The 267,735-nt window shown below is 35.0% G+C and overlaps 10 protein-coding genes and 2 long non-coding RNA genes across 22 annotated transcripts; 9 read left to right on the top strand and 3 right to left on the bottom strand.

Moving 5' to 3' along the window:
* The first annotated feature begins 24,224 nt into the window (after positions 1-24,224).
* On the top strand, positions 24,225-26,583 carry LOC128210729 (uncharacterized). Its single transcript, XM_052915083.1, has 3 exons — positions 24,225-24,550; positions 25,465-25,759; positions 26,449-26,583. The coding sequence occupies exons 1-3, from the start codon at positions 24,225-24,227 to the stop codon at positions 26,581-26,583; spliced, it is 756 nt and encodes a 251-aa protein (XP_052771043.1).
* A 7,401-nt stretch (positions 26,584-33,984) lies between these two features.
* On the top strand, positions 33,985-58,998 carry LOC128210728 (oxygen-dependent choline dehydrogenase-like). Its single transcript, XM_052915082.1, has 5 exons — positions 33,985-34,292; positions 36,184-36,256; positions 36,553-36,685; positions 57,270-58,364; positions 58,727-58,998. The coding sequence occupies exons 1-5, from the start codon at positions 33,985-33,987 to the stop codon at positions 58,996-58,998; spliced, it is 1,881 nt and encodes a 626-aa protein (XP_052771042.1).
* A 2,945-nt stretch (positions 58,999-61,943) lies between these two features.
* LOC128212036 (4-hydroxy-2-oxoglutarate aldolase, mitochondrial-like) lies at positions 61,944-76,846 on the top strand. The gene is made up of 7 exons (XM_052917268.1): positions 61,944-62,360; positions 62,972-63,100; positions 63,741-63,868; positions 74,123-74,257; positions 74,797-74,893; positions 75,721-75,854; positions 76,392-76,846. The coding sequence occupies exons 1-7, from the start codon at positions 62,111-62,113 to the stop codon at positions 76,542-76,544; spliced, it is 1,026 nt and encodes a 341-aa protein (XP_052773228.1). The 5' UTR covers positions 61,944-62,110; the 3' UTR covers positions 76,545-76,846.
* A 614-nt stretch (positions 76,847-77,460) lies between these two features.
* Positions 77,461-152,905, bottom strand: LOC128212035 (myoferlin-like). Of its 7 annotated transcripts, none has more exons than XM_052917262.1 (52): positions 152,725-152,905; positions 151,870-151,925; positions 146,954-147,045; positions 142,857-142,959; positions 141,406-141,528; positions 140,706-140,726; positions 138,507-138,656; positions 137,967-138,212; positions 137,500-137,646; positions 136,767-136,810; positions 136,066-136,148; positions 135,334-135,437; positions 134,722-134,790; positions 132,628-132,671; positions 130,881-130,957; positions 126,016-126,116; positions 124,707-124,820; positions 124,289-124,388; positions 123,615-123,817; positions 122,897-123,003; positions 122,116-122,311; positions 121,174-121,326; positions 116,617-116,754; positions 115,124-115,290; positions 114,477-114,591; positions 113,688-113,790; positions 111,577-111,707; positions 109,444-109,614; positions 107,815-107,832; positions 105,164-105,230; positions 104,129-104,388; positions 103,668-103,817; positions 100,586-100,684; positions 99,790-99,951; positions 99,271-99,439; positions 97,921-97,991; positions 96,364-96,441; positions 95,220-95,327; positions 94,374-94,499; positions 93,958-94,113; positions 93,420-93,511; positions 92,478-92,648; positions 90,494-90,639; positions 89,722-89,861; positions 89,012-89,100; positions 88,162-88,305; positions 87,610-87,700; positions 86,280-86,379; positions 85,561-85,748; positions 84,979-85,088; positions 83,153-83,300; positions 77,461-79,698 (listed from the first exon to the last, which is right to left on the bottom strand). In XM_052917262.1, the coding sequence occupies exons 1-52, from the start codon at positions 152,816-152,818 to the stop codon at positions 79,660-79,662; spliced, it is 6,174 nt and encodes a 2,057-aa protein (XP_052773222.1). In that variant the 5' UTR covers positions 152,819-152,905; the 3' UTR covers positions 77,461-79,659. The 7 variants fall into 7 exon arrangements, with proteins under 7 accessions (XP_052773222.1, XP_052773221.1, XP_052773227.1 ...); XM_052917261.1 differs by lacking the exon at positions 130,881-130,957 and adding an exon at positions 129,243-129,319; XM_052917267.1 differs by lacking the exon at positions 107,815-107,832.
* Positions 117,860-118,843, top strand: LOC128212037 (uncharacterized). Its single transcript, XR_008257374.1, has 3 exons — positions 117,860-117,949; positions 118,177-118,234; positions 118,615-118,843. It is a non-coding gene; the product is annotated as an uncharacterized LOC128212037 (long non-coding RNA).
* Positions 152,906-167,128: 14,223 nt separating the features above from the next.
* On the top strand, positions 167,129-191,905 carry LOC128211251 (F-box/WD repeat-containing protein 1A-like). Of its 2 annotated transcripts, XM_052915814.1 has the most exons (12): positions 167,129-167,289; positions 174,285-174,519; positions 175,224-175,410; positions 175,775-175,868; positions 176,306-176,443; positions 176,873-177,097; positions 177,536-177,679; positions 178,866-179,095; positions 180,024-180,102; positions 180,502-180,659; positions 181,417-181,465; positions 186,645-191,905. In XM_052915814.1, the coding sequence occupies exons 1-11, from the start codon at positions 167,224-167,226 to the stop codon at positions 181,448-181,450; spliced, it is 1,590 nt and encodes a 529-aa protein (XP_052771774.1). In that variant the 5' UTR covers positions 167,129-167,223; the 3' UTR covers positions 181,451-181,465; positions 186,645-191,905. The 2 variants fall into 2 exon arrangements, with proteins under 2 accessions (XP_052771774.1, XP_052771776.1); XM_052915816.1 differs by lacking the exon at positions 181,417-181,465.
* Positions 191,906-192,864: 959 nt separating this feature from the next.
* Positions 192,865-200,410, top strand: LOC128210232 (protein HtrL-like). The gene is made up of 3 exons (XM_052914443.1): positions 192,865-193,772; positions 195,590-195,741; positions 198,478-200,410. Exons 1-3 carry the CDS (start codon positions 193,685-193,687, stop codon positions 199,315-199,317), a joined length of 1,080 nt encoding a protein of 359 aa, XP_052770403.1. The 5' UTR covers positions 192,865-193,684; the 3' UTR covers positions 199,318-200,410.
* On the bottom strand, positions 195,599-198,316 carry LOC128210233 (uncharacterized). Its single transcript, XR_008257124.1, has 3 exons — positions 197,816-198,316; positions 197,270-197,389; positions 195,599-196,728 (listed from the first exon to the last, which is right to left on the bottom strand). It is a non-coding gene; the product is annotated as an uncharacterized LOC128210233 (long non-coding RNA).
* A 1,492-nt stretch (positions 200,411-201,902) lies between the features above and the next one.
* On the top strand, positions 201,903-210,861 carry LOC128212004 (ribonuclease P protein subunit p30-like). The gene is made up of 11 exons (XM_052917214.1): positions 201,903-201,987; positions 202,533-202,621; positions 202,849-202,914; positions 204,301-204,375; positions 204,758-204,823; positions 205,685-205,774; positions 206,806-206,922; positions 208,194-208,223; positions 208,621-208,658; positions 209,256-209,335; positions 210,329-210,861. The coding sequence occupies exons 1-11, from the start codon at positions 201,909-201,911 to the stop codon at positions 210,547-210,549; spliced, it is 951 nt and encodes a 316-aa protein (XP_052773174.1). The 5' UTR covers positions 201,903-201,908; the 3' UTR covers positions 210,550-210,861.
* A 197-nt stretch (positions 210,862-211,058) lies between these two features.
* On the bottom strand, positions 211,059-232,687 carry LOC128212547 (uncharacterized). Its single transcript, XM_052918040.1, has 12 exons — positions 232,576-232,687; positions 231,217-231,354; positions 230,009-230,874; positions 229,575-229,659; positions 228,976-229,084; positions 227,138-227,298; positions 217,849-218,020; positions 217,365-217,529; positions 216,393-216,574; positions 215,104-215,346; positions 214,264-214,471; positions 211,059-213,606 (listed from the first exon to the last, which is right to left on the bottom strand). Exons 1-12 carry the CDS (start codon positions 232,684-232,686, stop codon positions 213,365-213,367), a joined length of 2,682 nt encoding a protein of 893 aa, XP_052774000.1. The 5' UTR covers position 232,687; the 3' UTR covers positions 211,059-213,364.
* Positions 219,505-225,952, top strand: LOC128212546 (uncharacterized). Of its 2 annotated transcripts, none has more exons than XM_052918039.1 (6): positions 219,505-219,769; positions 220,463-220,819; positions 222,928-223,029; positions 223,785-224,050; positions 224,502-224,664; positions 224,938-225,952. In XM_052918039.1, the coding sequence occupies exons 2-6, from the start codon at positions 220,621-220,623 to the stop codon at positions 225,369-225,371; spliced, it is 1,164 nt and encodes a 387-aa protein (XP_052773999.1). In that variant the 5' UTR covers positions 219,505-219,769; positions 220,463-220,620; the 3' UTR covers positions 225,372-225,952. The 2 variants fall into 2 exon arrangements, with proteins under 2 accessions (XP_052773999.1, XP_052773998.1); XM_052918038.1 differs by having other exon boundaries at positions 219,506-219,769; positions 223,782-224,050.
* Positions 232,688-233,002: 315 nt separating the features above from the next.
* Positions 233,003-261,743, top strand: LOC128211587 (exocyst complex component 4-like). Of its 3 annotated transcripts, XM_052916558.1 has the most exons (30): positions 233,003-233,107; positions 233,388-233,428; positions 234,274-234,362; positions 235,714-235,776; positions 236,142-236,280; positions 236,729-236,817; positions 237,138-237,214; positions 237,568-237,703; positions 239,980-240,095; positions 240,522-240,592; positions 241,252-241,390; positions 242,307-242,321; positions 244,263-244,334; positions 244,788-244,925; positions 245,513-245,590; positions 246,028-246,112; positions 246,974-247,037; positions 247,418-247,518; positions 248,383-248,400; positions 251,816-251,889; positions 252,310-252,448; positions 254,130-254,211; positions 254,898-255,108; positions 255,991-256,092; positions 256,432-256,463; positions 257,379-257,493; positions 258,121-258,239; positions 259,027-259,122; positions 259,738-259,849; positions 260,131-261,743. In XM_052916558.1, the coding sequence occupies exons 1-30, from the start codon at positions 233,054-233,056 to the stop codon at positions 260,293-260,295; spliced, it is 2,832 nt and encodes a 943-aa protein (XP_052772518.1). In that variant the 5' UTR covers positions 233,003-233,053; the 3' UTR covers positions 260,296-261,743. The 3 variants fall into 3 exon arrangements, with proteins under 3 accessions (XP_052772518.1, XP_052772519.1, XP_052772520.1); XM_052916559.1 differs by lacking the exon at positions 242,307-242,321; XM_052916560.1 differs by lacking the exon at positions 248,383-248,400.
* The last annotated feature ends 5,992 nt before the right edge of the window (positions 261,744-267,735 follow it).

Below are 267,735 nucleotides of genomic sequence, written 5' to 3'. Positions count from 1 at the left end.
ATTTCATATTCACCCCTAAATGGCCTATATGTTCTAAGTTTATTTCTTCATTGACCAGATGGGCCTATAACATTATTTATACTGGCTCTTCATTCCTCAATGAACTTTTTAATAGTACAATGTACAATTTTGTCACAAAATGTTTTGAAGACACATTTTTGCACATCTACCTAACAGTTGATGAACTAATATATGGCAGATGGTTGTTATATTAAAAGTGCCTCACATATATTTCTGCTCTGATCACAACAAAATTGGATTTGTTTATGAGTGACGCCATTCGTAACCATTCGATTAAGCCTATGCCATTGTTGTGACACAGATCTCCACTTCTTCACTATGTGTGATAAAACTAAGATACTGACGGGTGGAAACCTTAACGAAATGTTGATATATGCTCAAATATTATTTTTGAAGTCCATGATTATGAAAAGGGTTGGTAACGCTTTTCAACAACAGGCTTAGATATTTAATTATCCCTCAGCTTATGTAAGAATCATTGTGGGCGAGCAGTTTTGTTGTCTTCTTTTTTCTTGGCTGTACCGTCGTGGTTGTTTATACGTTAACTGTGTTTTTTGTGTGCAATTTTTGTGCAATTTCGGAATCAAAGAGTAAAATTATTATAGTGTTTTCAGATGCATTTCCGTAAAAAATATGGCCCAAAACATGAGCGAGTTCCTTTAAATGTGAATGAGAGTCTCAAACCCTTGTGCTGTATGTACATTATATTTTGCGTGTAACCCATTGACATTTCACCAAGCCACGCTTGTATTCAATTCAATTTAATTCACATTCGGAGGTCCTTGGCCATTTTTATCGAAAACCACCTCGGATGTATATGGACGGTTTACACACTCAGAAATCGGTATGTTTAAGTCCGCTGCAAGAAGATCGCGTAGTAATTTCATTTAGCAGTAAAACTAAAACAAACCTTTTCACAATACGGCCGTCTGACGGAGCACTGTCAAAACATTATTTTGGAAACGGGTTTGTCGAAGCGTTTGATGAAACTAATCACCATATCAAACTTCGATTATAAAAAGAAAGCGGGGCTCTTTTAGCGGCATAGACTGTCCTTTGTTTCATTTAAAGGTGTGTAGTAAAAGAAAAGTTATCTTCATTTTAAGCAAATTGTTGCCTTCCGACGTACCATATATGACGCAATATATCACGTGGTATACACACATTGACCTTGCACACAAAGTTTCGCCTCGAATCTCGATCGATGCCGATTAAGTCTCACTTATCGGCTTCGAAATGTCGATGTTTAACAGCCGTATCTGTCGACCTACAGACGGAAATACGAGGGACATCGTACAATGGAAAATGGTCGAGGAGTTGCGAGTGTATGTTTTGAATAATATTTCAGTCTTGAATCATAATGTGTGCGGTAGACATTACACACATTTTGAATGAACGAAATTAGAATTTCATTTGAATGTGTTTGACTAATAAAAAAATATTAAAACGGCTTACAGTATGAATACTGTGAAATATGTTTACATACTTTTTTTCAATTTAACCTTGAAATCTTTATTCATAATAAATAGAGTTGGTTTGTTTTTTCGCCTCGAGGAAATATATCATCTGAAAAATAGATTTTATACGGCCTTTAAAAGCATATAATTTTGGTGATTTTATACAAATAATTTACACTTAATCAATACATGTCAGTTTAACGGGTCGAAATTACATGTGTTGATACATTTTCAAACGAATTAACGTTGAAAGTGAAGACAATTGTGAAGACATAGAACCGTGCCAAAGCTATACCGATTAAATGAAAACTGGAACTATGTTTGGTTCAAAGAACATATTCAAGTGGATGTTTCCGGTTTGCGTAGAGATCGTTTTGAACGTATTTGTCTATATTGCCATAATGCGAGTACCCCCGTTTCAAACTACGATTGTAGACACTGATAGAAACATAGACTCTAGAGAAGTATTTCTATCATGCCATGTACTGACACGTCTACAGGGATTGTTATATGATGTTCCAGAAATTAACACACAACCTGATATTTCGAAAAATATCGCAACCAAGGCTTCCGAAGGCGTCGTTGTCGAGGAGGTGCAACCCGGTGGAATTAATGTTCAGAAATATTGTGCGTTTTCACAGAAAGTAGCGATTATCATACCTTACCGAGATCGCAAAGAACATCTAGAAACTATTGTTAAACATTTGCACAGGATGTTGCAAATGCAGAGGGTATGTTATGGAATATACGTCTCGGAACTTGCCAACCCAACGATCTTTAACAAGGGTCTACTAATGAATGTCGGTTATATTACTACGAAAAATGAAGAAAAATACGATTTCTATGTATTCCATAATGTTGACCTAATTCCAGTACATCAACGTAATGTCTATATATGTGACGATACACCGAAGCATATGGCATCATATAATAGCAAATACACCCGACATTACGGAATGGAATACAATACATATACTGGCGGTGTCTTAGCATTAAACGACACACAATTTCGTGCCGTTAATGGTTTCTCAAATCTACTATTTGGGTGGGTAAGTGAAGACGACGTCATGTACGACAGGTTAAAAACCAAACGTCTTGGATTGAAGAGAGTTATTCCCGAAATAGGCCGCTACTATGCTTTACCGCATGGCCCAGATAAGGGAAATCCCGACGATAGAACAAGGTTTGATAGGATTGGAAAGATCTTGAAAGGTAGAAATGATGGTATAACAAGTTTGGCTGGCTTGTATCAGCTTCTCAAGGTGGAAAAGCGTTCCCTGTACACTTGGATTTATATCAGATGTAACCAAACGGACATCATGCTGAAACACAGATATATATTTGGATGACGAGTTAGGGTCGAGTAAAATACGAGCACCGACTTACATGATTTCCCAATATTGAAATATTTATATATTCATATAATAACCAGTCCTGCAATCACACGTTGTAAATGAACATGCAATAGTAAACTTTAAAAAGAGATGAAAATAGACAATAGACATGATATCTTAAAGATACAAGAATTTTGCTTAATGTATTTTGACCTTGAAATGAACTTGACCTTGACATTGAAGAGTACATTCATGCATGCGCTTGAAACACATTATGAAATAGATACATACCATGCATTTAGAGTGTAACACAATTTTCCTTATCATTAAGACTCTTACAGCAATATCAACACCTTTGGCACTCTGTAATGGTATGAAATCTGCACCTATTCAACAAAATCTAAAACCTTTACGTTATTAATATTGTTTAAAATGAAGGACCATACAATTTGCAAATCTGCTGCCACTTTTTGACACAAACAATACATAAATTAAAACAAAATCAACAATATTACAAGAACAATCATTTATTCTGGTACATTTTATTATTTGACCTTGACATTTTGTTGACCTTGACCTTGAAGTAGTTAAGGTTGTATGTCAATATGAAGAACATTATGAGAAAAGTCATATCCACAAGAATGTTTCTCCTTATATTCAAGCATTACATTTTTACTGATTTGGCAATTTATAAAAGCCATCTGTTTGTATCATTTTAGCACATTTTGAATATTGGCCGTTTGTACGCTATTTTGAATATCTCCATGGTAACAGCACATAGGGTGAATTCAAAATAAAATATTGAAAGAACATACATAGCAGTTAATTTTGGTACATATATAAGCTTGATAGACAATATGATATTTAAATTATAAAAGAAAGAAGCCAGTCCGACAGTGTATTTTTCTCAAAATAAGCATTTTGACCTCTAAAATGACCTTAACCTTGAGAATATAAAATTTAAATAAACTTGAACCTGAACAGTAGTGAGTGTATGTATATATTTAAAAGTGATTTGGTTTTAATATTTACTTTCAAAATATCTTAACAACGTATTATTTGATTATTTCTCATATTACAAATTATGGCGGCCATTTTGAACGCCATCTTGAATTTAGCATATTCGCAAGAGCCGCCATATGGCCAAAGGCACTTTTCATAAACAATAGACATTCTCCTAACACAACATATAAAAATAATTTGTATAACATGCCAGACACTTTTTTCTCAAAAATGAGGACCTTGAACCTTGACTAGGGGAACATGTGTGATGACATTTACCAATCCCTTACGCAGTGATCTCCCTTCACAAGTAGAAGAGACTTAATATACTGTAATGTTATTTTGTATCTGTAATGATTGTAGGTTTTGAGTTATATCGTGTTTGGACGTGTCGTGTTTAAAACACGCAACTTTTGTCAATGTTTACTTTTTTGAAGTGAGAGTTCAAACTATGTGTTGTTCGATACAGTGTTTACATGAAACTTAGTGTACACATTTGACAGTGTTTACTTGAAACTAAGTGTACACATTTGACAGTGTTTACCTGAAACTAAGTGTACACATATGATAGTGTTTACTTGAAACTTAGGGTACACATATAACAGTGTTTACATGAAATTGGTATACACATTTGATAGTGTTTATATGAAACTTGGTGCACACATGCCAGTGTTTACATGAAACTTTGGGTACACATAAGACAGTGTTTACATGAAATTGGTATATACATATGATGGTGTTTACATGAAACTAAGTGTACAAATATGACAGTGTTTACTTGAAACTTAGGGTACACACATGCCAGTGTTTACATGAAACTTTGGGTACACATAAGACAGTGTTTACATGAAACTTTGTGTACACATGACAGTAAGTGTTTACATAAACAACTTGGTGTAGACAAGCCAGTGTTTACATGAAAACTGGTGTACACATATGACAGTGTTTACATAAAACTAGGTTTACACATATGACAGTGTTCACATGAAACTTGATGTACACATGAGTGTTTACATGAAACTTGGTATACACATGACAGGGCAGTATTCACCTGAAACTTGGTACACTCAAACAACATTGTTTACATGAAGGACATGTCCATTCAGTCACTCTGCATGTAGCTACATGTAGTAAGTTGGTTAATTGTACAAATTGATAAAAATACATAACACTTCGATCATGATTAAAACACTATCATTAGCAATTCAAATCACCCTTTTTAGAATCAGCGCACTTTCCAATTTGTAAAAATGTCTATCCGTCCAAAGTCGAGTGCACTTGTTCTGCTTTTAAGATATATCATTTGTTACTTACTAATAATTGTTTTTCCTCATGTTTATGGTTAATCAAAATTGTTAAGTTGATGAAATTAAAAGACTTGTAAGCTTTTGTTTTATTATTTATTCTTTGCTTGTATAAGAATCTGGCTATCACAATGTTAACTGACTTAAGTGTTGGAATCATGAGAACACATCAAGCATGGATATCATACCCGCCATATTTTTGAAAGGCTCCCCAGGGGATTTTGTGCAGAGTTCCAGGGGATTTGAGTCACATACCAGGGGATTTTGTGCAGAATTCCAGGGTATTTGAGTCACATACCAGGGGATTTTGTGCAGAATTCCAGGGGATTTGAGTCACATACGAGAGGATTTTCATCATTGCCATTTAGGGCTTTGGCGCCAGTCCAGGATGTTTCATTTGAGATCTGTTTCTATTGTTTTTAATGGAGCAAAATAACTTGGAAAAACTAAGGTTACTTTCATTGTTGAAAAAAAAACACATGATACTTTACATTTTAGACACTATAATGACTAGCCCCAGAGTTACTAATATATTGAAGTAATTACCAATACTCAATTTATGACTCAACATCTTTAATGTGTTTACTTTGTAAGATTCATATTCTCTCAAAAATTATGTTCCAAAGTTTTCATAACCTTTTGGACAATAACATATTCAGGGCAAGAAATTAACTTAAAAACACTATTGTGTACTTAAAACGCAAATCTAATGACTTTATTTAGATGACAAATCGATAATATATTAAATAATATTTTCTGACCATTGAGGCGAAATATCCTTTTTTAGCTTCAAGTTGCCCCTTTAGACAATAGTGATAATTCTTAATTTTCTTTTAAATTTCGTGGAAGATTATCATTTCAGTTGCAACACTATAAATATGGCTAAGGAATATAAACTACCGGTACCGGCATGCACAGACATAAAATATACCACTTGATTTCAAAGCATATCCAAAACTTGTTACTTTGTTTAATTTGAGACTTCAAAACCAACCTCTAGCAGGGACCTTTAAATAATGATGCACTGGTAAAGTCAACTGCCAAAGTTCAGGATTGACTTAAGGGACCTTTGCGGTCTATCTCTGTGTCAAGCCTAAAAAAAACAAATAGACCTTCACATACAAAATGTCGATTGTTAGGAAAATTTGTGAAAGTTAACAAACGTGATGAATGACATTGTTGTTAACTATTAAACATGAAATATTTTTTGTAGTGCTCACATATTTAACTATGAACAAGTTACTCTAAAACATTTGTCTACTGGAAATATAAAGGATGAAAGTAATACTCATCGAAGTAAAGTCCAAGAAAACCATTTGATTATCATATGCGTTCATACATGTTGGAACTATCATTTTCAATATATGACTTCCTGACATGACAAATATAGCTGTACTAAATATCAAAACATGAAGGTAACTCAAACTAATTATTATGATGCATCAATTAATAATCTGGCTTATATATTCATAAAAAAATATAGCCAATATTAAAGCTGCACTCTCACAGATATACCGTTTTGACAACGTTTTATTGTTTTGTCTTGGAATGAGCAGATTTTTGCATAAATATCTGCAAACTACTGATATAAGACTGCTGACAAAATAGCAGATTTTCATATTTCTGTTCGATAATGTTTTATGGCTTAAACCATAACTAACGGTTTAAGAACAATGCATTAAACATCAATTTTTAAATTAATATAAAAATCTGCGATCTAACATTTTGTCAGCAGTCTTATATAACTCGTTTCCATGGAGTCTCGCAAAAATTGGCTTTTCAAGACAAAAACAAAAAAAGTTGTCAAATTAACATTTCATCTGTGAGAGTGCAGCTTTAAATACGGTAATGATTTTATCAGTAACTATTCTAAATTTCTAAAAATATATAATGAGAATGTCTGTTGCAAGTTTAATATCGAAAATGCACCTTTTCGACAAGAAAATGTCCCAATTTATTATTTATCCTGCAATGAATAAGTGCAGTTTTGATGTAGAACATTTTGTATAAAGTGCTGGTAGGTGGGAACAGCAGACTGTCACATTGAGATCATCATGTTTGTCATTTCTCACTCTTTCAATTGTTTTATCTGTTCTTGGCACAGCATGCTCCAGAAATATCATGTGTAATACTGGTTTTGCTGTTCCTGCTTTTATGTTTACATATTTGTTGAACTCACTGGACAACAGCCTACACGGAAATCTGAAATAGACAAAAACAAGTTTTCTTACAAAATCACTACTGATATGAGTTTCAATATTATAAGGTAACAAAAATTTTCCCCACAGTATATTTATCTAATTCCTGGTCTTTCGGGATCATTGAATATAGCTTTTGCTCAGATTTATAGAGTACTGCTTAAGTGAGTACAGTTCAGCTTATTTCATTACTGCCAATGAACAGTCTTTATAAGAATACCGTCTCCGTGGCCTAGTGGTTAAGCGTCCGCCTACGGAGTGGGAGGTCGTGGGTTCGATCCCTGGCCGCGTCATACCAAAAGACGCTAAAAGTTGGTACAAGTAGCTCCATTGCCTGGCGCTCGGCATTTAAAGGGTAGTGCTTGGAAAAGTGGTGTACTCAGTACTGGTTAAACCCAGGAAAGTTGTACCCCGCGTACCAGTGCTTTACACCGAACACGTAAAAGAACCAAGGGGTCTCTTCGAAAAAGTGCTAGGGTACCCGCACCGGGACTTCCTTGTGTCCCACCACTGTCTCTTCAGCATGCTGTCCCTTCAGCAAAAACAAAGGACCCCGTTGGAAATTAAGTTCTTGCACTTTCAAGGGTTATCCTTGACCGCAAGGTCTAAAGAAATACATACATAAGACATACCCGGTAGATTTCTGTTTTCATACTTAATATGCTTTTTTGTGCTTCCAACGTTTCCATTTCCAAAACCTAAAATGACTTACAATCTCGCTGATGAAAAGTCTATGTACGAGTATAAATAAGAGGTATAGGTATGATACCCTGCCAAAAGAGGAAAACAGAAAAATCTAGAAAGAGGTCCCGCAAAATAGCATTCAAAACTGCATAAATGTCTTTTAATATGATATGTGTAAACTTTAAAATACATACAAGAATCCAATGTACACATCATTAAATGCTTCCTTCATGAGGAGAAACAGTTTTTAAAAACTACTTAAAGGGAAGCAACACCCTTTAAGCATCTCGTTGTGAGACGACACCTTTATGCAAACCTTAACTTCTTTTTTTATTTAAAACTGTTACTTTTCCTAAGGGCTGTTCCATTTAAACATATAACCCCCAGGGGGAAGGCACTTTTAAAATATCCCACCCCCCTACAGAAGCAAATTTAACCTTTCGGAGTCCAAATTGGCCAAAAAGACACACACCTAGTATATACCATTTAAATAATTGCCTTCCCCCCATGGGTTACATGTTCTACTGGAATAGCCCTTACTCTTAAATGTGTTTCTAAGAAGGAAATACACATCTTTCATATGCTATAAAATACTGTATCTGAATAACAATTTAAAAACAGTGATACACATAGATAAAAAAGGCCCATGGACAGCAACTTTTCCAGAAATGGAGAGCAGTCCACAATGAAAGGTCCACACGGCCTATTAAAACCCATGAGAATACCGTTTGCTCATCTGATATCAAAACATAAAAAAGTCTATCTATAAAATTATGGTTTATTAGGTATTATCTGGTCTCTAATGTTGTCACAATTGTGATTTCCTTGAAAAATTCAGGGTGCCTTTTGTAAAATGATGAAAGGATAGTTAAAATACATTAAGTCTGGCACTGTTTACTAGACTGGAAATAAATACGCAACAGATCACCATGCTGCTAAGGAGCCTGATATTATTCCTGGCCCTAGTTCCGTTGAAGATGACGATTCCACACGGCTAGAGATGACGATTTCACACGGATGGAGACGTTGATTCCACACTCCTGGAAACCTGGCCTGGTGCACCGGAACTATGCCATTGTTTCTGCAAGAGGAGGGTGATCTGGTAAAAACACATAGTCAATTTGAGAAAGTTCTAATCCATTATAAGTATATGTAAAGTACATGTATGAAGCTTAAAGGACATGAAAAGAAATGCCAGAATCTGAATTTAAGTATTCATTAAGAGACAAGGTTTGGTCTGTGATTTGGATACCAAAACTGTTAGTTTCGCTCAAAACTAGGACAGCGAGTGCATAGATGGCTTGGATGTGGCAAAATTAAAGGCCAAAAGAAGAGGTATTAAAGATAGATCAATTTGTGAGGTGAATGGGCAAGTTGTGAGGTGAATGGGCAAGTTGTGAGGTGAATGGGCAAGTTGTGATGGGCAGGTTGTGAGGTGAATGGGCAAGTTGTGAGGTAAATGGGCATGTTGTGAGGGACAAGTTGTGAGGTGAATAGGCAAGTTGCGAGGTGAATGGGCAAATTGTGAGGTGGATGGACAAGTTGCGAGATGAATGGGCAAGTTGTGAGGTGAAAGGGCAAGTTGCGAGCCAAATAAGCAAACTATGGATTTACATCATATTGTCGGTGTTGTAGCGCATTCATTGTAAATTGGTCATTGGTGGAAGTTGTATCATTGGAGTCCATCATTGAAAGGTACCTTTGGTTAGGATGAGAGTTGTTATTCATTGGGGACACATTGAACATTTCAGGTGCCTGTTTATTCATGCAATTAGTAAAAACCCTAACAGTGGGTTGGCTCTTCATCCTCGACATTGAAGTTTCCCCTTGACAGAAACTAAAACAAGAGAGTTTAACTGATACAGGAGAAGTACTCAGAATGGTAGAAGGAATGGGATAACTGGTGGGGGGTCTTGCAATGCGGGATGTGACTCGTGGATCTAGGTTGGTCTGATATACACCGTCCAATATCTTTCCCATGCATTATCAGTGTGTGTATACCACGTGATAAATTGCGTCAAATATGCTACGGTTATATAAAGTATGCACTAGTTACAGACTGTTATTATATCAAGTTTCAACAAAATTGTTTGATTAAGTTTTTGTTATTGTTATGTGTGATTTTATGGGTCAAACTTTTCTTTTCAGCCAACTTTAGTATGTTTTCCTTTTTAGTACAATTTATTTTTTTATATCTATACTCATTCAGCAATGATTGTTGTTTTCCTTGTAGTTTTGCAAAATTCGTATTTTTTACTTATTTATTTTTTAAAGCATCAAATTGCTGAAAAATGCTGAAAGAAACTTCTTTTTATGCCATTGCATGAAGAATAACAGACGAAATCAGAAAACTGTATACATATTTTTATCAAAAATAAGAAATGGTGTTGGGTTTGTTTATTAACTATTTTCACCTTTCTACCAGGCATGTATAATACACTTGTCCGTTCTTGGTGGCGTGTGGATATTGAGACGTTTTCCAACGTGTATACCCCACCTTGGACTGCTCTTCTGTGTACTTATGACCATATGGGTCTTCACACAGTGCTGCCTCAGGTCTTTGGGGACAGCTTTTGAACAAAACGGACAAACGAGATTCATGAACTTGGAATGTTATGGAAAACTTCTCAGAACAAGCACTTTACCATATTCAACAGACCAAACTCACTGCAACGTTTATTTCCCTTTGCAAAATCATTAACTGTAAGATAATGTTACATACACACTTGAAAAGCTACACTTCTAAGTCACCATGTTTCAGACATGGCAAGAACTGTTATAAAACAACAGGTACCTTTAAAAATCAGTGGTACATACATAGAAAGGCGTCATTCATAATGTTTCTCTTCTGACGGGAAATGTTCCCCATTACAACTCTAACAGAAGAGCTTATCTCATGCTGTTAAACATCTCAAAAAAAAGCAAAAGTTTGGGGGTCGTTTAACTCAAATCTGAAAACAGAATTGAAATATCTCTTTCCTTTCCTGAGATATGGGGACGGCTACAAGGCTACCGGCAGTGGGTGGCCAGTAGATAAAAAATACAATATGTATATATGTTAATGGGGTTATCAATCAATTTATGTCGAATTGGGGTAATCCCTTCCGCTTAAGTTTTACATATTAAACATATTCCAATATGGTAAACATGATGTTCAGGGTGATTAAATTAAGTGATAACACGGGCCCTTACACCTGTAAAAACAGACACTTTTGAAGACAATACCTCGAATATATTGCAAAAACTCAAATCATACAGTTGAAACTCGATGGCTCGATATTCTAGGGACCGGCCAAAATACTTCAAGCCTCGAGAGTATCGAGCCAAGCGGGATTGCTTACAGTATGATATTTTTTTATTCGTTACAAAAAGTCTTCTTTAACTCGTTTGTTATTGGCTACGCAGCCTATGCTATCTCCGCAAGAGAAGAGTATTTATTGGACATAGTTACACATCGTTAAGTACGTAACATGCTCAGAAAATACTTAGAAAATATCATATGATTTTTTTTTTATTTATTATAAAAATACATTTATGCGATAACAACAAACAAGCAATTTTAAACAGTGGGTAACACAATCATAGCTTATAAGTTAAACCAAAATGCATAGAAATTTATAGATGGATAACAATTAGAAACAGAACTTAAAGTGACGGCAAGTTAATTCAAACTGTTAAACCATTTAAATTTGATAATAATTATAATACCAGTCAAGCAATTTTAATCGATTAGCGCCTTCTGCTAAATGAAGCCAAACAAACAAACCCAGGTGTGAGATTCTTAACTGAACCCGCAAAAATGACATCGACCCAAGCAAACAAAACAAAGTGTGAAATTCATACTTGGGACCGCGAAAATGACTTCGAGCGTGGAGAAATATCGACCCTCAAGATATCGAGCCATCCGATGGAATTTTATATGAACAAAGAGTAAAAATAAATCGGTCCTTTTAATCTGGTTCGAGCCAACGAGGATATCGAGCCATGAGATATCGAGCCAAAGAGTTTCGACTGTATGTATAGGTTTTTATGCAAAAGATGACTGTATAGAAATTCATGCAATAAACAAACATTTGGAAGTTCCCTGCGAACCCCAAAGTGTACATACTTAGTGGCATTTTGTCATTGTTTTATATGTAGTTATAGTAGCATCCTGTTTTAATTCCTTCTTGTTTCTTTATTTATGGTCTTACCCGTATGAAATAAAGGGGCGGATTCCGGGCGGAATCGAGGCGGAATTGGCACGGAATCAGTGAATTCCGCCTGGAGTATGGACGGGATCATTTTTCCGCCCGATATCAATTCATGTTTCTTGTAGATTCTGGGCGTAAAATTATTGGAAGTGCCAGGCGTAAACAAATCACGGGCGTATTTATATACTTAAACATTTGTGTGACACTGAATTTCGTACTTCGTTTTTTCTATGCAACCTATGGGGCGGAATACCCTACTTAAACATTTAAGTGGAGCGTAATTTTGAACTTAGCCTAATGTTATCAGCCAACAAATCAAAATCATTTGAATGTCATCAGAAATTATTGAATTGTTTGTGTTCCCTTTATCATTTACATGTCACATAGCGAGGTAAAAGGTAAACATCTTCCATGTTATTATCTGTACACTGCATTATAACTCCTTGTATTAAAATAAAAGATGCAACAAAAATATAAAATGACAAAGGGAAGTCAAAAACATGAAGAAAAAAAACATGACCCCATGATATAGATTTACACTCATTTTTATGAACTTTAAAGTCCACTTTAAATGTTACTTATGACACCTGTTGGGATATTACAACATAAATCACTTATAGCAATTGAGCTAACCTCGGCCCAGTCGGCTATAAATAATTAACTTCCACTCAATTCGTGGCCATCGTGTAAATACTGTGCTACAATATTTGACTCACTGATAAGCCTCAAGGGCTATCAATGGTGTACAAGATCCAGCTGTTAATAATACTTCACCGTATCTTGCCCCAATCTTGTCAGATTTCCCTCTGCAAATCTTAACCTTTATTTATTCCGGTCATGTGTTTCTCAAGATGCCCACACGGAAACCATTACTGATAGACATACATGCACGCTTTCGTGCTGTCATTAACAACGTCATTAACAACGGATTACTAGAATGTTTTATTAAGAAACATTTGAACTTGCGTGACTAACGTTATAGTTAAAAGTATGTGTTGTGTGTATTTTCCAAAAGATGGAACTTTATGGACTGATATTTCGTCTACTTCTGAAATTCCGCCCGTAATCTGAAAATCCGCCCGTAGCCTAAAATTCCACCCGGAATTTGAATTCCGTCCCACCTCATTTACATATTCCGCCTCAAACACTAAAAATTATATTATTCAAAGTACGCCTGGAAAGATTTCGAACGGGTAGTGTATTTATATTTTGTGTGTCTGTAGTCCAAAGTATGCCTCGTCTAACCATGTTAAAAATAAAACAAATGTTTTTCTGTACGTTAATACTCAAGCACCAGGCAATGCTGTTAGTGAGCAATTTTTGTTTATGTGTTTACGCTTTTTTGGCAATGGTATACAAAAAGTATGGGTTTCAATGCCTGTTCGACCGTCCATAAGCAAAAATCAATTTATATTACCATAAGAGTTAGGGTTATGAAATGGGAATAGTGCTTCTGGCAATTTTTTTTTGATATTCAAGAAGTTTTGTAGTGGTCATGTTTCAAAAGTAGTAGCGAGAACTATATTAAAACAACACATTCCTGAAAAAAAAACATAAATAGGGGTCAGGATTAGGGATTTCTTCTCAGAGGCACTATTCCCGAGAACCAAACCCCAACGCTAAAGGTACAGTATTTCTTATTTATGCTGTTATACGTATCAAATGTGATATTTGCGAGAATATTTGGGATACTGAACTCAAATCGGAAAACAGAATTGAACTATCTCTATCTGTTCTTGAGATATGGGGACAGCTCCCGGGCCCAGTGTTGTTCTAACCTCACACATATTTTAAAAAACTTATATGTTAAGTGCTATGCCAGAACAAATCAATATTAGGCTAATTAATGTAAATTCTGAAAAAAAATATGCTGTATATATCAAATTAATTTGGCATAAATGTAGATAATTCTATTCACTTGTGTGTTTGGTTTGTGGTCACCAAGTCGGACAAGTGGTTTCCCCCCGGGTACTCCGGTTTCCCTAACAGCACAAGACCACACTCTCGAACAACATCATGCCAACAAGAGTTGCAATAGCTTGTTTTACAATCCCTATGGCCTAGACCGAGAATTAAACCCAGGTCACCTCTAGAGGTGAGAGGCAAATAGAAATTCATATAGATTAGCATTGATAGAGGTCTATACATATCATAAAGCTTTCCTATTGTTTTACATGCAAGTGTTACATTATTTACTCAGGGTGCGACACTAACGGTAACCACGGTAACCTGGTGACCCGAGACACCCTTTTTTCTGACAGGATTACAACAGCCAATTTGCTAGGGAACCCGCCAGGTTACCAGTTAAAAACACTTTGCCACTGTGGAAATATCATATATATATGTATTTTAATTTTTGGTTCATTTAAAACACTGTCAACAATATTTCTATTCATTTGATATCCAATTGTATTTACAGATTATAAGTTACAGTTATTCTGATATTTGAATGTTAAATTATTTATGACATATATGGCAAATGTATAAGCAAGTCTCATTATCATTGAAAGTTTAACACTTCTCACTTTCATTGATAAACTTAACACTTGAACAAAATAATCACCTTTCTCATTGTAAGACATTCTTTAAATATATGTTATCATGGTTAAAGGTTTGTGATGTTATACACTTTTAATCTGGTTCCTTTTCAGCTTGTGTTTGGTTAATGGCAAACTCCAGAATCCACCAATTAAGTTTGTTTCAATTTATTTAACATCTTACTGGTAACCCCAAAATCACATTTCACGATACTGTAGATGATCTTTATGCACCAGTCAATTGTAACCACAGCCCCCCAGGTCCGGGGGTATACCGGATAGCTGGAGAAAAGGTCTGTGTTTTTACTTTTCAGGTGCCCCCGCAGGGCCGGGTGACTGCGGTGGTTTTGTCATAGCGCCAAATTTAGCGGAGATTGGGCCTTATATAGAGTCTCTGGGGTGAGGGGGCATTTGGCTGGGGTTTAACCATCAGTTCGTACCCGCAAGCGGCAAGGCGAGGATTTTACCCGGGGTTGGCTGGAACGAAAGTCAAAGTCCCGGCTATTCCCGGACCTGGGGACCTAGTCCACCTAAATGTCAATGAGTCTTTTGAAGATTTTTAGACTATGGCAGACTCGTGACAGGGATACACATGAAATGTCAAAATAATAAAAAGGTATCACTGATCGCTCATTATTGTAGCTACTGGGGGGCCGTGGTTACAATTGACTGGTGCATTAGCAAGTACATGTACTGCGGCAACTTCAAGTCACTGTAAAATCGGTAAGAGTGACAAGCATAAACAAAAATGTATTGTTTTTTTATATCAAACAACAATGTTATTTACCTTTAAAACTGCCTTAAAACTAGAGAAGGTCTGCATACAATTTTGGCAAATTTTGCAAATTCAAATAAAAGGGAGGGAACACAGTAATAATGTCGTGAAGGTAGCAGTAAACAGTTTTACACGAGTGTGCTGAGATAGTTTCTGAACAGGTGTATTAAAATTAAACACTTTTCCGGAAAGCGTGTTCCTGACCCTACAAGCAGAACAGACCGGCACGTTTTATTTGGTCTACCCTCGCCCCTGGGTCTTGAGAAATCCCTAAAATCGGTATCGAGTACGTTACAATTGTGGCCGACGCGGTACCTAGAATACAGATCTTCCTGCCAATGGTCCACGTGCATTACACTCTGCAACTATAAGGATTCAATTAATAAAACATGCAATATTGCACACAGAAAGGTAATGCTGTATTAATTATAAAACATGCATACTTCAACTCCACCCCGCTAGGACAGCTCGCACTAGAGCAGTATAATTCATGTAATCAGTGCCGGCCCAGCGCGTGTACACCCTCAATTAAAGTATCGAAACAAAATATACAGTAATAACCATGTGCCTTCTAGCCCCTGGACATGTGTTCATATAGGTGTGAATGCATGGAGCGATAAATTATGTGGTCAGCCTTGCATGTACATTGGTCAGTTGAAGGCGGGATCCGAGACAAGATGGACGGTTCGCAATGGTTGTCTTTGGAATTGCAGGTATGTTGTGTGTCACTGGGTGTTTTACATGCACTTTGTTTGCTGATAATCTTAATGTTTTGTTCGAATATCCCGAACGGTTTCTACTGATGTTACGTAATTATTTTTTTTGCTTTGAAATGTTGTCAAACAGCAAAAAGCAAAATTTCCACAAGTTTGTTACCTTTATCATGAGATCTCTTAAAGTTAAATTTTGTGCGTGTGCAAACTATCTCTTTCGTCAATGGGGGAGGTAAGAAGAATAACTTTTTATTTCTTTGCAAGGTTCCCATGTTGTTATCTGAAACTAGTGATGCTCTGTCTGAATAAAGCTTTTTGACGAAGTTGATGTTTCTTTTGTCAGAATCACCATGGTAAGATATGGTCTAGAATATTGTGGAACCCATACCAGAGGAACCAGGACACCAATTTCGTGATGGCCCAACGCTAACTGTTCGTTATTCAGTCAGCCACTTCTCTACAGATGCGTGAAATACTTGATGAAAGAAACTGCGGGGAACACCAAAGTCCATCAGGATCAAATTGCCACTCACCAACTCAAAATGCACCACAATTTTACTGATGTAACAGTCTCGAGAAGCGGCGGAACGGACAACCAACCACAGTGGATTAGGCTCCCACCTTGGTATTTTTCAAGATGGGAGTTCCCTAACCAGCCCTTCTAATGACGATCTTCTACGGTTTAGGGATCCTCCTAAAGTCTTGAGCTGTGCCGGCGGGTACTCGTCCCTGGCAGCGCCATGCAAGCCGGAGAGGCCAATCGTCCAGTCTCAATATGGTATCACAGCTGTTTTTCTTTTTCTCACTCATTATCTATAGCAATTATCCACGACTGTGAATATTTTCTCTCTATATATTTCTACCTACTTCTTTCTTTATTTTCTAATTCTAGTGCATCATAATATAATGGTCAAATTTGAAAGCTTTAGGTACTATTCAGATTCAGATCAGCTTGAATTACACGACAATTCATTTTCTGCTTCTGACAATATTTTTTTAACCGAACTCGAATATATATGTATATAAATATATATTTGTTTCATTATTGCGTATAGAGGTACATATAATAATTCAAATTGTTGCAAAACATTCCTTTCAATGATATAAATGATTATATTTAGAATATGGTTCACTAATTAATTAACGGTAGAAAAGGCAGTGGAAACCAATAGAAAGAATGCAATGTTGAATGAATATATATTTATTATTCAACTTTTGTTACCACTTTAAATTACCTTAAACATATTTTTGATTAATGATGTTATAGCGATATATAGTAAGTGTTATTCATATAAACTCTAAATCGGCCATTTAGAACAAACATTGGTTCAATGTTTCAGCGCCAATGGTACCGGAAGTGTCGCTCCATCCAACCGAAAGTGAAACCTTTCAAATGGAGTTGGCTAAAGAGACGTAATAAGTTACACGTCAGTGATGGCGCAATGGTAGATAATTTAGGTGAGCTTTTTAAATGAAAGAAATGATTCAACAATGGGCCGATTGTTCAGAACTTTGTTAAAGTTATTAAATGTGATTAAAACTACTTCGTTTCTAACTTTTCTACGTGGAGTTGTTGGTATGCGCTCATATATTTCAGTAAAACTAGTTCAGCTGAAACATCTGTCCAAAATCTTGATACAAAAATCGTTTAGGGGGCAAGTTTTTACACCGTATGATATTAAAAATTGTTGGCCGCCTCCCATCATTCGGAACATCTCGGGCATTTTCCATTGAAAACGATGTAGGATAGCTGAGGAGTTCCGAATGTTTCCCTTGAAGTTTTTTTTACTGCCATTCTTGAAAAGGCACTTCTGTCCACAATTTTTGAAGTGTTGTACGATTTAAAAGTTTTACAATTCTGGATGGTCTGTATAATTTTTCTTTTCTTGTTTTATGTATTTGCAATTATCTTGAACGTTTAGTTCAAGTTTGGTTAGAATTTGTGAATTTTTGTCACATATTTCCGCGACTTGCGTTTTTATGTGAAAAGTGTCGTAAAAGTCACAGGCGCTAGTCACATAATCAAATATTTTACAAAATCGGCCTATATATGTATATTTAGATATCTTATTATAGTATATAGCCCATATAGAAAATTAAAAAAGTTTGTGTCAAGTACCTGTGCCTGTGGTAAAAGTTATGTGTCTATATAAATTTGGAGTATGCAAAGGTGGTTCTTGTTATAGTTTTTTTTTTTAATTTTGAAACATATTAGTTAATTAATACTGATGTTTAAGATTTGTTTAAATTTATGCCACTTGTTTTAATTATATATAAACCTTTTATTGAAATAAGTGACTGCATCAGTTCAATCTTTCAGTTTCCACTGTACTGGAAGTGTCCAACTGTCCACCTGAAGTGATGACACATGCAATGGTGTTGGTTATGGGTGACAACTCACTGATGACAGAACTTGACAGCTGGATTGACGCGGGGTGATCAAAGTGTATTAAACTTAGCACCTTTTGGTAAATATATAGTTAATGCTAGTAGTAATGAGAAAAATGGTTAGTCACTGTACAAGGATTAAGTATGTAATGGATGGCAGGCCTTTTTTATAATACCCACAGGTATATCAAACCCATTCCCAAAGCAAAATATATGATATTTTTCTCAATCTTCAGAAAAAAATGCCAATCAAAAGCAAAAAAAAAGAAAATATATTTTATGAAAGTTTTTTTACCTGTACTGGTTCATTTAACATCCTAATAAATTTTGTGATGTTAAGTTTTAAGGATTAAAATTGAATTCAAAAATTGTTGATTTTCATCAGATTCAGAGATCAGTATGAAATATTATCATGATTTAGTCATGATTTATTGCAATAGATATTTGCACCCCAAGGATTGATATATCAGCCTTTTTATGTCTATTGAAAGGGTAAAGAAACTAATATTTGATAATTTCCTCATTTGCAGGAGACTGATAAGCTTGTTCTTTTAACTGTAAAATTTCCCAATTTGGGCATATTTCGCAACGCAATTTTTCCCAAATTGTCTAGGCTTCTTTTTCCCAAAATGGGCAGAAAAAGCCCTTGATGGTGATGATGGTCTGGCATATTATGATGATGATGATGGTGATTGCAATGATGATCGATGATGATGAGGAGGGTGATGATAATGACAATGATGATGATGTTGATATTGATGGTGATTTTAATGTTGATGATGATGGCACTTGACCATAACTTAATATTCATTCAAGACATTATCATGTTTAATATTTGTTTAATTTTGATACTTGTAAGTGACTGCATCAATTCAATGTTACAGTGTCCACTGTACCGGAAGTGTCCAACTGTCCACCTGAAGTGATGAAACATGCGATGGAGTTGGTTATGGGCGACAACTCGATGATGACTGGCTTGATAGCTGGACTGCTTCAGGTCATCTTAGTGTATAAAACTTAACATCTATGAGTTAACATGGTATAGATAATACTTCTTTGAAGTTCAAAAAGTCTGTTTTGCCTTTTAAGATATGGCAAAAGATATACCGATAAAATCTTAAAACATTTTTCTCCTAATATGCCACTTACATTTGCATGAGGCTATCATTTATGAATTAAAACTAATGATTAACTGATCAATGTTTATTTTTAAATCAATGAATTTTAAGTGAAAACAAATCAACAATTCAAATTTTCTTCTTTCAAGAATTACAGCGGAAATGTAAAAGGGCACATAAGGAAAGGCTTATGAATATAAAATGCAAAACAATACAAAAAATAATTTAAATAATATAACTATATTTGTTTCAAGAACATACATAACAATTTTAGTCAATAACTAACTTTTATTCAAATGTTTTATATTTGTTTGTTTAATAGATTATTCCCGGAATTATAGATATTCTGGTTTTCCCAAGCTAATCCTCAAGTACAAACAAAATTATACCGTTTTAATATACAAACGTTACTTCGAAAACAATGGAGTCATTGGACTGTTACATGAATTTCAAAAGCTCAAAATTCACCTTTTATTTGTACCGGCATGGGAAAACCCAGTAATGTGAATTCCAGGCTATATAATTATATTATGATACTTGTTTTGATTTTGAATAAACTCTTAACTGTAAGAAGAGACTGCAGCTGTTTCATTTTTCAGCTACTGCAGTACTGGAAGTGTCCAACCAGAAGAGATGCCTTATGCAGTGGAGTTGGCTATGGGTGTCCACGCATTTAAGATGCAATGGCTTCATAGCTGAACTTGACCAGGTGAACAAAGTCAATACATTGAGTATGTAATGGATTGTGATTATGATATTGCATTAAGACAATGATAATGATGGTGGTGATGATGATGATGATTAAGATGATGATGGTGGTGCTGGTGTCGGTGGTGGTTTGTTGTTGTGGTCATGTGATGAGGATGATGGTCCCTGGCACTCATTTTTCAATAAGTCCTTAAGCTTACCTTTGATGTTCTTTAAATGTCTTTGCCTTTGTACCTAACCTGTTTTATTTAGATTGGTGGTATGGACTTACATTGGCATGATGATGGTAGTGGTGGTGGTTGTCATGATGACGGTGATGATGATGGTTGTGATGGGGCTACATTGGCAGTCTTGTTCGCACCAGATGCTATCGACAACATCATCAACAAAGATATGTATTATTTTGCTTGCTCCTATGTATTAAAATTTGTTCAAATTAAGTAAAAATAATCTATCATGCATCTTAAATTATTCAGAAAATTAAATGATATGCACTATTTGGATAAATGTTGGATCAATGTTGTTATTTTAAAAGAAAAAAACGGTCTACCTTGACAGAAATCTTTTCACTTCATACTTTATGAGCTGATCATTTATTGATTAAAAAATTTTGACATAATTTTCAATTCTTCATTATTAAATCAATATTTTAATTTATTTTCTGAAATGTTCTTCAAATAAATCAAATTTATATTTTAAGAAATACACAAAAACTGAAAAGGCATTTTCTGTTGGTTTTTGAAATCTTACAGTGAAAATGCTAAAAGGCACCAGCATTCTTTCCCAAGATTTCCTTAACCAAACACCTGTAGCAGAAAAGGTTTATTTCATATTTGTGTCTATTAATATATAATACTTTTATATAAAATATTGCTCATTGGAGTGGCATCATAATGAATAATTGTGCATGTGGCTTGTAATAAACTGGTAGGAAAGGCTCATGAATTGAGAAGTGAAAAAGGTTTTACGAATAATTTAAGTGATGTAAATATATTAGTGTAATGAACATATTTTAAGTTAATTTTAAATGATATTAATTAAATATAAGCACATTTATTATTATCTTTGATATTTGCTTCTTTAATTATAATATTTGTTTCAATTATGTATAAGGGTTTTATTGCAATAGGTAACTGCATTGGTTTCATATTTCAGTGTCTATTTGGTAGGAAGTGTTCAACCATCCAACAGGAAGAGATGATGATGATTATGCTGGTGGAAATGATGGTGGTGCTGGTGATGATGATGCTTATGGAGTCGGAGGTGGCATCAGTGCTGGTGTTGATGATGGTGGTGGTTGATGGTGGATGTGTCCATTGATGATGGTGGTGGTGGTGATGATGGTGGGTGTGACCATTGATGATGGTGATGGTGGTCATGAAGATGATGGTGGTGGTGGTGATGATGGTGGTGCTGGTGATGGTTGTGGTGGTGATGATGGTGATTATGATGGTGGATGTGCTGATGGTTGTGGTCATGGTAGTGGTGTTGGTGGTGGTTATGATGGTTGTGGTGCTGGCGGTGGTGGTGCTGCTGGATGTGCTGATTGTTGTGGTGCTGGTGGTGGTCATAATGGTGGTGGTGCTGATGGAGGTGGTGCTGGTGCTCATGGTGCCAGTGGTGGTCATGATGGTGCTGGTGGATGGTCTGAAGGTGGTGATGCTGGTGATGATGATGGTGGTGGAAGGGTTACAATGGCAGTCTTGTTCACAATGGATGCTGTGGACAACAATATCAACAAAGATATGTATTATTTTGGTCATGTTTGTGTTTAAAAAAAGTTGCGTCTAGCTTAAAAGAAATGTTTTCACGAGGTAGGTCACTTTATATTTCATGAGCCTATCATTTATTAATTAAAAATCATGGTCAAAATTTTCAATTGCTGTTATTAAATTTTCGACAAAAAAAATAAATTATTCTTTGTATTATTAATTCAAATTTGTTTTTAAAGAAATACACAAAAACTGAAAAGGCATTTTCTGTTGGTTTTCGAAATCTTACAGTGAAAATGCTAAAAGGCACCAGCATTCTTTCCCAAGATTTCCTTAACCAAACACCTGTAGCAGAAAAGGTTTATTTCATATTTGTGTATATTAATATATAATTCTTTTATATAAAATATTGCTCATTGGAGTGGCATCATAATGAATCATTTTGCAGGTGGCTTGTAATAGACTGGTAGGAAAGGCTCATGAATTGAGAACTGAAAAAGGTTTTACAAATAATTTGAAGTGATGTAAATATATAAGTGTAATGAAGATATATTTTCAATCAATTTTGAATGATATTAATTAAATATAAGCACATTTATTATTATCTTTGATATTTGCTTCTTTAATTATGATATTTGTTTCAATTATGTATATGGGTTTTATTGCAATAGGTAACTGCATTGGTTCCATGTTTCAGTGTCTATTTGATAGGAAGTGTTCAACCATCCAACAGGAAGAGATGATGATTATGCTGGTGGTAATGATGGTGGTGCTGGTGATGATGATGCTTATGGAGTCGGAGGTGGCAGCAGTGCTGGTGTTGATGATGGTAGTGGTTGATGGTGGGTGTGTCCATTGATGATGGTGGGTGTGGTGATGATGGTGCTGGTGCTGGTTGTGGTGGTGATGATGGTGATTATGATGGTGGATGTGCTGATGGTGGTGGTCATGGTAGTGGTGCTGGTGGTGGTTATGATGGTTGTGGTGCTGGTGCTGGCGGTGGTGGTGGATGTGCTGATTGTTGTGGTGCTGGTGGTGGTCATAATGGTGGTGGTGCTGGTGGATGTGCTGATGGTGGTGGTTCTGATGGAGGTGGTGCTGGTGGTCATGGTACCAGTGGTGGTCATGATGGTGCTGGTGGATGGTCTGGAGGTGGTGATGCTGATGATGATGGTTGTGGAGGGGTTACAATGGAAGTCTTGTTCACAATGGATGCTGTGGACAACAATATCAACAAAGATATGTATTATTTTGGTCATGTTTGTGTTTAAAAAAAGTTGCGTCTAGCTTAAAAGAAATGTTTTCACTAAGTAGGTCACTTTATATTTCATGAGCCTATCATTTATTAATTAAAAATCATGGTCAAAATTTTCAATAACTGTTATTACATTTTCGACAAAAAAAAATAATTATTCTTTGTATTATTAATTCAAATTTGTTTTTAAAGAAATACACAAACTGAAAAGGCATTTTCTGTTGGTTTTCGAAATCTTACAGTGAAAATGCTAAAAGGCACCAGCATTCTTTCCCAAGATTTCCTTAACCAAACACCTGTAGCAGAAAAGGTTTATTTCATACTTGTGTATATTAATATTTAATACTTTTATATTAAAACTATTCCACATTGGAATGGCATCATAATGAATTTTGCATGTGGCTTGTAATAGACTGGTAGGAAAGGCTCATGAATTAAAGTGAAAAAAGTTTTATAAATAATTTAAGTAATGTAAATATATTAGTGAAATGAAGATATTTTAAATTAATTTTGAATGATATGAATTAAATACATGTATAAGCACATTTATTATTATCTTTGATATTTGTTTCTTTAATTATGATATTTGTTTCAATTATGTATATGGGTTTTATTGCAATAGGTAACTGCATTGGTTCCATGTTTCAGTGTCTATTTGGTAGGAAGTGTTCAAACATCCAACAGGAAGAAATGATGATGCTGGTGGTAATGCTGGTGATGATGGTGATGGTGGTGGTGTTGATGATGATGTTGGTGGTTGATGGTGGGTGTCCATTGATAATGGTGGTGCTGGTGATGGTTGTGGTGGTGATGATGGTGATAATGATGGTCATGATGGTGGTTGTCATGATGGTGGTTGTCATGATGGTGGTCGTGGTCATGATGGTTGTGGTGCTGGTGGCGGTGGTGGTGGTGCTGGTGGAAATGCTGATTGTTGTGTTGCTGGTGGCGATGGTGATGGTGGATGTGCTGATATTGCTGGGGCTGGTGGAGGTGGTGCTTGTGGTCATTGTGCCAGTGGTGGTCATGATGGTGTTGGATGATGCTGCTGGATGGTCTGATGGTGGTGATGATGGTGGTAGTGGTGCAGGGGCTACAATTGCAGTCTTGTTCACACGGGATGCTGTGGACAACAATATCAACAAAGATATGTATTATTTTGGTCATGTTTGTGTTTAAAAAATTGCTGAATGTAAAAAAAATCAAATATGCATTTCAAAAGGTCTAGCTTAAAAGAAATGTTTTCACTAAGTAGGTCACTTTATATTTCATGAGCCTATCATTTATTAATTAAAAATCATGGAAAAAATTTTCAATTGTTCGTTATTTAATTTTTGACAAAAGAATAAATTATTCTTTGTATTATTAATTCAAATTTGTTTTTAAAGAAATGCACAAACTGAAAAGGCATTTTCTGTTGGTTTTCGAAATCTTACAGTGAAAATGCTAAAAGGCACCAGCATTCTTTCCCAAGATTTCCTTAACCAAACACGGGTAGCAGAAAAGGTTTATTTATATCTGTGTATATTAATATATAATACTTTTATATAAGATATTGCCCATTGGAGTGGCATCATAATGAATCATTTTGCACGTGGCTTGTAATAGACTGGTAGGAAAGGCTCATGAATTGAGAAGTGAAAAAAGTTTTACAAATAATTTAAGTAATGTAAATATATTAGTGTAATGAACATATTTTAAATTAATTTTGAATGATATTAATTAAATATGAGCACATTTATTATTATCTTTGATATTTGCTTCTTTAATTATGATATGTGTTTCAATTATGTATAAGGGTTTTATTGCAATAGGTAACTGCATTGGTTCATGTTTCAGTGTCTATTTGATAGGAAGTGTTCAACCATCCAACAGGAAGAGATGATGATGATTATGCTGGTGGTAATGATGGTGGTGCTGGTGATGATGGCAGTGGTGTTGATGATGGTGGTGGTTGATGGTGGTTGTCCATTGATGATGGTGGTTGTGGTGATGATGATGTTGCTGGTGATGGTTGTGGTGGTGATGATGGTGATTATGATGGTCATGATGGTGGTCATGGTAGTGGTGCTGGTAGTGGTCATGATGGTTGTGGCGGTGGTGGTGGTGCTGGTGGAAATGCTGATTGTTGTGTTGCTGGTGGCGATGGTGATGGTGGATGTGCTGATATTGTTGGGGCTGGTGGAGGTGGTGCTGGTGGTCATTGTGCCAGTGGTGGTCATGATGGTGTTGGTGGTGCTGCTGGATGGTCTGATGGTGGTGATGCTGGTGGTGGTGGTGCAGTGGCTACAATTGCAGTCTTGTTCACACAGGATGCTGTGGACAACAATATCAACAAAGATTTGTATTATTTTGGTCATGTTTGTGTTTAAAAAATTGCTGAATGTAAAAAAATTCAAATATGCATTTGAAAAGGTCTAGCTTAAAAGAAATGTTTTCACTAAGTAGGTCACTTTATATTTCATGAGCCTATCATTTATTAATTAAAAGTCATGGACCAAATTTTTCAATTGTTCGTTATTAATTTTTTGTCAAAAGAATAAATTTTTCTTTTTATTATTAATTCAAATTTGTTTTTAAAGAAATGCACATACTGAAAAGTCATTTTCTGTTGGTTTTCGAAATCTTACAGTGAAAATGCTATAAGGCACCAGCATTCTTTCCCAAGATTTCCTTAACCAAACACCTGTAGCAGAAAAGGTTTATTTCATACTTGTGTATATTAATATATATTACTTTTATATAAGATATTGCCCATTGGAGTGGCATCATAATGAATCATTTTGCACGTGGCTTGTAATAGACTGGTAGGAAAGGCTCATGAATTGAGAAGTGAAAAAAGTTTTACAAATAATTTAAGTAATGTAAATATATTAGTGTAATGAACATATTTAAGATTAATTTTGAATGGTATTAATTAAATATAAGCACATTAATTATTATCTTTGATATTTGCTTCTTTAATTATGATATTTGTTTCAATTATGTATAAGGGTTTTATTGCAATAGGTAACTGCATTGGTTCCATGTTTCAGTGTCTATTTGATAGGAAGTGTTCAACCATCCAACAGGAAGAGATGATGATGATGATGCTGGTGATAATGATGGTGGTGCTGGCGATGATTATGATTATGGAGGAGGAGGTGGCGGCAGTGCTGTTGATGATGATAATGGTGGTGGTTGATGGTGGGTGTGTCCATTGATGATGGTGATTGTGGTGATGATGATGGTTGTGGTGGTGATGATGGTGATACTGATGGTTATGATGGTGGTGCTGGTGGTGGTCATGGTAGTGGTGCTGCTGCTGGTCATGATGGTTGTGGTGCTGATGCTGGTGGAGGTAATGCTGGTTGATTTGCTAATTGTTGTGGTGCTGGTGGATGTGCTGATGGTGCTGGTGGTCATGGTGCTAGTGGTGGTCATGATGGTGTTGGTGATGGTGGTGGATGGTCAGATGGTGGTGGTGCTGGTGGTCATGATGGTGTTGGTTGTGCATGTGGATGGTCTGATGGTGGTGGTGCTGGTGATGATGATGCTGGTGCAGGGGCTACAATGGCAGTGTTGATCACACCGGATGCTGTGGACAACATTATCAACAAAGATATGTATTATTTTGGTCATGTTTGTGTTTAAGAATTGTTGAATGTAAATAAAAAATCAATTATGCATTTCAAAACGTCTAGCTTAAAAGAAATGTTTTCACTAAGTAGGTCACTTTATATTTCATGAGCCTATCATTTATTGATTAAAAGTCATGGACAAATTTTTCAATTGTTCGTTATTAAATTTTCGCCAAAAAAATAAATTATTCTTTGTATTATTAATTCAAATTTGTTTTTAAAGAAATGCACAAAAACTGAAAAGGCATTTTCTGTTGGTTTTCGAAATCTTACAGTGAAAATGCTAAAAGGCACCAGCATTCTTTCCCAAGATTTCCTTAACCAAACACGGGTAGCAGAAAAGTCTTATTTCATATTTGTGTATATTATTTTATAATACTTTTGTATAAAATATTGCTCATTGGAGTGGCATCATAATGAATAATTTTCCATGTGGCTTGTTTTAGACTGGTAGGAAAGACTCATGAATTGATAAGTGAAAAAAGTTTTACAAATAATTTAAGTAATGTAAATATATTGGTGTAATGAACAAATTTTATATTAATTTTGATTGATTCTCATTAAATATAAGCACATTTATAATTATCTCTGATATTTGCTTCTTTAATTATGATATTTGTTTCAATTATATATAAGGGTTTTATTGCAATATGTAACTGCATTGGTTCATGTTTCAGTGTCTATTTGATAGGAAGTGTTCAACCATCCAACAGGAAGAGATGATGATGATTATCCTGGTGGTAATGATGGTGGTGCTGGTGATGATGGTGATGGCGGTGGTGTTGATGATGGTGGTGGTTGATGGTGGTTGTCCATTGATGATGGTGGTTGTGGTGATGATGATGTTGCTGGTGATGGTTGTGGTGGTGATGATGGTCATGATGGTGGTCATGGTAGTGGTCATGATGGTTGTGGTGCTGGTGGCGGTGGTAGTGGTGCTGGTGGAAATGCTGATTGTTGTGTTGCTGGTGGCGATGGTGATGGTGGATGTGCTGATATTGCTGGGGCTGGTGGAGGTGGTGCTGGTGGTCATTGTGCCAGTGGTGGTCATGATGGTGTTGGTGGTGCTGCTGGATGGTCTGATGGTGGTGGTGCTGGTGATGATGGTGGTGGTGGTGCAGTGGCTACAATTGCAGTCTTGTTCACACAGGATGCTGTGGACAACAATATCAACAAAGATATGTATTATTTTGGTCATGTTTGTGTTTAGAAAATTGCTGAATGTAAAAAAAATCAAATATGCATTTCAAAAGGTCTAGCTTAAAAGAAATGTTTTCACTAAGTAGGTCACTTTATATTTCATGAGCCTATCATTTAATAATTAAAAATCACGGACAAAATTTTCAATTGTTCGTTATTAAATTTTTGTCAAAAGAATAAATTATTCTTTTTATTATTAATTCAAATTTGTTTTTAAAGAAATGCACAAACTGAAAAGGCATTTTCTGTTGGTTTTCGAAATCTTACAGTGAAAATGCTAAAAGGCACCAGCATTCTTTCCCAAGATTTCCTTAACCAAACACCTGTAGCAGAAAAGGTTTATTTCATACTTGTGTATATTAATATTTAATACTTTTATATTAAAACTATTCCACATTGGAATGGCATCATAATGAATTTTGCATGTGGCTTGTAATAGACTGGTAGGAAAGGCTCATGAATTAAAGTGAAAAAAGTTTTATAAATAATTTAAGTAATATAAATATATTAGTGAAATGAAGATAATTTAAATTAATTTTGAATGATATGAATTAAATACATGTATAAGCACATTTATTATTATCTTTGATATTTGTTTCTTTAATTATGATATTTGTTTCAATTATGTATAAGGGTTTTATTGCAATAGGTAACTGCATTGGTTCCATGTTTCAGTGTGTATTTGGTAGGAAGTGTTCAAACATCCAACAGGAAGAGATGATGATGCTGGTGGTAATGCTGGGGATGATGGTGATGGTGGTGGTGTTGATGATGATGTTGGTGGTTGATGGTGGGTGTCCATTGATGATGGTGGTGCTGGTGATGGTTGTGGTGGTGATGATGGTAGTTATGATGGTCATGATGGTGGTTGTCATGATGGTGGTCGTGGTCATGATGGTGGTCGTGGTCATGATGGTTGTGGTGCTGGTGGCGGTGATGGCGGTGCTGGAGGAAATGCTGATTGATGTGTTGCTGGTGGCGATGGTGATGGTGGATGTGCTGATATTGCTGGGGCTTGTGGAGGTGGTGCTTGTGGTCATTGTTCCAGTGGTGGTCATGATGGTGTTGGATGGTGCTGCTGGATGGTCTGATGGTGGTGATGATGGTGGTAGTGGTGCAGGGGCTACAATTGCAGTCTTGTTCACACGGGATGCTGTGGACAACAATATCAATAAAAATATGTATTATTTTAGTCATGTTTGTGTTTAAAAAATTGCTGAATGTAAAAAAAATCAAATATGCATTTGAAAAGGTCTAGCTTAAAAGAAATGTTTTCACTAAGTAGGTCACTTTATATTTCATGAGCCTATCATTTATTAATTAAAAATCATGGACAAAATTTTCAATTGTTCATTATTAAATTTTCGACAAAAAAATAAATTATTCTTTGTATTATTAATTCAAATTTGTTTTTAAAGAAATGCACAAACTGAAAAGGCATTTTCTGTTGGTTTTCGAAATCTTACAGTGAAAATGCTAAAAGGCACCAGCATTCTTTCCCAAGATTTCCTTAACCAAACACGGGTAGCAGAAAAGGTTTATTTCATATTTGTGTATATTAATATATATAATACTTTTATTTAAGATATTGCCCATTGGAGTGGCATCATAATGAATCATTTTGCACGTGGCTTGTAATAGACTGGTAGGAAAGGCTCATGAATTGAGAAGTGAAAAAAGTTTTACAAATAAATTAAGTAATGTAAATATATTAGTGTAATGAACATATTTTAATTTAATTTTGAATGATATTAATTAAATATGAGCACATTTATTATTATCTTTGATATTTGCTTCTTTAATTATGATATTTGTTTCAATTATGTATAAGGGTTTTATTGCAATAGGTAACTGCATTGGTTCCATGTTTCAGTGTCTATTTGATAGGAAGTGTTCAACCATCCAACAGGAAGAGATGATGATGATTATCCTGGTGGTAATGATGGTGGTGCTGGTGATGATGGTGATGGCGGTGGTGTTGATGATGGTGGTGGTTGATGGTGGTTGTCCAATGATGATGGTGGTTGTGGTGATGATGATGTTGCTGGTGATGGTTGTGGTGGTGATGATGGTGATTATGATGGTCATGATGGTGGTCATGGTAGTGGTGCTGGTAGTGGTCATGATGGTTGTGGTGCTGGTGGCGGTGGTGGTGGTGCTGGTGGAAATGCTGATTGTTGTGTTGCTGGTGGCGATGGTGATGGTGGATGTGCTGATATTGCTGGGGCTGGTGGAGGTGGTGCTGGTGGTCATTGTGCCAGTGGTGGTCATGATGGTGTTGGTGGTGCTGCTGGATGGTGGTGGTGCTGGTGATGATGGTGGTGGTGGTGCAGTGGCTACAATTGCAGTCTTGTTCACACAGGATGCTGTGGACAAAAATATCAACAAAGATATGTATTATTTTGGTCATGTTTGTGTTTAAAAAATTGCTGAATGTAAAAAAAATCAAATATGCATTTCAAAAGGTCTAGCTTAAAAGAAATGTTTTCACTAAGTAGGTCACTTTATATTTCATGAGCCTATCATTTAATAATTAAAAATCACGGACAAAATTTTCAATTGTTCGTTATTAAATTTTTGTCAAAAGAATAAATTATTCTTTTTATTATTAATTCAAATTTGTTTTTAAAGAAATGCACAAACTGAAAAGGCATTTTCTGTTGGTTTTCGAAATCTTACAGTGAAAATGCTAAAAGGCACCAGCATTCTTTCCCAAGATTTCCTTAACCAAACACGGGTAGCAGAAAAGGTTTATTTCAAATCTGTGTATATTAATATATAATACTGTTATATAAGATATTGCCCATTGGAGTGGCATCATAATGAATCATTTTGCACGTGGCTTGTAATAGACTGGTAGGAAAGGCTCATGAATTGAGAAGTGAAAAAAGTTTTATAAATAATTTAAGTAATGTAAATATATTAGTGTAATGAACATATTTTAAATTAATTTTGAACGATATTAATTAAATATAAGCACATTTATTATTATCTTTGATATTTGCTTCTTTAATTATGATATTTGTTTCAATTATGTATAAGGGTTTTATTGCAATAGGTAACTGCATTGGTTCATGTTTCAGTGTCTATTTGATAGGAAGTGTTCAACCATCCAACAGGAAGAGATGATGATGATGATTATGCTGGTGGTAATGATGGTGGTGCTGGTGATGATGGTGATGGCGGTGGTGTTGATGATGATGGTGGTGGTTGATGGTGGGTGTCCATTGATGATGGTGGTTGTGGTCATGATGATGGTGCTGGTGATGGTTGTGGTGGTGATGATGGTGATTATGATGGTCATGATGGTGGTACTGGTAGTGGTCATGATGGTTGTGGTGCTGGTGGTGGTGGTGCTGGTGGAAATGCTGATTGTTGTGTTGCTGGTGGCGATGGTGATGGTGGATGTGCTGATATTGTTGGGGCTGGTGGAGGTGGTGCTGGTGGTCATTGTGCCAGTGGTGGTCATGATGGTGTTGGTGGTGCTGCTGGATGGTCTGATGGTGGTGATGCTGGTGGTGGTGGTGCAGTGGCTACAATTGCAGTCTTGTTCACACAGGATGCTGTGGACAACAATATCAACAAAGATTTGTATTATTTTGGTCATGTTTGTGTTTAAAAAATTGCTGAATGTAAAAAAATTCAAATATGCATTTGAAAAGGTCTAGCTTAAAAGAAATGTTTTCACTAAGTAGGTCACTTTATATTTCATGAGCCTATCATTTATTAATTAAAAGTCATGGACCAAATTTTTCAATTGTTCGTTATTAATTTTTTGTCAAAAGAATAAATTTTTCTTTTTATTATTAATTCAAATTTGTTTTTAAAGAAATGCACATACTGAAAAGTCATTTTCTGTTGGTTTTCGAAATCTTACAGTGAAAATGCTAAAAGGCACCAGCATTCTTTCCCAAGATTTCCTTAACCAAACACGGGTAGCAGAAAAGGTTTATTCATATCTGTGTATATTAATATATAATACTTTTATATAAGATATTGCCCATTGGAGTGGCATCATAATGAATCATTTTGCACGTGGCTTGTAATAGACTGGTAGGAAAGGCTCATGAATTGAGAAGTGAAAAAAGTTTTACAAATAATTTAAGTAATGTAAATATATTAGTGTAATGAACATATTTAAGATTAATTTTGAATGGTATTAATTAAATATAAGCACATTAATTATTATCTTTGATATTTGCTTCTTTAATTATGATATTTGTTTCAATTATGTATAAGGGTTTTATTGCAATAGGTAACTGCATTGGTTCCATGTTTCAGTGTCTATTTGATAGGAAGTGTTCAACCATCCAACAGGAAGAGATGATGATGATGATGCTGGTGATAATGATGGTGGTGCTGGCGATGATTATGGAGGAGGAGGTGGCGGCAGTGCTGTTGATGATGATAATGGTGGTGGTTGATGGTGGGTGTGTCCATTGATGATGGTGATTGTGGTGATTATGATGGTTGTGGTGGTGATGATGGTGATAATGATGGTTATGATGGTGGTGCTGGTGGTGGTCATGGTAGTGGTGCTGCTGCTAGTCATGATGGTTGTGGTGCTGATGCTGGTGGAGGTAATGCTGGTTGATTTGCTAATTGTTGTGGTGCTGGTGGATGTGCTGATGGTGCTGGTGGTCATGGTGCTAGTGGTGGTCATGATGGTGTTGGTGATGGTGGTGGATGGTCAGATGGTGGTGGTGCTGGTGGTCATGATGGTGTTGGTTGTGCATGTGGATGGTCTGATGGTGGTGGTGCTGGTGATGATGATGCTGGTGCAGGGGCTACAATGGCAGTGTTGATCACACCGGATGCTGTGGACAACATTATCAACAAAGATATGTATTATTTTGGTCATGTTTGTGTTTAAGAATTGTTGAATGTAAATAAAAAATCAATTATGCATTTTAAAACGTCTAGCTTAAAAGAAATGTTTTCACTAAGTAGGTCACTTTATATTTCATGAGCCTATCATTTATTGATTAAAAGTCATGGACAAATTTTTCAATTGTTCGTTATTAAATTTTCGCCAAAAAAATAAATTATTCTTTGTATTATTAATTCAAATTTGTTTTTAAAGAAATGCACAAAAACTGAAAAGGCATTTTCTGTTGGTTTTCGAAATCTTACAGTGAAAATGCTAAAAGGCACCAGCATTCTTTCCCAAGATTTCCTTAACCAAACACGGGTAGCAGAAAAGTTTTATTTCATATTTGTGTATATTATTTTATAATACTTTTGTATAAAATATTGCTCATTGGAGTGGCATCATAATGAATAATTTTCCATGTGGCTTGTTTTAGACTGGTAGGAAAGACTCATGAATTGATAAGTGAAAAAAGTTTTACAAATAATTTGAGTAATGTAAATATATTGGTGTAATGAACAAATTTTATATTAATTTTGATTGATTTTCATTAAATATAAGCACATTTATAATTATCTCTGATATTTGCTTCTTTAATTATGATATTTGTTTCAATTATATATAAGGGTTTTATTTCAAAAGGTAACTGCATTGGTTCCATGTTTCAGTGTCTATTTGATAGGAAGTGTTCAACCATCCAACAAGAAGGGATGATGATGATGCTGGTGATAATGATGTTGGTGCTGGTGATGATGATGATTATGGTGGTGGAGGCGGTGGTGGTGATGATATTTATGGTTGTGGTTGATGGTGGGTGTGTCTATTGATGATGGTGATTGTGGTGATGATGGTGGTGCTGGATTTGGTGGTGATGATGGTGATTATGATGGTTATGATGGTGGTGCTGGTAGTGGTCATGGTAGAGGTGCTGGTGGTGATTATGATGGTTGTGGTGCTGGTGGAGGTAGTGCTGGTGGATTTGCTGTTTGTTGTAGTGCTGGTGGTGGTGGTCATGATGGTTGTGGTGGTGCTGCTGTTTGATGTGCTGGTGGTGCTGGTGCGAGTGCTGGTCATGATGGTGTTGGTGTTGCTGATGATCGGATGGTCTGATGGTGGTGGTGCTGGTGATGATGGTGGTGCAGGGGCTACAATGGCAGTTTTGTTCACACCGTATGCTGTGGACAACATTATCAACAAAGATATGTATTATTTTGGTCATGTTTGTGTTTAAAAAATTGTTTAACGTTAAAAAATTCAATTATGCAATTTAAAACGTCTAGCTTAAAAGAAATATTTTCACTAAGTAGGTCATTTTATATTTCACGAGCCTATCATTTATTATTTCAAATTCGTGTATATCAATATATAATATTTCTATATGTAATATTATTGCACATTAGATTGGTTTCATTGTATAAGTGTGAACATTGTTAAAAATAGACTAGTAGGAAAGGCTTATAAAATGTAAAGTGGAAAACAATTTAAAAATGATGATGATGCTAGTGGTAATGATGATGGTGGTGGTGGTGGTAAAGGTGGTGATGTTGATGGTGGTGTTGGAGGAGGTGGTGATGGTGGTGGTGGTGGTGATGCTAGAGGAAGTGATGATGGTGGTGGTACCATGGTTGTGGTGATGATGGTGGTGGTACCACGGTGGTGGTGGTGATTATGGTACTTGTGGGGCTACAATGGCAGTCTTGTTCGCACTGGATGCTGTGGACAACAATATCAACACAGATATGTATTATTTTGCTCATTTATGTGTATTGAAATCTGTTGAAAGTTAAAAAATCATTATGCATTATTAATGATGAAAAAGCTAATGATTTGCACTATTTGGATCAACATATCTTTTCTTTTAAAAAAACAACCAGTCTACCTTTAAGGAAATGTTTTCACTAAGTAGGTCACTTTATATTTGATGAGCCTATTATTTATAAATTACTATATATGGACAAAATTTTCAATTCTTCATACTTTAATCTTTGCATTATTTATTCAAATTTGTTTTTAAAGAAATACACGAAAACTGAAAAGGCATATTCTGTTGGTTTTCGAAATCTTACAGTGAAAATGCTAAAAGGCACCAGCATTCTTTCCCCAAGATTTCTTTAACCAAACCCATGTAGCAGAAAATGTTTTTTTTTTTCATTTACGTGAATGTTAGTATATAAATAAATATATATATATATATATATATATATATATATATATATATATATATATATATATATATATATATATATATATGTAAAAAAAATATTGGACATTGGAGGGCTTGGATTGCATTAGTTTGAATTTGATTAATTATAAACTTAACAGTAGGAAAGGCTCATGAATATAATGTGAAAAGCAATAAGAGCGATTAATGCTTATTATCATTTTAATTCAAATCTTTAACATTTGTTTGTAATAATATGGTAATGTTTTGATGATGATTTGACCCTTTATTGAAATAGGTGACTGCGTCCGTTCTATATTTCAGCGGGTGTCCCACCATCCAGTCAGAAGGGATGTACCGTACAGTTGGTTTAGGATGACGCACTGGCTTGTTGGCTGAACTGGATCATGTAAGCATTGTCTATTAAACTTATGGTTGACCATGATTGTTAAATACATGGTCAATGGTTATAGTAATGCAAAATGCTTACAGTCAATGGTATTCATGGATTGAGACATTTTTCTTGCATGATTATGGTATTGTCTTTAGCTGGACTATTTGAAGAATACTGATGTCTATACTTCTCGTTAAGTTGTTCAAAACCATCACACAATTAGGTTTCATAACGCCTTATCCTATATGCAAATTATGGTCCTTGATTATTGTCTTTTTTGACCAGATATATACTATAACATTCATGCACTCATTTTTAAGACTAAGCAGCATCAAGTTCAGTGCGCTGCCCTGAGGCAGCTCTTGATGATGAAGGTGATGAGGCAGCTCTTGAATGATGATGGTGATGACGATGACAACGATGATGGTGTTAACTTATCCTTCATTTGGCCTATATGTTTAATATTTCTGTTTACTTGGTTAAGTAATATATAACTTTTATACTGAAATAAAGGTACATGCTTTGGTTCAATGTTTCAGTGTCCACAGAACCGGAAGTGCCCCACCATGCAACTGGAAGTGGTACCCCGAGAAAATCAGTGGCGTGGCGATGGTAAGAGTTTAACAAAACATTGCTTGGTTGGATTTTAGAATTAAAATAAAGATATTTATTTAATGAAATATCATTAATTGAAATATCACTCTAACTTGAATATCATTTCATACAACAATAATGATGATTATAAAAAATGATGGTGGTGCTGTTGTTGATGATGCTGTTATTCTGAAGGATAATGGAAGTGGTATTTTTTGGCATCCAGTTAGCAGCAACATAGTAATAAACATGTAACATAGTAATAAACATGATTAATACCCTTATGGAATTTTTGATGTGTTATATAATTTAAGCCTCAAGAAGAAAACACAGACCTGGCTTTGGCTTCGAGCGCTTTTGGAGTTGGCCATGGGCGAAGCCTCACAGATGACACAATGGGTGACACCTCACTGATGACACAATGGCCTGATGTCTCGACTGGATCAGGTAGGTGTGAATTGTTTATGAAACTTGGTCATGGTATTACAAAGATATTGGTAAATAGTGATGAGAGTGTTCAAGTATAATAGGGGCAATCATGTTATAGAAAGTGATTAATGGTCTAATGATGATAAGAGCAATATTTTTATTTGGATACTTTGGATGAAATTTCACCTTTTTGTGGATCCAATACCTTAATTAAGTTTTTTTCTTTTCTTTTTTCTTTCAGTGAAAATAATGGATGCCGTTTAATGGGAAACACCATGGAAACGAAAATTCGGGACTTGTGTTTATTGACAAGACAATTTTACAGTGGTGTTTATGTGACATTCTAATGTTGATTTGATATCCTTCATAAGTTGATGTGAAATTCTTATATTGGTGTGACATTCTTATATTGTTGAAGCAAATTTATATTGTTGATATTAATGTAACATTGTTAATTAATGTGACATCTTTATATTGATGTGGCATTCTTATATTGATGTGACATTCTTATATTCAGGGTTCCCACGGTCAGGGAAAAATCAGGGGAAAAGGTTGTTTTTTCAAGTTCAGGGAAAAGTCATGGAATTTTGAAATGGGTCAGTGAAAAAAGATTTTTTTGGCAAAAGTCAGGAAAATGTCAGGGAATTTTATGATGAAGGGGCATTGGTCGTACAACTACTCTCATTTAGTGACAAAAGGTTAAGGCAGTTTCTTTCATTTTGTATTATTGTTGTCATTATTAATATATATATACACACATTTTGTACCTTATTAAACAATAGTTTTGTATTGCTGTATATGCTTGTGTAAAATTACTTGTGGTATAAGCTAATGCATTTTATTTTTATATCACCGGGTGTTTTTAAATTTGTGAGCGGTTTCTATGCATGTAACACTTAATTGCTAATATTAGAGCATTGTAATGTCATGTATGAGCTTGATTTGTATGTTTATGATTCTCTTAATTCATTTTTATGTTTCTCTTAATTCATTTCTAAGTATTAGTATTTAATAGCTTTCACTGTAATGACCTTTAAGGAGAATTTTTATGATTATTATTTGTACAAGTTTTGTGTTGAATCCATCTAAAAATCATACAGAGAAAAAATTACAATTAAGGGCAGGGGTTTTGTTTTCCTAATTTGATTGTTTGTGGTGTATTATACTCCCAGTAAATACAAACATTTCATTGGCTGGATTTTTTTACAATACTAATTAAATCTATGTAATAGTTTTTAGATAATACTTAGGATGAAGAGGGAGATTACAAAAAAGAAAAAAAAAGAATAAACATAAAATAGTACAAGGAGGTAAGGGTTGGCTATGGGGAAGGAAGGAGGCCAACATCTTAATTACATTTCATGCTCATATATGACCTGTATGTATGGTTTTCAGCATTCATGAATTGGTCAGGGAAAATTGAATTTAGTCAAGGAAAGGTCAGGGAATTTTGTTTTGCCATCTTTGTGGGAACCCTGATATTGGCATTCTTATATTGATGTGATTTCCTAAGTTGATATGGAATTCTTATATTGATTTGACATTCTTATATTGATGTGACAAAATTATATTGTTGATATTAATGTGACATTCTTATATTAATGTGACATCTTTATATTGATGTGGCATTTTTAAGTTGACGTGACATTCTTGCATTGATGCGACATTCTTATAAGAATGTAGCATTCTTAAGTTCTGTCTACATCTTAAGTTTATTTTGTGTTCCAAAGGGTATATTTTATATAATATTGTATGTGCATCATTAATTTGACCCAGACAAATGAATGAGGCTCAACATTCATACTTTGTGAGCCGTCACTTGACAAATGAGCACAGGATTCCAGAGATAACCGTCTCTGGTTTTGCCTTGCCCGTCGGTAGAGAAGCTCAGGACTTTTGCAGCCAGTGTGTGCTTATGTATTTATAGTGTGCTTGTTTTACATATCTTGGCATGTGCACAGTTCAGGACTTTTGTTGCTAGTGTTTACTTCAGTGCTATATAGTGTGCGTAATTAACATATCTTGTCATGTGTTTCTTTGTCGGCTGCACTACATCTCTTAATAATCTTCTTGTCTGGTATTGTATTTATGTGTTGTTGTTTTTAGTTTAAAGAAATAAACCAAACACTGTTAATTTGACTTCAAATTCATTATTTAGAAAATATTTTTTCATCATACTAATAATCAAACAGGCTTATTACTACTGCGTTTCAATCCAGTGTATTCAACACAAGTCGATTTTTCAGATTCAGATTTTATGAGGCTGTTAAAACTTTTGAAAGCCACTAGTATAAGTGTAAGAATTAGAAATTAATTTATATCTATATGGCATTTGGTTCCTTCGGCTCCCATATAAGTTCTAGAAAAGATTTTCTGGCATGAAGCCTAGTTTGTTGACTGTAAAAGTAGAGGTATTTAATGAAATCGCTTGTATCAATATTTTCAGGAATATTACGGCAGAATTTGAAGGTGTTTGAGCTTTGATAAAACTTACATGTATTACATGTTACAATTGTTTTTGTTTGAACTTAATAAATGTTAAAATTGTTGTGTTTTTGTTTGAACTTAATAAATGTTAAAATTGTTATGTTCTTGTTTGAACTTAATAAAAGTTAAAATTGTTATGTTCTTGTTTGAACTTAATAAAAGTTAAAATTGTTATGCTTTTGTTTGAACTTAATAAATGATAAAATTGTTACCGTATGTTCGTTTTGTTTATTTCTTCGATGACTGAAGACCTAACTATATATTATTTCAGTTTTGGGAGAACTGGTAATTATGAAATATCAGTAAGGTCCAACTGTCACTTGGTTACCCAGAATGGGAAAGATGTTTGCTTGAACGAATTGATTGAAACTTGGAACATTTATCACCTTGGTTTTTTTATAATACAACCTACTCAAAAACAACTTGAAGCAATTCAAATACTTTTCGAGCTACATGCGACCAAAACAATTGGTATGTGATGGATGGGATGTGATATGACGTAATTACAACTCCTAAACATGTTGATCTGGTGGTTTACAAAATCATCTTGCCATATGTGACGTTTTTAGTGACCGCCCCAATAGAACAGTGGTTGTGCGTTCACTTTGGACGCGGAAAATCATTACTTAAATCATTACTTTCGGAACTTGCAATCAACAAATACGCTTTATCTGGGCTTCACGGAGTGTGTCGCACTTATGACCATGGAACCTGTGTTTCTAACATTGTTAACTATGCATACCCGTACACAGTTTCATTAGATATAGCTGGAAACCCAATCTCGGCAAGGCTTGCATTGAAACAAAGTATAATGTTCAGGTCCGCAAAGAAACGATGACATCTGCAAAGTGATGATTTATAACAGTCAATGGGTTGGATATCTTGTCCCTCACACAATGAGGGGAATGTCTGACATTTGAAAAGCCAGGAATTATAACACAGAGGGTTGCAAGATCTAGTCCCTCACACAATGAGGGGAACGTCTCATTTGTAAAACCAGGAATTAAAACACAGAGGGTTAGAAATGTCTTCACTGTTAAACTGAACCTCTTGTACAGAGTACAGACCACCGGTATGGCTAATATTGTACAATATATTGAATGGGCACAATATAGGTTGATTCAAAAATTTATATATCGGAGATATTCAGGCGCTTTTAAACTACAGCATTTGTGGCCAAGTAACAATTATTTGAAAGAAGTATATTTTTAAAGGCATATATTTTTAAATGTAAACAAATCAAAATGCTTTTTGTATTCATCTTAAAAGTCAAAAGAGTTAAACATTATAATGCATTAAAAAAAAAACAAAAAAAACTGCATCAACATTTTGTGCCCCGTTATTATTTTTTCATCTTTTTGAAAAATTGGGCCAGGCCCTTAAAATGGTTGATATCAAACTATATGGGCATCCCAGGGGCATGTTTCAATAAAGATCTTTTTCGATTCTTGACATAAACTGATACTATTCTAATGAAATATTTGTGTTATTTTGCTACATGTTTGTGATAATTTGACTTGAGCCAGGTTAAAGCTGCACTTTCACAAACTGACAGTTTCGACCTATTTTTTTACGGTAGATTTTGTCTCAGAATAAGCTGATTTCGGTATCAGTGCTTTCAGTTCGGTCATATAAGAAAACATATCTCATTTGTTAGGAGAACTGCCGAAAATTTCATTTTTCTTAAAGCGTAAATAACCCTTTAAGCCAATTTAAAGCATCAATTTTCGAACATAGATATGGAAAGCTGCGATCTGATCTTTTGTCAGCAGTCTGGTATCACTGGTTTCATGACATTTGCATGACATTTGCAAAAATTGGCTAAAGACAAAACCTAAAAAATAGTTGTCAAAACGGCCAGTCTGTGAGAGTGAAGCATTAACAAATTAGCACAAAGTTAATTAAATAAAAAAAAAATCAGATTGTTGACATTTATGACCTAAATTCTACAGATTCAAGATGAAAGAAGGTAAGACAAAGATTCTTTACTGAAGTGGGCCCCTGGTTCCTATTCATTTAAAAATCTTAAAAACATCAAGTTAAATTAATCCGCTGAGAATCCTCTACTGAAACCCGATTTCACAGATATTATTTTTAATTATCCTCAGGTCTTTATGTGGCTAATTATTAAAGAAAAACACTTACTTAGGGGGAATAAGAACAACGCCAAATGATAGTCATGTTTATATTTTTATCTTTCTTTCTATTGATTCGGAAAAGAGATGCTATCACCTTAAATCGAGCTAATTTTTCCAATGCTATGGATGATGGAATAGTCGAATTCAAGTAAGTTCAGTTTAGTCTAAACATATTAAATTTACAATGATTTTGAAACAAGTTATTACAACATAATTATATGAATCACTCTTGTTGGCAGAATTTGAAGCGAGAGTGTTTTGTGTTGTTGGTGAAGCCGGAGTACCCAGAGGAAACCCATTAGTCTGGCTTGGTTACCGCAAACCACATGTGCACTGGCGGGGAATCGAACTTGGGTCATCTTGGTGAGAAGCATGTGCACTTACCAACGGCTAAATGGACAACGGATATAAGTATGTTAAGGTCATACACTTTATTCATACCTTATCCAACTGCCTTAATACAAAAAAGTTTTCTAATAAAATTGATGTCATTGTTGACTTCGAAGGGACTCGATCATGTTTTGGCTCCTTTTTTTGCAGTAACACATTTGAAAACATTTATGATATTATATTATTTTTACTTTTTGGTTCCAAAATTGCAGAAAAAAAATACAATTTTAGTAGAAAAAATATTTTGGTTCTATTGGGGTGCGAATCCATGCCAAGTCCCTTAAAGTTTGGGATATATATATATATATTGTAATGTTTCCTTTTTAACAAGCTTTGAACATTTTTAGGAAATTATTTTAAAGATGATCATGCTAAAAAACGTTAGCAAGTAATAATGCTCAATGAAATAGAGACTCAAGAGTGTTAAGTTTAAGATTTTTAGAGTAATCAGGACCTAGCCTTGGTCAAAAAGTATAACGTTGTCCATAATCATATATTCCTAGATGATTCAAATAAAACGGAGTACAAATATATGTATGTATGTATGTATGTATGTATATACACATATATGTTGCCAACAATTCTGGCTTTAAGAAGTGTTATGCCGTTTGAAATAGATGAATAATACCATTCTATTTTATGACGGTAAAGTTGGAAGGTAGTGGGATTAATTTTCCCATTTGTGACCTTTAAAACCATATATATAGACATAATCTGAATCCCCAACTACTGACTGGTTTGCAGTTGAACATTCGCGAATAATCGACTGGAAATGGTCGAATATTCGACTGGCGAATATACGAATAAAAGTAAATTAAAACAGTGTTTGTCGCAAAGAAACATATGTGTACATGCATACAGAAACATTTGGCGATTAATTTTCCCATATGTGACCTTTAAAACCATACATATAGACATAATCTGAATCCCCAACTACTGACTGGTTTGCAGTTGAACATTCGCGAATAATCGACTGGAAATGGTCGAATATCCGACTGGCGAATATACGAATAAAAGTAAATTAAAACAGTGTTTGTCGCAAAGAAACATATGTGTTTATGCATAAAGAAACATTTGGCGATTAATTTTCCCATATGTGACCTTTAATACCATACATAAAGACATAAACTGAATCCCCAACTACTGACTGGTTTGCAGTTGAACATTCTATAATCGACTGGAAATGGTCGAATATCCGACTGACGAATATACGAATAAAAGTAAATTAAAACAGTGTTTGTCGCAAAGAAACATATGTGTACATGTATACAGAAACATTTGGCGATTAATTTTCCCATATGTGACCTTTAAAACCATACATAAAGACATAAACTGAATACCCAACTACTGACTGGTTTGCAGTTGAACATTCGCGAATAATCGACTGGAAATGGTCGAATATCCGACTGGCGAATATACGAATAAAAGTGAATTAAAACAGTGTTTGTCGAATCCCCAACTGGCAACTAGCAGGTAGTTGAATATTTGAATCCCCAACTGGCAACTGGTAAGTAGTTGATTATTCGAATCCCCAACTACCAACTACCAACTACCTTCCAACTTTACCGTCATTTCTAATTTATATATAACTTAAGGTCTGAAGTTTCTTCTATAATGATAAACTGTTCATGTGTAACACTATAATCATGAACTGTCCATGGTTATATGACCATAAGTATAACTCTATAATGATGAACTGATCATGGTTATAGGATCATATGAGTTAACTCTATTAATGGTAAACTGGTCACAATTATTGAAACCATGATATATAGGGTGTATCTCTCATATTAAAATGGTGGTCACGGTTATATGACCATATGTGTAACTCTCTTCATGATAATTCATGGTTATGTGACCATTGGCGTAGCTCTCTTCTTTATTTTACAGACCAAGTATTAGCAAGGAGAAATTGATGGGCGATTTGTACGACATCTTGACAGAAAAACACCTTTCAATATGGAGATGCTGAAATTCACTGTGGAAGTTAATCCTTATTTACTAAATTTCTTTTTTTCCCAAGGAAAATGTAAATATTTATATAACCAATAGTACCATATCAAATATAAACGCACTGCCATATTTAACCTTAACAAATCCGATAAAAATAAATTTATATTATAAGATGTATCACTCATAACGAAAAACTCTTAACAGTTATATGACCATATGTGAAGCTCTCTAACAATACATTGTTATATGGGCATTTGTGTAAATTATATATAGGTCTCTTTTTTCAGATCAAACATTAGCAAGGAGAAATTGTTTGGCGAACTGTACAGCGTTTTATCAGCAAAACACCTTGAATAGAGAGATGCTGAAATTTACTGTGGAGGTAAGTCCTGATTTCAACTCTAGTTCCTTTGACATTGGCAACAGCAAAAATGAGTCCTGTAGTGAATTTCTAAATATTATTTATACCGGAAAAAAGGAATTAACATGTATTAGTTACCGAGGTTCCCAATGACCAAACTAATTTTTCCCCTGATAATGTTATGGGGGCTTGTGGATTTCCTCCAAGTAACATTTATATGGATAAAAAGTTCAATTGGTTTTGCTCGGATACTGGCCAGATTATAGCCGTCTTCATTATTGAGCTAAGATAAACTAGTACAAACTTAATTTTGTTAATCTGTCTTAGATGGAGGATTAATATTATGTCAAAACTGCACAAGATGTCAGAGATGAATGTAGCCGAGTGGTAATGGTGTTGTCTGAGTGGTAATGGTGTTGGCCAAGTGATGATGGTGTTTGCCTGGTGGTAATGATGTTGACCTAGTGGTAATGGTGTTGGGCGAGTTGTAATGGTGTTAGCCGAGTAGTAATGGTGTTTGCCTAGTGGTTATGGGGTTTGCCTAGTGGGTATGATGTTGAATGAGTGGTAATGGTGTTGTCTGAGTGGCAATGGTGTTGGTCAGGTGGTGATGATGTTGGCTGAGTGGTAATGGTGTTTGCAGAGTGGTAATGGTGTTTGCAGAGTGGTAATGGTTTTGGCTGAGTGATTATGGTGTTGGCCAAGTGGTAATGGTGTCGACCGAGTGGTAATGGTGTTAGCCGAGTGGTAATGGTGTTGTCTGAGTGGTAATTGTGTCGACAAAGTGGTTATGGTGTTGGCCAATTGGTAATGGTGTCGACCGAGTGGTAATGGTGTTAGCCGAGTAGTAATCGTGTTGTCTGAGTGGTAATTATGTCGACAAAGTGGTTATGGTGTTGGCCAACTGGAAATGGTGTTGTCCGAGTGGTGATGGTGTTGGCCTAGTGGTAATGGTGTTGGCCGAGTGGTAATGGTGTTGGCCGAGTGGTAATGGTGTTGGCTGAGTGATAATGGTGTTGGCTGAGAGGTTATGGTGTTTGCAGAGTGGTAATGGTGTTGCCCAAGTGATAATGTTGTTGGCCAAGTGGTGATGGTATTGGCCGATTGGTAATGGTTTTGGCTTAGTGGTTATGGTTTTAGCCAAGTTGTAAGGGTGTTTGGGGAGTGTTGATGGTTTTGGCTTAGTGGTTATGGTTTTAGCCAAGTTGTAAGGGTGTTTGGGGAGTGGTGATGGTGTTGGCCTAGTGTTAATGGTTTTAGCCAAGTTGTAAGGGTGTTTGGGGAGTGGTGATGGTGTTGGCCTTGTGTTAATGGTTTTAGCCAAGTTGTAAGGGTGTTTGGGGAGTGGTAATGGTGTTGGCCTAGTGGTAATGGTTTTAGCCAAGTTGTAAGGGTGTTTGAGGAGTGGTGATGGTGTTGGCTTAGTGTTAATGGTTTTAGCCAAGTTGTAAGGGTGTTTGGGGAGTGGTGGTAATGGTTTAAGCCAAGTTGTAAGAGTGTTTGGGGAGTGGTTATGGTATTGGCCAAGTGATAATGTTGTTGGCCAAGTGGTGATGGTATTGGCCAAGTGGTGATGGTATTGGCCGAGTAGTAATGGTTTTTGGCCAAGTGGTAAGGGTGTAAGGGGATTAGTGATGGTGTTGGCCGAGTGGTGATGATGTTTTCCAAGTGGAAAGGGTGTTGGCTGAGTGGTAAGGTGTTAGGGGAGTGGTGATGGTGTTTGCTGAGTGGTAATGGTGTTTGCCAAGTGGAAATGGTGTTGGCTGAGTAGTTATGGTGTTGTCCGAGTGGTAAAGGTGTTGGCTGAGTAGTTATGGTGTTGTCCGAGTGGAAATGGTGTTGGTTGAATACTTATGTTGTTTTCCGAGTGGAAAAGGTGTTGGCTGAGTAGTTATGGTGTCAGCTGATTAGTAATGGTGTCAGTCGAAAGGTAATGGTGTGAGCTGAGTGGTAATAGTGTTGGCTGAGTGGTAATGGCTTTGGCCAAGTTGAAATGGTGTCAGCCGAGTTGTTATGGTGTTGGTTGCGTGGTTATTGTGTTGGTCAAGTGATAATGGTGTTGGCCCAGTGGTTATGGTGTTGGCTGAGTGATAATGGTGTCGGCCAAGTGGTAATGGTGTTGGCTGAGTGGTTATGGTGTCGGCCAAGTGGTAATGGTGTTGGTTGAGTGGTTATGGTATTGGCCAAGCGGTAATGGTGTTAGCTGAGTGGTTATAGCGTTGGCTGAGTGGTTATGGTGTTGGTCAAGTGGCAATGGTGTTGGCTGAGTTGTTATGGTGTTGGTTGCGTGGTTATTGTGTTGGTTAAGTGATAATGGTGTTGGCCCAGTGGTTATTGTGTTGGATATGTGGTAATGGTGTTGGCTGAGTGGTTATGGTGTTGGCTGAGTGGTTATGGTGTTGGCCAAGTGGTAATTTTGTATTTTGAAATAACACTAATATAACCTTTAAAATGTGCTTGTTTGATCAGCAGTCTTCCAAATTTACAATAACTAATTACTAATTACCCAACTACTATAAATTACTCTCTTATTCTATTATCCATAATATTTGCACAACTCTAGCTCCACTCCAGCTGTCCTATGATCTATTCAATCATTCTTATCCATGACTTTAATACTAACCGTCCAGTAAAGCCTTTCAGGTATCACAGGTTTTCATGTGTCAAGTGCAATATATGTTTCATTTGACATATACTATCTGAAGTGTGATGACCAGTCACAATTATTGCTCATTTGACATATACTTTCTAAAGAGTGACGACCAGTCACAAGTATTATTCATTTCACATATATTTCCTGAAGTGTGATGACTAGTCACAATTATTGCTCATTTGACATATACATAATGGAGTGTGATGACTAGTCACAATTAGTGTTTATTATTAGAATCTTTGATATTTATGAGTTCAGGTGAGTGCAGTTTGTTCTATTGTTTCTATGAATGGTATTTAAATGAGATCTAGTCTTAATTTATATTTAATCTTTTGTCATTAATTATCCTCCCCCGAAAGGCTGTCATATAGTAACTTAATGTGACTGGTCATATAGTAGGCGCGTATGTTGTGGGGGGGGGGTGCGTTGGTGTGTGCGTGCGTGCGTGTGTGTGGGGGGGCAATTTTGTCTTGGGCATGACTTCAAAAGTCTACCGGTATAAACATATATGCCGATAACATCGCGTTTAATACATTAGTTTAATACATTACTTCATTAGTTTAATACATTAGTTTAAATACTCTAGTTTAATACATAAGTTAAATACATTAACACATTAGTTTAATACATTAGTTTAAATACTCTAGTTTAATACATTAGTTTAATACATTACTTCATTAGTTTAATACATTAGTTTAAATACTCTAGTTTAATACATTGCTTTAATACATTACTTCATTAGTTTAATACATTAGTTTAAATACTCTAGTTTAATACATAAGTTAAATACATTAACACATTAGTTTAATACATTAGTTGAACACATAAATACATAAAATTGTTTAATACATAAGTTTAATACATTAATACTTTAGTTTAATACATTATTTAAATACATTAACACATTAATTTAATACAATAGTTGAATACATAAATGCATAAAATAGTTTAATACATAAGTTGGATACATTAAGTTAATAAATTAGTTAAATACATTAATATGTTAGTTTGATACATAAGTTTAATACATAAGTTAAATACATTAGTACATTTAATTTAGTTTAAAACAATAATACATAAGTTTAATACATTAGTTTTATATATTAATGCATAATTTTAATACATTGATTACATAAGTTTAATACATTAGTTTAATACAATTATACCTCAGATTGAAACATGAATTCATTATTTTAATACTTAAATACCATTGTTTTAAATACATAAAATGTGTGCTTGATTATAGAGCAGATTATTGTAAACACATGTATCAGTCATAATTTTTGATGCTATAATAGTATTTTTACAACACAAATTATAATTAAGTTCTTCTGAGTCTGAAACTCAGCCTTAACATGTTAGTGAATACGGGCCTCAGTGCTCCATTTTCATGGCCTCTAAAAATGGACACCAGTGCTGGTTTCAACAAAGGATTTAGGGACACGAGAGTGATTCAGTTCAGCTTATATAAAATATTAGCACAATCTTGAGCTTTAATTTAAGGAATGAATTGCGGGGTTGATGTCATTATCGGGGTATGAACGCAATTGGGTTGGTCAATGTGTGTGGAGTCCGAAGGACTCCACGCATACTTTGACCAACCCAATTGCGTTCATATCCCCGATAATGACATCAACCCCGCAATTCATTCCTTATATTTACACCAATAGTTCATTATTTCATTCAAGAATTATTAAAAAACTACTTCATTTCGTTTAAGAAAACCTTTCAGTAATCCGTTCTTACCCATTCTGTAAATAGAACGACCCGACTATAACCGGAAACATTTTTTTTCAAATCACGTCACAATAACGCGGGAAAAGATCAACCACTTGAAATCACTTTAACACGTAAAAATTGAAACACTTCTGGCACCAATATATTTAAAATATAATAAACTAACACTTTCTAAAATGTTGATCTATATTCTACGGGACTTGCTGACACAATACAACCAATAACAAGATCAATAGCTTTCATGTATATTGTTATGCAATGAATTACGATCCGAAAATATCCGAAGATGTTGCGTTCATCGATTGATGAACGCAATTGTCGCAAGGCAGTTCATTTAAGGAATGGAAGTTGAGGTGTAAATATAGATAAATATATTATTACACTTAACTAAACTATTAATATTAGGCAAATCCTTCTTGACGTTATTGTTGTTTTCACATGTCAGGGTATCAAAGATCTGGAAGAACGTTTGCTGGATATCACTCTACTGCGGGGTCTACATGGGCAAGAAAATATCTCAAGTCCGGCTAAACTTTAAGAGGACAATTCTTGCAGATTAGGGCAATGTGTTCTTTATCGAATATGTATGTTCAAGAGTAAGTTATACCATTCATAAATATACAGCAGAGAAAGGATTCATAATTAATATATTTAGAAAATTATATTGAATTATAGAGATATAGCAGTTAACATTGTAATATAAATAAACATAATTTATAAATCTGTTCCGCCATTCATGTTTATATGAGCCATTGTATTACATTAATGTGAACATATTGGTCCATTTCAAATATGTATTGTATATTTCTTTTGAATAAACTTTATTTTTTTGTCTTCATATACTCGGTTTAAAAATCATTCTCCAAAATCTAATTGTGAGAAAACATTTGAAGCACCAAATTACCAGTTAAAAGCTAAATAACCCATCCTCAGTTAAAATCATCATGCAATGCAATGACCAATTTCATCTTTTAAAGCTGCACTCTCACAGAATGTCTGTTTTAACAATTTAAAAAAACAACATTTGCCTAAGAATTGGCTGTTTTTGGCATCAATTCCTTTAATTCATTCATATTAAGTAATTCACAATGGAACAGATCTCAATTAAGGAATGAATTGCGGGGTTGATGTCATTATCGGGGTATGAACGCAATTGGGTTGGTCAATGTGTGTGGAGTCCGAAGGACTCCACGCGTACTTTGACCAACCCAATTGCGTTCATATCCCCGATAATGACATAAACCCCGCAATTCATTCCTTATATTTACACCAATAAGTCCTTATTTCATTCAAGAATTGTTAAAAATCTACTTCATTTCATTTAAGAAAACCTTTCAGTAATCCGTTCTTACCCATTCTGTAAATAGAACGACCCGACTATATCCGGAAACATTTTTTTCAAATGACGTCACAATAACGCGGGAAAAGATCAACTACTTGAAATCACTTTAAAACGTAAAAATTGAAACTTTTCTGGCACCAATTTATTTAAAATATAATAAAGTAACACTTTCTAAAATGTTGATCTATATTTTACGGGACCTGCTGACACAATACAACCAATAACATGATCAATAGCTTTCATGTATATTACGATCCGAACATATCCGAAGATGTTGCGTTCATCGATTGATGAACGCAATTGCCTAAAGGTAGTTCATTTAAGGAGTGGAAGTTGAGGTGTAAATATTCGTTGGTAAATTGCAAAATATTTCATTATGAAAAACGCCGAGACTGATCTTTTGTCAGCAGTCTATTATTATTACAGGGCTTCCATTAAAGCAGGGGTCCAACGTGTTTTGTGTTTGCCGAATTTTAAGTGAGGGAAATGTGTGATGTGGAAAAAATGGCGGCGTTCGAAGAGATTTTTGTGTTTTTGGAGGATATTTTCACCTGGTAAGTAAGTTTTATCACTTTACCCGCAATATCAATACGCCTACCGGAGGCCACAAATGTAAGCTTCTCTCAGTTTTTTTAACCTATGTTTCTAGAGGCATTAACAAATAACTTATTGAATGTATAAGCTGAGCGATTAGTTGTTTACAAAGTGAAAATAGAAAATTGCGTGGCTTGAAACTGTGTTTTTTTTTAGTCGAAGTGCACCTTTCTTGTACCTTTTTTAGCTATTTTTCGTTGAATTTTTGCATATTTTTTATTTTCAACAGTAAGTGCACTTACATGGGCACTTTACGGCCGATTTTTCTATGTTTAAACACCTTTTATGTTGGGCGAGGAAGAATTATGCAGTTTTTGTGTGATGCAGAATCAGAATAAGCGTGCTAAATTATCTGTTACTTTCAATACAGGTAAGCACAACCGAGTCAATCTCCACGTTGCTGTCTATGGCACAGTACACCCAAGAGGAGTTCGAGGCATATGAAAAGATTGTCAGGAAGTCAAGCCCAGGGTAGTCATCAGCTATCAAAGTCAATTCCATAAAACTTATGTTCTTCTTTCATATCATCAACTTACAAGAAAACAGAACAACTCAGTTTTATTGACCTTTAAGCTGCACTCTCACATATTGACAGTTTTGACTTTTCTTTTAATTTTAGTCTCAGAATCAGCTGTTTTGTCATCATTGCCATCAATCCAGTCATTAGTCCATATAAACAGCCGCTTCAGAGTCTTTGGCGATTGTTGTTTTGGCGACTCTACGCGTCCATATCCCACTTGTTGTTTTCCTAGCCAAGAATGACAGATCCCAGCGCTAAGTATATTGAGGGGAAATATAAATGGCACCTGCTAGATAGTTAAAATATGGCGATGCTTTGTTGACAGATCGAGGTATTGGCTAAAAAAATGTATGTGTAACTTATGTGTTTTTATTTATGCAGTGTTAAATATTGTGTACATGTGTTGTTACAATTGAAGAATATATTTAACATTGGTATGAATCAGTCGACTTGTGGCGTTTAGGGAACAAAATGAAAATCCAAATGTTGAAAAAAAGTTCCCTATACGCGCATTATTGTGGCTAATCAATCATTAGACTATTCAGTCATATAAGATAACTCAGTAAGAACAAATCTCAATTGTTTGGAAAATTGCAGAAAAAAATCATTTTTCTTCAAGTGTAAGTAATGCTTATATTAATTTAGCAATAATGCATCAGATTTTGAACGTAAATATGAAAAACTGCGATTTGATTTTTTGTCAGCAGTGTAACATGTATATCTCTGGTTTCCAGACATTTACGCAACAATTTGCTCATTCCAAGACAAAAAAATAAAAAGTTGTCAAAACTGTCAATCTCTCAGAGTGCAGCTTTAACATGGTATAATTTTTAACCAGGCGAACGTCGTTGTTTGGGCGGGCGGGCGGGCGGCCTGGCGGCGTCAAACTCACCTATGAAACTGAATAACTTTAGTAAGTGTTGACATTTCTTAACAAAACTTGGTCTATAGAAAGAGTTTATGGGTACCTTTTATGAGATTGCGTTTTGGGTCCCTAGGGTCAAGGTCAAGGTCACTGTTACTAAAAATAGAAAAACGGTTGAAACTGAATAACTTTAGTTAGGGATGACATTTCTTAACAAAACTTGGTCTATAGAAAGAGTTTATGGGTACCTTTTATGCGATTGCGTTTTGGGTCCCTAGGGTCAAGGTCAAGGTCACTGTTACTAAAAATAAAAAACGGTTGAAACTGAATAACTTTAGTTAGGAATGACATATCTTAACTAAACTTGGTCTATAGGAAGAGTTTATGGAGACCTCTCATGGGATTGCGTTTGGGGTCCCTAGGGTCAAGGTCAAGGTCACTGTTACTAAAAATAGAAAAAACGGTTGAAACTGAATGACTTTAGTTAGGGATGACATATCTTGACTAAACTTGGTCAATAGGAAGAGTTTATGGAGACCTTTCATGGAATTGCGTTTGGGGTCCCTAGGGTCAAGGTCAAGGTCACTATTACTAAAAATAGAAAAACAGTTGAAACTGAATAACTTTAGTTAGGGTTGACATATCTTGACCAAACTTGGTCTATAGGGAGAGTTTATGGATACCTTTCATGGGATTGCATTTGGGGACCCTAGGGTCAAGGTCACTGTTATTAAAAATAGAAAAATGGTTCAAACTGAATATCTTTAGTAAAGGTTGACATATCTTGACCAAACTTGGTCTATAATAAGAGTTTATGGAGACCTTTCATGGGATTGCGTTTGGGGTCCCTAGATTCAAGGTCAATGTCACTGTTACTTAAAATAGAAAAATGATTGAAACTGAATTACTTAAGTCAGGGTTGACATATCCAGACACAACTTGGTATAAAGGAAGAGTTTATGGATATCTTTCGATGGATTGCATTTGGGGTCCCTAGGGTCAAGGTCACTGTTACTAAAAATAGAAAAACAGACACAGGCTGAAGTTCTTCTGTCAATCATTAAAAACCTGGTTTCGTCGCATTGCGGCGTTTCTTGTTTATCAAATTTTGTTGCTTGGTTTCAGTATAATTCACTCATGACATTCTTCTTTATTATAAAGCAACATTTTAAGGTGACCGACTAGACACCAGATGATACATTTGCAAGAAAAAAAGAAAATTGTGAAAAACTGACTTAAGATTAATATCGTTGTGTACAACACTGCGCGTCGCAGTGTATCTTACTTACTGATGTATCACATGTATTTTTCGCAATTTTTGCGTATTTTTCGAATTTCGAAACTTACCGGGTTTGTCTACCCCGTAAATCCAAATTAATTTAAAAATAGTGTTGATAAATGTATCTGTACTAATGATGTGACTTTCCCATGCTAAATATACACATTATAAACTGGGAAACCATTATGCTCTACTCTTAAATGGGTAAACTCAGCTGAGACAGTGACAAAATAGTATTTTTATCATGAATTGTTAGCCTTTTCCTGCTCGTATGGACAATTCTAAGCTTGTTTTCTGGAAATATTAGTTTTTGCCGATTTTTGGACCAACTGGTGTCTAGCCCCTTTAACAAATTGACATTGAAGTGTGTTTGCCTTACTCATTTTGCATTAGTACTTTTGACCATTTCTTAACACTGATATGCATCTTCAATGATATTTTATTTTCTGTATTCTCGCACATCTTCTCATTTAAAGTGTGTATACACTTTACAGTTTACTTGCATGTCGTAGGACAATAAAAACAAGGGGGGGGGAGTGGTCTAGTGGTAAAGGTGCCCACCCCTTACCCTTACCCAAGAGGTCGCTGTTTCGATCCCAATAGGAGCCTCTCAAAAAGCACACAGTACTGGTTTCTACCCAGGAAATGGACTCAAGAGTTCTATAAGCTAACACCTTTCGTCACAATCATGCTTTAATCTTAATAAATTAGTATATTCTAGAAACAAGAAAATTAATAGCCTGTGATTTATTACAGCTCTTCAGGAATCTGCAAGGAGTGAATGAAAAGACACAGTATCATCATTCCCTTACCACAAGAGGAAAGCTTCCTACCTCTACTTATGCACCAGTCAATTGTAACCACGGCCCCCAGGTCCGGGGAATAGCGGGGAATTTGACTTTCGGTCCAGCCAACCCCGGCTAAAATCCCCGCCCTGCGGGACGAACAGATGGTAAAATCCCCGCCAAATGCACCCGCACCCCAGGGACCCCAGGTAAGGCCCATTCCCCGCTATATTTAAAGCGAAGACAAAACCACCGCATTCACCCGGCACTGCGGGGCCACCTGAAAGGTAAAAACACGGCCCATTTCCCCGGCTATCCCCGGTATACCTCCGGACCTGGGGGGGGGGGGGCGTGATTACAATTGACTCGTGCATTACTGTCGGCTGCCACTGACATAGACAGAGACACTGACCTTCTGACAGCATTTCCAGGCGCATTTGAAGTGATAAGTGAAGAAGCTGGTAAATACATTGGAGATTGGACATTGTTGAAAATTGATGTAAAATTGACATCCATTTAACTGTGTGTCAGTGATCACACACAGCAATATTTTACAATTGGCGCAGCTGGTGCCTTCGAGAAATTACTATCGATATACTCAAAATATAAAATGTCTGTGAACAATGTCTATGAAAAGGACATTGCCAATTTTAGAAGACACATTAGAAAAAAAATCCATAGGCACAGTTTAAATTTTCAGACAAAGAGTGCACGGAAGTTCCAGAGAGAGTTATTGCTTGCATTAAAGCTGCACTTTCACAGATTGAACATTTGGACATTTTCTGCTCATAGAAGTAAGTAAAACAAAGTCAATTCTACCAATTAAAAATATTTTGCCAAAATATGTGAACGAGTCCATTTAAAGTGACACTCTTATTCAAAATCAATACATACACATGTATAGCAAACATAAATTTTGACTGATACACCTTTAACTACTTAATAAATAATGCATTTATGGAAAATATTAATTACTGATAGTAAAATTGTAACCGCGTATTTAATGGCAGCAAACGCAAAAATATTAAATGATTGGTGAGTGCTAAAAGATTTACTGTGATCTTCTAGGAACTCATATGGTAGAAATTCCATGATTTCTGGGCCTTTTTTTCAAATTAAACTCAATATCCTTCATAAGAGCCATTGTTTTTGACATTTATTCATCCTTTTTGGAATAGGAAAACAATTGCATTAATTTTGGTAAATTTTATTTGGGAGTAAGAGTGCATCTTTTTAAGGCATTATATCGTTGAAGCAACTTTATTTGAAACGAATAATAAAAGAGTGCAAAATAAACGACAACAATATGCCACTGTACGGAACCCTTTTATATAAAATTTGATGTCAGGTCATGTCAAAATGTATGATATGTTTCAGCCTTGCTGCACTTTTGCTTTTAATATTGTCACTTGTTGTTCACTGTGTTGTGGAAATGTTGTTATCAGTACCGGTATAGGTGCTTTACACCGAGCACGTTAAAGAACCAAGAGGTCTCTTCGCAAAGAGCTAGCCGGTATCGCACCAGGATATCTTGTGTCTCACTCTCTTTCTTCAAGTCTTCTAATATCTGGATATGACTGGGTATTGCAGTTATTTTTATCTCATGCATTGACAATATGGGATTTCAACGCAATTTAAGTCGTGGTGGCGTCACGGCAGGGTCAAGCCATAATGCAGCCATTACGCGACCTTGATAAACTCAAATAAACAAACAGTAGCGACGGGTTCGTTGACCAGGATAAAACCTTGACATTACATTGGCATAGTTAACGCCCTTCAATGCGAACTTAATTTGTTACAGTAGTAACAAGAAAAAAATGATGCATAGCATCAAGTCGGCGCAATAAAATCAAGAGAAAAACGTGCATGTAGATAAAAATTATACCAAAAATATACATAATGAATGATCAATCTCTAGTCCGAAATGGTGCGTTTTGGGCGTATTTTTTTACCTTCCTTCTCCTATGTTGAAATAAAAAGTACTAGTAAACTTGGACGATTTAAAGGGGGGAGGGGGGGGGGGGGCGTGTGGGTTACACTGAACACTCGCTTGTTGGGTGTAATTTTTATTACTCGGGGAGTTTTAATTTTCTTTTTTGGTAATTCACGTATGAACAGTACCAAATATCCATCTTAATTCACATATAAATAGAAAAATAACCATCACGTATTATACATATATACTTTACCAAATTAAGATTATTTATATAACTTTACAAGTGAAAACACAGTTCCAATTTCATGACAATGCGATTAATGTGCACGTTTGCTAAATATCTGAATAGATAGTTACCAAAATCGATGTCAACTATGCGTGAACTTTCGGCACATAAACAAATGTTTTACATTTCAAATTTAGCAAATTTGCTTAATGGCTTGACTAGACTTTTTGGCGTACATGGATTTTATTTTATTTTCGAACTACTTCAACTGATGTACCGTCGTACATCCGAGGTTGTTTTCAATAAAAATGGCAGAGGAGCTCCGAATGTTATGCCAATACATCAGTTGAAGTAGTTCGTAGATTTTTGAATTATTATATCATTAATCAAATGTAGTGTTTTAGCTTGTATTTTTTTTATCTAAGTTTAAATTGATTGCCAGTGAAGTGTATCATTGCAAACATAATTAAGATTTTCAAGAGTTAAGTCATTAAGTTTAACTGCTATATTAAATTACTACGCGATCTACTTGCAGCGGACTTAAGCATACTGATTTCTGAGTATCTAAACCGTCTAAATACATCCGAGGTTGTTTTTGTTAAATGGTCGAGGAGCTCCGAATGCCAATTTGAAAAAAAGAAATGTGAACTTTGTGATAGAAACTGTATTTGTGATGAATTTCACCTTGAATGTTGCTACTTTGCTGAATAGAGAAAAAAAAAATGAAAGACAATCATATCGATCTAAAAATATTTAGATTAAAATTAATATTATGATTAAACGTGATGGTAACAATATAATTACATTTATGTAGATTACTGAAGTATGTTGTTAATAAATTAAGTTTGAGAAATGTAACAGAATTAACTCTTCCATTGGTTCTTGTACATGTAATCGGATTTTGATCAACCTTCACCTAATTGTTAAGCAGGATGGGAATGTTTCCCATAATCCAAAATAAATATGGAATAATTAGTGTAATCTTAAAGAAACAAACTTAATCCATTTCTTTTATCAAGATGCAAGCATTCAAGGACAGCCTTTATTCACTCGTTGATTATAATATTTCCACATGTTCTCAACTTTGTATGAACTTTGTCTTGTATTCGACACAGTAACCGATCATTCCAATCATCTGCAGTTCATTTGATTTGTTTATGTACTATATATATATATATTCGTACGTTCTCTTCCATGCATACGTCGAGGGACATCTTTGGTTGTTCAAGTCCGTATAATCTCTAACCATGATCTCTTCATCTGTAGGAACTGTTTTTTTCCGGCAAGTGGACATTTTCCATAGCATTTGCAGCGATAAGTTATTATATTTTTAAAGGGCAGTACACAATTACCTCGGTTAAGGTTGTGGACGTAGTTTATGATGAATATGACTATATTATAATCGGGTCTGGGTCTGCTGGTTCAATCCTGGCCACACGACTGTCTGAAGACCGAGATTCGTCAGTATTACTTCTAGAAGCCGGCGAAACCTTGGTGAAAAAGCCGATCTTCTACGAACCGTGGCGGTACATACAGCTGCTGAACTCCACCTACGACTGGACGTACCTAACTGTTCCTCAAAGGAACGCGTGTCTGGGAATGAAGGACAGGAGCTGCTTCTGGCCCAGGGGCCGAGTGGTAGGCGGCTCCAGCAGCATCAACGTCATGCAGTACACAAGGGGGTCACCCTTGGACTTTGACGAATGGAAAGCAAATGGTTGCAAAGGATGGGGCTTCAAGGATGTTCTTCCTTACTTCTTAAAATCCGAAGATATGCTCATGTCTGAATTTAAAGACTCCAAATACCACAATGTTGGCGGTCCTTTGGCAGTGTCAGGTGGGGATGTGACTCCGCTTGCCCAGGTTTACAGAGAGGCGGCTAGAGAACTCGGATACACAATTTCTGACTACAATGGAGAAACTCAAGAAGGATTTAACAAGATTCAATACAACATTCGAAACGGGGAAAGAAGTATGCCCGGGACTGAAATGCTGATGGGTCTAGATAGAAAAAACCTTCATATCTCCGCTAACAGCCATGTGAGTAAGATTGACATCCAGAATAAAGAGGCCAAAGGTGTGTGGTTCTATAAGAATGGGAGGAAGGTGTATGTGAGGGCCACCAGAGAAGTCATCGTTTCGGCGGGGACGGTTGGCACGCCCCAGCTCCTTATGCTGTCGGGGGTAGGTCCTAGGAAACATCTGGAAGAGATGAACATTACTGTAGTTGCTGACCTTCCGGTCGGGGAGAATCTACAGGATCACGAGAAAGTCAGTGTATGTGTTGGAATTAAGCAGCCTTTGAGTATAACACCGAGCGTTCTCAATAGTTGGACCAACTGGCTAAGGTATAAGCTCTTCGGTACAGGACCACGCTCCATAGCGATAACAGACGGATCAGCATACGTTCACCTCAATAAGTCAAATAAAGGTGTGACCTACCCGGATTTACAATTCGTTATATATAGCACCTTTATAAGAAAGAACATTTTCTATTATAATGATGATGTTGCGAAGGAAATGGCGCCGGCAAGCGAAGAAGCGCATGGTATTTGCCCGTTTGTTACACTAACGCACCCAAGAGCTAGAGGGACCATCAGGCTCGCTTCAGCGGACCCCTTCGACTATCCAGTCATTGATCCGAGGTATTTTGAAGACAAACGGGATGTTTTGGATCTTGTCGGTGGAATACGAATCTGGGAAAATTGTTTCAAACAAAGGCTATGAAATTTCTTGGAATCGATCTCAATGATTTGCGGAAGTCATTTTGTTCTGCGTTTGAATTTCGTTCAGATGCTTACTGGGAGTGTATTGTCCGGCACACGGCGGTGACTCAATATCACCCGACCTCTACGTGTAAGATGGGGCCCGACGACGACAAATCTGCAGTCGTGGATCTGCATCTTCGAGTAAAGGGCGTCGGACGCCTGCGCGTTGGGGATGCCTCCGTGTTTCCGTCTGTCACTTCTGGTAACGTGAACGCCCCGACCATGATGATAGCGGAGAAGGCGGCAGACTTTATTCGTGGAGTGAATACGGTGGATCACCTAACCAGGGATGTCTGAATATAAACATATATGGTGGATATATTTATATATACTTAGACAGTGTTTCGCTTAAAGATTTTTGATGAAAAGCTTGAAATATAAAATATAAACAGTTATTTCGATCGAATTGTATTTTCTTTCTTAAATAAAAAAATGTCTTAAGACCATATATAATACTAAGATGAGGTACTCTTAAATTAAACCAAATTTCGTTGATCCAGAACATGATAGCATAACCTATCATTCCATTAGTTCAAGTAGTCCATTATGTATTAGTGAACTAATTTTTTGTATGTACAGCCAAATAACTTGTCTCAACCTTTTTAACATCTTTCTACTCCCAGAATGATAAAAAAATGTATTTATCGCAACTACAAAATGCGACAAAACCGAAAGTATACTCATAATTCAGCGCGTTCAACTTCATTACGAAAATTGCATATCACGTGATTTTCTGAATGCCAAGAAGTCAATGTTTCTTTATATACTAATGATTTCCATTTTTTAAACAAAATAATCATACTTACACTTTGATTTTTGCTTAATCATTTTTAACTGAAAAAAGGGGGTAATAAGACCATTTGTATTGACACATGAAATCTGCGATGTTTTCACTAAACAAAATTGATGTTTTTTCATTCGAAAATTTGCATCTTATTTATTTTACAAACAGGAGCTTAATTTTCGTCATGTGAATTTTGATTGACCATGTTCTTCTGAATCATGCAGTTTCTTAAGAAAGCTATCACTTTTCGCCTGACCATAATATCATGGTGAGGTTTCCCCACTTGTGCTTAGATATGAAGCGACTTAATTCAATGTTTATTTATATATATACCAATTACAATAGTATGAACAAAACTGTAAAACACTTTCAACATTGAGACAACGCAATGAATAGGGAAGGCACTCTTCAGTTCCAAAGTTCTAGTCCATCTCATCAAACTTGGTACGCCTAATTCCGTCATTTCGGCGGTATTCCGGCCACTGGCACCAGATTTCCAAACTCATTTTTTTTTAAATAAAATCAATTTTAATTCCAAACTAAACATTATGTAACTTGCCAGAAATGTGAAAAAATGTTAATTTTTTTTATTGTTTTTCGTAAATATGCACTTTGTAATGTCTATATATTCTGACGTTTGAAAAGAAAATGAGTTTGAAAATCCGGTGCCAGTGATTCCGGCAATCGTAGCAACTCGGCCATCTCCGGCAAGCTTCATTTCTGTTGGATAATGGCCGAGGTGTTTCGATTGGTATTCCGGGTGCCGAGGTTATAGGTAAACCGGATTCATCTTCTAGTACAAACTGGATCTTGGTTCCATAAGGAAACCAGTAAACATAATTGACAGTCAATGATTTAACTTTCATTTACAAAAAAATCTTCAATATCATTATTGCAACATTTTAAATGGATACAAAAATGCACACACATGTACTTTAATAGGGTATTAATAGCCACCAAAGCACATTTAAACCTATATTATTTGGCTCATAGCATGGCAGGTTCCGAATTATCCGAACATTCGACCCCAAAACCGTCGTTACTCGTATATCAAATATTAAAATGAAATCTGATAAAACTGGAATTCATAGCGAATATAGCATGAAGTATGTATGAGTGTATAGACTGAAAGCGCAAACACAACTCTAGGGAGAAACGGATAATACGAAGGTATCTATATGACCTGGTCCCTTCGATGTTGTTTCCATTTTATGTAGCCTTGTAGGGTATGCAGGCCCGTGCAGATACGACTACACTGAGCTTAAAGTGCAAAAAAGTCATCAAAATACAAGGCAAAACTGTGTTAGGGTGCGATAAAACATCCAGGGCTTATCAGCCAGTCAGAGGTCACACTTACTGTGTATATGAATTATTCAAATGTATTCATGATAACCCAGGCAAACATAGTCCATTTATGGCAGGGGCGGCTCAAGGAATTGATGTTAGAAGGGGCGTAACTTAGGGGCACAACCTTTTTATAATCGCCCTTCCCTGGGAGTGTGTGGAGGGGGGGGGGGGGGGGGTAGGGCTACGCCTCCAAGAAGATTTTAACAATTTCTAGAGTACGAAATGGTGCATTTTGAGAGTTTCTTTATTACTTTATTTTAGCTTCGATATTGACATAAAAAGGGAATTGAACGATTTTAAGGTGGAGGAAGGCGCCGCTGCGCCCTGACATTTCGTGTGTTTTGATGCGGCGCATTTTCGTAGTTTGACCTTCCAGTAGGCATGCACAAACGATTAAGCATCATTAACAAAACCAAAAAGGTGGCCGATAGGTCAATGTTAGGAAACATATGCCTATGATTTGTCTCTATATAAATTCGCGCATGCCTGATTGGAAGGCGCAAATACGCGAAGAGGCGGGGCGAAAATTCGCCAAATGTTGGGGTAAAAAATACGCCGTATAATTAATGGACCCATTTTCGCCCCGCCATGGCAGAATATGGCGTATTTTCACCCCGTCGTATTTTCGCCTAGCCATTTGGTGTTTTTTCGTATTGTCATAATTAAAATCGCGGCGAAAATACGCAATGGCAGAAATCAGCCACCATAGATCATTTAACTTTTTAATATGAACTGTATTAACGGCATTGGAGGACTGTCGTTATTCACCAAGTCACCATACTTAAAAAAGATGCACTTTTGTCTATGTTATCGACGGGCTAAAAACGATGACCTTAGCATTTATTTTGAATCGCATCATGAATGAAAACATTTCAATGTTGTTTTGTTTTTGTTTATCTTTTAAACATTGTACGCCCTTACCGCCCCAGTGAACGTATTGTTGTATTAAATCTAAAAGAGATCGAGTTTAAATAGAGCTGTACACAGTATTATGGAGACTTGCAAGTATTATATTATATGTATACATGGCTGCATGGCCAAGTTGAAACAAAAATGCACTCCAGCGTAAAGACGGTGTGTTTATACATAAACCTGAAAACCAATACGGCAGCACACTATATGATACATGATACATGTTTTGTTATTATTCAGTTTTCAGTCAGTTTCATGTAGCAAAAAAGAGTTTCTTTGATATTTAGTTTTCAGTCAGTTTAATTTAGGTAGTCAAAAGCGTTTCGTTAAACAAGCGCACATAAAAGGATTTCATAAAGTAGAACAATGCGTTTATCAGTGATCCTATTTAGGTCAGGTTTGTTTACATCGCGGTTAAGTTCAGTACCTCAAGGACAAGCGTGGAAGCATTGCAAGTTTAATCTAAAACCGGTTCGATTTTCGTCGTCGGCAACATTGCAGATGGATCTAAGCGGGATCTACCCCCCGATAGCCACCCCGTTCAAGAATGATGAGACTATTGATTATGACAAGCTACAGGAGAACATGGCCATTTGGAATAAGATAGCTTTTAGAGGTGAGCTGACATGTATATAGATTGCATTACATTATTCAATGGATGTATTTCAGTCACGTAAATTGCAATGCATTCGATAGCTATATTTTACGGAATGCCGTTAGGGCCATCGCCTAGGTTATGCACCAGTCAATTGAAACCACGGCTCCCCCAGGTCCGGGGAATAGCGGGGACTTTGACTTTCGGTCCAGCCAAGCCCGGGTAAAATCGCAGGGACGAACTTCTGGTTAAATCCCCGAAAATGCCCCCGCACCCCAGGGACCATAGGTAAGGACCATTCCCAGCTATTTTTGGCGCGAAGACAAAACCTCCGCATTTACCCGGCACTGCGGGGCCACCTGGAAGGTAAAAACACGGCCCATTTCCCCGCGGCTATCCCCGGTATACCTCCGGACCTGGGGGGCCGTGGTTACATTTGACTGGTGAATTAATGCTTACTTTAGGCTAGGTGTTTCATTTTATTTCAGGCTACGTGCGGTTTGATACAGGTTAATGCTTACTTCAGGCTACGTGTTTCATTTAGGTGTATACTAAATTTCAGGCTACGTTTTTACACAGGTGTATACTAAATTTCGGGCTATGTGTTTCAAATATGTTTTTGTTTATTTAAGGCTACGTGGTACAGGGGTCTAACGGAGAGTACGTGTACCTACGAGACGATGAGCGCGTGGAACTCGTGCGGCGAGTGTCGGAAATGGCTGCTCCTGGGAAACTAATTATCGCCGGGGCTGGATGCGAATGTAAGTTGTTACAATTGACAGTAGCTTTCTTATGACCGCTTGCTCAACTTTTCTCAACCGAGTTTATCGGATTACAAGAAATGATACCCATTGTTATTTTACACGGTAAGTGAATCTTGTAGTATAAATCTAGATTTGTTAAGAATTAAACCGTTTCATTCTTAAATCTGTATAAATGTCACGTGAGGCAACACATTGATCTTTTTTATTTCCTCAACTTTGTGTTAAGTTATTATTAATACTGGCTCAAGTTATATTTACTCAAATTTGTAGCAAAATAATCAAGCAATGGCACTAAGATAATTCCAAATTAAAGACTAAAATGTACAAAGATCTTTTAAATTATTGAAACGGGCCAAGGGTGGTATTCAATATTGGTCTTATTTGATTATAGAACGATGTAGCTAATCGGATTAATCGATAAAAATAACGAGCCTATACAGTGAATAGAGTCAATGGTGTATGACCATGAGAATGACTTAAGTTGCATATTGATTACCACCCAAAACTGAGCAACTGGCCATTGGTCAAGTGTTGCCTCTAGAATACCATATCAGGTAGTCTACAATAGTAAGTCTTATGTAAAGTATGGCCATGAACTTAAATTGCAACCTCAATATTTCATTTTCACGTCCCTTAGCCACCCGTGACACGACGGCCATGTGTCGGCGGATGGCGGACGCCGGGGCCAAGGCGGTCCTCGTGGTCACGCCCTTCTTCTACAAGAGTCTTATGAATAACGACGCCCTCGTTGCTCATTTCACCAAGGTACATAATTTTATACAATTAAAGGTCGTTGCGAACCATCAGATTTTAAAACTGCCTTCATTAATCACAATTAATGTCCTCATTGCGCTGAAGGGTACGTACAATTAAATACAGTGTGCACGCACATCTAGTAGACTAATACACACTCTGTTTCCAGGCGGTGTGTATGCGGCACAATTTTGAAGGAAATACGAATTCCACAAAAATATGTATTTCTCGTAGTCACACCCTGATAAGCAGTTGTCGCCCATTTACGTTTTTGTGCACGTGGTACTCGGTAGTGAACATTCCTTTCTACGTCGGTTCATAAGCCATAGCGTCCGCAGTGCTAGCTTTACACCTAATGAGTAATGTACGTACTTATATAACCGTCGTACTTCCAACGGGCTCATGGATGGCGCATTTTACTCCTAATGTACGCTCACATGATCGTCATACCTCTAACGAACTCATAGATAACGCATTTCACTCCTAATGTACGCTCACATGATCGTCATACCTCTAACGAGCTCATAGATAACGCATTTCACTCCTAATGTACGCTCACATGATCGTCATACCTCTAACGAGCTCGCAGATAACGCATTTCACTCCTAAAGTACGTACATATGACCGTCACACCTCTAACGAACTCATAGATAACGCATTTCACTCCTAATGTACGCTCACATGATCGTCATACCTCTAACGAGCTCGTAGATAACGCATTTCACTCCTAATGTACGCTCACATGATCGTCATACCTCTAACGAGCTCGTAGATAACGCAGATAACGCATTTCACTCCTAATGTACGCTCACATGATCGTCATACCTCTAACGAGCTCGTAGATAACGCATTTCACTCCTAATGTACGTACATATGACCGTCATACCTCTAACGAGCTCGTAGATAACGCATTTCACTCCTTATGTACGTACATATGACCGTCATACCTCTACCGAGCTCGTAGATAACGCATTTCACTCCTAATGAACGTACATATGACCGTCATACCTCTACCGAGCTCGTAGATAACGCATTTCACTCCTAATGAACGTACATATGACCGTCATACCTCTACCGAGCTCGTAGATAACGCATTTCACTCCTAATGAACGCACATATGACCGTCATACCTCTACCGAGCTCGTAGATAACGCATTTCACTCCTAATGAACGCACATATGACCGTCATACCTCTACCGAGCTCGTAGATAACGCATTTCACTCCTAATGTACGTACATATGACCGTCATACCTCTACCGAGCTCGTAGATAACGCATTTCACTCCTAATGAACGCACATATGACCGTCATACCTCTACCGAGCTCGTAGATAACGCATTTCACTCCTAATGAACGCACATATGACCGTCATACCTCTAACGAGCTCGTAGATAACGCATTTCACTCCTAATGAACGCTCACATGACCGTCATACCTCTAACGAGCTCGTAGATAACGCATTTCACTCCTAATGTACGCACACATGACCGTCATACCTCTAACGAGCTCGTAGATAACGCATTTCACTCCTAATGTACGCACACATGACCGTCATACCTCTAACGAGCTCGTAGATAACGCATTTCACTCCTAATGAACGTACACATGACCGTCATACCTCTAACGAGCTCGTAGATAACGCATTTCACTCCTAATGAACGTACACATGACCGTCATACCTCTACCGAGCTCGTAGATAACGCATTTCACTCCTAATGAACGTACACATGACCGTCATACCTCTACCGAGCTCGTAGATAACGCATTTCACTCCTAATGAACGTACATATGACCGTCATACCTCTAACGAGCTCGTAGATAACGCATTTCACTCCTAATGAACGTACATATGACCGTCATACCTCTAACGAGCTCGTAGATAACGCATTTCACTCCTAATGAACGCTCACATGATCGTCATACCTCTAACGAGCTCGTAGATAACGCATTTCACTCCTAATGTACGCACACATGATCGTCATACCTCTAACGAGCTCGTAGATAACGCATTTCACTCCTAATGTACGCACACATGACCGTCATACCTCTACCGAGCTAACAGATAACGCATTTCACTCCTAATTTACGTACATATGACCGTCATACCTCTACCGAGCTAACAGATAACGCATTTCACTCCTAATGTACGTACATATGACCGTCATACCTCTACCGAGCTAACAGATAACGCATTTCACTCCTAATGTACGTACATATGACCGTCATACCTCTACCGAGCTAACAGATAACGCAGTTCACTCCTAATTTACGTACATATGACCGTCATACCTCAAACGAGCTAACAGATAACGCATTTCACTCCTAATGTACGTACATATGACCGTCATACCTCAAACGAGCTCACAGATAACGCATTTCACTCCTAATGTACGTACATATGACCTTCATACCTCAAACGAGCTCGTAGATAACGCATTCACTCCTAATTTACGTACATATGACCGTCATACCTCTAACGAGCTCGTAGATAACGCATTTCACTCCTAATGTACGTACATATGACCGTCATACCTCAAACGAGCTCGTAGATAACGCATTTCACTCCTAATGTACGTACATATGACCGTCATACCTCTACCGAGCTAACAGATAACGCATTTCACTCCTAATGTACGTACATATGACCGTCATACCTCTAACGAGCTCACAGATAACGCATTTCACTCCTAATGTACGTACATATGACCGTCATACCTCTAACGAGCTCATAGATAACGCATTTCACTCCTAATGTACGTACATATGACCGTCATACCTCAAACGAGCTCGTACATGTAGATAACGCATTTCACTCCTTATGTATGTACATATGATCGTTATACTTCTATCAGGCTCGTAGATCGCACATTTCACTCCTAATGTATCTATTTATATGATCGCCGTACTTCTAACGGGCTCGTAGATCGCACATTTCACTCCTAATGTAACTATTTATATGATCGTCGCACTTCTATCGGGCTCGTAGGTCGCACATTTCACTCCTAATGTATTTATTTATATGATCGTCGTACTTCTATCGGGCTCGTAGATCGCACATTTCACTCCTAATGTATCTATTTATATGATCGCCGTATTTCTATCAGGCTCGTAGATCGCACATTTCACTCCTAATGTATCTATTTATATGATCGTCGTACTTCTAACGGGCTCGTAGATAGCACATTTCACTCCTAATATATCTATTTATATGATCGTCGTACTTCTATCGGGCTCGTACATCGCATATTTCACTCCTTATGTATCTATTTATATGATCGTCGTACTTCTATTCACTCGTAGATCGCACATTTCACTCCTAATGTATCTATTTATATGATCGTCGTACTTCTATCGGGCTCGTTGATCGCACATTTCACTCCTAATGTATCTATTTATATGATCGTCGTACTTCTATCGGGCTTGTAGATCGCACATTTCACTCCTAATGTATCTATTTAAATGATCGTCGTACTTCTATTCACTCGTAGATCGCACATTTCACTCCTAATGTATCTATTTATATGATCGTCGTTCTTCTATCGGGCTCGTTGATCGCACATTTCACTCCTAATGTATCTATTTATATGATCGTCGTACTTCTATCGGGCTCGTTGATCGCACATTTCACTCCTAATGTATTTATTTATATGATCGTCGTTCTTCTATCGGGCTTGTAGATCGCACATTTCACTCCTAATGTATCTATTTATATGATCGTCGTACTTCAATCGGGCTTGTAGATCGCACATTTCACTCCTAATGTATCTATTTATATGATCGTCGTTCTTCTATCGGGCTCGTTGATCGCACATTTCACTCCTAATGTATCTATTTATATGATCGTCGTACTTCAATCGGGCTTGTAGATCGCACATTTCACTCCTAATGTATCTATTTATATGATCGTCGTACTTCAATCGGGCTTGTAGATCGCACATTTCACTCCTAATGTATTTATTTATATGATCGTCGTACTTCTATCGGGCTTGAAGATCGCACATTTCACTCCTAATGTATCTATTTATATGATCGTCGTACTTCAATCGGGCTTGTAGATCGCACATTTCACTCCTAATGTATCTATTTATATGATCGTCGTACTTCTATCGGGCTCGTAGATCGCACATTTCACTCCTAATGTATCTATTTATATGATCGTCGTACTTCAATCGGGCTTGTAGATCGCACATTTCACTCCTAATGTATTTATTTATATGATCGTCGTACTTCTATCGGGCTTGAAGATCGCACATTTCACTCCTAATGTATCTATTTATATAATCGCCGTACTTCTATCGGGCTTGTAGATCGTACATTTCACTCCTAATGTATCTATTTATATGATCGTCGTACTTATATCGACTTGTAGATCGCACATTTCACTCTTAATGTATTTATTTATATAATCGTCGTACTTCTATCGGGCTGGAAGATCGCACATTTCACTCCTAATATATCTATTTATATGATCGCCGTACTTCTGTCGACTTGTAGATCGCACATTTCACTCCTAATGTATCTATTTATATGATCGTCGTACTTCTATCGGGCTCGTTGATCGCACATTTCACTCCTAATGTATCTATTTAAATGATCGTCGTACTTCTATTCACTCGTAGATCGCACATTTCACTCCTAATGTATCTATTTATATGATCGTCGTACTTCTATCGGGCTCGTTGATCGCACATTTCACTCCTAATGTATCTATTTAAATGATCGTCGTACTTCTATTCACTCGTAGATCGCATATTTCACTCCTAATGTATCTATTTATATGATCGTCGTACTTCTATCGGGCTCGTTGATCGCACATTTCACTCCTAATGTATCTATTTAAATGATCGTCGTACTTCTATTCACTCGTAGATCGCACATTTCACTCCTAATGTATCTATTTATATGATCGTCGTACTTCTATCGGGCTCGTTGATCGCACATTTCACTCCTAATGTATCTATTTAAATGATCGTCGTACTTCTATTCACTCGTAGATCGCACATTTCACTCCTAATGTATCTATTTATATGATCGTCGTATTTCTGTCGGGCTCGTAGATCGCACATTTCACTCCTAATGTATCTATTTATATGATCGTCGTACTTCTATCGGGCTGGAAGATCGCACATTTCACTCCTAATGTATCTATTTATATGATCGTCGTACTTCTATCGACTTGTAGATCGCACATTTCACTCCTAATGTATCTATTTATATGATCGTCGTACTTCTATCGGGCTCGTTGATCGCACATTTCACTCCTAATGTATCTATTTAAATGATCGTCGTACTTCTATTCACTCGTAGATCGCACATTTCACTCCTAATGTATCTATTTATATGATCGTCGTACTTCTATCGGGCTCGTTGATCGCACATTTCACTCCTAATGTATCTATTTATATGATCGTCGTACTTATATCGACTTGTAGATCGCACATTTCACTCTTAATGTATTTATTTATATAATCGTCGTACTTCTATCGGGCTGGAAGATCGCACATTTCACTCCTAATATATCTATTTATATGATCGCCGTACTTCTGTCGACTTGTAGATCGCACATTTCACTCCTAATGTATCTATTTATATGATCGTCGTACTTCTATCGGGCTCGTTGATCGCACATTTCACTCCTAATGTATCTATTTAAATGATCGTCGTACTTCTATTCACTCGTAGATCGCACATTTCACTCCTAATGTATCTATTTATATGATCGTCGTACTTATATCGACTTGTAGATCGCACATTTCACTCTTAATGTATTTATTTATATAATCGTCGTACTTCTATCGGGCTGGAAGATCGCACATTTCACTCCTAATATATCTATTTATATGATCGCCGTACTTCTGTCGACTTGTAGATCGCACATTTCACTCCTAATGTATCTATTTATATGATCGTCGTACTTCTATCGGGCTCGTTGATCGCACATTTCACTCCTAATGTATCTATTTAAATGATCGTCGTACTTCTATTCACTCGTAGATCGCACATTTCACTCCTAATGTATCTATTTATATGATCGTCGTACTTCTATCGGGCTCGTTGATCGCACATTTCACTCCTAATGTATCTATTTAAATGATCGTCGTACTTCTATTCACTCGTAGATCGCATATTTCACTCCTAATGTATCTATTTATATGATCGTCGTACTTCTATCGGGCTCGTTGATCGCACATTTCACTCCTAATGTATCTATTTAAATGATCGTCGTACTTCTATTCACTCGTAGATCGCACATTTCACTCCTAATGTATCTATTTATATGATCGTCGTATTTCTGTCGTGCTCGTAGATCGCACATTTCACTCCTAATGTATCTATTTATATGATCGTCGTACTTCTATCGGGCTGGAAGATCGCACATTTCACTCCTAATGTATCTATTTATATGATCGTCGTACTTCTATCGACTTGTAGATCGCACATTTCACTCCTAATGTATCTATTTATATGATCGTCGTACTTCTATCGGGCTCGTTGATCGCACATTTCACTCCTAATGTATCTATTTAAATGATCGTCGTACTTCTATTCACTCGTAGATCGCACATTTCACTCCTATTGTATCTATTTATATGATCGTCGTACTTCTATCGGGCTCGTTGATCGCACATTTCACTCCTAATGTATCTATTTATATGATCGTCGTACTTCTATTCACTCGTAGATCGCACATTTCACTCCTAATGTATCTATTTATATGATCGTCGTACTTCTATCGGGCTCGTTGATCGCACATTTCACTCCTAATGTATCTATTTAAATGATCGTCGTACTTCTATTCACTCGTAGATCGCACATTTCACTCCTAATGTATCTCTTTATATGATCGTCGTACTTCTATCGGGCTCGTTGATCGCACATTTCACTCCTAATGTATCTATTTAAATGATCGTCGTACTTCTATTCACTCGTAGATCGCACATTTCACTCCTAATGTATCTATTTATATGATCGTCGTACTTCTATCGGGCTCGTTAGATCGCACATTTCACTCCTAATGTATCTATTTAAATGATCGTCGTACTTCTATTCACTCGTAGATCGCACATTTCACTCCTAATGTATCTATTTATATGATCGTCGTACTTCTATCGGGCTCGTAGATCGCACATTTCACTCCTAATGTATCTATTTAAATGATCGTCGTACTTCTATTCACTCGTAGATCGCACATTTCACTCCTAATGTATCTATTTATATGATCGTCGTACTTCTATCGGGCTCGTTGATCGCACATTTCACTCCTAATGTATCTATTTAAATGATCGTCGTACTTCTATTCACTCGTAGATCGCACATTTCACTCCTAATGTATCTATTTATATAATCGTCCGTACTTCTATCGGGCTCGTTGATCGCACATTTCACTCCTAATGTATCTATTTAAATGATCGTCGTACTTCTATTCACTCGTAGATCGCACATTTCACTCCTAATGTATCTATTTATATGATCGTCCGTACTTCTATCGGGCTCGTTAGATCGCACATTTCACTCCTAATGTATCTATTTATATGATCGTCGTACTTCTATCGGGCTCGTAGATCGTACATTTCACTCCTAATGTATCTATTTATATGATCGTCGTACTTCTATCGGGCTCGTAGATCGTACATTTCACTCCTAATGTATCTATTTATATGATCGTCGTACTTCTATCGGGCTCGTAGATCGTACATTTCACTCCTAATGTATCTATTTATATGATCGTCGTACTTCTATCGGGCTCGTAGATTACACATTTCACTCCTAATGTATCTATTTATATGATCGTCGTACTTCTATCGGGCTCGTAGATCGCATATTTCACTCCTTATGTATCTATTTATATGATCGTCGTACTTCTATCGGGCTCGTAGATCGCACATTTCACTCCTAATGTATCTATTTATATGATCGTCGTACTTCTATCGGGCTCGTAGATCGTACATTTCACTCCTAATGTATCTATTTATATGATCGTCGTACTTCTATCGGGCTCGTAGATCGTACATTTCACTCCTAATGTATCTATTTATATGATCGTCGTACTTCTATCGGGCTCGTAGATCGTACATTTCACTCCTAATGTATCTATTTAAATGATCGTCGTACTTCTGTCGACTTGTAGATCGCACATTTCACTCCTAATGTATCTATTTATATGATCGTCGTACTTCTATCGGGCTCGTAGATCGCACATTTCACTCCTAATGTATCTATTTATATGATCGTCGTACTTCTATCGGGCTCGTAGATCGCATATTTCACTCCTTATGTATCTATTTATATGATCGTCGTACTTCTATCGGGCTCGTAGATCGCACATTTCACTCCTAATGTATCTATTTAAATGATCGTCGTACTTCTATTCAGCTCGTAGATCGCACATTTCACTCCTAATGTATCTATTTATATGATCGTCGTACTTCTATCGGGCTCGTAGATCGCACATTTCACTCCTAATGTATCTATTTATATGATCGTCGTACTTCTATCGGGCTCGTAGATCGTACATTTCACTCCTAATGTATCTATTTATATGATCGTCGTACTTCTATCGGGCTCGTAGATCGTACATTTCACTCCTAATGTATCTATTTATATGATCGTCGTACTTCTATTCACTCGTAGATCGCACATTTCACTCCTAATGTATCTATTTAAATGATCGTCGTACTTCTATCGGGCTCGTAGATCGTACATTTCACTCCTAATGTATCTATTTAAATGATCGTCGTACTTCTATTCACTCGTAGATCGCACATTTCACTCCTAATGTATCTATTTAAATGATCGTCGTACTTCTATCGGGCTCGTAGATCGTACATTTCACTCCTAATGTATCTATTTAATATGATCGTCGTACTTCTATTCAGGCTCGTAGATCGCACATTTCACTCCTAATGTATCTATTTATATGATCGTCGTACTTCTATCGGGCTCGTAGATTGCACATTTCACTCCTAATGTATCTATTTATATGATCGTCGTACTTCTATCGGGCTCGTAGATCGTACATTTCACTCCTAATGTATCTATTTATATGATCGTCGTACTTCTATCGGGCTCGTAGATCGTACATTTCACTCCTAATGTATCTATTTATATGATCGTCGTACTTCTATCGGGCTCGTAGATTACACATTTCACTCCTAATGTATCTATTTATATGATCGTCGTACTTCTATCGGGCTCGTAGATCGCATATTTCACTCCTTAATGTATCTATTTATATGATCGTCGTACTTCTATCGGGCTCGTAGATCGCACATTTCACTCCTAATGTATCTATTTATATGATCGTCGTACTTCTATCGGGCTCGTAGATCGTACATTTCACTCCTAATGTATCTATTTATATGATCGTCGTACTTCTATCGGGCTCGTAGATCGTACATTTCACTCCTAATGTATCTATTTATATGATCGTCGTACTTCTATCGGGCTCGTAGATCGTACATTTCACTCCTAATGTATCTATTTAAATGATCGTCGTACTTCTATTCACTCGTAGATCGTACATTTCACTCCTAATGTATCTATTTATATGATCGTCGTACTTCTATCGGGCTCGTAGATCGCACATTTCACTCCTAATGTATCTATTTATATGATCGTCGTACTTCTATCGGGCTCGTAGATCGCATATTTCACTCCTTATGTATCTATTTATATGATCGTCGTACTTCTATCGGGCTCGTAGATCGCACATTTCACTCCTAATGTATCTATTCATATGATCGTCGTTCTTCGATCGGGCTCGTAGATCGCACATTTCACTCCTAATGTATCTATTTATATGATCGTCGTACTTCTATCGGGCTCGTAGATTACACATTTCACTCCTAATGTATCTATTTAAATGATCGTCGTACTTCTATTCACTCGTAGATCGCACATTTCACTCCTAATGTATCTATTTATATAATCGTCGTACTTCTATCGGGCTCGTAGATTACACATTTCACTCCTAATGTATCTATTTAAATGATCGTCGTACTTCTATCGGGCTCGTAGATCGCACATTTCACTCCTAATGTATCTATTTATATGATCGTCGTACTTCTATCGGGCTCGTAGATTACACATTTAACGAAGGTTCTCCTTTCCTTTGCTGTATCTTTGTAACACAGATATATAACTTTTTAAAGTTATTTTTTATTATTGTTTACGTTCTGTCTTTTAAGATGGGTAAACGGCTTGTTTTCAGTTGTGTTCTTCAATATGTGGCCTTATTAGTAAGTTTTTCATGGATATTCACGTCAGGTAGCAGATGAGAGTCCAGTTCCCGTGATCCTGTACAGCGTGCCAGGGAACACCGGGATAGACCTGGCACCGGAAGTCGTCATCCAGCTGTCCACCCATCCCAACATCGCCGGGGTCAAGGACAGTGGCGGAGACGTTAGCATGTTTTTGTTTGTTTTATTAATTTGTCCGTTTATGTGATGTCCTCGTATTACCAAAAAATAGAAGGCATTTCACTAATTCTTAATCTAAACACATTTTATTACATTATAGCTTAGAATGATTTAAAAACACTTTAGTTGGTCAACAGGAATTTGTTGGATAAATCTGGACCAATCAATAAACAGTTTGGCCAATCATAACCAAACCAAAGCATTGATCTGTTTTACACAATTGACTGCATGCCATTTAGCATCTGATGTATCTAGCATCAAAGGTAACTACTCGGCCATCTCCGGCAAGCTCGGATTAATAGCCGACTGTGTTCCGATTGACATATGATGGCAGTCGGAGTTCTTGTTTACTCCCCCCCCCCCCTGCAGCATTACTATACATTTATACCTGTTTTCTGAAATTAGAGTTCCGTAAAAAACATAATTAAATTCAGTTCCATTGTCAAACATGCTCTGTGTCCCTGTGGAAGTAAACTCACTGAGAACAAAAATATATGAAAAAAGACTTGCCTTTACTTTCAGATTTCCAAGATCGGATACATGGTTCACAAGACAAAAGGGAACAACTTCCAGGTCCTTGCCGGGTCAGCCAGTTTTCTACTTCCGGCCTACACTGTCGGTACGTCCGTTATACCAGTAATAGCTTGCGCTAGTTTAGGCACTTCACGAGCTAATCAGTCCAATATTTTTTGGGTCATCCCGTTTAGAAAGATCATGTTGCCCAACACAACAACTACCCATTAGATCTTGCATGGGAGTATGATTAAATAAATTTGATATTGGTGCCAGGTCTTTTCCTCTTTCGATTGTAAGTAGATATAATAGTCACACCCATAAGGATATTGAGGCTATGTCGCCATAAGGATATTGAGGCTATGTCGCCCCTGCTTCCTTACATGATTCGTATTGCTATCGCATTCTTAAATACTTACGATATGTTTTCTACTCTCAATACGACACTTAACTCTTATTGTAAATCTTTATAATGTGTATGTCGCAATGATTATGTTTGGAATGTCAAAGGCATTTATATGCAGCTTATGCCAATAACATTTGAATTTTAAACTTTTGAGCTATATTGTGCGTCCAGGCGCGTAGCTACCTACATGTATACGCGAGTACGCGGCTGAATCCACATGATTCTGACGATTTTTTTTAAATCAACCAAAGTTGCAGTATGCGTAGTTGACTACATGATCATAAAACTATCAATTTTCCAGTACTAAATAAAGCACCTCAGAACACCCAGAATGCACCAGATTGCACCATGATTTTCATTTTTTTCCGAGGGGGCATGCCCTTTGACCCCGTAGCACAAACATGAATCCACATGAATAGAGGGCTAGCTACGCCTCTGGCTATTTGCTGTAAAATGAAAGATATGTAAACAAAATAACCGACCATTAATGACAAGTATTAACAACTTCTCCGTTCAATCTTTACTAGGTGCGGTGGGTGGGGTACTGGCCTTGGCGAACATTCTCGGGGACCACTGTTGTCGTCTGGAGGAGCTCTTCAAGGCGGGAAAAATGGAGGAAGCAAAAGAGCTTCAACATCGCATGATTGGACCAAACCTAGCGGTATGTCAGAGTTGCGTTGGGGTCACAAACTGAACACCATAAATTATATACGACGGCCAAAATACATACAAACATTGCTAGAGCGAGTTATTTGGTTCGTGTCATTCGGCTTCGTCGCATATCGTATACACATTTGACTCAGCTCTGGGACAAATTCATACATGATTTGTCCACGCAGTCATGTATATGTATCCCAGGTCTGCGAGTCAGCGGCAATCGATGGCTTTGCTTTAAAAAGTATACTACTTAAAACGATTTCCGAAATCCACTCCATTCAGTGTTTTTTTGCGAAAGTGATTCAAAGTGGCAGCGTAACGTTTTTTTGGTTGGCATGATAACCGACGGCAGCTGTTAGGTTCTGGTTGTCATACAATATATTACGAATAGGGAATTCTGTTCAGATTGTCACACACTTATTCAACAAAGAAGTTTGTGTACCGAGCTTCAAATCCAGTGGAAATGCTGTGATATTCTGGAGGCATAGATCCAGATCAGGCCACCTTTGTTGCTCAATGCCATATTTTAATGTATTTTCAGGTAACTAAGAAGTTCGGAGTGCCGGGCCTCAAGTCTGCAATGGAAATGCTGGGTTACTTTGGAGGCCCAAATAGGTCACCATTGTTGCCTATATCCGATACCAACAAGGCGGCGCTGAGGAAAATAATCACAGAGGAGGGATTTTTGACATGATAAAATTATAACGTCAGTATGATGATGTAGACATTTTCTGCTAAAATATATTTATTTAACCAGAAGAGACACTGTACTCCGAAACATATGTGTATATACATGTATGTACGTACATGTGCATAATTAATTGACGTATAAACGTTATCAAGTCAGACATGACTATCAGTATTGTAATTTACAAGTCCATGTATCTGCATTTTGTTGTTAAGTATTTTTTACTGTCAAATTCCGATATGTAAATACAGAGAAATATGTATATAGTTATACATGCATACTTATGACTATAAATATTTTAAACATTTTACCAGTTGTTGTCCCATCTTTTGATATGAATGATTTCTAGGGTAGAGACAAATGAGCAATGTACATTGAACTCATTTTTAAATCTCAAACAAGATGCCGGATACTTCTGGCCTTCAGTCATTCATTAAGTTTTATGCTGTTCATACTTTTGAGTTAGAGTTGACAAATTCCATATTGTATCACACACATTGTGTAAAGTTTGGTATTGTATCACACACATTGTGTAAAGTTTGGTATTGTATCACACACATTGTGTAAAGTTTGGTATTGTATCACACACATTGTGTAAAGTTTGGTATTGTATCACACACAAAGTGTAAAGTTTGGTATTGTATCACACACATTGTGTAAAGTTTGGTATTGTATCACACACATTGTGTAAAGTTTGGTATTGTATCACACACATTGTGTAAAGTTTGGTATTGTATCACACACATTGTGTAAAGTTTGGTATTGTATCACACACATTGTGTAAAGTTTGGAAATCCATGATCAGACATTTCTGTCCGTTGTTTTATATTGAATTGTTCATTTTATATATACAATACATTATATATGTGTACCTATAGTGCCAACTTACCTGTAAATGGTAACAAAAACAACAAACGACATGAATGTTATACAAGTTTAATACCGTAACCATTATGATTTGTATTGTTTTGCTAAAAGGCAAGAAAAGTCATGAATATTTATAACAGTAAATACACTGTTTCTAAAAAATTGTATTGTCCAGTATTGCAAAAGTGTTTTGAAGCTGGGTGTTTTTGCATTTCAAACTTACATAGCAATATACACTAATTAGTAGTTTACTCAGTCTTTTATCTAAATGTACTTGTACATCTCGTAACATAAATATGAACAAACATACGTTTACTTTGAAGCCAAATAAGATGTGTACTTTATCAGGCAAACAAGATGTGTATATTATTCTAGTTTTGGGGGGCACATCATACTACGCTATAGGATAGGTATATGTTTAGTTACTAGGCAATAATATATATGTGTCACTTTGATCAGGCAAGCTCAAACATTATTGGCATGTGTGTTTTTAATAGGCAATAAAAGGTAATTACAAGTCATTAGTATATATTGTTACAATGATAGACACACATTCATGTGAAGGTGTATTGCAATGATATTATATATACATATACATGTAGAAAAGAAATATACTGAATATAATATGGTTACACAGTAAAAAAGAAATCAATAATATGTGTACAAACAATTCAGAAAAAAATATATAATTACTAAAGAAAATAGCGAGTATATAGCAATATAAAATACAACAGTATGTATATAGAATGTATAGTTAACAACCTATTGCAAATATAAAGGAAACTTAACAAAGTATCAGTTAAAGGTAGAAAAAGGCCAGCAAATCATAACGTTATGTATAATTTTCACAGATAGAAACAGGCAAGCAGGGGTTCTAACAGCTGATAACTGTTAATCCTGAAAAACAGGGGGAGGGGTGTTAGATTATGAGGGATTTATGCCTAAAGCAGTTTAAGGGGGCTTACAGCCCTTTTGATATTCTATAGTCATTTCAAAATTCAAGGTAATAATTCCTACTCTTTATGATCCAAGCATCTAAGCGAAAAAGATTTTTTGTAAGTGTAAGTCTTATCAGGCAGATACCATTATTCTTTAAGATGGAAAATAAACAAAATCTTCTACAGCAAATATTATGATTTAAAAATGATCTCAAGTGTGTACTGCACTGCAAATATCATATTGCTAAATGGTCAGGGTAAAGTATTGTCTTACAATGGAAATATCATAACTGGGCATAGCCTACTCATTTTGATAATCATAGCTGAATTGTGTAAATTTAGGCAAGTTCAAAGGAGATGCTCCTAAAATTGCTACAAACCAAACTTTTGTTTTAAATAAACTAAATCAATCATCAACATTACAAAAAAATAGCAAACCAAACACTTAATTAAAAGTTAATACAATATAATTTCTAATATGAACAAAATTGCTTCTAGCATTTCTCAGCATTTCCCTCCAAAATCTACATGCTCAATAAATATCAAGTTCACTAAAAGCTAAACTAAAAAAAAATTGCAAGGACTTTAGTTAATGCCATTAATAAGACTGTAGCAACTGTACAGAACTGTGCTCATTTGAATATTAAGGTGAAATATCACATGGTATAGTAACAAATATCAACACTGAAAATTGCATAGCATTGTATACAAAAATTGTTATTCTAATCATGACAAGTTTATCGTTGTGCATACATTGATAGAAGCAAAAAGCATTACAGAATATTTTCAAAAACAAGTTTACATATGAAATTTTAGAAAATAGATCCACCTTTATTATATCCATATTTTTTCTTTCAATCATTTATAGCTTTGTTACAGACCACATAATTTATTTATTAATAATTTCACAAATAAACTAATATCAATTACATAGAAACATCTGCTTCAGCCATTTAGCTAAAAAAAATGCTACATTTAGAACTACACTAAAATATAACATAAGTAAAATTCTAACAATATTTCCAATACATTAACTTTTTCAAATTCATTTATCATAAATTACACATGCATATAAGCTCATCTTTTAACAAACATCACAACATTTGTTCCAAACATCAGCTATTTATTTGTTCAGTCACTCGTTTTCCCTGACTTCATGTTAGATCCCCTTTTAATCACAAAATATAATAAAGCTGTCTTTAGTTTGACATCACTAACTTTGTTCAACATATTTTTAGTTCTCTTTTTTCCCTTCTTACAAGACACTGAGAAACCGTCCAATCTGCCTTAGGTCCGCTTAGTTGGACCCGAAGTTTTTAGGCCTTTGTCCCCAGAATCCAGGCAGAAAGGTTGCCCTGAAAGTAGAAATGTTTGCCATGTTATAACGTAAACAACACTACACTTCAAATATCTTACTTCACCCTTCTACAAACTATAATAACATTTCAATAAGGAAAGATAACTTCTAAAATAGTAAGACAAGCAAATGCCAATGCACATCAGTTTTTCTTGGGTCCATCAAGGGGCATAACTTAATCATTAAAGCTAGAGTTGGAGTTTAGGCCTTGCCTCAAGTGCCAATGAAGGGGCATAACTTTACAATCATTAAAGCTAGAGTTGGAGTTTAGGCCTTGCCTCAAGTGCTAATGAAGGGGCATAACTTTACAATCATTAATGCTAGAGTTGGAGTTTAGGCCTTGCCTCAAGTGCCAACAAAGGGGCATAACTTTACAATAATTAAAGCTAGAGTTGGAGTTTAGGCCTTGCCTCAAGTGCCAATGAAGGGGCATAACTTTACAATCATTAAAGCTAGAGTTGGAGTTTAGGCCTTGCCTCAAATGTCAATGCATGTCGGTTTTTCTTGTTTAATAAAGGGGCATAACTTAACAATCATTGAAGCTAGAGTTTGAGTTTAGGCCTTGCCTCAAATGCCAAAGCACATTGGTTTTTTTTATTCCATCCAAGGGGCATAACTAAACAATCATTAAAGCTAGAGTTTGAGTTTAGGCCTTGCCTCAAATGCCAATGCTCAGCGGTTTTCTTGTTCCATACAAGAGGCATACTTTAATAGCTAATATTTACATTCACACTTCATTCCTAAACGATGGTTGTTGTTTATCAATTGCACTTTATTTCTGTATAAAGTGCAATGGCATTTCCCATCCATATCGCGTGCGTTTGTTCGATACTTCTGTCCTGTCATTGGGCGCAATAATACCAAGGGGCGGGGCATATTTACTACGGAACTATTTTTTTAATGAAATCGTAGTACAATTATTGGCAACATGCAAAACTAATCTGCAGTAAAGCAGTTAAAACAAAATAAGCAACGATAATTTGATTGATTTTAATGTAGATAATTTCATGATGAATGGAACAGTTGAAGAAACGTTTGTGTTAAAAAATGCTGTTAAATGTCCCGTAAATGCAAAAACAGTTAGTTCAAAGTAACCTCTATAACAGGTGCTTGTATGACGTCATGAGTGGTGTCATTGAAAAAGTTTTACATTAAGCTCGATTCGGGCCGCAACATAGCTCGGCAGCTGCATTTTGTTTCGACGCCATTTTTTGCAGTGTTCATTCGTTTTGAAAGTGTTGTTTTTTCGAAAATTGACTGGATTACTGGGATTATTTACACACAATACCTATTGGGTAATCAATTATTTACCTATTCAGTCCTACTTTAACCATTATTTGCTTTGATTTTTGAACTAATTTAAGCCTGAAAATTTTGTAAACATGTTCTTGATAAAATGTACAGCATCTTCAGCATTAGAGAAAAAATATTTGAAATTTCTTTGTTCATTGCATACCACATAGTGGAATCGGAAAGACAACTCAGCAGAAAATATGTAAGTTATATGACTTTTGTGGTTTATTTCCTGTTTTGGTATTTGTATGCAGCTACATTATATATTCTAAAATATGTTTTTGTGCAAAAGTTTGCATCGTTGACCAACTTTTGGTCAGAAACCAGGTCACTCAGCCTTCATTGTTATGATGCGGGCCCTGAAAGAGCATATGTAAAACAAACTAGAACTCCGCGAGTCCGATGTGTCGCCTGACAAATTATTTACTGTCGACATTATAGCTGTTAGATTGGCATTTTATTCAGTTATAGACAATGATGTTGCCATTTAACTTTCAAGTGTAGGTGGCATTTGAACCCTCAATCAGATATACCTACGGAATAAGTTTCAGGTTGAAACCTCCTATAGTTTACGAGATATGCCACGGACAAAACCTAAGCAAGAAAATTAACAAAGGGCAATAACTCTAAAAATATGGCAGCAAGAGTAACGGTTCTTGTGCACTGCACTTGCCCTCAATGAGATCTATCTAGCTATGAAGTTTCAAGTTGATACCTCTTATATTCTTCAAGATATGCCCCGGACAAAACTTTAAGCATGAAAATTAACAAAGGGCAATAACTTTAAAACTAAGAAAGCAAGAGTTACTGTTATTGTGCACTGCACTTGCCCTCAATGAGATATATCTAGCTATGAAGTTTCACGTTGATACCTCTTATATTCTTCAAGATATGCCCCGGACAAAACTTTAAGCATGAAAATTAACAAAGGGCAATAACTTTAAAACTAAGAAAGCAAGAGTTACTGTTATTGTGCACTGCACTTGCCCTCAATGAGATCTATCTAGCTATGAAGTTTCAAGTTGATACCTCTTATATTCTTCAAGATATGCCCCGGACAAAACTTTAAGCATGAAAATTAACAAAGGGCAATAATTTTAAAACTAAGAAAGCAAGAGTTACTGTTATTGTGCACTGCACTTGCCCTCCATGAGATCTATCTACATATGAAGTTTCAAGTTGATAACTCTTATATTCTACAAGATATGCCCCGGACAAAACTTTAAGCATGAAAAATAACAAAGGGCAATAACTCTAAAAATATGGAAGCAAGAGTAACAGTTTCAAGTTGATACCACTAATAGTTTAGGAGATATACCCCGGACAAGCGAAAATGGGAAGCGGACGCCGCCGCCGCCGCCGCCGACAAAAGTAACCCCTATATGTCGTCTTTTCAGGCGACACAAAAACCGGGCATTAACGGCACGTGAATTTACTGAATAATGCACGTTTTCTACCGATAACGCCCGTTTTTTTTTTGCGTTTTAATACACCACAATAACGGACCGAAAACACACATTGTATGCAATAATACGTATTCAAAATATTCTTGACCTTGAAAAGATAGAAAATAAACATATGAATAAGGAACTATTTTATCTGTGCATTCATTGTCGTATAAAATTAGGTTACGATAGCTGTTCTAATTTACCCACCGTTGAGAACAACGACAGAAAGAAAAGAGAAAATGCTCTTGAATAATCAATTTATTTTAGCAGAAATGTAGATTTAAATGAATGTAAATATAAGTATTAAAATTCGAAATGTTGCATTTTATTAGGGTATGGTATGCAATGGCGCAGGTCAAAATGGGTGGAGTCCGAAGGACAACATTTTGAACAGCCCCATTGCATACCATATCCCAATAAAATGCAACATGTCGAATTTTAATCCTTAAATAATGAAATTTTAGTATGACACTTCATGACCAATAAACAATTAACACACACAAATTACGCACCTGGTGGAGAATGAACAAAAGGCAAAGAAGAAAAAGGTATCGCGAACCTAAATTGATCAAAAAGGTTTTACATTTTCCCAATGAATTCTCACTATGAATGAGTACATGACAAGAAAAACTAACTGAATTAAACATGTAAAAAGATGTTACTAGTCACAACATTGTACCAGTTAACCATTGACACTCTCAAAATTCTTACCGGGAATGAGTAGATGAACAAGACGATCAGGAGGAGAAGCAGTATGATGACAAGACCAATTATGAAGTACCACTTGTAGTTGGCCCATATGATGTAGCGCAGGGTCTTGAAGGGTGAGGTGAACCATAGGAACGATGTCTCCGGACGACTGGGAAAAATAAGAGAAAAATTATGTCATTCAAGCGATATACAACATTTACATGTGATCAAAAAGAAGTAAATAATTGTAAAGGGGTCCATTTTAACTATATTGACTTCATTCATGCATTTTATATACAGTGGAACCTCACTAAACCGGATCTCCACAAGACCGGAATCCTCGGGATACCGGACTTTTTTCAGAGTCCCGGTTTTCCCCTTCTATTTTCAATGTAAAAAATCCCTACAAAACCGGAACCCCGGATACCGGACAAAAAATCGAAAAATTTTATTAGTTGTCAACGTAATTTTACCTCACAAAACCGGACGTTTATTAGAGCAAACATGTCAAAATAATTTTGTGTATTAGGAATTCGCGAATCGCGTGTCACTTTGTTTTGACAGCCGGTGCGTCGTTAAATATTACACCTGGATTGTTGTGTTAACTCGATAATCGATAATGATGAAAATGCGCTGTGGATTGACTGTCCCGCGATAAACAAACAATAATCAAACTTGTGAAAAGAAAATTGATTGAAACATTAATTTGTTTGTTGCAGAAAATAAAGAACTAGAAACGGTTATTCAGTGATCATTCATTTAGTGACTTCTATGATTGAATCAAATTAGAGCGGTGCGTTAATCAAACTATCAAACATACTAAACAAGCATTAAATTACGCGAGTTGTTTTATTTCAAGACTTGGAAAAAAAGATATTTATGAAAACGCAGAAATGTTTAATTATGCTTATCACTTTTGCAAGTGCTTTAATCATGTCTCAACCTAAACGTCGGAGAATTGAACTGTCCCTAGAGGACAAAAGCCTTTAAAGGTTAACCCAGTTAATATTTTGAGTAAACTTACTCCGTACATCAAATCCTCACTAAACCAGAATCCTCACTAAACCGGAAATTTTGCCCAGTCCGGACCTTGTCCGGTTTAGTGAGTTTCCACTGTACATTCACTTTACTGCTCTTATTTGTATTGTTATACAAAGCTTTTTTATTGTACATGAAGTATAGCAACCAAACAAAGATCAGGTTTTCACAATCGGCTTGTATAAACACCAAATTGGGCTGCTTTATAATGGGGTTCATGTTGCTTTTTAGGCTTGTTGTTTAAGCCTTATACCCCAGTGTATTGGTAGTAGGGGAAGTGTTTGGAGAAGGAGATGGTTCTCAGCTCCTCTATGGGATCTCCGTCCTCTATGGGTTTTCCGTCCTCTATGGGTTCTCTGGTCCTGTTCCAGGCTTAACATGCAGGTAAGTTCTTGTACTCAAGGGAGATGGTGGAAATTGGGAGTAGGGGTAGTGGGTTATGGGAAGGAGAGGGTTCTATGGTCCTCAGGTTCTGCATCTATTCCAGGCTTTGCCTGCAGGTCAGTTCTTGTACTCAAGGGAGATGGTGGATATTGGGAGTAGGGGTAGTGGGTTATGGGAAGGAGAGGGTTCTATGGTCCTCAGGTTCTGCATCTATTCCAGGCTTTGCCTGCAGGTCAGTTCTTGTACTTAAGGGAGACGGTGGATATTGGGAGTAGGGGTAGTGTGTTTGGGGAAGAAGAGGGTTCTCCAGTCCTCAGGTTCTGCATCTGTTCCAGGCTTTGCCTGCAGGTCAGTTCTTGTACTCAAGGGAGCTGGTGGATATTGGGGGTAGAGGTAGGGAAGGGAGTTGTGAAAAAAATACTCACTTGGGTTCCTCTAGAACAGGATTCATGTTGGGTTCATCCCGAGCCTTGCCCGCAGGTCGGGTCTCCGCCTCATCCTTTGTAATCAGTTCCAACTCCATCTCAACTTTACCCTAGGGAAGAAAAATTGAAAAATAAACATCAAGTTAGAGAAATGTTCATGTAGCTTTATTTTTTTTTTCATGAACTTTGATTTTTTTTAAATTGACTACACCAGTAGCAGAACGTAAATTGTACTTAACATAATCATAGCCATGTGGCTAGGGCCCAAATTGAAAATATAGCTGAATTCTTTTCTGCTTTATTATATTCTAAACTACTATGTTCATTGATGAAAATATTGCACGCTTATTGACAATAGGAGATAAAACCCATCCGTACATTATTGGCTTATTTCCACCCTTTTTATTGGTCAAAAGGCTGTCACATGAGAAACCACAGAAATTGATATTCAATGGGAACAAAGTGATTTTCACTTGCCAAAAAGTGATATATTCTGTGAACAAATCTATGAACATGAAATTATTTTAATAAGAAGGACCAAGAGACTTACAAATCTACAATTAACAATCATCATGCACTCACAGTCAGCTCTCTCTGTCCGTTTTTCTCATCATAGACAGGCCAGAAGCCACGTAGACGTTTCTGCTCGAACAGTGAGACAGTCTTCACGTTCATGTTTCCCATGTTGATGTCGGGCAGCTGCTTCAGGTCACATGATCCAGACCGCTTCGATGGCATCGGCATATTTGTGAGATTCATCTCCACCGTGCCTTTAAAAACAAATAGTTTAAACATCATATATTTTACAACAATTGTGAAGAAAGTTATGATAACTTATACTAAGTCACTCTTGTTAGCACAATGTTGGGCGCGAGTGTGGTCTTGTGTTGTGGGATAAAACGGAGTACCCGGAGGAAACCCACTTGTCCAACTTGGTGACCACTAACCAAATCAACATGCGCCCAATTTATTGCACTCTTAATATAAAACTTAATGTATATTGATAAATTATCAAGTAAGTTGTTCTTTTATACTCAATACCAGTGAAATAAAACAGTTAAAGAAATAGTTGAATCTAGGCAAAAGGTACAATTATTTTTAACTTTAGATGCTTCTGTAATATGGCCCTAGCATTTGCCAAAACTGAGAGCCATTGGTGAAGTTTCCAGCCTGTTGCACTAACATGAACTGCCTGATTTACGTACATACATTTACTGCCAACTCAAGCAGTTGAAATTGTTATATATAAATGAGCTAAAGAAATCGCCAAAAATGAGTAAAAAACTAAAATGCCAACTTACCTAAGAAATCATCAAATGAGAATTTGTCGTTGTCCCAGACTTGTACGGTGAATATGGGCGGAATCCTTTGCTCCGTCTCATCAAGGCTCCAGAACTTCTCCTGGAAGAAATACGGTAATTGGCTATACACAAAGGCCTCCACAAATGTAGAGCAACTTGAATTTAAAAACAAGAGCCGTCGTAAGACAGCGCGCTCGACTACGCCACTTTGACTTAGAATACAATAATGATGTAATAATACCAAGTTTGGTCTCTTTATGTCAAACCTAACTAAAATTATTCGATACATAAGGTGACTTTGATGCTGCCCTTCCACCAGCCCACCCAAACAATGACCCAAGTCATTCAAATAACTTGATTTTCCATTATGAAAATGTGGTTAAGAATATACAAATATGCCTTTCAAAGGAAATAAAAAAAAAAATTAAAAAAATAATAAAAAAATTCAAGGGCCATAATTTGTATTTAGGCTTAAAACGGAGTTATGTTTCTTGTTGTAAGGTGGTCGTGAATAATTTTTAATTTTATTAAGTGCATTTAATAAACGGTATCGCAGTTTTTTTTATTAAAATCCCAACTTGCCCTTTACTTTTACTTGCCTTAAACTTTAACCTAAGTCAATCAGAGGCCATAACTTGTATTAAGGATAAGGAGTTATGTAACCTCATTGGGTGATGGTCCTGAACAATTGTGTGAAGTATTAAGTCAATTGAATGAAGGGTATAAAAGTTATTAATAATTTTTCATAATTTTTAATTTTTAATAACAATAGTCAATCAGGGGCCATAATCTGTGTAAAGAATAATATGGAGTTATCTAACCTCATCATGTGATGGCCCTGAACAACTGCGTGAAGTATTAAGTCAATTGAATGTAGGGTATTGGACTTATAAGTGAAAATCTCAACTTGCCCTAAAACTTTAACCGGACGCCGACACCGATGCTGGGGCAAGTAGTATAGCCCACCTATTCTTCGAATAGTCGAGCTAATGATAGACAATTTCAGTCACTATCAATTGACATGACACCAAATAAACTTGATAAAAATATTCATATCCCTTAAACCAATGGGTCCTTTTGTTCAAGTATTATTGAGGGAGGTTTTGATCTGATTGAGCACAATATCAATAACAAGCTAATTTAACTGACTAACTTTGACAAAATTTCCTTAAATTTGTCAACTTAGTGCAAGAACTCAATCAATAGGCAGATATTGAGTTATTGCACTAAGGTGATGTTATGTTTCAGTTAGATATTACCAAATTATACCAAAGCTCATAATTTACTTATATATGGTTTTATCAAACTTTCTCAAATTTTCTTTTCCTACCTTTTTCTTGACCACAACACAGTTTTCTGCCGGAACATATTCAAATGGGAATACAAAACGCCAGTTGAAGTTGCCCTCGCCATTCAAAGACCTGCAAATTATATGTCAATGAGGAAATAAAGAAAGGATTAGGAATAAATTGTCAAATTAAATTTACCAGTAATCATTAATGTGTCTTACCAATAAATTTGGTATAATTCTATTGGCATCACTACTCACTACTACTGTAGCTTGTTATGCTAAATATAAAAAAAAATATATGCTGAGACATAATATATAAGGAAGGATTGATAGTCCAAATAATTGGTCGTCAGGGTAGGATTTTTTTATATGGCAAATCCTTCATGTACAATTCAGGATTAGAAGAATCCTGTTATAAACATTTTTTTTATTTTAGACTAGAAGGATGGACGGACCAGACAGATGACTAGATAATGTGAGTACTATATGCCCTATAAGAGTGCATAAAAAATGCCAGACCTTCTGTGGTCGAATTGTTTTTGATTTCCGATTTATAACAATTTTTAAAATACGAATACAGTCTGAGCCAACCTGTAGTGTATGTCTGTTTTCTGTTTCTCGTCCTGTCCCTGGAGCCAGCCGGACACGTAGATGTCACTCATTTTTTCTCCAGTTATTGACGTCTCATCCAGAATAACATCAACAGTGTTGTAGATCGCACAACGCAAAACATACCTGAAATTGACAAATTCTGTGTAATGTATCAAACGGATGATTCATAATAAGAAAATTGATAAATAATGGGCTGATTGTTCAGAACTTTTTTTAAAAAGCTTACAATGTAAATAATGACATCACTTTTAACTTTTCAACACGAAATCTATTATGCTGTGCTCATATATTAAAATATAAACAAGTTCAGCTGAAACAGTTGTCTCAAATATTGTAGGTAATACAGCAGATCACAAGAGTATCCATTCAACTTCAAGAGCAGTTACGATTTGAAAGTTGACATTTTGTTTTCAATGTTGTTAACTTAAACAAAATTCTGAACAATTGGCCCAATGTTTTATAACCTTAGTTTTCTAGATTTCAAATGGCAAAACAGATGCTATTGAGAAACCACTCCCATGGCCCCCCTCCACTTACCCAAAAGCATGTTCATTTTCTTTATCCCACCAAATCACATATTACAACTTAGTTTGCCTGGCCTTGACACCAAATGCACCCAAGGCATTTAGGAAAATCATCTACCCTCAAGTCATCCTCATATCCACTCCATCCCACATATATCTACTTGCTCTAGCATCTTGGACTTGATATATATGGGTGCCGTGCCACCAGGTACTTTGGAAAAACATACACTCATATCTGCTTGCCCTATCATACACCATCCTTCAATCACTCACAGACCCACTCCATCTGTAACATATCTACTTACTCCTTGGGTTTCCTGCCCTTGATGTCAAAGGGTGCCCCTGGCTCTCCTAGATGTTTCGGGAACACATCTACCCACATCTGAAGCTTGCCCTGTCATGAAAGAAAATCTTTATGAATGCCCCAAAATGTGATAAGTGATTAAATTAACTGAGGTGGAGATTTTCAGTTGACTTGGTTGGCCGTTTAATTTTATAACTAGAATTTCCAGCTGTAAAATGAAAGGGCCAACCAAGCCAACACTCCGTTCTTGTTTTTTTTTAAAGTTAAACATACGGCTAACCCCAATTACTATTAAAGCCAAAGTTTTGTGTCTTACCATTCATTTGTGTATTGTCTCTGGCAACATATGTACAAAGTAATCTTTGAATATCTTGGAAAGTTTTTTGCTATGGCAAAGTTAAAGTTTTTTCAAGTCACCAATCATAACATCAAGAACCGATGAGCTTAAACAGGCTGAATTTATTTAAGCCTGTTGATTGCACAAAGAAGTTTTGCTCATGAAATAATTCATGGGTTATGTAGAAATTGGCATTGAAGGCTTTACCCCAACAATAACTACAAGTTTAACGAGTTTCTTATTTTTTTATCTGTTTAAATGCATTGAGGGTCATTGCTGTTTTACTATAGGTTGGTTTCAGTGCAATCAGACCTTTGTATATAAACTCCATGTACATGCATATACAAAGAAACTGTATCTAAGTACATGAATACCTGTTCAATGCCTGGCTGTAGAGGGTTGTATAAAGGCCTTGTCTCTACATGCTCTTTGATAAGGTTGAATGAGTTTAGGATGTGTAGAGCCAACCGTTGATCCGCTGGACCAAGGTCAGGGGAGGCAACTTTTCCGGCCTCTGAAAAGGACAGTTACTTAAGAATACATTGATAAATTGATTTTCATATAGTTTGACATGATCTACCATGAAGACATTCTGAGATGTATAATGTAAGACTCTGTTTAGCTGGACCAAGGTCGAGGGGGGAGGAGCAACTTTCCCCGCATCTTAAAGTAACTTAAGAAAACATTGATATTTTTTATATAGTTTTAAATGATATGATATATCACCAAGTTGGAGGTGTTCATGATGTACAATGCTAGGCGCTATTCAGCTGAAGCAAGCTCAGGGGAGGCAACTTTTTCAGTCTATGAAGTGTTCAGGAATTTAAAATTTGTCGAAACAAATACGATGGCTGCCTATTTTGACATTCTTTCACTGCATCATATTTATGGTATTTTCACATATATTTTTACTTGCGCCCTATCTATGCTAGCATCCTATACACAGTATAATATGGTATGAATATATTGAAGAGTTTTTTAATAATAAGTTAACAAAATCTTTTAAGATGTTGAAAGATTAAAAGAGTCCACGAAGTGTGGTGCTAGCTATTCGTCTGCTTGCCAAATTTTACCCCTTCTGTTAAGGTTGAAACTGTTTCGGTTATTAATTTTGAAGAAAAATAAAGCTAGTAAAAGCCTATTTACCAAATTCAGACAGCTTGTAGACTTTCTTGCCGACTCTAGCGCTATTGACACCGTTAAACAGAGGTGCGGCAATGTGCTTCTTCTGACAATAACCCTCAAGAAGTTCCTTGGGGAGGCGAGAGTCCCGCCACTTGTTTGGACCTTCACTAAATAATGGAAATAAATTTTATAAACATGTAGGAGAACCCTGAGAATACAATGATATAATTATGATTGTTGTGTTTTTGAAAGGTTAATTACACTCATGAATATGTCTTGTATTCAAATTAGATATTTTTAGAATTTTTGGTACTAAATTTTGATCTTTTATTACTAAAACAGGGTTCGAATTTAGACTCGCATACTCGCAAAATGCGAGCGACATTTGGAAATTGCGAGTGACTTTTATTCAAGCTCGCAAAATTCTGCGAGTGGCTTTTTCTAGACCACAAAATGTTAAAAGGAAAGTAGAATAAACATGAACTTAATTCCGCTATGTAGTCGAGTGTAAACAGCCTATAAGTGGCATGTTTACACTACCGGTATAAAGAAGACAGTACGGAGTCACGCTCTAGTAGGTTTTCAAAAATAGAACAAATACGGAAAAGGCCGAGTTTTATCTCAAATCTTTCCGGGATGCTCCGAGGCGTGCATAATACAAAGTAAATACGAATGATGTAATCACCTAGCTCAAGCATTGGCTAAATTTAGCGCTTTTGCGCACTATATGTAAACCCCATCATCCTTTGAATATATTTCCGCCCAACTGTCAAAATGAATAGACTTCGTTGATCGATATATTTCATGGTCCAAAGTATCCACGCTACATTTACTGTTGCTTTTTATGCCCCCACAAAGTGGCGGCATATAGGGTTGCCCTTGTCCGTACGTACGTCTGTCTGTCTGTACGTACGTACGTCCCGAAGATTGTTTCCGATCTAATTCTTGAAAACCGTTTGTCCAATCCTCACCAAACTTTAAACACATGTTTGTGACCATAATATCTTGATCAAGTTCGATAGTCATGGAAATCGCTTTAGTCATTTAGGAGTTACGGCCCTTTTTTGCCAAAAATACTTCAAAAATATATGTTTCCAATCTAATTCTTGAAAAGTATGTGTCAAATCCTCACCAAACTTTACATACATGATTGTGACCATAATATCTTGATCAAGTTCGATAGCCATGGAAATCGCTTTTGTCATTTAGGAGTTACGGCCCTTTATTTGCAAAAAAAGACTTGAAAAATACGTCCCGAAGATTGTTTCCGATCTAATTCTTGAAAACTGTTTGTCCAATCCTCACCAAACTTTTAACACATGTTTGTGACCATAATACCTTGATCAAGTTCGATAGCCATGGAAATCGCTTTAATCGTTTAGGAGTTAGGGCCCTTTATTTCCCAACAATACTTAAAAAATATCTTATCCGATCTAATTTTTGAAAAGGATTTGCCCTTGTGCAGATTATCCTGAATAATCATTATTTATTTTAAATTTATTATTTTATTGTTTTTAATACTTATAGACTTAATGAAATCTGTAGCGTGCTTGTCAAATGGGTATTAAATTACCCGATGGCGAGGGTAAATATACAAAGTGAACAATGTCAAATTATTGGACAGCTTTGTTATCAAAAAGCTGCCAGCATCAGACGAGTCTTTCCATACTCCCCAAATAGAATAAGCCATCAGTTCTAGTAGTCAAGTCACTCAAGATTGATACTTTTCAATATTCATAATATGTCTTAGGTGTTAATTTCTACTTTAATTAGACAATATTATAAGGGAATAAAGCAAATAATAAAATTGCAAGTTGATTTGTCATTTTGCGAGTTGCCTCGAAGTTAAATTCGAACCCTGTAAGAGATTTTTTTCTTCTTGTATTTTGGGATCAGTGCTAAGTAAAAGTCACTATCTTGCAAAAACAAACAAAACTTTGCAGATTTGAAAAACAAATATGAGAAAGATAATTGTTAAGAAGATCGGAATCTAATATTTACTCACACATAGTATGACTTGGGAATACCGCAGCAGGCGCGATGTTTGGTCAGCATGCGGTTTTCTAGGTCGATAACCGTCTCCCCGACAAGGTCGTCACTGGACACGAGGTCATAATCCATCACACGCACTGTCAGATCTTTATACAGTGGTAGCACTGTGCTTATCTCAAACATCCTGAAAAGTTTATAATAAAATCTTCTAGCTCAATTATGAAAGTTATTCACTTATAGAGTCACGCTCCAGTCTGTTTCCTGGGTTAAACTAGTACCAGTGTCCATTTTGAGAGGTCAAGGGAACTATCTCATTAGAGGGCTCAAACACACAACCTCTTGGGTGAGCAGCCGACAAATACCACTAGATCACTCTCACCCTGGTGGGGCTCAAACACACAACCTCTTGGGTGAGCAGCCGACAAATACCACTAGATCACTCTCACCCTGGTGGGGCTCAAACATACAACCTCTTGGGTGAGCGGCCGACAAATACCACTAGATCACTCTCACCCTGGTGGGGCTCAAACACACAACCTCTTGGGTGAGCGGCCGACAAATACCACTAGATCACTCTCACCCTGGTGGGGCTCAAACACACAACCTCTTGGGTGAGCGGCCGACAAATACCACTAGATCACTCTCACCCTGGTGGGGCTCAAACATACAACCTCTTATGTGAAAGGCAGACATCTATACCACTAGACCATTTCAACCTTAAACAGTTGAATTAAGTGCTGACTTGGTTGAAATATATGTACTTATAATAATTATCAAAAGCCTTTATACTTGCAGTAAAGGTGTTTTCATGAATGCATTCTGTCTGTTTAAATTTGGGCATCAAATATGTTAATTTCAAAGTACATCTGTCTTTGATAGTAACCTTATGAGCAAAAACAAGTCCAAGACTAAAATCATATTATTCAAATAAAACAACCCAAAGCACTAGACGCACCTGCCAAAAATGGGGTTAATGGAGTTAGGGATGTACTCGTCTCGGCTATCCAGTTTTTTCTTCCCCAATTTGACTTCAATGTATGGGTCAGCCTGCAATATATATCATGAAAACTTAGAAATCATTCATTCTTTCAGTGGTCTTATTTTAAGTTAATTTGTGATACCTGGTGGCTTCATTTTATTTTGGTGTAATTCTAAAGGGTTCAGCCTGTATAGAAAATATATTAAAAAAGACATATAATATTACAAACAAGCTTTGTTCCCCATTAAAGATCGCAAAATTGGTCATTTCAACTAGCTAATTTGTGGGTCAAACACATTTAAACCATCCAACAATCAATGCATCTGATGGCAGAAACTTTTACAATACACTTACTTGGTTAATAGTGTTATTAGGGTTTAAAATTCAACGAGCAATATTGAAGCCACCAGTAGGATCCTTCCGCTGCAGGACAATGATTTTTATCTTTATTTTAGTTGGACATCACATAGTCCAACATATGTAAAATAGAAGGAGCTTAAAGATAGTCCCTTACCAGTCCAGTCGGGTCATTAGGCTGCAGATCGATGCCTCGGATAATGTACACTCTCACAATACACTCCTCCGGCTCAGTGGATGGCACATTAGCCAACATCTTTACGGGAAGCTCTTCACTCGGATCTGACGGCAGCGGATACACTTTGAACAAACCCTACAAAATATGCAGATTTTTTATACATGAGTTCATACCAATATGAAGCATATAGAACTAAAAAAATCTAAACCATCAATTAAGCAATTTGACAGTTTACTATTTTGTAACATTTTTATCATTGTCACGCTATGAAAACAAAACCAGTCTAAGCATGGGAACAACATACTGTTGAATCTCTTATTGATATTGCTACTAGTTTTATTCCGAAAAACAAAGAAATTAAAAACTATATAATATCCCACAAACACCTTACTAACCTTGAACTGTCCTATAATATTGGACTCCTCATCATCATCATCTTTGCCACGTTCAAGGTCAAAGGTTTCGCAGAAATCGAGAAACTCCCCGAAATCCTCAGACTTCTCCAATTCTGTATCATACACCTTTGGAGTAAAGAAAAAAAGCCAATATTAAGATTTTATTTCCAATGCCTAATATTCCGTATGAACATGAACTGTATTCAGACAATTATCAAGATAATTCTCCCATTTCTCTACCCCTCAAAAAGGGGCATTCGCTGGGGTAGCTCCACATATTAACTGCATGTTCTTTTCCGAAAATGTGCTCTGTGAGTATTAAATATGCCTTACATAATTATGAAAGCTTTGAAACAAAATTTCCTGAAACAGCAAGGCCACAGACTCCCCTGGCAGGACAAGCCTGCACATCTAATTTGGTCTAGCTACACCTGATGTTTTACTTTTCGACACTAGTCAATATCTTCAATCTTATCTGGGGGCTGTTTCACTGAAGGATTTCAGTTGTAACTTTAATAATCATTAATCTGTATAAAAGTAACTAATGGCACCACACTGATTTTTTTCAACTCCACAACTTTGTATTCATTTCTAATCATGTTGAATCACTCAAATCACAGCAAAATAATGAAATTACGACGCTAAGATAATTTCAATTTATGACTAAATTTGACACTTTATTAAAACAAACCACTGGCACAGCATTTAATAACCAACTTAGATCTTACTTAAGCTTAAAAGTAGTACTGTATAAATAACTGGCCAATAGATTGAATGGAATCACTGAAGCATATCTAATGACAAGGATAAGAATTATATTGAATACTGTGCAAGATCTTATCTCACCTTAATGGTATCAAGCCCCTTGTCGAGATATTTCTGGCACTTTTCCACCTCGCCGACCGAGGCGTAATACTTTGACCACCAATCAATGTCCTGGTAATCAACCTCCTCCTGAAATAAAGGTCATTGCTAGGGGTTACAATACAGTTCCCTGTTGGCAAATTTATGTCAACAGAAGCCATGTTCTGCTTTTACTTGTGTGCATTTGGATGTGGGGTTTTTGTTTTTAAATTATTTTTTTCTGCTATAATTGAGTTAAATAAATCAACTATACAGTACCTGTTAAGTTCTATTTTGGTAACACATGAAATTCTTTCTTAACAGAGATTCTTTGGTTGCTATGGCTATAACATGTTTTACACTATTTCAGTAGATTTAAACACATTATTTTACTCCCTTTCAAGGGACTCATTCACATTTTATGCTAGATATCGAAAAAAATAAATGTGTGTGAAATGTACACAAATATTTCTAATCAATATAAAACATTATCAAAACTTCTTATAATAGGACAGAAAATGCCAATTTCGTTAATTTGTAAAAGTGTTCACTATTAGATATCGAATTACATAAGGCTTAGATTGATAAAATTATGATCATGTTGATGTTCAGTTTGTTCATAAACATAGAATTACACAATTTGAACAGTCTGAAAATATTGATGCCAACATAAAATATGTGATCGAGTGCCTTTAAAGGGCCAAGCCATTTAATTCATAACTAAGACAATGCCATTAATAACATCTTTCCTGCTAACAATTATTTTATAACAAAATTTACCGAGTTACCTAATCCCAAGCCAACTACTGGAAAAAACGAAATTTAAAATACATGATATTAATTTTAAGAATATTAGAAAAGATAAACTGTTTATAAGGGAGACGGCTACAAATATGTTACCAGTAAGAAAAGTACTCCATGTTATTGATTAACTTGAGAAAATAATATGTGAAATTGTAAAGGTTTTTGTTAAAAAAATGTTAGCTTATAGTTTAAAAGCTCAAGAAGATATAGAAAAGATTCAGTTACATAAAATCTTGTTAATCTAAGTGACTGAACTATGAATCTAAGTATACATATTCCACAGCAAAGCGTTAAGAAAAAGGCGGGGAAAAACGCAGAGAACCCAGCCTACATCTAAATGTACCTCTCGGGACTGTTTTTTCAATGGCTTGAGACTAGGCAACTCTTGCTGGGGGTAACTATAGTTAACTCTCCCAAACATCTACAACAAGGCACACACACATTCGTTAGTTTATTAGTCTTTTGAATACAATAAATTGCGATGTCATCTGCGAAAATGAGTCCTGCAGAAGTAGATGTGGCACGATCAGTTTAATCACAAACTATTGTGTTTCATAAGCCTTCATCAGTGCTAAATTCATATTTTAAAAATTATCTTTGTTTTAATTTAACATGTGTTTAAAATGGTTTATTTTTTTCCCAAATGGCTCTTAATATTTATTTTTTGATGACAATATGAATGGCTCCATAAGACTCATTTCCACAGACATTGTCACTATATATACAATGAAATCATTGCTTGACTGTTAAATCATTGATTTTACTCATTACTTAATTGCTACTTAAAGTAGCTTTCTTTGATGTTTGATGAAAGACAGTGAGGTATCCAACATTTTAATTTTCTGACTACATAGTGTGCTAATTTCAATTAAAATACATCAATAGCAAAAATATCGTTTTGAGTCCTATCATCATTTCATCAATATTAATCTGTCCATGTATATATATATATATGTCATCATCTTATTTACATGTATATGCTGGTTATTTTACAAGCTACAGTCAAACTCAGTTGGCCCAAACTTGCTTGATGCAAATTCCAAGTTGTGTCGAATTAAATTTAAAGGACTGATTTCCCTAATTTGAAGATAAGCATTCCCGCTTGGTTCGAATTTCCAGAGGCTTGAGATATTTTTGCCAGTCCCTTGGTGTTCGAGCCAATGGGGTTCAACTGTAGATTTATGTAATATATATATGATTTCAAAGTATTTGTGTCATAGAAACTTTATATTAATCTATGAAATAAAGCATCAGTAAAAACACCAATCTACTATGCAGTGACCTCTCTAAAAAGTTCGAGAAGACCGCTACCACTACGTATGAAAATCGCTGGATTTTTTTAACAATATTTTTATATACATAACTTTTTATATATATGCTATATTGTGTAAAAGTTCCCTTAAATAACATAGTTTTCAAAGTAGGAAAGCATTTTTTTCAAATGATTTTTCTTTTTTTAACTTTTTGGATTACGTCATGTGATATGGGTGATAGCAGTGACTACTGAACATCAAAGGGAAGTTGTGTTAAATTTGCTGACACAGCACTATACAGTCTAATGGTAAAGAAACTATCAATATCAGGCTATGGGGCTGCATACATGTACAATTTAGCCAGTGGAGGTTTTTGGACAGATCCAAGGTTTGTCTTAACCCCAAGGCATCCAATGCCAAAGTAGTGATGTAAGTGCAATTGAAGCCTGCGGCCCAAATGTGAGAGTCTACATATCAAATATTGCCAATTTGTAGGTTTGTATATACCATCTACCTGCCCCAGTGAATACTGAATGTTCCTTTAAAACCCCTTAGAATACCATAGACATTGTACGAAATATGGCAGTTTCAGACTCACTGATATTTGCATTTTACACAAAAATATGATTATGGCATGCCCCACCCACCTTTTTCTGCTGGGGCTCCCCTTCTCCTGGCATGTCAATCACATGTTCACCTCCTGGACCATTGCCAATACCTGTACACAGAAATAAATAAATAATACAACAAAGCCAGGTATTAACATGTCACTGGGCTCAGCATTAATGAAAGTCTCTCACTATATTTTTTTCACACTACAGTGAAACTGCGTTCCCTCAAACAAGCGGTCGTTCGAGAACCGGCGTTCCCTCGAGGTCGGAGCTTGGTCCCGAACCTTTTTCCTTCTATTTTCATATAAAATATACCCACGCTGCATCGAAACCTAATTATGTCGCGCAGTCGAGCAATATCCTTGGTCCCAAGTACACAAATCGTGCACAAAACCTTATGGCTCCCGCGAGGACATAATTTCACACTTTTTCCCGAACGCGTGTTCCAAAATAAACAAATAATTGTTTAAAATTTTCGCAAGTAGTAAAAATTGCAATGACAGTTGAAAGGCAATTTGATAAGGTGTGAAAAACCGTTTTTCACTGTTAAAGCATAACCGATATCAGTTGATATGGGCATTTGAGATGATAATTATAAGAAGTTAATGACGAGAAAATAACGCTTTAGATGTGGTCGAAAGGTTCTTTGAATTCACGGCCGATGCTGACCGTGATCTTCAGACGCTCTGTACACTGTCACGTCACATTACGATTGAACAGTTTCGCAAAACCGACAAGATGCGCCAATCAACAATCTTTGATTTTGCGAAACTTTAATCTGACTAATGCCACAATATGTTCTGTCATTTAAATGTTGCTTTTTACGAAAATGTGCTTTTTTGTTAAAATAAACATTTCTATTTATTCATTTATTGTTTTTTCTTTTGCGTTTTACATTTAGTTTACGTCAACATATTAGCGACTTCCACAACGCAACACGTAATCGGTGTATTAGTAAACAGTCTGTTTGACGACTTCAAACTTAAAATACACTGAAAGATATTTCATGTCAAACTGGAAAATTGAAAATCGGGTCGTTCGAAACATCGGTTCCCTCGAGGTTTTGGCTCGGTCCCTGGTGACCTCGAGCGATCGCAGTTTTACTGTATATTTTTTTTCAGTTGAAAAAGGCAATTAACTCGAACAATCATTCAAGCAAGAGTTGTGGGGCTTGCTTTACATTAGCAAAATGTATACTTAGATTTATTTAAACATCTTGAACTGTTTTTGAGTTCTGGCTTAAGGTCAAGATTTTTGCCCAAATCACAAAGAGTCTGATGCTCAAATAACCAAGATGAGGCAATGACCTGTTTTAAAAATTCCTATCCAGTATTCATTAAACTGAATGGGCTTATCAAAAATCACTATATATTCACTTCCACCTACCCGCCTGGCCATCCTCTAATTCTTGTTCCCCGGGCATTATGGGCTGTGCCTTAAACTTTTCCAGTGACCGTAGGACATGGATGCCCACTGTTGGTTTGCGCCCAAACTGGCGGTGGTCCCTCACACGGACATTAACAGGCGGCATATACAGCTCCTCTTTTGGCAACATCTGAAATTCCATTGTCAAGGTAAGATTATGGTAACAACTAAGGTCAAGGTGAAGTTCAGGTCCATCTAACATGTGATAGGTAAAATCTTAATTTTGCATCATTCAAATGGACAATATCACCTAAGAAGTTCAAGTTCGATTTTGGTAAAATTTAAAATATATATCATATGTTAAATTTTTCAAATTTATGAAAGCAAGGTCAGTTGATTAATATCTATCTTCTGAATAAAATTGTTTTTGTTATTTTAAGAAAAATATATATATTTTATGTAAAATCAAAAATTATTCACTTTTGGTCACAGAAAATCTTATTGTCACTCAATTTTATTATTTTGATCAGATAAACTCACCACATCAAAGAAGTAGGTTGGGTTTGCAAAGTTGGGGTTGCGTTTGGTGTTCTTGATCATGTCTGACTTTATCACGTGTCCGGAAACCTCGAACTCGATACTGGGGGACGTCACTGATGACAGCTGGTAGTTTTTCATGTTACGGACGCCCCAACATAGCACCTAGAGTAATGAAGATTTCATTTTGATTTAGAGATTTATAATCATTGTACATACTTATTGAAACAAGAGTGCTGTTGCTCATACATTGCTCATTTGATCCTGTTCTTTAATTCAAGCAAGGGGCATAATTCATTAATTATCATAGCCAGAGTTATGTGCCTTGCAATACAACAGCAATTTGACTCAGGCAACGTGTGCACATGTTTCATTTCAATATCTTGCACAATTTTAAAGTTACAGCAAAGATTAAAGCTTTTTGCATGACGCCAATGAAAACCACACAACATCTTCGAAAAAACAGACGAGCTTATAAAAAACTGTATAATTATATCCTCAGTGAGCATTTAACACTGAACAAAGAGTATAGTTAAGAGATGCCAACATTTGGCTCTCATTGTTGTCATATAAGTTGAACAACAAAACATTAACTAAAATATATCTTGCCAATTGAAATGAGCCTTGCAGTGTACAAAGTTGTTATGAACCTTAGTACTTAGTTCCATAAAAAAATTCTTGTTTCTATTTTAATGATAAACTATTCAGTTTTTGCATGCTGACAACAATGACAATCACACTTAGGCAATGAAATTACTGCATAAAGAATACAATATATATGTAGATAAACTGCCCATACCTCTATAGCAGTTCTCTGCATGACTGGACGTATACCATTGGGTACAGCAAACAGGTCTCCCCTCTTGGGCGGCATGAATGGCAAGTCCTTCCCATTGTTCTAATAAAATAAAAAAATAGTAATTTATCAATTAGAACTTTTAATAACAACTCTTATCAACTCTTATCTTACAATAATAAACAGATTATTAACATGTATGATGTTTGCTAATCTTGTTTCATACTTCAAATAAATATGTTTTACTGATATATTACAGAATAAATGAATATAACAAGATATTTTAAATTTGGGTGGCAATGGAATATTTAGTTTAGTCACACAATTTAGTCGAATGTTTCAGAAAACAACGCCAAACTCCACAAACTGAAGACGGTTTTATTTCTTACAATCAAAACAAAAAGTCAAGGTTTTCAAAATGTTAGTAATATATGTAAATCTGTTAGTGATCTGTATATTTCGGAACTATGGATATATCCCATTTGAATGCATAGCGCAGTGGGCTAATGGATAGTAGCACTACAGTATTTAACTCTCCATTAACTTAAGTCATAAAAATGTACTAAAATGCCTCTCAATAAAATAACATGAATTTATATCAAATAAAATGTGCAAATTTTTCGTCATTTTCCGCCAGATGAAATCAGCATAACTGACATTTTAAATCTAGGGAATGTCATAATGGTGAAATGTATCTCGCAAATAATAAATGTGCAGCCACAGACCTTTCAGTGTTGCTAAGAAGCAAATATAATTCCCCCAGATTTCCTTATCTGAGGGCTCAGTGTAGCTTCATGTACAACCATCTTCCACCAAGCCCTCAAATTTTATTTCTATCAAAAAAACAGCCAAAACTGTCATAAGGCCTAAAAAAAAAATACATTTGGTTCGGGTTACCCGACCCTACCTACGGAATAGGCGCCGACCCTAACGTTTTTATAGTCAGTTTGAAAAAAAAAAATGAAAAACTAAAAAAAAAAAAAAAAAAAATTTCTTTTTTTTTTGCTTTTCAATATGTAGTTTAAAACCTTAATTGCTTATATAGAAGATAACTTTAACACCATTCTCCAATGATGAAAATGACATTCTTTTTTTAGGCCTAAACCATCATTAAACAGATTTATGATAATTTCTTTCTACTATAACTTACCAATTTTATTTGTGAACCAAAAGGCATGAGATTTACAGTAGGGAATATAAAACTTATTAGGAGTATAAATTTGTCTATTCTATGGTATAATATGATCTACACAAATATCTTCTCCAAATTTAATAGGAATCTGACCCACAAAGAAGCTGTGTGCTCTGCATGGTTCTCTAATAGCCAATATGTGAAACTTCGATGCCTGGTGACCTCATGTAATTTTGAAGTATAATCAATTAAAATAGCATTGCTTACTGACTACTTAAATGTGATAACTAATATATATTTATAATTAACATTAACATAAAAGGTATTGTAATTTGCATCGTCACATACCCCCTATTTCGCTATGCCGTGGGAAAATTGCCGTGGGTGATTTGGCCAAGAAAATCATTTAATCATGAATAATTCATGAGGCAGTTTCTTTGGTTTTGCTAAAAACTAATACAGAACGTGACTGTCATATACTCAGACACTACTAATGTTTTCCCACAGAAAAGTCTTTTGGTGAAAGTTTGAATTGAACTTGGTTCACCTGATCACTACATATTTTAAATCAGCCACTTGGACCACTCACCTGCGGAGACAACTGACGATACAGGATTATTGGAAAGTATTTAATTGTAACATGGTATTTCATTGCAAGAGTTGTCTCACCTGCCCCATGCATATTCATATTAACAAATATTCGTCAGACAATTTTCCCGGTATATATTAAGAGTCATATAAGAAAGTACCGAGGTTGCGGATGGTGTGCAGTTTGTATTTTTGCTCTTTATTTCAGCCACAACAGGATGAGAAAAGACCTTTTCTCAAGGCCAAAAACACTTTTTATTTAAATAAAATCAGCCTTATTTGTAAAAGTTCTTTTTTTGCACATAAAACCTTTTTAAATGATACCAAAACAATATGGGGTCACAAGGCATCCAAAGTTAACAAATTTGTGGGTCGTATTTGTAAATAGCATGCACATAACCTTCACATATGTCCTCAAGTACATTACTTAGTTTCATGCAGATTAAAAAAGTATTAAACAGACCTATGGTAAAAAATGGCCACATTTTCAAATCTATACATAAGGTTATGTCCTAGTATATCTAGTTGCTATGGTTGAAAAATATGAAACTGTCTACCAGAAAAAAGGTGAAATTCACATACCTTAGTCTAAATAAAAAGAAAAAAAATAGCAGAGATTAAAACAAAAATATTTCATTAAATAAGCATACATGTACATTATAAATTAAAGCAAACAAAGGGAAAACTTAGAAGGTATTACAGTTGTAAATTATAAATAAAAGTCAGATTAAATATATTCAGTGTTTTCAAAAAGTGTTTTCAGCAGACTGAAGTCTTGAAACATATATCAAGTACAGTTTGTGAAGTACAACATTTCCATTATCATTTTAGTAAGTCCCATAATGATTGCTATCTTTCACCATAAACAGTTGTATATACATTAACTATAGTATTGTACTGCACAGCTGAAACAAGAAAGCCACTGAGCGAGCGCCATCTAACATGTCATAATGTCTTTATTGTTTTTTATTTGAAATATGTGCAAAAACTCTTTGATTATATTTGTCTTTATATAAGAGTTATGGGCATTGCCATATATGTGCACATATTCTCTAGCAACATGTAGACCAAGTTTTCTTAAACAGTTTTACAGTAAAAGCCATGATGAAAGCTTTAACGCAACAACGATTTCACAAACAATTGTTGAATACCACAACTTTTTTCTTCAAAAAACTAAGTTAAAAATCACAGTTCCTAACCAAAAAGCAATAAAATAAAAATGATGCTACCTCTTCCAGGAAAATGGAAGAAATTAGTTTTTTTGTGCCATTTTGTTTGATAAGTACAAGTGTGTCATGTTTATTTATAGCTGTGCAGCACAATAGAAATAACATGTACACATTATTACACAGTGATCTCCCTTACCAGGAAAAGCTCAAAGGCAGCCAAGAGTTCTCCCCCCTGGTCTTTCCCACGGTTGATTTCGAACCACTGCAGAACGGGAGAGCGGGCATCACCTGGGTCTAACTTCACCATTGGGTGGGCTTTTGCTCTGCCTAGGAACTCGGGCTCTCCCTGTAAATATTAAAACAGAATTTAATCCAATTATTTCTGTCATTTTAATTGCAATTATTCTTCAATTTATGTTTTAAAATATTTCTTGTAATAGACAAAAAGAAGAAAATGTGTCGGACATGATTGAACATAAAACTTTTTTTAATCTAATTTTATAATAAAAGATCACGGACTACTGTTACAGAAAGATACACACATATTAAACTTAAAGATTTTAATATTTATTTTTTTTTTCAAAAAATTATAAAGCATTTTTAGCAATTTTTTTAATGTATTTTTTTCAGTATCTTCTGTCAATCATGAATACTCACAAAAGTATCATGGTCGTATATCTCCAAGTAGATATCTGGCGGATGGGCCTCAATGGAACGAGGGTCGCCATGAATTTCGATCTCATCAAATATCAACGTCTGATCCCAGGTAGGGCATAGACTCTTCTTGATATTCTCCGTACGCGCGCTCTGGGTGAGGAACGAGATGCGACAGAATGGGTCTGACGTTCCGGAATCGTCCATTGCAAGAATATCCCTGGCCTGGTATATGTATGCACGCAACTGGTACTTGTAAGTCTCTGTGAATAGAAAAAGAATGTCTATTGCAAAAAGAGCATTTAAGAGGGAATATTTAGTCCTTCAGCATAGATCAAAGTGAATTTTTTGCTCAGAAATATTGACAAGAGAGCTGAGAGGCCATGCTTAAGTTCCTATCTTGTTTGTTTTTTCATTCAAACAAGGGGAACAACTCCACAATGATTAAAGCCAGAGTAATGGGCCTTGCTATGCATGTCATGGCAACAACTGTACCAACGTTTTTGAGTTATGGCAGAAGGTTAAAGTTTTTGCACAAAAATGTCAATTAAAACATAAAGACTTTTACAATACTTTGATGATTTTTCTTTGAAAAGCAGGCGGTCTAAAAATAGTTGAAAACCTCTGTGATTTTCAAAACAGTAAAAATTTTAAAATTTTTAATGACTAACAATAAAAGCCCTTGACTCAAATTGCAAATAGACCACAGTAAACTTCCTAGGTGTCTTAAGCTGATCCATGTCTTCATTGTTGTCCTAAAACATGTTTCATCATGATTGACACTTAATTCTAAACACGATGAACTTCTTTGGTAAGCCAGGTCTTTTATTTTTTCTATCTCTTAAAACATGTCTCAACATATTGACTCAAACATTTAAACATGATGAACATCTAAGTTGCTGTAAGCATATATTCTTTCTTTCTTAAAACATGTTTCAACATGAGTGACACTTACGTTTAAACACGATGAACATCTTAGGCGATGTGAGCAGGTCTCCTCTCTTTCCTAAAACATGTTTAAACATAATGGACACTTACCTTTAAACACAATGAACATTCTGGGTGCTGTAACCTGGGCCATCTCTTCCTCCTCATCATCGCTGTCCTGAAATACAATAACAATGACAATGACATTACATGAAGCGTGAAGGGCACGATGACTCAGTTAGTGTCAAGGGCAAACTCAATCAACTGTCCTTGGCAGCCAACGAAATAACACTTTTGAGTTATTCTACCAAAGCTTGGCATCAAATATAATAGAATCCAGAATTGAGCAAGTCAGTAAAGCAGTTCACCTGAGTGCACAGCTTGTCGTCTTAGCTAATTTCAGCCACAGTTATGGTCATTTTTAATCAATCTATAAGATTACATTATATATCTAGGCCTTGTCGTCTTTATACTTACCAAGTTTATATATATTTGATTAATATTTTACATTAAATTAATATTCTTTCTGAAACTTTTTTGTATCATTTCAATGATAAAAAAATATGTTCTTAACAATTTTACTTTTATTTATCGACCAAAAAATAAAAGATTAATTATATTTCTGCTCTTAAATAGTCTTAATTTATTTGACCATGCAAGAAAATTTCTTCAAAATCATAAGTAGAAAGATAACAAAGAAGTGGAAAGCAATTTTATCAATTAGATAGAATTAGGGTAAAAAGTGTCAAAATGCACACAAAAAATCTTGTCAGTCAAATGTCAGGAAAAGGTCAAACAATAAAAAAAAATGTTAACAATATTTTTAAGAAAAAAGTATGCATTAAGTTATTAGTAACTTTCATGTTATTGATAGATATGTTCACATATCTACCGTGCAGTGCTAGCAATATCTATATCTTAAGCCATGTTGTCTGCTCCTAGACAGTACACATTCAATTAACACTACACAAGTATCGTGGGATAATTAACTGACAAAGGGCCCACTGTTCAGAACTTTGTTAAAGTTAACAACGCTTTTTATGACATTGTTGTTAACTTTTAAATGCGAAGTATTTGAAAAAGTGCTCACATATTTAAATATAACTAAATGTTCAACTGAAAAAACTGTCTCAAATATTGTTAGAAATACTGCAGTTCACAACTGTCTCCATAAAACTTCCAGAGCAGTAACAATTTGAAATTTCACAATGATGACGTGAACATTGTTACATCATAAACTTAAACAAAATTCTAAACAATTGGCACAACATTTTGCTTTTATTACGCTTCTTAAGTCAATAAAGTTTGAGGTTTTAGTGAAATTTGAACATACAACTTAACATTTATTGCATAATTCCCTATTGAAAAGTTTGCTTAAATCTCTGAAGCTAAAAAACATATCCATCTCGATAATCTCTGCCTCGATTTTGCTAGCGGAGAAAAGATTTGTCAGTTAATTAACCCTCGGTACATGTTAGAGTGCATCATCACAGTACTAAGAATATTCTAGACACTGCATGTCAAAACTACAAAGCTAGCCCTGACAGCACGCTGCGCTTTAATAAGCAAGTTTTCCAGTCAGTAGTTTGTAAGGTTTAATCCAACAATGAAACTTGAACCAAGCCGATATTGATCTCAATACTAAGTCAAATACAGTTTTTTTAAGGAAAGACAAGCAAAAAAGGACAGTTTATTTGGAAGAAAGCATCAACCACAAATAGTAAGATGGTGTGGGTTTTTTTACTGCAAGGAAGACATTGCATCTATTTCGAGGACAACCCAGGTTGTAAATCTTAAAAGGAACATATAAACACGAATACGGTATATCAAGCAAATGCATAGCATCTATTTTTTTTAAGTGAATTTAGGGACCATAACTCTACATACATGTATATATATATATACATCTATGGTCAATTGTTCAGCACACTGTTAAAGTTAACAACATGGTTAACAACACTGTTGTTAATTTTATATCATGCATTACATGATGCTGTAAAAATATATTCAAATAAAACACGTACAGCTGAAAGAGTTGTCTCAAATGTTGTAAGGTACAATGCCCATCACAAGTGTATCCATTACACTTCAAGACCAGTAACAATTTGAAAGTTAACAACAATGTCGTGAATCATGTTGTTAACTTTAACAAAGTTCTGAGCAATGTCAACCTATGTATAACATAAAGTAAATGTACTAAGTGATGCAGGCCATTCAATGCATGTATGAATCAAAGCGCACGCAATATCTTTTTGAGCAAGAGTTCTGTTCAGCCAAAGACAATGCTCATTTGCTGTATTTCCGTTGAGGGCACAACTTGGCAATTATTATACTTAGGCCAGGGTAATGAGTAGGGATGCGAGATGTTATCGCTAAGTCAAAAAATATTGTGATACAGAGCAGAAATGATACATACCGATTTGCATCGGATGAATTTCGATATGTTTTATTAATGCAATACTGTAAATGCATTTTAAAATCACTTGACAACCAGATGCAATGATCAGTTATTACTCTGAAAAGCTTTGGTCTACCGACCTTTAAACCGACTGACGGACATGTGCAAAGTCTTATTGGAATATCTTGAAGCTTTTGCTCTAAAAGTGACAACATCTCTGACACTGACAACGATACCATGTCTATGATAACAATTTGATATGCTAGTAAAGGATGTTAATCATTCATTCAGGTTGAACATAACACCCAAAACACTAGGCAAACAATCAAAAGCTATAGCTCAAAATGCAAAAATAAAGTGTAACCTTTTTCTTGCTTTTTCCCTGTACAAATGAAAGCGCATATGACATGAACATGAATCTACAAGTGAACCACAACAAGCAGAATGGGTCTTACAGAAAATAATTGATTTATCTGTTTTTGGAAACTTATATTAATGGTATAACTCATCAAAAAGAAGCGTCAGCTACTGAAACATATCATAGACCATACAATTATGTAACACCATGATTGCTGCCATTCTAATTTTAGCCTACAGAAAGTATGAAGTCATTTTGCCCTCTTACGTTATATTTCCCACTTTCGTCATATTTTTTTTGCTTACATCATATTGCCCTCTTCCGTCATATTTCCCACTTACTTCATATTTCTGCTCATGTTATATTTCCCCTCTTATGTCATCTTTCCATGATTATGTCATATTGCATAATTTTTACCACTTACGTGGCATTTCTCGCTCACATCATATTTCCCCATGCCTTATTTCCCACTTATGTCATCTTTCCCATATGTCATATTTCCCGCTTTCATCATTTTCCCAATGTATGTCATTTTTACCGCTGAAGTATTTTTTCCCATATTTCCTGTTAGTCATATTTCCCACTTACCTACGTCATATTTCCAGCCAAAGCCATAATCTGAACTGAAATCATATTTACTGCTAGTCAAAATTCCCACATTCTTAATATTTCCTGCTTCTGAGAGATTTCCCCCTTGCGTCATATTTGCTGCAAGACCAGTTTCTGATTATTGTGGTTCACTATTCATTATATTTAATACAAATGAAGATAAACCTATTGGGTAATTTTTGGTATATGTAAGTGGTATATATAAATAATGTAAATGGATGTGTAATATAACTGCAATGTAAATGTAACTTATTAAGTCATACAATATATACATGATTCATTAAAGAGAAAATTAACAGGCGTAAGTACATATACTTTTAATAAAGCATTTTACACTTATATCTTCAAGGTGTATGTAAATGTACATGAGTAACTGATCTACATGCTGAAGCAATATTGGTCTATAATGGCCACCAAAGCACTTTCACTTAAATAAAACCTCGCAAACCAGCAATAATTTAGGCTTCATTACCAAAAAATAAATGTGAATAAATTATACTGCGTGTTAATACAGGGTCGGTTCAAAATCTCACAAAGGCTTAATACATGTTTTACATGAAATATTGTGTGTTAATACAGGGTCCATTCAAAAACATACAATGGTTTACATAGAACTGTCGCTATCTTGCAGACTAAAAATAAATAATATCTTCATTAAGGTCATGATAAAGTTTGCTTTGCAATTCCCTACCCAGTTTTTAAGGTGTGTGTAGGTAGGTCAGTTTCGGGGACGTATTCAACAACCAACTTATTAAGATAAGAATCTAAGTATTTTGATTGGCCTCTATATTTAGCAGACTAATAGGCTGAATGGAATCACTGAGGCATGTCTAAGGATATTGAATACTTGCCCTGGCCTTTTTTTCCTTTCTGTACTTCCTAACTCATTGATTCAGTTATATAAAAACTTTCAAGTTGTGGGTAATTTTGTGAGTCAGTTCGGAAAATCCAAGCAAACTATTTCCTTATTCTAGCATTGTCATTAATTTATAATCTTACAGCTTAATAAATAAATTAATAACCCACCTCCTTTTCCTGCATACTGAAGAAACATGGTGAGCCCTTCTCTGTCTGCACCATCTTGCGGTGCCACCGTCGACGGCGGACCATGTCCATCTTGCGCTCAATGTGGTGGAACTTCATGTTAAACAGGGGAGCATACTCCCAGCCTTCTGTGGCAGCCTGGAGTTGCTTTTCCTGAATGAGTAAGATGGCTAAAATTACACTCAAGGTCAGACACCACTAAAAAAAAATCCTATATATTCTAGTCAATTGACCAATTTGCATGCAATATAATACTGTCTTCTAGCGCTTCAAGACCCCAACACCTTATATGGGAAGAAGGCTCCACTTGTGTACTTAACATTAAACAAAGTTAGATTTTTTTGTATCTTCTAAGAAAAATACCTAACCATTTCGGTAAAATGACAAATTGCTGTTGTACAAGGACAAACAATGAGGTGTAAATGTAAACAATAGAAAGAAGATCAAGTATGTTCAGCCTGTTTTTGAAATCACAAACCATTTACCTTCAAAACCTATAAATATAGAAGGTAGCCAATGGTCTGAAATAGTAAAGCCATGCTTTGATTCTAGTCATGTGTTAATTAAAGAAAAATGGCATGTAACAATGAGAAGGCACTTCCAAATTGGTGTAATTAGCCCGCAAATGTTAAACAAGGGAGCTTACTCCCAGCCATCTGTGGAAGTCTGGAGTTGATTCTCCTAGGAGATGAGATATCTTAATTTTTGGAAGAGTAGAATACCTCATAATCTCAGAATGACATGCAAAAGTAACTTTGAGAGTAAGAGGGCATTATCTGGTGGTTAAGTAGCAAACATTGAAAATTATCACTTCGTTGAGTTAATGAAAAAAAATATATTGCCATTTGAAATGTTTATACAGATTTAAGATATTTGAAGTTACGCCCAAAATCCTTTCTTGAAATGGCCCCCTGCCACTCAATGCAGAGATCATGAGTTTGAGCATGATCTTCCAAACAAGTCTGCCAGAGAAGTTATTCATGAAAAACTTACAACATCGCTTAACTTAAATCAATTTTGTAAAATTTTCATAGTCAAATTTATTTAAAAGTGTTTTCAACATAAAAGTGTGTTTTTTAAATCAAATTACCGTAATGAAAATAAAGTATTTTAGATAGTTTTTAGTCATAACATCATATACTAAGTGAGAAACTGTTTTAAGTTCCTAAATTACTTAACATGTTTTACATATACCGGCCCTGTACTTGTTTTAAATAAATGAGTATTGAATGCAGACTAAATTTGCTATTTCATAGATCTAATCTCTATAATTCTATCTAACATGTCAAGGGATCAGCAAATGTAAGTATAAGACTTCAACAAAAGCATTATGTTTTTGGAGTGTACATTGTAACATGCATTTCAACAAAAATCAATCATACACAGAAAAAAATCAGGGGTTTTATTAAATGCTCCAAGTTAACTTATTTTCCATAAATCATTGACTTGTTAGAAATAACTTAAGCTACAATGACTAACTTTTTTTTTTTTTTTTTTCACTCAGAACACAAAAGTCAGCCATCTTAGATAAACAACATTTTTTTCTTTATAATCATAGCAAATGAAATGAGATCAGTTCATGCCCAACTTACCAGATAGTCCTTAAACATACAAGTATAGTAATGCAATATTTTGACTTTCAAACCCTTTTTCAATTACAATCATAATATACAAAGTCTCTCCCGCGAAGGCAACATGTTTTGAAAGTGTAACACTCATAAGTAATCAACATTTTATTTTGTCCAATGAAAAGGCATTACCTCTCAAATTTTCAAATACATTTATTTAAGTAAATCAGCAGTCAGCCATTATTTATTTAAATCAGCTGAAGTGGTAGATATAAACAGTTGCTGGCCCAATGTAGACCACTAAAATACTTAAGATTGTTAGTATGTACTAACACAAATAAATGCTTATGCGACTGTGTCACATCAAACCATTAATTATGTTAGTACATACTAATATTCTTTAACCATTACAGAATAGCAGTTTAATATTAATGAGTCCAAATAATTAAATATTTTCACCAATAAAAATTGTGGTATTTCATAAATATATCAATTTTGCAGATTCAATGTTATGCCATATTTGGTTAATATTTCCCCAGCCTCATACCTTTTGTTTCTTCTGTTTAATGTTTTCCACGAGTCGTCGGGAACGCACCCAGCGACGGCGCCGGCAAAGGTGGTAACGTCTCAACACAGGCCCCCATCCGCCCATTGTCGCTTCAACACAGTACTCAAAACCTGGATTAGAAACAACATCAAATCATGTCTAAATTATTTCCATAAGGTGTCAGAACCTCACCCACTGATGTTGAAAACAAAGGTGATAATACCGTAAATGACTGGGTATTAGACGCACTTTTTTCCCTCAGACTTTGATGCAAAAAAATGCCTGCGTATAATACCCAGTAACAATTTTTTGAACTTTTTTTCTGAGGTCAATTTCAAGCCGAGAGTTTGTTTAGATTTATGTAGAAAGGGATGTTACTCGCATCATATTGATCGAGTATATACGGGTTAAAACGGCAGTTGAAGATCGGGATACGGTATATCGTAAGACGTTTATAATTTCAACAAAAATATTTTTCGATTAAAGTTACCGTAATTCACCTAAGAGTTCGGACACTCTAAATATTTGGACACCCATAATTATTTCCCAAAATAATTTATTTTGCGTACCTAATTTTGGGACACCCAAAGGACATCAATCATAACTTTCATAGTTACCAAGTTTCACAGACGAAGATTATTGATTTTTATCTTTACAATGCCTGGCTAGATTACCTAACCGTATACACCACTGTGACAATTTAATTAGTTACTACCCATCCTAAACGATTTATTGCCTGTTGAAAAGGAAGTGTGATATATTTATTTGAGGATTAAACAAACAACAAGGGCAATCAAGGGATTAAGAAAACATCGACATGGCATGTTTGTAAAACGATCTGCCAATATTAGCTTTCAAACTTGTACCACACTTATAGACTAATATGAAGCAATAATCGTACAGTTATACATTAATCCTGCATAGCAATGTCCATGCTCTCCACGAGATCCTCGTGGGTATAACTGTAAGTTATGTGACGTTACACAGTGTGACTCTTTGATCTGAAGCCGATAGAATGTGTTTATTCAGTTCAGTGCATGTATAAAATGGTGTTTTAATTAACTTCATGAAGGATTTACACTTATAGGCGTAATAAATAAGTTTATGACCATTGATTACTACGGATAAATTAATAAGTGGTAAAAAGCAAACATGAAGAAAAAAGGCAGGTTAAACAAACATGCAAATAAGATGTAAAAATGATAATTTTCTATGTATTCGGAGAGCGAAAAAAAATAATAATTTATGGTGTCCGAACTCTTGTGAATTACGGTATTCAATATTATTTTGAATAATAAATTGAATTAAACAATAATCAAACTTACATATAAAAAAGTAAAGTTGGGCACTGTCAAAATATTTTTTGCATAACATAACTTCATTCTCGACAGTATGGTTGTATGGTTTTAAAGATAACCATCGCCATTTTCACGAAAAAAAATTTTTTTGTCACTGTCAACAAACATGGTGGCTGAAAATGCCGGACGATTTTGACATTTTTTCTATGCGTCTTTTAACCAAAAACATAGATTAAAAGTTTTTTTCTCGGATTTTTCACAGATTTTTTTCCCTGCGTCTAATACCCCCTATCGTCTTATAACCAGTCATTTACGGTATCCCTCAGCAGGCCCCTGATAGAACCCATTTTGGCCTCAACACAGTAACGAAAACCTGGTCCCAATTTACATAACATGCTTAAGTATCTTCTTTCAATTACTTACTAACCAAAAAATAGTCTATCATGATCATACATAAATGTTTTAAACTCCTTTAAAGGAGAAAATTACACAATGTATACCAAAACAGAAATAGGTTGCTTAGCTTGAACCTGTTATGAGGAACTTAAGTTCGAGAAATTTGGGCTTGGTTATGCTGGATAAAGCTTGTTTCATGGAGCGTAATGAAATTAACTTAGTAAGCACCAAATGTTCAATTTCATTTGTAGAATATTGTAAACGAAACAAATGCAATTGGGTGAGGGACGTAACTCAACTATTATTCAAGACAGTATTATGGGCCTTGGTACACATGCGCATCATCATTGGTAAATGTGTGTCTGGTTTCATGTGAATATTTTAACCCATTAAATATTGTTTAGTTGATTAACCCACCATCTTCATCCACAGCTCTTCCCAGATCTATCTGCCAGTCATCCTCCCACACCCAGCCAGGGGGTAAATCAACTTCTGTTTTGGAGGGGCTTAGATCTCCTTTCTGGAAAGAAATTGTAGTCAATAAACTAGTCAAATTTGATTCATTATTCTCTGCATACAAATGTTTTAATACAGTATCCATTCTTATAGAGTTTCTGTGGTGTTTCTCCGAGTGAACTCCTCAGAGAAATGCCACGATCTTACTTCTTTGGTCGACTGATCAGCCACCTAGTGCCAAAAATCCATACCATGCAGCAAGTGGACAGACAATAATTTTATTGTTTTGTTCGCTAAGAGGGAAACGGAAAGTGGGTCTAACTGATTGAGTGTTCTGTAGTTGTCTCCCCATTCCACCCCTTTCCTGAAATCTCAGTTGGTTCCTAGCACTCACTAGATAAAAATCATGAAATAAATGCCCCTGGTAACCTCCTCAAAACTTCTCTTATCATCCCATTACACCCTTGCAAGAATAACTACAACATTAGTTCAAGATTGTGAGGCCCCAACCCAGTTGATTCTCACAAAAAGTTGCCCTGCACTAATAAATATAATTTATTTAATGCTATTTACCAACCCTCACCCTCCCCTGAAATCACTGCAAGAATACCTTCCACAGCCAAATACCCCCAATCTTTCCCACTCTAGCCCCAACCACTGTCCCCTGGCACGAGTACCTACATAATTTCCCAGCCCACTACTCCCAATCCTCCTCACTCCAAACCCAATCAACCCTGCAAGAGTACCTACCACATTTGTCCAGGGTCGTGATGCTTCCACCCAGTTTGTTCCTGGCAGTCTCATCTGACACTCATACACATCATCAATGAATGTTCGGTGCCCAGCATCCTTGTCATACAACATACTGCAAGAAAAGGTTAATTAATTGACTGCATAACTATATGCATTTAACAGTAATATACATAATCAAGTTTTTACCTTATACTGTTTAAAGCGGTTCCTAGCTTCAAGGCCAGGGTAGGGCTCAAACGTTTACAGACTGGTTCTACACATTTGTCCTCATTTATGCACATTGTTGGAGTCTTTTTCCAACTTCAAGCCCCGGGGTTTGTCTCAATGCATTTACAGAATGAATATCCTAAACGGTCTTGGTTGATGAACCAATCTTCTTCCCATCTTCAGTCAGGGTTATTTCAAGATAATTAAATAACAATCCATTTTATATCCAATTCAACTAGCCTGAGTTTTGGGTTGATATACAAGTCTTCTTCTCACCTCCTACAAGGGAGCAGCTCAAATTTAATTTATTTACATAGTAGTTTTAACATATTTTTCCTCACCTGAGTTCTGGGTTGATGTACTTTCCTCCCGCCTCCAACCAGGGAGCGACTCAATGTTATTTATTTACAGACTGATTTAAACACAATTTTTCTCACCTGAGTTCTGGGTTGATGTACCAGTCTTCCTCCCACCTCCAACCAGGGGGCGGCTCAAACTTCTCCTTATAGAGCTTGACCTTGCCCTGACTGTCAGAGAACTTGGGTCTTGACATCAATGGGCCACGGTTAGTCCAGTTGCCCAGGATGCTTACTTGGTTCTCGTACTGATAGTGAAACAAAGAATAACAATATCTTAATTGCAAGTAGAAGGGCATTGAACATGATTATAGTGCTTGCCGCAATCATTAATTTCAACAGACAAATCAAAACATTTGAAAAAATAAATTGCTGCTTTAAGTTAGATTAATATATGAAAGCAATGACATATGTAACACTATGAATTAGTGTGCAGTTTTTTAATGGCTATTTTGGTTAACAGTCAAAGCTGTTGTCCAAGGTGGAGGGGATGACATTTTTTCAGAATGTCATCCCTGACACCAAGGGGCAAAAATATTGACTGTTACCAAAAAAACAGGAAATAACTCTTCACTTACTTAATCAAAAGTTCATTCAAACAAAAAAATATAATAATTGTTTTATTGCCTGATCAAATTTTTATTTGAACAAAGTATTAAAAACACCAATCACACTTGAACGGTATGTCAACAAATAATCAAATTTGGAAATTCCAATGACGTCATAGCGTGAGAGGGGAAACAGTTCATACTGTTAACCAGGGAAATAGTACATTCCAAGACAAATTGATAGCTTTCATGTAAAACAGCAAAAAATAATAGATTTGTATTTATATAAGGAATCAGATAATAATCTTTTTCTTGTATTTTTTTACCAATTTACATTTGACAATTACAGTATGATATTACAGTCACACCACGTTGGCTTGAACTGACTTGGCTCAAATTCATCGTTAGCTCAAATTGGATGTATAGGACAGATTTCTTTATACTGAAGGTAAGCATTCCTGCTTGGCTTGAACTGACTTGGCTCAAACTCATCGTTAGCTCAAATTGGATGTATAGGACAGATTTCTTTATACTGAAGGTAAGCATTCCTGCTTGGCTTGAACTGACTTGGCTCAAATTCATCGTTAGCTCAAATTGGATGGATAGGACAGATTTCTTTATACTGAAGGTAAGCATTCCCGCTTGGCTTGAACTGACTTGGCTCAAATTCATCGTTTGCTTCAAATTGAATGTATTGGACAGATTATTTTAGACTTGAGGTAAGCATTCCTGCTTGGCTGAAGTTTTTCTAGGCTAAAGGTATTTTCGCCAGACCCTGGGAGTTTAAGCCAAGAGGTTAAACTTTACAAATCAATCATCAATTTATAACATCAGGGTTCTCATTAAGTTTCAGTTTGTCCATCTCAAATTGAAAAGTAACCGGTAACTACCACTAATTCTAATTTAATATTCATCTATTTTTCGTAATTCAAACCAGCTGTCGTGCCATTTGACCTGTCAATTTTAGCCGGCAACCTGTTTTTAATGAGAACGCTGAACATCATCACATATTCATCTAGGACATACAGTTTCAGCGAAGACAGCCATCTCTCCCTCGCGTTGCATCTTTTGCCAGTTTTCTTCCTGAGCCTGCAGGCCGAGCCACAGTTTGATCCTCAACAACGCCGGAACTTTTACATCTTTTTCACCCTTAGAGCCTGGGTACTGAAAATATAAACCTTGGAGAGTGAATTTCTAATATGAATTTTGGTTGGTTAAGTACAGTATGCATTATCATATGTTAATATGCCAGAGTGTACAAGTGTTTAACTTCAGTTTAGTTCTCAACATGGCGGGGATATCAACATGTCTTGGTCCTGAAAAATCTAACCTCAACAGGTTAAATATGAGTAAAAGGCCAGGGGTGCGTTTCAGAGACGATCGTTAAGGCGATCGTTAGCTGATTTTGGTAGTACGACCAAAATTACCGATCCGCACCGTTTCAGAGACGCAACGTGCACCTGCTTTATCGTTAATATTGCTCGTAAACCTACGACCGGTAAGAGGCACTCGTTAACTTTACGATCAAGATGGCGGACGAAGATTTTCTCCATATCAAAGTATATTTTTACTTTTTATTAACATTTGAGAGTTTAATATTACGTGTAGCATGTTCGTTGTTGTGGAATTTTCAAACTATGTCTAAAAATAGCTGAAAACAGTACGAAAATGTTCTATTTCCGCCGTTCTGTCAAAAACGGATTTTAACTGTAAAATGTAAGCTTTTTGTTATATTTTGTTAATGTGCTGATATTGAGTACATCTAAAACATGGAATATGATGTTGAATTTGATTTGGTTCCATTGTTGTTTAATATGTCATGTAAAACATGTTCTTGAAATTCTTCTATTTCGGATGGTTTTAAATTCGGATAAATAAATGCATGTACATATTTTGTTGTTACATTACCGGTCTTTGTGGCATGTAGTCAGTGAATTATTAAACAGTGTTACCATATTACCATGTCATGATATAACATAATTATTTTCCTTAATTTTACACATCTAAAACTGATGCTTAATATGTAAATATAGATACTGTACAGTAATGTAAACAACACTGTCACAACAAATAAGTTGATTATTGGCTACTTTAATACCATGAACACTATCGGGTGACAATGTAATCATTTAAGTTCACCTTTACTTGTAATTGAAACTTGTATTAGTAAGGTATCATATGGTTTATGTAGAACTTTGTAGTATATATGTACATATGTGAGTTTTCAACTGACAAAGGTTAAATCTTGTCTTTTTCAGTCATACCATTTGATGCCAAGTGTACAATGAAAATTGACAACAGAAGTGTCATGGTCTTGGTGGAAAAAGCCTTGCTCTTCATTGACCTCTGTTTAATAATGGTATGGAAAAGGGAATTTAATTCTAATGTTGGTTTTATGAATAATAATGGAGGTATATTCAACATATGAACACATTGTCATAAGGACTAATGTAGAAACTAAACTGCAAAACCATATTATGTACCTGCAGTTAATGCACAGGCTATGAACGGATGCTTAATGATATTCTATGTTTATTTTTTTTAGTGTTTTTGCTTGTTAAATATTGTTTAAGTTAATTATTTCAGGCTGGTGATAGAAAACTATCAGGAATGCTTCAAGCTGGCAATGGAGGGAAATGTAAAAGTAGGTAGGAAATGATAAAATGCAATAAGATATCAACCGATTTTATGAATAATACAATAAAATGAATTTCATATTGATACAATGTTGGGCATCTTACTTTGAGCAGTTAACTGGTATAGCATAATTGTTATTTAACTTATATGAACATTAAACAAGAAATAAAATGTGACCAGAATGGTGTTTTTCATGTTTTCTTAAATACCCTACTTATTTATTTTTTTAAAAAGACAATAATTTTCATAAAATATCCAACTATTTCAGTTGAAAAATGGGAATGAAAATTATGTGTTTCTTGTTGTTTAACCATTAAAAGGCGTTTTCATAAATGCATTATATTGTGCTGTTTTAAACAATATTTTATAACTTTTTGTCTTTTTCAGGACACTGAAAAATCACAAGGTTTAGAATATGCTCACAGTCAGTCTTCAAGATACTCACCTTAAAGGTTCCAGTGTGTTTTAGGAGACTTTGTCAGAACAGTACTTAATACCTACATACACTGGAGATACCAGACCCAGCAGATAACTACAGATATATTGACACAGAACCTGAAATTAATTGCATATCCCAACACAACATAAAACTTTAAACTGTTAAATAGGCAGTGAGGAATTTGTGTGAAACTTTCATTATTTGAAATCAAATTTCTTATTTATTTTTTAAGTTTGACTTTGCATTTAAAAGCCATTGGCATTAGATTTTCCAAATATATATATATATATTTATACAGTTTCAACTGTGATGTATATCCAGTTGTACATGTTTCCTCTAAGGATTAAAACACTTCTGAATTATATAGGAAAATCTAAATGATTCATTTATTCAAACTTATGATAGTATATAAAACACACACTACTCTCTACTATCTTATTATAGAAATTAAGTGCATCTTTTTTATATTTCTGAATACATTTATTTTTACTTTGACTGTCTCGTGTATAAACACAGAATGCTACATAAAGTGTATACTCCAGTGTATATCATGACATGACTGAAAAAGATAATAGATAATATTTGCATGAAACTCTGAACACTTAACCACTATGACAATCTGCACCAGTTAAGATACTTTTTGTTAAATAATGTGTTTTGAAGAGACAAGCTTGTAAAATAGCTGTATTTCTTTTAGTAATTTTGTGTATTTGAAGCATGTCTGCAAATGTAGATTTTATCATGTATTTTGAATGGATCTGAAATGCTGTTTATTTAACTGTTATAACAACGATTGACACGAATTGTCTTCATACAAAAAATCCAACCAGTCAAAATTGTATTTTCGAACTATTTCCCAATACAACAACTCTCAGTCACAGTTTTGGTGCATAAACGTATGAATTTTACTCGTTATCCGAACTAAGGCTGGTTGTTGATGATTATTTTCATCACCATCATCATCATCATCATCATCATCATCATCATCATCATCATCATCATTCATCATCATCATCACCATCATTCATCATCATCATCATTTTCATAATCATCATCATCATTAGCATCATCATCCATCATCATCATCATCATCATCATCAATCATCATCATTATCATCATCATCATCATCATTCATCATCATCATCATCCACCGCACCCACCACAACAACCACCACCACCAACTTCACCATCTTCATCATCATCCACATCATCAATCATCAGCAACATCTACATATCATCATCTCGTCATGATCATTGTCGTCATCGTCACATCATGATTAGTATCATTGCCGTCGTCGCATTATCATTATTATTATCTTCATCTTAGTCGTCGTTGTCGCATTATCATTATAATACTGATAATATTCGTCTTCGTCGCCGCCGCATTATCACTATCGTCGTCATCGCATCATCATGATAGTGTCGTTGTCGTATTATTATTATTAAATTATCATTGCCGTTGTCGTCGCATCATCGTGACTATCATCATCAGCACCATTCTGCACGTTTGCATTTACTTTACAGAACATTCATAATACGCATACTATAATATATCACTTATCAAAGACGAATTCAAAGAAAAATCACCAGCCTGAAAAAACAATGTATTTTGTTGTTGTCCAATTTTCATTATAATCACACAAATTTTAAAATGAGCGTCGGAACCCGCCACCGCCTCCATCACAGAAAACCCTGATGAAGATGTACTTAAGATACAAATGTAACATTAATAGCAGAATAGAGACCGCGAGTTTGTATCATTTGTGCAAATCATTATAAAAATTTATAATGAGAGTTACATTAATTGATTCCCTTCAAGAGGTTATCATTATTATTATTATTATATTATTATTATTATTACTATTATTACTATAACTATCATTAATAAAAAAGACAGGTGCGCTCACCAGGTCAAAGTGACGTAACGTCATTTAACTTCAGACTGGGTCACTCGCTTTAACGCTGTGCTTTATCGTTATTTTTTACGTACGACCGGAGAGTTTACGAGACGTTTCTGAAACGCCTTTATGATTATCGTTAAGTTGGTCGTTATTACGATCGCAAATTTACGATAATGGCAGATCGTAAAATCTATCTGAAACGCACCCCAGGGTTTTAAAACAGGGCCTGAACACTTAAACCTGCACTCTCACAAATTTACAGTTGAAACTCTTTTTATTTATCTCAGAATTAGCTGATTTGGCAACAATGCCTTTAATTCAGTCAATAAAGACAACTCGCAACAAAAATTTGGAAAACAGCTGAAAATTTTCATTTTTCAGAATGTTGGAAATGAACCTCAGTCATTGTAAGCAAGCGTATTTAAGATTTCATCATAGCTTGGCTGTAATGCTTGCGTCCTTTTCAGCCATTGTACTGTAGAAATAGTTTAATCATCAACCGTCAACTAATTTGGCAAACTCTTATTCAATTTTGTTTATGTTTGAACAACTTCTAGAATACTCAAAAACAAAAGATATTATGAAGTAAATTATAAATTAATCACCTGAAGTTGTATGGACTGCATTTTGCCACAGTTTTTGCCGCAGTACAGAGGATTCTTGGAGTATAGAAGGGTGTGGGCTGGGATCCGGAAATATGCGATACGTTTCTCCCCGCTGATCATCCAGATAATCACGTCTGGCATACTGTTTTGGGGCTGTAGTGAGAGACCAGTGTCAAGAAATGCTTATCATAAGCTGTCGTATTTTTATTCACATGTATACAGTTTTATTGACCAATTATGATGAGGTGTATATCAGGTTTTAGAGGTCACATAAAGATATGGTCCATTAAACGGAATATACACCTATATCAACAGTCTGTAAGTGTATTACTATATGCCGACAATCTATCTTTATGTAATGTTATCATATTACGCCTAAAAATGCAATGCTGGCGAAATGACTTCAATGGTATTAAATACATTTCTGGTCACTTGCTTTATCAAAGCATACACACGTCATGTCCTGTTATGCAGGCCAGGAATTTATACAATTAACCCTTAAGCTGCTGATGGCGATTTTAAAGGCTTTGCAAACAGCTTGGAACCAGACCAGATGCCGAGTAACTCGGCGCCTGGTCAGGTTCCAAGCTGTTTGCCACTCAGCCAATATATCCCCAAAGTTTTAAGTAAATCGAAAGAAATTTAGAATAAACTAGACAACATTTTTGAGCCGACGACAATTTACCCAGCATGCAAAGGGTTAAATACCAGTCATATTTAATAATACCAATTGGTATGTTGTTTGGAGCATAGTAAGACACTATAGTGATTAACGATGGTAAGTACGTAAGATTATCCATTCTCCTTTATAGGCATTTAAATAATGCTCCTAACATCTACATTGGTTTAATTCCAGATAAATTTCATCATTCATTTAATTACAGGCCAATGAAAACTTTTGAAATGGTAACGTTTTTCTTTGACTGGCAAATATTGACATACCTCAACAGCGATGTTTTTCAGTATTTGTATAAAGTTTTCAGCCTCACTCAGGGCTTCGCTGACGTCGGTGGCATTTTCCCGCAGGTTAGTGGCCATCTCTCGTAAAGATTCAAGCTCAATAAGCCGGTACTCAGACAGCAGATTGTCCAGCTCCGTAGCGAGGTGGGTCCCTGTCTGGGGTTTCGGTAGGGGTTTCCTGTTCAAGAAGTAATGTAATTGTGTTACAGTTTTTACATATGCAATCAATAACAACGTCGTATAAGCAACTGTGTAAGTTCCACAATGAGAGCTTGAGAAGCTTTATTTTAACTACATAATTGCTGGACCGCAGTTATTTTGGTTAGTCTTTGAGTTAGTTACTGTGTCAGTTGTAAAGTACTCACATGGTATCTTCAATCAGTAATAAGAAATTGTGTGATTTTCTTTTTTATGGGGGGGGGGGGCTTCACTTTCATTCCAACTACATTAATAACATTCCCAATAGAGCAATGATTGTATGTTTTGAGTCAGTACCTGTGTCAGTTATAAAGTTCTCACTTGGTATCTTCCACAAGCTGTTCTTGTGCATATATAGGCAATTGGGGTAGGTTAACTTGACTTTCACCGTGCTTGGCAGTAACAGTACTCATTTGATTTACAGAATACATATTGGAATGGCACTCACTTTTTACAGTTCACAACCTGGACTAGCACATATTTAAGCAGGTAGCTTGACCTTGACCCTACTTGGTAATAATGGTACTCATATGATTTACATTTTACATATTGCCATGGTACTCACTTGGTATCTTCCACAAGCTGGTCAAGTGCAGAGATAAGCAACTGGGCCAGTTCTGGGGTGGGTAGTTTGGCCTTGATTCCAACCCGCACTTCTTCTATATTCTCTTCCTGTACGTAATATAAAATTAAAAATAATCTCTACATTTACATGAGGTAACTAGATCCTTTATAGCAATAAGTGTTGCATTTTACAATTGGTATTGGAATCAACATTCAGTCAATGTTCAAACTCTTCTTGTCCTTAGACAAACCAGGGGCCTATTTCAATAAAGATCTTGGTCTTTTCAGTCATAAATTGAAATTATGTTAAGAGTCATAGTTTCATTCTTTTTCTACAAATTTGAAAAAGGATCACAATGTTGAAGAAATGAAAAATTCCACATGTTGCCATTTGCGGTGTTTATACATAAATTTTCAGATAATTGAATTTACTTCTAAAATCCTTATTAAATCATGTCCTAAACCCTTGTCTAATTTTGTTAGTATGTCAAGACTCATAACTCAACAATTAATTAAGCCAGAGATTTGGTTCTTGCTTATCAGTAACATACATAATAAGTTTCATTTCAATACCTTGAAATAGTTTAAGACCTATGGCCAAAAGTGATGATAATAATAATACCTCATTTTTTTTCTTCGAAAAACCAGATGAGATATAAAATGCATCATGAACAAATGATCTTCCTGGTATTGTAATACTGTTTATACACAACACCTACCAGTGCAGCTATTATCCCCTCGAACAAGTTCAATGTCTCCAGACGCCAGCTAACATCCTCCCAATGTGCTTCCACGTCGACACAGGGCTTGGTGCCACCCCATGGCAGAAAGTAGTAGTTACTTCCATCAAACACAGCATTTGTTGGCTGGGTGCTTGATGCGCATGGTGCAATGTAGTCATCCAACTTGTTACCATAGTTACCTGAAATCATAAAATGAATTTAACTTAATGAAAGAATCTTTCAAGCTATTTTATCCATCTATAAGCTACAGTTTTCATATTGGCCATAATGCTAAATTTTAAATTCAATATTAGGTTGATATCATTTCAAGTTTGAGTTTGATGATAATACTTAATTTAATCAGTGCACCATTCTTACCATAGTTACCTAAAGAATAATCATATAAAGAGAGTTTATAACTTCCAAAAATTTCAAGTTGGGATATTTTTTCTACTTTTTTTTGTACCAATAACTTAAGTTTATAATTTACACTGATTAAGTCATGTGAAATTTGTTTCATTTTTTACCATGACAGAACGAGCATTTATCATAAACCACTGATACAAGAAGAGCTACATGTAGGAAACTGTACAAATATGCTAAAAAAAACCCCCACTTTTTTCTTTCGCAAAATACTCTTTCTCTCATAACTGTTATTATGTTTCCCTCACCTTGGCTGACCTCAAACTCCACAGGGGCATCTATAGCACTGACCATAGTGGCATTGAAGAAAGCTGCATGTAGCTTGTACTTCCTCTTGCGCATGAATTTCTGAAACACCATTTAACAGTTTGTTCACATGGCATTTGCAACTTAATTATAAAGTTTCTCGAAGCTCCCCACATATAGTCCTAGGTTCTTTTTCTGGTGGGAATGTCTGCCCCTACTGATTTCAACTCAATCATTTACCCCAAATCCCAATGACAAAGAAACCCTTTTGCGACCCAATGACCTACTGACCTATATTAAAAGAATATCCACAGTACCAATGTACAAGCACTTCCCGCAATTTCATGACAAAATGACCTCATGATCATAAGAAATCCATGACCCCAAAATATACTGACTTTGAGGCCTTGACCTACTAACCTGTATTTTAAGCACATCCTCAGAGCCAATATCATCTACTGGCACTTCTGGCAGCTCCCCGCCAATTGTCTTCAACTCCACCAGTGCACGACCTCTGAACGCCACTCCCTCACCCTGGAGGAAACATTGGATTATACAATATTTTAATGGTCATGTTCTAAAGCTGGGATTGAGTTCAAGATCATACATGAGATATTTCTAGGAACTCTCATGGGAAATTGATCAGAAAACCAGGGGATTGTGACATAAGCCCAGGGAAATTTTGATGCAGCTAAATAAATTGTGACATTTTGTTTAATTAAATGTATCAATAATCAATTTATGTCACTATTGGGGGGTTGAATGGTTGTAAATAATTTTAAAACCTGTTATTGTCACATGAACAACAATATTCACCATTAATTGTTCCAAAGTTGTGTTTTTACAATAAATTCGAGATGTATTCTTTCAAATCTAGCAAGGGTCTGAAACTCACTCAAGACTTTCATGAATATGGGCCTTTACTTTATTGGTGTCAGAAGTCAATGAAAGACAAGAGTGCCTCAATTGGCCTAAAAGGAGAAATGGAGACTTGTATTGGCTCAGAGAAATAAGCCATAATGATTATTCAGGATAATCTGCACAAGGGCAAATCCTTTTCAAAAATTAGATCGGATAAGATATTTTTTAAGTATTGTTGGGAAATAAAGGGCCCTAACTCCTAAATGATTAAAGCGATTTCCATGGCTATCGAACTTGATCAAGGTATTATGGTCACAAACATGTGTTAAAAGTTTGGTGAGGATTGGACAAACAGTTTTCAAGAATTAGATCGGAAACAATCTTCGGGACGTATTTTTCAAGTCTTTTTTTGCAAATAAAGGGCCGTAACTCCTAAATGACAAAAGCGATTTCCATGGCTATCGAACTTGATCAAGATATTATGGTCACAATCATGTATGTAAAGTTTGGTGAGGATTGGACACATACTTTTCAAGAATTAGATTGGAAACATATATTTTTGAAGTATTTTTGGCAAAAAAGGGCCGTAACTCCTAAATGACTAAAGCGATTTCCATGACTATCGAACTTGATCAAGATATTATGGTCACAAACATGTGTTTAAAGTTTGGTGAGGATTGGACAAACGGTTTTCAAGAATTAGATCGGAAACAATCTTCGGGACGTACGTACGTACAGACAGACAGACGTACGTACGGACAAGGGCAACCCTATATGCCGCCACTTTGTGGGGGCATAAAAAATACATGTAACTGTGCACACAACCCCTTAAATATGAATCCCCCATTGTTTAAGATTAGACACTCACCTTTCCCTTGTTAAGGTCTTCATATTCGTCCGGCAACTCGGAGAATTCACGTGGAGACCCGTAAAAGTTCACAAAACATGGGCCAAATGTTGGTAGAAATCCTGTGGTGGGAAATAGTTCATTTTGTTATCAAATGTAACCCAATCAAACATATAATCACCCATAAACATTAATCTTTCATCAAACATAATTAATGGTTTAAATGTGTTACAGGATAGTGTAATTTTTTTTTTTATCAAAATTGATCGTATTTACATTAAACATAAGATTCATTAAGCTGCAAAATTATTGGCATTATTTTGCTTCTAGAAATTACAACATCGTGAAATTTTAACTAAATGAATAATGAACTAAAGTTTGTGTTTTAATGAACTAAAGTTTGTGACTAAACAATCTAGAGTCTGTTTTAAGGATCTACATTTTGTTATGTTTTTTAAAGAAGAACATAATTCGGACACTGTAATCAGCAAAATATTATTCACTTTTCAAATGACCATAGATTATTTAAATCTGTTCAATACATCATGATAATACCAAAAGTTTACATTCTTTCAATGTTATTCTAAACAGTTGCCTTGGCATTTTTTAAATAAGGGAACCTCATAATCTAAAATGGAATGTGAAATAAAAGAAACTTGATCTAAAACACTAAAAATTTAAATAAACATTCATGTACTGTGAAATCATTAATGTTCGTGGGGCATTAATGTTCGTGGTTTTCGTGGGTAGGGTGATCCACAAATTTAAGATCCCACGAAGTATAGATCCTTAATTCACTTTTTTCAACTGCCATGTTATGTACCTACAAGTTTATTCGTTACAGAAGTCGCAGTATCCAGCGATTATACCTGTCTCACTGTATATTTTACTATCAGTGTTTTGTTAATAAATTATATTTGCCTTTAACAAATAATAAATCAAATCAATTAATTGTGTTTTATGAACCAAATGACAGAAGCACGTGTTTAAACGTGTGCTGTTAATGAAAATCTCCAGGTGCATGATGAGTGTCGGTATTTGATTTTTTTCTTCAATGAAATAATTAATCGATTACATTGGAGGTTACTGAGCACCCAACGTGACAAACGATAATTGACATGGGTATATGCACTAATTGGCATCTTATACCACTTTAGCGAGTGTCATAAACCCTGTGATGTAGAAAACGGAAATCACGGGCCGGCGGGTGGAGATTATGCAGACGATCTAGGACGAAAGCATATTCGATTTTTTTTTCAAAAATGAAAAACCACGAATTCAAGTACCCACGAAATTGTATTTTTTCGGCAAACCACGAAATTTCATGCCAACAAATATAAATGATTTCACAGTATAACTAAACATACATGTATAACTTTCAAATATAAAACCTTATTTATAGACACAGCCAATTGAATTTAACAGGTTAGCTTTTTGTATTGGTTTAAGTTAGCCAATAGTTTCCTTTAATTGGTCAATAGATTGTCTATTAACCAATCAAAACATTTAAATATGCAAACATCTTAGCCTAAATATAACCTTGAAGTTTCATACCATGGGATGCAGATAGAAAACAAGACCCAGGTCACCAAAGACAGATGCAAACACTTGCAATGGTGAGAGTGGTCTAGTGGTATAGGTGGCCCCCTCTCACCCAAGCGATTGTGGGTTCGATCCCCAACAGGTGTACTTTCTCACGCCCTCTCAAAAAGGACATAGTACTGGTTTCTGCCCAGAAAAGGGACTCAAGAGTGTTTCTATAAGCTATCAGCTTTTGTCACAATCAATCAAACAAATAAATAAGTATATACTAAACAATTGTATGTTGTTTTTTGTTGTTGTTGGAATGTGCATATCTCAGCAATTTTTAAAGCTAGAGTTATGGGCCTTGTTACACACGTGCTTTTGCTGTGGGCAGTGTGTATACTAACATCTAATATACTAATATCTTCATGGTTATAAGTAAGGGCCAAGTTGAAGTTTTTGCAAGCTGACAAATATGCTAACACCAATGCTATCAAAAGATACGCTAACACTTGTTAAAAAAAAATTCCGAAAAAGCAATAAAAAATATTAAAATTTTATTTCAATAAAATTCCCAAACATACTTCAAAACCCCACAAAAAACTCTATAGAAGACAGACAGGACAAAAAATATAACAACAATTCTGCACTATACACAACAATTGTGCAATTTGTTAGTTGTCTTAATGTGAAGTAGATCTAAAATTGTGCAAACATTGTTTTGCTTTCATGAGCAATAAAAAAGCTTTTGAAGAAAGTGATTCTCACACTAAATATAGTTGTGCAAGGACTTTTTAAAATCTATCACTTACATTAAAGTAATAATGCAAGCACTCAAAAAAAATGCAAACAAAAATTACCCTCATCTTTGTCTAAAATAGACCAATATTTTTAACTTCATTATTTTAATCTTTAAATTTAAGGTACTCGCTCATGTTTTTGGACATTAAGTTAGTTTTCCCGGTAATGCATCTGAAAACACTTTATTTTACGATATGATATCCAAAATGCAGGAAAAAAACAACAGTTAAATTCTAAAAAAGTATTTCTGTTTTAGTAGAATTCAAACCTACACCAGTAAAGGCAAGAAAAAACTAGAAACTGATGCCTCTTCCACAAGGCCACCTAGACTTGAACAAAAGTGGTGGATATTTTGACCTCCTAACAGTACATTGACAACATCAAGTGATTATAAGAATGAACCAATCACGCAACAACAAAGCTATGTGACCAAATGGTTTGTTAACACTTATGAAAATTGTGGTCTTCAAAGACAATATTTGAGCAAGTACCAACAATTGCTGAAGGATTCCAGCCATAGCAGTCTTAGTTTTAATGCTCCTAATGATTTGGCCACACTATTTTTTCTTAAAAAAAAATGTCTTTTACAAAAACATGAGCGTGTCCCTTTAATAAGCATGTGTTTAAGTGTTAGTAAAAAGCACTGCAATTTGACAAAACAACATAAACATAAAAGAAAGCATTAAATATAAACAGAGAAAGCAAACAACACAATTTTTTTACATATAATTATATATAAATTATAATAAATTAAATATTTTGCATTATTCTTTATGAGTACTATTCACAGTTTTTATTACGTTTCACAAAATAGAATATATGGGGAAAACCTTTTTAAATAAAAAACTGATGTAAGAAGAAAATGAGATTTTACTGTATCTTTGGGTCAAATAGCTAAAATTGGACTTGGGAAAGTTTTATACCATGTTCTCCCGAAGAAGAGATATTTGAAATCTCGACAAAAGTTGTACCGATATAATCGTCTGCTGTAATGCGGTCCCTGATGGCGAAAAATACAGATAAATAATCGATAAATATCGGGGAAACAAATTTAAAGAGTTATATAGATATTAGTGAGCAATCAGAGTATCGGAAGACTGGGGACTTCATTTTTAGTATTACCTGGAATATCATAAGACGTAAATATTGTTAATGATGATACATGTATAGTGTTTATTCGTTGGTATGATTATACATGCAATATGAAATATACATGCAATATGAAATATGTCAATTTACCTTGAAACAATTTATGAAATTTTGCATTCATGAAACACAAGCCATTTGATGTAAGAATAATAAAACTAACATGCATAATATAATAATTATGATTTACATGCTTATTAAGAACTCTAAAACTTACTTAAGGTTTAAAATTACTTTTATTATTAAACTGTGCTATATGTTAAATTGACATAATTATTGTTGTTAAAACACAATGTCATGCATATATCAAACATGATAATAAGCAAAATGTGGAAACAAAATGTACAATTTCAAAGGAATAAAAAAAAATGCCAAAAAAATATGCTTTTCTGACTTAAAATGCTTATTATTGTAAACAAATCTCAGTGCAAACAAAGGTGTTTAGTTCATTTCAAATTTGGAATGGAAAAAAATACAATAATTAAGAAAATCCTTTTTCCAAATCCATACAAACATGAAAAAAACATAACCAAATTCCTGCAGAAAATTTCTATCAAATTAAACCAAGTCGGCTCTTTCCTAAGTGTAATGGAAAACTGTAAAGAAATCGACCAATTTAAAAAAAAACGGTAGTCATGAAAATAAGATTTCTTGTTAATGTTACATGAACTATGTGTAGGACAAAATGTTACAGAGTGGCAAAATGGTACAATGGAGAGACTAACAAAATCCCCGAGGGAAAGTCCCAACTTATTTTTAGCATTGGCAGACAAAACTCCCATAAGATGTTCACCTTTTCTTGCCATGTAATTTGCAACATATATTGAGTGAGTTTTATAGTATTTTTTACATCGTGTGATGACTGTGATCCAATCAAATATGACATAATGCCTTTGCCCGATTTTGGGAAATGCTTACAATACATTATAATTCCTATATCTTATTTTCATGACAAACGAAACTAGACCTGTAAATAACTTATTTCAGACAACAACAACACCTGCTGTTTGACCATGTGGATAAATCTGAATATCACAAAAAAAAATATACCATAATCATAATGTGTACATTACTGGTAAAATACCGTTACTCATTAAAAAAAAACAAAAAAAACTTTATTAACAGTTTAGAAGTTCAGATTTATGTACATGACCACTGTTACATATTGTGCTCATCAAAGGACTCATTTGCATATTTTAAGGAGAAGCTTTAAATTATTCTCTTTAAATTTCATAACACAAACTAAATTAATTGAAAAAAACATGATACTTTTAATTTTCACTAAAGTTCATCTGATTTATATATTGATATTATTTAAGGCAAATGAGCAGCTTTAACAAACATCACCAAATAAAGCTGGCTACAAAAATTAGGGCCCCAAACAGATGTGTATGGACGGTGTGATTTAGACCAACCATCTTCTCCTAAAGCGGAAATGTTTGATACTTTCAGGGTCGCCGTGGAAATATAATCATCCTCTGTCACTCTATCCCTGTGAAGGTCAAAGTTATGATTAATCTAGTTTTAGCAAATGAAATCATTAGTTGTTTTTTAAATCTATTTTTAGCATATGATGTCATTCATGATGTCCAAAAGAGCATAAAAATTTGCGTTGCAAGGATTTGTATTCTGATTTATTTTGCAACAAAGAAACTTAATAATATTAACAAACGCCTTGTGACGCTCCAGGACTAAGACATATTTAATGCTGTGTTAATACCTTTAATGTATACTATGCATAAAATCATGATAAACTCATGTATTTATTTGGTAACAATTTGCCCGAAAGACTCATTCATGAATGAACAACACTGATGATTCATGTGTTTTGTCAGAAGAATTGAAATTAATTCACCACAAATATTCATTCATAATTGTTTCTTTCCCAGAACTATAGATAACAGTAAATTGCTTGATGTTTGCGACAGTTTAATATTCACAAATTTTAAAAAATGAATAAAGTCTGAAATGTAAAAAGAGGAAACTATTAACTGACTAATTGTTGTCTGTGTTCAGATATGGGTGTGGTTAGTTTAAAAAAACAATTCAAAAACTTTCAAAACAAAATTATAATAATTTAACCTCTCAAAACCTGGCCGAAAAAAAAAAGCATGTCGCAAACTTCAAACATTCAACAGTATGTCAGAGCAAGATGCTAACAAATGCATAAACAACCACTTGAGCAGAATAAATGAAATAACAATCATGATCAACTAACAAAATGCAACAATCAAATAATTAGTTCTAGTCCCTTCAGAGCTACAGATAAGAGTCGTAACTGGCAAAAACTGCACGCTTTATCATGCACCAATTAAGATATAAAATGCAACATTTGTTTGTATCTGTACCAATACAAAATGATATACGGGCAGACCATTACTACAATCAATTTACAACCATTTACAACCAACAACAGCTTTGACCACATCCAAGATACCACTAAACCAGTGTAGAATCAATTAAACTCTTATGCAGTGACTTCCCTTGTCCGGTTATTTTAATCAATCTAGTTCAGTGTTTAGGTACAAGCCTTTCGTGCATATAATATACATGTATGCGCTACGATGTACCAGTAGACTTTAACAACCACCATTACACTTTATTGAAAGAAACCAAGGTCATCACACATCACAAGTTACATATGGGTGTACAATACACTTTAAGCAAAAAAAATATCTGTAGCTCTGTCCCATCCATGTCATTAGTTTAACCATGGTCCATTTTGTAAGTTCACAAACAGAATGCTGGTTAAGTTAACAATTCAAATGTTGGTTATACCATTCCGACCAAACAAGAGTACATAACAAGGGTAATAATGGAAAGTTTAATGCATTCAACATAATAAACAACAAAAATGCATTCTTTAGGCCATCAATATCATTATTTTGAATTTAAACTCAAAATCATAGTTTCAGAAAAAATCAAAGACATTTTAGGAATATTATATATTTTGAATTGACTTAGTTTATTCATTTTGTAAAGGTTTAGATGATACTTTGACACTGGAACATTTAATCAACAACATACAGTAAGTAATGTACATGTATATAATTACAATAAAGCATCATTTAAAAATCAAATATACTCAATTATAGAAAAACAATGATTACTTCAAACTAATTTTTACTGAATAAACTTTGATTGTCACAGAACGGAACTTACCAATCTTTCATTGACAGTCGGATCTTCTCGCACATCGAGGGGAACTATAAATGATGCAAATTGTGTACAATACAATTATTACAAAACATCAAATGAACATTTTTGTTTTTCATATTGAAAGAAAATAAAATAATTGATATAATCAACATCCATTTATATCAAACCATTTTTTTATACCTGATGGGTTTATGTTAAACTCCACCCCTAAAGATAAAAGAAACAAAAAGGAACTTATTCTACATTTAGCCACACCCTATGATCCTGTCCATATTTTTATGGTCAGAATTGGATATTGCACCATTGTCGAAAATAATCAGACAACAGAGGGTCTGATGCTTTGGATGCTATAAGTAGGTCCGAGTTTGAAACATGATTCAGCATTATAAGGTCAGAGGTTTAAACCCCTGCCGTGTGCCCTTGGCATTAAAAGAAGGAAAGTACTTGGAAATAGCGTTATGTTATGCTCTCTGTTACTAGAGGAATAAAACATATCCATCTATCTAACTGGTTAAACCAAGGAAAAATTGTATCATGTGTAAAGGTGCTTCGCTCCGAGCACATGAAGGTACCAAGAGTTCTTTTGGCAAAGAGCTAGGGTATCGCTTCTGGAGGAATATCTTGTATCTAACTCTGTTTCTTCGAGTTTTTTAATATCTGAATTTGACAGGGAATTACAGTCACTCCTATCTCATGTCACTGATGGTATTTAAAAAAAATTAAGTCATGATGGCATCAACCGACGTCAAGCCATAATGCAGCCATTATGCGCAGGTAGACCTTGATCAACTCGAATAATGAAACAAGCTTTGGTCTTCCAACAGACCGACCGACATGTGCAAAGCAATTATATAACCCCTCTGCTTCGAAGGGGGGCATAATTAAACTAGATGTTCACTGAAAACTGATACTTCAACTCATGCATTTAGTGACATATAAATTTCTACTGTCTACTATATAAGAAAATAAAATATGGACAATCAGAAAACCTTTTTTCAGCTTACAGTCACACTGACCTTGACCTTTGACCCACTGACCTCAAAATCAATAGGGTTCATCTGCTGGTCATGACCAATAAGCCTACCTAGTATGAGGTCCCTGGGTCAAAGCGTTCTCAAGTTATTGATCGGAAACCGTTTTTCATGTTAAGGTCACACTGACCTTGACCTTTGACCCACTGACCTCAAAATCAATAGGGTTCATCTGCTGGTCATGACCAATACACCTACCAAGTATGAGGTTCCTGGGTCAAAGCGTTCTCAAGTTATTGATCGGAAACCGTTTTTCATGTAAAGGTCACACTGACCTTGACCTTTGACCCACTGACCTCAAAATCAATAGGGTTCATCTGCTGGTGATGACCAATACACATACCAAGTATGAGGTTCCTGGGTCAAAGCGTTCTCAAGTTATTGATCGGAAACCGTTTTTCATGTAAAGGTCACACTGACCTTGACCTTTGACCCACTGACCTCAAAATCAATAGGGTTCATCTGCTGGTGATGACCAATACACATACCAAGTATGAGGTCCCTCGGTCAAAGCGTTCTCAAGTTATTGATCGGAAACCATTTGGTATTCCGACCGACCGACAGACAGACAGACAGACAGACAGACAGACCGACCGACATGTGCAAAACAATATACCCCACTTTTTTCAAAAGGGGGCATAAAAATAAAGCATTATTCTGCTGAACTCCCAATTGTTTAATAACAAACCACATGGGGATTGCTTTTTCCTGCACATTTAATGAAAACATAGTATGAACAGTTTTCACTGTTAGATGCACAAATTCCATGATCATAATTGCCTCACACTTCACACATCAATGTATCACTACAATGAATTTACTTTTTGATTATTAATCTATTTCAAAATCAGAATATTGATAACATTTTCCCATTGACTTATAAAAGAAATCTGGAAAAAAGATTTCCTCGGGGATCAAATATGAAAGTCAGTGAATGGAAAACTGCATCTAATCGATGCAGACGTCCAAACTACTTGCAAACATCATGCGATTTGTTATGCAATTTGACGGCACTCAGACTACTCAACATTTTACATGTGTCTCAAGTCAATACATGAGCACGTACCTGTAGCCCCACTTTGAGGGTCTGGTTATACTCCGGATGGTCACTGCAGTACATGATTTTGGTTTGCACCTGAAAACAAACCATGGGTTTAACATTATTATAACAAGAGCATCATAGAGCCAACGCGAACTCTTGTCTGTTTTTGTTTTCGGTCAAACAAGGGGCATAACTCAACATTTATTAATCTAAAATTATGCCCTTTTTATCCATGTGGGTTATGTCTCTGGCAAAATGTGTACCAATTTTCATCTGAATATCTTGAACAGTTTTTGAGTTATTGCCATGCACAATGAACCATCGCTGATGACACCAAGACTGTCTTAATTGCCAGAGCTTTTTTAGTAAAAAACGACGAGCTAAAAAGAAAGCACCAAAAGTATTGTAACAACGGAAAGAGCATTAATGTTATCTTTTTTTCATATCTTTAACAGATATGCATCGGTCTAAAGTTGCAAACAAAAATTAAGTTGGTTTCAAAATTTTAGAAAATAGTTCCCTATCCTACAGGAAAAATCATTGCAATATATCATTAACAATACACATCATTTCTCCACATTTAATATCACTCACTACTCTGTTATTAAGACTATGTTAAGTTGTGTAACGGCATACCTCTTTTCCAGCAAAGTTCATGACCAGGTATGGATCGACCAGTTCTTTCTGTTCTTCTCCGATCCTGAATAGTTTCTTCACACCTTGCAGGAATGCTGTGTCCACTGAAGGAGAGATAAATAAAATGTGTTAAGATTAAATGATACCATTTAAATTTTCATCGATTGAGACTTAGATTTGGCGGACTGAGCACTCTCTCAATATTGTTTTGGGATAATGAAACAATGCATGGTTCTCAATAAGTTTCAGTTAAAACATCACGAATAGTAACCGACCAGCTCCTACTTATTTTACTGAATTTTCACTTATTTTTCCAAATTCCCATTTGAACTGTCAATTTTGGCAAGCAAGCCTCTTTTATTAAGAAGTCTGACAATGTGCTTCCATTTATCATAATATTGGTAAGAGCTGAGAATGTTTAGTTAAACAACTGGCAACTTGTCCATTTACACTGTTTCATGTCGGTAAGTGACTAAGGTGAATATTTGACCATTTAGAATTAAAACGATGCTGGAAGTCATTCAATTTACCATTTACAGAATTACATTTCATCAATAAATAATAGGACATAGCAGTATAAACAAATGGATTACTTTGACCTTCCTCGGACAAACAACCTCAGACAAGTCACAGGCAGAGAGAGGCTACCACTTGTGCCATGTTAATTGCATTTACAATGAAAAGTTCAAATAAAACTAGTTCAACAATAACATAAAAATAAGAATTACTTACTTCTAGGTATATCCTCACATCTGTAGACATTGAGAGCAAATGTCGCCGGCCGCAACTGTACTCCAGCTGGACGCAATAGGTTACTGAAATGATTATAGTATACATTTAAAGATCAGGCAAATTCATTAGCAGCATATTGAATATATAGGTTTTGAAGAGCTCTGTAAAATAGCTCCAAAGAGCTTTATGTAGCTATGAGTATACATGTTTAAAAAAGGAAAATAACTTAGTCTTAATGTTTATACCATAACTATTTCACTTTCTGTTTTGATAACCTGTGAATATGAAATATAGTAAATTAAATGTATATACTTTAATAATGTAATGATGACCATAATAAGTGAATTTTTACTGCAATCTTAAAAATTAACTCTTTACAAAGTGATTATTTTGTTCATTATAGCTAAACTGAAGCTATCAAGAACAATTAAAATGCAAATTCAATACATGTCATAAAATATAAAGAAAGTATTAATATGATTTCCTCTTCGTATTGATCTGCATCACTTCTATTACCTATCGAGACATATCGGTTTTTCAATATCATGTATCCCTGACTGAGCACTCCACTTTAACAACACTAACTCTGCAATTTCTTTTAGACCTCATGTTTCTTTCTTTCCACATAAAAAATAATAATTTAAATATATTTGTTAAATGCAGTTGTTAAGTAAGAGGTTCCAGATAAAGACACCATCTACCTTTCAATGTCTTCTGATTCATCTTGAGTGTGACCTTTCATGGACTGAAATAACAAACATGATAAAACATTATGGTTAAACAACAGCAAGCATTCTACCAGAGAACATTTATCAAAGAATACGCTTTCATTTAAAATTTCTTCATGAAATTTGTGCTTCATTAACATCAGATATAATAATTAGGAGAGCACCACAAGATAATGTATGTGTTTTCACAATCAATCAAGGGGAATTATTCATCAAGGTATCATGTTCGTATCTTAGACTTTCTTTGAGTTATGGCCAAGTTTTTGCACGATAGCAACACCAAAGGTACGAGCTACGGGCTTCCATCAGATGATAATTATACGGGGCTCAGTTTAAGTATCAGGAATTCATGCCCAAAGCAGGGTAAAAACAATGTTTGAAATTGTTTCTGAACTCATTATTTATTCATTTCAATGTACTTCCTTCTGCTTGTTTATGTAAATGTCCAAGCAAAAAACAATCTTTACAACTGTACAATAGTCTGACATTAAAAAAACTCTATCTTGATTTCAAGATTTATCCTGAGTTTAAGAACCCCTGTATGACAGTAGCTAAAAAACAGACGATATGGTTATAATATCAAATTCCGGTGGTGTATCTCCAAGCCTTATAGGAAACCTTGCCACCCTCTCTCCACCTCCTGTTACAAATAAAATTTAGTCCTTGCCAAAAGCAAAATCAAAAATATTAAATAAAAGTCCCCTACCGGTGGTGTATCGCCCGGGCCCAGCACGATGGCACAGAACTTGAGGTATCCCTTGGCTCCGGCCATAGTATCCTCAGGATCACTGAGAAGCAGCCATTTGTTTGCGAACGCGTGGTTTGCCTGTTCCCAAACCATACCGATGTCCATCTACAAGAAACAGTGGTATTTTGTTGATGTGATGTTTGAATTACTGTGACATTTTTTTAATTATCGACAATATTGAAGTAAGGTATTTTTAGAAAACTATTTTGATATCCACAATCATTAAATGGAGACGTTATTTACTTCTTTACTTACTATGTAGTGTAATAGTTTGCAAACAGAAGTTAAATGTACTATATTCATATACAATGTATGAACGTACCAAACATATAGAACCAGAAAGCATTGACTGTTTTAAAATTGTGAATTTGAAGGTTCCTTGTATAAAATAATCATCAATCGTACCCTCTTTAACACACGCTTACCTTAAAAGTACCAATCAAGGCATCGGATCGGAGTTTCTTTGAGTTGAAGACCGAGAACTCCAGAAATTCATCAAACAGTTCTGCAGGGGACGCATTAAAGTTGAAGAAGAAAGTTTCATTCCAAAATGGGGAATTTGTGGATTTTTTCACACGGGTCTGTTTGACCTGATTATAACATGAGACTTTACAAACAGGCTTGATGTTCGAGCCCTCAATCTGCCTCCCTTCCAACACCTTAATGCGGATCTGAAACACATGAATTGTGTTCAAACCTTAATGTATTAGTGACATAATATACATATTTTAAGAATTTGTGCAATATTCCCTCATCAAATTGATGTTACTGTCAAAGCAGCAGAAGATGATCAATGTTTCATTTAAATGCTAAGTCAAGGTTAATGGTTAGTTTTTGATTATTTATTTTGAATGAACTTATTTTTTGGTGTATATCCTTTTAAAAGAGGCCATAATATGTTTCAAAGAATACATTTTAAATAACCCAATTAACTTACAACTAAAAAGTAACACATATATTTTTACCTGGAAGTCTTGTGGTTTGTTTGACAGTTTCCCGCGGAATCTTCGCCGTCCCATTCTCTTCTTTTTCTTCTTGGGTCTGGGAATGGGCTGTCCGGTAGCTGGGTCAATCTGTGGGGGACCTGGATCAACTTCCTCTTCTTCCTCCTCTTCCTGGAGAGTATTTATAAAATGGAGAATATTTTACGGCGAGTTAATTGACAAGAGTGTTAAAGGGAGATCATTTCAGGGGAGCAAAAACTAATCGGAGCATTTTAGTGGGAGTAGTCACTAACTAAATACTCATAACAGTGAAACTAATTAGAAAAGTGAAAATTAGGAATTGTATAAGATGATTTTCATCAAAACAGAAGGGTTAAATTAGATTTTTTCTTAAAAATAACTGTGATTATATCATATTTTCACAATAAATATTTCCGGCAATCAAAATAATTCTCATCAGTATATATGAAAGAAAAAATGTTGGTTAATTTCTCATGCATATATAATTACCCATAAAGAGGGTCAAAAGTCAACCTTTAATCAATTATTACATGCAATTAACAGTAATCTCAGATCATTGAAGGAATTCATATAGAATCTATTAGACATATTAGGTATAAAAGAGCTATGCTTTGTGAGTCCGTTTATTGGATCATTTCCATGTATGATTACTATCTTAAGTAGCAATAATCATCCTTTTGAGAGTCAGTATTGGGAAACACAAAATAATGTCTTCCTGTTAACAATTATCCTTGGAATGGAACAAGTTACATTAGGAGACTATAAATTAATTGCTAGATTTTCATCCCCGCCCGACCACTATTTTTCCTGCTGCCCCAATAAAAATTACTGACTCATATAAAAATGTTGAACTAGGGTTTGTATTTGCGTATCGGTCTGGTTCTGTCCAGGACTGGCGTTTATTCATACTGTCAATGTATAACATTCACATGTAAAAAAGAAGAAATGTGAAAAACACATGTGTTATTGTCCTTAATGCAATAAGAAAGAGCATGGACCATATTCAACTGTAAAGCAGTCATCTAAGAAAATAAAAGATTCAATGTCACCCCTGCCCCCATTTAAAAACAAAATTGGATGAAAACCTAGCAATTGATTTTTATTTGCCTTATTTGGAAATCAGAATCGGCTCAGTAGCTGGAATGTCAATACTTATAATGTTCTGTTGGTAGATTCCCTTTTACTATTCATTCATGCACTTGGTTAATTAGACCATTAATTGGAAACAATTACATGTAACGTTTATTATCATAAATAAAATGGGGGTTAATTTAACATGGTATAATTATACCATTAAGAAATGTCAGTTTATATATACACATATATACATTCTTTGTGCCAGTAATGTTACATTCTAAATTCCTACATAATTTTTCCGAGAAAGATGCTTTGAGAATTTATATAGGTCTAAAACTTCCCGAAAATTTAACCACAGAAATCTGCAAAATCTCCAATTTGACAAATTTATTTTTATTTTTTATCTTATTTATTTCTGGTGCAAAACTTCAGTTTTATATTTTGAAGGACGCTGAGTAACATTGCATTCACCATGGGCATTATCACATATGCTTCAAAATCAATAGTCAATACACCAAAATATGCATCATTCAAAATATTCATTTCATCAAATAATTTATCAATTTAAAGCTGTACTCTCACAGATTTACCATTTTTTATTTTTTGTCTTGGAAAGGGCAAATTTTTGCGTAAATATCTGCAAACTAATGATAAAAGATTGCCGACAAAATATCAGATCGTAGATTTTCATATTTCCGTTCGAAAATAAATGTTTTATGGCTTAAACTGTTACTAAAGGATAGGCAATGCATAAAACATCAATTTTTGAACATAAATATCAAATTCTGCAATCTATTTTTTGTCAGCAGTCTTATATAACTGGTTTCCATGGATTTTCGCAAAAATTGGCTCGTTCCAAGACAAAAAAAATAAAAAAGTTGTCAAAATGGTAAATCTGTGAGAGTGCAGCTTTAAATTTCGCAAACTAAGTTACCCCACTAATCTAATATTAATAAGATTAAGATTAAGTTAATAAGATTTGCAGAGAAATTTTGGAGAAGCTGTAATAACCTTATTTAGTTTATAACAGAAAGTTTAAGGGCATCCAGAATATGATATCATAATAGGATATAAACTTAAAGTTAGTTAATCATGGTATTTATTTTTCTCTTTGAATCAAACCTCGGGATTCTCCTGTCCAAGCTGTGTATGGAAAAACAACAGGACGTTGTTAGATTCAAATCAAAATTGTGAGGAAAGTTAATATTATAACAAAGGATAATTACAATTAAACATAGAAGAAAACTTTCTTTAAAACAAAACCACAACAAAAGTAGTATTTAGCGCTGCGACTTTAAATGTTTTAAATTACTGCTCTTTCATCACACAAATCATGATTAAATATCTTCTTTTTAAATATAATGAGCATTCACCTGTTCATGCCCTTCAAATCAATTCTATTTCTCCACAAAATAACATGATGTAATATTATCGCTTCATTTTCAAAAACTGTCATATAACAGAAGACTCTGTTTCTGCGCTGAATCTTTAATACTTGAAAATTATGACTGTTAGCCTTATGAAAAGCAGTTTTTCGAGCAACCAGCACTGAGTAGATTTTATCAATTACTTCCCTTTGTTTAAAGGTTGTCCAGTTAGCGCATTGGTTAGCACCCTCGCTTCTCAACCAAAATGAGTTTGGATTGTGGTCACTAAACTGGACAAGTCGTTTGCATTCAGGTACTCCATTTTCCCCAACAAAAATGACCACACCCTGGCGTACCACCATGCCAACAAGAGTGATTATTATAAATAATAGTGCAATAACTGGTTTCACATTGTAAAACAAAGTTTAAACTAAAACCTTTAATCCTTCTCTTACCTCCCCCAGATCTCCGTCCATGCCAACCTCTGTCCCGGTCGTGTCGCCGGAGCTGGCAGCAGCTGGGGCTGCGCCAGGTTTTGGAGCGGGAGGGGTAAAGGTCACACGCATCTTAATCTTTGACTATAAAATGTCAAACATAAAATTATAAGAACCTTAAATCAAAGATAATAACTTCAGTAATATAAAAAATTGGTGGACACGACCCTTGCAGGGTGAAAGGTCACTAATTCATGGTCTGTTTTTTTAACTGAAAATCAAAATCAAGCAGATACTTGCTGCCCTTTTACACTATTATGCAAGGGGTCGACTAGGGGTCGACATGGCGTCGACAAGGGGTCGACAGCTACAGTGATTGACGGTGTACATACATGACTCAACCTTAACCCATGAACAGGTAAAAAAAAATATTCTTTAATTATAGATATTTTATGCATACATATATCGTGTATTGTGGTTCTAGTAGATGATAAAGCACTGGGTTGTTCAGGATGCAGGCCCCAGTTTCTTTAAAATTCTGAAGTTTTTAATCTTTTGAATATGCTATTTAAACATGTGTATGTTGTAAATGGAAAGGAAATTAATTCTGGTGTTTTCCTATTTAATGACTATTTTTACATCATATTTCAACTAAGTGTTAACTTCCTCCATTAGGTCATTAAATATGCAAATTAAAAATTTGTGAGTTATAACTAAAAAAATCATCACTATTGTTCAAATTGTTCACTAAAATTCTCTATCAATATATTCTATGTGAGAGAATAGAATTCTAACAGAGTAAAACCATGTAATATTGTAAACCAAACAAGGCAGTATAGTGGTAAAATTAGTTGAGTTATTGAGTAATTGCTTAAAGTATTTTCAAAATACTTGGGTCAGGTAATACACACAACGTGGAAAATAATCTTCAATCTTGGCATAAGTATAAATGTACACTGTGAAGCTGTATGCAGCAGGATGTTTTTTGGGTGGGGATGTAAAAAGCATATGATGAGCATATTGCTCTTTCCAAGTAATAGTAAGATGACATGAAGTAAAATCTGAATGATTAAGAATGAGGCGTAGCTAACTAACTTAGAATACAACCTCATTGGCTGACACATTGTCAATGATGATTCTGACACAGGGAGTGTGTATCGGATAACACTGGTGAAAGTTGAAATCTTAATGGTTAAGTTGAGTACTTAATGATAGCCTATCTGCAATGTTATTGCTGAAAATGTATATTATATTCTTAGAAAATGTAAGTTTTTCAATTACATTTAATATAAAATGTTTACTTGCTTCCCATGGAAAGTTATCTGCATTGAACATTTACACAATGTCACAAGTTCTCATAGTTTGTGTTCTGTTAATAACATTTTTCTTTTCACAAGAAATATATGAAATTCACACACTTTCCAAAGAGAGGCCAATATATATAAGTGAAATATTCATCTTCACGTATGTACCTGAGGCAGCGGTGTGTTGTTCCCATCGAACAAGATCGTGTCCACATCTTTAGTTCCGCCGTTGGAGATGTCGGCAAGAGGAACTTTGGCTGTACCAAGCAGTCTGGAAAAAACAGAATCATAGAAGTTATACATGTTGTTAATAAAAGTTAGTGTTTATTTGTTTATCTTTGTCTAAACTATAACATTTGCAGGCCGGGCACAGCCCTGCTGCTGTGCGCAACTGTTAAGTAGAACAAAAATAAAAGCTGTCTGTTCCTTAGTGTTCAGCGCAAAAAGCCTTTTGAATTCCTCTTTTTGGGAGTTGTAATCTACTTAATGGATTAATGGTTGTCAGAGCTCCTGTAAATGATTAAATATGTATCCGTCCAGCAATCCCATTGCTGGAAGCATGAGTCTGAATACTAATAAGAACTAGAGATTGCTTTTTTGAAAAAGCGCATGTCTCCCCCATTGTGTGGTCGTAGGTGAGAAATAATCAATGATGGACATGAAATTTGTACTTCCTCCCTACCAAGTTTGGTGAACCTAGGTCAAACCATTCTCAAGATATTGAGCGGAAATGTTTTTTACATTGGGGGTCGCCGCGACCTTGACCTTTGACCTAGTGACCCGAAAAACAATAGGGATCTTCTACACCTCATGACCAACCTCCCTACCAAGTTTGGTGAACCTAGGTCAAACCGTTCTCAAGATTTTGAGCAGAAATGTTTTTTATATTGGGGGTCGCCGCGACCTTGACCTTTGACCTAGTGACCCCAAAAACACTAGGGATCCTCTACACCTCACGACCAACCTCCCTACCAAGTTTGGTGAACCTAGGTCAAACCGTTCTCAAGATTTTGAGCAGAAATGTTTTTTATATTGGGGGTCGCCGCGACCTTGACCTTTGACCTAGTGACCCCAAAAACAATAGGGATCCTCTACACCTCACGACCAACCTCCCTACCAAGTTTGGTGATCCTAGGTCATGCGGTTTTCCAGTTATCGATCGGAAACGAACAAAGCATTCTCCTGATATTGCACGGAAATATTTTTTTACATTAGAGGTCACAGCGACGTTGACCTTTGACCTTGTGACCCCCAAAATATAGGAGTTTTCTAAACCTCATGATCAACCTCCCTACCAAGTTTGGTGAACCTAGGTCAAACCATTCTCAAGATATTGAGCGGAAATGTTTTTTTACATTGGGGGTCGCCGCGACCTTGACCTTTGACCTAGTGACCCGAAAAACAATAGGGATCTTCTACACCTCATGACCAACCTCCCTACCAAGTTTGGTGAACCTAGGTCAAACCGTTCTCAAGATTTTGAGCAGAAATGTTTTTTATATTGGGGGTCGCCGCGACCTTGACCTTTGACCTAGTGACCCCAAAAACAATAGGGATCCTCTACACCTCACGACCAACCTCCCTACCAAGTTTGGTGATCCTAGGTCATGCGGTTTTCCAGTTATCGATCGGAAACGAAGTGTGACGTACGGACGGACTGACGGACTACCGGACTACCGGACTGACGGACAGGGCAAAAACAATATGTCTCCCCCAGAGAGGGGGAGACATAATTAAAAAAAGAAAAGAAATATGAACCAATATTTTTTGTTTATGTTGAACAGAATAGATTATGCCAAACTTTAGGCACGTAGCTAAATGTACGAATAAGAAGTTGGGTAAAGAAATTTTGACTGGTTGAAGTTTTCATCATACCGAAACCCCCGAATTGGAAATAAAAACAGAAGGGGTTAGGCATTGATCTGTGTAATCTTAAATTGGCCCTTGCTATGCGCCTGAACTTGCACTATTGAAGATAACTCAGGCAAATTCAGTAGGCATATAGCTAGATACCATATTGGATGTAACACACGGTTTTCTTTACATTGTTTTTGAATTCATTCAGCCATACAGCTATAACTCACACTTCATTAATTGTTTCTAGCTTAAGTGTAAACAGATTGATCATTATTCATTAATACAGACTAATAACTAATGTTCAACATGAATCATCATCTACTACTAATAACCTTGACATGTATACGGTCATCAATCAAAGGGCAACAACTCTTTAAAGCTTAGACCATTTCCCCTGAGGCTAAGCACTATGACCATGTCACAATATTGTAAATGACTATTCAACCATACATACAGGCTTTAAAATCTCCATGTAATAAAATCTTGCCAATAAAAATATTAGGCTATATTGTATCAATGTATGTAATGATTTCCATGATGAATGAAATTTTACTATAAACATTTTCTGTGCAATATTGTACACAGACTAAATTTTACAGCGATATATGAGAATTATTTTCATACCATTAATTTTACCAAGGCCATAAAACAAAATTGTTTGGTAAGGGTAACATCTTGTGCAGTATTTTTTTTATTAAGCTTTATGTTAGAATTTTATTGTCATCATTGGGGAATGGCGTAAAAATCTTCAGAATAAAGCTTTCTAAAGTACATATTAAAACATACACACACAAAATTAAAACATAAAAAAAAAAAAAATCAACTAACTATAAAAACAGTAGGCCAATTTCGTAGGTAGGGTTGGGTCACCCGAACCAGAAGATTTTGTTTTTATGCCCAAAAAATTGGTAGAACTCCAGATATAGGGTTAGATGTTTTGATTTATGCATTCATTGGCAACAGTTACTGCTTTTGTATGCATGATTTTTGTGTTTAAATTATTATGCAATCATTTTTTAGTAAATTTGTTAACATTATCAACTATCTCTGTTATAAAAGACATTAATATTATTACTATTTTCAAAAATACAGTGGAAAAACAGGCAGGACGTGGTCTGAATCAGCCAACTGTTACCTCAAACTATATAAAAAGTAAAAAAAAATGCACAAGACATTAACCATTTATTAAGAATAACAGCCTTACTACTGGTATACATTATTGTCATACATCATAAATCGTAAATGATTTCATTCAGTTCAGTGTTCCCTGTTAGGGGTCATTTTAATGTTACATGAATGATTCTGATGCGCTTAAAACTAAATACATTTTGAAATTTAAATCATTTAGTTTTCCTTGCTCATTTTATGGCGACAGAAAAAGGTGTCACTTAATGAAAGTTCAATTTTATTCCTCAATATAGTATTATACATAATATCATTTCTTAGTAGGAAGTGAAAAGACTTCAGCTTAAATACTTTGAAAGGACAGGCAATTATCAATTTCCTGATTGGAATTCATCGAATACCACTGTCAATGAGCTCCTCTCTATATATATAAGCATCTAAATGCAGGGTATACATACAGACTTTATAGTGAATCATGTTTCATGAATATCTAAGGCTATAAACGACTTATTTAAAATCATTAATCCATAACATACAGTAGATTCTACTCCTGACAAAAATTCCTTCATTAGTTGCATGTCACATTTATAAATGGAAAGCATTGACATGATTTTGGGTTTTAGCCTGATTTTTTAAAAAGGACAAAGAGCTGTCGAAGAGGGACAAGGTTTAAGTGAGGAAAGGGCACATTGTATTGGGCTGTAAAGAACTTAAACATTAATTTCTCAAGTTATCAAAAATGGTAGGATTTGTGTTTATTTGAAGTGAATACTAGGTTTCAACTCCCAATTAAATGGGTGTCAAGTTAGTATGTTTATATAATCATATAATAAGTTATAATCAAAACCAAAAAAATATTTTGACTTTCTTGATCATTTAATTCTATGAAAGCGAATTGAGGGTGCACATGCTGCCTGGTCTCCAAAACACTTATCTAAAAACATTCACATGATTTCAGAAACCTGGTGATGTAGTGAAACCATGTTATATGTATTAATGGATGACTTTGTAATAACACAGCTTGCATATTTCACTACCATAAATAATATCATGGTCAATAATCATCATCAGCAGCAGCAGCAGCAGCAGCAAAATCATCATCATCATCATCATCATCAACATCATACATTACCAGAAACCTCAGCAGCACTACCAACATCATTTGCAGCAGCAGCAGCAGTACCACTTACTTGTAAGACTAAATCCTTGACAGTAAAATCCAGGTTCTCCATGCTTACAACCACTACAGCCGCAACAATATCAACAATATCAGCACCACCTACCTGTTTCGCCCGACTCTCTCCCAATCCTTGACAGTAACTTCCAGGTTGTCATTGCTCCCGATATTCACTCCTGTCAGGTCAAAGTCCAATTCCTGGAAAAACAAACAATAGTTGAATTGAATTAGTAAGGATCATATAACTATGAAAGACCTATGATGCCTTGAACACTTGATCATTCCCCCCTCCTGCAAACATACCTGATCCAGGTGCAGGAAAGTACAAAATAATGTCAATATGCAGATTTGAACACATGATGATAGCAAAAATTTGCCTATACCAGTCAGCTTTTTTTCTATTTCTGGAACTTATATTTTGGCCCCTGGCAAATTACTTTCTCTGAAGGATAAGGTCAAGTATATAGAAAAAGACATTCATTAATGCCACTTCATGTCCTGATAAAACCTCCTGCAAGAAAACAATACAATCAGCTTCCACCAGCTTTTCACTTCCCAGTCTTTTTCTGATAGAAAATCAGGTACATTTTTTGTTAGAAGAAAGCTCAACTTTCAGATATTTTATCTATTATTGAGCATTTAGTAGGATCTGGCTTTTTGGGTATGAAAAGGCAAGGAAAATTAGAGAGTTTTAAACAAACAAAAACAAGTATTTCCAAGATCTAGGGTTCTGTTTATATTTTCTCGTCATTATTCACCCACATAAAATGTGTGTATAACGAACCTGCAGATATGTACAAACCCAGGCATTTTCCGACAATTAGAGCTATCACAGGAGTGATGAATACCCCCAGATGCAGAATAGACATGATAAATATGGTTATATTGTTTGAAATAAACAATGTGAACATGTGCCTTGTTGAAATTGACAACATTCCTATCAAGTTTCATGTGTGTAGATGCAATCACAGCCTTTGGAGCTCGCCCCAAGATAAATTTATCTTGCACGGTATAATGATGGTTTGTTTCGTGATAAAGATGTTAATTTGATTTGAGAAGTAGTATATAACAAACACAACTTTTTCCGTGCAAGATTGTCAAATTGATTTCAATAATCATCCTACAGTGTGTTTTCAACAAATACATATATTCTATTCCGCAATAAATGAAAAAAATTATGTATATACTATACATAAACACAATATATACAAACATCGTTAAAATATAATGGCATATAAACAAATACAGCATCAAGAAATATATGCATATATAAAATGCTGATGCAGACATAACAATTACTTCGCCAATTACTTTGCCAGATTACGGCAAAAAAGAAATAGATATAGAGTAGGTAGAAAATGTCAAGTAGCTTATAAATGCTAGGACGGCCCAGCGTGCCATTTTAAAGTCCTAAGATTGGACATTTCAAGATAGGAATATTGAAATCGAAATGCTTTAACTCTGAGCTTATAGATACTGATATTATTAAAAAAATTATACCGAGTGTTCATGTATGCCCTTCATTTACATGTATGCCCTTAATTTCCTTGTATTGTACACCCTTATTTTTCATGCATGTTCTCTTTTAATGTTTCATATGTGACTTAAATGTTTCTTATGTGACTAAAATGTTTAATATGCGACTTAAATGGTTCATATGAGACTAAAATGTTTCATATGCTTCATTTTAAGCCCTTAATTTACATGAACGCCATTACTTATTGTTGATGCCCTTACTTTTTTTTATACAATGTATATCCCATAATTTCCATGTGTAGAATTTTTCTTTTATAATTTAAAGAATTATTTTCATGGCCTTGATTCTTGTATAACTGAATCGTTCGCAATGTTTTTTTTATTTTTTTATTTTGAATCCTGAAAATAGCGAAACATGACCCCCTCCCCAATTATGCAGTCAATATAAATAAATAAATATTTTAAGACATGACTGCTTTTAGCCAAATTGCTGGCCAGGTAAAGAAACATGGAAGTATAGTATTTTTATCACCAATATTTATTACTTTATTGTATACTCAGCAAAATACAGGGAATATAAACATCTAAATATTTTCACTTCCCACATCTTTATGATACCCAATGCTTCATTGATTTTAACAGCCGAAGGTGGTGTGATCATTTCATGTCTTACATTTTAGATGTAAGAAAATATATAATGTATGAAACTCTATCTATAAATCCATGAATATGATTACGTGTCAATACATGCTTTTTCACCTTAAAGTATATCATAACACAGGGCTGTGCCTCTGATGCTTTTGGGGAAGAAATTCCCCACCTTCAAAAGTATTTTTCCCTACATTTTGTGTTTAAATAAATTCCCCTTTTGGTTGTCAGCATTTATGAACACAAAAAATAACAAAATCTGACAATCAATAGCCAAAATATATCATTCAGATGCAATTTTTACCCAATACCGGTATTGTTTTCATTAAAATCCAGTTATTACCTGTCATGGGAATGTTTTGTGGTTTTTTATACTTCCTTTCTTTTCAAGGGCCCTGTCCCTGTTACATATGCTACAATGCATATTATTTGTATAACATATATTTTCAAATTTTATTGATATACATGTACTCTTCCGTATGCAAATAGAAATGCTTACTGCACTTTTTGTTTTTACTATTTTATAATACATGTATACTTAATACACTTCTGGTCATGGGGCATGTATACAAAAATAAGTATTACACACTTAAAAAGGCTGTGTTTTAATATCTATTCAAATGTTTTATAATTATTCATTGTTTTGATCAAGAACAACTATGTGACAGTTGAGTATATCAGGTAAAATAGTGCATGATTCATTGTAGTCTGTAATGAATACTTGAAGCTTGTAACATTTGACAAAGTAATCAAATCGTCCATATCATGTAGCTCAATTTACAAGCTTTTAATGTATAAGGCCAAATATATAGTGCATTGTAAATGTAGTTTGTGCTCATTACTATATATATATATATTCTTTATATAACAGCTTAAAGTTTTAAATTCCTATTTCAGATGACAGTGTTTATGAAAGAAAAAAATGTTTTTAATTACATGATAACATTTACTCCAGTAATAAAAACTTGAAGCTATTATATAAAGAATATTTCAATCACAAACAAGGTTTTAAGTTAGTGAAAATGAGGTCAAATGATATGGCAACAGAAAACAAACCCTCACTTTTAGCCTTAAATGTTGAATGATGAATTCATATTGTGTGGGAGTGTAAGTTTTTGCATTTTTGTCAAACATGTTTGCTCAACGATAAGAAACTGTGTATTTAATACACCCATCAGCCCATCTGTCTCACAAATATTATTCAACTGAAATATTTGAACCAAAATGATATACTGTCATAGATATCATTTGATATCTAATGTAAACAAAACAGTTGTCAATGATAAAAAACATCGATTGTAATTGGAAAATAATGTATGATTTTTTTTCCAAGTAATCTACAAAAAAAATAATTAAACATGTTTGATGATGAATTTCGAAAGTTATAGATTTAGGATCATAATAGGGCAATTTTAAGTCCATACAATACTTTGGAATAAATAATATTCATTAAACTTCTTAGATTTACCTAAAAGATATAATCAAAATCGAGCTCCTTTGATTGGGCTGTAAGAATTTAGATAATTGATCAATGGAAAACTTCAGATTATGCTCGTTAATTTTACAAGTCAGGGGCTGTATCCATAAAACTTCCTAAATCATTTCCTAACTTAAGTCACTTTCCTTATTTTATTATCTCTTTAGTAATATGAAATAAAAAATAAAGAATTTCCAAACTACATTTTTCTATACACCTTATTGAAAAGAAAACATACTTTCATGTTAAAAACACTTATACATTTATTTTCATTTGACTATGAAAATTTTAAGAAACAGACTTAAGTTAGGAAACTAAGTTTTATGAATACCATCCAAAAACCTTAGATGCTTATTCAATATGGCTCCAGGACCCAGCCAACTGATTTATTAAATACATGTAAACAAAAATGTACTGAGATATATACTTTACATATTAACTTTGAAAATACAGTCATATATTCATGTCCGTTATCTGACAGAAACATTTGTTACTCTCAGCACCAGGTGTAAGGTTACAAAACAGCTAAAATTGATGTATAAATGTAATTTATACCATGAAAAATACTTGGGAAGGATGTTTTGCAGAAATCAGTACTATCACAACTCAGCTTAACAATTATGTTGATGTTGTTTTTAAGCAAACATATTATTACATTTATTAAAGGATCATCTATAGCATAGAAGGTTGATTTGTAAGAAAATTATAAAACTGAAACGTACAAATAAAATGATGTAGAAACTTGATACAACTATGACATAATTATTTGAAGTGTCAATCTATCAGTGTATGCGAGTTATCTTAAGATTTGTGCAAAGGAATGCAAGTTATTTCATAAATGTTACCTGAATGAGTAACCTTTAAACTTTATCATAGCTTGCAATGTTACCAACTAAGCTTTAATGACCAGTGACCTTGATAAATATTTTGGCTGACTGGTTTTAATGTAACAAAATAAAAGGTAAATGAAATACTGTATGTCAAGTTGATCATTAGCAGTATTGGATTTAAAGTGCAAACATTTGAATGATACATGCCAGTATACATAAATATGCATGCTCTGAAATACATGTGAACTTTTGATTCGGTCGATTCTACATTCATTCATTAATACAGTACATGCTATAACTTTCAGTAAATAAACACCATCAATATTATAAGTATGACAGATGCTGATCATAACACATTTCTGATCATCCAATGTTGACATTTTGAACCTTTAAGATAAATTGTTTGTCACCTACATGGATGACAAGCATTTGAAGAGGTTGAAAGATGTTTAATAAAATCATAATATGTAATGGCTGACAATCATACATGAAGCCATATTTTATGAATGATGGTAGATGTCATTTACTGATCACAAATTAAGTTAATTATTGTCCGATCAAGTAGACTCATTTTTGATAATTAATACTTGCCTCATTCCATTTTGGGTTAAGCTGTGATTTTTTAACTTGTGTTTTCTTTGAGATTCCTGAAAACAAAAATAATTATTGTACAAACAATGCATTGGTGTCAATAGCAGACTTCAAGGGGAATTTGTCCAAAATAATGAACTTAAGTATGTTAATCATCAAGAGAAAAAATATGAATATAATAAACCAGACTGAACCATTTTTAAATAAAAAAAGCTCAAATACGTAGAGGGAAGGTTTTAAGCAACGCCCAAATAAGTATGCGCCCTCTTCCCTCATAAAGGTGGATGCAGGATTTGATGTTAGAGGGGGGTAACTTGGGGGCGTTACCTTTAGACTTGCACCCCTCCCTCAGAATCAAAATTTATTTGGTTTAATAGTTGTGGTAGGTCAGGGCTGAGGGGTACTTCCCCATTGTAATAAAAATTAAACTTGGATGCTAGTGCTTCCCCTGGACTATTTGATAGCAGAATATATGATTTTTAAACTGTTGTTTTACTAAAGAAATTAGGAATTAAACATTCAAAAAATATTTTTTGGTATTGATTTTCATCATTTTCTCTCCCCAATTAAATTTTGTTTTTCAATTAAATTTCAATCAATTTTACAAATATACATTGTGTGTGTAATATAGTGTAATTAATTTATATAGTGTAATTAATTTTACATGTTACTTTTTATATTTATATGTTATATTAATTCTGTGTTCCATTTAAAAACTGTTTGTAAGCAAAAATGCATCTGTTTCATAATACTCATATGCTTAATAGTCACACCCTGTTACAATATGCATACCATTCTTTCGATACACTATGTACGTTAACTGTGCTATTTATAGCAACAATTTAATTTACTTACCTTTATAAGTAATTGTCGTGTAAGGATCCGATTCGCCAAACGTTTCCAAGTTTGGCACATTGGATGCACTTATTACTTCGACTTTCAACGACATTTTCCTCGAATAAATCCGTTTTTCTAGTGCATTTTACATGTCAAACAATTTTCCTAACTTTCGCCGGTCCATCAACAACTCGACACACCCGAGTGATTCGTGGAGGTGGGGCAGGTGCATCATGGGAGATGCAGTCGACAAATGTGGCAAGGGAGAAAACTGTAAAAACAATAGGATTACAAAGCTGTCTGCAGTTGCCTTTCTTTGGACATATGTGAAATCGATGGAGCCTAGGATAATCGACGATTCAGTATTTAAAGCCATCGTGGGATGAAACAAAATGTTTTTGTTCAAATCCCAGGACATTTGTAAAAGTCCCTGTGGACAGAGGTCTACCTCATTACAATCAGACCCACAACGTTACGCTTTGTGCTTTATGAAATGAAGTGAACGTCATGGTATTAGACGGAGGTAGTCCAGGCATTAAAATTCGTCTGAAATAAAACCTGGAAAGTTCCCGAGTGACGGTTCACTGGGCGCTGTCGGCAATAACGGGGGATTATAACCCCTTGTTTGAAGTCCCCTACATAGATATCCCAGTGTCTAGGCAAAGGTGCACGAACCATTGTCAAGTTTTCATGTACATTGTGTACATCAAATGGAAACTTGCCTAGTTCACGGTTGACAATATCGGGCCCTTGCCAAGTATGTGGGCACATATGGACGTGACCACAAATTTCCTCTGGTCAATTTGTAAGTTTGTTGACTAATGGACCCTTGCCTAGTTTGAAAGCACATATGAACCCTTGCCTAGTTTAAAGCACAGGCGCATATGCCTGGACCCTTGCCTATATGTGTAGTCAAATTCTGACCCTTGTCTAATTTAAAGGCACATGTGGCTGGACCCGTGCCTAGTTTGTATAGGCACATATGGACTTTTGCTTATTTTGTAAGTTCTTATGCAAAGACCTTTGCCTAGTTTGTAGGCATGTATAGACTTTTACCAAATGTGTACGCACAGAATGATATTTGCCTAAGTTGTAAACACAAATAGACTCATGCCAGTTTGCAGTCACATACGTATGTATCCTTGCCTAGTTTGAAGGCTCATAAGGACCCATGCCTAGTTTAAAGGCATGGACTATTGCTCGTGCCGTAGGTGCATATTCATATGTTTTCTTGTTTCAAATAGTTTTACAATATGCATGGATCCTTGCCCAATGCGAAAGATGACCCCTTTCATGATAGAAAATAACTATAAACCAGTCAGTATTTTACCATCAATGTCCAAAGTATATGAACGGGTCATACGTGGATAACTAATAAGTAATTTTGATAACATTTTTCATCCTTTCCTGGCAGCTTTTAGAACAACATATTGATGTAAAACAACCCTGTTAAGGCTGGTGGTGGACTCGATAAAATCCCTTCTAGTTCTAATGGACCTCTCAAAAGCATTCGACCCCCTGCCCCATGATCTCATCTAAGACAAGTTATCTTATAAACTGAAAACAACGGTCAAAATTGGTCAAATTACCAGTGAGTATGTATTCATCCTAAAAGGCGTGCCACAAGGATCAATATTAGGGCCTCCAGTCTTCAACATCTTTCTCAATGAACTCTTCCATGTCATCAATAAAGCAGTCTTGTATAAATTATACAGATGACAATTAATACTCCTTCTGTGTGTGATAAAAATCTGGATGTTGTTAAGACCACTCTTCAAGAAGAAAGTAATATTTTGATAAACTGGTTTACTTCCAAACAAATGAAGGCTAACCCAGACAAATTTCAAGAACTTTCAGTTGGCTCAAAGTCTGTTAGAGAAATAAAACAATTTAATATACTTACTTACACTATTCTTTGCGAAGAGCAAGATAAACTTGTAGATTTTGATGCCTAGATTTCTAGTACTACCTTTTGATCTTTTAACTGATCCAATTTCAACTACTGTCCAGTTGTTTGGCATTTTTGTAGCAAGACCAACACAGAAAAAAATAGAAAAGATACAATACAGAGCTTTAAAAATTGTTTTTAATGATTACACCTCAACTCGAAAATCTTCTTTATATTGAGTTCAATTGCCAACATTACATATGAGCTGTGTAAGATGCACCGCTATTGAAAATACAAATACTTGTGTCAAGAGGTAACTGTTCGTTTTAAACACACCTCATCTGAGTCAAGAGTTAACGGTTCGTTTTGAACACACACCCTCTGAGCCAAGAGGTAACTGTTCGTTTTGAACACACCCCCTCTGAGTCAAGAGGTAACTGTTCGTTTTGAACACGCCTCCTCTGAGTCAAGAGGTAACTGTTCGTTTTGAACACGCCCCCTCTGAGTCAAGAGGTAACTGTTCGTTTTGAACACACCTCCTCTGAGTCAAGAGTTAACTGTTCGTTTTGAACACACCTCATCTGAGTCAAGAGTTAACGGTTCGTTTTGAACACACCTCCTCTGAGTCAAGAGGTAACGGTTCGTTTTGAACACGCCTCCTCTGAGTCAAGAGGTAACTGTTCGTTTTGAACACGCCCCCTCTGAGTCAAGAGGTAACTGTTCGTTTTGAACACACCTCCTCTGAGTCAAGAGTTAACTGTTCGTTTTGAACACACCTCATCTGAGTCAAGAGTTAACGGTTCGTTTTGAACACACCTCCTCTGAGTCAAGAGGTAACGGTTCGTTTTGAACACACCTCCTCTGAGTCAAGAGGTAACTGTTCGTTTTGAACACACCTCCTCTGAGCCAAGAGGTAACGGTTCGTTTTGAACACACCTCCTCTGAGTCAAGAGGTAACGGTTCGTTTTGAACACACCTCCTCTGAGTCAAGAGGTAACGGTTCGTTTTGAACACACCTCCTCTGAGTCAAGAGGTAACGGTTCGTTTTGAACACACCTCCTCTGAGTCAAGAGTTAACTGTTCGTTTTGAACACACCCCCTCTGAGCCAAGAGCTCACTGTTCGTTTTGAACACACCTCCTCTGAGTCAAGAGGTAACTGTTCGTTTTGAACACGCCTCCTCTGAGTCAAGAGTTAACTGTTCGTTTTGAACACACCTCCTCTGAGCCAAGAGCTCACTGTTCGTTTTGAACACACCTCCTCTGAGTCAAGAGCTCACTGTTCGTTTTAAACACACCTCCTCTGAGCCAAGAGCTCACTGTTCGTTTTAAACACACCTCCTCTGAGCCAAGAGGTAACTGTTCGTTTTGAACACACCTCCTCTGAGTCAAGAGCTCACTGTTTGTTTTGAACACACCCCCTCTGAGCCAAGAGCTCACTGTTCGTTTTGAACACACCTCCTCTGAGCCAAGAGCTCACTGTTCGTTTTAAACACACCTCCTCTGAGCCAAGAGGTAACTGTTCGTTTTAAACACACCTCATCTGAGTCAAGAGCTCACTGTTCGTTTTAAACACACCTCATCTGAGCCAAGAGGTAACTGTTCATTTTGAACACACCTCCTCTGAGTCAAGAGCTCACTGTTCGTTTTGAACACACCTCCTCTGAGTCAAGAGCTCACTGTTCGTTTTAAACACACCTCATCTGAGCCAAGAGGTAACTGTTCGTTTTGAACACACCTCCTCTGAGTCAAGAGCTCACTGTTCGTTTTGAACACACCTCCTCTGAGCCAAGAGGTAACTGTTCGTTTTAAACACACCTCATCTGAGTCAAGAGGTAACGGTTCGTTTTGAGCAGACCTCCTCTGAGCCAAGAGGTAACTGTTCATTTTAAACACACCTCATCTGAGTCAAGAGGTAACTGTTCGTTTTAAACACACCTCCTCTGAGCCAAGAGGTAACTGTTCGTTTTAAACACACCTCATCTGAGTCAAGAGGTAACTGTTCGTTTTGAACACACCCCCTCTGAGCCAAGAGGTAACTGTTCGTTTTGAACACATCTCCTCTGAGCCAAGAGGTAACTATTCGATTTGAACACACCTCCTCTGAGCCAAGAGGTAACTGTTCGTTTTGAACACACCTCCTCTGAGCCAAGAGGTAACTATTCGTTTTGAACACACCTCCTCTGAGTCAAGAGGTAACTGTTCGTTTTGAACACACCTCATCTGAGCCAAGAGGTAACTGTTCGATTTGAACACACCTCCTCTGAGCCAAGAGGTAACTGTTCGTTTTGAACACACCTCCTCTGAGCCAAGAGGTAACTATTCGTTTTGAACACACCTCCTCTGAGTCAAGAGGTAACTGTTCGTTTTGAACACACCTCATCTGAGCCAAGAGGTAACTGTTCGTTTTGAACACACCTCCTCTGAGTCAAGAGTTAACTGTTCGTTTTGAACACACCTCCTCTGAGCCAAGAGGTAACTGTTCGTTTTGAACACACCTCCTCTGAGCCAAGAGGTAACTATAATTCGTTTTGAACACACCTCCTCTGAGTCAAGAGGTAACTGTTCGTTTTGAACACACCTCCTCTGAGTCAAGAGTTAACGGTTCGTTTTGAACACACCTCCTCTGAGTCAAGAGGTAACTATTCGTTTTGAACACACCTCCTCTGAGCCAAGAGGTAACTGTTCGTTTTGAACACACCCCCTCTGAGCCAAGAGGTAACTGTTCGTTTTGAACACACTTCCTATGAGTCAAGAGTTAACTGTTTAAGGTTTTGGTTTTTACCGTATCAAACATGAAGGAAATTGTAACTATGATCCCAGATACCAATTTCCGTTTTGATCTAAGATCTCTTCTGTATATCAAGAGCGGTAACTGTAAAAGTTTCAGGTAATTCATTTTACACTCGAGAAGAAGATGATTAACATGTTTGCAGATACAAACTACCTTTTCATTGTTAGTCGTAATATTTTTCTGGACCATAATGTGAAAATGCATCAATCTCCCGCGCTTTTTTCACATATCATGTGTCAATGACACGCAATTTTAAGTTTTTTTCAGCAGTTTTAATAATACGTTTTTATTTTTATCAATCAGCATTTATCACTTGTATAACAATTTCAAACAAGATATCACAAGAATAAAAACATGCCCTTGATTAATACTATTCCATTTGATGGTAAATTGTAAAGTATATGTGACGATAGTTACCATTACATAATATTATATTATACCCCTTTCCCCATACTCCATGCTACAATGCATTAGGACAATTTTAGTGTTTTATAAGTATTAATTCTTATGTCTTTTCAAAACTTCTTTTGTATTAATTTTAAGTAGTTTATAAATCAAAGCACTGATAGTGCTGAATGGCTTGAGCGATGATTCCTTCTATGTGATATTAAAAAAAAGATCATATGAATGATAGCATGGCACTCGCTCAATTGCTCTCACGCCAGCCCGTCCACTCACTCACTCATCCGCAACTCGAAATCCACTCATAACCAAACTCACCAACCATATTATTTCGGTGTATCCCATACGCAGCAGAAGAAAACGTACATCATAGCAAAAAGTGGTATTCAGATTCAACTAAACTTGTATACTTATGTGTTATTCTATTATGCCTTTTAAGAGAATGTGGGCACAACTGTAGTGTACAAAATACTCCTTCAATTCCGATCATTGCTGAAACAAATAGAGAATAACAAATTATTTACAAATGTACATACTGTGACCAATTATCAGTACAGTGCTATATGGAAATAAGAATCATTACAATGTTCATAAGCTTATGACTTGCATACGCAGGGGTTGATTTTTTAACTGGTGCACAAATACATAGCAACACAGAGGAAAATAACCCAGCTTACCAAGAAGCTGGAGTATGAACGCCAATACAAGTTTGCAAAATCTGAGGTATATGTTAATGGACAATAATAAAGGATATATATTTAAGTAATTTCACTGCTAGAGTATTGCTTACATAAGGGAGAAAATTCTAAATCCCCTCCACCTTAGTATCTTATTTATAGAATAATTAAGCCATATTGTTCCAATGAGGTCAAACCAAGAACTGCAAGGAGTTTTACGGTTTATAGGAGTTCTCTCTTTCATATCCGTGTTTTATACGTGTGTTTTACTGCGAATATACGCAAAATATTACATACTCTTACATGAACTTAATTTGCAAAACACACATTATACCAGGTATGTTTCACAGACTGATTTTCATTGAAATCAGGTACTTTCGAGTATGATGTTTAACATAGACTTTGTTGAATATTTGTGGTTAATTACCAAAGCCTAACACAATAGATTGGTCAAAGAGAGACAATTCAATAAAGCATTTGTAGCAGCAATCGTTGAACAGTTACCTCCCTTGTTTGTAAATTTTCCATTTTCCTTTAGCAGATGTTAAAATTAAGATTATTGTATTAATGTATGTTATTTTATTTTGAAATAGAATTTAGAATGTTTTCGACATTAACAAATAGAAAGATTATGACAAATACATTAGTGAAACCCACGTTCTTTTATAAAGTATTAGTTTTGCCTATCCTTAACTATGAGCTCGCTGTTGGAGGAACCCAAACAGACAAGCTGAAGAAGGAGTGCGCATTGATGAAAAGGGGGAGCATGTACCACTTAAGCAAGACTTCAATATTTGGCTTATAAAACAGGGTCCAGAGAATAGGAAAGTTAACCATCTTTGCCTTATTGATGAGCCGCTCTGAACAATGAAACGAAAGACAACATTAAGTTGAAAACATTAAAAAAATGAGTTGCAGTACAACAAAAAGTCCATAGGTCTAACAAAAACTAAAGCAAAAGTTATAACAAACATTTCCGGAGGGGCAAAGCTTACCAAGTGATAAGCATTGAAGCAATTTTAGCAAATTGTAATGAGACAGCTATTTTTGGTTTCGCGGATGACTCAAGGTAATCCAGAGCCTACAAGAGCAGAGGCTAATATATACCCCGAGGGTTAAAATAGTTACTCAATACTTCTGAACAAGAGTGTCTCAAGTCACAGTAACAACTACACAGGCGAACTTGTCGGCATAGAAATAGCGCTGCAATTCTAAGTCTCACTCAGGCTAACGAAAAGGTTAATGCAAATATTTACAGAGCGCCAGAGCGCTATTTACACAACTTTCATTACTACCAAGGTATCTACAATACACATTGAAACTTTACTTATCATTAAACCACATCTGTCAAATATAGATGAAAACGAGAACATTTTGCAAGTGCATTTGTTACCGGGACACAAGAACATCTGCAGATTGTGAACTTGCAGACTAGGAAGCAAAACTAGGGGCAAAGGGTGTTGCAAACCTTGACCAAGAATTTGATAAAAAAAAATCTAAGAAGAACAGTGAGACCAGTGATGAAACGCAAAGTTAGGGAAGAAAAATGGCCACAGCAATACTACCACAAATAAAAATCTGTCTCCATACATGACGTGTCAATTGAACCTTGAATAAGATTAAAGTGTCGGCGAAAACAACAGGAAATTATGTAGAATGATTAATCATCTACGGAGCGGACATACGCGCCTCAAAGATCATTGGGCCAAAACCACTCATGAAAATACAGACAAGTACTGTGACACATGTAATGTCCAAGAAAAATCAGAACATTATATGTCCCATTACCCGAAGTACTCAGACGCAAAAAATGACTACAACAGCGCACGGACAAAATACTCCTTCGCCACGATGTTTTATGCTCAGTCATCACAATAGGAGTACTGGTAGAGAGAGCACATGACCTTTCAGCTGGAGCTGAGCAGGAAATGGTTACTTCATTGTGACCTCCTGTGCGATACGAACAGGCCGTAATTAAAATCCACAAGAAAAAATAATAAACAATGATAATAATAATAAGAAAAAAAACAGACTCATTTGCAACTTTCCGTTTTTGTACAGAAAGTAAAGAGGAGTACACGGAGAATGGAAGCATCGAGACGAAAACGACGATTGAAGTGGACAAGTCATCGAGATCATAGGCGACAACAATGCCATTAATCGATATACAGCCACAACCACGTGCATGATCCGTTGGGACAATCATTGAAATAAACAATATTAAACTATGCTGTGCAATTTTTTTGGGGGGTTGGTAAGCTTAGAAATGTTTTAAAAATGTACTACAGAAAATAATCAAAATATATTTCGTGTGTTATTAACAACATTAACTATAATATATTTAGTATTGCTAATTTCACACACCCCTGGTATGGACTGTCAGAAAGAATCATCTGACTTCAACACCTGGAACAATATTCATTCCAAGAGAAGGTAACACATTAAGAAGAATATTTTTTTATAAAAAATAATTGATTTTCAAGTATAATCCAGACAATTTGAAACACAATTAAATACCACAATCATTGTATTGAAGTACTTACCATATGGCAGTGATGTCAACCATAACACGGCGCGTCTGTACAAACTGCGATGTTTACAGCTGACTATTAATAACCATGGATAGAGGTGAATAATGATTGGCTTTGTTCTTCTTTAGTTTTTAGCAAATTGCAGGTTATTTAGATGTATTTTGAAAATTGAATTAAGAACAGCAAAGTATTATATATGTCGTCACGTTCATGCAAGAAGTTAATAAGTGCAGTACATTCTGACTTCATGCACCAAGTTGACGATGTAGAGTTTAAATTATTTCAATACCTGATGCCATAAATGGTATTATTGAAGTCGTGTAAATTAGTTCCAATTTAAAGTACCAGACAGAGTGTGCCAAAGTTAAATGAAGCTCTTTCTTAGATTGTAAGGCTTTAATGATGCCTGCAAAGATGAGGATATGCGTTCTACATTCGGGACCGTTTGAAACAGAAGTTCGGGGAAAAGGTTCAAGCCGCAAACAAGTAGAGAAAATCTAGAGCTCATGAGTGCGTCTGAACTTGCCTGATGAATACCTCGACAATCATGGGTGGGATACACAGTGCTACAAAAACATAACTTTTATTTCACAAGATGGGAAATCAGGAAACCCAGAAATAATAAAAAAAACCCCAGCTTATTCTTAGATCAAATTCTGATGTTAATTTCTAAAAATCGAATTTGATGTTTATGTTACATAATTTATATGTCTGATTTGTATTTATTTTGCAGCTGTAGTTCACGTCGTTCTGGACAAGCTAGATAATTAACAAGGGTATATGACAACAAAGAATCAAGAAGACCAAAATCAAAGAAGCAATTCTGCTATTAAATGACAGTGTTATTAGCAAAAGTAAGCAATGTTGATTTAGTTGCACATATGATAAAATACCACCGAAGTTGCAAGAGAAATATCTACACAAATCAGAAACTCAAATACAAATAGGAAACAATAAATTTTCTGTGGAGGTAAAAATGTAACAGGAACATCATCTTAATATTATTTCTGTCATCTGAAAGAGTATGTTATGAAATATATTTTCAAATAGAAGAATGCTGAGCTGCTAATTGCATTATATGATCGTAACAGAGGACCACCGAATGATAATAATTGCTTAGATGTTCATGAAAATTTCCATCATTTGGGTCAGAAGTTGATTAAAAGTCTTCAAGGCACCATTGAAACGGGGAAAATGAGCAATTAGTAGGGAAATGTATCCAGTTGGAATGGACATCCATACTGCGATAGAAAAAGCTTGTTCTGTTGAGTCCAAAACAAGGGATGAAGCCTTACGTTGCCTTCACTTTTTTTGAAATTGAAAGATGAATGTGAAGAGTTTCCCAACCCACTTTCCGCAGAGAGCATTGTTAACATTCCAAAATTTGCAATAGGGCTTCAATTGCAGAAAATTGTTTGTTAAAATGCACAAATGGTGTAATAAAGCCATCAAAACATGTTTGTTTACGTCTTGATTTAAAAACTTGACAAGAAGTAGGAAAGTAATTGAAAATCTCAATCGCTTTGTCTATTGTTTTAGCTATGATACTACATGTAATTGAAGCAATTGAAACCGAGTTAGCAATGTCGTCCTTTTGCAGGCAATCACATGTACTTTCTGATTTATCGTGTTAGCCCGGTTACGCCACAGGAATTGCTCGAGTCAATTACGATCGCAACACTGAAACTGTCAGGAAAATGAACATTACACGAAACTGATGGGATCTGTTACCAGAATGTAAATGAAATTGAGCAGGAGGAAAGTCATGAGAGAGGATGTATTTAATCAAAAGGCAAACACATTAGAAAACGAACATTTGACAAACATGCAAGTAACAACCTTGAATCATACAGTAATGAAATGGAAAGGGCAGCACCTGTTAGCCTTCTTAATATGAAAAGGAGAGATCAATCATGGACAATATCATGCCATTTATCAGCTTCAACTCAATTGTGGATAGGATGGAATTCTGAGGGAATTCTGATGGAATCCTGGAATCACGAATGACACATTATCAATACTAGTATATAAAATTGGGTACCTGGAGAACATAAGCATTCCTCCCACACGACTTGACGTTGTAGCTGAGACCCTGAAAAATATCCCAGATCATTGCCGCAGAATATGCAATTGTGCATAATGACCTTAAATGTCATTGCCAGACCAGCAAAACAAATACAGGTTAAAAATTCTCCGAAGTATGACACTGTTTTATTTGTTTCGGACTATTCCATATTAAAATTGCCTTCTTTGGGTCTATAGGATATATAATTGACCGCATATTTTTAATGACACTGATATTCTTGGATCTGTATAACTGAATGGGTTTTAACTTGGGAAACATCACAACCGTTGTAAACGAATACACCCACGTTTGTTCGAGGAATTAAGAGTGCTTCACTGAGAACACATCTTGAAACGATGACCAGTCCGTGAATACTACATTCAAAGAGCTAACCACATTACCAAGCTCTACAGACATCGTGTAACTAGAATGCATGGTCACACCAATGATCTCGAGTTATTCACATACATTTAAACATCGCTATTCCGAACACCGTATATCCGAAATCATTGCCAAAACAAAAATCGTCAAGACCATGAAGTGGCTGTTTATATGGACTAAGTAGGGGGTAGACATGAGTCGTTCAGTAGAGAGTAGTTATCAGTTGCATTGGGTGGCGTGTGAACTATTAAGTAAAGAGAGCAGACATCAGTTACATGCGTGGTGTGTAAGCCGTTCAGTAGAAGGCAGACATCAGTAAAATGGGTGGTGTGTAAGCCGTTCGGTAGAGGGCAGACATCAGTAAAATACGTGGTGTGTAAGCCGTTCAGTAGAGGGCAGATATTAGCAGCATGTCACACGGCGTGTGAGCCGTTCAGTTCAGGGCAGACATCAGTCACATGTCACACGGTGTGTGACGCGGTAAGTAGGGGGAAAACATCAGAAGCAAGGGTGACGTGTGAGCAGTTCAGTAGAGGGCAAACATGAGATGCATGGTTGGTATAATAGCCGTTCAGTAGAGGGAAGACATCAGAAGCATGGGTGGCGTGAGAGCCGTTCAGTAGAGGGCAGACATGAGAAGCATGGTTGGTATGATAGCCGTTCAGTAGAGGGAAGACATCAGAAGCATGGGTGGCGTGAGAGCCGTTTAGTAGAGGGCAGTCATCAGTTACATGGCTGGTGTGTGAGCCGTTCAGTAGAGGGAAGACATCAGAAGCATGGGTTGCGTGAGAGCCATTCAGTAGAGGGCAGACATTAGATCCATGGTTGGTATGTGAGCCGTAGAGGGCAGACATAAGTAGCATGGGTGGCGTGCGAGCCGTTCAAAAGAGGGACGACACCAGTTGCAAGTGCGGCGTGAACGGTGGCGTGTGAGCCGTTCACGATAGAGCGGACATCAGAAGCATGAACGGCGGCGTGTGAGCCGTTCAGTAGAGGGCGGACATCAGAAGCATGGAAGTTGGCGTGTGAGCCGTTCAGTAGAGGGCGAACATCAGAAGCATGAACAGTGGCGCCTGAGCCGTTCAGTAGAGGGCGAACATCAGAAGCATGAACGGTGGCGCATGAGCCGCTCAGGTGAGAGCAGAAAGAGAGGCATGTGCGGAGTTTGAGCCGGTGAGTATAAGGCAGACATCAAAAGCATGGGTGCCGTGTGAGCCGTTCAGTAGAGGGCAGACAACAAAAGCATGGGTGGCGTGTGAGCCGTTCAGTAGAGGGCAGACAACAAAAGCATGGGTGGCGTGTGAGCCGTTCAGTAGAGGGCAGACATCAAAAGCATGGGTGTCGTGTGAGACGTTCAGTTGAGGGCAGAAATAGTGGTATGTGTGGCGTGTGAGCCGTTCAGTAGAGGGCGGACAACTGAAGCATGGGTGGCGTTTGAGCCGTTTAGTATAAGGCAGACATCGGAAGCATGGATGACGTGTGAGCCGTTCAGTAGAGGACACACATCAGTTGCATGGGTGATAAGCATCCAGAGGAACACATTTCTAGTTACTCCTATATACACATGAACAATACAAATCAACCGTGAGTGGAAATCAGTTTCACAAAATAAAACATTATGTTTATTATTTACTGTAACTTAGTGACTTCCGAGCCGAATATTCTAAAACTTTCCAGCAGACAACAAAACCAACACAATGTGACATGTTTAACCGCTAAATGAAACGAACAAACAAGTTGACCTCTTACTGCACGAAATCCGTAACCTATGTATTATTTTAATCGAGAACATATTTACATGTAAAATTTACGAATAATTACGAGCTTCTTGTGCAGTAGAACTGCATTCCCGTTACAATATATCATTCGAAGGGAAGTAACCGCTGCGTGGAGTTTGGTAACAATTTGGTTAAGATTTATTGGGTGGTGCTAAAACCCGGTATCAGGTATCGCCCGGTACCCGGTACCACTATTCGATACAGGATTAAGTGCTACCGTGATGTTATCAGATGACTAATCTCACTATGACAAGGCCGCTTTTTATTGCCTATTGAAGGTATCATTATCGGATAAAGATCTCTGTTGTTGGTGGTATGCTTTTGGTTTGTAAAATAGTTTGAGTTATAAAGCAATAGCTGCTTTTGCGGAGTGCAAAATAATACCAAAACACTGATTAATTTATTTAAAAATGCATCGATCTTTGAATTCAAAGACAGAAATAATAAAGAATAACGCATACTTATATATAGTAATGCGTGCAAAATGCATTTTTCTCCAATGTTATAATTTAAAGCAACTGTGCACCAGATGACCAATTTGCAAGAAAAAAAGAAAATTGTCGAAAACTGACATAAACTTGGTTTTTATGTGTACAATGCATTGAAACTTACTAACTGAAGTACCACATAGTTTACAATTTATTTAAGTTTAGCAGTTATTTCGTATTTTTTTAATTAAAAAAGTTTACTGGGTATGTCTACCTAGTAGAATTCATTCCATATGCGTGATTGGCTAGTCGATGTTATCACGTGATATTACCAAGTTTTTTTTCTCGCTATTTTATCATACGTGAGACAGCCCCTTTAAATAATAGAGTAATCCTTCGTAGCTCAGTGGATACAGCGCTCGACTGCAATTGTGGCGACACGGGTTCGAACCCGGTCTCAGACACGATTTTTTTACATTTTGGTACTTTTTTTACAATTATGACATCAAAGCGTAACACATTCTATTAAAGAATTGTCCTAAGATTCATTACAGAAAAAACTCCTTTTTTGGTGCCAATCTGGTGTACAGTCCCTTTAACATACAAGTACAAAGTTATTCAAACAACCATTTGAACTTTTTTTCTATCTTATATTTTTGAATTACAAGAAAGGCAAACTAGCAAAAATAATATTAACTAGCGAACACCTCACACAAAATGCATCTATATAGGTTATTGCACATACCAAGATGTGCATTGCGCATTTTCAATTATTGTTATAAATTAAACACGCATGATATATATATATATATATATATATATATATATATATATATATATATATATATATATATATATATATATATATATATATATATATAATATGTATTGGGAATTTTATTTAAATTAAATTGAGAAGTTTCGTGAACCTAGACACGGTGGCACATTAAAACGTTATTTTTTTACATTGATTTTGGATCATAAGAAAGAAAAACTAGCAAAAATAACAAACAATAGCGTACACCTCACATAAAAAGCATAGATAATTGCACAGATTATGATGTGCAATACACATTTTCAATTATTGTTATAATTTATACACGCATGATACATATAAGTTCAAAAACATATAGTGAAACATAACCTTGCACAGACCATGACTTAAAAACGCAAGTGTCGGGATGTTCATTCCATCCTTTAATTGCATCAAATACTATTTTTCGTTCAATCAAACTCACTATTCTGTTGTTTTTAAAGATAATCAAATTCATAGTTGTTTATTGTGGACATTGAAACCGGGACTATCGATACCGGGAATTCTTTAGAGAATATTATATTAACCGGTATCGACTGTGACGAAAACCCGGTATCCACATAATCCGGTTTCATAAACTGTGATACCGGATTTTCCCAATATCGATACCGGGTACCGGGTTTTAGCACCATCCAGATTTATTTTAGAAAGCGCACCTTGTGTGACGTCACAATATTCCTCCATTGACAGAAAAGGAAAACGATGAAAACTGAAAAATAACACTAACAAATGTTTGTGGTGGACAGCTATAAAAACGAAATATGACTACTATGGAAAGCAAAATGGAAACATGCTCATCGTCAGATGAGCGACTAGACCTTAAAAAGGTAGTTTATTAGTGTATTTTCAGACAAAAGTCGGTCTATATGTTTTACGCCATTTTCGGTTCTTGAGTCACTCATTTTGGAAAGTACTTTGTTTGCTTGATTGAGGAAGTGTTTATCTACCAGTTTTTTGTCTTTATCTGTGTTCCTTGCGTTGTCATGGATTGTAATTTAGCTCTGAAACACACATTTGATGTGAAGATTAAACTGTTGATGCACTCAAAAGTTCATAATTAATCTTAACATTTGGTATTTATTAATGCTTTGTGGCCTCCCACTCTTATAAATCTGTGGCGATATCATGACCTACCACATAAATTAAAAAAAAAACCAGACACTCAACATCATCATCATCATTCGTCATATTTGCAATGTAATTTGTTTAAAATTCTAGCTGTCTGCTTATGTTCGTGTTATTTCAGGATTCACCTGCACATTGTTAGGCCTTAGTTATTGTTGTATGTTGTTTATTCAATTGAATGCATTTCCTCGCACTCATAAGGCTAAAGCCGATTGTTCCTTTTCTACAATGGTAAAACTGTTTCCATCCCTGAAGTTCCCACCCCCACCCCCCATTTCCTTAGATTTGCTTGTAATCCATGATGTGTAATAAATATGAAAGGTTGCGTCGGAAAATAAAACAATATAAAGCAGATCATGAATGCCATAAGTAACACTATTTAAAATTGTGGTCTTCATAGACGATATTTGATCAAATATCAACATTTGCTGAAGGGTTCCAGCTGTCAGTGCCTTAGTTTTAACACTCCTAATGATTTGCCACACTTCATTTTGTAAATAAAAAAAAAGTACATTTTACAAACCATGAGTGAGTCCCTAAATTAAGTATAATGATTTTATCAAGAAATTAAATACAAAATATGATTTTGTGTTGAATAATTGATGTTTTCTTTAAGCCCAAAACCTAACACTATTTAACCCTCCCAGTCTATTCGACAGCTTTCTTTTTTGTTTCTTGGACAATTAAATTTTCCAAAAAATGAAATTTGAAAATGTTTTTAACACATGGACTTACCAGTTCAGTGACCTTGTTTTGATGCATTGACAATTATGATTGTATCAGTTTCTTAATGTGGACGAAAGTAGGTTGACATCTACATAATGTGTTATTGTGTGATAAGACAATAGTTTTTATCTGAAACAGGTGGACAAACAAGCTATGATAAAGTTTGTTTGTAAACAAGTTTTAGCCCTAATATGTTGCAATGAATAAAACAATTGATACTAGAACATTGTTCACATGATTCAGGTATATATATATATATATAGGGTTTAAGCCGCGTTCTAAAAAGGACAGGGTGCTAAGGGTGCACATTTAAACAGGATGTTAAGAACTTTTAACATTGTGTTTGACAGAATATGTGAGGTTTTGTGTTTAATTAAAGAAAAAATAGGTTTTAACTACCAAATATGTTATGTTTATTTGTATTCATAATCATATAAATTTTAATCAAAACAAAATAAACATTGATTAACTTAAGCATTTATTGTAAGCAGAAGGGTGTTGATGAGGGCAGAAGGCGGCTATCAACGAAGGACATGGTGTACTGCAGCACCCTTCTATATGTCTAAGGCCTAGTCATATTCATAGTGTACTGAATTGGGATTTCATGGAAAAAGCCTGAATTTTACAGGCCCGAATACAAAGTAACAAACCTGGAGATTTGTTTATATTCACAAGCTATTTTAAACCACAAATTATGTCCGAATACTAATATCTCCCTAGTAAAGTACAAATAGAACTGGTAAATGGTGAATTTACATCATATGCTTTATGAGTGAACATACAATGCAGGTTTTGACACATCTTTCACTCATTTAGCACCAGGAAGATAACTCAATAATAGATCTCAAATACTGTTCATTCAATAGATTTCATACTTCACATAGTTGTTAATGGCCATCACATAATAAGGTTACTTATTACCCTAAATACTAATTTTGGCCCTTCATCAACGGAAAGTTTGGTTAAAGTTTAAGGGCAACTTTAGGTTTTAATTTATATCTCAAATTATGTTCTTTCCAAGGACTTCATACTTCACACAGTCATTCAAGGCCATCACACAATTAGGTAAAATAACTCCATATTAATATTTCTTACAAATTATGGCCCTTGATGTATTTTTTTTTAAATTTTAATTTTGCTGTTTTGACAGGCACATTTCTAAGACAATGCAGCGTCTAGTCAAGCGCGCTGTCCTACAGCAGCTCTTTGTTAAAATAGGAACTAATTAAATATTATGCAATAATGTTACATGTAACAAATTTCAAATAATTTCTGTAACAAGAAGCACATGGACTATTTTTAGGGCAATGAAGAGACACAACCTCAAAATTTGGGAAAGCTGCATGATTTCAAAGGAATGTTGAGAGTGAAAGATGCCAATAGATTGATTATGGGGATTTTTTTATATCATAGCTGTTTCCTTGGCTTTTGATAACTAAATAATTACATCATGATGCTGTGTATGTAACTGTTACTAATATTAATTATATACATGTAAAATAAATAAATGAATAATGATAAACACAAGTGTTTATAAAGTAGGCAGACATTGTCATATATAAGGTAGTACTGTATATATACATGTGTATATAGGTATATTTAACAGGAAGTATCGCATTTCAATATAGGTTTTATGATAAGTTTTTCTTCTAAGTCTCGCCACTTCTCCCTAATTTGACTGGGGGAGAAGTTACTTTGAACTCTTAAAAAATCGGCTTAATGAGAGCTCTGATGTATATCTTTGTAGTCAACACTTTCACTTTAGAAGCATTTGTAATCATCAGTAATAACAATTAAACTGCATGTTTTCGTACAGAAGTTATTCAGCTTGATTAAGCCAGTATGTGAAGAGCTAACAGCATAACTTTATGTCTATGATCTTAGGTAGGAAAAAAGACCATAAAAATATCATGTAAATTTTATTAGTTGATATTTACTTGACGCTTTTAATAAGCATTTTAAATGGACTATCCTAGATAAGGCTGCACTTAATGTTGCTCTGTGATTTTACTTTTAATAGATTTCCTTGTGTGAGATAGTAGAAGAAAGATAGGCCATTCTTGAAAAATTTATGTTTGCTGAGAGAATTGAAAATGTTTCCCGATTTTAGGTTAACAACCACCAATTTATGAGATGAATTTGTTCATTCGCTGACCACAACAAAGATGGGTACCTGCTCGCACAGACCTAGTAAAATTCATGTGCTCATCATGTTTTCGGCGTGAAAAAAACGCAGGATTCTGCGTGATTGGGACTCCCACTAGCTAAAATACTCCAAACTCAAATTTATACATGTATGTCCCAAAGCGATTTGACTTGCAGACTTGTGCTAAAATTGTTTCCTGTTTCAGCAAGCAAAATTGTTTAAGTACTTTTGTTCTTATTTTGGTGATGGAATCTTTTGTTTGAGCTGATTCTTTAAATTATGTTTGTGTTTAATTGTATTTCAATCTTTCATCATTGAATTAATGAGCTGGAAGGGTATGCATTACATGTTCCCACTAAGAAAAAACCTGTAATTGTAAGATATAGTTTGTTTGATATAAAATCCATTGCTACGCTATACAGGACCAAGTTTAAAAAAAACTAACTGTTGGCCTCAATGATGAATGTTTTTCAGATGAGCTATAAATACGAAATATATAATTGACTGGTGATTACTCCCTCGAGTATAGAGGAAGTGTTTTATTAATGAATATTGTCGACAAACACAACTGTAACATGTACTTTGTAATGATGATTGGATGCATCAGGCTCATTTTTATATAGACATCATGATCATGGAAAATATATTTGTGTTTACTTTCGTTGCATGTTGATGCATTGAATTAAACCAATATAAATTATGTGCTAGACTTGCATCCATTTTTTTTAAATATGCCAGGGAGGGGGAGGGGTTACATTTGTTTTTTTAGTGGCTGTTTTACTGTTGAACATGTGTTCTTACTCTTTCTTATCGCATAAGGGACTGTAGTTATATGTTTTTAGACAAACCACAAACACCATCATAACAATTCTCATTTTTTGCATCTGAATGTTAACATCACCACTAGCTGGAATGAATAAATGCCGTTCGCGGACAACACTGTAACCGATATGCAAATAATAAACCCCAATTCAACATTTTTGTTTGAGTCAATATAATTTAATAGGAGGCAGAAAAAAATGAGGGGGTGGGCAGGGATGAAAGCAATGAATTTATAGTCGCCTTACAGTGCACAATGTAAGGAGGATTGTATTCACTTTTACATACACACAATGTACAAGATCATGTAGCTATTATTTAAAAGGGTGGGATTATCATAGATTTTGCCTTATATGCTTAAATTTTGTAAACTGGATCTGCAAACTCTAAAACCTCATAAATGAATAAAACAGACACTTGAACCTGTATAAAAAAAACCTGTAAATCATCAAGATTGTTTGAAAGTGTTAAGTTGTCTTAAGTTCCTGGTAAATGTACATTTGTACACCATTTTATAAATTACCGCAATCACATACCGTCATCACTAAGTATTCTTGTATCACCCTCCTATTTGCAATTAAAAATAGATTTTTGGTTTTCCAAAACATAAAAATGAAGTTATCAAAATCATAAGTCACATGATTAAACTAACTGATAGTACATGTTTCTAAAATCCCATGCAGTGTTTTAATAAATTTTTGGGAATCCCCATTATCCAGTTTATTAAAAAAATTTTTTATCATATACATATATATATGTTTTTTATTCTTATTGAAATAAAACATTCAGAATAATCAAATAAGTGCTGCATCTCAATCTTAAGCAGAAGCACTCAAGTTGCAACGCTCAAGACTAGAGATCCAAAAATCTTTTTTTTACTGTAAAGAATGCCCATCATTTATCTGATGAACGTCACCTTAACATTGACTATCTGACCCCAAAATCAGAATAGGTCATCTAGTATAATCTACTTAACATAACTAATTTACACTGTACCAAGCTTGAAGCCTAAACAACAAGTTGTTGAAGTAATAGATCAGAAACAAAACCATGTCACGATCAGAAACAAAACCATGACACGTACGATGACGCAATGTAGCTGGACAATTTTGTCTCTATATGTTTGTGCCATGCTTCGTAGTTGAGATATAAAATGGTTAAGACCTTGTCCGACAATTTTTTCTCGGGTTGTTTCAAGCAGTTTTCGCAATCCCTTTAATGAGATGCAGTACTTATGTTTATTACTAATAATTTATTAGTGTACTGCGCATGTACTTATACATATAGTGTTGTATTACTTACAGTAAAATAGTCATAAGTGACAGCATACATTTGATGTCATAATATAGACCTGATTGTATAGTCAATAGGTACTAACTGTCCTTGTTAATTTTATATCAGGACTTGTAACTTTCATTGATAATAAAGATAACAGTGTTTTATATGCTGATAATTTTATTGCCTTTGTTCATTTGTTATGCGATTTGTGTCCGTTTTAGTACCCTCTATTATTAAATTATATTATAAAGTGCATATATAGAGGATATATCAAAGAAATACTTTCCTTATTTCTGATTAGTGGTACATGTATTTATGATGAAAGGGTGTCGAAAGCTTGTCGTCTTGAAAAAGTTAATGTGGAAAAAGGTCTAGTATTGATTTAATTATTGACACACTTCATACTGCAAGCTGTAATTTTACCAAATGAATGCACAGCACTTAGGATATTAATGATGGATGAAAGTTAGCGCAAGTGCTCAGAGTGTCATATTATTTTTTTGCTGGATGTTTATATTCTATCAACAAATAAGGTATATATGATCAGTGTCATGAACATCATAATTATTAACTTCACTGGACTGTGGTCATTTAGATTTTTCTCAATTTTGCTGATTCAAGAATTGTAAATTGTGTTTTTCATATTGCAGTGGTCGAAATTACCACAAGCCCGCAAGCCCTGCACTGGTAAAATGTCTCTCGGGCTTGCTCAAATTCTGAATTTCATATAGCAGGGCTTGTTAAAAAAATTGATGCCAAGCAATAATATAAGAATTCGGGCTTGTTCATCAAAAAGTCTAATTTCAATGACTATATATTGGTATGTTGTATGTAAGAAATGATGACAACGCATTGCAAAGGGCAATTAAGGTAGCCAGTACTTGGAGAAAACTGTCAATTCTATGTGAATCATTTTTTAGCTGTCCTAGGAAGAAGGTCAAGAGTTTGTCATAGCCTTGTTCTTGTCAGTATTGTGGCAAATATCAGAGTGACAATACAAATAATACATGTTGACTATAACTCAAAAACCATACAGATATTTACATGCTATTTGGTAACATGCCTTTTGTCTATTATTGAATAGTACATTTGTATTATTAAGACATATTGTGCTCTGGGTGTAACAAATTAGAAAAGGCTTTATTGGCAAAAACAAAACAAAAAACAAGCAGACATGCATTGCTCTAGAAATCTGCAGCATTTTGATGCTCTGTATCCTACTTAGCAAGCAGGCTAGTAGACATGTTTAAAATCGTGCATGTGTTACAGTTTTTTTTTAAGAAATGAAGTGAAAAAAAAGTTGAACATACACCAGAAATATTGAAGATTAACTTGACAACTGCACTTGAAAATATGGTGAATTGACTGCTTGTAGTTTAATCCCTTATAAGGGATTTTTGAAGTATGCATAACAGGGGCGGTTCCAGGTTTTGATGTTAGAGGGGTGTTAATAAAGGGCATAACCTTTTGACTTGTGCTCCTCCCTCAGAACTGAATTTTGGCCGCTGGGTTTGGGGTTTTCCCTAAGAAAATTTTAATAATTTTAAGTCAGAAATTTGCGTTTTTGGGCCTATTTTGTTACTTTTTATCTCATATATTGAAATCAAACGTAAACTTTTAAACGATTTTAGGAGGAACACGCGCCGGGTGCGGGGCCCCCTCTGGATCTGCTAGTGCATATATATTTACATTAATAGCAAAATAACAATATAATCTCTCTGCTTGTAGATGGACACAGAGGCAATGTTGAAAACATTGAGCCCCAGTTCCACGGAAGAGCCCCCCTCGCCCCAGTACCTGAAGGAACGAGACTGCTGTGTGAAGTATTTTGACGGCTGGTCGGAGAACGATCAGGTGCTATTTCTAGAACACCTGCTTGCCCGTATGTGCCACTACCAACATGGGCAAATCAACTCATTCCTCAAGCCAATGTTACAGAGGGATTTCATATCTGCACTGCCAGGTATGTAATAACTGGAGGATTCTTTAGCACATTCTATTTCAAAGAGAAACTCTGCTTTGGTTTTAATCTATTTTTCTACATATATATATATCATGAATATAATCATTGTATACCATATAATGCTGCAATTTATGTTTGATAAATAAGTTGAAGGCAATATTTTTAAACTTAGTACCATATAGATATTGTTTTCAAAGTTATTAATTTTGTTTAATTAGTGAAGAATGGATAATTGAATTTCTTGAACTAAGCATTTATTTTGTTGAAAATAATTTCAACTTATTGACACTTTTTGTCGAAGCATTATATTCCTGAAATTGTCTGTAGGCCAAGTCTTCAAAATTTTAAGCTGATCTTGCAATGGTACAACATGTACATGCAAGCCTTGGTCTTAACCAGTTTCACCAGGTAGCCAGCAGGACTACCAAGTTGAAAAATCTTGAAGCCCGACCAGGTATTTGGTGTGCCCCATTTCGGAATTAGAAAAAAGGAGATTTATAACTATCTTCATTTCTGTATTAGTGTAAACAAACAAGTGTTTTTATTAAACAAAAAAATCGAGTAACTTGGTGGACAACCTAACTGGAAGAAATAAGTAGTCCTACTGAAAAACTGGTAGCCTTAGGCTGCAGGGCTGTCGATAAGGTGTGGCCTGTACATGTTTCATGTTTTCTTCATTTTTAATAAATTGTCAATTTTTTCAGCCAAGGGCCTAGACCATATAGCAGAGAACATATTGTCGTACCTGGATGCAAAATCTCTGTGTTCAGCTGAGCTAGTTTGTAAGGAGTGGTATCGCGTGATCTCAGACGGAATGTTGTGGAAGAAACTCATGGAACGCATGGTGCGCACAGATAACCTCTGGCGAGGTCTGTCTGAGAGGAGGAAATGGTAGGTTAAACACAGATATCCTCTGGCGAGGCCGTCTGAAAGGATAAAATGCTGGCCAAGGTTAAATGCAGGTTTTCTATTTTTTTCTATTTAATTAATGGCATGTTTTCTCAATTCAGGGCAGGTAATTACCGAAAGATGTTATAATTTTAGTAAAGTGTCATATCAGTCTCAGCCTTTTAAACCTGTTCCTACGAGTGAAAAAATCCTGGGGATAAGCGTAAAACAATGTATGAAAAAAGTCATTTAAAGTATTTTTTGTATTGGACTCAACAATGCAAGTTTACCAATTTAATATTTAAAGATAGCTTACATAATATGTATAACTATAATTTAAACATTATGTTACTATTTATCTATGCAGGGGTGTGCATTTGTTCAAGCCACGTCCAGGGGAAACGCCAAAGGACCACAAGTTCTACAGAACTCTCTACCCACAGATTATACAAGATATAGATGTAAGTGAGAATGTACAGTACTGGTTGTTCATTCTTTGCACTTATGAACCATACAGCTTTTAAAACCCAAATTTGCACGACCATTTACAAAACTACCCTAATATGTTAATGTGTGGAATTGAGCCTTGACTCAATTATCGACTCAGTGGTCAAAATTAGCACAAGCCCTCAAGCATTGACCTATTACAATGTTTTCTGGTCTTGCATTTCTTGATTTTATATAGCAGGGCTAGTTCATATATTTGTATTGCAAACACAAGCATATGAAATCAGGCTTGTTCATCCAAAAGTTTTGAATTTTAATGACTGTTTCATTGGGGTTTTCATGTGCTTAGCAAAAAAAATGACCTCAGCAACATTTATGTAAACTTCAAAAAAAAATGAGAGAGGTTGTGTGTTTTCGTTTTGTATCTAAGTTTCAAATATTTTCGTTACAGAGAATAGAAACTAACTGGCGGACAGGCCGGCACACGTTACAGCGCATACACTGTCGTAGTGAAACAAGCAAGGGAGTTTACTGCTTACAGTATGATGACAACAGAATTGTTAGTGGGCTTAGGGATAACACAATTAAGGTAAGGGGTGTTTTAAACACAAAATTAAGCACAAAAGGTCAGATTTTGCCAGCAAAGTCTTAGCTAGCACTTTTTGTAGTGACAATACATTTATAAGGTGGAAAAAACAATGGTTGCAAGTCATATTGAAACGCATAGTGTCAAATTGAATTCTAATATTTGTGATTTTAAAGATCGTCTGTTTTTCGGGAAAAAAGGTAGAGATGAAATTGTCATTCTTGGTACAAATGTAACCACTGAAAAACTACAGACGAGCCTTCACTTACAAAGCAACACATATATATTTTATGTTTTTTTAAGTATTATAGTAAAGTTTGATGAAAATTTATTATAATTTATGATTATTGTAGATGTTGACTGCCCACCGACAATAATCTGATAATATTCAATCATCGTGCCATCAATTATGCATTCTATCTGTATGCACAGGTCTGGGACCGAGACTCGCTGGAGTGTACTCAGATTTTGACAGGACACACAGGTTCCGTGCTGTGCCTGCAATACGACAATAACATCATCATCTCGGGATCAAGCGACTCGACTGTTCGGGTGTGGGACGTACGCACGGGTGAGATGGTGAACACGCTCATTCATCACTGTGAGGCCGTCCTCCATCTACGCTTCTGTGATGGCATTATGGTCACGTGCTCCAAGGTAGAATTTTTTGAAAGCTGTTTTAAAATAATCTTTATTTCATTCAAATCTTACATTTTAATGCTGCAAGAATGTTAATTTACTAATGTATGTACATGTTGTTTATGGTCCAATGAGAAATCAATTTAAAAATATTGTTTATCAAGCTGACAAGGTCTGTCATATTAATATTCAATTATATTATTAGTCTGAAGTCAAGTATTTGTGTCAGTGTCATTCTGGAGAAGCTGAGAGAATGTGCATCTGGTTAATCTACTTGACACACAACCCAACTCATTGTACTAAGACTTTTCCCTCCCTCTAGGACTACCACATAGCAAATAAACCTCTGCCATTAGCTGGCTGGACTCCCATTATGTCATCCATGTGGTCTGATGTGATAATATGACAATAGGAAGATTTTATTTTTTAAATTTTTTAAATCTTTTCATCACTCAGGACCGTTCCATAGCAGTATGGGACATGCAATCTCCCCAGGAGATAAACCTGCGCCGAGTGCTGGTGGGACATCGGGCTGCCGTCAACGTAGTTGACTTTGACGATAAATACATTGTTTCGGCTTCAGGGGATAGGACAATAAAGGTACATCTTAGCTCATTTGTTGTTGTATTTTTGAAGAATAAGAAGTTTGGGATATTGACATAGCTTTGTGTTGTCTGCTTAGACGCTGGTGTGGCCGTTGACCGGTTGTGAAATCGTTAATATTGGCTATAACTAAAAAAACTTTTAAGATGTGAAACTAGTACAAATGTTTTCATTGAAAATATGCGCATTTATATAAATAAACATAAAAGATTTAGCCACCCCTCATGGTTTTTCATTGAAAATATGCGCATTTGTATAAATAAACATAAAAGATTCAGCCACCCCTCATGGTGCCTTGTTATGTGTTTTCTTTGTATTTCAATGATATTCCAAAATACTGTCACTAAACTTTCCTATGTATGAAAACCTATTTATCTAAGTTACCGGAAAAATCCTCTGGGGCCATATTCATAAAACTGCATAAGGCATTTCTTAACTTAATGTTAGTCACTTTCCTGATTTTAAAATCTCTTTAGTCATATGAAATAAAAACTTGAGAATTTCCAAAATACATTATTTTCATTGACATATTGAAAAAAACATCCTTTTATGTTTAAAACATTTATACATTTCTTTTAATTTGACTATGCTAGTTTTAAGAAATCAACTTACCATAAAGTAGAAATTACTTCAGATGCTTTATATGTTTACGGCCCGTGATATCTAATTACGATTTGGTTAGAGCTAATATGAATGCTTTAAAATATTTATGTACATGTACAAACTGTTTAAGTGACAATGTTATATTCATGAAAAAATGAGGAAATATAATATCAATTGAGCTAAGAGAAAGATATATAAAAAACAAATATCATTCTATTAAAATAATGTAAAAATGTATGCTATTTGTATATGAAGCAAAGTGTCTGTGTAGACTATGGCCTCATTTTATCAACAAACAAAGGTTTTATTATACTATCGTTTTTTGAAAACAATATTTTTAAGTAGTAATAATATTGATTTCAAAAGTAATTGTTAGATTTGTCGGTCAACACAGTTTATTTGATATAACTAGTAAAACTTTGTATTATTTTGTAATATTGACTAAATATTCAAGGAAATTCTCAATCTTTCAATATTGTTGTCAAACTCTTGTCGGTATAAGTCGGTATTAGGTCATGTATAATAAACACACCAATAATGATACTTCTTTCATTATAATAATTTCATTTTTTTGTTACAGGTGTGGAGTACTCAGACTTGTGAATTTGTGCGGACATTGAATGGGCACAAGCGTGGTATAGCGTGTTTACAATACCGCGATAGACTCGTGGTTAGCGGCAGTTCAGATAACACTATCCGACTATGGGATATTGAGTGCGGTGCTTGTCTCCGTGTGCTCGAGGGCCACGAGGAGTTAGTTAGGTGTATAAGGTTCGATAGCCGGAGAATTGTTAGCGGAGCTTATGACGGGTAAGTTTGTGTTCCAATGTTGTTTGGAAGAGTGACTTGGGAGTTTGTTCATAATGATGTGTATCCTTTAATAAAGGATAAATTCAAAGTTAATATTGAAGTTTAAGTAATTGTTTAAGATTTTTAGTATTTACTTACAGAATTAAATGGTTTGATGCGACACAGTTGAATAACCGTTTATTTTGTGTAACCACATACTACCAATCAAGTTTTATAGTGTTTTACATAATATTTTGTAAACTTCCTACTAATTGGGCCAGCCACTGTTTATATCTATCAATTCACCTGATTAAATCAATGCCGGTAAATTAATTGAAAAACTTTTTGCCTTCTCATTTCTCAATTCCAACTTCAATAATTCTATCAATATAAAAAAAATGGAAATTTATTTCACATATATATATGCTATAATAATAATAATGCAATGCCCTTTAAAATTATATGAACATATGAACATTATTAACATGATCACCAGGCATTCAGAAGTAACATAGTTTCAAATGGCTCAATGAAATAACAAGCTTAATTGTACATCGAATATCTTTAAAAAATTGATTAAAGGAAAGACATAATTTTGCTCTGTTAAGCCTTGTCAAGCCTCTTCAGATATTGTATTAAGAGAATGATTCATTAAAACTCTTAGTCTTAAGAGTTCTACAGTTATTGTATTTAAATCTCTGTTTTATATGGACAGACATAAAAAGAACACAAAAAATGTATGTGGTGTGAACAAAATGCTTGTAAAAATGGTTAATCGTCAAATGAAGTTATTCTGTTCATAAATCTGTGGCAAAAAATATTTCATTCAGCTGAAAAGTGTGGGTAACGCTGTTGAGAATTGGACCATTTAAGGTTGTAGTATACAGACTTTTAAATGTTCGAATGACAGGTTCTGTACTTTAAAAACTCTTTTTTTCCTTGTATACAGTAAGATCAAGGTATGGGACCTGGCGGCAGCATTAGACCCCCGGGCACCTGCGGGCACACTCTGCATTAAGACCCTTGTTGTGAGTCAGATTAAAAATATGGAGAAATATTTATGTTTATAATATTGGATTGTCCATGTGTTTTTTTCGATAAAAAGTAAGGAACAGATAAGACCATTGATATGGAAGGATATTTTCATTTTTAGCCTAGATGTAAAACAACATATTGAATTTATTTGAAAATATCTGCATTTGCTATTGCACGATAAAATGACTACAGAATTAAAAACAATAATTTGTCCACCAGAGAGATTCACATGATTCATGTTTAAAAGACTAACACTTTTACACATTTAAGTCTTTAGAGAATAAGGAATGATATTTATAAGCTTGACTTTTTTTATACAAAAATCTCCATGATGTACCCCATTCAGCAAATTTATTGGCAAAATTTCCCTTGATTGTGCTTTTGTTTTTTAGCAGGAACATTCTGGGCGTGTGTTCCGTCTCCAGTTTGACGAATTCCAGATCGTCTCCAGTTCCCACGACGACACAATTCTACTGTGGGACTTCCTTAATGTGCCTGCAACAGATGGCACAACCGGCCGATCTCCATCACGGAACGCAGTCACTTATAAGTGAGTTTTGAGTTGTGTTCTTGTGTCCATATTGTACTTTATTATATGGCTATAAATGTGCATATGCCGTTTAATGCTGAATAAAGATATGTTATGTTATGTTATGTTTTTCAAAGTGAGTTAGTGCACTCGAGTATACCAAAGTGAGTAATTGCACTTGTGTTTGGAGTAATTGCACTTGTGTTTACCAAAGTGAGTAATTGCACTTGTGTTTACCAAAGTGAGTTAATGCACTTGTGTTTCCTTTATTTCACTCATTCCAATACAAACATGGATAAATGAGGTAATATCAAATGATAAATGTCACAAAGGCAAACGAGTGAAATGGGTACATTTAAAGGTTTGTTTTCTTATATTACAAACGTTTGACAATGAATATTATATATAGTAAATTACCAGTGTAATCAATCTGGTTATTGTTACATACATTAGTGGATAAATGGAGAGTCAATAAAATATCGTAGCAATTAGAAACAAAATGGCTCAAATTCTGTATATGTCAACAGGCATGTCCTACAACTAAAATGATTTCAATAAAATTGCTTTAACAAACAGTATTAAGTTAAACATCTGCGTTTTATTTCGGGTATTTATAAGTTTCTCTAGTTTAAAAGTATTCGCGTGTCTATAAAAGTAGGGTTTCAAATATTTCTTTCGTTCTTCATAAAAAATTCTACATTCTAAAAGATAATGAAATTCATCGCCTAATTTATCGCAATGTGTACACACTCTTTCATTTAGAGGCGTTCTGTTTCAGCTCCCAGCTTCAATTGGATGATTCCTTGATCTGAATTTAACTATTAAATGTAAGTTTTTAGTCGGTTGATCTAAAATGAATGGCTCAATGCCGAATATTGTTTTAAATATTCTGTAAAACGTTGCTTTATTGGATCTTTCAGTAGCACTAAACCATTCATTAATAAAGAGATCTTTTAACTTTTGCTTAACCGTTGCCTTCAACCACTTTTGATTCACAAAGTTTTGGCCTACCCATATATTAATTAAACCACATTTACTTAAAATACATTTTAGATGGAAGATCCATGGAAATTTTCTTTTTAAAACTTGCTCACTGTAGTTGATTGAGTAATTATAAATACTCTTATATATCAAAGACGAGAGTTTCGTAATACTATTATCAGTAATTGTTAATAATTTTGTCCAGAAGGCAATCATTTTATCTTCAATATCAACCGAAAGCGGCATTACCCCGGTTTCACCATAGACCATATAATTTGGAGTAGATTGTTTTAGCTTTAAAATAAACTTAAGGAATCGAAGTTGAACTCTCTCTAAAACATCGTTTTTTCCATAGCCCCAAATTTCAGTTCCATAAAGAAGTATTGGTTTCACAGTTTTATCAAAGATTTCAATTTGTAAGTCTATAGGTAAAGAAAGGCGATTTGCGTTCCGTAATAAACTGTACATTGCTCTTGTAGCCTGATTTGCAATATGTACTTTGCATTTTTGAAAAGAACCGGTTCTACAAAGTATATACCGAGGTATTTATATTCATTATCTATATCGAGTTGGCTTGCTTGAAATGAGAAATTAAATGTAACCGGTCTTCCCTTTCCAAATACTAGTATTTTAGACTTTGCAATATTAACTGTTAGTTTCCATGAATCGCAGTATTGTGCATATGCATCGAGTGCATATTGTAAACCTGTTGGGAGTTTCAGACATTATAACTGTATCATCAGCATATATATAGAAGTATGAATATTTTTATGAAATTTTGCAAATTTTGAATATGGTTCAGATTTGGTAATTGTACACTGCTGTCTATATTGTTACTTATAAAATACTCGTGTAAATTGTTAAGAAACATGGAAAACAAAAGTGGAGACAGATTTTCCCCCTGTCTGACACCTATATTACTTGGGAAATAATTTGACAATTCTGAGTTAACTGTGACACATGATTTGATATTGTTGTACAAATTTTTAATAAGAGTTAAACATATTGCATTTTATAAGTTTCACCCAAAGCCCTTCTCGCCAGACAGTGTCAAAAGCTTGTTTAAGATCAATAAACGCGCAGAATAGCTTTTTTTTGTTGCTGTTCAAATATTGAATTATGTGGTTTATGGCAAACATGGGATCTGATGTCGAAAAACCAGCTCTAAAACCTGCCTGACATTCATGTATGATATTATTAGATTCGACGTAATGTTTTAGTCTATTATTTATTACGCAAGTACACAATTTCCCCATACAACTAAGTAGATTGTATGGTCGATAGTTTTCAGGTTGTGTAGGGTCACCCTTATTTTTGAAAATAGGATTAATAACTCCAACAGTCCCAAGATTGAGGTATATTCAAAAATTAAGTTAAATAATTTAACATATTATATGTTCTTAAGAGCGTCAAAAGTAGTTTTAATATGTTCATTTGTTATTTTATCTAGTCCACTTGTTTTGTTATTTTTTAATGATTTTGCAGCTTTTTCAATTTCTTCCAATGTAATTGGAATATTAATTTCATCATTAGTTACCACATTTACATTAAGTTCACCAGACTGGTTACTTGTGGATTGTATATCCTTATAGTTAACGCTTTTAAAGAAATTAGACAGGTCTTCCAAGTCCTGCTTTACTTTTCTCTTACTTTTGCTATTTAATATTTTCCAATATTTACGAGGTTCTGTGACCTTCTTAACTTTAATATGTCGTTATTTTTATGTTTATTATGAAAAGTTCTCATTGTATTTTTATACATTTTACTTTTTTTGTTTAAGTTAATTCTATTTGTTTCGGTTTTTCTGATTTTATAAAGATATCTTGCTCTATGGATATTTTTTCTTGCCTTATTGCATTTTGGACCAAACCATCCCCGTGTAGTTTTGCAATCAGTGCTATTTCGAAACGTTTTGAAGCCAAATGTCGTTTTGCAAGCATTTACAAAAATGTCGGAAATATTATTTACAATTAGATTAGCATCCTCTTGCCTGAATGATTTTGATTGATTATGAGTATCAAGTTGTTTTAATATATCATTTAATTTATGCGATTTAACATTTTCTATGAACTCATTTTGTTTTGTGTTATCCCATAATTTTAATGTTGGCTCGATCGTTTCTTGGTTCTGTTTGTATTTAGACAAATTAAAATTACACGTCAACGATATAGAATTACGTGCATCCGAATAAAAAGAACAAAATTCTTGTATATTTAAAGATAATACATACTTAAACATGTTAGCGTTGCACAGGAAATAGTCCACAGTACTGACTCCTTTGCATGTTGCTTTACCTGGAATATCACCCTTTGTTCTACCGTTTAGAATATATAAATTATTTAACTGGAGGAACTCAATAAATCGGTTTCCATAATTATTAGCAGATTTGTCACAACTTTCTCTGTTTAACTCTTCATTTTTGGCACACTTAAATTGATTTATCTCATGTATATACTCATCATATATCACTTCGAAATGGTTTACTTTAGACAAATCTTTGTCAACTGGGATAATATCGTATATATTTTAAGTTCTACTATTGTTATCCCTAAATATACATATAAGCTTATATTTAGAGATCAATTCATTTAGCTCTAATTGAATATCATTAAAAGGGTCTTCAACAGAGTATAAAGAATATTCAGGCGGGACATATACAATACCACATAATATATCTGACTCAGAATTAACATACTCTTTGTCAATGCTAAACCATAAAACCATTTTACAATCAGTGTCAATAACATGTACATACTTAGAAATACTTTCTTTAACTAAAAGAGCTAGGCTATTTAATACGACACTTCGTCTGTTCTTTGTGAAAACCACAAAATCATCAATATCAATACAATAAATGTCATCTAATTTTGTTTCTTGCAAGCCAATAATATCATGATTGTTCAAAATATCGTTAAATTCAGGACACATAAGCTTCGATTTCAGTCCACAGACATTTTAAGATAAAAGACGCAAATTTCCGTAATCACCTTCGTGATAGTTTATCATTTTCATCAAATTTACGAGTACCTTTAATAGTTGGTTTCAAAATAGTACATGTAGTATGGCTATTTGTATAATAACGGGAATTATAACTATAATGTAAATAATGTGCATAATAGTTATTACAGTATGATAAGTAGGCGCACATATTCATGAACAAAAGGTTCCAAACATTCATTATTACTAAATATTCGCCATGATTGTTAACAGAAGACAAATCACTATTTGCCGTGTGGTCAACAGACCGACGAGCTAAGTCACCACTGTATATTGGGAGATCAAGCATGACTCTCCGTGACTGTCCTATAAACGGGACTCTTCGATGGTTGTAGGTTCCTCGGGGGTATCCATAGGTTGCGCAGATGATATGTGATCGTCATGGGCACTATTTTATTGGCGGCTCAGTGCACCTAAGTGAGTGTGTGTACTTGTGTTCACCAAAGTGAGTTAGCATACTTGTGTGTACCAAAGGGAGTGAGCATACTTGTGTGTACCAAAGTGAGTTAGCATACTTGTGTTCACCAAAGGGAGTGAGCATACTTGTGTGTACCAAAGTGAGTTAGCATACTTGTGTTCACCAAAGGGAGTTAGCATACTTGTGTTCACCAAAGTGAGTTAGCATACTTGTGTTCACCAAAGGGAGTTAGCATACTTGTGTTCACCAAAGTGAGTTAGCATACTTGTGTTCACCAAAGTGAGTTAGCATACTTGTTTTCACCAAAGGGAGTTAGCATACGTGTGTACCAAAGGGAGTTAGCATACTTGTGTTCACCAAAGGGAGTTAACATACTTGTGTTCACCAAAGTGAGTTAGCATACTTGTGTTCACCAAAGGGAGTGAGCATACTTGTGTGTACCAAAGGGAGTTAGCATACTTGTGTGTACCAAAGGGAGTTAGCATACTTGTGTTCACCAAAGGGAGTTAGCATACTTGTGTTCACCAAAGGGAGTTAGCATACTTGTGTTCACCAAAGTGAGTTAGCATACTTGTGTTCACCAAAGTGAGTTAGCATACTTGTGTTCACCAAAGGGAGTAAGCATACTTGGGTGTACCAAAGGGAGTTAGCATACTTGTGTTCACCAAAGTGAGTTAGCATACTTGTGTTCACCAAAGTGAGTTAGCATACTTGTGTTCACCAAAGTGAGTTAGCATACTTGTGTTCACCAAAGGGAGTTAGCATACTTGTGTTCACCAAAGTGAGTTAGCATACTTGTGTTCACCAAAGTGAGTTAGCATACTTGTGTGTACCAAAGGGAGTTAGCATACTTGTGTGTACCAAAGTGAGTTAGCATACTTGTGTTCACCAAAGTGAGTTAGCATACTTGTGTGTACCAAAGGGAGTGAGCATACTTGTGTGTACCAAAGTGAGTTAGCATACTTGTGTTCACCAAAGGGAGTTAGCATACTTGTGTTCACCAAAGGGAGTTAGCATACTTGTGTTCACCAAAGTGAGTTAGCATACTTGTGTTCACCAAAGTGAGTTAGCATACGTGTGTGTACCAAAGGGAGTTAGCATACGTGTGTGTACTTAAATGAGTTAGTGAACTTTTGTTCACCAAAGTGAGTAAGCATTTTACAAAAGCATGAGCCATATTCAACAACCAATTCAGATCTAACTTAAGTTTATGGATAGAATCTGGGTGTTGTATTTGGACTGTATAAACAACTGACCAATAGACTAAATGAAATCACTGAGGCATGTCCAAGGAGATAAGAATTATATTGAATTATGCCACATAACATCACCCTCTACCCTTGATATTGAAATATGACACTCCCACTGAAGCACTTGTGCATAATTTCAGTTACTTGTCTTTTGGGTTCAGTAACTATTATTTAACAAAGACCCAATTGATGTTTCTTTTGAAGACAAATACACAAGCATGATGGGACATGCTTTTGATTTTAGTGCACGGTGATCCTGATATTACAATTTTAAGAGCTATGGGCAATGAACAGGCATTAGAAAATTACTGGTTTATTACACTGATACAATTAAACATGTAAATATTTGTTACATTTCAGTTGACATCAAAAGGCAAATACAGACTTTAGTGTGGACTAAATACAGTACTCACAATAAGAATATTGTAAGAGATGTGAAAGTACAGGAATATGAAGATCTGTGCCATAGGGCGGCAAAATGTTAAATAATAGTGCTTCAGTCTTTGACAGACACATGTGAATAGACTTGTGATTGTGAATATGTGAATACTTACAAATAGAATATTTGTAGGGGATTTCTTTTCGCATTGCCAAACTTTGTCATTTTTTTCATGCGTACCAACATTGTTATGACATTCATTGATACATTGAGTTGAATTGACTTCCAGATTTGTTTGAATTATAAGGAAGATGCTATACTTGTGTACATTGTAACATTTAGATTATTTTTATCATTTTTTTGCTGTAAAACAATTTAATATTTATGTGACTCATTTTGACATATATTCAATAATGTGATAGATTTTGTCATTGTTATGTTTATTGGAAACTTCCCCACTCCCTAAACATGTGTGCATGCATGTTATTAGTAGAGTTTCTATGACTATGTTTTCAAAACAAATTGTATTATTGTACCTTTTCATAAAAACAAAACACAATCATGATCATGGTAAATAGTAAATACTGTATTTTCAAAATATGGTACTCAAGTATTTTCTCAAAATTATTTATCGGCAGCAAAGCATGGCTGAGGACATAACAGGGATAACTTTGTTTGCCGTTGGCGTCTCTCTTTTGTTGTCCATCTATTACTTTTGAATGACTTGTTGAAGAGTCAATAAACTTGATTTGCACAATGGTCATGGTCATTAGATGACTATGATTGATTTTGGATCAGTAGGTCAAAGGTAACAGGCAACACACACATACACTCGCGGCATTCTAGTTTTCAATTACAATCTGTAATTTATAATTTTCTTTTTTTTAAGTTAAGGGATTATAATGGTGCAGTTGAGAAGTAAAGGAGTCAGAATTTCATCTGAGGGGTTGTGGGCTTGAGCCCTATAAGGGCCATATTATCATGGCCTCTCAAAAAGGCTTCTATCCTGAAAGCAGACTACATCTTGGTCTATGTAAGATTATTGTTGTCTTTTGTGCTCAAACTATAATTTAAAAAGGACAGGGTGCTGCAGAAGAGGGTGACGGTGCAATGGGAAAAAAGGCCCTATTGTATCGGGCTGTGAAGAACTTGGCATAATGAATTAGGCAGAACATGTAAGAACTGTGTTGAATTGAAGAGCTATTAGATTTCAACTGCAAACTATTAGGGATCATATTACAAGTGTTAATCAATACAAAAGAACTATTTTGTTATAAATGTTAAGTATTCAATTCTATGAAGGCAAAAGGGTGTTACAATAAAGGACAAGAATGCAGCACCCTTCCATAGCCTTTCAGCTAACAGCCTTAGCATATGCATGTATTAGTATATTAAAATTATTAAATTCAGTCTTAAGGAAAACATTTGTACATCCTCTAAATGCCTGGATGAACATTATAACAAAGGGCATTAAGGTAACAAAGTCTTGAACTGGATAGAAAAAACACTTATTTTCCTCATAGTAAAGGCATATCTCTCTATCATGTCAATGAATGACATTAAATTATTTTTGCAAATAAAGCCATTGTTTACTTGCTGTTTTTTTTAATAAAAAAGAAAATTTTCCAGTGTAGCAACTGTTATTTGTTACCAAATTTGACATTTCTCGATACACTGGACACATATTATTCTAATCAACAAGACATTATACAGTATAACTGCGGTCGTTCGAACAAGCGGTCAGTCGAGAACCGGCTTTCCCTCGAGGTCAGAGCTTAGTCCTGAACTTTTTTCCTTCTATTTTCATATAAAATATACCTACGCTGCATCGAAACCTAATTATGTCGAGGAGTCGAGCAATATCCTCGGTCCCAAGTACACAAATCATGCACAAAACTTTATGGCTCCCTCGAGGTCATAATTTCACACTTTCGCGAACGCGTGTTCCAAAATAAACAAAAAATTGCTAGGTAGTAAAACTTTCGCAAGATGTGAAAATTGCAATGACAGTTGAAAGGCAATTGATAAGGTGTGAAAAACTGTTTAACATTGTTAACGCATGACCGATATTAGTTGATATGGGCATTTTAGAAGATAATTATGAGAAATTAATTGTGAGAAATGTTAATGAGTAAAAAAAATATGAATAAACACTACCATATTGATCCAACTTCGGAATTTCTGAAAAGAATTCCTTTTTGTCACTTTGCTTTGCAATATGGTTATTTTGTAAAAAAACAAACACCGATTTATTGATTTATTGATATTTCTTTTATATTTAGTACATATAGTAAACGACAGCCTTTGAACATATGAGCGATTTCCACAGCGCAACACATAATCGGTGTATAAGTTAACAGACTACTTCATACTTAAAATACACTGAAATATATTTCATAATAGACTGGAGAATTAAAAATCGGGTCGTTCGAAACATCGGTTCCCTCAAGGTTTAGGCTCGGTCCCGGCGACCTCGAGCGATCGCAGTTGAACTGTGTAATAAAATGTGCATAATCCTCATAGGATGATGTTAATTGTCATAATGAATCTGTAAATTGAAAGAAAGATAATTGAATCTTCCTTCTTCACTTTAATGCCCTAAAAATGTATTTACATTATTTACCATACACTTCATTGTAATGAAAAAGGGCAGTATTTGAGGCCAAATTTTGTTGTGTTTTCTTGTGCTTTTGAAAGAAATGCAATACTTGCGCATACATACTTGGAATTGTACATGCTTCATAGATTTGCATTAATTTTCTGCTTGTTCATGTCTTAATCATTTATTATGGAGCTTCCTGAGGCTTTGTTGATGGTATTATTACAGTTCATATGTTAAACTTTGTTTGGAAAACAATATATCAACAACAACAAAAAAATAGTATGGAATAGATGGACAACCATTGGTACAGCCCTTAGCACTGAAGTTTATGTGTGGTGAAAAACATGGGCCAGCTACACCCCACAATATGATATTTCAGTTTATTTAAAGGTTGCTAAGCTAAGGTTATAACACTTGAGTAGTATTACAATATTACTATGATATGATACATTTTTGCTACGAGCAAAGTATTTGGTGTATATTGCATTATAACGCATTTTATGTTTTTGTGATTGTATTCAGATTTTTAAAATATTTGTGGCTATTTACTCTATCTCTTGTGTTTAAGGTGTCATAAGTTGTAACTTCCTTACAGGCAGGAGACTTTGCTTTGTTGTGCTGTTCTTATAATAACTAACAATGTGTTGATTTATGGCCAAAGGGAGTAACAGGCCTATGGCATCAGTGTCCGTATTAACTAACATATTGTTGAAATTTGAGGCATCGCGCTCAGAAAATAGTATTCTAAAATGTTCTATTATATATACAATACAACTAATTTTGACAAAAGATGTTTGCCTGATTGTGAACAGATTATTTGTAGCGAGTACTGAGTACTGCATTAACCATCTTCGCTCCTATTATAGCATTTTAACAGCAAAAAATCAGACTTTAATGGCCTATATTAACTATCGTCATGACTCTTTCAGTCTTAGTTTGAAACTTGGGACTTAAAAATGCAAATTATAATGAACGTTAAATTGCAATTAGAAAAGCAATAATGGTATATATGGACATTTCCTTTCATAAGGAATTGCTTCTCTATTATTTATAGATGCCATATCAAATCAAGTTATATTTCAGATATATTATAATTTCAGAAGTCTCTTTTCTGAGTCAAGAGTCTCAAACTGAGACTCGAGAGATTAGTTAATATTGGTCATTATAGCTGATACACCTATTGGCTATCAGCAGAGAAATGTTATATTCATGTACTGTGTTGTTGCATAAAAAATAATTTCAGAGAAAAAAAGAAAACATTAGATATATACGCAATAAAGAACATAACCTTCATTTTTCTTCATTGCTAAAAAGCATAATCAATTTCAAGAATTCAGGTAAAAATCTCATTCCTGTTTAATGTTGTCAACATGTGTGTCTTTCCCATTAACATTCATTTTGGGGAATAATTTTGCGGGCTTACGTGAAAGACGGTTGTAAATAGAAATAGAATGTAGAATAGAAGGCAAGTCGTTACAATAGCCTTGAGCTAAGCCCTCAAATTGTGATGTTCATGAAATGTGTACTTTTTGGTACATGTAATGCTAATTATGGTATGTACATTTAATATATTTATGTTGTATATGTGTGTGATTATTTAACACACAATCGCTGTGTTTTGTTTTGTGAATGCAGACCAATTAATTTTCAACAAAATTGAATTTGTGTCTAATACTTGTAGAAAAAAAAAAATATTAAAAAAAGTTGCTTGTTAATGTTTCTGTCACAGAAGTGAAATTTAAAACCTAAATGTAAAGTGAAGTTTTGACAAATATATCAACCCTTGGCATATTTTTTTGTACATGCAGTGACCTATCAGTAATGTCATGATGGAGTCTGACCCATTAATAAGCCTGTTTTCTGATAGCTCCATTAATCTTGATGTTAAATTTGATGCCTTGGCTGGTATTCATACATCATTGACTCAATTCACTGTATACATGAAGGTCCGTTATTATTATCAAGCAATCCGATTAGCTACATCATTCTTAGATCCAATGAAGACCAGTATTGAATATCACCCTGGGTGACCTAATGTAATGTTAATATCATTTAAACAGGTACTGCTCACTGATAACTAAAATGAAAAATATATCACTGAAATTAAATTTCAAATAAAGTAAATGCAGTTTGTATACATGTATTTGCTCTTTATTTCGACCAAATTTAGATGTTAATGACATATTTTTGCAATTTTTAAAGACAAAAAACTTGTTCGATTATGTTTTGGTAAAAAAAATATTTTCTTTTTTTACACATATTGACAAGACCCTTTCAGATGATTCCAGAATAGTATGGGGTCACCAGGCATCTAAGATACACATATTGATGGGTTGTATGCATTAGCAAGGTTACTCGATACCATACAGATGTCATCAAGGCCAATTTTCTCACAATGGTCCTCATATGTATTTTTTTGTGCTAAATTGTGTGGTTCATACGCCTTACTTAGATCACATGCTTGTTTGAATTGTAATATTTATTATCAATTATGTTGTATGAATGTCTTTATCATGTTTTGTTTAATAAATTTCCATGTTACATGCACTTGAGAACTGACCTATCTGTGTTTATAGAAAAGATTGTGTACCAAGTTCGAAACAGAATGAAATATTATATTAAATAAACAATTGTCACTGATGGGTTTATTATTTTTGTTTATTTTAGTATTAGGATTTTAGAATCCAAAAGATTTCTTTGATTATGTTTTGCTCGACTTTTCGTGAACATGAACTTTTTAACACATCTTCCCATCCATCCCACTTCACTAATGAAGTTAGATAACTCTTGAATATGACCCAAATTATGTCCCTTTATTACTTAGAAATTCTGGTTAAAGTTTTGCATGGAAGTGTGCATACGTCCAGAACGTCTCGGTCCAATATAACACCATATATAAAATGCAATCAAGTCTGATGAAAAAACGACTTTTCGGTTAAACTTTTACCTGGGAGTAGGCTTTGTTTTTGGTCTTAGCTTTTACTTGAGTATGATTGAAATAAGTTTTGTGTGCAAACATTTTTTTTATTAAATACGCCATTTGATGACTTCCTTGTTGACGAGATTCTTTCTAAGATGTCCGTTCCGTGCCTAGAAACGGCAAGAACTTGGTATTTTGACTCTATTTACCTTCAATTTGATTGACAAGTCAACCCATTGCAATTCGGTTTTCAAAGTCCAATACAAGCCTTATGATCAAAGCCAACATCTAGTCATTTGAATAAACATTTCAAAAGATGGTATTGGGAAAAAAAATCAGCGATTGGAAATAAAATAAAAACGTGCTATATTAGTCGTATGTTAATCTTTCTGACGCATATACAAAGTCGGACCATATTCAGAAAGTTATTTTTATGATAAATACTTTTGATACATACGTGATACATATTCGAACACTTTAAGTATATTACCCCAAAATTACTCATGATTCGAATATTCAGTGCAATTAGTATATTCGTCAATTGATTATTGATATAAATGTACATGTTCAGTTCAATAATAAAGGCTAAAAGCGCTATACAGATATTCAAGGCCATACGAATGTTAAATCTCAAGACCCAAGTGATTGGCTTAAGGTAGTAAGTGTTATAAGTTTATTCTCTGGTATTTGGTAGCGTTTATTATGAGCTTAAACATGTTATAGTGCTTTCAAACAGAAGTGGACTCCGCACAAATTGGAATACTGTATTTCGTAATTAGACGGGTATATGTCATAGAAAATGAACCCATAAATGTTTGGTTTTCCAATGATTTTGCAATATCGATCAACGCAATTAACTGAAGTTCTAGTAATATCATCTCTCGTGGGACGAGTTGCCGGACAGGTCGAAAATACAGGGAATACATTTTATCAATATAGGTGTATACAGGTTTTGCGGTTAGCTAATTACAATAAATAATATTTGCACAGATTTAGATGACATTCGTGTACATACAAGTTTGTCTTACCACGGTCATTTCGTTCGGCTTGATCGTCTTCAAAGTTAAGTCGCAGAACAAATGACAGGGAAAAACACCTGAAGGCAGAAGACTATATTACAAAAACAGTGGGAATTGAATCGATCTTAAACAACCGATCGTCCGCAGAGCTTACTTCTGGAGTTGTTATTGCTTAAGTGCATTCGTTGGGAAGCCATGTGATCGCTAAGTTCGAGACCAATAGTGGAATTATTGCTTTTGCTTAAATACTTAATGAACACTGCATGACTTTATTGTCTTTAGGAATTACTATTCCGGAATAGCTGTACCTTGAAGCGTGTACAAACTTTCATGTGCGAGAGGTGATCTGGTTATATCAACAAACTACTTATTGAAATGAACTTTAGTATTTACAGAAAATGATCGATATGTAAAACAAATAGTTCGGCCAATTCTCTTGTTTTGCGACGACAACACTATGTGAAAGGTGTGATAAAAGACATGTTAAGCTGGATAAGATCTGTGTCTACGCGTTTGAACAGGAAGTTTAGGAGAAACCGGGACGAATCGCTGCCATTTAACACAGAGGGTAAGGAACATTTTTTAGAAAACTATTTTAAGTTACGTTATCATTAAAAAAAAAACATGTTCGTTTACATCGTCCCGTTCCATTTATCTTATGAGGTCGATAGTTCGGGATGTTGTAACGATTGAGCGATGTCAAGTTCAATAGAACGCGCAGGGAAAAAAGTTGCATACTCCAGGGGGAAAATGTTTTCGTCGAAACTGGTTTGGTGATTTGGCCGATTTTAAAACATTCTATGGATAGCCTTACAGACATGATGTATAAACTATAAGTGAAGAAAATAAAACAAAACACCACCTTAGCCATATAAATCTTGAGATGGTTTATTTTTTTTAGAAACAAACATGTTTATTTGAGATATTCATGTTAATGCGTAAGTTATTTAAAAACAAATTCAAAAACATTAATTCAAAAAATGCGTACTTTATGCTTGCAGCGAAAATATCTTATGATCTTTTCTTTTTATATTTAATTTAAATCGTTTTTTTCTTAATCCCCGTAACCTCTCTATAGGGAACCCTGAAGTTAAACTAAATAGATTGATATCTGCATAAGTAATGACTGAATATTATATTGAATTTAATACCCGAATTTCTAAAATCCTATAAAGGCTAGCCATGATATGGTATACCATATAAGCTATCGTAATTCTTTTGAAATACGAAAATGTCCGACATTTACCAGCTATTTAGTTTCAACCGTATAATCTTATCTTCTGTAAAGATCTTTGCAAACTTGGTGATTTTAAACAGCAGCGCACAAAAGATCTGTAGGTAAATAAAACAATCACGATCGAAGAAGTACCTATACATGGCTAATCACATTCTTTACAATTATCGATACTTGTTAAGCATACCCATTCGAAAGAACTAGGTCAAGTCTGAAGGATTCCATATTGTAATTTTGTTTATTTACTGATTGATAAAACTAGAAAGTGACAGACATTCTAAATGTTTTCGCCATCGGGGTTTATGTTTTACAGAACAGAACAGAACAGACTGTTTATTTAAAAACTTAATCATAAACAGGACAAAAAGATATGCGTGGATATGATATGTTATGCAATCGGATAGTTTTATCGAATAGTCGGTGTGTATTTAAGTCATACGATTTATACAAACAACAACAACAACAAACAACAACAACAACAACGACATATACAAAAAAGACAACAACACATGAAATTGTATCTATTATTGCATATATACATTTGATATTGCCAAAAGACAGAACTGAGAACATTCGTTATTGCTGTTGATCAAATAGATGAATGATGACAATCTCTAGCTATTATTTACACTGACTTTTAAAAATGTACACTCATTAATGCCAGTATGACATAAAAATGCATATTTTAAAAATACGAGTTTTTTCAATTTTGTTAAAGATATTAGTCAAAATATCTTTGAATAACGATGAACAAATGTTTCGGATACCAGTAAAATCATCAAAAGTTAAGCATAAAAGGAAATGTCTGCAGATGTTATGCATCATGCTAAAGGCTTTAAAGAAATACACATTCAAACATTCCAAGTGTACCATAAAGGCGCTAAATCGCTTACATATCCCTAAACCCACCTGGACGATACTGGTATTTTTAAGCAATGTGACAAACTCTCATAAAAAGGATGCATATATGTTATTAATATAAAACTTTAAATTCCACTCTGAAAGGTCGATGCTCACTTATTAAGGTACATAGGCGGGCTAGTTTTTGACAATTTTGTTTTGCAAATAGTACCCATATTACACAAGGTTAGCAGGCATAAAATGTTCGAACCCTAACCCACATTGTTATTTTTTCTCCTCACATTTTTCAGACATGTCGAGGTTGAATTCTGTGAGTCCGCGGTGCCTACACAAGAATGACAAGCGTCTGATCCAGATCCTCCTGGCAGCCGCGTGCTTCTCGGTGTTTCTCCAGAAGACTATTGTCGAGGTTGACCCCTCCATCGCCATCAGGAGATCTGAGGTGGGTGGGGTATGCGGCTTCAACTCAGAATATGCTTTTGCAAATGTTTGTGGTGACCGACTCACAGAATGTCTCGACTTCTGTTCTAGATAATAACTTAAGACAAAGATGTCAAATAAACAGCGCAATTTTGTCGATGGGGTAGCCACAATTAATGGGCGTTTAGTGGAACTTCTTTTTTCAAAAAAGGGACAAGTTTCTCAGTAACATATATAATGAGTATGCCAATACCAAAAGAGGTAAAAAGACTCATGGGCCAACTATTTAAACATTATATTAGAACTAGCCCCATGGGAAGTCCAACAGACTTTGATGAATTAACATGCATTACCGACGACACCCAGTAAACATCGCAAATTCTTCTCATTTCCCCCAAGCCATTCCAAATTCCGTTTGACAGCATTTAAAATCATTACTTCAATAAAATAGAGTGTAAGAGAAATTCTAGTAATCTTTCGATTGCTGTACAAAGAAACTACTTGATTCTTCATTCTCGCAGTATTTAATAGAATGCACATTGTTCCTTAGCTGGTATGGACGCGATAATTTATAAGTTCTGGCAGAGGATTTATCAAGGATATTGTTGTCAAGAAGGTAGCGTTTCACAGAAACATCATTTATTTCTGGTAATTTTGTTATGTCTGTTGTCCATTCTGCTGCTGGCATGCAATACAGTATTTTAGTTTTCAACTGTTCTAACTCTTCAATCTGTTTTGATGTAAGACTATCAAATGTCTTTCTAAAGTGATTTACACTGTTATTGTTTGTGCTACCAGTTGTTGAAATTCCAAGAGTTTGACTTATAAATACTATTTTGGCCTTCTTAGGTAATGTTGGGTCTATATTGTACTGTCCACACAACTGCTTTAATTTAACTGCAGACAAGGATGAAACTTCATTGTAGGTTCTGTAACATTTTGGCTGAAGCACACTTGTGGTGGATGGCTTTGTCTGGGCATTCTTCTTTGGCCGCATCGTGCCTGTAACCTGAAACACAAAGTTGTTTAATAAGAGAAAAAATTGGAGCCACTATGCCAGGTTTAAAAAAATCATTTCTTTACCAATAATTGCATAATTAAATTGTTTCGGTAGTCCGGTTAGCACAGTGGTTAGTGCACTAGCTTCTCACCTAGGCCACCCGGGTTTAATTCCCGGTCTGAGCGCATGCGACCGGGTTCGATTCCTGGCCTGGCGAGTTTGTGGTCACCAAGACAGATGTGTGAAACTACTTATATAATACAAATCACTTAATTCCACAATTTTAGCTAACACACAGGTGTTTTTATTGTGAGTGCCATAATAAAAACAAAAACAAAAATCAAACAATTAAAGTTATTGGTTGAAATGTGGCAAAATCCCTGAGACATAATCAAAAAAAATAATTTAGTCTAAAAAAACCTCTGCATCTTACTTAGGCTTAGACACAACAACAAATTTAATATAAATGTAATTCACTTCAGTTCTACACTACAGTGTTTGCCTTATTATTACTGTTAACATATTTGCCTTATTATTACTGTTAACATACTTGGACAAGATGTTCGTTGAGGTAAAACAGCCCTGTTGACCAACCCGTGGAGCTCTGTCATCACAGAAGTATGTAGATTAGATGGACCTTCCACTTTTTGCCATACTTGAAGTCCTATCTCTAAACATAATGAAAATATTTTAAAATTCACCATAAGCACAAATTGAGGTTAGTTTTTCTAAAATACCGTCCAGACTTTTTTGTTTAATGATGTTTAGTCTGTCCAGGCTTAAAAAAAACGTCAATATATTATTCAAAGCAGAAGCCTGGACAAAATTTTAGAATGACTTAGTTTGATATAGGAATAAAATTACTGCATCCAATAATTGTATTGGAAATTCTAAATAACTTGAATATAAATATTCAATTTTCATATACTTATAATTATTCGGAACCCTACATACTGTACCATAATTCATAGCAAGAAATCTGCTCTGCAAATTTACTCCACCCACTTAATCAAACTATAGTGTGATCGTGTGCAATGGGATAAATCTTTGATTTCGTCTACAAATATGAATTAATTATATACTTTTTTATTCTCACCATATCGAAAGGCGGTCCTTTGATTGGATTAACTGCATCTCTGCTGTTGTATTTCTTCAGATTTGCTAGCGTCTTCCTTGTTTACATTTTACCGGAAGTCATGCGCGCGCAAGGGATTATGGGAAACCGTAAAGTCGCGAATGCCGAGTTTTTAACAATTGACAATATTGTGTTAAATCTGATCGGCACGCAATATTCTATTGACGGGAGCTCCGTTGCTAGGCCACAATTCGTCTCCGGTGTTTTCAATGAAGGCACGATTTTCTAATCCCAATGCATCCATTTCCAATATACTGTCAAACCTCAAAAGCAATTCTCCAGCTGTACTACACAGTAAAGAACAACGGTATAACTAGGTAAATCTGAAATTATAACATCGTGAAAATGCTTCTTGCTTTCTGACATTATATTTTGCCTGTGTTTTCTTCACCCATGGCTATATATATTATATACTGATTGGCGAAACTGATCTTGAGCGCAAAAAGGGGCGCCCATCCAACACCCCCCCCCCTCCAAAAAAATATTAAAAAATAAAATAAAAATTAAAATAAATAAATAAACAAATAAAAAAACAATAAATAAATATATAGATAATAAAACAAACTGAAAAATAAAAACTACATAAATTATAGATGAACTAATATTTCATCATTTATTTACAGGCGATCATGAATGCTCGCGTTTTCTTCACCCCAAACCACACCGCAGACGTTGGGGACCATGACACCACCGTCGTGACCGCTTTCTTCGACATTGGCCCCTACGTGACGCGTAACAAGTTCTTCCAGTTCGCAGAAAGATTCGAGTTTCTGGAAAACCCATTAATTGTGTTCACAGATTCGGAACCATTTGCCACTCATATGCAAAGAATTAGAAACAGTACTGTTCACAGGACTAGAATTGTTATTATTGACAGAAACTCATCCTGGGCTTTTAAGTTAAAAGACTCTGTAGAAAACATTTTCAGCAACAACATGTTTCCGAAGTCCCTTCCTAACACGGAAACTGCTGACTACGCATGCGCACAATTTGCAAAATATGACGTCTTAGCACGTGCGGCACGTGACAACTTTTTCAATTCAAAATATTTTGCATGGGTAGATATTGACTATTTCAGAGAACGCGAATTGTCAGCAAAATTCTATTTAACTCGTCCACCGGATTTCAATGAAAATCAGGTCGCTGTGACGCTGATAAATTCAACATTGACGATGTCAGCACAACCAGAAATGATATTCAAAAATAGCTTAGTATGGGTCGAAGGAGGTTTGACATTTGGAAAACAGAAAGTAATACTGAAGTTTGAGAAAACATTCAAATCTGCAGTGAAGTATTTTATATCTAAGGGACTTGCAAATACGGACCAGCAAGTCACATACGCAATGTATTCAAAAGAGGGACGACGGACATTAAATCCAGATGTTCAGTTGCAAATCTACAGACCATTTTCAGAGGGATCTTGGTATTATCTTGGCGAACTTATGACGCACGAAATGAGCTGAAGTTCACCCTTAAAACGTTTATATTGTTCATGACTTCGTGTTCAGTTCTTTGTCTGCAGTTTCAAATGGAATAAGTGTTCAGTAGATTTTTTTCCGGTATATATGGTGCTATTTAGATGACTCGATTCTCATTATTATATATTGTTATATGATACATGTATTATTTTAGCAATGCAAAAGGATAATTGATTTTGAGATGTGCCGTTTTAAGATAGATTTTAGTTCCTGTTTCAGAAATTAAAAAAAATCAAAAGCGTGATATTTAACTTAGAATAGTGACAGTAATAATAAAAATGAGTTCGGTTAAAACAAAATTTTGATCATAATTCCATTTGACCTTTTTTAATATCATGATTTAGCTATATCCTATTAAATAGAAGTAGTTGTAGTAATAGAAGAATATATGATACTATTTTACAGTATATTTCATTAAAATGTTTAATGCTTATATCAACAATGCTATTCAAAAACTATGTTTTGATTTAATAGTCTATAGTATGGCGTTATATGTAATTATTGTATATACGAAACAACCTTATATTTGGTGTCTCAAAGACCCATCAGATCGGGAGCCTTTGTAAATATGTTGTAATTATGTTGGAATTGCACTTGTCAACCTAATAAAACAAAACTAACTTGCTTATAATACACATTTTAAACCGTATAGTCAATTTAGTATATTCGTGTAGTTCGCTAGTCCAAATATGTTATATTTAATATAGTATGACATACGTTTAAAGCTGCATTCTCACAGATAGACAGTTTTGAAAACTTTTTATATTATTTATTGTTTGTCTTGGAATGAGCCAATTGTCTGACAGTGTTATGAGATTGTTGACAAAAGATCAGTTGATGTTCGAAAAATGATGTTTTATGGCGCTAAAACTTTTAGAAAAATGATTTTTTTCTGCAGTTTTTTCAATCAATTGTGAAAAACCCAATTGTTCGTTATGTTATATGACTAAATTGAATGCATTTATGCCAAAATCAGCTGATTCTGAGATAAAACTTACAAGAAAAGTCAAAACTGTCAATTTGTGCAGGTTCAAGTACCGTTGTTTAATTGCTTATATAAAATAAATTGTAAATGTTTCTTATCTTAGTCTTAATTTATAAATCGATGTGAATTCATGCATGGAAGACTTACGGCTGATTTCGTTTATCTAGACAGAAGAAAGTTATTTCAGTACTTTTAATTCGTTTTAGGCAGTGGAAAAGATATATCAGTATTTTGAGTTCGTTTATTTAGGGTGGGGAAAAGATATTTCAGTATTTTGAGTTCGTTTATTTAGGCAGAAGAAAATATATATCAGTATTTTGATTTCGTTTATTTAGGCAGGGGAAAAGATATTTCAGTATTTTGATTTCGTTTATTAAGACAGGGGGACAGATACTTTTAATTATTATAATTATTATTTTAATATCAGTATTGTTAACAAAACATAAATCAACACACCCTGATTGTGGATTTTCACCGTCGCGACGAACACTCGAAGTTGATAAATATGTATACAGGTGTAATCTACATAAACATCTAATACTTGAAGTTGAAAGTATATAAATTACTGGAGAGAACGTAAATACTTAAATATAATCAATTTATAATATTTTGATTTTCTGTCTGTTCAGTCAAACAATATGAATTGTATTGTTCAGTATACATGGTATATTCATATCTTAGGTCCTTGCTCTTTACCAATCCGACGCCGGGCACAGCTTATAAATAAATTGTGTACGTCCATGCTGATAAGTATTTTGACCTACTGTTCGTGCTGATAAAATCATTCCGAATTATCCAAATATTTTTTTTGTCAATACCATTTAACCATTAATTCCAATTTATGGAACTTTGAGCTACCACGTATATACGAGTTGTAATTAACTATACCGGCATAGCATTTATATATTGATGTGCGATCGAATCGATTGTCAACAACAACGACAACAGCAACAATGACCTTAATTTGATATAACGGCGATTTTTATATCGCATCAAGAAAAAATAGCAGATTACATTGTGAATGATCAGGATTTATGTTATTTGGGAATTCTATGATTATCAACTCAATATATATTAACACAAGTATTTTCAGTACGGAGAGTTATTAATGGTAGAACTTATGAATAATTGAACTATTTGATTTAGTATCGAGCACAGTAGTATGTAATACAGTACTCAGCAAATTAAATTGTGACGTAAGGATTTCAGTCGGTAAAATATAATTGTCTTTTATATGTAAAATCATCGGGTAAGAGGTAGTGAAATCAAAATTATGATAAATATACAACAAAAAACAAAAACCACACACATCAAAACAAGAAATGTGGAATAAGAAATATTACTGACTTTGTGAACTTTTATTATTGTTTTATTAGATTAAATAACATCATTTAGTAAGACTTGATAGAGCTCAATCAGTTTTAAGACGATTTCGTCTGTTTGTAAAGTAAGTTTATCACTGTGTTCTCGTAACAATAGCACATAGTTTTAACTTAACAAGGGAAATCACTGCGTAGAATATTTTGGATAATGAATGGTTTAAAATAACCTTTGTCCAATACGGCGGTGTTTTATTCAAAACAAAATCAAGATGGCCGCGCCCATGGATTTCAATATTCCGTATTGTGAAAAATCTGTTTTGATGGAGAAAATAAAGATGGCACATAAGTGTATGTTAATAATTTAACTACTTTTTCATAACTAATGCCATCTCAAGGATTTCCTTGTTAAGATAATTTCGCTTTCACGTCTGAGATTCATTTATCCGAATATTTATCCGAAAAAATGCTACTTTTAAACACATGCAACATGGTAATATGTATGTGAGTGTTCAAAATATTTTGTGTTGGTTCCGAGTTTCAAATTAAAGATGTTTATAATGATATATTGTCTATTTAGGTCTTACATATTTGACCTTGAGCTGTGTGAAATTGTTTCAGTGACTATATTAATATAGCTCAAGAATTTCAGCGATGGGATCATCATAGTCTGTTGACATTTGTTGGTTTTGGTAATGGAGTTATCTTATAACTTTAATAAGTTAGAATTAAAAGATTAAATATTTACATTCAAGTTATGGAAGCCAGAACAGCGGTCATTTTTGGCCATTTCAATTCTTACTTTCTTCTACGACTGGCTTATCAGTTAGTTTTTTTTTATAATTATAGTAACACGTTTGCTTATGATAATGCACATTACATGTCTATTGTTAAAGTGGGTTATGAAGGAGTTGCCATCAACTTTATGCTACCAGAGAAGGCGCTTTTTGGTGGTGGCAAGAAAAAGAAAAAACAGGCTGACGAGGTATTCATTGCAATGTATAGGAGTTAACTACATTCAAGAACAGAATTATTGTTATTCATAACCACATAGAATTTATAAAGGCTAAAGCCATGTTTCATTAAGGTACAAAAGCAACAACATTGTTATAAACAATAATAGTTTACTCTTACTGGCAAAAAATAAATGTGAGATTCATACAAATATGAACTGTTCATAATATACTATATATATGGCATGCTTTCTTTCAGGAAACACTTATTATTCCACCAGAGAATCTAAAGCTGTCAGAGGAGGAATTAAAGAGCTTGATTGGTGTAAGAAATCAACAGGGCTATATTCAATCTGATCTTAAATATTTTCCTGTTGTTATGCTTGTGATAAAACAATGATCAAGTACTGTTTTTATATTAGTTTTTATTATTATTCCTAATTATTTAATTGCATATAAAAAAGTATTTTGATACCCATGCTACAAATTTGTATATTTCACCTGATAAAGACACAGATTAAGAGCTTTTCAGTCCATTAGTACATGATTCGATAATTTATCCTCATTATTTTACCTGGGACCAACTCCCAGATATTAAAGACAAACTCACTATATATTCTCATATTTCTAAATATGAGCTGTAACTGAGTGATTTTAGTTTATGAACAAATACCAAGCAGTAACTGACAGATCTATACCAACTTCCAACAGATTTTTTTAAAAGCTTTTAGGCAAAATGAAGAATTATCTGCTTGAGACCATTTTTCAAATAACTCATATTTGAACATTTTATGGCAACTTTTTTGTTTTTGTTTTCAAAAACAAGTGTTTAAGCCTGGTTCTAAAAAAGAACAGGGTGCTGCAAAAGGGAACAGGGTGGTAAGGGTGAAAAGTGCACATTGAAAAGGGTTGTGAAGAACTTATGAATCTGGTATAAAATGTTAGGGATTGTGTATAAATGAAGTAAACGTTTTAACTGCCAAATGTGTTAAGTGTGCATAAATTTATAATTTTAATAGCAGTTTTCATAAAACAGAAGTGTTTTACAGTCTTAAGCATCAAGTTTTAAGAAGGCAGAAGGGTTTTACCAAAAAAGACATGGTGCAGCACCCTCTCTAATCTCTTTAGCTTAAACTCAAGGCAAAAATATAACCGTTTATGTTTTACATTTTGAAAGGTGGGAGAGTCCCATTAAAGGGACTGTACACCAGATTGGCACCAAAGAAGTTTTTTTCTGTAACGAATCTCAGGACAATTATTTAATAGAATGTGTTACGCTTTGATATCATAATTGTAAAAAAAGTGCCAAAATGTAAAAAAAAAAACGTGTCGCCAAAATTGCAGTCAAGCGTCGTATCCACTGAGCTACGACGGCTTACTCTAATCGGGTGACAAAGTTAAGCTATACACCTAACTCGGTAGTATCACGTGATAACACCGACTAGCCAATCATGCATAAAGGTATGAATTCTACTAGGTAGACATACCCAATAATCTTTTTTAATGGAAAAATATGAAATAACTACTAAACTTGAATAAATTGTAAACTATGTGGTACTTCAGTTAGTAAGTTTCAATGCATTGTACACATTAATACCAAGTTTATGACAGTTTTTCTTCTTTTGTTTGCAAATTGTTCATCTGGTGCACATTTGTATGATAATCTGGTGCACAGTTGCTTTAAAACATTACACATATTTCATATTTTTAGCCTACAAGAAAACCATTCAAACAGTTGTCAAGAATTACTGCTGTGTTAACTGATGCAGCAAACAACTACGGCTTTGTGAGTAGCACTTCTTTGATGAATAAATGTGTTTTTGTGAACCCCCTTCTGGAGAAATATCAGAAAATTAGGGGTTAAAATTCCTATTTAACATATGACCAATGTGGTGTTCCCTTCTTTCAACACATAGTGTTTGTCTTCATATTACAAACACTGCTCCAGTCAGACTCTGATTGAATCATTTTGAAAAGTTTTACAAAAAAAAGACCACCTAATTAACTGTTTCTCCCCAGTGGATTTTAGTCAGTGAGCTTCCATCATAATTTGGTATAGTAAAGCACAAAATCAAAACTTTTTTTTGTTCAGGCTGAATTTATTTTGCCTTATGAGTATCAGATATATCTATGTGTATTAATAGTGTTTCTTATAAATATCTTGACAGGGTACAGATCCAATACAAAACTACGACTTGATAGCAGTGAAGCCTACCTCGGATAAAACATTTCATGTAAGCCTCTCTGGTATCGTTACAAATTGTTTCATTAATGTTTCAAATCATGTATCGGTAGTTGAAACACCTCACACAGAAATGAGAATGACATTGCTGATGTTATAAAAGCCGAAAAAAGTAACTGTGCAAGGAAAGACACGCTGATTTTTAACAAAACCAGTGAAATATTGACATCTACAGAATTGTCTGTAATGCTTTTCAATTGATTGAAAAAACTGCAGAAAAAAATCATTTTTCTAAAAGTTTTAGCGCCATAAAACATCATTTTTCGAACATCAACTGATCTTTTGTCAACAATCTTATAACACTGTCAGACAATTGGCTCATTCCAAGACAAACAATAAATAATATAAAAAGTTTTCAAAACTGTCTATCTGTGAGAATGCAGCTTTAAACATATGTCATACTTTATTAAATATAACATATTTGGACTAGCGAACTACACGAATATACTAAATTGACTATACGGTTTAAAATGTGTATTATAAGCAAGTTAGTTTTGTTTTATTAGGTTGACAAGTGAAATATAATATGATTTACATGTACACTGCTAATTTTTCCTTAATTGCTCTTATAGAGTTCCATTCCACTGTAGTCTAATAGGAGTAATGCACAGTTGTTGTTGATCACATGATTTTCAAATTATCTTTTCTGCCAGAATATAATGGTACAGATATTTTTTTTTATATTATATCATACATAATTATGGATAATATCATTGTAATCCATAGATCAACTTCATGTCTAAATTGGTCTTAAAACATTCATGTTTTGATTTACTTAGACTGCAGTTTGCATCTTTAAAGCTCACGGTGTCAGACCATTGCCTGTGAATGATTGTGTTTGTATTCACTTCAGCAAGCTTGTTACAAGTTGAATGTTGACCTCATCACCATCGATGTTACAGAAAAACTCAACTACAAGATCAAACGGACAACTATAAATGCAGTAAGAATTCTTTTAAGCCCATATGCAATTTTTGTTGTTGAAATATATATAATCTCATCACTAAGAATTTTAGGTTAAAGCTGCACTCTCACAGATTTACCATTTTTACAACTTTTTTTTTTTGTCTTGGAAAGAGCAAATATTTACGTAAATATCTGCAAACAAATGGTATAAGATTGCTGACAAAAGATCAGATCGCAGATTTTCATATTACCGTTCAAAAATTAATGTTTTATGGCTTAAATCGTTACTAACGGTTTAAGAAAAATGCATAAAACTTAAATCAATTTTTTAACTTAAATATACAAATCTGCGATTTATTTTTTTGTCAGCAGTCTTGTATCTCTGGTTTCCATGGATTTTTGCAAAAAAATGGCTCGTTCCAAGACTAAAAATTAAAAAGTTGTCAAAACGTTCAATCTGTGAGAGTGCAACTTTAAGATTGAATTGAAAGTGTTATATGCAATTTCTAACTAGTTGTGTCTTATGTGACCAATAAAACAACTTCTTTGAACTAATTAATGTTTCTGCTTGAAATAACCAATTTGAGAAAGACAAAGTATCATACGATTGTTTAAAGCGGGCTCATAAACTTGCATGAATTTTTAAGTAGTTGATTATTTAAGTAAAAGTAAGTCAGTGGTATACTATTGTTTGCAATGCATTACAAAAATTGGAAGAATCCAGCAATAATTGGTATGGACATTTAAATACTGAATTATTATGTAAGTGTTTACTCGTCTGTTGCTCAAAGAAATAGTTGAGGTATTGTAATAGCCTTGGTGTTTTTTTTGTGTTGTGCAAAAACTTTACCTTGGCTGTAACTAAAAAACCCATAAGATATTCAAATTTAATTTACACATGTTGCCAGTGACAGTATGCACATGTATAACAAGGCCCATAACTCTGACTTGCAAAAAAGGAATGATAATTGTCCAGTTATGTCCCTTTTAAACAAAAACGCAACAGACCACTGTTCAACCTTCACTTTGCAGAGCTCTTGTATATATTTTTGTATTTTTGTTATGAAGGCTGCACAGCGAGGCATAAAGTTTGAGATTCAGTATGCCCCCGCCATCAGAGATTCCACATTACGGAGATACTTCATTGCAAATGCTCAACAGCTTGTCTTTTTGGATAAAGGAAAGGTACAAAAATAATATAGGACTCTAAATGTCCCATTCCCCACCTTGAAATGTATCTATTTTTTACCCAATTTTGCGTCAAAAATCGTCTGCAATATGCTGTCTCTGAATCCTGTTATCAACTTATCACTATTTGACTAATGTTAATGTGATTGTCTATATGAAACAACAATTCATATAAGCTTAATTTTATTTTAGAATAAGACTTATGTTTGTGATTATTAGAAATTCCCTTTATCTGGCAAAACTCACTTTGGAATACAGCCCTAGGTCATGTTGATAGACAGTTTTTGTTTAAACCTTTTTATGTGAAGCAAGTTATTGCATTAATATACTAATAATTCATGCTGGCTTGATGTAACGCAAGAGTGTGTTCTTATCTTTTGATGGAAACCGGTGTACCTTGAGGAAACAAGCTTATCAACCAGAAACCCAACTCACATATGCCCAGGCCTAGAATCGAACCCAAGAATCTTGACTGGTTGATAAGTGTTTGGGTAACCACGTCCTTAACAGGACAACAACTTTTAATGACTGGTTCATTTAATGGAGCAGTATCAATTTTCATAACTATGGCAAGTTTGTATTTTAATAACTTCTGATGTTTTTTTAAAGCTGCACTCTCACAGATTTGCCGTTTTTACAACTTTTTTATTTTTTGTCTTGGAATGAGCAAGTTTTTACGTGAATATCTGCAAACCAGAAATAAAAGACTTCTGACAATAGATCAGATTGCAGATTTTCATATTTCCGTTTGAAAATTAATGTTTTATGTCTTAAACCGTTACTAACGCTTTAATAAAAATGCATAAAACATCAATTTTTGAACTTAAATATAAAAATCTGCTACTAATTTTTTGTCAGCAGTCTTATATAACTGGTTTCCATGCATTTTCGCATAAATTGGCTCGTTTCAAGAAAAAAAAAATTCAAGAAAAAAAAATAAAAAAATTGTCAAAGCGTTCAATCTGTGAGAGTGCAGCTTTAATATGCAATTTCATATTTCTTCTCTTTTTTTCGAACAAATCAATGGGATATAATTTCTCATATCATGCACATATTTGACCAAATATTGTATATTTGAAACTACTGGCGGCCATCTAGGACGCCATCTTGAATTGCCAAAGAGTGGTTTTTCAGATTCTTGTAAAAGAGGCTACCACAGTATGCAAACAAATAATTCATATGCAGCTTTGCAAGGTCTCCCTTAAATCAATGACATGGCAGCCAGACTAAAATATCATTGGAATTTACCATTTTATGCTGCTTTTCAGAATGTCCTTTTAACGAGTGGCTGTGAAAGGGTAAGTAACAGCAATGCTTTTAGGCCATCTGTTTGATGAAGAAATTAAAAAGGATAAGGTTCTGACATAGCTTTATTGTCGTATTTCTCGGAATTATCTTTTTGCAATACTTTAAACTTCACCAAAACTGAGAAACAGTTCAATATATTAAAACAAAACTTGGTACCCATATTGCCAAGTTTAATGATTGCCCTTTGTTTGACCAAAAACAACAGACAACTGTTAGTGTTCTCTGCACTCTGGTTGAAAATAGTAGAATATTAATATGAATGCTTTAGTTTTGTTTAAAGTATGTTATATATTTGATCATAACCCATTGTCTCATACTTTGCTTTTCCATTGATATGCCTTCATGCCTTTACAAATATGCAGTGATTGATGTGTTTGTCATTTTCAGGCCATGGAACTGAGGGGCCCTTATGATGTTGCTAATCTGTATCCTTTCAGTTTACACAGTTTGAAAAGTACATGCGAACCAAACACAATTGCATTCATTTTCAAAATGTTCTTAGATGCATTTAATGTAAAAGCATAAGGCTGGAAACTTATTCTTGTAACTTCATACTAATAATACAATGGAAATTACAGGGACAAGCCCAGTAGTGAAAATTGAACAAAGGTCCTGCTTATAGGCCGCTTTGTGGAAAGCTGCCAATTCATGTTCAGTTTAAAGCCTCAAATACTGCCATAATGGTAAATGTCTTATTTAACGTTCATGTCCTTATAGACTTGCCAGGGGTCTTTTTGTGTTTTCTATGTGTTTAGTGGACCATTTAATTGATTCACAGAGCTACAATGAAGCAGATTCAGTTCAGTATTTCATATTTTTGAGTCGAATTTAGCAGGAGTTGTCAAAAAGACATGCACAATTTGGTTTAAAAGGACATACAATATACATACAGATCATTTGAAGGTATTTAGATAGGTGGATTGGTAAGTTAAATGCTAAACAAAGAATCAATTTTGTAAGGCTTTAGTGTTTTCAACATACATGTACATGAATACGCCTGGCTTCCTTAACAACTATGTCAGAGGTATATTGCTGAACCTGAATGAAGCTCAAGCCAAAGATGCCATCACAGCCAACTGTAGAGCTCTTTTAGCTCACTGTGGTAAGTGTTTCATCATAGTAAACATACCATTTATGATTATCTAGTTTTGTGAATAAAAATATGTTAGTTTAAGCTTATTTATTCGCAATGAACGTGAAACAAGTTATTATAGCATTATATTCCCTGGCATGATGCCATACAAGAGTGTAGTCTTATGTTGTGGGGGGAAATCTGAGTACCCAAGGAAACCAATTTGTCCGGCTTGACTACAAACCTAACTCACATGCTTTAAAGCTGGAAATCGAACCCTGGAACCCCTTAGTGGGAAGTAATGCCCTGACCTGGCTTACCGGACAACAGAAAATACATGTTATTGTAAGCTGATGGAAAACTAGTTTAAAAAATGACCTATGCTTTTGTTGGTATTGATTCATTCTACATATTGTATTTATGTACTTAGTATTCATACTACTGGTACTATTTACTTGTTGTTCAACATTTCTTTCATGGTCCACAATGCATAGTTAATTACTTCTCAATACTTAAATCACATTCATATCATTTTCTATGACCCATTCTGTTGGATATACATCCCATCTTCATTCAACATCTGAATATTATGTTGAATTTTATAAGATAGTACCGGTAGGTGACTCAATATGTGATGTACAGAGAAAAGAGAACCTTATCGGGTGAGAGTAAAGCTTGAACCTGAACTTTTGGATGAACAAGCCTGAATTCATATACTATAGCTTGGCATCAAATTTTTGAACAAGCCCTGCTATATAAAATTCAAAATTTGAGGAAGCCCGGAAGACATTTTACCAGTGCAGAGCTTGCAGGCTTGTATTAATTTCGACCACTGCCTAAACATAATTATATATCACATCGATAACCTGTGTACATTGATCAACACGCCATCGGAATTGGAAAAAAGATGCCGTTTGGGTACTGAATAAAGATAAGTGGCTCAATAGTCCTGGACCAATGGCGTTGTGTCATTTGTGTTTGAAGTGTGATATTGTATAATATGTAACCCATGGTTTTCTTCAGAATCTAGAAGACTGTACAAGTCAGTGAGCAAGGTTGAAAAATTGTCTGATGTACCAAAAGAGGATGCCTGGCTGCTAGAGAAAGTGAAAATATACAAACCAGATGACAAACACCATGCTAGCAACCTTGACACAGCTTCTGGTATCCATGGTGACAGATCAAGTGACGAGTGCTCAGATTCGGAGCCTGCTGTTAAGAAAATGAAAGTTGAAAACACTTGAATGTTACATGTTACTGATTATTAAGATTTATATAATAGTCATATTGTTAGGGACGTCTATCTATAAACAGTAAATATCAGAGTGTTTTCTTCGCCTTTGTCTACTATGAGATATGTTGCATGCAGAATACAATGAAATTCAATTATTGGCATGCCATTTATTGAACAATGCCCTTGACAAGATGTTACAACACAATAACTTCACCAACTACCCTTATGATTTAATCAAACTTGGTGTAGTGTGTTATAAAAGCAGTTTTATGCAACTTTGCAGTCTTTATTAGGAAAAATAAAATGAAAATTAAAAAACTTACTTTGCTTTAATTTTTATTAAATTATTCAAAGAGTAACACTATCAACAGTAACAAAAATGGATTAACAGTACAACTGTGTTTGAGAAACAGTAAGTTGAACAATAAAAAAAAAATTAATACTTCGCAACTGATCATACAAGCTAAACATGTTTAATTGTTACAATAGATTTTTGGTACTGAACATGATTAAATTTATGCAAAGTTCTGATTATCCAAATTTATGGATTATACATTCAAACTTATGCGTAATACTGATTATTGAAATTTATGTGCCATCAATACTTCACAGGAACATAATAACACAATATTTTACCAACATAATTATGTTCCTAAATCAAATTGCAATTTGCTAGCTTATAAATCGCGCATTAACATCAGTTTAATCATCAATAAACGTGACATTGATTTAAAAAAGCTCAATATTTTTGTTAATTAAATAAGAATTGGATGGACAAAAATGATATTTTTTTAGAGGTAACCATCTGAGTAGGGAAGGCATATACAGGGCATTACAGTCTCATGTAAGAAGTTCGAGAAAGAGACGGAATTTTGCTGATTTTCAAATATAAGGCTAAACAAAAAAACGTTTTTATTTTCTTCGGACAAACTTAACATCTCGTTTTTTTTCTTAATGATTACATTAGTTTCTTGAATAGTCAGATGCTGGAAAATACATAACAGTGTCTAATTAACACTGATCCCGACAAAAATAGTGTGTTAAAATGTCACCACCTCTCTTCAACTCTAAAATAATCCAGAGCTATCTACCCCATTATGTTTTTGCAGTGAAATGTAAGACACAAGAGTCATTTAGGTGACCAGTTGACCGTTGTTTTCCAGTCTCACAGCTGGCACTGACCATACCGTCAGTGTACAAACATTATGGCAACTGGGATAAGCGTTGGCAAAAGCTGGCAGTGAAAATATAGTTTTATCTAGTACAACATAATGAACAAAAACACAACAACAGTGGAATCACAACTAGTAAATGTAAGTAAAAACATTTTAAGAAAGTACTGAATAAGAAAAAACCCACGATATAATGGAAACAAAACTTTAAAATCTACAGGGTAGGGCAAGTCCTTAAACGTACAATTGAAACGACCATTTTAGGCATCTTGAACAAAACATCGGATAAAATTCACATTTGTTTCCATTCACTAGTATTTCCAAGTAATAGTTAATAAAACAAAGTATTACATTTAGAGAAAAGAAAGAACATCATACTCAAACTTACTAAATAAATGTTTGCATAGTGTTTCAAGGTTTTGAATTGTTAAAATATTTTGATTAAATGTGCCCCTTTCCACCATGTTAATGTTAAACCCAGTACAAACATCTATAGCCTGTTAGAAATTCATGGTAGCAAACACCTCGAAGCTAATCTACTGGCCCCAATTTCTCGAAACTTCTTAAGTCCCTTATAACAGGATTAAGCTAATCTCACTATTATTGTTGTTCTATGAAATGTGTTATATTTACGTTTTCAAGAATTTTTAGAAATTATGTAGGAATAACCTGTATGATTATCAGAATAAACCATTTTTCATTTATCAAAATCAATTCTCAGTATGTATTTTGGCTAATTGAAATAAGCGACTTATGCCTGTTAAGCTTAAGAAGTTTCGAGAAATTGGGGCCTGGTGTGGTACTGATTGACAAACATGATTTAGTTGATTTGAACACATATAACTAATAATGGCATGTTGCATTTGAAGACCAATGATTATGGCATTTAGCATTAAGCATTTGAACATGTATAACTCACATTTAACATTTGAACACATATTAGTGTGGCATATGGAAGTATGAAGTGGATAATGCATTTAATAAATCTCTTTGTAACACCAAAAAGCACTTCAAACTAGTATAAACTTAGTTATAACTAGTATAACTATGGTAGTTAGCATTTAAACTCATTAAACTATGACATTTAGCATTTGAACAGATTAAACTATGGCATTTAGCATTTGAACACATAAATCTATGGCATTCAGCATTTGATCACATTAAACTATGGCATTTAGCATTTGAACACATAACTTTGGCATTTAGCAATTGAACAAGTATAACTATCATTTGAACACATAAAACTATGTCATTTAGCATTTGAACACAAATTAGTGTGGCATTTTGAAGAATGAAGTGTAAAGTGCATTTAATAAATCTCTTTCTGTAACACCAAATAGCACTTCAAACAAGTATGACTATGCCAGTTAGCATTTGAACACATTAAACTATGGAATTTAGCATTTGAACACATTAAACTATGACATTTAGCATTTGAACACATAAAACTGTGGCATTTAGCATTTTAACACATATTAGTGTGGCATTTTGAAGTATGAAGTGTATAATGCATTTAATAAGTCTCTTTCTGTAACATCAAAAAGCACTACATTACAGAAAGTTTGAGTTCAAACTTGTTTCATCATTATGTTTATGTTGATTTATTTAGAATTGAAACATTGAAGAGTTTATTATCAAAAAAAGTATATTTTCTTAATCTTCCCATAGTTCAACATTACACATATTGTTCGTATATGGCACACAGTTAAGCAACCTACACACACCACAGCTCTTTAAAGTTTGTACATTCACAAACAGGTGTGCCAGCAACGAGAATTCTATAAACAGCAGGCCTACAGCCACAATGATAAGTACAACCCGAGCGTGGGTGCCCCATCTTCCGAATGTGATATAGGGTAGCACAATGACTCCACATAGGGCTCCAGTTACCAGTCCTGAAAGATTCAATGTAAATTCTTCATATATTAGACAATCTAGATATTTACTATAGATAACCAGAGAAGGAGATTAAATAATGATTAATTGCTATTGGCATAAGATGATAACTTAAAACCTATTAAAGATATTTGCATGAAACTTATTACAAAAATTACGAGTGACAATACGCATCTACCACTATAGTTTCATAACACTACATAATGCAGCAAAAAAACCCCAAATGGTCCACTGACTGACCTTATCTGATAATTAAAAACTAATAGGCCCCTTTTTGATTTTAGGGGGCACACAAAGAGGTTATAATGGAGTACTCAAGTTAAATGTAAATACAAAGGTTATACTTCTACAGTCGAAACCTGTTGCCTCGATATTGCTTAGCTTGATATCCTCGTTGGCTCGAACTTGATGTTAAGGACCGATAATTTTTTACACTATGTTAGCATTCCTGCTATGCTAAATATTCGCGAGGCTCGAAGTATTTTGGCCGATCCCAGGGGTATTGACTGTATTCTCAATTATTTTCAGTTTTGTAAAACATAAAATTTTAATTTAGGCCTAATTGTTTTGAAAAATAAACCTAATTTTTTTTGGTTCAAATTGCATGACAATATCCAATGGGGCCTATTTATGATTGATAAGTAAAGCAAACCTACCTGCCAGCACACCCATAATCTCGAGGTAAGGCAGAGTTCCCAGAAACAGAATAAGCACAATTGAGACCGTGAGTTTTGCAACCTCCATCCAGGGTTTTTGTACAAGGGACCAGAATTGCAACAGCTCAACAAAAAGCACTCCCAGCATCCCACACACTGCCCCCACTCCCCCGACATGGCTGTGATGGGGATTGAAACTGGCTGATGCCTGAATTAAAGGTAATACTGTTATTATTTTTGTTTCATTAAAATAACTTCCCTGTGGTATTTTACAAAAGGAATGCCAAAACTTGGCAAAAAATGGCATAACTCAATAACAGTTACTATATAAAGCAAGAGTAATAAGAATAATAAATCTGGTAAAGATTGAATACAGGTACATTTGTATCTTGAACTTTTACTTGTGGCCAAGGTTAAAGGTCTTGCAAAGCTATGGTAATACCTTGACTTTTTCCTAAAAAAAACCCCAACAGATGAGCAAAAAATGGTCCAAATAACAAGAAATGCTTCACCTCTCGAAATTTCTCCCTTCAAAATTATGTGGACTGCAATTTATTTTTATATAACAGTGACAATATCTTTTTAACAGTGGTAGGTCAAGAATAATAGTAATTGCAGGAACATAAAACACTTATTATTATGGTTATAATACTACAGTCAAACCCCGTTGGCTCCAAAAGGATGTTAAGGACTAATTTTTTAATACTGAAGGTAAGCATTCCCATTTGGCTCGATATTCGCCAGGCTCATGGTATTTTGGCCGATTGCTGGGACTTAGGGCCAATGCTGTTCGACTGTATTACAATATTCTTAATATGCTAGTAGATGTTTTTATCTTACCAGCAAGGCAGCCGTGCCACTTAGAACATAGATGATAATCATCCTCAGCCACCCAGCATTGTGCTCTATCTGCCTGAGAACAATGAACTGTGCCATGACCACAAATGCCACAAGTGTAATGCCATGGTGGTAAAGCAGGGATAGCAGTATTCTCCACCATTGGTAAGGGGCTTGGGGAAGCCATGGTTGCTCAATCGAGGCCTCCATACCTCCGAACTGGCACACCTTAGACAGGCAGTTTACCTGGGAAAGAATACAAAGTTTTAGATCACATATAAAATGTCCTGGTTCTGGTAAAATATGGATAGCAGGGATATTTACACCTGGAGTGGAGACCGGGAAATTCACGGTTGCTCCATACCCTCAGTTTACCTGGGGGGAGATACATAGAATATTAGGTCAAATGTAGAATGTCATGGTGGTAGTGAGGCATGTATAGCAGGGTACACAGCTGGTGTGGAGACTGGGGAAACCAGAGTTGCTCCTTGGAACCCTCCATACCTCTAAACTGGCACACCATAGGCAGGCAGTTAGCCAGGGGGTAAGATAAATTAGAAATAAGGTCACATTTAATATGCCTTGGCAGCAAACTCTCCACCAATGGTTTGGAGACTTTGGGATTCATGGCTGCTGCATGGACCAGAGCCCTCTATACCTCCAAACTGGCAAACTATGGCTAAGATGTTTACATGAGGAAAGAGACACAGGAACACAGGAATTAAGATCACAAGTCCCACATGTAGAATGATGCGGTGGTTAAGCATGGATAACAGGGTTATTTACCACTGGTGTGGAGACACCTGGAATCCACAGCTTGCTCCATAGACCCCATCTATACCTCCAAACTGGCACACTTTAGACAGGCAGATTACTGGAGGGTGATACATTTCTTCACTAAAAACTCAAATGCAGTTTGATGGAATTAGTAGAATAATTCAGTAATCAGCAGCTTTTTTTTTTACTTAACTAATTTGGAAAATACAACGACAAATTCCACAGCTTCTACCATTAATCTAAGTTTAGACCAAATGTAAAGTTCTTAAATAATTTTGAAAACCTTATTTTAATTTTGTATTTGACACAATGAGCAAACAAACTTAAAACTAGCCTGCATGCCAGAATCAAGCCTGGGCTTGTAAAAAAAATCAAGGTTCATAATACTTATATATGTTGGCATGTGGCAGTGGGATATAATCTCAATATATAATGATTTCTATTCATGAAAATCTTAATGTGGTTGACTTAACATAATGAAAGAGTATATTGTACATATTATAAATCCTAACTACCTGGCTGCAGTGTTCCGGTCCAAACTGGTGAAAGATGCCTCCCAGGAACATGCAGTGTTTGTGTGAGAGAAGTTGACACTGGCCCTTAATTCCCACACAACATGGGCGTAACATGTGTCGCACACTTAACTCTCCACCTGACCGCTCGCTGCAAGGCACACCAGACCTCCACTGGCCCACACCTGTAATAGTAGAATTTAACATTGGATCATCTGCCTAATATAGCAAGACACCAACAGAAATGGTATTGCCTATGGTGTAAAATAACGGTCAAGTTAAAAGACTAGTAGGTTATGATATGTTCCGGGATGAACAAGACTTCAAAACTAAGCCATTCATATTGTTCCCATTATGGAAAGACTCAAAAGATATTGTGTAACCGTGCAGCCAAAGGCCTACATCATAAGGGTATGTAGTTTACAATATTCCTGCATGAAGAGGACTAAGAAATGGTGGTCCAGTGGGGTCAAGTCTCAAAATTAATAGATTATAAGACTCAACTATGGTGTACCAGTGTGGTCAAGTGTAATGCTAATAAACTAAAATCATAAGGTATGGTTTAAAAATTGAAAGTATGCTTAAATATGTGAACAATTCTGTACAGTGACATTATAAAGAGGTCTGTATGAATTTGTTCAACATATTTATAAGCAATGTGTAACCCCTTATCAGGAAATGAAGGTACATGTATGTCACATGGTTGGTTTAATCCAATCAGAACGCAGCTTTTAAGCAAAAGTTTGCAAAACTATTGTAATGTTCCAGTATAATCAAATTTACAAATTAGACAGATAAAATACCAGTATGTTTTTATCTGCTTAGAGATCTTACATTATGTTTTTTATCTGATAAGAGATATTTCAATAACATCAAAGTAATACACACTGCATCCAGCATTAGAGAGCCCGGTCGGTAACCATTAATTATGATACTGTGATTTGCAAATAATATACATCTTTTATAACAAAGTACCTTGAGTGTGCATGTGGCATTCCTCCTCTGTGGTGGTTCCGGCCACATTCCTGCTGGTGATCTCACAGCAGCCTAGCGTGTTGTACTGGCTGTAATTTTGCTGTGTGAACATGAACTGAATCTCAATGTCCGGTCGCATACAGGGGGCGTACATGGCGCCATACTCTTGAATTAGGAGAAAAGGCAATGTTAGGCCATCCTTGCAAAATATTGCATGTCATTAAACTGTATTGACCCTCAGCAGACAATTGTATAAAACTAAGTAAATTGCCCAAATGATATATTTTGGCTAGTTTGCACATTTAAATGATTTGACATTTTGGCTAACCTAACCAAACTATTAACCAGTCTTATATAATTTGCTGTAAAACTCTTGGGTCATTCTTGAAAATAAATGGACATCGGTCTATAACACAAGGTCAGCAAATAGTTCACCCTTTATATGTCATTTAATTATATTCAATAGACAAATGTTTTCACTCACTGATCATTTCTGCCTCGCTGGGTCCTATCCAGATATTGGGCAATGTCCAGCGATGGACGGTCTCCATGCCATTGAATGTGCGTATGTCTGTCTCCACACTGAGTCTCGGCTCCAGACCGACGTATGTGATACCACCCAGTACACATACTACGATGAACGAGATTAACTGGGCCTGTAATTGGTGTAAATTGAGTCAAGCTTCATCGGTTTCTTGGATATAATTTTAAAAAACAGAGTTCATTATAGCCTAGGTTTCAAACAAAAACTTTTAACCTTTACAAACTACAATGATTGAATAAAAATAACAAGAGCCGGCACAGAGACAGTGTGCTCGAAAATGACCTCACTTTAAGCTCCTTAGTCGAATAATAAAGGGATATCATTCGCATTACATGCAAGATAATTATCTGACTTGATAAGTTAAGTAGATTGGAAAATTGGGAGCCCTTATAAACAGTTTCAATGCAAGAAGTTGCTGAGACATAAGTTTATGTGCGCTTATATGCAAAATCTTAACCAGAATTTTAAGTTGAATAATAAAGGTCCATAATTTGCATTATATTCAAGATAGAGTTATGTCACTTGATTAATTAAGTAGGTTTGGTGGTAGGGATCATATTTTAATTAATGGGAAAACATTTTTGCTTTAACATTTCATCAACAAAATGTTCCATCGTTAAATGTTTTTAGTATCTTCATGCAGTTTTTTAATTATTTAGTTAGTTTATTTAAAATTTAAGAACAGTGGAGATAATTTTGCAACTATGTAATTGGAACAAGAGTTCAGTTTGACTTTGACAGCTTAATTGTGTTAGCCAATTAATCATTTAGATAAGGCCAAAAAAACAACTTTTGATTCGGATCACCCGACTCTACCTACGAAGTAGGTGCCTACCTAGCTTATTGTTGGTATTGTGTTTTAATATTTATTTAAAACCTTTAAAGCTTTATACAGAATAAAACTTCGACACAATGATGACAATAACGTTTCTACTACATTAAGCTTTAAAAAAGAAGAAAAAGAAAAAAGCCTACCAGCATCTGTTTTTGAAAATGTGTAACCATAACCAAACCATTTTTTTTGGCCTAATTCATAAAAAATGTAGAAAATAATTTACATAACTATAATGCTTATAAACTAATATTTAAGAATTGAAGGTATACTTAAATATGTGAACAATATGTGAACAATTCTGTACAAAGACATCACGAAAGGAGATCTGTATAATACTTTCAGCATACTTGACAGCCATGACAGAACCTTATTAATCATTGAGAAAAATGCAAAAAAAATAATGAACAGAATTCTAATTACTTTAAATAAGCTATAGGTTTGAATAATTTTCATTATTAAAAACCTGCAGAGTGGTGTAGCATTATTCATCTTTTTTTTATCAAAATAAATCAGCCACATGTATAATTATTATATTAACAGTACTATTGTTACTGAAAAATATTTGCCTAGAGGCTGTATCATATTCCTAATCTTCAAGTTAATCACTTATAACAGGAAACAATTAATACCACAAACAAACTAAGTGAAACTGTGAAATATTAACAAATAGAATTGACAGCTGTTTGAGCAAAGATAAAATTGCTGACATGTCATATACAAAGAAATCTAGCAAAAATAACAACAGCCAACTAGCTAAGCCATCTATTTTCAGTACTTAACAATTGAATCTCCTTACTGTGTGGAGCAAAAAAATCTGATAACACAACCAGAGCTGTCAGCCTTGACATGTGCTCAGCTGATATAGTCGGCAGCCAGGCTGACAGCTAGACATTCTGACATACAGCTAGCTGGTAGAATGGAGGTTTAAACTGACAGGTGCAGAGGATATCTGTGTACATGTTTGCCTAGTGTCGGTGGTTTTATAGGATTTTAAGGGAATACGGATTTCCCTTTGTGAATGTTAAGGTATTTAAAGCTTTGGATTTTAGTAATAGCTTGTAGTTGTTGTTTGTTTAAATGGTAGAGATTAGAATGTACATGTTTGTGATGATTGTTCTGACCGTTATGATCGTAGTTTAAAAATTGATGTGCACTTGTATTTATCTATGTCAACAATACATTTGTGTTGCATAATAATGACTTAATCAGTTAATGTTTTAGGATTTTTCAAAAATAAAATATTGCCTATTGAATCTTAAATTTCACAGTTTAAAATACATGTATCATGAATTTATAAGTATTAATTAAGAGTTACAAAGTCACTATGTGTTTTCAGATGCTGTATATGTTTAAAGATTGATATTTCTGCACTATATACAAGTAAATGTTTTGAACAGAATTGGAAGACTAAACTTAACAAACAGTCCACTATAATTTAATTAATTGCTATGAGACAAAATAATAATGTGCACTAAATACATGCAAGTAAATGTTTTGAACAGAATTTGAAGACTAAACTTAACAAACAGTCCATTATAATTTAATTAATTGCTATGAGACAAAACAATATAATGTGCCAGTCTGCCATCTAACTGAACAGATTCAATCCAGGTTTATCGACCTTCACACAGTCAGTAATGTCTCTAGAACTCTGACTCAGGTCATAGTTACAACATTTTCTCTCTGAAACTGGGGTTACAGTAACAACTTTATTTCCAGGGTGACTGTTGGGATTTATCAATTACGGAGAATTCACAACAAAACACTGATAAGACACCAAGACTGTGATGGACATTTACTGTACTGTGTATGACTGTGATCAAAAGAATGCAAGTTAAGTCAACTTATCTGTGACAAGCAGTGGAAATTACAACAAAATGAGTGAAATAGTTCAAAGCCAGAAAAAAATGTCGATGACCGTCAAAGCATTCCTGGAACTTTGTGGTACAGGGGAGGGGGAAATTAGACGATTCCCGATTCCCCAAGGGGAGGCGACTAGCTTCCGGTACCTGGCAGACAAGATTGCCACATTATTTGAAGGATTACAGGGTGCCAGATTCTCACTTTACTGGAAAGGTAAACCTTCAGTTTATACTATTTTTCTTCTGCTCCACAGTTACATTTGATAATCATTCTCCAGTCCATTTCATGGGCTGAAACAGGATCATTTTGAAAGTCAATGAGAGTGGGTCCCAAGTGAGGCTCTAACCCACTGTAATTGTTCACTAGCCTGCAGCTCCAACCCCTGCGTGAGGCTGGATAGTAAATAGCTTGCTGTTGTGCATGGCCGAATGTAGCTGTACAGTTTACATCATGTTGAATCATTGATTTTTTCCTGGTGTAATTTATTGCCACCTTAAGGCTGTTTTCAAATGCAAAAAATGTCCATTTCCCTCGAAAATTCATAATATTTTCCCAATTCACTCTTGCACACAGCGGTTAGAAATTTGCTCAGAGAGAGCAGTATTTCATAAGCACATAGAGAGCTGAATTTTCTACCATCTGTACCCTGTGCGTTGGAGTGAATTATGTAAACATATATATAACTGAATAAAAAAAGCAAATTTATTTCTTGAAAAACAATAAGATCTGTTCAAAACTAGCTGTTACAATACAAGTAAGTGAGAGTATAAAAAAATCAAAACTTGTACAGAAGCTAAGAATTTTGGCCTGATTTTGTATTTAGCCAAAAGTCATTTTTTCCAAATTTGGAAGATCATTTATCAAAAACAAACAAACAAGAGATTGCTTCTTTGAAAAGGCGCTTGTTTCCCCCATTGTGTGGTCGTAGGTGAGAAATAATCAATGATTGACATGAAACTTGTACTTTTGGACTGAAGACGAACAAACAAAGGGGTCATCTACTGGTCATGACCAACCTGCATACAAAGTATGAAGTTCCTGGGTCCAAGTATGAAGTTCCTGGGTCCAAGCTTTCATTAGTTATTGAGTGGAAAGAAGTGTGACGTACAGACTAGTGACCAACAAATTGTTTTTTTCCCTAAAGGTCACTTTGATCTTGACCTACTGACCTCAAAATCAATAGGGGTCATCAAATAATCAAGACCAACAAGCAAACCAAGTATGAAGTTCCTGGGCCAAAGTGTTGTTTAGTTAATTAGTGGAAACCATTATTTTAGATCAAGGTCACCTTAACCTTTGACCTTCTGACCTGAAAATCAATAGGGGTCATCTACTAGTCATGATCAACTGGCATACCAGGTATGAAGTTCCTGGATGCAAGTGTTCTTAAGTTATTGAGCGGAAACCATTTTTTTACTTCACAGTATTGCGACCTTAATCTTTGACCTACTGATCCTTAAATCAATAGCGGCCACCAACTAGTCATGACCAAATGGCAAACCGAGTATGAAGTTCCTAGGTGCAAGCGTTTTTTAGTTATTGAGTAGAAACCGTTTCTTCACCTCAAGGTCATGGTGACATTTGACCTATTGATCTTAAAATCAATAGGAGTCATCTACAAGTCATGACCATATAGCATACCAAGTATGAAGTTTCTTGGTACAAGCGTTCTTTAGTTATTGAGCAAAAAACATTTTTAAGCTTAAGGTCACCGCCAACATATCATTTTTTACCTGAAGGTAACCGCAACCTTGAACTTTGGATCTCAAATTCAATAGGGGTCATCTACTAGTCATGAACAACTAGCATGTATACCAAGTATGAAGTTCCTGGGTCTAAGCATTCTATAGTAATTGAGCGGAAACGAAGTGTGACGTACATACTGACAGACTGACTGATGGACAGGGCAAAAACAATATGTCTTCCCATGAATGGGGGAGACATAATCACTGTTTCCTATTCTATCCCACATTTAAGCCCACAAACAAGACACCACTCTTGATCAGTCACTCTCTTTTAAACTTTCACCATCATCAGATCAGCACTTATAGAGATAGATGTAATGTAACTGTCTAGAATTATACATAACTTTTCTATCTCATTAATTTTGCATTATGGGTGGGCCGCCTACTTTTAGCATAAATGTATTTAACATCAATTTAAGTAACAATTAAAACTTTGATATGTCACTTTAACGTTATATTAAATAATGTTATAAATCATGCGATGTTATGTTGCATTTTTTTTCAGTTTTATTCAAAACTCCTGTGATATGGAAATCTTTTCACTTAAAAGAACTGTTTTGTTTATAATCTTTACAGATTCTGAGGGAGACATGGTGCTGTTTTCCACAGACGAGGAGCTGACAGTGGCTGTGTTATGTCTCACTGATTTACTGTTCAAAGTCTACGTTAGACCTACAGGTACCCTTAAAGGCACACAATATAGGTTGATGCAACTATTTTCTTTTGGTGCTTTTTTTAACTGGGTCAAAAAATTTGAAGCCACTTAGCTATTAATGAATTTTCACATAAAAATAATAAAATATATAGAGGGTAATATGGATATTCATTACTTTCAACATAGATACAATAATTATTGCTGTTGCATAGAAAAAAAGTATCATTAATTTATTTCTTTTGATAGATAAGTAAATATTCTATTTCTATGTGTATCAGAAAAAGCTCCGAACTTTTTATTTAATTTGTTTTCTCTAAAAGTCTGTGTATGTGTCTTTTGAAATAAGTTCATACGGTAAACAAAGAAATTTCACTGGGGCCTCACAAAATGTGCCACAATTATGATTGTGAACCTTGTGCATCTAACAGTAAAAACTTATTTATATATTGTATAGAAGAAAACTCAATTTTTTAAGTGAGATATCTTTAACTGAGATAATTGAATTTGACCCAAGCCCATACCTTAGGATTGATGCTTTTTTCCGCAATATGAATGCTAGAGCATGATCTTGCAATTGATTCAGTGTGATCTCGCAATTCCATTCAGTGTGAACATGCAATCACTTTAAGCGTGATCTCGCAACTTCATTTAGCATGATCTTGCAATTACATTAAGCAGCTATGTGGTTTATGCAATATGAATATAGGAAAGATAGGGCATTGTTGATATATTTTATAATTAAGTACACCAAGTAATGTACTCTACACTAAATCAGCAGGTACCAACAAAGAAGACATGGAGACCCAGACAGAGGCCAATGGTCCGCCTCCCTGCCAGACCTGCAACACCCCCCTTGTCTGCCAGAACTGCCACCCCACCCCACCTTCACCTGCCTGCCCGCCATACATGACCATGAGCCCTGCTGGGTTGGCGCCCTACTCCCGTCATGAACATCCTGCCCCGGAGAGGAGCAAGACTCATGGGGCCCTGAAGTCATTACCCACACCTGCAACACTGCAATCCGCTTATTTGGCATCAAGAGAGGTAATCTACATGATACTTATGACATTTATACAAGTACAAGTTCTTCAGTATGCATCTGTAAATGAGATATGAAGTACAGAATAGTTAAGGAACACCTTAACAATTTAGATTATAACCTTCATTTCCAGCTTATTGGACCATATATCAGCCTTAAATAAGTGTCACGCTTAATAGCTTAGAAATGTATTCAAAATAAAATTGGGAGGAAAAGAGCACCGAGGAGTGTTAGCACCTCTGGAAAACTAGTACAGTGCTCAACAACTGCGCTAACCAGGTGGCTGGTTTTTACCCATGTACACTAAAACGATATGATGTGCTTTAGGCAGACTCTCATTGCATATAATTTTTTGCTCCTTCATAAAAACAAAATAAATGTTTGAAAAATATTTGATAAAAATGGATAACCCATGTAAATGTTATGTCACTTTACAAGCCCAAATTCTTCCACCAGTCCCCAAGTTCCACAAGCACCTACAGTTGGGTATCGGGTGTGAGAAAACAGATGACACTTCAACAGAAGATTGTCCGAGGCCTCTGTAAGCTGCCTGGGCCTCTCGTTGCAATGAGAAACCTACAGAGACACGTTTGCAAGTCTACTGCAGAGATTGTTAGAGGTAAGTTGTTGTTTTGAATTTCCATGCAAATTCTAAGGCTTTTCAAATAGCAAAGATATAAGTTATATCTTCCAACATCTGGAAACTGACATATTTTTTTCTACCAAAAGATCAATCATACTCCCCCCACCTTTGAATAGTTAGAGACTCGCATGCTTTCTATGAATCTATATATCACTGTGTATAGGACGCTAGCATAGACAGGACGCATTCCTGCTATTCTATATGATATGATATATGAACACTTGAAGCTAATCTTCACTTTATTTCCAGGCGAAATGGAGCGACTCCATCAGATGGGGTTTGGCAAGTTGATTATATCCACGGCAGGGAAGGGAAAGAGGGAGTTCATGTGTAAGCCCGCCCCTAGTACACTCACTGTCGACAATCCTATACTCGCTGAGGCTAATTTCACACTGGAGGACTATACCAAGAGATTTGCACAGCCAAACGAGGATCACGCATTTGCTTACTTACATTACCAGTATGAACTCATAGCGGACTTGTTTGTGGACAAGTCTGATGAGCATGATGACTCTACAAATGAGAGTCGGCAGGAATATGGTGCTGGTGTGGGTACGATGGAAATAAAGCAAGAAGTTGCTGATGATGTTTATAGAAGTATGTTCATGAAACAAGCTGAGGAAGAAGACAAGAATCTATTCTATGACATGATGTTAAGTAACAAGCAAAAAGGCAACTCATGATAAAGAATGTTGTCTGAATGTTTTTTAAGGATGACAGTGTATTCTGCAGTGGTCGAAATTAGCACAAGTCCGCAAGCCCTGCACTGGTTAAACGCTTTCCGGGCTTTCTCAAATTCTGGGTTTTATACAGCAGGGCTTGTTCAAAAATGTAATGCCAAGCAGTAGTATTTGAAATCGGTCTTTTTCATCCAAAAGACTAAATTTGATGACTGATTCTGGTGTAAACTCAGACAAAATTGTCCTGGTTATCAACATACCAATGTTTTGCCACTACAAGAAATACACAGAATAGCATTTCAAGCAATATGCTCTGCTTTTTTCATGCACATTTCAAGACTTAATGACTGAAGGTCAAGAATATAATTTTTTGAATATAACAATATGTTGTCCACTGTGGCATTAAAATGTCTTGTGTAAGCCACAAAGGCAAATGTCCATTATGCAAAAAGTTTAAGGGTACACTTGGATTATGCTTTTTAAAGTGTTACTTTGTAAATATGTTTTTTGTACATGTATGCAAATTTGGTGCCATGTTTTGTAAACAATGACCATTTCAAAAATAAACACAAAATTGATATGTATTAAGTTTTTCGGAATTGTATCTATGTATAAGAAGCAAAATAATTTGATAAATTTATTGATGTAGAAATCATAACAAAACATGTTTTTTCATTTCAATGGACACATGTTTACATGTAAGCTACGGTTTAAACTTCTCCAAAAGTACTGTCAATCAAGGGGCTCTAGCTGTGACCATCAAAGCGGCTCGTGAAATTAATTAACATTTCAAGGGACACTTAATTTGTTAGCAAATAAATAAAGGCAGTCGGTGAAATTGAATTATGATCCCCTACATTGCTTTGTCAGGTAATATTATCCATAGACATTAATGGTTTCAGAAATTATCCCCTTTGTTAATTAAGCTTCCAGTAAAGTTTCATTGAATTCAACCCAGTGTTACTCACGTCTTACCGTACATTGTAGTAGAAAAAATATAAACAAAAGTACAGCTAGCAGATGTCAATGCCCTTTTGTTTTTCACATTTGAGCCAATGGCATAATTTCACACTTATTTAGGTCAGAGTGCTATACCAGCTACACAAATATTAAATGTTAGTGCTCTGTGGTTGATATCAAAAGCAAGGGTAAAATGTTTGCTGGGCTGGTTTAAAATCTGAAAATTTTACATGGCTTGGTACCATTTTTGAAGCCCAGTACAGTACAGATGTAAGAATTTGGGCTTGTCAAGTCAAAAGTCTACTTTTGATGACTAAAGACATTAGTATCATAATTATGTACTAGATATCATGTGATTATCTTGAGGTTTTGACCTATGGAAATACATTTAAAGCTTTTGCATGCCTGTTCCTCATCTGAAATTATCAGTACATTCTGACAGTATGACATTCATTCCACTACTTTGTCAAATCTGAATGAAATCTATTCAAGTATTTTAGAAGAAAAGACCAAACTTGACAGACAACAACCCAGAGGGAAAAAAATTAGCCTACCTGTTTTTAGAAATGCTAAGCTTAAATGCATGGCAATGCCTCAAATACAAGAGTGATAGAAAATGTGGAGTTATGAAGATATGAAGTCTGGTATTGCCCCCATATTCCGACAGACCTAGATACTAGATGAATAAACTCAATATATATGTTTGCCCTTTCTTTCAACTTGATGTCCTGTTACATTTAGGTATTCGCCTATTTGAGCAATTCTTTTTGAGAACACTGGCTTAAAATGTGAGGCAATGCAACAATTACCAGAATGATAAAGTAAGTGAAGTAAGGCCTGTAGTCCGGGAGTTCCCCCAGCTTCCGTCTGACCTCAGTACGCCCAATTTGGTGGCTGCTACTAAGCTTCACACGACGCTTCAAATCACGCCACTTGGACGCTTTGGTTGACTGTGGGTTCACATAAAAACCTGAAATAGATAAGGTGCACTGGTGTTAGTGTAAATTTAGTAACAATGGTTAAATGATTGGATTGTTTATTACAGACTTACATGCATATTATCTGATTTTTTTTCACCATTTTGGGAATTTGGCCTGGACCATTCTGACTTGGAAAAAATCATTATTTTGGATAAATTTGGAATTCTACCTTTGTCTAAAAATGAACAAGAATGCCTTAATTATGATAAAAAAAATAATTAAAGAATGTGATCAAGTTTGTTTCAAAACTACAACAACTTGTTTATCCAAAAACAATTGATATTAAAATAATAATAAATAAACTGGACTCCAAGTGGTAACATGTTGAGCCCATTTAAAGAGCCTTTGACAAAGACATAATGCTCATCCATGCAATTGCAATACAATAACATGGAGTTAAACAATATGTGAAACTATGCCGCAGCATGGTGAATTTCCCTCACAAGTTTTTTTCAAATCCTTGAATGCATGGTCAAGATACAGCCCTGACAAGGATCATTTCAACTAATTTTGATGACTGATTCTGGTGTAAATTCAGACAAAAGTGTCATGGGCATCTGAATGTTTTCACCATTACAAGAAATACACAGAATAGCAATTCGAGCAATATGCTCTGCTTTTAAGTGTGACTTTAAGTGTGACCCTGATCTTTGAGATACAGACCTTGGTCCTGTGCATGACATGCCATCCCATCATGGCGAATCTTCATGGCAAGTTTTTTGAAAATCCTATAATGCATGGTCAAGAAATAGCCTGTACAATGATCACTTCAACCTTTGACCTCTACTCTATGCACGACCTTTGAAGAACAGACCTTGGTCTTGTGAGTGACACGCTCATCATGGTGACTCTTCATGGTAAGTTTTTTTAAAACTCCTAGAATGCATGGTCAAGATGCAGCCCGGACAAGGATCGTTTCAACCGCTGACCTTGACTTTTGAGGTACAGAACTGAATTATTGTGCGCAACATGCCACCTCATCATGGTGAACCTTTATGAGTCCAGACGGAAGGACGCACAGACCCATCCACATACAATGGACCACCATTGTGACAACTTTGTCTAGCTCACTGCAAGCAGGCTTGACATAAACATTAAAACACCAAGAAGTGGTCAGAAAACCCCGAATTATTGTACAGATCTTGAAAAAAATATAGCTAGATTAAACCACATGTATGAAAAGTGTTCCATATTAACTAATATTCCTATGAAGTTTCATGATTCAACCTGTTATACTTTTGGAGGAGAGCATTTTTACTGAGTTAAGGGCAAAGGTATTGTTGGACTGGTGAAATGACAAATAAAGCACCAGATACACTACCAGTATTAACCATGCTGATCATTATTCCCATGCAGTTTTATGAGTCTAGTTATTATACATTTGGAACTGCATGTGACCATTTTCTACTAAGTCATGAGCCCAAACTATTGTAAACCAAGTCAGATATCCTAGAAAATCTGAGATGACAACTTCCAATGCTGACCAATATTCCTACAAAGTTTCATCAGTCATGGTGTAATACTTATGGAGCTAATGAGACACCTATGAAATTTCATTGTAGGTCTAATACTTGTGGAGGTTCATGAGACACAAGATTTATCCAGTGGATGGAACAGCAGAGGGATAGGCTAGAGCAAATCTGGCAACAGTTGGGACTGAGCACTACCTTTGGCAAGATCTATGATTTCATCAATGGCCGCCAGTTTCCAGTCATATTCTGCTATCTTTCTCTCATACTCTGCTTGGAGCCTGTTTCTTTTCTCTTTGGCTTCAATCTGTTGAAGAAGTGTTAAATTGAGATTAAAGTTGTGGACAATACACAAATCACTGTGTATTGACATTACCTATGAGGATCAAGATGGCAATACATTACAGGTAACTTAAAATAATAAGAATCAAGTGTGTACTTTTAAAAAGTGCTTAGCATGAGACAGAGACAGCTCAAAAACAGGTATGGGACAAAATCTCTCCACTGTGTTTTACAAAAACAGAAATTATCTTATTTCATCTTTTATTATATCATTTTAATTATTTTTGTTTTTGTTGTATTTCTTCTTTTCTTTTGTATGTGTGTGTGTGTGTGTGTGGGGGGGGGGGGGGGGGGGGGTTGTAACAAAAATAATGATCACTTCACAATAAAAGGTATTAAATATTAAATTTTAGAAATTCACTTAAATGAAATCAAACTATCAAACTATTTTCTAGAAAAACACGTATCTTATGATTCCTTTATTCCTGATATAAGATTACTATTGGGCAACCAACCTGCGTGTACAGTTTATAGTGTTCCAAAGCCTCCTTTCCATACACAAAATCCTCAGGACCTAGGACTTTCTCAGTGCTAGTGGAGCTGAAACAATTGTTGTTGTTTTTTAAATTATTATATTTCAGCTATGAGCTCATTTACTTTTTAAATCTACTGAGACTGTTGAACAAAATATTAAAATAAGTTCCATGATGAAGAAACAGCTTTTCATCATGATTGATTCCATTTAAACTTTATTTAATATGTATATAAATTTGTCTTACTTTCTTTAGAATAAATTCACAGCCAAGGCATACAGGCATTTAAAAAAAAATAACCCTAAGGGCAAACCAAATTGATATTTCGTTTCTGGGTTTTACCTCACTTTTTCAGAAAAAAGAAAAATACAAATAAAAAAGATAAAAAAAAGTTGGTAATGCTTAAAAAGAAATACCCATTTGAGACTGAAACTGTCACATGTAGTTTGTTCTCTGCTTGGCTTTCTTTCTTTTCACCATCAACATCAGTGTCTTTCTGTGGATCAACATCAATCTCTTGACTCTCTTCAACATCACTTGACATTTTGTCCTCATTTTTTTCTTTCACTTGATTGGTTGCTGCATCCAAATCTGTGGATTCAAACTCTGTGTCAGATGTTTTTGAAGTTTGTACCTTACGTACACTATCCAAAATTGTTCTCTCAAGTTTCTTTGGAGTTCCGAAGTGCACACATTTATCTTTGTCTGGTATTTCATCAAAGAAGATTACGTCAGTTTTAAGAGTTTTATACAAATCTTCGGATTTTCCATAAATTTGAGGCTCTGATTGATGATGTTTACCACCTTTGTCCGAATCATCTATGCTACCAGTTTCAGCATGGAGAATCTTCTTCAGGAAGATGTTATCTTTACTTTTTGAGGCATCATCCTCACCCTCAATCCCTTTAACCCTAACTTTCAAACCAGAATGTTTACCAAACAGATTTTTACCACTGACATCATCTGATTGTTTATCAACAGAACTTTTACCATTGAGACTGGCACCTGAATGTTTATCAAAGTGCCTTTTACCAGGCACATCAGTGTCTCTCTCAGTTACAAGTTCAACATTAACAATGTCTGTGTCATCAACCTCTGTGTACGTTTTATTAGCGATCCACTTCGTTGATCTACCTTTACTAGAAAAGGTATCCCCAGGACTGTCAATGTCAGTTTCACTTTCTGCTATTCTAGAGGGTCCAGGCAGGTTTGTATCTGTCAAACTTTTTGGACCTTGAACTGTTTTTTCTGCCTTTGCTTCACTTTTTTCTCTTTCATTGACCTGTTAAATGTTATGCAAGAAACATGAATCTTTGTATGTCATTTCAAGAATACTGGTTGTACAGAGTCATGCTTCTCAAAAGGATTCGATACCCGGCCTGGGCGTAAGTGAGTTTGGTTTTAGAACTTGTAGTATTCAAGCGTAGCACAACATTTCTGTATTCTTTTGTAAATTACCAAAAATCATACAAGCCAGACTATTGATAAATCATAGAAATATTGAAATTTCCAACTAGCCGGACAAGTTTTATTATAAACCTACAGACAAATGTGAATTTTGACTACAGTTTATTTTATATTATAGTCAACGATTTCTGTAAGTTGCATCAGCAGCCTTTGTGACCTGGAACTCATGTTTTTCTTCCATCCTCTGGAAGGCATCAATACGTGACAGCATCTTCTCTGCATCCTGAATAAACTTGTCTTGGCTTCCAACATGGCTGCCCAAGGATTTCTTAATGCTCAGTCCAAATTCTTTATCCTAGAAGAAAAATATTAGGACTGAATGAATGTGTTTGACAGTTTAATTTCAAGCTTAGGTTATATAGAAACATTGTAAAAATCTTTTTTTATGGAAATGATCAAACAGAAAGTGTAAGCCATCTGACACTCATGCTCTGTGTAGTTGAACCCTGACTGGGACCAAGAACAAATCCTACTCCCAGACTTTGAGTATGGTAATTTAAATAAAAAAATGCTATATTTCTGAAAGAACTAGGAACAAAATATATATATAGGAATTGACATTTGGGTCTGATAATAATGGCTGTTAGTCTTGTGCTATCTCTAAATGTGTAACACGATTTATATGCATGCTAGCTATTGTATGGATAAGCTCTGACTACTCGTTAATTCTGTTCTGATAAAGTAAATTTAATTATGCATCTAGACATTCACAAAAACAAAAGAAAAAACAACAACTCTCAAACATGGTTCTACAGCATGCTTAACATAGCTTGCTAAGTAAGTGTTGCTTATGCACCAGTCATAACCACAGTACGCACAGGTCCAGGGGTATACCGGGGATAGCCGAGGAAATGAGCCGTGTTTTAACCTTCCAGGTGGCCCCGCAGTGGCGGGTGAATGCGGTGATTTTGACTTTGCGCTAAAACTAGCGGGGAATGGTCCTTACCTATGGTCCCTGTGATTGGCTTGACCGAAAGTCAAAGTCCCCGCTATTCCCCGGACCTGGGGGAGTTGTGGTAAGAATTGACGGGTACATTATGCACCAGTCATTTGTAACCACGGCCCCCCCTAGGACCGAGGAATAGCTGGGACTTTTAGACTTTCGGTCAAGCCAATCACAGGTAAAATCCACACACTGCTGACACAAACTGTTGGTAAAATCCCTGCCAAATGCCCCGCACCAGGGGATGGTAACCTAGGTAAGGACCATTCCACGCTATTTTGGAATGAAAACAAAACCAACCGCATTCATTCAGCACTGAGGGGCCACCTGAACAGTAAAAAACACAGCCCATTTCCCCCCCTATCCACCACCCCCAGACCTGGGGGGGCCGTGGTTACAAATGACTGGTGCATTAAAATGTAGTGGTATAGACTCTATAATACACCACTCACCAGTCATTTAAAGTGAATGTCTAATATATTATTTTATAAATTACATGCACAGGTTAGTAAGATGTATGTTTGAAATCAATATCGTTATTTTTTTCGATATTTATAGGTCTTGAACTCTCACCTTCATCTTTTTCTCTGCCTTGATCTTCCATTTCTTCATATTTTCTGATGCAGACTCAGTTACTCCAAAGAAGTCTCCAACTGAGTGTAGAAGATGAACAGACTTGGCCATAATGCTGCTAATATATAATTTGTTTAATTTATGTTACGCAATTCGACCCTACGCAAATTACTAATTTTATAAATAATGTATCATCCTAAGCCAAAATATACTTTTAGCTTTTATGCTGTCTACCTGCAGACGAATTTAAGAAGAATAATGCATAAATTTAAAAAAAAATAAAAACGTTATAATTAACTAAAATCATTCAAATAATTGTTAATATGACATATATTTAAGAATTATTGTTTTCACTATTCTGATGAAATGTTTCAAATATTATGGATTTACATCTTTTTTCCAAATATTGTAATAGATTTATGGAGTAGGGGACTTTCCGGATGTAAACACGGAAGTGGCCTGATACTCCCTGGAAAAAATGGAAAATGAGGCAATTTCAGTGGTTAATTCTCCAGCCAAGTCGAAACAAACGGTAACCAGATAACTGATCAATCCTTCTATCACTTTACAGTGTTTGTGTTTTATTGGCATGTTCGCAATTCATACAAAAAGCAATATAGTAAGCACAATCCGAACATGAGTAATTTCGGATAAAACCATCCGGATGTTAAGTATTATCATGTTTACAGTACAACGCAGCTTTACCCCACAAACAGTTAAACCTCCCATTTTATATTTATTTGAAAATCTTAAATTTACATTCTTTCACACAAATGAGTTTATAATTCTGAATTATTTTATTTTTTCTTCAGTCAAGTTTTCTGCTGTCAATCGTGAGGACTCTTTCTTCAAGGTAAGAACAGAATAATAATGGCAGAACAGTATATTTTTTATGATTTCGTCTGTTCCTCAGAAAATAAGAAAGTCAAAGAAATGTCATTGGTCGCATTCAAAATCTTCAATTTTTTTAATCTTGAGCATTAAGAATCATTCATGATTTCATCGAAAGCAAGATTTTCTTGAATTACATGTAGCCTGAATGCATTATACAGAAGAAACTTGCTATGTTTAACTCTGTTATCTCGATGTTCTGGTTTTGTCCAATTTTATTCAAATGTGATGGTATTTAAAAAAAGTTTTTTGTAATTTGGTTATATGGAATGTTAGTTTTCTCTAAGTATTTCCTGACTTTGACATAGTTAATTTTGACTGTATTAATGTATATTTGTATAAGTATTGATATAAGAATAAAATCCACAATCCGAAATGTATGAAACATATATCAAACCCAGATGTTTAAGTAGCCCAGGCTTGCATGCTGGAGCAAATTATAATCACAGCATTCGCTTCAAGTTGCTTTCATTTCAATTTTGCATTATAAAAAGAAGAAATAAATATTATCAGTGGTTCCATGCATTAGAGACTTGCAATATGGAGCACTCAATAGTTTTTCTTTTGTGTGTAAGACTATCTGATAGGGAAAAACAAAATCCAAGTGAGTTGTTTGAATAGAGCTAGACTAGAATATCGCACCAAAGTTGCTTTGTATCTAACTTTGTGTCTTTAGCTTTTTTTTGTATCTTCAGAGTTTGTCATCAATAATGCCATTTTGACTGATGAAATATTGGTACGAAATAAAATCTGTAATTCTATTGAATATAATGGCAGTTTTTTACATGTACATGTTTTCATTTCCAGTGCTGACTTTGAGCAGCGGGAACAGGAAAAGAAACGCATAGAAAAGGCCTTCAAAGAAAGTGATAAGAAATTAGGAGATCTAGTCAAAGGTAGCTGACCCTGGTCATTTGGGATTACATACAATTACATGTATAGTGTATGTCTGCTATAATGGTGCACTACAATCAGGGTGACAAAAAGGCTCAATTCCCAAAGCTAAAACATAGTTCTCCAATTTTTCATATTTGAGTCACCTAAGACATGGTGATCTGTCAGCTGGTCAGTCTGTTGATTGCTCGATCTGTTGCCATAAGTGTGTGGACTGAACTACTCCCACAGTTTAAGAGGTATCACTCTGAAACTTGGTACAAAAAATGATGGGTAGTGTAATGATTTGCATATTTCTCATGACCTATGGTCATTTTAACATAGAATTATGAGTCCTTGAATATTATTTTTAAACTTTAGGCCATATTTGAGTTTTTGAAGCAAGGTATCACTTTGATGTTCACATTACAAGGATGATGGATAGTAGTGCCAGACATATATTTTGTGACTTTTTCGTCTTGTCCCATGTCTAATCTCATTTTTAGTCGACCCCAGCCAGCTTTTGAGTTATGTGCCCTTGAATAGCAGTGTAGCACTTTAGCTATGTATTGAAGATTTAAGATTGATTTTCGGGCAAATAAGTATTACCGGTACTTTCCTTGAAATAATTTAAAAACATATTATGATTTTTAATAGATATTTGCCTGAGTCAATTACAGTCTTGTGTCAAGGCAGTGGAATAGTCATCACTTCTGTGATAGTTCTAGTATATTAATACAAAAATTGGATCCTAAAAATGTTTTTTATGGAAGAGTTGGCGTATTCTTTAAGAAACATTCTTTTATCTTTTCTGTCTTTTTTTAAAGCATTATTGTTTATTTCTAGGCATTATTACCAATTTTCTCAAGTCAAAAGAACCTTGCTCTAATACCAAAACAGAATATAATCCAGACTCCAGAGGGTCACCTTTTCTATCTCATTTTAACGAATATTTCATTTTATCACGGTCTTCTCAATGTACATTCTGATTGGTTAACATTCAATAGCTCCACCTACTGGCGATGTTTTGGTAATTGGATGACACCGCCCAATTATCAGATTAGGAGATTACCAAATTTTATGAATGGCTAATTGCTGATTGACAGACTTACAATGTGTTATAATTTCGGCGAAGTCAATGTCGCTTTGATGATACAAATGGACGAAGTCTGGGAATTTTAGGCGACCACTTCGCCCAAGTCGCCCTCTTGCGTGAGCCCTGGGGTGTTACAGTCACCAATTCAGTCAATGAAATTGAGATTGCTGTTTTTATACGATAGTTTGGGTGTATTTTGTGTTTCCGTCGGATTTCAGTTCCTAAAGGTATTTGCTGGTATAGATTTGCACTGAATGATTGTGGTTTCTTCTTTTCAGAAAATTATCAAGATTTGACATCAATCTTGAAAACATTCAGTGACATCAGTGATAACGTTAATGGTATGTAACCTTGGGACATGTATGCCTATTTTATTTATTAAGCAAATTATATTTTAAGCGTCTCATAACTCTGCTTTCTTATTATGATTTTATTCAGTGTTTCCATGGCCAATACTTTATTCATGATGTGACTGTGAAAAATGACTTGAGTGGCATGAAATCATGTGTATTTAATGCACAAAAAAAATAATTACTTGTTTGATTGACTTTAAAATTGAAAGCAGTGATTGTTATATGTTAATTTCAAGTTTTCATCTTTGCTATTGATGGGGGTGGGGGGGTTGATGTATGCTGTATTCCGGTTCACTTATTGAGATTTCTACGTACGCCTGTGAGTTAAATTTTGAGTTTTTTTTTTCTCGCAGAATCTCGTGAGAAAATCAAGCACATTAAGGAAGATCTGAGTAGCTGTAAAACGCTGCTACACTGTAAGAGAGATGAGCTGAGGAAACTGTGGATTGATGGGGTGGAGCAGAAAACAATTGCAGCCCTACTTGACCAGATGTAAGCATTTAAAAGAAGTGATTGAAACCATTATCTGTCATTGAATTATATAGTCTGCTTTCGTTTTTAGCTTTAATGAATGTTGCTGAATAATACCACCTCAAAATTTCAATGTTAAAAAAATGCTATTGGTAATAACTTAATTTTGTCAGTAAATTAAAATACATCTAAGGAAAATAGATACTGTACACTCATGGCAGAGTTAAGAGGATTACTTTAGCATTTTTTCAAAAAGTATGATTCTGTTATTAAAGTGTTTTCCTTTGCAAACAAGGTAAGGTGATTTTTTAATAAGGAAATGAAATATTTAGGAAGTTGATGCTTTTTTCTACTCCTGCAAAGCAAACTTTTGAAAAAAGGTGTAGATTACATGGAGAAGCCATCCATGTTGTTCATGCATTCTTTTGCCCTCACAGTGACATTAGCTTTATCTTGTTTGTAATTGCAGAGAACAGGTGAAAAATGTTCCAGAAAAGCTTGACAACCATCTGGCGAAGAAGGAATATCTCCAGGCTACAAACTGTATTGTTGGGGCAGGTGAGTGGGTAGAATGGGGCTTTCTTAAGGGAGTTGGCCTTGTAAATGTATCTTGTCTTATGCTTTTTATAATGCCTAGAGATCAGTTTAATGCATGTGAAACTACAAGCTTGCTGGAATTTCAAAGAAAAAGATATTGTGATACAATTGGTGTCAGTGGAAGCATTGTCGTCATGCATAAACTTTAAAGCCCATAACTTTGGCTTTAACATTTTTAGAGTTATGTCCCTTTTTGACTGAAAAAAAAACATAAACAGAAAAGTTTGGCACAAACTTATGTTGCTCTTGTTATCAGTTTAGTATTTGTCACTATGTTTCAGTTACAAAGCTGGAAAGTAACCTGTCCCACGTTGAGGCACTGAGAGACCTGAAGGTGGAAATACATGCAAGAAAAGAGGTACATGAATAATACACATGATAAGTTAGTTGAGAGCCTACCTACACTTTTGATCATTTAACAGTGGACAAAGTCTTTAAATAAATGTCGATGATACTTGTATTTGCAATGAGCTTTCAAGCACTAAATTTTAAGTAGCCTGTGTAGCATGGCAAACTTATAGGGATCGCTTGTCAGTTGGCCTTGCCCTTGTCAACTGCATCGTTATAAGTGTCACATGCGGCATCACTTTTATAAATGCTCTTAAGCTAAAGGATGCCTACTTCCATTCTGCATATAAAAAAGCTAATAAAGATTTTGGTTAAATTCAAACATAATATTAATATTTTTCTCCCCCATTTATTATTTTCCAGAGGATGCATGAGATTTTAATTGAGGAACTAAACCGTCAGATCTACACAGTGTCATCCCAGGCAGTGGTGGGACGGGCGGGGTCCGGTCGACGGGGCGAGATGTCATCCAGGGGCATGGTTGAGAGCACCCTTAATAGTGTGTGACACAAAGATTCTTTGATTATTTGTAAGGCCTAAAAAAAAATATGTCCGTTTCGGGTAACCCGACCCTACCTATAAAAATGCGCCGACCCTAACTATTTTTTTCCGTTTCTGAGCAAAAAAAATATTCGTTAGCGAATAGGGTGTTACGAAGGGCAGATAAATGCAGATTTTAATCAGAATTATTGTTTATATGATAAAACAAAGTCAGGCAATGACAGTAATGTAGGAAAGACTGCCATCATGTGCAAGAAAACACTCTGAACTTACGACAGATTTTGAAAAAAAAAATCCCTACCTACCCTACCTAGAAATTTTGGGAAGGTTACCTTAAACAAACAATTATTTTTTTTTGGCCTAATAGTGCAAAATTTATGTGTTTTGGACTGTTTTCCTTTTGTTTGCTTTTAATAGTGTTTTTTTCTATTTTAGTATTCTGTAGAGCTTAATGATTATACATGCATTTGAATTATTTTCTCTTAAGCTATTCCATTTAAACATAAAACCCCCCGAGGGGAAGGCATTTCTAAATTTTGCCATCCCCCTACAGAAGCAAATTTACCCTTGTGGGGTTCAAATTAGGGAAAAAAGACACCCACCATACTTTTTAAATAATTGCCTTCCCCCCGTGGGTTATATGTTTTACTGGAATAGCCCTAAGAACATTATATATTTCTCCTTCTGAGTACCATAAGCTTTATTTCCTGAGTAAAAATGTCACAAGTGTATTAATAACTTCTGGAATTCACAAGGATATTTATTGCAATTTTACAATAAATTTAACTATTTTTAACCAGGTTTTCAACGAAAACCGGGTTATTAGAATGAGGTTGTCGTTGGGCGGGCGGACGGCGGGCGTCAAACATTAGTTTCTGTTCAATAACTTTAGTTAGCATTGATAGATATTGATGAAACTTGGTGTGTAGGTAGCTTATGGGAAGAGCTAGCTTGGGATTGCTTTTGAGGGGGGTGGGGCTAAGGTCAAGGTCAATGTTACTAAAAATAGAAAAATGGTTTCTGCCCAATAACTTTAGTTAGCATTGATAGATATTGACGAAACTTGGTGTGTAAGTTGCTTATGTGAAGAGCTAGCTTGGGATTGCTTTTGAGTGGGGAGGGGCTAAGGTCAAGGTCACTATTACTTAAAATAGAAAAATGGTCAAGGTCACTGTTACTTAAAATAGAAAAATGGTTTCTGCCCAATAAATTTAGTTAGCATGGACAGATATTGATGAAACTTGGTGTGTAGGTAGCTTATGTGAAGAGCTAGCTTGGGAGTGCTTTTGAGGGGGGTGGGGCTAAGGTCAAGGTCGCCTGTTACTAAAAATAGAAAAATGGTTTCTGCCCAATAACTTTAGTTAGGATTGATAGATATTGATGAATGTTGGTGTGTAGGTAGCTTATGAGAAGATCTAGCTTGGGATTGCTATTTTTTTGGGGGGAGGGGCTAAGGTCAAGGTCACTGTTACTTAAAATAGAAAAATGGTTTCTGCCCAATAACTTTAGTTAGCATTGACCGATATTGATGAAACTTGATGTGAAAGTTGCTTATGTGAAAAGCTAGCTTGGGATTGCTTTTGAGTGGGGAGAGGCTAAGGTCAAGGTCACTATTACTTAAAATAGAAAAATGGTCAAGGTCACTGTTATTTAAAATGGAAAAATGGTTTCTGCCCAATAACTTTAGTTAGCATTGACCGATATTGATGAAATTGGTGTGTGGTAGCTTATGTATAGAGCTAGCTTGGGATTGCTTTTGAGGGGGGTGGGGCTAAGGTCAAGGTCGCCTGTTACTATATATAGAAAAATGGTTTCCGCCAACAGTAATTTTCAGTTACGTCTCTTTTTGATAAAAGTAAAGATAAAGTCATACAACAAATTAATTGGCTATAATTTCTGATTGCCCATAACAAAAACCTGGTTTCGTCGCATTGCGGCGCTTCTAGTACTTTATAGTATTTGCCTATGACGGAGATAATATTAATGATATTAAATTGAAGTTTTTCTGAAAAGCACACTAAATTGTACATACCAACGCAATGTTTTCGAAAGAGTCGTTGATGACCGAAATTGTGATCCAATTCTGTTAAGCAGACATTTGAATTTTGAAATGAGGATGGGCTAAAATTTAAAAACAGATTAAAATGTTTTACTGATAAAACTTCATAAACCACCAGAAAGCATATAGTAAAATTTGATAATTGACTTATGAGCAATTGTATATAAACATTTGGTAAGTCATTAAATTCAAACCCCTTATCTTTCATTATTTAGGAGACAGTAGCCTGGCAGAAGGGGCCAGTGTGGACCCTGAAGAAGACCCTCAGAGGTTTATATCTGTACTGCTTGAGTCACTCTTCATTCTGCGTAAAGTACCTGAGGCGGCTGAGGTAGGTGGCTGTTAATCTTACATTAAACTTAGTTCTTCCATTAGGGCACAGAAGTGGCCCATATTGATCCGAAGAAGATACTCAGAGGTTAAGAAATGTTAAATCGGTAGTTTTGTGGAGGTTTAATATTCTTTTATCACAAATTGGCAAAAAACCAAGTGAAACATAACAGATACTTCCAGATGGTTAAATTATGGCAAAGCGATTTTGGCATTAATCTACAGATCACAAAAAGGGACTGTATTATTGCAGTATCAGTTTAAAAGCTTGTAAATTTTGCATAAACCTAAAGATCGCTATGAAAGGGACCTGCAAATTTAAAAAAAATCTGCGATTACAGTTACATTAAATTAATCATGTTTGTAATTGAAAGCTGAAGGCCTTTTCTTCTACTGAACCTTGAGCTATAGTTTTGGTGTGTTTCAGGCCATCAAGATGCGGATGCACCCAGAGCTTATCGCTATAGTGGCTCGAGCCTCTCACCAGGTCGTGGACAGGTAAACAGCAGGGTTTATGAAATAAATGAGATATCCACGGTGAAAAATTTACTGAGATAACAAAGCAATGTCATGTGTACTTGCTTATGTTAGAATGAATCTTTTAAAAATCATTATGTACCATGGAAAAATGTGTTGCACGCATCATTTCAGTTCTTAGAAACTTGGCTCACCTATATTGTGTCCGAGACTGGGGGCATTATTCTTTTTCAGTAATAGCTCTTGATCATATTACCAGAATCATGTGCAAAGTATTGCAAGAGCTTTTGCATTCTGTATTGCTCACTGTAAAATTTGGTTTGATAATTATACATGGACTCTTTTACAATCATGTATTTTAATCTTAATAGTATGTGACAATCCTTAAAGGCATTTTCTCCATCTATTTTTTGCTCAGGTGTGTCTATAGTTGTAAGTTTTAAAACTTAGTTTTCACTTTGTATCCAGGATTCAAACACACGCCATGGCACAAATTAACCATTCTATAAGTATAAATAGACTTAAATTATTTAACAAATGTTTTCTAGCAAGTTGAACTTAATTTTACATAGGTATAATTCATTGTATGTACGTATCACACCTGAAATCCAGATAACACGGAATTAACAAGTTCTGAATAAACACATATTCTCAAATTGGATTTGCCGACCTATTTATAGCACTGGCGGGCAAGGTGAAAATCTGATGACCCAGTTTTTGCCTCGGCAACTTGGCGATCTTCTGGAACTCATCTTCCGACAGTTCCGAGCCGTGGCTGAAATACACAAAGTTGTCCTACTAAATCTTCAGAAAATTATTGTAAGTAGATTCAACATTTTCATCGATTTGGTCTTGCTTATAAGTTGGTCTGCTTTAAAAAAAGTTGAAGTATTGTTTGACACTTGGTCTTGTTGTCATCAACGGCGTTATTGTTAAAAAATGTTGACCTTGGCCATAATTCAGAAACTGTTGAAGATTTAAGGAAGGAATTGTGGGGTTGATGTCATTATGGTATGAACGCAATTGGGCTGGTCAAAGTGTGTTGAGTCTGAAGGCCATAACTCAGAAACTGTTGAAGATATTGCAATGAAACATGGTACACATGTTGCAAGGAGACAAAAATTATGTGCATGTACAGCAAGGCCCATAACTCTGGCTTTGATAATTGTCAAGTTGTGCGCCTTGTTCAGCTGAAAAAAGCTAGACTAGTTTTGGTTTTTGGCTGCACAGCATTCTTATCTTTTGATTATATTTATCATGCTTTACTATGATGCAGGGTCTTTCCTTTCCAGCTTTTTTTAATCAGTCGTGATTTGTCTAGATTTTAATATGATGGACATTTCTGAATAGTCATTTATTACATAAACAATTAAGAACAATCTAAAAGATCATGTCTGTTTGTCAATTTGTACTGGAAGTGTTTTGTCTGTTTTCAAGCTTGTCTGCTTTCAAAGAAAAAAGTTGATATATAAAAATATTAACCTTGGTCATAACTCAAAAACTGTTCAAGATATTCAACTGAAACTCGGTAAACATCTTGACAGAGACAATATACTTATCAAGTTATGTATAGCAAGACCCATAACTCAATAATTCAATAATTTTTGTGTTATTTCCCATGTTTGACTGGAAAAAATAACAGACAAGAATTTGCATTTGCTATGCAGTGCTCTTGTCCAAATAGTTGTAACACATTGGTATCAAATTGATCTGGAAACACTAAATGCTATTTTAGGAAGAAAAAAGCGAGGTAAAGTGTTGTTCTTTTATGCATTGCATCCTTATGTTATGAATCTTTAACATGTGAACAGTTACTTTGTTTTAAATGTTAGGTTGATATATTGTCGAGCCCGCGTGCGGTGAGCAAGACATAGTTGTCACAATGGTGGTTCTATGTATTTGTGAGCCTCCATGCATGCGTTAGTCCATCCGAACTGAACCTGAACCCTGTCTGGGATGTATCTTCTTTAACAGGCTCGACATGTCGCCATTTGGCATCTAGTTCTCATTGATTTTTGTAGATTTTCTTGCACTCAATTAGTGCCTGATAAAATCTGAATTCACAAAAATCGAGTCAAATACAACCTCATGGATCGAAATGTTTTAATAATGACACTTTTATATTGTACCGTTATAATTTTGTTTTGTCTCTCAAATGAAGTAACTGTTCATACCTGTTTATACAATCGTTTTTCCAGTGTTTTTAGTATTAAATGCCTGAATTAATGTATATTTTCCTGATTACACTGCCTTCAAACTATTGAGTAGTCCAGTATTATTTTCCATTCCTTGAATTTGATGTTTTATCTTACCTGATTATTACTACCAATATAATGACCCCAGCACATGAATATGTTTTCCCATGGCCAGAGTGCAGTGCTTTGTAATAGTTGGAACAAATGGTGTAAAATTTTAATGATCAAGAAGGGTGGAGCAAGGATTGTTCACTCTGCCCTTCTTAGTCATTAAGTTTTTATACAATTTGTTCTTACTGAATCAGTCAGTAAACTCAGCATAACTAGCGATTTCATTGGGTTGAAATTTAGACCATAATGTAATCTGGAGAAGTATTTATTTAAGTCTAAAGTTATATGAGTTTTAAAAAGTAATATTTACCTTTTATTCGTACACCAGTGTGTCTGAATTTCAGACATGTGGTTGTTAAGTTTCGCTATTGATTTGTAGTAAATTCCCTGTGAGCATTATAAGCAAAGCTTCGACTGAACTTTTCATAGCATTGATTCCTTTAGTTTGTTTTAAATTTTGGTTGAGTATGTGCAAATCATTGCTGTTGATATGAGAATGTTCACGTTTATGTTGTAATAAATCATGGGAATGTCTCTTTTTCACTTAGAGAATGCCAAATGTTGTGATTAAAGTTTGCGATATCAGGCATGATTCTGTTGGCATGGATATCTTATTTTGTGATGATTTCTTTTTTTCCAAGGCTTGAGATAGCAATAATTTTCAATTTCTTGTTTTAACTTAGATCAAGCATGCTTTGAACTTTACAGCGCAAAAATAAAATAAAAAATAAAATTTGCATTTGTCTTGAGGGCCAGAATAAATTAATGATGACTGTAAATGAAAGACGTTCAGATTGTTGGGTGAACACTTTAAAATTCAAAAGTTTCTTTGAAAAATAGGGGAATGTTTTATTTAAATCACAGCTGTCTCTTATACGTATAAACTTCTTATGTTTTGGGTAAAAGAAAGTTTGTTTATATTATTTATAACGATGAGAATTTAAACATGATTGTTATGTGCATTATATCCTGCTTTCTGAACCTTTTTTACCTGATTTCAATAATTTGTCCATATTTACCAAATCCAGTGCCCAGAGGGAGAAAATCACTATGATATTTGACATTGGACATCATCTTTTTAATATGTGAAAAAATGATAGTTATTTGAATAATGTTGCATAACAGTTTAAACTAAATAATTGAGTCTATATTTTCATAAAGTATTGCATGTTGCTGTAGTCCAACACTTTTATTTTATTATTAATATACGGTCAAATCTAATTTAAGGAAATCGTTTGACTAGTAGCCCATAGGGTAATTATAATATTATATGAAATATGAAAAGAAATATATATTTTGTGAGGAAGGCTTTGTCATTAAAGTTAGAATTATCGTGAGGCTAGTGGTGCAAATGTTGTAACAATAACAAATTGTTTTCCTTCCAGAATTCTGGCGTGTACATCAGGCCTGAACACATGTACACGATGAAAGATGTGTGGTCCAAGATTCAGGCTGTGGTACGACACATTAACTTCCAAATCGTGATAGTCTTGTTATGTGATATATCTGTAACTTTTGTAATGTAACATTCTTTGAGAAAAAACGTAAGCCATTAACATTGTTTGATCATTATTTCCAAGTTTTTTTTTCATTTCTTGCAGCATTTCACCATTCTGTTAAAAAAAAAAACAAACCTCTGGCTGCCCTAACCAATGCTCTTGTTTGTTTAAGTTTATTACATTTTCGGCATAGACATGTATATCAAGAGTTGTAAAAATAGTCTAGTGGTATAGATGTCCACCTTTCACGAAAGATGTTGTGGGTTTGAACTCCACATGGGAAATTCCCTTGTCCTCATACATTGCAAAAATAACTCCACTTATACTTGTTTATTACCATGACATAAACATGTGAGTGATAAATATCTTCACAATAGATATAAAATGAAGGAGAATAAATTAACTCTTCAGATCCAGTTGTTGCTGAATGAATATCTGGATATTCGGAACACAGAAAAATCTCGTCAGACGGCCCCCAGCTCCTTTGATGACCCCAACACAGACATTGGCGTGTATTTTGCAAAGAAACGCCGGGAGAAACCTAAGAAGGTCAGTTGGTATGATACTGGGTATTAAGGCAGCATCATGTCACTTGATTTTTATCCCCCATATTAATATATCTGAGAGCTTTATACGAATTGCATCCATCATGTCCCATTGTGTTTTGTCCCTGAAAATATTGTGTAGCACAAACCTTGAAAGGTATTGGACACATACTCATGGAACTTTATTGTAATTGATCAACATTGGAATGGTGCACCTGCAATTTGTGTAACAATTCACTTGGTTGTTTTATTGTTTGTCCTCTTCAAGTATTTAGATATCCAAGATGTTGTCTTAATAGCTGCATTGAAGAAAATAATTTGAAATGACCTGAATTGTTGTATCCCTTATACTACCAAGCTCCGAAAGCTGTGTTTTCAGAGGCTCGTTTTGTTGTTTTATGCAGGTAACTGCCCTGAAAACAGACTACTGCTTAATCTCAGTTTAAATCTGACTTTGCAATTTATCTGTAATAAAATTGGATCAAAAGCTTGTGTACATGTGTACATTTATTAAGTATATATATAAATTTATACATAAACAAACCTTAAGCTCCAAGCATGGTAAAGACATAATATATATGATGTTTTCAGGTCTCGCTGTTCCGATTTGACGCATCTATTCACGCTCTCAGTACCAACAGCTATGTAGAAGACACGCGGCAGTTTGATGTAGGTTACACAAAACTAAATATTTAAAGCTTTTCTTTACTATGTTTATTCTCTTATGCGATGGTAAAAACTATTACTTTTAATCAGAAAAACATATCTTTTCTTAAAATTTGAATAATTAAGTGAACTGGAGTAGAATTTTGCGATTAAGTTTGTCATTCAATTACATTTAGCTTTTATAATTTTTCAGCTTTGATTCATGCAGACACAATTGATGTGACACCGATCACAACTGTTAAACCAATCAAAAGGATGTAAAACTGTGACTTACTCAAACATAATACAAACATCATGTGGACATTGTTTCAATAGATTCTTTTCTTTGAAAAGCTCCTTAATAACTAGGGCAGACTTCAATTTAACTGAATTGCACTGAGTCCTTTTGATCATATGCAACAGATAGAGGATCTGAGACCCAATCATTGTTTATGTTTCAGAGTGAGCTGTTTGGGGGAGGAAACATTCATGTGGATGCTCCGAAGCATGTGTTTGTGTGTAAACCATCTGTGGATAATATCAAAGGTATGATCATAGTTTTAATGCTATTAACAGTCAGGGTATCAGACATATGAACCTTTGGCAATATTGGAGAGGTAGATTTAGGTCACCAAGTCAGTAGATTGGGTTCAAAAGCGGTAGAATTTCTAAATCCCTTGAATTAAAAGTCAAAACAATAATTGATACAATGTAAACAAACAGTTGATGGTTGTTACTATTTTCGGATAATACGTCTTAAATATGTCCTAGTTCAGGGTCTTGTCAAATGTTGTTGTTTTTTATTTAGAAAGAAGGAGGAATATTAGGTCTGGCTTGTGAAAACTAAAGATTGTTTTAAGTAGATTTTACCTACCACTGGTAGAGTTCACATGTCTGGGATATTGTGATAGACTTGTGGCCAGGGGCGTTATCGGTGTACAAAAAGCTTATCATTAGCCATAACATAAATTGCGTTGAAGCCATTCAAATGAACTTTGATACACCTGTTTCTGCAGACAATACACACAAATACACCAAGGCCCATTATTCTAGCTTAAATTATTGTTGAGTTGTGCCCCTTTTAGACTGAAAACAACTGAAGAGCATTGGCCTTCGCTACATGGTTATTTTGTTCCATTAATTCATTGTTACCATGTGATTTTATTTATATATTTACAAATACGAGTATAATCTTATAATAGGTCAACTGTTTATATTTGATTGACAACATAATTACTTTACTAATTTGTCAAATAAAAGAATTGTCAATTATGTTGTATGTTAGATTTAAATGTGTTGCAAATAAAATCCTGAATGTGATTTCCATTTGACATCCATACATTATCTAAATTCTCTGACAAAACCCAACATTCGTACATTCAATCCATTACTTATTGTGTTTTTCAGCAATTTACAAAAACTTGCAGGCATTTATCAGAGAAATAGAATCATCTTCAGGGCTATCGCCAGGGTGAGGCTTCCTTTTCTTATGGATAAAATAATTGAAATTTCCATGGATAAATTATTAAGAACAAGTTATGGATGAAATAATAGAAATTACCATGGATAAAGTCTTGATAAAATCAGGGATGAAAAATAAAAATGTCTGTGGATGAAGTCTTGAAAAAGTCATAGATGAAATAATACAATTTTCCATTGATAAACTCTTAAAAATGACATGGATGAAATTTTATATTCCTCTTTAAATAAGATAATTGAAAATAGTTTCATAATACAGGCAGAAGACAAGAAAATATTAAATTAGAATTTCTATAAATAATTGAGAAATAGAATACAAACCTACGTTAATCAATGGTAATAATAACAATATTTGCTTTCTTTTTCACCCAGGACTTCAAGCCTTCATGAGTTTCTGACTGAATTTGTGGAGAAAATCTACCTGGGTCATGTTCACTATGTGGTGTCCAACAACATTGATATTGCTACAAAAGGTGGGTAGAAGACTAGGGTAAAATATGACAAAAGAGTTATCTTTTCTTATGTAGATTGTTCATGAAATGCTTGTCCTGCAATTAATTATCAGCAGCGATGAAATATATTAAACATTAAATGTCTCAGTCTGTGCTGAGAATAAAAAATGCCCTGAAATAGCCTGAGAATTATTTTGAACTTTACTTTGAAACATTTGCTCTATTTATACGTAGAATGTTGCTGGTGTTTACGAGACTTTTTACAAAGTCTATATAAATCTCAGTTGAGGTATTGTCTGTTTTCTGCGGTGGTGAAGTAACACTTTTGTTTCAGATCAATTACTTTAAAATGACTTGTTAAAGAATCTTCAAACTTGGTCTGCACATTGATTATGGTAATAAGATGACCTCTATTGATTTTTGGGTCAGTAGGTCAAAGGTCATGTTTACCTTTACTAGAACAAATAGGCCTTCCAGCAGTGGACACAGCCACTTCATGGTCATCTAGATTATTATGGGATTCGTCAATGAAAAATTAAAGGATATGAGACAGTTCAGCAGTATATTGCCACACAGTTCTTGAAAAAAATGTTATTGGGAACAAAAAATTGAGGGGTTTTGAGGATTCCTGTGAACACCATGCAGTACATACAATATGTCAATGTTTAAATTGCATATTTATTGTTTTAAAAAGAAAAATGCAATATTTTAACTCTTTTGAACAAAAAATACCTTAATTTCACTGTCTGAAATTGATAGAATTATAATTATGTTTAGCAAAGTTTTGAAATGCCAGTGTTTAAAAAGAAAATGTAAACCCCCCAAAACCCCCCCAAAAGGTGCTTAAAAATTCATGAATACAATTTGACCTTACTTTGACCTCAGTTGATGAAGAGGAAGAAAGTAAGTGTTATTGTTGTTATTACTGCTGATGATGATGAACCTGTTGCTGTTGTTGGTATTTCTCCATAAGCCTTTATCTTTGGTTTGTTGGCTGTTGTATACACAGATTTGATTCTTTAAATAATTTATTTATTTATAAGTATTTTCAAAAATAATATCTAGCACACAAGTATACACTGTCACTTTTTTTCTTACATTTATTACTATTGAATGATCAAACTAAGGCTTAATAAAGTTTGTTTAGCATTTGCCTACCCCTATTTTGAGTTTTGTATAGGGAGGACATTCCATTTTAACTCCCTGATTACGAAATCAAAAATAAAGCAAATCGATGACCAACAGAGAGGCTAATATCCTGGTATTATATGTTTTTTGTTAGTTTGTCAGGAAATGCCAAACAAACTATTTATTTGTGGCCTCAGTCTTTTTATCTTTGAAAGTACATACTTTTCATTATTTTTTAACTATTAAGCTAACATTTTATGAATGTTTTTATTGTCATTTACATTATTGCATCATGTTTGTACTAACACATAGGTATGCCTTGTCGGATATACCCGGTAAACTGTTACACCTTTGCTTCATTCAGTACCATGGGACATTTAGCTAGGAAATCTCATTATCATGAATAATTAATGAGACAGAATCATGGATGAAGATGATAGATGAAGTGTGGGTACCTTTTCAGAACCTTAGCCAATGAAATTACAGTCTGTGTGTGTTCTTTTCTATTATAATGCACCAGTCAATTGTAACCACGGCCCCCCCCAGGTCGGGGGGTATACTGGGGATAGCTGGGGAAATGGGCCGTGTTTTTACCTTTCAGGTGGCCCCGCAGTGCAAGCTGAATGCGGTGCACAAAATATAGCGGGGAATGGGCCTAACCTAAGGTCCCTTGGGTGCAGGGGCATTTGGCGGGGATTTTGCCATCAGTTCATCGCCGCAGGGTGGGGATTTTAGCCGGGGTTGGCTTTACAAATGACTGGTGCATAAGTATCACTTCCCAGAAAGATGCCACAGTTAATCTTCTTAGTTGAAGAGTATTAAATTGACACATGGGATAATCAAAAGTTTTCTCCCCTATATTAGTTACATCCATAAATATGAAATTTTGTCCATCAATTCCCCACAGTACTAATTTAGTATAAAGGGAATAAAATACCAGGTTTGCTGACTATGATATGTATGATTTGGATTATAAAACTTCAACTTGCTAGTATTATATAAATTCGTTTAAAATTTGTTTATCCAGATATAATGTGAATTATTTTGTTGGGCACTTTTTTCAGCAAATGAGCGTCGCGACTCTTTCTTTGACTTACTGTGTTGTCAGAGAGAGTGGGCCGTTGTGACTAACCAAGGTTACATACTACCTAACGCATGATACCCGAGCCTTATATGGCATGTGACCTCTTAGATCTTGAGAATATAAGTAATGCTGTGTTGATTTTTGCCGAAAAGAGTTGATATGATATATACGATTTTTAGATAATACTTCAAGCAGCAACAATACAATATAAGTTATGTGTGATGCAAAAATATATGTTAAATTTTAATGTTGGCCTACCATGTTCATTTGCTTATAACTTTTGTTAATGTAACGGTTTTCGGAGTGTTTCTTGAAAGATCTACAAAAATATGTTATAAAATAATTATTTAGGAAAATTTTGTCTTAAGACCAAAACCCCTGATGTGGCCCATATTGTTAATATCCTGAGATTGAAGTTTATAATACCAGTAAGGATAAAACCAATATTGCATCCAATGAACTGAATTCTGTTTTCCATAATAGGCACATCTACCCAGCTTGTAATTATTTATTATACCCTTACCACTGTTTTGAAAAAAAGTTTAGGTTATCAAGCATTGAATAGTTACAGTTTTTACATCGCCCAAATCCAGTGAGTAAGAGTTTCGAGTACAGGTGGTTGCCTTATTAATTAGTAGCATATATCAACTGATCGTTAGCACAGAGCTAATATCTGTCAGACTGTGCTCAAACTACATCCGAAATACTTGGGTATGTTACTTATATGACTGATAAATCACTGTTAAATAGTCTTTAAATAAAGGTATTTTTAATCAGGTTTTCACAAAGAGTAACCTGGTTTTTAGCTTGACATACATCAGAGTTTGGGCAGGCTGGCATTCTGGAGGGCGGGCAGCGTTAAATTCACCTGTTGTATCGAATAATTTTAGTTAGGGTTCACATATTGTGACAAAACTTGGTATATAGAAATTGTTTCATTGGTTTGCATGTGGGGCCCCTAGGATCAAGGTTGGGGTTACTGTTAGTAAACATACTGAATAACTTAAGTAAGGGTTGACATATTGTGACCAAACTTGGTATATAGGATGAGTTAATGGATACTTTTCATGGGATTGTGTTTGGGGCCCCTATATTCAAGGTAAATGTCACTTTTACTTAAAATAGAAAAACAGTTGAAACTAAATTCTTCTGTCAATCATTAAAGACCAGGTTTTGTTGCATTGGGGCATTTCTTGTTACAAATCTGTATATTAAATCTAAATCAGTGTAGTTACTGATTATCCTTGCCAAAATATTGTCCACTATGTCCTAAACACATAGTTTTTGTTTTCTTGAATGATTTCTTTGCATTTGTATAATATATTAGCATGAAGCATTGGAAGCATGCCTTAATGTTTTGAATGATTGGTATACTTCCATTGTCTGTATATCATAATATCATAAATGTATCTAAAAGAAAATGATTACTTTATGAGTACATGTACATTATACTCTAATTCAAATTTGTGTTTGTGTTACATAGTAATTGTGTTAGTTGCTTATGTATTATATACTGGAAATATCCAGAAAAGTATGAAATCATCAAGTTCATTTGGCTAGTAGGATCATTTACATTTATTATTGGTTTTACAAGGAAATACTTAGTATGATTGTTGAAAAAAAATGGTACAGAACAGTTATAGTACGATTTGTTACGCTTATGGACAATTCTTCTTAGTAAGGGAACATTCCAAATATTAATAGTGAATTCGGTGCATTTTCTTCTGATTTTCATTTCCATGTTCCTATCAGCCAAATGAGCATGCCCATTTAAACTTATCTGGTTTACAAAAAGAAAGTAGTGAGGTATTGTCATAGCCTTGGTGTTGTTGTTGTCGGTGTTGTTGTGCAAAAACTTGATTCATTAGCCATAACTCTAAAAATGTTAAAATATATTTAATTAACCTTGGTACACAACTGACAAGTTGCCTGAGACATTACGCACATGTGTAGGTAGGCCATAACTCTGACTAAATAATTGTCGAGTTTTGCCCATTGTTTGACTGCAGAAAGAACAACAGGCCAGCATTGGCGTTCTCTCTGCAGCGCTATTGTTTATTACTCTAGTTGCTATTATTATATTCACCCGTTTGTCTGTCTCTGCAGGTTTTGATGCTCTCCGCAATGTGATTGACCACAAAACTCAGAAAGAACTTGGTGTACCAAGACCTTTACTGCAGGTCAGTAATCTAATTGTTGTATAGAAATTCAGCTAAATTCAATTGTCACTTTGAGGCACTGTTATTTGTGTCTGTTTGGATTTTTTATTTCTCATGTGTTTTACGTGCTTAGCAGAGAATTACTCCTAAATATTTAAAACTAAGAATGTAACAATATATATTAAAATATCAAGCTTTAAAAAGTTAAGTACTTTTTCCATTTTAGAGGCTTATTCCATATTTCAGTAGTTAAAAGTTTTGCAGAAAACAATTATGAATGTTAACTCATTGGTCGTAAAAGCCTTCCTAAAACATACTTGTATTTTTACCATCTGCCCCATTTTCAAGATAGTCTTTTAAATGTCCATTTACATCAAACATGAGATATATATAGTATACACAACTTTGAATAGTAATTATTTCATGGTATTCTCTCCCCAGAGTACTGTGACTGTAGATAAGAGTGTTTTGGAGCTGAAAGAACTTATGACTGAACTGCCGGACTATGCTGACCATTTCCTCAACATGATTTGTAACGTCCTTCGGGGATATAGGGATACATGTCACAATGCATATAGAGGTATGTAAATTATGCTCAGAGTTTTCTAGTCGTGAACTTGTCTGTCTCTCACCCAAGATGTTGTGGGTTTGATCCCCGCCAGGGGCACATTCTCATGGCCACTCAAAATGGACATCAGTACTGATGGACTTGAGCATGATCCTATAAGTTAACAATTTAGAGACCTTGTTTCTTCAAGATATGCAGCATTTTAAGGGTCAATTATTTCCAGTGTATGAAATGTAATCATTTTTCAGTACAGTTATATAGGGCTCATCTTATCAAAGAGCGTATGGCAAAATGACGTACGATCACAGATTTTAATTGAATGTAAAGTGAGTGTGAAAAATAAAATCTAAGATTAAACTTTTAATCCCAAACAGGCTTAGAGTAAAAATTCCAGTCAAACCTTTGTTTCAAAATGAATCTCATTACAACCAAGAATAAAGGATACATGATGCGACATGATCGTTGATTATGATAAGATATGGCCAATGTTTTCCATTGTCATGAAGTCTTCTTCATGTATCGCAAAAACAAAGATTGTACCATTTCATATCAAGGTTGGCCATAGTCTAGTATGTATGATAATGTTGTGGTCAAGCGTTACATGTGTTCGCCTCTCACCCAAGAGATCATGGGTTCCGTCTTAATTATACCCCCACACACGAAGTTTGAGGGGGTATATAGGAGTGAGCTTGTCGGTCGGTCGGTCGGTCGGTCGGTCGGTCGGTCGGTCGGTCGGTTTTCATGGTTTCCGGACGATAACTCATGAAAGGCTAGACAGATTTGAAATTTTTTTGGTACACAGGTGTAACATCAGAAGATACAGGTCAAGTTCGATATTGGGGCTGGTGGGGCCAAGATCAAGGTCACTGTTACTAAAAATAGAAAACGGTTTCCGGACGATAACTCATGAAAGGCTTAACAGATTTGAACAATTTTTGGTACACAGGTGTAACATCAGAAGATACAGGTCAAGTTCGATATTGGGGCTGGTGGGGCCAAGGTCAAGGTCACTGTTACTAAAAATATAAAAACGGTTTCTGGACGATAACTCATGAAAGGCTAGACGGATTTGAACAATTTTGGTACACAGGTGTAACATTAGAAGATACAGGTCAAGTTCGATATTGGGGCTGGTGGGGCCAAGGTCAAGGTCTCTGTTACTAAAAATATAAAAACGGTTTCCGGACGATAACTCATGAAAGGCTAGTTTTTCTTGTCAGCAGTCTAATTCTAAATTACTCAACAGATTTAAATAAAACAATATATGCATGATAAAAGAGATGCAGTGTGCAGTAACCTTGGAGTTATGGCCTCTTTTCAAAGGAATGGTTTGCCATTCCTGTGTCCAGGCGGCATTTGGGGGTATTCGTCACTCCTGTGACAGCTCTAGTTAGGGGAATATTCTTTTGTTCTCTCCTGTTTACCCAGAAAATGAGTCTGGAGAGTGAGCCACATTAGCTGACAGCTGTCTTTATTATGGACCCAAATTAATTTCATATAAGCCCATTGATTGATGACCCAACCATTCATAGAGTTAGATTTCTCCAGTAATTGATTGGTTGATTTTACAAAATAATTAAGCAACTGACCAACATCATACTGGCTGGCTACTGTACATGTCAGCAAATATGTTTAGTGTGGCTGTGAACCAAAGATGGTGGCAGTAATTTAAAGTGTGAGTGTTGTTGTGCAGGTATCGTACAGTATGATGCCGATGAGAAGCGAGTGATCAGTGCCACATGGGCTAAAGATGAAGATATAAGCCGATTCCTCAGGTATATACTGAAAATTGTTTCATTTTTGTGAGGATTTTTATTTTTGAAGAAATTCATAGTTACAATTTGCGGCATATTTAAAACTTTGTTTAATAAAAATTAAAACCTCTAAATAAAATATAGAGGGAGGTGATTTATAACACTGAATTTCACAGATATCTTATGTTGCAACATTTTACACTGCATAGTTTACCTGAATAGTTCAGCTCTTAATTGTAAACAATGAAATCTGGATTGAAACTATTCTGGATAGTCTTTGTAGCAGTTTCAATGTAAAATTTGGTTTGAAAAATACTATACTAAGCCTTGCAAAAGAGTAAACAACATAAAAAGAGACTCTCACAAATTGAAATATATACACAGTACCATATTCACTAAGACTTTTTATTTAAAATGAATAAGGAATATAATGTTAGTCTATTGATCTATGGGGTTGTATCACTTTGAAATATTTTAGATGTATCTTAAGGCTAGCAATGAAAGCCAGAAAAGGACTTTCATAAGTTGTTTACCATCTGCCAGTCAAATCCCATATTTTGATATTGTATAATTTATATGACCTTGGATGTTTCTAAAAAATGGACAGTGTTATAAATTAATATTTGAAAACAAGTATTTTAGTTCATTTCATCTCCACCTACTATTGTTCTTTCAGAAATACTTTATATTTCACTGGAATATTTCAGATCATTACCAAGCTGGCGGTCCCTCCAGCCATCAGACGGTCATGAGCTGAACAGAACAGTGTGTTCAGAGGAGGAGATGCGCGCCTTAAACTCCAAGGAAGCCGTTATCTTGATAACAAACCTCTCGTTTGAGGAGGCATTCATTCCGCAGCATGAGATAATCACAGATGTTACTCAGATGCGAACAGTGGCTAATGTGCACGAGAGTTTGGTAGGTTTATGTGAAACGTGTCAGTCCATGTTTAATATACATGTTATTTGTTAAGATTAGTAGTTAGAGCACTCTCTTCTCATCAATAAGTCCTGGGTTTGATTCCTAGTCTGGGTGCTTGTGAGTTGGGTGGATGGTCAACAAGCCAGACAAGTGTGGCGTCTTCGATTACCCTTGTTTCCCCAAATTCAAGACCACGCTCTCGGGCAATATCATGCTAACTAGAGTGACTTAGCTTAAGTTAGTATAACTTTCTTCATAATTTTTGTAAATTAAATAATGTTTAAACTAATCAACTTTTTATTTCAAAAACAGGTTTTATTTATTTACATATTGAATTGGTAAAAAAATAAAATATTTATTCTATCAATTTCTGTCATTAATAACAAAGACTAAAATGTTTTTTTGAAACATTATTGTATATTTTGGTATATGTATTTCTTTCTTAGGATGATATGATGCCAACCCACCCTCTTATCAGTATTTATAACTGTTTAACCAATGGAAAGCTTTACTAGTCACATGATAACCATGGACAGACAAAAACAAGTGAACTTATGTTTTGTACATTCTCTTTTTGAACAAAGTAGGAAGTTATCATGGAAGTTGTAATCCAATTCTGTGTCATATCAATTCAGGTTAAACCAGAAAATGTAATACATCTTTATATGCAGCCACTTCGTAGTAGGGGCTTTTTAGCAATAGACCCGGGGACTAGTCTACTTTTCTCAATATGTTTTTGTGGTATTAACTTCAAACTTCATACACATATTGACTGTGTTGAGGAAAAGTGCTGTGCATAAGATACATTATTTTATGTAAGGTAAGGAGTTTTTGCCCTTTCATTGTGTTTATCTTATTTCTTGATTCTTTTTTTTCCAGGAGTGGTTTGCTTATCGGTTAAAGAACTTCTCTGTGACAAAGATGAGTCAGGCCAGTCAACAGGCTAGTCCACATCTGACTGTGGAGTCTCCTTTTTATGATGTAACGTCTTGATTAAAATAATTGTAAATTTGTGAAAAATGAATGAAATGTAGTCTTGATTTCAGTTTCCAATTTATGATGTAAGGAGTTTAGATGTATACAATTGCTTTTAAAGTTGTGTAGCATTAGTGAAATGAATATATTGTTCGAATTTAGGATCAGGAAATTTGAATAAAATACTTGAATACACCAAAACACCATGGTTCATTCAGTTTGTACTGAATAATTGTAGTACTCAATTTACATGTTGTTAAGCATCATTAAATTGAAAACATCACAACAAAGAAAGTTAATGAAATACTTATCTATTATTTACTTTTATCGTTCTTCTAATTACAGAGTGCTCCAACAGTTTCACACAAGACCTTAGAGTAAGTTACTATAAACATTAGATATGTAACTGATTTTTTTCACAGTGATTTCTTCTCCATGTATACCAGTACTTTCGGTATTTCCTTGGATGGGCTTGTTTCTCATTTAAATACAGATATATATAAAAGTGTAAATTTCAAATTTGTGGTGTCTTGTTCTTGTGAATCAACAATCAATGCAGTGCTACTTGACCACCAATCAGTAATGCTCTTATACGAATATCCAATATTGGGCACTGTACTGCACTGTTGAAAACCTCTCCTTGGTAAGAAATCTCTCCCAGGTTGCTTGATTCTTGACAGCTCCAAAGATAATGTGCATCAAAGACTGATCAAATGGTGGTCCTCTTCGACAAAAGGGAACCACTTAACACTTATGCTACTGTAGTATTACATTTTCTTAATATTTTGAGAGATAAAAGCAATACAAGAAATATAATTGCAGTTGTTTGGAATAAACAATGTCCTTAAATTAATATGTCATTTTCTAGTCAGGTTATTAGTTTAGCTTTGTTCACTTGTCATTGAATGGTCTGGTTTCTGTTTTTGAGTGTTACAGTCTGGTTTAAGACTTTCATGGATTGGTAAAGCATGTCACCAAATGCTTTGAGAGTGACACTGACTGGTTAAGGAGTGTCATTATAATAACTGATTTGTTTGGATTTTCACTTTGTTGACTGGTTTAGGAAGAATTTCTTGACTGGTTTTCGTGTAAAACCATGTTGGCATACTTTTTCGATTTTGTAGGTCTCTTGTTCAGTGGTTGACATGTGTAGACTGTTGCCTGGTTGAATAACAATTCCTTGACTAGTTTAATAGGTCCATGAATGGACTGGTTTTTGTTTTGACTGATTTGAGTGTGTCATTATATTATCTCACATGACTGGTTTTGAAATCTATTGACTGGTTTTACAGGTCTCTGAATGGTCTTGTGAAGGATTTCCAGGACCTGGCAGAGATCTGCCTACTGTTGCTTCACCTGGAGGTCCGAGTACACTGTTTCTACTATCTTCTGCCAGTTGCCAAACAGGTATGTGGACTAAAATACACAATTGGCTAATTGTTCAGAACTTTTTTTAAGTTAACAACGTTGTTAACATCATCCTTGTTAACTTTCAAATCCTTATTGCTCTGAAACTAAAACAGACACATTTGTGATCTGCATTATTTCTATCAACATTCAAGACACCTGTTTCAGTCATATGTGTTTTTAAAAGTTAAAAATATCAATATGTTACGAAATAGTTCACCTTTTAAAGTTAACAACAATGTGATTAAAACCTTGGCTAACTTTAACAAAGTTCTGAACAATTGGCCCATTTTAACAATTAAAATTATGGAAAAAAAGCATGTGAAAGCTCCGGGATTTTATAATCTTGAATTTTGTTTGATTGATATTCTGTTGAAAGTGTTGAAACTTGATATCCAATGATTAACTATGAATATATACACTGCAAATGAGTGTTGTTGTGCTTTTTTTAGGTATTCTTCTACCTGCTATGCTAGAATATGTCATGTAAATAAACTATATAGATGTACATCAAGCCTTTCCAGTTGACCCTGCTAACTAAGTATATTACAGAATGACTTTCTTACTCTGCATCAAGAATCCTTATTTATTGTGATAATGTATATATTCTAGTGTTGTGTATTGTAGTCGAACTATGCTGGACCCATAGACGATCTCGACCCAGATTCCAATGTGCTGAAGTTGAATAAAGACCTGTCTAGCATGGAGGAGGTCCTTTCACAGAGTCTACAGCCTAACAAGTTCAAGTAAGATAAGACACATAAAGATCAGTTAAGATAAGATATAGTAAGATACATTGTAGATGGGAATGAATTGAGGATTTGTCTACAATCAAACAAATTCAAGTAAGATAAGATACAATAGTATCAGATAAGATCAGTTAAATAAGATATGAGATAAGGTGAAATGAAATAAGGATTTGTCTACATTTTTGTAAGTTCAGGTAAATAATATAGAAAGATATGTTTATAATAGACCAATCAGGCCGCATTGCCTCAGCTCGGCACACTGCTGCCCTTTTCCAGCACCTTGATGCCTTTAACTACACCCTGCTCTTCCCAGTGCTAATTTTCAGAAATGAGTATTAAAATAATAAATATAAATTCTTTTGTTACTAAAGTAAAGATAACAGCTAAGGTATTCATTACAAACTATTAGTATTGAAAGTTGTAACAATACATACACAATGTGTATTAAACATTAGTCCTTGCAAGTGCCCCATTAAGGCTCATTCAATGCGCATCAAAAGTGCCCTTTTGACCTAGCACCCTTTTCAAATCCTGGCTTGAACAGTGAGACTGCTAACTTTTTGTGTCTCCTGCAAACCATGCTAAACACATTACAGGGATAACTTTGTCCGGCATCAGTGTCACACTTTCGTTTCCTATCAATAACTTTTTAACAACTTGGTGTAGAGTTTACACATAAATGACTGCTAATGACTTTTGGCATAAGTATTTCAAAGGTCAAGGTCATCCTGATCTTTTACTTGCACAAGTATGATGACACATAGTATTATTTTTTTAATTGCAGGTATATTTTTGAAAGCCTTGGTTTTCTGGTGGCGTCAATACTCATGAACAGCATGCAGTTCATCAAGAAAATCAACGAAAATGGTATTAAGAAAATGTAAGTAATTGTACGCTGGATAAACTGATCAAAATACTTATGACAATCTTGCTATGGCATGGCTTAATAATTTATACCAGTTGGACTGTTCAATGATAATTTAACGAAATAAACATCTAAGATGGCCCAAAATTCATAGAAAATTTAAAAAAAAAAAATTTGGTAAGGGTTCGAAAAACATTTTATGAATGTGTATATCAGAACGGGCTTGTTCACATTTTAAACGTTTTGACATTAAAATTTGGTGTGGAATGACAACGAAATGCTTGTTTCATAAACAAAGATCATAGGATAACTTTACAGCTCTACTTTTAATTAGTGAAAAATGTAACAACGTGCTATATTTTGCTGAATAGATTTAGTAGTGCTATTATTAATGTTTTATTGCTAAAAGCGTTACTAGCACTTAAAAAAAAGAGAGTTTTTTGGCATAAAACGTAAAAGTTTTAACATAATTACGAAGACATGTGATCTGAATTTTTTTCAGCTGTCTTATAGCACTGGTTTCCATGCATTTACGCAAATGTTGGCTCATTCATAGATATAAATTAAAAGGTTGTCAAAACAGTCAATCTGTGAGAGTGCGGCTTTAATAAAATGTATTTACACTTACAGGTGTCGTAACCTGTTTGCGATCCAACAGAATCTGACCAACATTACGATGTCACGGGAGTCTGATCTCGACCATGCCCGACAGTATTACGAGCTGCTATACTTGAACCCTGATGTATGTAGCTTATTATGATTTTATAAGAACATTTTCGGTACATATCGTTGACATTGACTGAGAGGCAATACATCTACAATTGCAATTCATGTAATTTGGAATTATTTTGATAATGGAAAAATGTGCAGCCAAGTAAACTCCTTGTGAGGCATTTTTCATGGATTGGCATGAAACCTAATTCACACAAAATTTACTGTCCATGTAATACACACGGAGCTTATTGGGCTGTATATGTTTTTGTTTATTAACAAGATTCTCAAGATCATTTCTTCTCATTGCAGAAAATCTTGACGGGTATAGGTGAGAAGGGTGCCCAGTTTGTGCTGGCAGAATACACGCAACTTCTGCAGCTATATCACCGCAGTCACTACACGACGGAGCAGGCCGTAATTGAGGGTCACATGGCGAGACTTAGAGATGTGCTGAAAAAGGGACAAAATGAATGAAGTGCTTGTGAAATGTAGTGTAAATACCATATATGTGCCAAGATGGTTAATGAGACCATATTATTGAGAACTGGCCCCAAGCAAAACCCCCTAAAATTGTACAGTTTACTTTTTTCTTTCAATATAGGAGAAAAAAAGTAATAAAATATGCCCAAACGAAGTTCGCCATTTCGGACTAAAGATTTTTGAAAAAGAATTAGTGCAGTATTCCCAAACCCCTCTACCAACACCTGAAGCCAAATATATTTCAGTTTAGAGGGAAGGGCGCAAGACAGTCAAAATAGATATGCCCCTGAATTACGCCACCTGTAACGTCAAATCCTGGATTGCCCATGTGGTACGCTGAGAAAATTTGATATTATTAAGAATACATTTGTATCAATCAAATCATTGAGTAACCTCTGTAAATGTGCTGTTAAGCTTTTATCAGGTCTTAGAATGTTGATTGCTTGCAGATTTAGACAGGATCCAGCACAGCCCCTACAGCAAGCCCTTCAAATAAAATTATGTTGATCTAATAGAACAAAAAAAAATATGTGTTAAAAAATCCCATATTCAGCAGATTGCGCATGAATCATTGCAAAACTGGTGGGAATTCCAGTGTTTCTTTTTGCATTTTGATTAGGTCCAAGGCGCTCAGGGCTAGATTTTTGGCAGAGTTGGTGATTGTCAAGCTGTACAAGTTGGTTTTCTAAGGGTACTTAAGTTTCTCACACTGCATGAGACTACAACTGTACACTCTGGTATAACATTATGCCAAGGAAAGTCATAACTAATATCATGATACAGTTGTAAAAAATGTGTGCTGTAATATGAGTAAGTTTAAACTATTTCCAAACCAATATTCTTGATATATTTGATTTGTTATCGCATATGTGCCTATATGGGGTGTGTCAGTGTTACTTGGTACAAGTTTAAACATTTAATATTTTACGCAATTGTGAAGGAAGTTATGATTATTTATACGGAGTCACTCTCGTTGGCACAATGTTGCACGAGAGTGTGGGTTTGTGTTGTAGGGGAAACCGGAGAACCCAGAGGAAACCTGCTTGTCTGGCTTATTGACCACTAACCAAACTTATCGTACATGCACCCAGGCTGGGAATCTAACCTGGGTCGCCTTAATGAGAAGCCAGTGCCCTAGCCACTGTGCTTACCGGACAACCACTGTCTTTTACATGTGCTTCCTTACGTCTGTTCGTGTGTTGTGCTTCAAGTGTAAATGGACAAAGTCCTGTAATTTTCAAAAACACCAATTGAATTATTTATTTGAAAATCTGTCAACTCGATTTGAAAAAAAGTATGTGTCATCTTTAGAAAAAAAATGTTTGTAATTTTACATATATTATGTACATGTTTTTATGTAGTACTGCTTTTTCGTGTGCAATACAATTGCTTTGTATTAATGATGTGTCATACATGTGAACAATAAATGTCCATGTATTATCTGCATTTGTTTCTTTTATATTTGATGTTCAGGTTTCAGTCACAAGTATTCTTGTGTGCTCGAGTTGGTATTCCATGGTGCTGGGGTTAATCCTGATAGAAATCCGCAAATGTATTGAACGTAGTCAGCCATTATAGGCAAAGGAGAATAATATTTATGAAAGTAAATGATTCACATTCATATCACAAAATGATAAACTTGAAATGTAATAAAAACAACTTTCGACATAAATATACCCATGGCCAGACAATTAAAACAAAACAATGACAATTTTATGGTTAGTTTATTGATATGATCGCATTTGGAATTTGTTTGAATTAACTCCAGTGTGACTAGGATGCAAATGTGGCTCCTGTCTACAAAAAGGGGGAGCGCTCAGACCCCGATAACTACAGGCCGATTTCCCTCGCATGTATTCTGTGCAGAACATATAGTCGCATCCTTTAAAAAAACACACCTTACTAAACTCAATGCCTTTTATGAACTCCCAACATGGCTGGAGGGAACAGCGCTCTTGTGAATCCCAGCTCCTTATGCTGGTAGATAATCTTGTTAAATCCCTCCATAAAAAGGCAAACTGATCTAATTTTGCTTGACTTCAGCAAGGCTTTCGACAAAGTCATTCACGAGAAACTTGCCCTCAAACTTCATGGCTATGCATCAGAGGCCCTGCTCTAAAATGGATTAAGGGGTTTCTGGATAACAGACGTCAGACTGTTGTTGTCAACGGGTCCTCATCAGAACCCATACCTGTCTCATCTGGAGTCCCCCAGGGATATGTACTGGGGTCAATTCTCTTTTTAGTCTGCATTAATGACCTTCCTCAGAATGTTCAATCCAAAGTCAGACTATTTGCTGATGATATTTATTTAACTCTGTCAACAGCAACCCAATCAGAAATTCTCCAAAAAGATCTTGATACACTTGAACATTGGAGCCATGAATGGGACATGGAATTTAAGTTATTTAACCCATCTAAGTGTCAAGTCGTTCACATAACAAGGGCCAAAACCCAATTTCAACACAGTACACTCTTCACCATTACTTAATAGAATATGTATCCTCAGCAATATTTCTTGGTGTTGATCTGTCCTCATATCTATCGTGGGACACACACATAATTCGCATCTATAAGACGGCAAACCGCACACTGGGCTTCCTGAGGAGAAACAAAAAGGTAAACTCTGAACCACTGAAACCTTCTGCCTACAAAGTTCTTGTCCGCCCACAGCTTGAATATTGCTCCACAGTTTGGTGTCCTTTCACCGATACCCACATACATGTATGAGCCGCATCGCGCGATTTTGGGCCTTCGGACATAATTATTACAAATGAAATAATCATTAATAAAAAATGCCCCAAAAAATGATTTTTTCTATGTAAATCAATTTCTTTCCGACTTTTTTCTTTTTACGGTTTGTCATTGGTGCATCATTTTCTCGATAATTTATGACCATTGGTTTACTCATGTTTCCATAGCAACCATGGATTTCATCCCGACATATTTTGACTGGATTGATAGTCTGTGTTTAAAATAGCCAAATGTATTAAAAATACAAAAATGAATCATTATTTTTATCTTAATTTATGGTCCTTGAAGATTCTGTGATAATATTTTTTTTTAAATTATAAGCTAGTTGTAATATTGATACAATAATTTTGCAATTCATTCGAATAATGCACTTTCGTTACGACGTCATTTGAATGACGTCAAATTTAGTATTCAAAATGCGCAATATATGGTCTCACTTTCAAACACGTAACTTACGCAATTTAAGTGATATCATCATGAAAATTTCAGAATATCTTTCTGAAATACCATGTCATTCAAATACCTTAAAACATTGTAATAGCAAATATATGTCCGAAGGCCCAAAATCGCGCGACGCGGTTCATATACCAACTAAAATTTGTCCAACGAAGGGCTTGATGGGCCAAACATGGACACACATCAAGTGTCACAGACATGATGCAGTCTCTACAGTGACGTAGGCTTGATCATAGAAGAATAGATAAGAGACTTTCTCTTATATACAAAATAACACATAATCTTATAGCCATCTCTATATCTGGCTACCTTATCCCACTGACAAGACCATCTCGACATTATCACAGCTCCTCTTACAGATTAATATCTGCCACCACCGACTACTACAAATTCTCCTTCTCAAGAGCTGTCATCCATTGGAACAACCTCCCACCCAACATAGTGGCCTGCCCTTCCCTGGAGCAGTTCAATCAGCCTGTCTGCTAGATTGAACATGTCTCGCCATAGGGAGCTATCAAAATTCGTTTTACTTTTTAAACCTAATCTGTAATTCCTTATTTTAACTTTGCTGTTAAAAGTACTGTTTCTTTCACAACTGTTACTAAAATTCTTGCAGTTTGTCTAGGTCCCCAGTATGGGTTTGACATGGATGGATGGATGGATGGATGGATGGATGGATGGATATATAAACTATAACTAAAATGTGACCCTCTGTGGGGTCAAGTCATAGTTCAGCCAATGGGCGCGAGCAGACCTTTATTAACTCTGAAAACAACAACGGATTGAGAGCTTCTTGGTTGTTCGGTTAGCGCAGTGTTTAAGCGCACTTATCATCAAGGCGACCCGGGTTTGATTCTATATCGCGCGTATGCGAGTTTGTTGGTGGACGACAAGCCGGACAAATAGGTTACCTCCAGGTTCTCCCCCAGCCACAACACAATACCACACTCGAGCGCAACGAGTTAATATAACTTTCAACTCGCTGTAAAATAAATTAAGGTTAAACTTACTTCAACTTAAGCTCGAAATTTCAGATTGCTGTAGTTTTGATGTGTTGATTTGGAAAAACTTATGCTCTTAAACAATGATAAGTATCATGAATAAAGTAAATGGTGTTTAAAACAAGTTCAATAGGTATTCTTAAGCCCATTAAACCTTATAAGGACCTGAACACCTCGTACGCGAGTATATTTTCAGGACTCAATTCATGTCCTGTCTCATCTTCAAGACACTTGAGATCATGTAATTGATGTTCAATTTTGAAACACTAAATTTCAAAGTCAATACGCTAATTTTGTAAGTCGAGCAATTTTGATCGGATATTTCTGATAATTTGGATATTTTTAATTAGGTCATCGTTGTTTTCAAGGTTTCAGAGTAAATTTGTAAAATATTTTAAAAACATAACAAAGCAAAGTATAAAAGGAATTCTTAAAAGATCTAACACGATAGGTACATCAACCAGAAAAACAAACTAGTTAATCTTCCGTTGAACGACAATATAACAACTTATTCACTTTGATGATATTTTTGGTCCGAAATTCAACATAAATAGTTTAGAGTGGGCTCACGTCTTGTAAAAAAATGTATGATTTGGTTTACAATTTGAAAATTGATGATAATCTATATTTTTTTTTCTCGCTTTATCAAATACCATATAGAGCCAAAAGATACATGCACATGTAGTACGACTAGTATGGGCAAGGTTTTCATCCAGCCTTGCCAGAACGACCAAGATAATTTTCAATTGGACATAATTTTAGAACGTTGCAACGCTGACATTTTGTCGAAGGATTGCACCATTAAAATGCAAACAAATTTAAAGTATTTCACACGTGTAGAAGCAGAAAATAGCATGGTCTTTTATAGGCTATGAAATGTTTTCATATCTATTATTCCAAAATAGTTATTAAGAACTTAACGTCACAAACTTTTTTCTTAACATCGGATGTGACCCATTGTGACCCATGTGAGAACCCCTTTAAGTCACATAATTCCTCACCCTGTTTAGAGTCAATATGTCTTTAGACTTTAAGATCGAAAAACCGTTAAATGTTGAACACTTATTATGTTCTTATGAAGAAATATTTGAATTAGTTGTAAAGCCTACTTTATCTTAATTTTAATATATCGCACCCAAGTACTAAAAGTGCTTTCAAACGGAGTATTCAAATGGTGCCACTAATGGCTGTAACCGCCAACGTGTTTGAACAATGTTTACATAACACGGAAGCGGAAGTGAGACGCTAGAATGTCTCTCTTATTCCCCTCCTACTTACTTTTCCATCCATTTTAGTTGTATCTGTTTTGTGTAGTCGTGATAGTTATATCAATACTGCTAAGACAAAAAAAATAATCAACACTTTTGAAGGGTTTGTTTGTTGATCTGAGTACAGGGCTTAGTTTTGCATTTTAATACAGTTCCGGTGTCGGAAACAGCTTATCGTTTAAACACTTTGCATACGGAACTGTTTTGTTCTAGCCATGCGTCAAATGGTATGTGAACTATATTTATGAAAAATGTTATTGTAAATAATCAAATGAATGTATCGCCGAGTAAGTCTTGTATATGGGGCATTCAAAATATCTAATGGTATCATGGTTTAATTCCCATCTGTTGCACGTTCTATTGGTATCTCACCGTAGGCTGTGGTAAGTATTTTGGCATTGCCCATACTTGGATTATTCAAATCATCACGTGGTATGGACATGCGCAGTGCTATCCTTACATGAACACCTGTAAAGGTTTCTACTAAGGAAACGGGATCGAGAGAGATTCGAATAAACTAACAACATCCTCCACAATCAGATTTAATTAAATGAATTAAACAAGACATAACTCAAGTATGCCTTTCCAACTTTCTGAAAAGGAAGCTGCAAAAGATCTCCCAAATCCGTTCAATTACAAATACTAAAAATAATACCTAGAGTATTAAAGTGGCGAGAATCTTTTTTATGATTATTATGTTCACGGAATCCAGATCGATTTATTTAGAACGATCACGTGAAGATAATTGACAAAGCGATCAAAATTTTTAATAATACATTGATTAATATTCAATGTAAAGAAAGTTATCCGGACCTTGACCAACAATCGCAGGGCCTCATGCTATAATACTTGATATACATGAAATTTTATGGAAAGGCATAAAATCATTTATAGACTTGAACAATTAAACGATTAGTTGGATGTCCTTAGCATTGTTTATTAATTTGACCAATCATTTCACTAGATTTCATCACATGACACACCTAAACCTATGACATTGTTCTTAGCCATTCTCAGATAATGTTCGTAGATTTTTGTTTACCTCCTCCTCCTTTCCTCCTCCAATGTGTTTTTTTATTATACAGTATTCTTATTTCATATAATTTTTCTGTCTGTTACTGATTTTTACGGTTAACACCTTTGTACATATGTACAGGTGCGAACTCATTCTACAAAACTTCTTCTTTTAGTGCGCATCGACTTCTTATTTAGATTTTCCACATACTAATCATATCTTGCAGCTATATTGATATCATTATTGTCAGATACTTAACACTAACTCTCTGTTTATTGTTGACACACTCAGGAAATAAGGCCCGACATCGTGACTTGAAACCCTTTACAGGCAGAAAGCAATAAACTGGCCCACGTTTCAAGACTCCTTCGTATGCAAGTATAGTCACAGCTTAGTATGGCTGTATTTGTTTTGTATTCTCCAAAAGTGTTAAGTTAAAAGGCTCTGTTGTTTAAATAAGTTACCTACAACGAATACCATAATCTGAAAATGAAAATATACATATAATAAACATCAACAACAGCTTATAATATTTTAAACTTGCCGGCATTTGACACAATGACACGTCTGTTGAAGTTTTATGTCTTGTTTCTGTTTTGTTGTATATGTCCATTCAGTGTCGCTGTGATCGGATAACGTTTAGGTGAACGGCAAGTTTTAATTAGTACTTTGAAATTAAAATTATTCAGTGAACTAAAAAAACCTAGTAATTACTAGACATATTAGAGTTTAATACAAATCAGTTGAGAACAATTTGTTGTTGGTGTTCATTTTATCCACACAGTTTTTTCGATCCAAACCCATTAAGAATATGACAGTCGTATTTACTAATCGACGCTTTATTATCAAAATAGTTAATGGCGAATTGTGCACATTGCAATCTTGTCCAAGCGCACCTCAACCACCCAAGAAACATGTTTGTTTTAACTAAAACGTTAGTT

This window comes from Mya arenaria, chromosome 12 (assembly GCF_026914265.1).
Source record: "Mya arenaria isolate MELC-2E11 chromosome 12, ASM2691426v1".
In the NCBI taxonomy this organism is placed as follows: Eukaryota; Metazoa; Mollusca; class Bivalvia; order Myida; family Myidae; genus Mya; species Mya arenaria.
The sequence above is the reverse complement of the archived record's forward strand: the minus strand, read 5'-3'. Positions and strand labels throughout refer to the sequence as shown.

Excerpts from the sequence above, each read along its gene's own strand:
- LOC128211587 (XM_052916558.1), top strand. The coding sequence starts at position 233,054 with ATGGAAAATGAGGCAATTTCAGTGGTTAATTCTCCAGCCAAGTCGAAA. Across the intron at positions 240,096-240,521 it reads AAGTACCTGAGGCGGCTGAG|GCCATCAAGATGCGGATGCA; the intron begins GTAGGTGGCTGT and ends GGTGTGTTTCAG. Across the intron at positions 245,591-246,027 it reads AAGACACGCGGCAGTTTGAT|AGTGAGCTGTTTGGGGGAGG; the intron begins GTAGGTTACACA and ends TTTATGTTTCAG.
- LOC128212035 (XM_052917262.1), bottom strand. The coding sequence starts at position 152,818 with ATGTCGTTGAAAGTCGAAGTAATAAGTGCATCCAATGTGCCAAACTTG. Across the intron at positions 89,101-89,721 it reads TACAGCCAGGCATTGAACAG|GGCAAGCTTCAGATGTGGGT; the intron begins GTATTCATGTAC and ends CTTTCATGACAG. Across the intron at positions 85,089-85,560 it reads ACGGACAGAGAGAGCTGACT|GGTAAAGTTGAGATGGAGTT; the intron begins GTGAGTGCATGA and ends TTTCTTCCCTAG.
- LOC128212036 (XM_052917268.1), top strand. The coding sequence starts at position 62,111 with ATGCGTTTATCAGTGATCCTATTTAGGTCAGGTTTGTTTACATCGCGG. Across the intron at positions 74,258-74,796 it reads TCAAGGACAGTGGCGGAGAC|ATTTCCAAGATCGGATACAT; the intron begins GTTAGCATGTTT and ends CTTTACTTTCAG. Across the intron at positions 74,894-75,720 it reads ACTTCCGGCCTACACTGTCG|GTGCGGTGGGTGGGGTACTG; the intron begins GTACGTCCGTTA and ends AATCTTTACTAG.
- LOC128210232 (XM_052914443.1), top strand. The coding sequence starts at position 193,685 with ATGTTAAGCTGGATAAGATCTGTGTCTACGCGTTTGAACAGGAAGTTT. Across the intron at positions 193,773-195,589 it reads GCTGCCATTTAACACAGAGG|ACATGTCGAGGTTGAATTCT; the intron begins GTAAGGAACATT and ends CACATTTTTCAG. Across the intron at positions 195,742-198,477 it reads TCGCCATCAGGAGATCTGAG|GCGATCATGAATGCTCGCGT; the intron begins GTGGGTGGGGTA and ends ATTTATTTACAG.
- LOC128212547 (XM_052918040.1), bottom strand. The coding sequence starts at position 232,686 with ATGGCCAAGTCTGTTCATCTTCTACACTCAGTTGGAGACTTCTTTGGA. Across the intron at positions 227,299-228,975 it reads AATCATAGATCTTGCCAAAG|GTTTTTATGTGAACCCACAG; the intron begins GTAGTGCTCAGT and ends TATCTATTTCAG. Across the intron at positions 214,472-215,103 it reads GTGGCACGGCTGCCTTGCTG|GCATCAGCCAGTTTCAATCC; the intron begins GTAAGATAAAAA and ends CCTTTAATTCAG.
- LOC128212004 (XM_052917214.1), top strand. The coding sequence starts at position 201,909 with ATGGCCGCGCCCATGGATTTCAATATTCCGTATTGTGAAAAATCTGTT. Across the intron at positions 208,224-208,620 it reads TAACGAGTGGCTGTGAAAGG|GCCATGGAACTGAGGGGCCC; the intron begins GTAAGTAACAGC and ends TGTCATTTTCAG. Across the intron at positions 208,659-209,255 it reads CCTTATGATGTTGCTAATCT|AGGTATATTGCTGAACCTGA; the intron begins GTATCCTTTCAG and ends CAACTATGTCAG.
- LOC128212546 (XM_052918038.1), top strand. The coding sequence starts at position 220,621 with ATGAGTGAAATAGTTCAAAGCCAGAAAAAAATGTCGATGACCGTCAAA. Across the intron at positions 220,820-222,927 it reads ATTCTCACTTTACTGGAAAG|ATTCTGAGGGAGACATGGTG; the intron begins GTAAACCTTCAG and ends TAATCTTTACAG. Across the intron at positions 223,030-223,781 it reads AGTCTACGTTAGACCTACAG|CAGGTACCAACAAAGAAGAC; the intron begins GTACCCTTAAAG and ends ACACTAAATCAG.
- LOC128210728 (XM_052915082.1), top strand. The coding sequence starts at position 33,985 with ATGGTGGTGCTGGTAGTGGTCATGGTAGAGGTGCTGGTGGTGATTATG. Across the intron at positions 34,293-36,183 it reads AACATTATCAACAAAGATAT|TGTCCACAGAACCGGAAGTG; the intron begins GTATTATTTTGG and ends TCAATGTTTCAG. Across the intron at positions 58,365-58,726 it reads CCTCAATAAGTCAAATAAAG|ATGCTTACTGGGAGTGTATT; the intron begins GTGTGACCTACC and ends AATTTCGTTCAG.
- LOC128211251 (XM_052915814.1), top strand. The coding sequence starts at position 167,224 with ATGACTACTATGGAAAGCAAAATGGAAACATGCTCATCGTCAGATGAG. Across the intron at positions 177,098-177,535 it reads TTATGGTCACGTGCTCCAAG|GACCGTTCCATAGCAGTATG; the intron begins GTAGAATTTTTT and ends TTCATCACTCAG. Across the intron at positions 177,680-178,865 it reads CAGGGGATAGGACAATAAAG|GTGTGGAGTACTCAGACTTG; the intron begins GTACATCTTAGC and ends TTTTTGTTACAG.
- LOC128210729 (XM_052915083.1), top strand. The coding sequence starts at position 24,225 with ATGGTCATGATGGTGGTTGTCATGATGGTGGTTGTCATGATGGTGGTC. Across the intron at positions 24,551-25,464 it reads AACAATATCAACAAAGATAT|TGGTGCTGGTAGTGGTCATG; the intron begins GTATTATTTTGG and ends TGGTCATGGTAG. Across the intron at positions 25,760-26,448 it reads ATTTGTATTATTTTGGTCAT|GAAGTGTTCAACCATCCAAC; the intron begins GTTTGTGTTTAA and ends TCTATTTGATAG.